Source organism: Poecilia reticulata, chromosome 11 (genome assembly GCF_904066995.2).
Source record: "Poecilia reticulata chromosome 11, P_reticulata-male-v2, whole genome shotgun sequence".
Taxonomy (NCBI): domain Eukaryota; kingdom Metazoa; phylum Chordata; class Actinopteri; order Cyprinodontiformes; family Poeciliidae; genus Poecilia; species Poecilia reticulata.
The window spans coordinates 6,583,235-6,812,957 of record NC_088840.1 but is presented as its reverse complement, the minus strand read 5'-3'; the positions used below and the strand labels follow the sequence as shown (position 1 = coordinate 6,812,957).

Genomic DNA, 229,723 nt, shown 5'->3' with positions numbered 1-229,723 from the left:
ACATGCAGGATGCCGGCCCTCGAGGACCGACTTTGGGCACCCCTGGTTTAGAGCATGCATCCTTTTTTTTCTCGTCAGTTTGAGCTCATGAAGACGTTACTGTGTTCTTCTGGTAAATATAGAACATCTATTAGAAGTCATTCACTGACAGTGCAATAATTATTCTTAGCCAAATTAAACGATAACATTTACCTGTAGCATGACAAGTGTTTACTTGATGCACAAATTGTTGATATTATGATTCTATTAATTTGTTTTCTTGTTTTAGAGTCAAAGAAAAATTTCCACCTTGGAAGACTAAATAATTTAATCATATTTTTTCCTATATATAGGACTCTACCAACAAAACAAAAATGTGGATTATTGCTTGTTTAACAATCCTGGTTATTCGTCTGTGAATCTAATTAATTTGTTCATTATGGACTTTTGTTCAATTAAATGTCTTATGTATACATTGTATATGGTATTTTTATTGTTGATAATGTTGTTTTTATGTCTTATGTCTTTTCTTTCTCCTATAATTGATGGAGATATATAGATGTTATCTATAATGTATAAAGGTGTTGTTTATGTCACCTAATTAGCTCTACATCCTGAAGAAAAATATGGTACTTTAGAAGATAATTTCTTTCACGTTGCCAGTAATGGGGCTGCACAGTGGCGCAGTTGGCAGAGCTGTTGCCTTGCAGCAAGAAGGCTCTGGGTTCAATTCCTGGCCCCAGTCTTTCTGCATGGAGTTTGCATGTTCTCCCTGTGCATGCGTGGGTTTTCTCCGGGTACTCCGGTTTCCTCCCACAGTCTAAAAACATGACTGTCAGGTTAATTGGCCTCTCCAAATTGCCCCTAGGTGTGTGTGTGCATGGTTGTGTGTCCTGTGCGTTTCTGTGTTGCCCTGCGACAGACTGGCGACCCGCCCAGGGTGAACCCGCCCCTCGCCCGGCACGCCAGCTGGAGATAGGCACCAACAACCCCCCCCGACCCCACCGAGGGACAAGGGTGCAAGAAAATGGATGGATGGATGGTTGCCAGTAATGGCGAACTTAATAATAAAGATTTTGTGGTATTCTCTTTTAGTGACATATTTATATTAGTTGTGCTACCACCCCCACGCCACTAGAGACAGTAGAAGCATGCGACTAAGAAGCAGATTTAGAAGTACACGGAAAGCTACTGAATTTGTTAAAAGCTGTGAGCTGCGCTGAAGTAAATAAAAAAGAGAAGTTGAAATACATGCTGAAAGTGAAACTCCTTCCTACAGATGAAGCTATATCACAGATTTCAAAAGAAAATTTAAAAGGGAGACCGCGGATAGCATAGGAAATAGCGCCCTCTTCACTTCCGGAGTGCAATGGTCCCATTTCGGGGACGGACCGTCCCCGCCCCTTTCTGTTTGCTGCAGCGAGGTGTACTTGGAATGATTGGCTATTAATATTCAATCAGTCATTGTTTTTCTGTGTTCTTACAGTTACAACATATGATCAGCCATGTTCTCTGCTTTTTACAGACACACACGCACACACACGCACATATACAGGGGCGGATCTAGAAAAAATATTTATGGGGTGGCAAGAGGGTGGCAGGGACTTTTTCAGGGGGTGGCAGTATATATATATATATATATATACACTGCTAAAAAAAATAAAGGGAACACTTTAACATTTAAGTGAACACTGAAGTGTTCCCTTTACTGTATATATATATATATATATATATATATATATATATATATATATATATATATATATATATTGTTTTTAATAGATAAAAACAATACGAAATATTGTTTTTAACTTGCATTGTTTCAAAATGAGCTTCATGTAGCACCGAGGCTTAAATACAATTTCTTAATGTAGTATAGTTAATTATTTTCACATCTTTCATACTCCTGCTAATTGACATGCATTGTGTCCAGAAAACCATTTTATCCCAATACAGGACAAGGAGAAATCTGTCACAAAAATATAGCGCCATCATTTGTTATTCGATATATCTATTAAATACGACTTAAAATAAAGATTAGAAAACTGATGTTTGATCAATTCTCCATTATATAAATCTATAAACAGTTTAGTTTCTGTTAGTTCTGTCAAGATATAAGAAAGGGCAAATATCTACTTATATTGGTCAATCGTTTTATTGTAAATATGTTGTAGGAGCGGTAGTTTGACAACTGTTATAAATATCACCATGTTTTGAGAACACAGGGGATTAGCTCAGTTTTTGTCGCTTGTTTTATGAATTGCAGCAGCTGCAGTGCGCCACAATAAAGGTAGAATAAAGCTGATAAACAGGTGAAGAACCGAACAGAACAACTTCTGACTGTTCGCAAAGCCAAACATCCAATAAAAGTTCCACCAAGCCTCTACTAAGGCACTGGGGTCATGATTCTTGACACAGGCAAAACAAGGTTCAATGTCCAAACTTATTGATTGTTCTTGGTGATTTATTTTCCTCTTTCACCAAACAATTACAGAGATTAAACTTTCATTTGTTCTCATGCTACCACTCTTAAAAACCATCGGCCCCAAACCCAAATGCCTGCTGGTCCTTCACCAGGCCCCTGCACTTATCTATGTGGACTGACACCCACATTACTTCCTGTCTAAATTTAGAAAATAAATAAGAAAATAATAAAACAAAAAAATAAAATCAATTATCAACCTACAAATAAACTCTGTAAATAATACAAAAAATAAAAATTTAAGAATAAAGTAACAAAATTAAAATGGATAAAGAAAAAATAGCTCCAGCAACTTTTATTCTGCCTTTTCTCGCTGTGTCGCTTTACGCGGACCCGTTGCCATGGCAACCGACAGACAACAGTTCAAAGAGCACATAGAGCAGAGATTACCGATCAGGGGAATCAACACCAAAAAACAAACATTTCCCACACAAAAAAGTAGCAAAAACACTAAAACAGAACATCCAGTCTGTTGCATTATGCTGTCAGGCTTAATGTCTATATTATGATTATTAATAAGTTTTAGCCTGAGCACAGCGGCGGTTGATTAGCTGATTTAAACAGCTGCTCTACTGATGACGTGGTGGGCGGGTTGACCTGTTTTAGCGCTAACGGAACCAAAACACACCGAACTGCGCAGCACATGCTAAGGTTATCAAAGTCAGTAGCAGGCTAATAACAGTTAGGCTAGTATAACTGACCCACTGCTCACTTGTTCAATCTTTTCTTTAAATTAAAACGTTTTCCTCACCTGTTAAATCTGAAGCCCTTATTACCATTATCTATGGTTGAATTAACTACTAAACATTGCATCCGTTGTTCTGATTCTTTGCGTGATTGTAGTATTTTCCTGACCATCGATATTTCTGACTCAATGGACAGCAATGACGCATGTGTGACTTACGATAAATCACATAATGTCCAGACATTATGTGATTTTATATATATATATATATAAGGTGCGTGTGTGAGAACTTGACGGCGCCAAACACTTAAAGTCGCATGTATCTGGGAGCATCCGTGGTTAATATACGCTACATTGGCTTTAAACTGGAACAGAACTGATTCCAATTCATCTAAGAAGAAAATTAAGAATTTTGTTTCTGAAAAACGTGAATAACAACATAGTTCAAAAACGTATTAAATAGCTGCTGCTGATCCAGAACGCTGCTGCTGGTCTTCTCACTAAAACCAGAAAGTTAGACTTTAAAGATTTTACAGCCATCTGTGTGTGTAATTCAGTCTCAGTGTAAATCCAGTCGTCAAAATAATGGCAGCTGTATAAAAAATCCACATCATCTATTTATTTACTCCTTTGAGTTCCCCCAAGGAAATGATACACTGAAGCAAGTGGTTGTGTTGTGACAAAATAATTTTTTAAAAAACAGGTCATGTTTGTTCATTATGTTTAATTTTCAAATAACTGATGACAAAATTAGAATATTTACAAGGGAGAATATGATGCGCTGTACAAAGAAATATACATGCAAAGATAAAAACAAACAAACAAAAAAAAACAATGTGGTTGCAAACATGTAAATAAAAACAAATGCAACAAAAAAAGGGTGGAAAAACTAAAACTGAGGTATCCAGTCCAAGTTTTCTTGTTTTTAACGGCCTGTGCACAATTATATCACATAAATTAAAAAAAAAGCTAACAGAGGGCTCATCCCAACCTCATTATGAATGTTTGTTACTTTCGTTTCCAGAAATGTTCTGGTGAGCATCCAGGGAGATTTTATAGTTTATACGAGAAATTTATGGAAGAAACATTTTGGCAGCAAGAAAGAAGACAATTAAGGAAATAAGACCAGTTAACTCCTAGTTCATTGAGTTAATAAGAGCTAGTTTCTGTCCTCCAGCCTCCTGCCTATTTAAAAAGGATAAGAAAGAGAGACTAAGCTAAGAATGCGTCCCCCCTCGCCACTCGTGTTTTACTCTTGTAAACAATCATTTCAAAAAAGGTCACTGATTACCTAAACATACTCCAATAAAACCTTTTTCTTAAGTACTATAAAGCTAGAGCAACTTTGGTGTACCAAATACTACAGAGGCATACAGTACAAAACGTGTTAAATTAAGTTTTGATCAAACCAAAATCCTAAAAACGAACCACATGATTGTAGGTCGTGACCCCAGCTGGCCTGGCGGTCGGAACAGCCAGTAACACAAACTACCAGCAGCGCCTGCAGTACCAAGTACATCCTTTTCTCTAGATTTATTACAGATACAACAGATGTCTTCATAAATAGTTGCATAAAATGTTAAAGCCGCAACATTGCACATGATAAACAGAACGTACGATGAGTGCATTTACAGAGAAAAAAACAACAAAAAAAGAAAACAAAACAAAAATAAAAAGAAAGATTTCTCCTCCTGGGCTTCCCACATTCACTTGGTTTCCCTGGCGACCCGCAGCCGTCACCGAGGCTCCGATGGCCCCGTGTCCTGAAAGCAGGAGTCCGCCGTGAATGTGAGAGGGAAGAAGGCAGAAGTCTATTTACAAGGTAAGGCTTAAACATGTCGCTATCTGCGCAGTGCAGCTTTTGTTCTGCAGGGGGCGCCGTTCCTTCTGGAGGTTTGGACGGCAGCATGGTCAACATGGCATCTCATGATGATGGTTTAATAAGCAGAACGTCTGAAGTAGCACAGCCAACTTTCAACATTTTATTTTATTTTTATTTTTTTACTTTAAAACAAACAGACGGTACTTTTGTGTGTTTTTCTTAAATATACTGTTTCTATAAGATAGAGCTGCTTCCAAAGTGACATGTATAGCTTTAGTGTAAAAGAATAAACAAAACGTCCGTGCTGGTCCTTGGCGACTTTTTTTTTCCGTCGAGGCTCTTTCAGACAGCTCATCTAAATCAGGTTTGACTCCCATCAAGGAAAATAAGTTACTATATTAATGATTTTATTCGTCCTTTTTTTTTTTTGTTCGTTTAAAACTAGAAAATCTCAGCAAGCAGCAGTAGACGAGGGCATCCGTTCCGTCGGGTTGGTGATGTTTTCTGGGGCTCCGTAGCTCCAGACTGAACTACCAGCGGTACTAAAGGGGACTCTGGGTTGTGAAGGAGGATAAGATCAGCGAGAACTCTGGGAACTATGGGGACGCTTCCTGCTGCGCCCGCGGCGTTCAGATCTGAGACTGAAGGCGGCTCTGGATGAAGCTCCGAACTCCTCCAATGGGTCGTGCGTCCGTCTGGTGCTTCCTCCGGTCTATGAAGGAGATGAGGCGCGCCGTGTCCAGGCAGCCCTCTCCGCGGCCCCGCCCGTCCCCCGGCGGGGCCTGCAGCCACGGCTCCTGGAGACAGAGCCCCGCTGGCGGCCTCCGGCCTGGGTCGGTCCGTAGCAGCAGGCGGACAAAGTCTCTGGCGGCCTGGCTGACGCCATGGAAGTAATCCCTGGGGAAGCTGAAGTCCAGCCTGCAGATGTTGAGGCACGTTTCCTCAGCGCTCTCGTCCAGGAACGGCGAGGCGCCGCTCAGCAGCACGTAGGTCACCACGCCCAGGCTCCACAGGTCGGAGGTCAGCGAGACAGGCTCCCCCAGGACCAGCTCCGGGGAGGCGAACTCGGGGCTGCCCAGCAGAGGGTGGACATAGTGGGCGCTGTTGAGTTGGACCGCGTCTCCGAAGTCGGTGAGTTTGACTACAGGCTGGGCGCTGGCGTTGTGGGCGACCAGCAGGTTCTCAGGCTGGAGCAAGAGAAGAAGAGCACCACATTGTGAACAATAAATTCATTCTTCACAAACTTTATCTGCCAGGGCAAAGGGTGGGAAATTATCGTATCGTTTATCATTTATCGTGATACATTTCCAGAAAAGACTTCCATCTATGATCAAAGAAAGGGTGGAGCTTGATTTGAAAGGAACGGCCTCAGGTCAGGTGTCCATGTATGTTTTGAAAAGTTCAAATCAAGTTTCTGTTTGCAGCATAAGGAAGTGAGGAAACATTCATGAGGGATGGATACGCTAGGCTGTTAAGCAGAGACGCTAAATCTGCTGAGACACTTACTTTTATGTCCAGATGCACTATTCTGCAGTTGTGCAAGTAATGTAAAGCTTCTAAAACACTTCGCAGGTAGGAGGCCACCTTCTCCTCCGTCAGGTTCCCCCAGCTCACTATGTAGTCCAGCAGACGACCCTGATCAGCCCTGAAATCAGAAAAATCCTCAGTAGGTCAAAGAGATTGAATGTTCAATTTCAAATAAAAACTGTTTTTTTCCCCCCTCTGTGTATGTGGCACTCACATCTCCAGGACGATAGCGTAGCTGCTGGAGGTTTCAAACGTGTCCACCAGGCTCACTATGTGTGGGTGCTGCAGCCTCTGGAGCAGGTTGAGCTCCTGAGTCACCTGATCTCTCTTCATCAGCTTCTTGTTGACGTGTTTGACGGCCACCGTCCGTTTGGAGCCCCGGTGATCGCAGCGTTTGATGACAGAGAAGCGCCCCCTGCAGACAGGAAACGCATGCAATTTGATTCAAAAGTCCTCTAAAGCTGTGTTTTTCAAAGAGGGGGCCGCCAGGGGGCGCTGTGGTGCGGCTCGGAAAGATGAGAAAAAAATATGCAAAGATAAAAAAAAATCTAGAGCCGTTTTTTATCCGTTTTGTTTGTTTTTTAAATGAAATATAAGTTAAAATGGCTGAAAGTCATCTTTGCTCCTCAAGCTACAACAGTTAGAAAGACATGGAGAAAAAACATAAAAATTGTGAGAATAAAATAAAATTTGATATCTAATATTGCGAATTAATCACATTTTCTTATAATCAGAAGAGGGGATTGTGATGAAAAACAATTATGTGAAAATCATATCCATCTAAATCACAAGGTCTGAGGCAGCATGTATGCTAAATGGATGTAATAACTATTGAATAGTGAATAGAAGTCACTTGGAAAGTTGATGTTTCTTTACATATTTTGTAGCAAAGCGTTCCTGAACACAGTTTAACGCTCTTTGGGGGAAAGTAGAATGGAAAAGTTTGGGAGTTCTGCTCTAACAGAGTATTTTTTAGGAAAAAGCTAAAACAGATTTGCAGTGAAACACTTTCCTCCTGCTCTGATGGGAACATGGTGCCGGGTCTCTTACCTTCCCAGTTCAGCCACCTCAGTGTACTGAGACTCAAAGTTGTCCTTCCAGCTCACTCTGAGTCCATCAGTGGACACGGCTGAAAACAAAAGACACACACCTGCATCACACACCACAGCCATCACACACCCTGCGGTCGCTGTCGTCCCACTACGCTCTTACCCAACACCCTGAGGCTCGCTGACGATGTCACACTGCCCAGCTCGTTGGTCGCCACGCACGTGTAAACGCCATCGTCCTCTGAGGCGGCACCGATTATCCGGAGTGTAGCTTCACCAGCATCGCTGGAATGAAAAAAATGTATTTTTACAACAACACTTCCAAAGAACCGACTTCCTGAAATCTGAGCTGAGCCTGCAACACGTTCATACGAACTCCACGTTTTCTTAAAACTTACAAACTTTAATGTATTTTGGGATATTTTATGAAGTGGTGAATAATTGGAAAAAATCACAAATGTTTTCTATATTTTTTATTATTTTCCAAATTATGCCGTGCATTTGTTGTTTCCGTACCTGTAGGCGATGCTGAAGTGCCCGTTGTTGGAGAGGTTGCTCTCGTTTGGTCCTCTCCAGGTGACGGTAGCGCGGGGTCGACCGCAAACCTTACACCGTAAGGTGACGCTCTCGCCGTTGTCACATGTCACGTCACTCAGAGGCACCAGGAAGTCTGGGGGGGCTGGTTTAAAAAATAAAAGCTTTAATTAAACCATAGGTTACAGCCACCTGAATCAATTTATTCTAAACTCAAAGTCAATATTTACCATCATAGATGTAGTTGGGATTTAGAAGCTGTGAACACAAAGGGCGGAGTCAGACAAAGAAAGAAAGCGCAACTCCACTCTGATTGCTCAGTGAATCAGGAAGTCACCTTTACAGAAACTTTATTGGCCATTGCATCTCTGGACTTCCTGTAACCGTTTTCCAGCTTGGTCTCCTTCTTCACCTCCTTGTCTTTCTTCTCAGACTTCTTTCGTATTCGCAGAGACGTGTGCCAAGATGAAGACTTCCTGCTGCAATGAGACAAATGTCAAAGGTCAAGAACAAAAAGACCCCATGTCTGTTAGAAACTCATGTACTGAATGGAGGGCTTCCCCCAGTGTATAATAAGCCTGGCGGGCTGCCAGGCTTTACTTGGATAAGCATTGTTTGTTAATTTTTAATAGGATTTTTTAAACACAAGTAACAGTGAGAGCAAAGACGGAATAAGCTAACTGATGCATTGAACTAGGGGTAATATTTATTCTAATTGTTTTTTTGTCTGTTTGCCTTTTTTAACACTATAATTGGTGTTTAAGTATCGTCGGTAATTTCTTCTAACAACATAATTATCTAGTCATATTATAAAATTTTCTGTCAGCATTTTTTTTAAAGGGACGGTATTTTGTTTTTGTGGCGTTTTATAGCACTATCAAGTAATCATGTTATCCTCAGTTGTTTTAACTTCTTGAAATTGGGCCTCTGCTTCTTTAAAAACTCCTGCTCTTTCTGAAACGCCATATTCAGGAAATCATCCCAACATCACTCCTGTATTAACCCTTTCGAAGCGTTTTCACCAGCCTTAAGTGTTTTGCACAGCTGAATGGTTGCCAAGGGAGATTGAAGGCTTTCTCAAACTTGCATGAAAGAATCAAATCAACACTGCAGGTATATTTTGATGAGGTAATAATATTTAAACATGATGTAAAGCTCCAAGAAGTCAAGTTTCCCCTTTAACACAAAAACATGGTGGTGCTGGCGGACTGCCCTGGCGCCCCTGATACTGGGTTCTCTGGAGGAAACCCTACCAAATGCAGTACATCTGGACTCTAAGACACGTTGAACCAATCTCTTACTTGATTGGCCCGTCGGAGGAGTCAGGGATGATGGCGGAGGTGTGTCCCAGCACGAATCCGGGGATCCAGCCCTCGGCGGCGGGGCCCTGCTCCGTAGCTGCCCTGAACACCAGGAACATGTTCTGCTGGTTGCTGGCCAAGATCTGGACCACTTCGCCCTGACTGACGCTGATCTCATCCTCCTTCACAGCCATGTAGTCCTGGGTCACCAACATGGTGGATACGCTACTGCTGCTGCTACTTTCACTCTGTGCAACAGGGAGGAGACAGGGGGTGAGAAATCACAGAGTATTCAATAAAACCAGGTTTTGCACAAGGTTTGTTGTTTTCCTGTGACTACAAAAAGTTGCAGTAAGACGATTTCCTCTGCTGTCGTCTTTGCAGCTCCGGGCAAAGATGAGACAAAAAGCGTTAGGTTGAATGAAAGGATCTGAGTACATTTGTGGAGGAACCACAAACGTCAGAAGTTAGTTGCAGGTAAAGTCAGTGCAGTCACACACCATGAAGACAGCAGCTGGTGAGAGACAGCCAAGAGGAAGGAGGGTTGTTAGTTTGAGCTTTGGTAGAGTTAAAAAAGTCAGGAAACAAAAAACCCGAGTGAAGAGTCTCTCTTAGGAAGAGTGAGGACAAAAGCACCAAGGTTGAAACCTTTGAAGGGAATTTGTCTTGAGAAATGATCTAAAGCTACAGAGCGTGATGCTGAAGAGTGGAGAAGATTGTCAGAGATGCTTAGTGGGGAACAGATTAGTAGTGCTGGCAGCAGCGGGACACACCAGGCTTCTCTCGGCTTCTGTGTTAGTGGAATCAGCCGTGGGCCACAGCTAGAGGTCTTACCCCGTTGCTCTGGGTGGACTGGATGGACTGCTCGCTTGCAGATGAGCATGTGCTCATGCGGTCAGCCTCTTTGCTGTGCGTGGAGTGTCTGTGGGCCTGCACCCCTGGCTGACGGGCCGGGGTCTCTGCCGCCTCTACTGGGAAGGTGAACGAGCCAGGCCTGCTGGCCGGAGAGGCTGGCATAGAGCTCCAAAATCCGGATCCGGTCTTCTGCCCCGGGCTGGGAGGGGGCGGAGGAAGAGCGTCCTTTCCGAAGGCAGGCACGGTTGGAGTTGGGGCAATTGGCGACACGGCTCCGGGCCGTGGTTTGGAGGTTGGCGTGGAGGGCAGAGGCCCCACTGTGGCACGAGGAATAGGGGTTACAGTGTTGGCGGGTGTGAGGGTCTGCGTGTGTATCTGGTCCTCTGCGGTCTGCGAGGGACGCTTGCCCTGCGGACTGCCCCCTGGAGGAGGCGGGGTAGCAGGGACGGGACGAGGGGACAAACCTGGATCACAACCGAGCAAAACTCACACCTCAGTCACAACCTTCAATGTGCTGCGAAAACAAAGCTAGCCGAGCAAGGGGGCCACGTTCCGTACCTAACATCTTGTTGGGGCCCTCCGCGTCGGCCCCGGCGAGGTGACGGAGGGGCTGGGGCAGACGAGAGGGTTGGGGGATCTTGGAAGGCCGCCGGGAGACGCTCTGCGGTCCTGATGGGGCGGAGCTGGGCTGAGAGATCCCGACTCCGGGTGACACGCCACCAACGCCTCCGCCCTGAGCTCCCACGCCGGCCCCGACGTGATTCTTCTGATACTCTATTGGCGAAGTCAGAGCTGTGAGACGGTACAAGAAAGACAGCCATGTACAAAAACAGCTCCGCCACCAAACACCAGGTTCTGTGCATCTGTCTGAAGACTCACCATTGAGGAAATTGCGTTGATTCTCCAATATCTGGCTGATCTGAAGGGTCCAGACCTCACACACCCCGGGATGGGAGGAGTGAAGCACGAAGGACTCCAGCGTCCCGTTGGTTGACCGGGAAGTGAGAATAAACTTACAGGGATCGCCTTCCACGCTCTCCTCCAGACCCAAACAGCTGACCTGGATTACCGACAGGGTCAGGGACTCAACATCCGGGCCCCAACAAATCATTCAGGCAGCTTTGTAGTGTTCTCACCTTGATGCTGTGTTTGTAGAGGAAGCCTGGCAGAGAGAAACCTTTCTTTTTGTCCAGAGGCTCGCTGAAGATAACCAGCTGCTCGAACAGGAACACCCTCCTCTCCTTCATCCTGCCGTGCTGGCCGCCGTCTGGGTCGGACACCATGAACGTGTCCTGCAGCAACAGGCGACCCTGAGCTACAATCTTCCCCTGGAGACGGAGAAACGGGGAAAATGCTTTTAGTAGAAGCATTTCATGAGGCAGAATTCAGTATAAACCAGTTAAGGCACTGTCCCATTGAGCTTTTTCACATTTCGCCAACCTCAAACTTTATTGGAATGTTATGTGATAAATCAACAAAAAGCAGTGAATTAGGGATGCAAGTTATCGATTAATCAATAATTAACTCATAAACGGCCATTTTCTAAACAACCAGGATTGTTAAGAAGGGCTACATTTTTTGGGGGAAAATGCTCAATTAAAAAAAAAAAAATCATAATTAAATTATTAACATAATTTTGTATGAAATACTAACTCAATAAATAGAATATGGAGGTTTTACCACATTATTAACCTCGGGCATATTCATAAAATATAACAATACAGGAACCTCTTAACTTGCTAAAGAGAAAAATAAAATACAATGAATTGTTTCACTTTCCAGTTATTTTATGCCCCCACCATCTTTGTTTCTGTATCAACCGGCAAAACTCAAGATGGCGCCCTCTGCTGGATGGCGGTCAAACTACAACACTGAAAGAAGATCTAAGTCCACACTGTTAGTTAATCGATTGGAACTAATTTTAATCTAATAAACCATTAATCGTCAATTAATCGTAAGTAAAATAATTGTTTGTATCCATATAATGAATAATTGTGAAGAGGAAAGAAAACAATACACGGTTTTTAAGGAATAAATCTAGTGTACATTCACATTCAACCCCCTTTATACAGATTTATTTCTGTGTGCACATATGCTGGAAACCGTTTCCTTTTCCCACTTCTTGCTGGTCTCTCACATAACATTCCAATAAAATATACTGAGGTTTGTGGAAAAAGCCCAAAAGAAACTTGCGGGAACCAATGTTGTATAATTAAATTTTCCCTACATCAAATCCTTGAAGCCGACCAACATTCATCATGTCGTTGCACCTTTTTGGCACAATGCACATGACCTCCACTGCTTTCTGTAAGAGGTGGAAATGAAATTTTTTTTTTTAGAAAAGCAAAGATTGTCTTTTAAATTAAGTGTTCAAGCAGAAGCTTTCAGTCACTTGCCTCTAAATCTGGACACTCCAGTCCAGCCTTTTTAGAGTGTTTGAGGAAATCCTAAATCAGACAAAGCAAATATATTAGGGCAAAAACAAAAAAACATTGGTAATGTTTGACTTTTTACAATCAGAGAAGCCAGAGATGAAGGTGTTTTTTAAGTGAATCTGAGGTTTTGGCGCCCTCTGCTGGGTCAGTAAGGACTAACCTTGAGCAGCAGCTGGTATTTCATGATCCTCTGAACAGGTTTAATGAGCAGGTCTGTGATCTGTAGCCGGTGGCCCAAGCTCTGCTTCAGATCCTTCATTAAATAAAAAAACAAACAAAAAAACCTGAGTTCTCAGCGTCTGAAAGCTGCCAACATCTGATGCCTCTCTAGCTAAACCACCGTTTACCTCAAAGTAGGTGTCGATGTACTCTGACACGATGTGCTCCGACTTGGGCTTGTTCTGACAGTACACCACGTACATATTTAACCTGCGTTCCTGTGGAAACGCCAAGCAGAAGACTTCAGAATCCCACAAACACAAAGTTTAAATCTAGAAAAAAATTTAGAAATGACAAACCTGTTTGAGAAACAGTAGTCCCAGTCTGTCAGGGTCTTCTAAGCATTTCTCTAACTCCCTGAGGAAGAAGCTGAGTGAGAGGGAAAGAGAAACATTTAGTTATTTAGTTGGCAACTGAGCAGAAGGAAATCTGGATTCTAGCGCTTGACATACTCTTTGTGCCAGTCGTAGATTTGATGGATGTTTCCGAACACGATTTTATCCTTCCCCCTCATATCATCAGGAACGCCCTCCTCCTTCATGCTGCTCATGTAGCCCTTATTTATGGAGACAAAAGAAAAAAATATGTATAAGCTTGAATACACGGCATAAAGGAAATCAAAGAAACATAGCGCGCTCACCTCGACTACAAGACCCAGATCCCGGACGTAATCTCGCTCGGTTTCTACCAGCTCCAGCAGAACGTAGCTAAAACAACAACTAGATGATTCAGCTGAAGAGAGAAGCCAGCGTGTGTTTGTGTTAAGACAGCAGCACACTTACTGTCTTTTCTTGACGATGCTGGCCCTGCGTTCATCCATCTCTTCCCCAGGCGAGGAGGAGGACAGGAGGGAGTTATCGGAGGGGTTGAAGGAGGGAGAGCTGCTGTCGCCCTGCTCTACTGACAGAGAGCTGGGTCTGTCCTCCAGAGCCTGCATCCACACGCAACAACGGGGAAACAAAGCAGATACAGGTGGAGTCATTTCAACTGATTATAGTTCTAAAATATACATTTATTTTACAGGATTTTTCAAGTGATGATCACTGATGTTAATCAAGTTCATTTTATAGCAGCTGCTGATAAAGACGTGGAAAAAAACAGGAATGCACAATAAATTGGTACTAACATCGGTATCGGCGGATGTTTTTTAACAAATCATATCGGATAAATAAAACTGATTTGATGTGAACAACCGATATTTATGTCCATCTTGTTGTTTCTGGAGGATGAGTTTGGTCATGTGACAGTGATTGTGATTCAGTAACGGATTTAACTGGAAATAAAGAAGCATGATGGTCATTTTACAATGTCAAAGGTTTAGTGAATATATATAATATTGGTGAATATTGGTTATCAGCCATAATAACAATATCGGTGTTGGATATTGACTGGGAAAATGTTCACATCAGTGCATCTCTGGTGAAAAGACTTGTAATAAATTAGTTTCATTGCGATGACTTAACACTAAAAAGTTGAAAAGTCCAGAAGAAACAGAGAGAAAAAGAGATAGAGAAAGTTAACTAGAAAAAGAGAGAAAAGTATAGAGAGATAGAGAGGACTAGGTATAAATTAGATGTAAGAAACTGTTTATCACTTTTGTTTTATGGAAATTATTGAAGCATCAAAAATAGGACAGGTCATTTTTATTGTAAAAATGTATCCACACTGAATAAGTGAGAGAGGCGTTTAAATGTTCAGTGTGAGATTACTGCTTTTCAGAGATCTGTATGAAGGATGTCAATAAGGACGCTGCGACTAAACTCATGATCACAAAGCTGTTTTTGTGAATGTCGGCACACACACATGAGGTGTGTGTCTGTCTCCTACCATCTTGCTTTTGACCAACTCCTCGATGGCGCTCACCAACTCGGCGGCACTGGGCGTCTCCGAACTGGACGGACGGACGGATAGACGGGAAGACGTCTGAGCAGCCACAGAGAGGGGAGGCAAGCAGAACAGCCGTGAGAAGGTGGCAGCCTGTGTGCTCGGGTTTGTTCAGTAGTTCTTGAGTTTAATTTTAATTCTCAAGTTAGAGAAATCCATTAATGGACAGCAAAGAAAATTCCCTCTCTAGTGGTTAAAGGTCAGCTTTGACTTGACTTGAATGCATATTAGTTATCTTTTGTGAATGTTTTTTTTTTCCAGGTTTAGTAAAAGAAAAATAATTCAGTGATATAATCTGAGGAGGTACCTCTAACTGGTGAAACTCCAGTTTCCTAGGAGTTACATTTAAAGCTAAAGTAAAAAAAGAAAACAAAAAAAAAAAACAATAAAAACAAAGGAAACTTGTGTGAAATTCAGAAAACTATAAATGGAGAGGGGAAAACATGAGGCGGAAGGAAAAAAGAAATGTGGAAGGAGGAAAAAAAAAATCATTCAAGGTTTGATAGAAAGAATGTGGGGGAGAAAAAAAAGTGCAGTCTGAATGCAAAGAGGTTTTCTGTCGTGTTCCTGTTATGGAGGAGAGAATGCCGTCAGCGACGATGGAAGAGGTTTCATGGATGTGTTTGTGCAGATATAGTTCAGGAGACTCTCACCCTTTCTGTGCTGTGCGCCCTTCTGGCCTCGCCAGCATTTAGAGATGCCAATTACTTGCATGGGTAATGAGGTAACGCACATAAGGTAAGAAGAGGGGGAATGAGGACGAGCGGGGAGGGGGAGAGAGGGACGGACGGGAAGCTGTGATTGGTCGGGTGGGATGACAGGAGGTGGGACCAGGAGGGGGGGTTGAATCTTCATTTCAGCGTGGGTTTTACTCAGATTGTTAGAGAGGAGGCTGACGGGGGGGGGGGAGGGGGAAACGTGACCCGCTGTCTTACGCGCCGCTCCTTCCTTCCTAAGCGTCTTCCCTTGCTGCGGCTTCTTAAAGCATGCACAAATACGATGCATTCAAGTGCAAGTCGAGCATGCTCAAGGCATTGTAAAGCTGGCAGAAATAAGGCAGTGCATCCCTCGACTCTGAACTGACCGCTGAAGGGGAAAAATAAAAAAAGCTCCACGCTGCCCCCTCCACTCAGAGCTACCTGTGTCCTCTCTCTCTCTTTCTATTTATTTACAGTTTGTCCTAACCTGCTCACCGTAGAGTTACAGTAAAAAAAAACCCAACAACAAACAAGCGAGGAAATAAAAGAACTAAAGAAATTTAGGAATGTTATGAGTTTGTTAAAATACAAAAGTTAACCAGAGTGCATAAAAAAAAAAAAAAAAAAAGAAGTTAAGAAGCTTAAAGTCATTTCCCCTCAAAAAGAACAGGCTTTAGAAAGGGCATTTTAAAGTGGAAGGAGCGGGAAAAAGCAGGAATTAAAGAATCAGACTGAGGGAGGAGACAGAAGGGGAAGAGCAAGGCTTTCAGATGGAAAGATATGGAAACTGAGACAAAGCAAAGACAGGACATAAATCAAGGTAATGCTACGTCATGGCAAACAGCAAACAATACAACCAGGAAACAAAACAAAAGAGAAACACAAATTAGTGTCAGAAGAGAATCTGCTTTAGTTTTTTGCTGCCTAAAATGTACAACTCTGTTTTTAAAAAAGACAGGGCAGAATAGGAAGAGAAAATGTTCATTATGACTGGAAAGGTTTGATTTATTTGAGTCAGAAAAAAGACGTTTTAAGGGAAATGAGACAAACGAATCAGTGAAAGTTGGACTCATATTAAGTTCTTTTAAAAAAAAAAATTGTTTTAAATAATGGAACAAAAGTACAGAATATTATGGAATTACTTCTTGTGGTTTTCCACAATTTGTCATTTTATAAACCTAAAGTTTAATATTTGCCATTTGGGTTTTATGTGATAGACCAAGACAAAGCAGAACGTGAAAATTTATGCTGATCTGAAAAGATGCAAAACATGACATGAAGAGAAAAACTATCTGGACATCATCCTGAAAACATCCCGACTACAATGACATGATTCTGGCAGCATCATGATGTGGGGGAGCTGATGGAGCTAAAGACCTGAGACTGGAGCAAAATGAAAAATAATAATAATAAACACAGAGATAACATACAGAACTCATTTGGGATTAACTCAGCGTGGCTAAACAGATACGAGACAACTTCTACATTTTATTTGTAAAAATAAAAAAAAACTTTACTGTGATGTCTCTTTCTGTTGGTCTATCGCATGAAAACGCAATAAAATACTTGGTTTATGGTCGTAACATGACCAAAAAAAAAAGATCAAGAAGTGTGAATAGCTTAGAAAGAACTGAGTGTAAAACTTTTAAATATCTGAAATGTAAGACATTTTAAACCATTTTAGGAATCAAATAGTAATGCTCATGCAATCAAAAAAATTAATAAAGATGCAGATTTTTCATATGAAAAATCTGCATCTTTCATACAGTTTTCATATGAAAACTTTTCATATATGAAAACTTTTATCTGAGATAAAAACTAAAAGAAATAATAAAAGTAATTCTTGACATGATCAACATTAGATAAATGTGGAAGTCTGCTTTGGTTTCCCTGAAGCTGTTTGTCACTGATGCTCTGTAAAAACCTCTGATATATTCATAGAACTATTGTAACTTATGTTTACATATCAGAAAACTGCTGCAGGAAACTGGTTGCACTGGATTTTATTTAGAGGCATCAGCTCAATATAAATTCCCCCTTTTGTTTTTCACATTTCTGTTTTTTGTTTTGTTTTCTCCTACTTGTCACTTTTGTGTTGGTCTATCACATGGAATCCCAACAAAACAAAAACATTCAAGTTATTTGTTGCAGTTTTATAGCATTTCATCCTATAAAACTGAGTTTTTCCTTACATGAGACAAGTAAGGCAATTATTTTTATGTTTCATTGCAAATAATACAAAAGATAAAGTCATATTCAACAGCTTTCTGGGATGACAATCTATTTAAATTCAAAATTAAATGATGTTTAGTATCAGAACCGCTGACTGGTCACAGGAAATGAGCAGCTGTGCACATAATGATGCACATATGTGTCACTATTGTTTTACAAAAACCTAAAAATCCCAATCTGACATGAAGCAGGTCATGTCTTAATCAAAGCTTCCTCTCCTGGGTGATTTGGACGAGTCTCCTTGTCCTCACCTTGTCGTCCTGCGAGTCCGACTGCAGCAGGCTGTGCTGCTGGATGGCCATGGGAGGGGGCAGAGGAACTGAGTCGGCCCCCTCCTCTCCCTCCTCCTCTCCGCAGCTCTGCATGCCCGACGAACTGGACTTGGACAGCGTGCCGCTCGACAGGCCCTCGTTACGAACCCTCTGAGACACATGCAAGAACGGCGGCGGTGAGATTCTGTTGACTACTTCTATGGAAATCAAAGCATGTGTGTGTGTGTGTGTTGTGTGTGTCCACCCACCTCCTCCAGAGTTTCATCCTGAGGCGTGGCGGCGCTGTCATCGGAGTCTTTCTGCGAGCCCATGGTTATCTCGCCGCTCTTCCTCACCTCCCGGTTCTTCTTGTGCTTGCTGGCCAGCTTCTTGACGTGGCCATCTGCCTTGCCGCTGCTGAGCCGACGCACCGGGCTGGTTAGCCACTTGCGAAGCGTGTTACCTTGGAAACGTAGCAGTTAGAGCTTCAATGTTAAAACTCCTCTCAGTTTTACCACGACATCAAACAACTTCTGGCAAAACATAAAATACACTCGCTCAACTAAGCCTACCATGATTACAAATGCTCCTGTACGATAAATCGTCCCAGAAGTTATCGCGATATCGATGATATTGTTGCTTTGAGACCATTTTCAAGTAGTATTATGCTAATGGCATAATAATACAAAAAAACAGGTTAGATTCTAATGAAGGTTTAACACTGGAACAGGAAGACATGTTAAATTTCCAAAGATAAATAACAGAAATAACAAAAAAATTAATTATAAAGTCTCTGTACACAAAACTGTTCTTCAAAAAGGGTCTAGTTGAGACCACGGAGCCAGACTGGAGACTTTTATCACAAAGTTTTGGTCAAAAGAGGAAAACAATCTATCATGCAAATGGAAAAGATGCAATTGATTGATTTATTACTTATTGCAACAGACCTACGTACAACATGAGCTATGATCGCCATGACTGCCTACCTGGTCGTTTGGGTCCAGGTGAGCTGTGGGAGCCGATGCCATGGCCAGGCTGCAGCGTGGCTGAAGACCCTGGCATGATGGAGTCATTGCTGCACACCGACAGAGTGTCTGGGAGAGGCAGAGGAGGGGACGTCATAGAAATGCTCTGGTATGCACATTCAAAGTATCGAATTACATTGCAAAAGTACTTTGCTAAAGTAAATTTGTAACATCTTATGAAGTTATCACTTCTGTAATGTGTTTTGACAGGATTTTTTTTTTTTACGAGACTGACGGAGACAAAGTGCTACATGATTGTGGAATGATGTGTTTTTGTCAAAGTCTTTCGTAAACATTTCGTAAAATTGAGAGCGTTTTGTTATTAAGAAGCCCTGAAACAAAACTTTGTAAAATTCAGTTTTAATTCAGCATTCAGTTTCTATGCTCTACAAATCTGGAACCAACTCCCAGGAAACTAAATGTGCTGAAACACAGACTTCCTTGATTTCAAGGTTTAAAACCCATCAACTTAGAGTTACTGGGAGAATTTATGGTCCAGTAAAACTTGTTATTGTGACAGGCCAAGTTAAGAGGGATCTCTAGTGTTAGCTTTTCATCAAATACCTGAGAGTTCCACTTTGGTCCCATCTGACCAGAGAACTTCTTAGACAGGTTTTCCTCTGTCCTCTAGATGAACAAACCTTAAGTAGAACTTGTGGCTGTCTTTGCCACTCTTCAATAAAAGGTTTGTACCTCCACTTCTAAGATGTTTCTAAGGAAAAACTATCAAATTTGCCTTCCTCTTCACAATCATGCACCACGTTTTGGTTTATCACATAAAGATCCAAACAAAAACCACCGAAGTTTGTAGGCTGAATGTGAAAATCTTTGTAGATTGGAACCGCGGCGGTCGGCTTCAAACCTTTGTGGTTAAAGATTCCCTCCATCTCCATGGACGACCTGGAGTGGGCGATGCAGAGCATGGCGCAGGGGACCAGGCCCTCCAGGGCCGGCGAGCGGTCCGTCGTCCTCACCAGGCACCAGTCGGGCTTGTCGTGGCAACGCTCCAGGACCTCGACGGTTTGTCCTCGCCTCAGCGTCAGCTCATTGCTGTTGCTGGCCATGAAGTCATGGATCACCACGGTGAGCTCGCAGCCGCCGGAGAGCTGAGGAAAAGAAGACCCGGTTCAGAGTTCTGATAGGAAGATAAAGGATCAGATTCTGAGTTTTTTTGTTCTGATTTTTAAAAAGTGCAGAGTTGTCACCTTGTCGCTGTCCAGTGTGTTCTGAGAGGTGCGGGACGCCAGAGAGATGGTGTCTGGTTGGCTGCTGCCTTCACCCTGACTGTCCAGATCCTCTAAATCCCTGAATGCAGAACACAAGATGGTTTCATACTGCCAGTAAAGATGTTTCACTCTCTAACTCCCGTGGTGTTTACCTTCGTCCTTTGGGATGCTTGGCGGTGCTGGGTTTGGGTATGTGAATGGGCTCCTTCAGGGCTCCTCTCAGATGAATGGTGCGCTCCTGGATCACCTCCCTGATGTGTTTGATCCAGTCCTGTTTGTTCTCAATGTTCGATGCCTACGAAAGGCCGGGAAAGGGAGATGTTGAACAAGATCTGGTGTGAGATCTCAAAACGAAAAATAAAAACTTTGTTAATGAAATTTCACTCCGTTTCACACAAGTCTGAATGACTTCTCTTTATTTTACTTCTGGTATTTTTCAAATTTACAGGTACAGCTGGGGAAAAATGACATTTCTGAATGTTAAACTTGTGGATTTCATACAGAGTGAAATATTTCAAGCTTTTGTTAAATAAGTTAAATATCAGAAAGCCATGGTGTCACACCATAATCATATAATTAACGGTGCAATATGAATCTTTTTTCTTTTTTACATATTTGTTAAAACTGTCACCATGTCAGGACAGAATAATATGAGACAGATAATCTGTGACAATATCAATCTCCTCCCTGAGCTGCTGCTGTCTGAAGAAATGCACCGCTTGGCTCTGATTGGTCAGAAACAACCAATCAGAGCCAGAAGGAGGGTCATAGCGCTGTCAATCATCTTCATGAATGCACTGCTTAATGTGCTAACGGCAGAGAAAGAAGTTACCATTACAGGAAAACTGTTTGTCAGCCATCATCAGTGGCTACGCTAACTAGCCTTAGCATTCATGACAGGCTCAGATGAAGCTGTATCCTAGCAGAGAGGAAAGGGGGTGAAGGGGTGAGTGATGCCTACATGGACATGATCGACAGCGCTACAATCTGCCTCCTGGGCCTGATTGGTTGTTTCTAGCTCTCACCTGGAGCACTGGGGGGAAGCAGACGAGCTAGATTTTTTCATATTATACTGTCATGACATTTTGATAGTTTCAACAAATATGTGAAAATCTATATATACATATATAAGTTACATAGTGCAGCTTTAACTCAAAACGTCTAAACCTTTTTTATTGATCCTCCATAATGTTCTGAGACGCTGCATTTTGGGTTTTAATGATCTACAAGCCGCAAACAAAAAATGACAAGAAATTAAAGCTTGAAAAATTTCACTGTGTAATGAATCAATCAGAGTTTCACTTTCTGAAATGAGTGACAAAAAATATTATAGAAATAGCCGCACACTTTGATTAGGTTATCAAGAAAGAAAATGAATCAGTATTTTTTTTACATTTGAATAAAAAAGATAAAACTTTAAATTCTTATTTTGGAAAACCATAATTCTTTCCGCCAAGGATTTTTGTGTTAGTATCCAGGACTGGGAAGCCGTTTAAAGATGTACAACACACTCAGCCAAAGCCGTCCTGTAAACAGTGTAAATGAACTAACGTGCAGGAAGCGTGCAGACTTGTGTGAAGCAGATGAGGGCTGTGTTGTGGGATCGTTTGTACTCACCGTTGCTCCATGTTTGGCTCCCTGACTTAGCTTTGAATTTAAAATATAGAATAAAGAATTTCACTGATTTGGCTTAAGAAAATATACGGGACATTTTTTTTTAATGCGCTCACAAACAAAACAAAAAAGAAATGAAGTCACGTGATAGAAATGCAAAACACGGATATAATCTGCCTTTGACAGAGTACTGATGGCCATTTAAATGTGCAGACAGTAATGAGGAGAGTGTGTGTGTGGGGAGACAATTTACAACGCACATACTGCATGGCTACTCGTCAGTGGTTAGCTCAGTAGTGAATGTGTGTAGCAGAGCTGAGTGTGGGGGGTTTCTGGGCTCATGCTGTTCCAGCGGCGGACGCTAACTTTAATCCATCTGTGAGCTCCACAACAAAAACACACAGAAGATGAATGGAGGGGTGTCAAGGGTTGGGGGGTCCGGATGATTAAAAGATAGTTTTTCTGCTTCAAACAGGGAGACGACGTGTTACTTTGATGAAGTGGCATGAGGGACCGTGGGCGTTCATGAGCTGACGGTGTCACCAGCGTTGGTGGAAGCGATTCAGCCCACATAGAGAGTTAGATGTACAAACATCCACAGAAAACACAGCCCGGGGTTTACAGATGTGTTTGTGGGGTTTTTTTTTTTGAACAGATGGAACAAAGCTGAATCTGACCGGAGGACAAAGACGACAGAGAGAAAGAGGGAAGGAAGGAAGGAAGGAAGGAGGACAGAGGAGGGCTCAAAGAAAACTCTGCAGCTTATAAAACGTTACAAGTTTATGATGGAGAATCAGGGACTAAGAAAAAAATAAAACAAAAGTATGAGGAGGAAATCATATTTTCACACATTGAATAAATTCATAATATTACGAAAATAAAGTTTTTGTAAATAACTTCTCTTTGTTATACTCCAAAAATTTGTAGCATTCCAACTTTTTTCTCATTTTATTTTGAAATTATTCTCGTACGACTATTCTCAAAATGCCATAATTTTCTTTTCGTAATATAATGACGTTATGTCATATTATTACGACTTTTTTCATAATATCACAATTTTATTCTCATAATAGTATGACTTTATTCACGTAACATTATGACTATTATTGATATACAACTTATTTAAACTTTACTCCCATAAATTGTATTTGCGTTTTTCTTAGTATCGCCCTAATACTCTGTCATACAAGTCAAAGAAAGGGGAAAAAGAAGAGAGAAGGAAAGCTACACATTTGGGTTAGACCAATACAGATGATTCAAAATCATGATATATGTACAATCTTAGCCTCTCATTTTTCTCAGTGTAGTTTTTTTAACATCTTCCTCTTACAACTGTATTAGCCAACCCTGGAGAACATGTCAGCAGAAGAAAAAGGAGAAACTTTCTCATTCCTTACCTTGAGAACTATTTTGTTGTCAGAAGTCGGGGTACGTCCCACCCATAAGGCAAACTTACACGGATCTCCTTCGACGTGCTCCGTCACACCCAGCTCAGACGTCTGCATGAAGGAAAGGAAAAAAGAACGCACCAAACGTTTCAGATTGTTCCTAATTTACAAAGTTGGAGATGATTTCACCCTTATCCCAAGAGGAGACAAGAAAAAAAAAAGTTTCCTGGGGTAAAAGGTGGTATTTATTATCCCAAATCTGACACCGGATGTGGGTTTTATTACATCCATGTTCTATAAACTTATTGCTAAAGTTAGCTTTGATTTTGCAGAGAGTTAAAGGGATATTCCACTTTAACTAACATTGATCTGAGTCTTTTTAAAGAACTCCCACCATTACTCTTTACAGGAGTTTGTTTGCAGGCAAAAAAAATATTTATCTGTAAGTTTTCAAGTTAGTGGCTCAAAATAAAAAAAAATAAAAACTATATTTTTATATATATAAATCTATATATAATTTATATATATAGATATAGAGTTCTGGAGCCACCCATTCTCAAAAGTCAGAACATTTTGTAAACTCTCCAGCTGGTCCCAGAGGCTAAAGCTAGCAGTTAAGAGATTGAGATCATACAGGGCATGTACACTCTTAAAAAAACATAACTATTTTCTTTACTTAAACAAAGGTGGTACATATCAACCACCTCTACTTCAAGTGTCGTTTTCCCTTTGATTGTAACCACAGAGATGGAGGGAGAAAAGTTTGAAAGCTCTGTGTGGATCCGTCCTGTACTTACAAACAGCTTGCTCTTGTAGATGTATTTGCTCCTGCCGTTGGAATCCTTCACCTCCTTGCTGAACACCAGAGACATCTCGAAGAGGAAGAGGTGGCGCTCTCGGCCCTTACGGATCAAAGTCTTGGGATCCCAGACCTGGAAGGAGTCCTGGAGGATGAGCTCGCCCTGAGACTCGATGTTCTCATCGAATCCTGGAGGAAAAACGGTAAATTTGAACAGAGAGACTTTTTAAAATCTAATCAGCGTTTTGTCAAAAAACTTTTTTTTTTCATACTTCACTTTCATTCTCAACTTTTTATAATCTCATTGAAAGTTTGATGCATTTATTTTTATTTTGTAATAGATTTGCGCTAACTACGGGTTTTCTTGAGGTGGAACTCATTTCTTTGCAAATAGTTAGGACTACAAATCAGATTAAAGCAGAAACATTGTGAGCAGTATGTTTCAAGTCTTGCCAAATATTCCCTATTTTACACGTTAGTTCTGTAATAAGAAATAAACCTTTGACTAATAAATAACTCTCAGCCTTAATCTCAAGTCTTTTTGAGTTTCTTTGGTTACATTCACACAGAAGGTAAATGCAACCCAAAGGATTTTTTTTTGCCAAAATGTGACCAACATCCAACTTTTTTACAGCAGTCTGAACGGCCAAGTTCCAGTTTTCAGACACTTTCATATATGGCACTAAATTAGATTCATATCCAAATGACTTCAAAGTGTCTGAACGGTCATGTCACATTTTATCTGACTTTTACATCATTGATGTGAGAAATGCGTCATAATTCTGCGCCAGAAGAAGACAAACTGGACATAAACAATGGCTGAATAGTTTCATATAGTTATGAAACTTTGAAAGAAGTCCGTGTCATTGAAGCTAATCGCATCACAAGCTCATCACTCTTATCTCTGACTCCCCGTCCACACAGACTTCCACAAAATGCCGTTGCTATTAGTTGTGTTTTCTTTCTATAAGCTTCCTTCACGTTGCTGTGATTTTGTGATAACACTGTCGGCTCCTGTTGCTGAAAATCGATCCATAAACGGCTCCATATATTATTACTTCCATAAACAACAAGCTGCTGTGTCGTGTTTACATTCTTTTACATTTCATTCCAAAAAGTGTGGATAAAATCTTAGGGAAAAAAAGCCTTCTTTTCACTTTCCTTCAGATATAAAATAGTTTAGCTTTAACAAGTTAGATATTATTGGCCAAGTAACAATTAGCAGGTTTGACCACAGCTAGATCCACAGTCCAACCACAGTGTGGCGCTCACCTTCCAGCATGGAAAGATGCATGGCATCGTTTGCCTTCTTGGGAACGTTGAGCATCACCTCCAGGCCGTCTTTAATCTCTCCTTTCCCTTCTTCGCAACATGTCAGGAGCTCCTAAACAGACAAGCGGACAGGAATCAGCAGAAGCACGATGGAGACCCTTGAATGCAGTGGCTGTGAGATGCGGTGAGATGAGCGACCTTCAGCAGAAGCTGATACTTGGTGATTCTCTGCACTGGCTTGATCAGATAGGAGGAGATGGAGTTGGCCAATCGGTGCCGTTGCTGAATTTCCTGTTGCCGGGCAGAAAAAGTTGGGTAAGTTTTGATCGTACATATCCGATAAAACCTTCCCAGTGTCGCCCTCGCTAGTGGTGCAACTCACGTCAAAGTAGTTCCCAGCATGCTCCAATATGAGCTGTGTGGAGTCGGGTTTGTTCTTGCAGTAGTTCACATACATCTGGAACTTGTCGGCCTTAAAGAGCAGAGAAATGTTACAGATGGATGCGGTGTTCTGTTTAGGGTCTGGTGACATGTTGCCAACACCTGATGATACATACCCATGTGACAAAGCAGTGGCCAACATCTTCTGGAAGCTGCTCATACTTCTCCAACTCTTTGAGAAAGATGCTGGAATAATTTAGGAGTGTGAGATGGAAACGTAAAATAAAAGTAAAAAAACTACTTTATTACATGGAAATAACTGCATAAAAATAGTTTAAACAACTGCTAAAAGTGATATGAAAAACTATGTGCATCCTATTATTAAGTAGTAGCAGGAGTCACATATTGCCGAGGAGCAATTTCTGTCCATTGTTCATTACAAAATTCCTTCAGTTCACTGATGTTTGCAGGCGTTTATTTATACTGAGTTTTATTAGGTCACAACCACAGTAATTAAAATTCTGGACTTTAGTTTTTCAGCTCCTCGTTGTAGATTTTCTGAGTGTCTGTGATTATATTGTAGTTCACGTCATATTTCACACTTTAATACCGTTATAAACAAAAATTCATGTCGCACTACGTTCCGTTGGGCACAAATTAAATCCCAGAATAATTATTGCATAACCAGCATGCTTAACATTGTCCAAAAAAGCACACAGCTGTGTATTATAAACAGGAAAAAAAGTTATTACTGAGAAAGGAACAGGTTAATAAAATATCTTTTCTTCTTCCTGCTCCATTTGCACATGTGCATGACGTGTCGTAAGAGAACGAGTTTATGAATAAATAATGAAATTTGTTAATGACCTGATTGACTGATTAAACTAAACAATGCTCAGTGCCTTTAAATGGGCGTGTCTTACTTATGGTGGAATTCGTAGAGGTCCTGCATGTTCCCAAAAATTATGTGCTCCTTGTTGATGATTCCTGGGGGAATCTCCTCCACGCCGCTGGTCATCTCCCACAAGTACGTCTGCATGAAGAGCAGAGAGGAAATGCCACAGTTACTGAATTTTCCAGATGTTTCCACAAGTTTGGTGCGAGTCTCGGAGGTTTTCTTACGTCCATGCATTCCCGCAGGTCTCGCACGTACGTTTTCTCCGTCTGAATCAGCTCGGCCATGATGAACCTAGACACACACACACACGCAAAACACACACACACAAGTTGGCAGCTTGTCATACTGTCCTCATTCAAGCGGTGAATAATCAATAGCTCCTTTTGAGCTTGTCAGCGTCGTCCATTTACTGCAGTGAATAATGAAAGCCTTATGGGGCCATTAAACTCAGTCATAAACCTGCCAGGAGTGACATAAATTATGCTGCTGATTTGTGGCACGAGGCTGAAGTGGCACAGTCCCCCTCAACCCGGAGCAGCAGAGAGAAGTCGAACAGACGGAGAAGGATGTTTAAAGTCCATCATGCCTTCACATTTACATTAAACTCCCTTATTCAGTGTTGACAAGAACAATGACGGATCAGTTTGGAGCTCGTCCTCTGGAAACAGCACCAGGCTTCTCGTTCGCCTAATTCAATTAACTCGGCAGTAAATCTTTGGTTTTCTGAAGGGAAAGTGCTGACTTGCTATCGTTTCCTTATTATGTAAAGTAAACGCAGTCCTGACAGCATTCATGAAGCAGGCTGCTTTAAATCTGCTGACGCTCCGAACGGCGTGGCAAACAGGAAGCGGCTCACGTACTCCTTCCTGCGCGCCGACTTGCGTTTCTCCTCGTTCGGCTCGTGCGCGGCGGCGTCCCTGAGTTTGACCTCTGACCCCGGAGGAGTGGCCGGGATAATGTCCAGCTGAAGGTCCTTGCTCTAGAAAAGAGGGACACTCAAAGATTAGAGGGCGTACTGAGGCATCATGGGAGTGAAGTAGGTTTTAACTGGGGATCGGTGATATGGGGTGATAATAAAATCTGACTTGTTTTCATGCCAGATCAGATTTTGTTTTTTCTTGCATATTTTCTAAATAATTACAAATGAAAAAAATAATTTTGAAAAGTGGCTTTTACTCCCTTCTGTGAGTTTACAACCAAATATTAGGACCAGGCAATGAGAATTTAGTTTAATTATTAGAATATAGTGATAATATTAAAATAATTAAAAAAAAATAGAATTTTACCAGAAGAAAGTTTTAAAATTACAAGAAATTTATTTTAATGAGGATAAAAGAGTTGATAGATAATTTTCTTGTTATTTTTTGATCAAACTAACTTACTTTATTGTCATTGCAGAAAGACACAACATTGAATTTAGCAACAAAATGTCATTGCCTGGCTGCTGGAGCGCACAAAAAATAAATCTGACTTGTAAATCTGACTTTAAATACATCTAGATATTTAAAGTTGTTACTGGGGGAAGAAAGAAAAAATATTAGGACCTTTTTCTCGTATTATTTAGACTGTATTGATGCAATATCATAGCTTTCTCACAGAAAAGGAAAACAAAGAAATGACCCTTATAATTTGTTGTAGAGTTGACCTGAATTGAAAGTTTAAACAAACAGAAGCTGCTAGTCAAACAAGATGGCTGCCCTGGGCGTCGTGACATCATTCTGAACTATGGAAACCCAAGGAGTGAAATGGTGAAAAAACAAATCCAGATTTTGACAAATTAAATCTTCAAACGCCAAAAATCTGACTAATGGCTCAAACAGATTCATCGTCCAGCCCTGATTTTAAGCATCGATCACCCATACCGCCTTGTTGGAGTCTGACGGGATGCCCAGGGCTTTCTCCAGGCTGCTGCGGTACTTGTCCATGCGCAGGGAGAAATCTCTGTAGCGTTTGTCCACGGCCGTCACCCACTTCTTAATCTCCGCCGCGTGGCTGTGGCCTTTCTCGCAGAATCCGTCGGCCAGCTGGATTAGCAGCTTCACGCGCTCCTTGGTTTGCTTTGGAAGGAGAGCAGAGTGAGTTTAATATTCAAATCTGCAGAAGACGACATTAAATCTGTGTTGTTGCGACCTCTGACCCTGGCTGTGATGTGGAAGTCCTCGTGCTCCTTCAGGAGTTCCTGCGTGTGATGGATGCTGGAGCCAGTGGATGTGTGTGTAGACAGGTAAAACTCCCCGGTGTCATGAATCCACTCCAAAGCCTAGACACACACACACATTTGTTTGACACTGTTGCGTGTCAGTGTGTGTCTTCTCCCTCTGAATAAACCACAGCGTTCCCGTCAGGCTTCCATGTTTCTGTCTCTGGATGTGTTTGCTGTACCTGCTTGGCGCTGCGTTCAAACACCACGTACTGCTGACACTGGTCCAGCCGCCGCTTCCTCATGGTCCAGAAATGCAGAACTCTGTTTTCTCGCTGCAGCAGCTCGTTCAGGATGTCTGAACACAAAACAAACAGGAAGGATTTCAGTGGAGACATTTTACTCTGCAACAGCCGAGTGTTAAATCAGAAAGATTTTAGAAGTAGCGTAAATTATTTCACGTTTTATATACGTATCCACATGTGAATAATACGTAAATCAATTGCATTCATTTTTCCAGTTCTTCCACTTACGAACCCTGAGTCTTCATGAATAATTAACTTAACAAATCTCTCTTTGATTGTTTTGCAGCACAACCAGTTTAAAAAATGTAATCTTGCTCATCTATACCAGGTGTCAATTATACATTTTTGTATTAATAATTGAACTGGCTTTCTGTTTAGGCTGACTAAGACATCTTTGTATTCAAGTATACACCAAAATAAATAAATAACTTCTAACGCTGCATCTAAAAAGCCAGCCAATGTGACCTACATATGTCTTTTTCACAACAGTCTGAACAACTAGATGACTATCTTTTCACCCTAAAAAAAAATCTGAATTGTGCTCCTTCTGCTGTTCACTGAGCCGCATCACATCACAATGCCACCACTACTGGCTCCAACTTCGCATCCAAACTGATTTTTCTATAGAAGTCGATGCTCCAGATGAGGCCATCGCTGTTAGTTGTGTTTTCCTTTTATCATCTTCCTTTGTCTTGTTATGATCTTGTGATGATACTGTCAGCTGCCAATGCTGAATAAACTTTAAAATCGTGGTATCCACTATTATTTGTATAAACTGTCCGCTGCTGTGTGACGATGTTCTGAGTCACTGTGGGGATGTAAATCGTTCACACACAAGTCTAAATTCGGTCACAACATTTAATAGTATGAACGACCAGGCAAAAAAAAAAAAATACATGAAACTGGATTTGAGCATCAAAACCTGCTGTGTGAATGCAGCCTCAGCTCCCTTCAGTAAATTATCCATCACTTACTTTTAACCTGTTGTTCCGGCGCCTTGACGTGGCTCAGCATCCCCGGCATGTTGACGCTGTTTCTGTGCATGTACTTCAGGAAGACGTCCGCGTTTCTTCTGGCCAGAGTGCAAGCCTGGCAGAAACGCACAACGTCAGAGCAGAAGTGTGACCAAAGGCTTGATTTGGTTTCATTTTCACAGGACATGTCGTACCTTGAGGAACGCCTCCTTCTGTTCCAGGTGCTTGCTGATCATGGGGGTCACATGGTCCGTCTCACAGTTGGGTCCCAGTTTGTCAGCTCCTCCGCACCAGTCCTCCTCCCTCTTGTACTCCTGCTCCAGGCTCTCCAGCACGCTGCACACCTGAACACAAAGTCAGTCAGAGACACACAGCAGTGCTTTAAATGGACAGAAACAACAGCTGGACTTCATGTTTTAACATCTTATTTATAGTTTTACAGTATTAGTTTTTTTATTTTATAGGATACTGTCTTGTAGGTACAATGCAGGACTACAAAAGTAAAAAAAAATTAGGAAAAAAGAAAGATGAAGAGAAAAACAAGAGAAAGAAATAGAAAGAGACAGAAAGACAGATAAACCAGAAAAGAAAAAGAGGAAGAGACAAAGAGAAAAAAAAGCAAAAAAGAGAATGAAAGAAAGAAAGAACAAAAGAAAGAAAAATACAAGACAGAAAGAAAAACCCAGTCAGGTTATTCATCAATAAAAAAACCCCCCAGAAACTTGATGTTTATTGTCTTTAACCATCAAAGTCATAAAACATTTTTGTGTCAACTTTTCCCCCTGCAGCGTTGTTGATCTTATTTCTCCTACTAACATACATGACAAATCCTGCTTGTCCTATCAAAAAAATAACTAACAATTTCCTCTTAGTAGAAAGACAAATAAAGAAAGAAGTAATAAAGAAAGAAGTGTGACTGGGTCTTCTACCTGTTCAGACGTTTTATAGAAAGCCACGGAGGCGTTGACCAGCTTCAGTCGGTCCTCCATCTTCAGCATGAGCTGCTGCCAGTGGGAAGCCACGTTCTCTGCACAGTCTCTGATCAGGTCCATGTCGTAGTGGTTGGCCTGCAGCAGAGCCTCCGCCTTCTGCTGGACCTGCAGGGCGCTCTGGTGGGTCTTCTGCAGAGGGACAAGACGAAAAGAAGAGGCTTCAGTCAAAGCTGAGCAGAAAACTGGAATAATGGGAAAATCCAGCACGGCTTTACCTCAATGGCGTGCTGGAACTGTTCGTGTTCCCGCTGCAGTTGCTCCGCCTCCTGCAGGGAGCTGGCCGTGATTAGACCGGCGTTAAGCATCGATTCACCGTTTCGGATCCAGCCCAGAACCTGAGGCGGCAAAAACAAAGCTTAAGCCTTCATTTGCATCTCTTTAAAACTCTGCCGGCATGACGCAGCCATGTGTGTGAGTCCGACCTGCTTGACTTCAGCCTGCAGGTGCCTCAGCTGGACGCACTGCTCCAGGTGCCGGCGGTGCTGCTCTGCTGCCAGGTCCAGCTCCCGCTGCTTCTCATGGAGGAACTCCAGCAAGTCCTGAACCCGCGTGGCCATGTCCACATCGCGATCGCACAGTAACTCCACGCCTGCACAGAGACGGGACAATCGCATTACCCTCCAATGGACATGAGAAGACCTGACTACCAGGTCACACTTGTAAAACTTGTAAAAAATGCTTGAAAGTATTTGGCATGTAACACTACTCAGGATAAAAACCTACAATGTACTTAAAACTCTGATCTAAGAAGGTCTGAAGATCAGAGAAGCTTTAAACTTGCTCTTTTTTTACAACAGTTTTGAAAAAATAAAATTGCTTCTGTTTTCAAACCAAGTCTTGCTATACCAAGTGAAAAGTTGTAGAAAATCAAAGAATAAGGAAATTATCTGAATAGAATCAACATGAAAAAAAGTATTTTTCAGAAATTTACATCTGCAAACCTGAAAATGTTCAAAATTACTAATATTCTGTTTATATATTTTCTGTGTTCACTGCATGTTGCATAATGCAGCCTCTCCTTGCGTGCGTTCACACAGCACCTATTAGCATTTAGGTTCACAGGTGAGTTATTATGGTTGGTGAGTGGGAGCCTCTCATCACCAACTCTGAGTGACTCTGACCCAGGACACCTACACAAGAAAACTAATGGAGCCAACACAGAAATCAGCAGCAACACGGAGCTGAACATGAGCTGCAGCCTGATGTGGTGAGCAAACACTCAAACACACAATGTGGGGCAGCAAATAAATGAGAAGGGAAAAAAACAAAAAACAAAAAACTTTACAGACACGTTTCAATGTAATGTGTGCAAAACCCTGTTCCCAGCTCCCTGCTGGAGGGCAAAAACCGATTCACAGAAAATGATGCGCTAAAGAAAAAGGGACGTAGTGCTTAGCTACTAATTGTCAACACAATGACAACCAGATAACAAGGTCCAATGATGTCACATTTCACAGGTCAGGAAAAGTGTTAATTAAAACAAATACAGAGGGAGAGGGAAGAAGATCAGATATGCTAGCTTGACTTTGACAACTTATCATGCAGATGTGCTACAGAATTTGGTTTGTTTCTGTTTAGTTAAAAAAATAAGCTGACTCACATACCAACTCTGGCAGATCATCAGTAGAGCTGATGTTTACATGAGCTAATCAGCCACAGCTGTGTTGAGACGATCACTTATTAAGAATCACAAAATAAATATCAAGCCTGAAGACGTGATACTGTAATGGACTAAATGGTCTGTTTGTTGTGTGGGAAATGTTTGTGGGTTTTTCTTGTTGAATCTTGATGCACTAATGGAGCTGTTGTAAATCAGTTGCCGTGGCAACAGGTCTGTGTAGTGTAGAAAGCGGAAAAAAATAAAAATAGTTTTTCTGCATTATTCTCCCTTTCCTGTGGCGCGCGCAACGTGTCTATAATCTATCAAAGACCTGAGGTTCTTCACAGGTGTGAATGCAGGCGGGAGCTCACCAGACGCCTGAACTTCGTTGACGTACTGCAGCAGCTCCTGCCCCTGGTGGATGACGTCAAACGTCAGGTTGTTCATGGTCAGGGCCTTGTCGGCGTGGTGCTGGAGCCGCTGCTCGGCCAGCGTCAAGTCCTCCGTGTCAAAGTCGCTCTTCTGACCCGTCAGCTCCTCATTCCACGACTCCAAGTCTGAGATGATCTGACGAAGGATTACGAAAGAGTTTTAAGACACTACGAAAGAAGAAATCTTATTTCAATAAGAAATAAGATTGCAATAGCAAGTTTACAACGTTGTTTTTTTAATCTTGAATTAAAAATGTTTACATTTTTGTACAGTTTTAGCTGTCGTTCTTTCACCAAATGGCATTTTTTGTCTGTATGCGCCGATTAATGATTAAATCGCTAAATTAGATGATGACTTTTTCAATAATCGATTAATCACAATTAATCATTTCAGGCAAGCTGATAAGTCTTGGGATTTTAACTGTTAACTCCAAACAGTACAATGCTCCCTTGTGACATCAAAAAATCTATCTCCAACCTTTTAAAAACATATATTATTATTCACAGCACAGTTTCGCAATGCCTCCCTCACATCAATGGCGTCTCTCTCGAAGATGCGCAGCTGGAGGAAGAGATCCAGCTTGATCTTCCTCTCCTGGAAGAGCTCCTCCATCTGAGCCTGGGCCTCGTCCAGCTGCTGGAGGACGCTCTCGATGTGGTTGATGGAGCTGTTGTGGGGCGTCTTGTTGCTGGAGATGGCAGAGTCCCTGGAAGAAAAAACATTCGCAATTAAGCCATAATCTGCAGAGTGCAGCTCTAAGGAGCTATAAAAGATCCTGCAGGGCATCATGCCAGTCAGGGCAAGCTGCTCTGGAAAGTGCTGTGCTGGTATAAAATGCTGCGGCAGTGCTAGCATGGAAAAGAAGCGATAAAAAAAAAAAAAAAAGTCTGAAGCTATCGCTAATTTGCTAATCGGCTGTTTACTTGAAATATAAATCCACAAGTGGCTTCACAAAAAGGCTAATTATGATGAGGTAGTGTTGGTGGAGAACATGTTGTGCACTCCAACAGCTCAGTCCTACACGAAGAAGGTGTGTGAAGCTACAGTTGCCTCTCGGAGAGAGAGAGAGAGAGCGGCGCACAATTAGACACGTTTATAAAAGTGGTCTTATGTAAGAACCCGCTACGGAGCCAAGTCGCCAGGGAAAGGGTGGCGAGCACAAAGAGAAAAGAGGGAGTGAGGAGAGGCACTGGAACATCCTCTGCATAAAAATAAAGCTGGACAGTCACATCCACCTCTCTCACACCGCCTCTCATCATCGCCGCTTGCCGTTTTTGGGCTTAATGTGCTTCATTAACGTCTTCTAGGGAGATTTCTCTTAGCGTATATTTAGCTTTGTTGAGTGTTGACACGTTTATTTCAAATTGTAAATCCAGTCCTGCCTGAATAAGAGCTACAATGAAGACGACAAGCATCAAAGACGACTGTTTGTTGTACTCTGGTTTACTCAGGTAAACAGTGTCTAAACTTTGTAGCCGAGGACAGTTTTGGACTCAGACCTGAACCTTCAGAGACACATAAAGACAGTTATAAAGTTGGGCTTTTATCACCTCAACAGAAGAATATTTCCAAGATTAAAGGACTAATATCTAGATGTAGATGACATAGTGCACTTTGAACTGCCTACTCGCTGAAATTTGCTACACAAATAACTTTGACCTGACTTAGCAAGTTATTAAAACCACATGATATTATTACTGTTGAATATTACATTTATAATATTGCTTACATTTAAACCATGTTTTTCCTCACTTGCCTATTTTTTTTCCATTATCACATTGTTAAAAATGACCTTCAGGGAGCTTCAGTATCTATAAATATGTTATCAAGTGTAGGAAAAATCCAATGAACTAGTTGAACATAAAAACATGCAGAGTAAATTATAACAACCTGCCAGATATTGTGCTAAAGAAGTCCTATGCAACCACAATTTTGCACATTGTGCTATTCTACTAAACATAAATATAGAGCTAGAATCAAAGGGTTTAGCTTAATGCACGTTGAAATGTTTAAATGGCCCAGTCACAGTCTTGACCTACTCAAACTGAGAAGAATCTGTGGTAAGAATTAAAACGTGATGCTTACAGAAGCTCTTCATCTAATGTGACTCAGCTTGAATTATTTCATAAAGAAGAAATGCTAAGTCTCTTAATGTGAAAAGAAGAAATATTAAGTCTCTAGATGTCAAAAGGTGCAAGAAACTTGAAAAGACTTGAAAGTGTGCATGGGGCAAAAAGTGATACTACTTAGTATGGTTTAAGAAGGACTGAATGTAAAAACCGGGTAAATATATTTTTTGTCAAATATTTTGAAAACCAAAAGTCAATAACCAAACTCTGAATAAAAAGCCTTCAATTATGTAGTTGCAATGTGACAAAATGTAAAAAAGGTGTGGGAAATATAAAATAACTGTCCTCTCATCACTTTGACAGTACACTTACGGTTCTCCTTTCCGACTCTACAAGTATAGAAAGAAAGGCATCAAAATGTGTCATAAATAGGTAAACATGAAAGAGAGTCATTACACAGACTTTGCCTCAGAGTACAGGTAGGTAGAGAGAAACTGGGGGGAAAAACATAATGAAAAATCTCAAGTATTTGGACCGCCTGTCTGCACCTGAGCTGCTGGATGAGGTCCTCGCCCTCCTTGATGACGTTGACGGTGACCTGCAGCGTGGTCTGCTGCTGCTGGCCGAAGCGCTTGATCAGATCCTGGACGGCCTCCACGGACTCGGCGTAGACGTCGTCCAGCAGCTCCTTCTGCAGTTCCTCCAGCCACGTCCACAGCTGGAGACGGAGGCAGACGTCAGTCTAGGCAGCAGCTTTTGTCTCATTACAAACGATCCTGTGTTTGGTTTTTAACATCTGTGTAACTGCACAGTAAATTATAGTATTTATGAACGTAAAGCAGGATTATTGATACATAAAACCGACCCTACAGACATACTGTACCTACGCTACAGTATTTATTTATATTTCTCTGACTAATTGGACTGAACATGTAATGTACTCCACGCTTCATTTCAACAGGTAATTTTGTTCCCTCCCTCAGAGAGCTCTCATCTCATCGGTACAAGCACACAACCCACCATCCACTTCAGCGCTGTGTCACCGACCCCTACCCACCTCTTTGACGTGCGTGTGGAAGGCGACAGACATGTCCAGCAAGACTTTGCGCTGCTCCACGCGGCGGACAAAGTCTTGGATCCTGTCTTCAAGCTGGTGGGCGGCCTGGTAGATCTCCTCAGGATCGCACTCTCCCGTCTGGGCCAGCTGCTCGGCCGCCTCCAGGAGCTTATCCGCATTGGTGTAAGTGTTCTACGGAGAGACAGAGACGGAGAGAGGTGGGCTTCAACAAGGGGGCAGCGTGAAGCGAGCGAAACGTCTGTTATGAAAGAGACGGAGGCACCGAGGAGCAAAGTGAAAAACAGGATATGCAGATGATGATGATGATGATGAAGTGAAGAGGAAGAGAGAGAGATGTTGAGACAACAAACAGAAACAGGAGGCAGAGAATCAAGAGGTTAATTTTACAGAAGATTTTTTTATTAAATTCATTGAGATTTTAAATCCAAAGAAAGTAATTAAACTCTTTAGATTTTTGTTTTAATAAAACCAATACCTAGATTAATAACTGAGTTATTTCCTTCAAGTGTTTTGAGGCATTTTAACTGTGAGATGTCATGATATGTAGATTTTTACCTCTAGTTTTAATATGGTTTGCTTTTTTTTTTTTTTTTTTAGACATAAAGCAAATCACAAGTTAAAATATTTCTCAAAGTAATATGGTAGAAAGTTTTTATCAGGTGGTTCAAAAATCTAAACTCTGTCTTAAGGCGTTCAGGTTTAAATTTAAGGTCTTATAGTTAAATGTTGTAAATTTAAAAAATGTTTTTAGAAAAATGTAACATGTTGTGCTTATGTCAGAAAGTTCAATTTAGTTCAGTTCTTAGATTTTGTAGATTTTAGCATCTATGTGAATAACTTTACCAATACAGAGGTCTATTCTGGGAGCATAAAACTGGAGAAATATACTGAAATTACTGAAAAAAACTTTTAGGGTACTGTAATTGTTAATAAACCTTAAAATTTGAGTTCATTAAAGTTATTTATTCACATTACTTGCATTTATTTTCATCTCTCCAGCTGATGTCGGAATTTCTATTTAATTTTATGCCAACCAAATGTAGAAAAACTCACAGAAGCCTGCTTTTGGTTCCATTTTATTTCTAAAATAAAAGCAACATGAACAGTTGTGTAATATTTCTGGCTTGCAGATGTTTAAGGTGAGCAGTTAGTGTTGCAGAGAGTCTCTGTGTTAGTTACAATCCAGACACAGACCTGAGCCACTTCCTCGAAGTCCTCGTGGCGTTTCTGCAGCGCTCGGGCTCGGTGGAGGGACTTTCCCACGCCCGTGTGTTTGCTGAGGAAGGCCTCGCCGTGGTTTTCTATCCAGTCCAAAACCTGGGAGGAAACAAACACACCAGATTCACCCTGGAGCCGGGAGCGACTGAACAAGAGGCGACCACCAGGGGGCGCGCTGTGAAAGCAGAGCTGCAGAGTGTTGGAACTGTTAAGATGCTAAGTTAAGTCGTGTTCTGTGAAAAAAAACAAAAACAAACTCTGAGCCTTGCTCCCGTCCTGCATTCAGTCACGATGTGAATGGAGGAAAACCATCTGCACGGACATATGACCCAGTTCGGTTACCGCAGCAACAGTTACCATGTCAACACACTCGGAAGCAGCCATGGGGTTTGTTTCTTTCTTTTTTTTTTTTTTTTTTTTTTTTTTGTCAGGCAGAAACTGTATTATCATATTTGGACTCTGTGATAAAGGCGTGCTCCCGACTGCAGCTGCAGATTCCAAATTTAAATTCTTCCACTCACTGAATTGCCTTACAATCCTTTTGTGAAATGTATTAAAATAAAAAAAGAGAAGAAGAAGAAGGATGATGATGCTCCGAATGCATCATCCTGCGTGTTTCGGCGCGTTGTACCTGCTGGACGTCCTGCTGAAAGACGCACAGCTGCAGGCGCTGGTGCAGGCGCACTTTGCGGTGCTGCCAGATGTTTTCCAGCTGCCTCTGGTGGTGCAGCACCTCGTGGATGATGTCCAGGACGTGGTGCACGGCCTTGGAGTAGTTGGCCGAAGCCGTTAGCGAATCGGCGCTGCCCGGGGTCAGAGGTCGCTGCAGCTTGTCTAGCAGGGCTTTCCCGTCCTGGCTCACCTGAACAAATGTTCACATATTCTTACTCATAAGGAGAAGACCGCTAAAAATCCACAACCGGAATAAAACCATTTTGATGGACATATTTATTACATATTTTTAGAATTATTTACTTATCTTAAGATTTACTGAATAAAGTAGTTCTGCAAGTAAATACTTCACATGTCAATATCTTTAGGGCATCACTGTGTAAACAGGAAAACAATTCATGTCCCTTTAACTTTTCCCAGATCCACTAAATTAGCTTCATTATTATGATCAACTCTCCCTGATGAGCAAAAGCGTCCCCACAGCATAATGCTGCCAATACTATACTTTGATGTGAGGACGGATGAAGATTTAATCTTTTCTAATTCGTAACTCGTTGACTTCTGAAGACAATTTGTCACACCAGATTTTGCTGAATACAAATTAACATTTTTATTAGTAATTTGCTTTTAGTTATCTACAATTTGGAGGAAAAAAACCACTGGAAAATACATTTTCTGAGCTCTACAATCATAACAAGAGCCACATTGGGCTCAATTGAACATTTTATAAATATTCAATTAGTTTAGTTCAGGTTCTTGTGTTTCATCCTAAAAACAGAATAAAAAAACAAACAAACCTGAAAGAAAAAAGTTCTGGATGTTTGGAATGGAATAATATGTTTATTTATAGGTTTCATTCTCTTCCTAATGGAGAACATTTCCACATGCAACAGCTGTGTTTCTTAAAATCGGTCTCAATTAAAAGTCAAACTCAGTCCCGTACTCACACCCGTCTTTGGTAAACAGGCAGCTATGATGTTTGAAGGTAAACAAATGCTGCGGACCGACATCCATCAACAAATCATTGTGACTTTTCCTGCCTTGCATGAGCCAAGCTCCAACATCAGAGAACGTTTTAAAAAATGAAACCTGGCAGAAATAGCCACCAGCACTTTTTCCAAGCGGGGCGTCACATTTACGTGGAACTAATTAATACCAGAATTTGTTTCCGAGTACGACTGAGGCAAACTTCAAGGGGGATACTATGTAGCATCAGCTGAGTGAACAGTGTGGCTTCAGGCACATTTCTGCAGCACAGTGTTTTACCTCAGAGTAGGCAGCTGTGATGTGCTCATACAGGCCTTGGTGGTGGTGAATTGCGTCTTCCAGGTCCTGCAACTCGGAGGGCAAGTCCACCTCGCCACATGCCTTGCACCACGAGTCCACATTACTCATGTACTGAAGCAAGAACACAAACACACACCGAGTCAGGCTAACAGGAGCTGCACTTTAGGAAGACTGGAAGTACAGAAGACGCAGCTTGTTTCTATTGTTACTAAGTTGAAACACGTACAAGTTTTAAGAGAGTTATTAGTGTAAGGTGGTTTCCTGCATGGACACATTTATATAGGCTGACATCATAGACAGAGGTTTTTAATGAAAGCAAGCTAAAACTGAATACATCTCCACATATGCAGAAGTTGAACTGGCCTGCATCGGATTAAGTTTTCAATAGGTGTGATTTTCTTGTGGATAAAAATAATTCAGAGTCAGAACATTGTAGTATCGGTTTAGCACCAAGACATAAAGATTAAGAGAGCTGTGGTTTGAAAGTGGGACTTAAACGATTAATCGGAATAATCATGATTAATCGATTATTGACATAATCGTCAACTAATTTAGTAGTCGATTAACCGCTAACTGGAGCATACATACTCATAAAAAAAATGTCTCACTCAGAGTAGTAATTAAGACAAAACTGTAGAAAAAAACTCCTCAAGAGCCATAGTTTTTTTCCTGATCAAAATCAAATTTTGTATAAAAGAAAAATTCCTATTAAGCATCTTTTGCGATCAAACTATTAATTGATTAATCCAAGATATAATCAATACATCAGCTTTACACTGATGTCCAGTGTATGACTTTACGCTGTAAAGTGTAAGTCAGTGTAAAGCTGACTTACAGCTTTACACTGGACTCATGTTAAAAGTTTTTATAATTGCTGTAAATGCATCCTGAAATACAAATGATCAAAGGTACAAAAAAGGAATGCAGTTATTGCATTTTAGGCAATAAAATGTTGATTTTCTTATTGAAAAAAACGTCTTTGTTTATTAGCATCTTATGTATTTCTGATATAGTATAAAACAAAGCTTAAGTAGTTAAATGAAAAATCTGCAGAATGTGAATTTTTTAAAATCAAATTAATCGTCAGAATTGATTACTAAAATAATTGTGAGCTGCGTTACCTGCAGTCACTCTAGGATTTTTTTCATGCGTTTTAGAGAAGATTTCACTCCAGGCTGCACCAACTAAGCAGAACAGACGAATAAGCACAGCTATCTTGACTTTATTTTCCTTATTTTTAATAAAAGCTATTAAAAATAAATTTCGCTTTGCAGAATTGGGGGTAAGTAAAGCCGTCTTCTGTTCAAATGCGCCCGTTAAATAAGTAAAAACATCAGCTGGGTGCAACAAAACAGCCCATCAGCGCGAGTTGGATAATGTTACCAAGATGGAAAAATAAATAAGAAATGAAAACATTTGCAACAGCTTACGCATCTAAAATCCTTTTGAAATGAGCATTTCTGAAAGTAGCAGCAGATTTATGAGTGCGAGTTCAGCGGGCAGATGGTTCCTAATGCAGAGCTTTTACAGCACCGGTCAGACCCTGTTTGTCACAGTCTGTAACCGGAGAATAAACAGCATGCTCATTTGCTTCGGTTACATGAACAGATCAATACTGAGGTCGTGTTCTGTGCGCTGAGCGGCAGCCAGTTTGGTTATAGAAAGCGACTGGGAAAAGGGTTTGTTACTGGACGCTTATATTCATTTAATGAAAAAATAAATGAAACTAAAACCAAAATAAATAAATACATACACAATCAGACAAAATCTAAAGCAAGAACAGGTCAGACAGACTCACCTGGTCGCACTTCTTATGGAAGCTGGCTGACATTTCTAGTAGCGTGCTGCGTTCATCGAGTGCTGCGGCGAACGCTTTCCACTCCTGCTCCAGCTGACCTGATATCTGCTTGATCTGCTGGGAGGCGTAGTGACCGGACTCCAGCAGCCGGCTGCCCACCGACACGATGCGATTGATGTTAACGTACACGTTCTGTGGAGAGCGGCGGGAGAGAGGAAAGGCAAAACGTTAAAGAGGAATCTAAAATTAAAGGAAAAACTTTTAGTTGCTGTCAATAGCTGTGTTTCCGTTCACCATGTAATTGTGCAAACTGGAAGAACGAAAATAAATTTGCTTAATGGAATGGAAACGCAAAAATTTTGAAAAAAACAAAACTTGTTTTTTGCTAAAAGGTTTTCGCGCTAGGATGAGGTGGTTTTTCTGTCACATCGAAATTAGTGTATTTTGATCAACAGCTGGCACCCCATGATCAACAACCGGCTGTTACTACTGTCAGAAACCACAAAGATGACAGGAAGTGGCAAAAAGAGGATGATGTGGCATGTTTTTTATTTTATGGCCTAAAAGATAGAGAACCAAACTTCAAAATTTAAATACAATTTACCTCTCCAAAGAAGTACTTAGAAATCGTTTCATTACTGATCATAATAATTGCTCAATTTTTAAATAGGAAACAGGAACAATAGATCTATGAATGCAACAAAAACAAAATATTTTGGAATAACTTAAAAACGGAGATCAAACTGAAAATTACACTTCCTGAATACATTTTTAGAGATGTGATAACAGTATAATTGAAAAACAGTTTTAATTTAAACCAGTTTTGTCTTTGATGTTTTTATTTCTAACTATGTGCTGTCTACAGATTTGCACAATTGTGAATTACCGTGCCCGTTTGTACATGTTTTGGTATGTTTTAAAAAAAAGTTTTTTCTTGTGTGTTTCTTCTACGTTAATGGAATACCAACAGAGTGTTAACACACATTTGTAATGAAAAAGCAGCTACCATGTTGTTTTCTTTGGGAATTTCATTGGAATCTGTTGTTGTAGTGGTGAGGGTTTTTTGTGTGGAAAAAGAAAAATGCACAATAAAAAAGACAAATCTAAAATAAAATGAAAGATTAATCTGAAGAATCTCCTGAATCCTTAGCCGACGGACGATTTCCTCTCTTCAACCGTTTCATAATAGTTATGTAAGGTCGATCGTGAATAGAGAATAGGATTACTTAATACCTAGTTGTGTTGCTGCGATTATGTGAGAAATGTGCAGGCTGCTCTAAACAAACACCCGAACCCAGAACTAGAGGTTGATACTTAGTGCAATAACAATATGATTATGCAGTTGGTAGGGGGGCATGGACTGAAGTCCTAGTGGGCGGAAAAGCATTAGCTCCTGCTGAACATCTGTGTTTCTGTACGTGTGTGTGTGTGTGTGTGTGTGTGTGTGTGTGTGTGTGTGTGTGTGTGTGTGTGTGTGTGTGTGTGTGTGCATGCGTGCATGTGTCTTACCATGCAGTTCATTGCGAAGTGATTGTGCTGGGTTTGCAGCTCCACAGCGTGGGGGTGGTTGTTGCCAATCTCTGTGTAGCCTGCCAGGAACAAACCTTTGTTGTGCATGATCCAGTCAAACATCTGAGGCAGGAAGATGTCAAAACAGACACACACAGAAACAGACACAGGAGGAAAAAAAAACTAAAGTTAACTATCTTCAAGGGAGCATATCCAAGCAGATGGACAGGGTCCTCTCTAGGGCTGGGCAATACGGGTAAAAAGATCAAATCTTTAGATTAAAAAAAAAATTCATATCAGATCCGATTTGAATACATTTCCTTAAACTTTTTTCTAAAACTGAAATTGAAAATGACAGAATAGTATTTTCAAAAAGTGGCTTTTACTTTGGTTATCCCTTCTGGGAGTTGGACGCAACATTAGCGCCAGACTACGAGAATCTTTGTTTATTTACGAGTGCATAGTCATAATGCTAGAAAAAAACGTCTTAAAATTACAAGAAAAAGCTGTTTTAGTGAGAGAAAAAAAGGCTTCAATAAAGTTATGGAGATCTGAGGCGACCACCTCAGTTCATGTGGTTCTTTGTTCAAGATAGACAATCTTTTCTGCTACTGATAATTTAATACTGTCAAAAGATGAAGTGTTTCCTTATATGCAAAACTGATACCATATTTTACAGTTCTCAAAAATTACTACTTTATTTTCCTAACAATATAACTACATTCTGGTAATATTAATTCTGTATTATTGTATTATTTTGACTTTATCATCAAACTAATTTATTCTTGCATTTTTATAACTTTATTCTTGAGTTAATGACTTTATTTTAAAAAGAAAAACAATCATAGCCCGGCGCTTATTTTCGGTAGAGTTGACCTGAAGTCAAAGTCCAAATAAATAGAAATATTTGTGAAAACAACATGATGGCGACTCTGGGCGTGCTGACGTCACTCTGAAACCCAAGGAGTGCATGGGTGAAAAGAAAATCCCAATTACCCAAAAATTAAATAGTCAAAAAAAAAAAAAAAAAAACATCGATTAATGGATAAAATCAATAAAATCGACTTATCGCCCAGAGCCTTACTCCTCAGTAACATCTACAGTTTATTGTAGCAGGAAGTCGGAAAACAAAGCGAGACACACTGCATGCTGGTGAACCCGAGTGAGACTGAGCACGGCGCTGTCAGAATACAGAAATCGAATGCTTTCTATTAGCGGCATCCTCTCGTACTCTCTTGGAAAAAAAACAAAAAAAACTTGTGCCCTATGGTGTCCTAGCAACAAGCTCCTGCTGCTGCAGTGTATCCGATACTGCAGTCCTCCTTGCTGCTGCAGCCTGCTATTTTATTCCAATCACTCAAACATGGAGCTTTGAATTTCTCTCCCCGTCTCTATTTTTTGCCGTAGCTGTCATCGCCGGAGCCGTCTGGGTTGGAGCCAGGAGAGGCGGGTCTTTACCTGTATTAGCCTGCCTTAGCTATTATCTGTCGTAATGCCTCGTAATCGGATGAAGCTGTTCAGTTTTTACCCCCTCCTCCCCTTCACAGAAATGTAAAAACACGGACACAAGTTCGTGCGAGCGCCACAAACGGCATTAATCGATGCCATAATTAAGTTTTAGCTGATTATTGACAGCTGCCTGCCCACACTGATCACCAGCTCTTGTTATAGGTCACTTCTGCACAATCCCGACCTTCTCTGCGTCCTGCTCGAACAGCCGGAGCTGGAAGCACTGATCCAGCTGCAGTTTCCGGACGTGCCAGGCCTGGTGCAAGTGTTGTCGGGTGGAGTGGAGCTTGTCCAGCAGCTGGGTGATGCGCGGGACCAGGCCCTGGGTGTCGGCATTGCAGACGCCGACACTGCCACCGCTGCTGCTACTGCTGCTGCCGCCGGTGCTGCCATTGCGGTTGGAGAAAGCCTCGCTGCTCTGAATCCGCTGAAGCAACCTGGACATGGATTAAATAAAAATAAAAATAGAATTTCTCTTACTTTTTGCTCTTGAAGTATAATTTTGCAATTTATTCAGAAGTAGGTTGCATTTGAATCACACTTAAGGCGCTACGTAAAGTTTAATATTCACATTGCAGACGTAAGCGTCGTGTTGTTAGCTTCATATTTGGAAGCTAAAGGTGATTTACGTCCATTAAGAAATAAATATGTAACAATATGGCAGGAAGTCCGAAGCTTTATGACAGAATGCTGTTGTTAACAGATGGTCAGTGTCTACCACATCACCCAGCAGGTCATAAAGTCATAACAGAGCTGAGCAAAGTGGATAAGCAATATGATATTAGTTACATGAACATCGATGAAAAGAATTTTCACAAGGGACAGGGTGTTTTTTGCTGCTCATCTGCATTTTCTAAATAAAGAACTTTAACAGATTAGCTGAAAGTATTCCTAAAAAAAACAAACATGTTTTTAGCCATAAAGAATTCAGGTGTTTAATACATCATAGTCCAGTAGACTCCCTTTGATTGGGGACCAAAGTTGCAACATTTGTTACATTTTCAGCTGCTGCTGTTGGCTTTCACACTACCAAACAAACCTGTTCACCCCGTCTGAAGTGGGCTGCACCGAGGAAACAACACAAAATCCTCGGAACAAAACACTGAGCGCAACTTCCTTCTTCACAAAATGTAATTAAAATTGGAGTGGTGTCCGATTTTAGCAGGGGAAAGATTTGTCTTCTGTCTTTGGGTATTTGCATTTGTTTTGCTTGTATTTACCCAGAATGCCAGGTGCTACTGTCCACTTCCTGCTTTTGGAGTGGTCTCCGGTTCCATTTGCGTTCACATACGCATTCGAACCGCACTAGAGTTCTCTTCAATCCAACATAGACCTCGTTTTGTGGGCAGACCAAAGTTCAACTATTGGCCTGCATCAGAGTTCGATTATACATTCACACTTCTCTAACGAACCAGACTTTCCAGGCAAACAAACTAAAGTCCAACTAAAAAAGGTTAAGCAGGGCTGATGTAAACGCACCCTTAAAAATACTTGGATGATTTTAGCACATTTCTCATTTTAAACTATGCTTTTTTTTAATCAAAGAACAAACAAGATCATTCTTTTACCAGCCTCTGTCCAAGGATAATTTTATAAAGTATTCTTCACACTCTTTGGACACTCTCAGGAACGCACTGCAACAACAGCATCCTAGTCTTCAAGTTTCTATTTTCAACTTGTGAAATTTCACAGACTGTTTTGCAGATAATTCTTTCAAGTACAGTATTTTAGAAAGGGAAAAAAAACATAAGACAACTCATGGCTCTCATCTAAGAGAGCTCTAGTGTTCAAGTGATTTTCCAAAAGCTGTTGCATGTTAGATTTGTACATTTAGGTTTATGCATTCTGCTTCACATTGATTAAATCTATTTACCTCTGGCCCTCGGTGTCAAGCTCCTCTATTGGAGCTTTTATGATCTTCTTCTTCAGCGCAGCATGCTCCTCTATCATCCGCCTCGCCCCCTCCAGGTCTTGGGGGAAGTCTTTCCTTGACACAGTTTCCTGCATCTCTTCCAGTCGAGTCAACATCTGGGTGGCGTGACCAGAGAACTCCTCGAACGCGACTCGCACCTGGTCAAACCAAACCCAGTTAATTGCCCAAATTCACCATCTGACACAGTTGTGTTCCTTTGGGGTTTTTAGTGTGGTAGTCTGTCTCACCTCTATCCATTCTTCGTGGTTGTAGTCCAGGCTGCCGTCAAAGTCAGCTGTCAGTTGGGAGGGGTCCACAACCTTCGTCAAACCTTCAAGCGACACCATGACCGTCTGGTACAGAGATGAAAGTTGAGGTTAGCCGTTTGATAAGTCAAAACTTGTTTTTAACTCAAATACAACAAATGTATTTTGTTTCCAGGAATGAAAGATTCACATTAATATTAATGGCAGCTTCTTAATCAAGCACAAATCTCTGTTATGCAGTCAAAAAAACCTGAACTCTCTCCGTTATTAAATGAGTTCCTCTGAATGGAACATGTTTCTCAACCTTTAAAAAAAAAAAGCACTAAATTCTCCCAGCAAGGAGACATTAAAGAATTAATTTCAGAGGTACACGTTTCCTTCTTTGGCTTCGTTGCCTCTGTGTTTCTGCTAAGCCACCTCCACACAACACCCCCGCACACATGGCCGGAGAACCATGGAGACCAAGAGATAGCTTGTGGAGGCCAAACAATGCTCAGATGCACTGTTGTCCTCAAGTAAAGAAGCAAAGAAGCTTGAACTGCACAGAAAGAAAACACACCGATGCCACCACATTCACTGCAGGTGGTCAGGTTACCTCATTAACTCACTGGTACAAGGAACACAATGCTAAGCTAGCTGAAAGAAGGCTACTAAAACGTTTTCCTCACTTACAAATAAAGGTAGATGAATTGCTTTGGAAATATTCCCACTTGCTAAAAAAACAACAACAAAGAATAGCAATGGTTTGGAAACTAAAGGAGAACACAGTCTTAATGCAGCTGTAAAAGTACAATTGGCAAAGCAATGAGCGACGTGTCTGGATAGCTAGCATCTGCTAAGATGCTGCTACTGCTGCTGCCACCAGCTCAGCTTTCTGGTTGACTAATAATCATAAAAGTTTACCTGGAAAACACCAAATTTAGTGGAAATGTGTTCTTCATTTTTGCCTTGCATGTATACATCAAAAATAATAACGCATAAATATTAGTAATAATATTAAAACTGTAATAATCAACATGTAGGAATGTTTAAATTATGGGGTGAAACAATTGCAGTTTTCTGGCCGATCGCAGATCTTTAAAAAGTCAATTTCGGTTTTGGTTGATATTTTTAGGTTTGAAAAGTCACTGAGCAAAAGGCAGAGCAAAAGGAAACAGTGGCTGACTTCAGACCTCTGCAGATAAAATTGGTGGAGAAAATCAGTTTCTCATGTAAGTATTGGTTAATTGCTCAAAATTAAGGAAATCGGGGCCAATTTATCAGTGCACACCTAAAATGGTCCTGTTGAACTTGTTTTTATTTTATTTTTTTTACATGAATACTGCAAAAAACCTGTTAATATTTACTTCACGTTACCATGATAGGAAAATCTCACTGTGCCTCATTCCTAATAGAAATGTTTTATTTTTAAGCAAGCAGCTAAATTATTCTTACTGAGTTGACTGAGGTTGTTATGTCAAAATGATGTGCTGCTGGTCTTATTGTTATTTGTTGAATCAATTTAAAATCCCCATTAAGGTGCTAGTAAATAGGTTAGGTCTATTTTACCTACAGTATAATATTTACTGCATTAAAATAAAACTTCTTGCTGCTTAATAAATATGGACATTTTATCAAATTGTTCATATTAAGGGAAAGAAACCAGCAGAAGTAATTATTCCTTTGCGCGTGTAGCAGCATATACAATCAATGATCATGTGGCTTTGACAGTGCAGCCCTGCCGCAGGCTACTCCTCCTTTCAAAATAAATCAATGTAATGTCATCAGACTACATTGAACCTGCTTGCAAATGAGCATGTGAGCGATCGAAGTCGTTTCTACATCGCTCAATTCACTCACAATGCTTTGGTCAAACATTTCCACAAAGAAATGGACAAGAATTCAACAAGAAATCATTGAGCTGTTACCAGTCTACGTTTCACAGCTGTACATTGCAGTAAGCAAGGAGGGGAGATTAACTGGAATGTAAAGTTTTTGCTTAGTAGTACACGATTAAAACTACCAAAGAATTCAAAGAAATCACCTGATTTTCAGACTAGTAACACATTGGCATATTTGGTTTTGTGCTGCCAACGCATACCCAGTCTGAAAAATCGTAGTCGATCCACCTGGTAGTTCTTACAGTGCATTCTTATGCACTGTAAGAACTGTTTTTAGGTCTTCCTAAAAACAGCCCTGTTCAATATGGACGCCGTAAAAAAAAAAATAAATAAATAAAAAAATAAAATAAAAAAAAAAAGTTTGCCAGTTTTTGTAAAGGTGAGGTCTAGGTGAAGTCAATGGAAGCTCAGATATGAAAGATGGTATTTCAAAGAACGTTATATTTTCCAAAAGATTTCTTGGACACATGTATTACAGTTGTCTGGGCTGTGAAAAGTGAGAGAGAGCCAGACTTTCAGCAGAAGCTGCCCTGTATTGTTTTTTGAGCTTACGCTTACTGAACACGCTGGACGTGAACATGTTTGAAAACTTTTGGACATTTTAGGTAAAGGTCTACATGCTTCCAAACAACAATCATTGCAACTTCTGTTTTTTTTTTTTTTGTCATGCTAGTTGTGATTAGCACCCAATATAAAATCTAATAATTTAACTTAATAAGCAATCACAGCAATAAAGCTATAAGAAAATGGTTTCGGTTGTGTTCTTATCTCTTCTCATATTCTTATTCTTAAGGAGAAATCTGAGCAGAGTAAAAAATTTCATCAGTATCCCAAAACCTTTCAGAATCTAAAGTCTGGAAACTGAGCAAGCAAATATTCTCCATCTCATACTACGTCTCTAAACGAGCAGTGAAAATCAGTTTAACACATGACTGACAGCATCACGCATGCTTGTTTGTGTAGTCTGTTGAATATGATGACATTTTTTCCCCTGGCTGATGATGTCTGCATCCAAAGCAGTGAGGAGCCGAAAATAACAAAATGTTCTGACAATGAGCAGCTGAGCACAGGGCAACGGCTACAGTGGATGATACCACAGCTCAGCTGACAGCAAACGGGATTCAGAATGATGAATTCGTAGAGTCACAACACTTCTATCAGCGTAGGACCATGCAGCGTCCTCGTAAATTAATCACACGTACGTTTCTGTCCTGTCTTTTGTTGTCATAAAAAGTCTCTTTAAAGATTTTCCTCTCACCTCAAACTCAAACTTGGAGCTGCCGAAGTTGGTCCTCTGCTTCTGCCAGAAGTTGTCCGGTTTGATGATGAGGGCGACGTGGATGCACGACGGAAACGACTCTTGCAAGATCTTCAGCAGAGGCTTGATGCTGTCCCACTTGGAGCCACGCATATCAACAATGACTGTGAAGCCATGTTTACACACCTCCTCACTGGGAGCGGAGGACAGCGACGGAGGTTAGCCAGAGGAATTAAAGAGTAGTAACGGGGAGGTGGGAGGGGCGGAGAGATTGAAGAGCATAATCCAGAGAGAGCGAGAGGAGACACATGGCGGGCGTGGGAAAGGATGAGAGAGGGAGGATAGAAGGGAGAAAGGCGATGGAATTGGAAAAGAAAAAGGGGGGAAAGACGGTTAAGTACAATTAGAACAAACAGTGAAATGACGCATTTTCTCTACGGTGAGAAGCCTACGCGGCAAATGCACATCCCACACGTCCCGCCCACACGTTATAAAGCACATGAACCTGTGACAAATGAGTCAAAAACGTGCACTTTGAGACATAAACACACATCAGGACATTTGAGCAGCTTCTTTCCCCTGTATCGTTTGCATCTTGGACGCAACTCGGAAATTAAAAACAGCTTCAAATGTCTTAATAAAAAATAAATAAATCCCCAAAGACAAACGGCGAAGTTGAGGGATTTTGAAAACAAATGGTTTAGTTGCAGAGATATTCATCAATCTTTCCCAACGTAATTTACAACAGGACTCCTTTCTGTCGCTAAAACGCGCTTGCAATAATTCAGCACAATTTGCAAAACGCAGGAATGGCATTTCATTGCAAAAAAAATCATTGCATCTTTCCCTCTCTAATCATCATCTTCTGTCAGCGTAGCAGTTTGTCAGACAACAGTTGTGTGCAGAGGCTACCTTTACAAAATTAGAACTATTCAGTCACCTGAGCACGCACGCTATAAATACAGATATTTCTCTATGACTAGATGGAAAAGAGAGCACGCTTACAGGGAAGTACAGAATGTGCAAGAAATATGAAGCAGTAAGATACAGGGCTGACAGCTGGCTGAGCAGTCAGAGCAGGAGGAGAACATGGAAAGGAGGATTAAATTTAAAGGAAAAAGAAGAGTACAGAGGTAAGGATGACTGACGTTTTACCTGGGAGGTGAGGAGCTCCTTGTCCACAGCAACTACTGTTCCCTGCTGCACCGCCTCAGTTACTGCGACACTTTGTTTTGCTTTCACACACACACATACACTCTCTCTCTCTCCCTCGCTTGCACACACTTTCTCACGCATGCGCGCTCCGCCGCTGTCCGTTTTAATTCCTTCTCCGCTTCGCTCCCCTCCCCTGCCCTCCTCTCTCTGGTGATACCGCTTTCCTTCTTGTTGTCATCAGATATCTGGTACGTGTCCCTGCTCTCAGCTCAGGCTTTTCCCGCCACTGTCTCAGCATCCCCGCTTCCATAAAAATGACTTCTGGGAGCGGAGAAGCTGCAGTTATCTAACCGCTCCTGCTTTGCTGCTCACATGTTCATCTCAACCTCGTCACGTGTTTGTCTCTACACCACACGCAACATCCACTTTCTTTGATTGTTTGTATCTTTTAAGTTTATTTTTAACATAAAAAAAGTAAAAAAAATTTAAAAAAAAGTAAGAAAACGGATAGGCAGGTAATGAATATCTAACCTGGGGATGCAGGCGAGGTAGGCGATCAGTCTCCTCAGGTCATCTGCTCGTATTCTGTCGTGGTTACTTCGTGATGGAAATGTTAACACCGGACCACCACGTCGGTCTCTTCCACCTGAGGCAACAGAAACATAAGCACAGGTATTATAACTACACCTGATTTTTCATCTTTTGCCCTTGAAAATAGCAGCTTAATTAAACTTTCATTTGATATTTGTCCTTAAATCAATGTATCAAAAACAATGTAACAGATAAAATCAATATAAATGTGAATTTCGTAATATGATTCTACCAGCCACTAGACCAAGCATTGCTTTTCTGTATTAGTTAAAACTATTTTATAGTGTTTTATTCAAAAGTACTGCTTTACTGTGATGCTATGACAATCTCATACACAATCTCATTGTGTGTGTATTTAATCTAAGGTGAAATAAAAGAAACACAGCAGAGATTAATTAATGTAGTTAATTTACTGGGAATAAGTGGAATTAACTGAAAAATAAATAAAACAGGCTATATAAACTCCCCAGTAAAATCTGTGCCAACCTGTTTACCAACGCTGCAGGCTAAAAGTTCCTGTCAGCTAGCTTGCTAGCTAACACGCTAGCCCAGACAAAAGAAACACAATAAAAAAAATGCTAAGCAAAAAAGTATGGCCTAAAGCAATAACTAATGGAGGGCACTTTAATGTGAAAGAGCAAATGGCAAAAATAACTATTCTAAACAGATACTTGATGTCCTACTGGCTAAACATTGTTAGCAAGCTAATTTCAGAGCTAGTAGCTAGCAAACAGAAACATTTTTAAATGCTAAAATTTACGAACATTAAATATAGTATAACTATACTATATTTGAGTATAGTTAAAAAATGTCAACATGTTTATAATATTTTTAATGACTCGTTAGGACCCACAGTTCTTTCTTACCACAGTTACTTCTTCAAATGTGTCTCTGCTCCAACACACCTGGTTCAGAAGGTATTAATTACCTCGGACACTTGTCAATAATTCCATATAATGCTGTTAATACCCCAACAATTTAAATAAATACTCAAAAAGTAAACTCCGAACTGATTTTCTCGCTGCACTTCCTCCGATATCCAGTTAAAATAACTTTAAAATGTGGGAATAGCATGAAAAGCTTTGAAAACTGAACATATTAAAACCTTGGTATCCCTTCACACCAGAAATAAAGCCCATGCCTATCACAATACCACTGAAAAATCTGCTTTCAAGCTGGTTGCTGACCCAGAGCTAGCTTAGCTCATTATGTTGTCAGTGTGGGAGGAAATGATCTAAAATAATGATGGAATTAGTAACACGACCGAGGTTTTTTGTTGCTTTCCTGATATTGTTACCTTGTTTCAATACGAATGTTTATATACATCACCGAGGACATGCTGTTAGTTCAGCCAACATACTGTCTTAAAGATGTTGAAAATCACAAACTGTGGGCCTTCTCTGATCCAAAACCAAAGAAAAATCAATAGCAAAAATGTGGTTTCCATGGCTGTCTGTACGGATCTCCACTAATGCTGCATAAACATAACCGGATAAAGATTTCTCTTTACCAGCACTGCCTGGTCATCCTTAATACTAACTGTGATCATGTGATACAGATAACATTAAAAATGTATAATAATTTCACAAAGTTGCTTTTCAAAAAAAAAAAAAAGACTCTAAACACATATTGGTGTACAACCTTAGATGCAGTAAAAATGCTAGATGTTAAGTAATGTGTCTTTTTGCAATAGTGAATGTCTGTAAAGCAAAAATACGGCACAAAGAGATGCTGTCAGCAAATTACAAATAAATCAGCAGAAATTAAATCATAAGCCCATTTAAATAAGCCACAATTTGCATTAAAAAACCGTATAAAAAATAAGACAATTTCAGCCTAAGAGTCTTCTGGCCTCAGTCTTTGCCTGCGATTATGATTTTTTTTTTTCCACCGTTTGTCATTGTGTTTTTAGCCTGAAGCTCATCTGGTTGAAATAATAGTTCGCTCCAGATCTTTTGGAGATGAACAGACACTCATGTCGAAACTTGCAAACATGGGCCGACTGCGCTCGGCCCACAAATTGGTCGGTTTGGTCTTGTTGTCTTGCGCCCGTCTGCGCAACCCCAGAAAAAAAATAAATCAATAAATCAAACGCTCATGTAGTTTAATACAAACACAACTGACAGGCAGCATGGGCGATTTAAAAAAGGTGGAGGAGGAGGGAGACTCAGGATAATAAGCTTAGTTCATTTACTCTCCCTCTTCACCATTAGCTTCTCCTCTGCCTCCCTCTCTATCTCTCTCGTCCATTTCAAAGTCAATTACTCCGCGAGCGTCTACCCTGGGATGCGCTGGCCGACGGCAAGTCATCTCCATAGCAACGCTGTTCTGTATCTCCCTCTAGCCACCTCAGTATTATTTCATCTGAGTCATTGTCCTCATCGTTGTGCTTCTACCTGTGACCTTTGCAGCACATGCACGACAGGGACCAAAAGAGGAATCGGCGCGCGCACACACACACGCACGCACCTTCTACACTGGTATGGATGCAATCTGCATGAGTGTTATTCCTTTATACCCAAACATAGGAAGGATAATATTTTCGCGTGCAGTACAAAGAATCCTGCTGGACGTTTTTATTTTGGGGGGACCTGCTGCAAATTTTCTCTGGCACAACTCAAGCTGTCTGTGTGAGTTTTAGGATGTGTGTGTGTATGTGTGTGTTAGACGAAGCCAAGAGAAGACACGGGCAGCTGCAGCTCTTTGTTTTGCAGTCCTGTTGACACTGGTTATACAATGTACGCCAGTCAGTGTGTGTTCTGAGGGTAGTGTGTGTGTGTGTATGCATCAAAGTGTTTGAAGATAGGTCAGGGGCTAAGTGTTTGGGCCTCGGACTTACCCCTCTCCCACCTCCCCTCTCCTGAGTTTTAACAGGCAGAGTGAGCAGCTTATTATGTCCACACTGTGTGTGTGGGTACGTGTGTGTGTGTCTGTGAGAGAGAGAGCTGAAGCACTTAAAGAGACGGACCGTAGAGCATCTACAGCTTAATACCAGCTACCTGTGTGTGATGGGTCTCTGCAGCCTACTTTAAACACACTTTGATATGCCCTGAACAGACAGCTGGGGTTTGGAGATGTGTGTGTGCGTGCGTGCGTGCGTGCGTGCGTGCGTGCGTGCGGGGAGTAAAAAAAAATTGAAAAGAAAATCTTACCGGACAGAAAAGCAACTTTCTCTTTGAGGATGGGGAGCACTTCCATTGCTCTCATCTCCTCATTTCTCCGAAATCCTAAAGAAAAACAGAAGAAAGAAAGAATTAAAAAAAAGCTTAGAGTTGAAGAAGAATTAAAGAAAACATTACTGTTCCTTTTTTTCCTCTCTCCATGAGCCAAACATGTTTTGTTTTTTTTCCCACCCCTTCAGGGCAGATTACTTTGGGACAAAGCAGATGCCGTCTAATTGTAATCTGGAGATCTGCGCTTAAAAACACATGCAGCTGGGTTACGTCACAATTTATTGTCTTTTTCACTTACACACTTGGAAAAGACAAAGCTGAGTGTGAACAGCCGGAGAAACGGCTGCAGTGGGAGAAAGAGAGGCCAGAAACAACAGAAGGAAATAAAGACGGGCCTCCTAGCTCTTTCTGTACTCTAACACTACACAGTCACCAACATAAAACGGCCGAGTTTACATGTACATTTAAAGCTTCAAAATTGACTCTCTCTCTTTTTTCTTTTTTTTTTTTTTTAGCAAAATCAATTAAAAAAAAAACCCTTAAGATATAGTTTGAACAACAGACCATGGCCATTTCTTTGTACTTGTGTAGTTATTTTGCTGTTAAACCTCAATTATGCAATGGAAAACATTGCATAATTGGTTAGCATCTTTAAATCTGCAGACAGCTAACAATAATCAATGAACACATTGTTCTGGTGGTGACATCACATACGGCAAAAGGCAACTAACTAGTCATTTTGTGTTCATTTGTGTTTTTCCAAGTTGTTTTCTTGTATTTTTTTTTCCAGTTAAATTACTCCTTACAAGCTGTTCACCATTATTTGGTTGTGGGACGAAAATTATTTTCGTCCCACATTATTTAGAAAAACTTGGGAACAATAAAACAGGACCAGAATATGGCCTGGAATGGAATTCACAAACCATGTTGAAATCTGCAAAAAGTTTATCTAATTTACCTGCTGCAATATCATGAATTAAAATGCACAAGAAGTAGAAGCTGGAGTTTTTTCTACAGTTTGCATTGTACAATGCACGTTTTGTAGCGCAATCAAGTAACTATGTTACATCAAAAATGACTTGGAAGAAATTTGACTTTGCAATTTAATGCCCTCCGTTTCTTTAAAAACTCCTACTCTTTCTGGAACTCCGCCTGCAGGAAGTCCTTTCATCCTCTATTAACCCTTTAACAGAGAGTTTACCAGCGTTGAGAAGTAGCTCGTGTAATGAGCTCATTTCACCAGGCGTTTTGTAATTGCCGCCGGGTAATCTGAAGGGGCTGAGTGATGACTCTGAGGAGGAGCTTCGTCCTCGAAGGCAGCGCTAGGTCCACCCAGACATTTTACACAGCTGAATGATTGCTATAGGAGATTGATTTCTCAAACATGCATGAAAGAATCTAAGCAACTCTCCAGGCATGTTTTTGATGAGGGACTGACATTGTAACATGATGTAAAAGCTCAAAAAGTAAATTTTACATGATACTTCCCATTTTAAAATCATTTTATGCTGTTGAAATTTTAACATGGAAATGCAGACTTTCTTAACTGTGTTTTTTTTTATTAGCATATTTAAATCCTCAAGCAGCTGACAAAAACACAATAAACATATAACAGTCTCAAGCACCGTATTTGGGCTGATTAATTTTAGTAATTTTTTCTTGGATCCTGTACAGTCTCTGATTCTTTCTGTATTAATATTTTTGCTTTTGTGTAAATTTGCATGCCTCCATTTGCCTTTGCTGCTGATATTTCTATGCTATCTCATTCTATTTCCATTACTATAAATGTCTGGTGAATCATTGAACAACCCAACACTGTCATTGATACCAATAACACAAAACCATTCATGGATTAATTATAATTTACCTTAATGAGCCATTACCACGTTCAACACACAAACTCTAAAATTCTCACCAGTGAGGGAATTTTAAATTAAGTAGTTTTTATCAAAGCAAGCAAACTGTTAATAAAATAAAAACCCTGAATGTAAATGTAATAACCTCAGCTTGGCTTCTCAGACTGCTAATCTTACTCATTTGCTACTGTGTAATGAATCACCCATTAGCAGCTGAACCTTCACTCAGTTCCTTTCTTCCAAACACAGCAGCACTTTCTTGTGAAAATCTCCTGGCACACAAAAGAACTGATATCATTTCCATGCAAAGATATCTGGAGCAAATATGGAAAATAATGGCAAAATATATATATAAATAGTAATAATCTGGCAGGGATACCCAGCACAGCTAACAGTCACCCTATAAATCTCAAACTGGGTGATCTCATGGGCGTTGTGGTGTGAATTGTAATCCTGGGCTTAAGTTGAGGAGATATTCAATAAGTGAAAACCTGCTTAAGTAACTGCTGCACCCAGACACAGCATTCCCTAAAGTGATTATCTCCCATCCGAGCTTCAGCAGACAGGAACACGAATTTTGTCCTTCAGACAGAGCAGACGTCTGGTTAATGTGACTGATGAGCCGGACGGGACGTGTCCGCCCATGTGTCTCTGTGACATTCTGCCTCACCAAGACTCTCTCCTCTTTTGCCTATTCTTAGACATCTGAGTCAAGACCGTCTCTGATGTGTTACTCTCAACATCATCCTTTTTCTGGGACGTTTTGCGACAGTAATCTGCCCAACGTACGCAGAGAGCTGAATCCGTGTCAGTGTTGGTCTTCTATGCTGCTGCCAATAGCAGCTATAAACAGCTGGTCAGTATTTTTTCAATCAAAGGTACTGAAGCACTACATGAGCACCATGATAACACTCTTTTGGTATAACACTCTCTATAAGATCTAGTTATAGATCTTATAGAGAGAAGTAAACTCCATTAACCATTTTCGGGATGACAGAGGTATTCAGATTGCTACTGAGAGAGAGAATGAGAATCTAGGAGACAACAAGAAAGTTTAATGTTGTTCTGTTTGTTTGTTTGTTTGTTTTTTAACTTTCAATCAAATCATGAAGCGTGCTAGATTTGGAAAGTTTGGCAACTTTTTTGTCGCTTAAAAAAGAAAAAAAAGATCTGCATACAGTAGGAATACAGATTTTTTTTTTTTTTAAGTCGTAATGCTAATTAAGCTAACCGCTAATATATATTTAAATTAGGGCTGGAGCATATAGCTGAAAAATGTGTCACAAAAGCATTTCAGAATATATGGATAATAATTGATTAATTTTCTGGAATAATACCAAACTGGTGGCGTGACTTTTCCTGTTTCATCCACAGTTCTCGCTCCACATCGTTGTTTTATTTTTAAGCAGTTATGAGGCACAGCATCCAAGCCTTAAACTGCTGCTGCGCAAGTTACCAAAAAGGTTATTGCTAGGTAACCAAAGAGTGATTGAGTTGGTTAATCCCACCAACCTTGCTTAGCTAGCCGTGAGAGGCTGAGCGGCTAAAGCCTTCTGTCTGCCTACATCCCCCAGAATGCTGTTTGGTTCTGGATCAGAGTTCATTGAAATTATTTAATATTCTATCAGACGTATTATCTATTGATATCGATCACATGACTATCACAATATATGGAGCAGACACTCAAAAAAAGCAGACATTTACTGGAAACAAGACATACTCATTGATTTATTGATTTATTCTCCTTCCCTAATATATATGACATAGGGATGTAACTAACAATTATTTAATAATCTAGATTAACAATCTAAAGATTATTATAACAATTATGCATGTAAAAATTGGCACATTCTACAGATTTTTTATCTAATGCAATATTAGATGTAAATAACCAATTCAATTTTTTTTTTTAAAGAAATACTATGTTATTGCCTGAATGCAATAACATGGTATTTCTTTAGTAAATCTAAACCAGGTGAAGTTAAAGCCACTTGTGGAGTTTTGGCTAAAATCTATTTACAGACAAAGTTGTTTTTATCTTAAATACAAGATGTAGATGTTTTTTGTACAGTTTTGGAATAATTACGACTCTGAGTATATATTTTTTTCCCTGTAAATGTGTTTAATTTTGAGTGTCTACTCTAGTTAACAATTAATATACCACTAAATTAGTTGAGGATTATGTCTACAGTCAATTGATTGCGATTAATTCTTTCAGCCCTAATACAATATATATGTATATATTGAAAGGCACTATACATCACTTTATACCTAATTTTTGTTTGAGGTAATTACATTGAAAGTCTGTAACACTGAATTGAAAAGGAGTTAGTAGTAACTCCAGCTTCTGCTCACAGCAAAGTGTTGTATTTAAAAGAGCATGCTAATAAGACGGTAATCTCTTCTGCCACCTGAGGAAACTGGTGACAATCAGGACTTGTTTCTATCTTTACTCCATTTCACTCCCTCAACTGGTTCCCCGCCTTCTCTCAAGGGAAAACACAACAAATTAGCATGCTTAAGTACATTTCCCTGCGCGCTCGAGTAGAAAGTAGTCTTCAGTGGAAATGAAGACTACTTTCATCTGGCAGCAAATCCCTAGAATCTGAAATTGTGAAAGCTTTCTTTCTTTACCTTCCCATCATTTCATGACATTTGCTACATTTATTTCTGCCGAAAACATGCGGCAGCGCTCAAGCTGTGAGAGGCTGGAGGAGCTTAGCCCCACATGTGAGCGAACAAAGAGATCAGTCTGGATTCTCTCACTATTGAGCCATTTATCATCTGAAGCAACAACGTTTGATCAGGCCCCGCAAACTGCTGTCTGCCTGGCCGGCTGCCACTGAGCAGGAGGAAAATCAAAGGTCAAGGGGGGAAGAAAAAAAAAAGACAAATGTTGACAAGACTACAAGCTGAGGACCACAGTGTTTTTCTCTTAGAGTGAGTGTGTGTGTGTGTGTGTGTGTGTGTGTGTGTGTGTGTGTGTGTGTGTGTGTGTGAGGGCAGCAGACACTGACCGTGCCAACGGTGTGAGCTGGATACTGTGCAGTGAAATTTAACGGTCACTGGGTTAGAATTTGCTCAGCGACACAGAATCTTCTGAAAATACATCCGAAATAAATCCGACAGTTTAATGGAGGCACTAGATGCTTTTCCTAACTCCTGTAAAATCCAGAGTCTTGGGTACGGGTGCACCGATTGCAGCTTTTTGGCCGATCATCACATCTCTTTACAAAACCTGACCTACCAATTTTAATTTTGGCTTACTGCCTTTCTTTTTTGTCTGAAAATTTGCTAAATATTGCGGCAAAGTTGCTAACTTGGACTAACCTTTGTAACCCCGATGCACATGTGCACATATGACCAGTCAAGGGGACAGTGGCTGATTTTCAGACCTTTCCGAAGGTAAATGAGATTGGTGGGCAAGATTTTTTTTCTCACGCCGATAGGTGACCTCCCAAAATTAAGGAAATAATCGTCCATCCGATTCATCGGTGCCCCGTTAGCCTCGGGTGGCGCACATCTGCATGTTGGACTCGATACAGTGCATGCGGTTAAAAAAGGAAAGTTTAGAAACCAAGTCTCATCACTTTTATGCACTCTGCCGTGCACTGGGACAGGAGAAAGTGGCACAGCAGCTAAATATAGAGTAGCCAGGTCACACCCACTCTCTCTTACAAACACACACTTAGCTCATGCAGAGGTACAGGGAGACATTTCTGGATAAATGATGAGCAAACACAACTTAAAAAAAAGAGGGAGAGATGGAAAAAATGGGAGGCTAATGAGACATCTTTGAGTCTTCATAACTAGGTTGACGGAAAATAAGTGTGTGAAACTGAACAGGGAGTGATGGAGGAATGGAATAATGAGCTGGACTGAGAAGGGAAAGCACTAAGACTGTCAAGTATCTTCTGTCTGTTATTTCATCTTCCCCAACTTTTTTTTTCTTCCTCTTTTCACTTTCTCTTCAGAAAGTTTAAACTCCACATCTATCAGGGCTACAATGAAACTAACTTATCTGGCTATCTTCACCTGACAGGAAACGGTACCTGTCAGCGGGATGAGGGCAGAGCCGGTGTGTGCGTACTGCCACCTGTGATTGATTGCCCAACAAGCCATGCTTGATCACTCTTGTGTAAACCTTGGGGAAGAACATCCATAAGTTGCCGTGGATTCAGCTCCTCTGACGGAGAAAGGGTCCGCCGCCGTTTTCAGCTCTTGATCCACCGGATGGCAGACGTGTTAAAGGGACCCACAGCAGGCAGAGCTACGGCAGCAATTAAAGCTAATCCTGGGATTCCTGAGGCGAGATATTCCAGCGCTCCAGACGACCAAAAACCGAGCATTTCTTTGCCGCTTCCCTGCACGTCCCGTCCGCATGGAAATGCTGAAGCAGATGTTTCCACGGCGAGGGACGCCTCACCTCGCGCCAGCCGCAGCATCCAGTGTGCATTTCATGTGGCATAAGGTGAGCCGCTAATCTCTCTGTCTTTTGGAAAGGCGAGTTCCCCGGGGTAATCCTAATTGTGTAGGAGGGGCAGTAATTATAACATGCCTGCACTGCATTTATGAACCCTAGGAAGCTACTTAGCATAGCATGAGACTTGAGGTGGTTGGGAAAAAGTCCTTACAGTGCAGGAGGGACTTGGCTGCAACATGAAAAACACATCACAAGTCTTTCCAGGGAAGCTGGAGTGGACATTTAAACTATCTGTGGTTAAAGCAGCGGTCCATGTTCACTTCAATCTGCAATCTACAGGAAAGCAGACAAAGAAATAAAATCTGGACACCCAGAGTTGGAGATTGTACAAAGGCAAGGGGCAGATTTGGTGTGTAAGCTCCCTAAAAGGGACGATCACAAAGCCAATGAATTATTGCCGAGCAACTCAACTCACTTCAAAGGTTTTGTGAAGAAATAAAAAGCATCAAGTTCTAAAGTTGTTCCAAGCTAATCTCAAGAACACAAACACACGACAGATAGTTGGAAGGGACATTCGGTTAGGACCGAACTACCTGATGTCTATCATTTCAGACAGCAGCCACGCTTTCCTGGTGTGATCATCTTAGCCTCAACAGGATGCATAACACTCAAAGAATCCTCCAAAACTAAGACAACAACTAAAGTCTAAAGGCCTTGATTTCCTTAATTTTGGGAGACTGGCGATCGGCCAATACTTCCATGGGAATCCACCGATCCCATCTACTTTTGTAAAAGTCTGAAAATCAGTCACTCTTTGCCAACTTAGCGACTTTCTCAGGATGTTTAGCAACTTTTCAGACTACAAAATCTGTATTGGCCAAAATCAGAATCAGCCAGTCAGGGTTTTTATAGAACGGTGATCTGGCAGAGATTTTGCAAGCGGTGCACTGCTAGTACGACAATGAAGACAGAAAAAACAAGGTTGTGTGAAAGGAAATTTAGAAAAAAAAATCTTCAAAAAGAACCAAAAGACATCTGGAGCGCTTCACTTTAGATAGAGGAGAGCAGAGTAGAGATTGCTGTTTTATACAAGATGAGATTGCCTATTTTTTATACATATATGATCAAGATTTAAGAGTGCTGAGTTTTTGTAAACTCATTTGTAAATTTATTGCAGGCTACATACAGGTCACCATTTTATTAGCTCCTCTACATCATGCCAAATAAGAACAAATGACTTATATTGTTACGGAAGCTCTTTCTCAATAGAAAACTCCTTAAGGTGTTTATGCAGAAATATTAAATTCACACACATACCTGCTATAAATCTTACTTTTGCTTTTTATGTATTGCATCTAAAGCAGTTGCCATGCATTCATCTGCTTTCCCAGCATAGATTTAGCTAGTTAGATGAACTTTCACTGTGTCCACATGACATAGATCTTTGATGGACAAATGGAAACAATCTTGTAATTCCTTAATTTTTGTCTTTAATTTATAAATTAATAACTAGGCCTGTCGAGATAAACGATAAATCGATTAATCGCACGATAAATTAAACCTATCGACCTCATTCTAATTATCGGCTTTATCGTCTCTTCCTGCCTTTTTTTCTTTCTGTTGATGACACTGAATAAAAAAAGGCTCACCTCCGGTGCTCTCCACTGACCCTCATTTCCTTACTGTAATGTTCAGCGCACATGACACAAGTTGTCGGCCCATTTTCAAAACCTAAGAGACATATTAGCCGACAGAAATCCTAGGTATAATGGTTCGATCGGGTTTGTCGTGCAGTGTGGTGTCCAGCCACCTGGGCACAAAATAATGGCTACAAGTCCAGTTAACTAATTTTAAAATCAGGCATTAATCAATGCTTTACTAGAATCTACCTGTGATGCATGTGGCTAGAGTCAGCGTAAAGTCCTGACTGAATGAACATCATTATAACCTATTTATGTCACGTTAACGAAGAACAGCTGAAAAGTTACCGGGTTTATCAACTGCGGTAGCAATTTGGCTCCAACTCTTATCATTTCTATATTCTTTGCACGAAATGTTGAATAAACACTAATGTTATTTCCACAAATCATCTCTGATGTCCGCTGGACTTCGTGTTGTTCCATTTCAGCTGTTTGGGATTCCCCTCCGTAATTTCCCCTCAGAAAGCGCGGAGGAGAATCCGTGCTTTCTGATTGACTACCTGTCACATTCAGCGTTTAGCTTCCCAGACGGGGAAATCCCCTGATTTAGATCGGAGCAGCCACGACGATCTACCGTAACACACCATACACTGCAGGATTATTGGTTACGAAACCACCAGCGAGAATCTTAGATCGGTCGACGATCTAAGATTTTCGTAAAGGGAAAATAGGGGCAAAAAATTGTGTGGCATGAACTTATTGCATTAGGTAGTGGGTTGTACCCAACTTCTCTATTTAAATCCAGTGATTACTGAAGGGCAATATAGTATACAGACTTCATAATCTGCACTCTTTTGGTTGAATGCAGTGTTTATTTCCACTTTGGCTTTATGTTGTTTAGTTTTTATTCAAGTACATTTTTTGTTAATGGAGACTGAGAATCCATTTTATTTTTGTTTTTGGTTGTTTAGTTTGTTTAGTTTATCAGTTCCAGTGTTATGTGTTCTTTTGAAAATAAAGTGTATCTATCTATGGCAGGAAATAGCATGCAGTATTACTTCATTTCCATTAAATCAGTGTCAGAGGGTCTTGAAACAATATTATCGTTTATCGCAATAATTTTTTAGACAATTAATCGTCCAGCAAAATTTGTTATCGTGACAGGCCTACTAATAACTCTACCAAAGAAACTGCAGCACATTATTTCTTGTATGTTTTTAAAAGCCTCCAAAGGAAGAAGAAAAACTGAATCATTGAAATTCAGAAGCAGACAGAAATAAAAGAACAACAAATACTTTTATTTCTCAGTGTCTCTTGGCTTACCGTAGATTATAGCAGCGTTTACCTTAACGATGGCGAGTATATTTAAAACCTTGGTCCAGCCTTAAATCCACACCAGGAATCTTCTTGAAAAGATTAAAATGAACTGCTACAGCTCTGATTTTCCCCGCAAGACAAAACTAAGCCTGGATCAGTTTTTACCCAAACAACAGAGTCCCAATGCTGGGTGAAGGGACTTGTGCGGAGGGTGTTGAACGCGACTATTGTCGCTAAGGCTGCGCCCGTGAGTCAGAGAGAGGGCAACAGATGAGAGCGAAATGCCAGACATGTCCATCATTCCTCGCAGAAAACGACCCAGAGTCAAGGACTCACCGTTCCGGGCCGCGACCGTCGCCGGGTCGGGTTCCCGTTTCTGTCTCGGAATATGTCAACACTCTGCTCACCTCGGAGACTTCCTCCGAGGGGTCAAGTGGGCATCAACTTGCACATGCGACAACAAAGCACTCAATGTAAACAAGTTTACTACGTGATAGTGACAAATACTTCAGGGTGGCGGCACCGGACGGCGTCCATGTTTAGAAAAGAGGAAGGGGTCGGAGGGGCGATGGGAAACACAACAGCTGCCTGGATGGGGTGGTGGTGCAGTCAGCTGAGGCGGTGAGGAGAAAATATCCCGACAAATGGAAGCTCTCGCTCAATCTTCTCCGTTTGATTAAAGGGTAGTAACACGCAGGCTCAATCTCTTAATGGCTCCGAAGCAGCTGACTGGGTCAATCTGGTCCTGGGCCAGCTGGCGTAACTCGGGAGGAACCAGAACCAAGCGCGCGTGCTTTTATGTGTGCGTGTGTGTAGCTCCAGACTTCCCACGTTCACATCATGCCAGAAATTCCAGGTTGAGGGATGTGTGGGAATAGCAGGGATTTTTCTGAGGTTGAAGGAGGGGATAGGAATAGCGCGTCGACAACACAACCCCTCCGACCCGCTCACGGGTAAAGCCTGGATTAAAAAAAAAAAAAAAAAGATACTGGACAAGATAGATTTTTTTTTCTCTACGAGCCCTGCTGCTTCAACATGGGAAAACATCTGAAAGGAATTAATCTAATTATAACTGTTTAAATTGATTTATGTCATAGTGGAAGGGTTTTACACTTCCCATGATCCAAATTTTTGATTTTCCAAGCCACATGTACGATGGAAGCGCTGGACTATTTTAGCTTCCGCATAAAAATCAGGATTAAGTTGCAAACGGAAACGAGTACAGAAAGAATTTACAAAAAAAAAAAAAACTGATTTGCAGACTGTGCATTCATGCCAGGCCTGCTAACTCCACTTTAATCAAACTCCAGTCCGTTTGTCTAGAAAATCCAGTACGTCTGTGGAGGTATGAACGCGCAATCAAACTCTGGCTAAAAACCTTTGGTCTCGAATCCACGGAAGTGAACTCTGGTACAGTTCCAATGCTTATGTGAATGCCAAGCAGATCGGAGACCGCTCCAAAAGAAGGAAGTGGACTGCAGCGCAGGACTTTCTGCGTAAATACAACCAAAACTAGCGTGAGTCTAACGCTGGCGGGAGAAACATCAACAACAAAAGAGAAATTCTCCAGCTGCTAAAATCTCACGCTACTCCATTTTTGTTTAGAATTTGTGAAGAAGGAAGTAGCACTGTTTTAATTTTATAGGTTGTGGGAATGCTATATGAATCCATGGCATCATTAGCTGCTTCAAATAGAAGATTTTTAATAAATAATCTGATAGACTGTCAGCAAACTGAAACTGGGACATTACAGAGTGCTTCAGTATATGAATGATCCAAAACATATGGCCAATTCAACACACACTAAACCAGCCATCTTTACATGCCCATCCAATAGACTGAACTCTTCTTGTTGCAACAAGAACAAAAAAAGAGCTGAAATAATCCGTCTCTGTATCTAAAATGGCCAATCCTAACAAAACATTTGTTTTGAAAATGCATCCTGCATCAGTATGAGATTTTCTGTTATTGTTGAAAGGATTTTCTCTTTTTTTCCCCCCTTCTTCTTGCAAACAGATTATTTTACTCACTACTCCTCTGAGGCCTTTTTCACAGAATTTCTGCTAAATAAGGTCCTGGAACTGTGAGTACCATGGAGAAATCTTCAGCGAGTCAACTGAATCCAATCTTCTTTTTCACCTGTCAAATAATCACCTTGTTACCGGCCGCATCTCAGCCATGACTGATTCACTCTCCTGCTCCCGTCTTCATGACGTTTTACACCTCCATCTCTCCAAAACTTTTTTTCTTCGCCGCTGACTACTTTACTTTCCGAAAGGCTTTATGGTAGTGTGAACGTTTGCTGTCAAATGTTTATTGCTTTTACGCAATATCTATTTGTTTTTACCTGAATCTGAACTTTTTGGTTGCTTTCAAGACAAAGTTTTCTGCTCAACTCTTGTCGTTTGTGTAACAAATGTTCTTACTGGTCTTTACTAACAAAAATATATATTTTCTGTGTGACTGTAAATGTATGGCGTTGTTTGCGTAGTGACAGTAGGACGTGAATCACAGTACACCCATTTCCAAGAAAACCAGATTCCGATACTACAGAAAAAGAAGTCAATGTAAGCGCAGGTTTCAAATCTGTTGCAGTATAGAATAAATTCCCTAAATTGCATAAATTTTGCACCTCAAAGTAACCACTCGCCACATACCGAATATACAGTTATCCTCTTAATTTGTTAAAAATATAATTTCCATTAGATCATCGCAGTCTGTCACTCACTCACTCTCCTCACCCTGCCTTAGCTATCATTAGTCCACTGTACCTCTGACGGCTCCTGCCCCACTTTTCTGGCCTAATAAAGAGGCTCCGACTGGCCGTGGCACCGGTTGTGCTACTGCGCTCTGCAGAAGCAAGACGAGCTAATCTGATTGGCCAACGGGCTCTCACGCACAGCTGTGCCACAGTAACAATGCGTTCACTGTGGAGTCCAGCTGGCACTGGTTATGCCACTACACACGAGCTAACAAGTGAGTGACCAGTCAACAAGAAGGAACATCTAATTATGACCTGCTGGTTCAGCTAGGCCCGAAACAGACGAGTTCCTGTCAAAAACACTAAAGCACACACGCGGTCGGTAACAAACAAAACGAATACGCACACCTGTCAGGTTTTGGACCAGGTAGGGAAAATGACGACGTCCGGTGCTTCCGTTAGAGCGGGAGGGAGGCGGGGTGTAAGTGAGGGTATACGACAGGAGCACGGCGGGAAAGGGGGGTAAAAACCGGTAGTTTCCCGACCAAAACGGGAGATTCAACAGGTATGCGTATACAATTGCTTTCTATTCTATTTTGACAGATCTATTTAGACGTTACTGTCTCTTTAAATTCTAGAAAGATTTAACAGTTCAGACATAAAACATATTTGTCTTTTATGTTTTGTCTAAATTCCCCCCCAAGAACCAACTTCTGCCCTGGAAGAAATCAGAACTGACGGCAGACCGTTTTCGCTTTCTTTCTGCTCTCTCCGTCTTATCCAGACCTCTAATAGCAGGGTAGTCTAACCGAGGAGAAACAGGCCAGGGTTACCCCAGCGACCCAAACACAGCAGGAGAGCGGGTGGAGTGGGGAGGAGAGGGGACTGTGGAAAAGAGACCGAGCTGAAAGACCGCTTGTTATCGGTGCCAGCAGTTCATTTATCTGGGTCTTTTGCCACCACCTCTGTTTGATGAGCCGTAACGAGACAAAGAACAAGGCTCTGTTTGCATTTCATCGATTAAAGATCCCCAAACACTCTCCCTTTTTTTTTTGTCGTCTCTGGCCTCCCTGGGTGAGGTTCACCTGCAAGATTCCTAAAGAGATTTATTAACGTTCACAGTCAGAGGCCGCTTGCTGGTCCAACCGATGCAAACCTAATTGTTTTCAAGCTGCTGAAAAGCGCCATCTGGAGGCCAAACAGCAAGCCCGCACACACTCAACAGAAGAGCCGATCAATACTTTATTCTTGGCAGGATTAGTTTTTCCTTTTTTAGTCCTTTCTAGTACAAGCTGCAAAACAGCAATGACACCAAAAATCTGTGAAGACCCAGAGGCTCTAACTGCATCACACAAAAGTATTCATACCTCTTATACTTTCCCACATTTATTCACATTACTACTGCAAACTTTACTGTATCCCTTTAGGTTTTTTTCTGTAACCAGTCAACACTAAATGGATTGTAACTGTGAAGAGGAAGAAAAATATACATGCTTTCACAAATAGCAAGCTGAAAAGTGAAAGAAAATGTTATGACTGATATTCTAATTGCAGCATTCTACAAGCATTAGACAAAAACTTATCTTTTTGGCCCCAAAAGTGCCAACTGTGGCAGAAAATGTACACAACACATCACCCTTATAAACCTGGGCAGTGGGCAGTGTTTGGGTCGCTGGGTCCTATCGTTTATCATTTATTGTGAGAAATTTCTTATGATGAGAATTTTTATTCGTCTCGATAAATTTCAATTATTGTAAAAAAAAAACTTACTGAAATATTAATGTTTACTATTTTGTCAACACTTTCTCCATGAGAATATCAGTATTTATCAGTAAACAGTGATGTTTGTGGTTGTAATGTTTCCAATAAATATATAGATGTAAATACTTCAACACAGCACTTTGAAACCCTTAATCATCCTTTTGATTATAAATAACAAGTGCAGATTTCCGACAGATCAAACATCAGATTCAGATTCCTTCATTCGGTCCCTTTTCTTCTGTACGGACTGAGGCTGCCTCTCTGAAGTCCCCGAGGCGTTGGAGTAACCTGCCAACTCATTGTCCTCCTTTGGATCTTGGGTTTGAGATTTTCATCTCTCTCTCTCTCTCTACTCTGTAGGTAGCAACACTAACTATACTCTCAGACCAACGTCAGACATTTTTTTGCTGCTATATTAGCGTCTTCAGAAAACTAGAAAACTTCCTATTTGGGTGAGCAACGGTGTAAAACATCAAGTCAAGTGGTAGATTTCTAAAACCGAAGAAATCTCATCGAAACTAAGGAAGACACACAGGAGTACGCCGAGCTCTGTCGTGACATTAATAACAGCCACCACAAGTGTTGGTGAAAGAATGAAAAGCTTATTGAAAGGCTCACAGAGTTAATAAATGATAACAGAGCAGAAGGCACAGAAGATGGCCACCCATTCGTCTGCCCAAGATCGCTGTGGGAGGGGAGGGAAGAGGCGGAATACCAAGGAGATGTCAGGGATTCGGAGGACAATGACCTGTCACTGTCACAATGCATTATTAATGCTGTTTGCATGAGAGTGTGTGCGACATGTTTTACTTTCACCATCAATAACACACATCTGTCCTCCGTAGACAAGGCAAGGGTGAAACGAAGCAGCAAAACATCATGTCTGTATTCCAGCGTGTGTGTGTGTGTGTGTGTGTGTGTGTGTGTGTGTGTGTGTGTGTGTGTGTGTTTGTTTGTTTGTTACCTGCTATCTGGCTCGACACCTCTCCTTTTGGCTCTTTAGGGAGGGATCCATCTGCAGAGACAAAAATAAAACATTAATAATAGTAATAATAAGAAGAAACAGAACCGATTCGGTTTAAGAGGCTCATGTAATCTTGGCGTCGACAGAGAAAAATATTCAATTAGTGCGTACACAACACACAAATGCAGCTGAAATGTCAGGAAACACGCCACTCAATCGTTTTAGAAGTAAACAATCCACGCGGTAATTGGTCTGGCATTTCAGTCCGCGACAGAAACAAAGAGCCGGCTCACAGGTTAGCATGCAGCTAACACGGCGAAGCTAAGACAATCAAAAAAAGTGTCAGCTGATCAGAAACGTCGTCCTGCTGATACGAACACACACACAGTTTGTTTACCTCCTGACAAATGAGCAATAACAGATTATTAGTGATTGATCTGTCACAGCAGCAGCAACAGCATCTCACAATGAGACATTTTAGAAAAATGTACTTTGAAAGTGAGAATATTTTTAGGGTAGAAAAAGAAAATCGAATGTTAAGTAATTGTGTTGAAAAGAAGAAAAACCCAACTGGTACAATTCTTAATACCTCTGGAATATTTACAGTAGCTGGTGGATTATCTTGGTATTATGTTATAATTTTTAAAATTTTTAGAAACATGTCCCACAGGTGTGTTTGTGTGGGAAAAGAAAAGAACTAGACAAAGAATGAAAGAACAAATGTTCAAAAGAACGAGAAAAAAATGAATGAAAGAGACAATAAAAAGAAAGAACGAACAAACGAGGAAGAACAAATGAACAAACAAAAAAGAATGAATAAATGAACAAGAATGAACAAAAACAAAAGAAATGAACAAGAGAAAAGATGAAAGAACAAACGAGAATGAAAAAAGAAAAAACAAAGAAGAAAGACAGAAAAAGATGCAGGGAGGGTGGGAGGGAGAAAGGAAAAAATGAAGGAAGGAAGGGAAGGAAAGACAAGGAAGGAAGAAACAAAAGACAAGAAAGTTCAAATAGAATGAACAGAAGCAGGAGAGGCACAAGGAAATGAAGATAAAGAAAGAAAGAATCAAACCTAAAAATGGATATAGGTTATAAAAAAAAAAAATTAAAAATTATTGAATTTGTCCCCAATTTTCTGGTGCGTATTAAGTTGTCAGAACTATTTTTGTACTGACAGCTGAAATAAGTCCCATTTATGTTACCTCATCAACCACAGTAAAAATAAAAACAACTAAGAAAGTCATCTTAGTGTACAGCAGCAGCGTTCTGAAAGCCAGCTGGTGAGATAAAGCTTCCTCTCCAGGGTCAGTCTACAGCAGATTACACAAGACTCGTCTCCCCGGCCCCTGCACCTCATGACTGGGGCCGAGCGGATCCTCGGCTCACGACAACAATCGGCTCATTGATGGAGCCTATAGCTCTGGCGAGCGGGCGGCTGCTGCCGGGACTGAGGCGAGGACACAGTCAGCGTCATGTGCTGCCGACATGTAAACAAACTGCATGTTGGCCCCACTGACTCTGTGCCACATGCTCCCTCTGCTCTGACTAAGGTCAACTACTTCCTGTTTGTTCCTACAGAAAATGGGTGGAGATGGAGCTTATCCAGCTACAGCCCCTGGGTTATTGAACAGCTGATATATTGCCTGGATGTTAAAAGTTTGGGTTAGATATAAAGGCGTATTGGCTTTTTTTCAGCGTAGGCCTTCATATTTTACATCATCTTTCTGATTTGTATCAATTTTTGGCTTCGGTTGTTGTTAGGACATTTTACATCACCTGTAAATCATTATTTTTGAATTATCAGCTTCATATCAAAAGCTTTGTTAGTTTAACAACTTTTTTCCCAGTCACAAATAATCTTCTAACTTCAGGAACATCCAAGAGTAGCAGACAAGTGCCAGAGTCTTTCCATCTGTTTTATAGAATCATTTGCCACCAGTGCAGAGCTTGGCCAAAATCGGCGTCACGATTTCTCTTCAAGAATCATAACATATGAAGATTAATTAACATTCAAAACTTTTTTAGCTTAGTGTTCCATCAGGAGCACAGGCAACTTCACGCCTCATCCATGTATGAGAGAAGTTATTGTAAAACAGAATTTTACTACTATTTCTAACATAAAGCCAAATGGATTGCAAAGAGGTCATTTTTTTAGATTAGGAAATAGTGTGGTTATTATTGAAATTATCATTAGCAGTAGTAAAGCAGGATTTTTCATACATTTTACCTCAAGAATGAAGATTCTAATATCTCCAGAAGGAGGCCAACATTTCTAAATCCAAGTCTTGCTTTCTCTCGCTCTCTTGCAGCCTGAATTAGCCACACATTTGACATGTAAATAAAAGTTTATTGCAGCCGCGTGCTCTGTCTGCAGGATTTGTCAATTTGCCTAAAAAGTCCAAAAGACAACAACGCTGCCAAAACTTTTTGCTGCAAACTGCAAACCTAGGGAAAACTGGCACATAACGTAGGAGACTATTCAGGGAAGGTGAAATTTAGTAGAATTTTTGCCTTTGGTGATTCCCAAGCAATGAATATAGAACAGAAACTGGTACAAGAGCGTACTTGATTGCAACAACAACCAATGCCAAAGTGTTGTACAAAAACACACAAAAAAGGCAAGTTGAACTCTAAGAGAAATGCCAAGATCCCAAGGGAATGTTCTCTACGACCGGCTACCTGGGAAAACCTCAAAAGAAATGAAAAGGATAAAGGTGCAGAGAAAGAGAGAGAGACAAAGGGAGGCACGAGACAGACCTGCATACTTCACATATTTGCAATGCCAAAGAAGAGCACTTAAGCCGTTGTGTGAAACCATGTAATGCCAGACTGCATTTAGAGGTTGGCCACAATCTAAACAGTAGGACTTGTCATTGGGCAGGAAGTCAAACATGCATGGACAAAAGGAAAACTATGCATAATGCATGTGTGCTTAAAGAGACTCGTGCTGCCTCAAGTGGAGGCCTTTTCCTCCAGGACGGGGCCCGTTAAGAGAAGATATACGCTCTCGCTCCGCGACAGGCAACACAAGCAACTCTCTGAAACGTCACTCAAGCTGTTTGGATAAAGCTGGAGAGATCTCACAGATGTTCAAACGGCCGTTACGGAGACAAACGCGTCAGGTTCAGTCCTGTAAAACATCCAATCCCCCTCTGCTCTCCCGACAGCAAACCCACCTAGACTTCAGCCCAGATAAACACTGGCCACACTGTGTCCTTAGAGCGAGCTCCTCTTCTATAGACGGCCCGCTCTCGTTCCAAACACACACCGTTTCTGTCTCTGCGCCCGCGTCAACTGGAGACCACCCTTTCTGTGGGCCTCCCACACTTCCCCTTCTCGGCAGGCCCACTCATCGTTTGACTCACGCAGAAATAGGAAAGGACGCCCCCCCTACCCTCCATCTCTCCCTTTCATTTGGAAATACTAATCGTGTGGCTCATGCTGACTGAACTGGAGGTGTGTGGCGCAAAAACAGTGAGTAATCAGCTGTTGTTTTCAAGGACACAGCTGCAGGGGTCAGACAAAAGACACAAATGTCAAGGGGAGGCGTGGATAGTAACATGTTGAGTAAGAGGTCATTCATTCAAGACATTTTATGGTTTGGCAAATCACACTAGTGATACTGTGTTTTCACACATTAATTAATTGGATTAATCGTGATAAATTAATCTGATTAATTCAATTGAAATAATCGTCAACTGATTTAGTAATTGAAAATAAGCAAATTATATGTACATTTTGCATTTAAGGTAAAAATAAAAACATTCGTCTGTAAATATTTTTTACCCAAAAGTCTTCAAGTGGGATGGTTTTAGCTTTACCTAATTCACATTCACTTAAAGGATGCTATGTAATTACATTGTAGGTAATAAAATATATTTCCTTATTTAAAAGAGGAATTGAGTTACTTCTTTATTGAATCCGTTAATGTATTTTAATATAGTACAAAAAAGTGGTGGAAATGAAAAATCTGTAGAATGTCCCAATTTTTTTATACAATTAATCAATTCATTATCAGAATTAATAGAATAATCGATTACTAAAATAACTGTTAGTTGCAGCCCTAATACTATGCATTAAAACTTAATGAAACTTAATCACAATTACATTAAACATTTTTGTTGTGCAAATAAAAAAAATGCATTTAAAATAATTTTAAGGTTGGAGCAACAGAATATTTGTTGATGTGAAATAAATCTTTAGCTCAGTTAATCATTAGTAAATCTTTGTGGACCTTAGCTTGACTGATAAAAAAAAATCTAATTGCTTACAAGTTCCAGATTGTTCCTGTAAATTGAACTGTTCACTTTAGCATTGATTGTAAACAAATCTTAACCCAGAGAATTCACAAATTATCTTTTTTTCTTTTTTTAGCAAAGATTGCCCAATGAGAAGGTCAATTCGTAATTGTGTGACAGATGTGCTTAAAGCCCCTTAATCAGGCTACAGCGTGAACTCTTTTGTACAGAAACTCTCTATTGGCAAACTGTCGATGCAATCAAACTGTGTGCCCTCAAAATGGATCCCAGGAGTGAGACTGCCCCTGTTAGGTGGCCAAGATGAAAAAACTTCAGCTCTGCTGTGAAAATCAGTACCACAGGGTGCCAGCCTGAACCAGGTCCGCCAGGCGACGATCTCAAAGACCGCCTGCCGTTGACAGTTGGATTTTATACAAGCCACTGACCGGATCAGTTTCTATGGCATTCTAGCTCCGTTGCTTGAGGGGGAAAACAGAAAAGATGTGAAAACGGTAGTGAGAATAAGAATGAGGAATTGTGAGTGATAGGGGAGGGCAGCGGTGAGAAGGCACTTTTGAATGCACCAGAGAGACCCAAAGAAAAACGAGTACAATGGTCTTTCAGGACTTGTCCCAGTTTGGTTAAGTCTCTTTATTCTTAAAAATAGCAGCGGAGACCCTTTTGGCAATTTTACCTTTTCCACCAATTCTAATCAATTGAGAGATAACTCTATAGTAACGGTGATGCTATTTATTAAACTGAAACTGTTTACTCAGGCTGGTACTACACTTCCTCTTCTTTGTTTCTACTCGGTTCTAAACAGACTTACTCAACTCACTCTACATGTCTGCATCACTATTCACACTCTTTGGGTTGTTATTTGTGCTTTTCAGAGAGGAATATGCAAAGAAAGAGACTTCTCTGCAAAAATGTGATCCCCCCCATCCCACCACCCGCCCAATAACATACCTCCTGTCTTCTCCCTCTTTTCCATCTTCTCTCCATGTTTCTCTTTACCGCCTGCACCTCTCTTTCCCCTCTCTGGTTCCAGTTTGTTGTAAGGAGACGGCAACGAGGCAGCAAATTTCTCCCCGAGCTCACACCAATTAGCTGTCACGCCGGAGAAATTACAGAACGGGAGCACGGCAGATGAGGGGGGGCGGGTGGAAAGTGGGACAGGAACCTTTTTATAAACACACGAAGAGACAAGAGGTTGGCATGCTGGTGTGTGTGTGTGTGTGTGTGTGTGTGTGTGTGTGTGTGTGTGTGTGTGTGTGTGTGTGTGTGTGTGTGTGTGTGTGTGTGTGCTACACGTTTCTTCAACTGGGGAAAAAAAAAAAGCTTTTTCCAAAGTCTGACCGGCCACCTACCCTTTTAAACAGATTTCCATTTTTCTTTAAAAACTTTCGTTAACGGCTAAAAATATTTATTTTTAGTCTTTCTGCCATAAGCGTTCATCAATAATAAAACAAGCAAGACTGATGCCACTTGGATGTATGCTATAACTTTTTAAGTTGTCTTCAGCAATGTAACATTTAGCACTGTTAGCTTTACTGACTTTAAGCCAGTGGTGTCCAGGTGTATTCCCTTGAAGTTTACCAACATTTCTACACGCCGTATGGTCCATGACAGACAGGAGTCAACTTCTAAAGAAGGGTCAGTTTGTTTCTTTAGCAATTTACCGAAACAAAGACAAAAATTGGATAAGGCACTGGCAAAGAAGCAATATATCCGACGAGCAAAATTAAGCTCTCCGTCGTAGCCGCCTCAATAAACACCTCACATGCCTTTAGAAATTATCATTTGTTTTTTCCAAACACCTCGCTGATAACAATAAATTAAGAGTCTTCGTCCCTTAATTTATGGGACTTTAGTACAGCAGAGTGTTGCTGTCAGCTCAGTTTAGTAGCCTAGCTAACGTTGTGTTAGCTTATCAGAACAATAAGTTAGGTTTTTGAGTTCCCAATCAGCAGAACATATCAAGCTGAAAATTGGCTGACTTATCAGTGCATCCCTTCATGTCAAGCTTTAACTCACCACAAAAGTCACATTTTTTAAATAGACTCGTCAAACTTCAATTTGAAAACTTTTCTGCTTACTTCACCCAACTTCTATTGAAAACACCTTGGTTTGTCACCTGACTGACAGCTCTTGGCGCAGGCGGCATGGTTTATGTGTGTTGCACATAAAACTTAAAACCCTTAAACTCAGTGGCATATACCCTTATGACCTCTAGACTCCTCTGCCCTGTAACCAGGTGACAGAATCTGCATCTTTCAATGTGTCTGTGTGAGCAGTAAAGTGCTCAGTCATGACACAGGTCCTTTAGAAAATCTATTTTAAGAATGAGCCTAAAGAGAAAACATGGGTCACACGCTCACGCACGCACGCACACACACACGCAACACAGACATGGTAGCTGCTGTTACTATGGTGACACTGGTGACAAAAAGTGCCAGATAAATAAAATCCCACATCTACAAGGGATCAAATACATCTTCCCTCGGGATAGCTCTTGTACAACGTATCTTTGGAATAAAACTTTTTACATTAACATTAACGACAGAACAGTTATTTTTTTTATTCTTCTGTTGACTAAATCTAAATATCAATTGTTGCTTTCCTTGTAGGACTGGTTATCTTAGTATTATTATTTTTTAATTACTTACCTTTCTTTCCAGGTCTCTACATTGGTAGACTCCAAACGAAAAAGAGAGTAATCCCGAAGAATAAAGACCAGATTAGATTAGGTCAGTGTGCATAATCCAATGATCTCTCACCTCCAACACGCTCAAAGCCTTTATAGCCGACAACATCACACAAGCCAACCGAGCCGAGGAACCTGTCCTGCTCCCATCCAGCTGCTCTCTGCATGTAATCTGTAGGGTCAGGATCAAGATCACAAACATTTGGACTTTCGAACTGAAAAAGCTTTCTTTAACTCGCTCCTTTACACAAGTCACTCTTTCCGTCCTAGAAAACTTAAAAACCTGTTGAGACACACCTCTCAGCGTGAGAAGTGAACATTGTTCAGTCTTAATCGCAGTCTGGTTCTTTTTGTTCAAGTGGATTCGATTTCAGCGATGCACAGACAAGTTCGAGCTGACATCATACACGCTTTGGGCTAAATACAAAACAGTGCAGATCATCAGTTTACAGAATGGCTTTGCTCTCTTGTGTGTTCAGCCAGGTTTCACGACTCTAGATTGACCTTCTAGGCGTTTCTGGTGTGGATTCAAACTAGAGGCAACAAAACTTGAGATGTTGAGATTTCTAAATGGCTGACTTTAGAGTCCCTGCTTCTAGAGTCCTGTAACTTTATAGTTATGCGGTCTCCCAACCAAATTTTTCCACCCTTTACGATGACATTCACAGTGAAGAGAGACTAAATTGGCTGCTGCTGCTCCCTGTGTTTGTCAAATGGCCTTCTCTGTACTAAGATACACCTCGACAGCTGTCTGTGTAAGGAAGCTTCGTTGAAAGACTATACCTAGTTCATTGTCTGAAAGATAATACAGGTGACTGGGTTAACCAGGGTAGAAAAAAAAGCCAAAATACTCCTGTGAAAGTGAGGAAGCGTAAAAAGCTGTCGACAGAGAGCCGACGGTAGTGGCTTCACACAGCTCATCGTCGTGTGAACCACGTGAAAGTGGAGAAGTCCTCTTTGAAACGCATTGAATCTGCACATAGACATTACAGACACCAAAATTATATCTATATTTCATATAAACTCTATTTGCATTCTACAGTTTATCACTACACAGTTCTCAAATTTATAGAAAAGCATTACCAAACAGGCGTGAAAGCTCATTTGAGCTAAAATTGTCATTGTTAAAGGCTCCAGGGGTTAAATATCCTGTTCTGTAAGCCATTTTCACAGTCGAATGGTGAGGATGTTCAAAAGAATGTGTGGACAATTTGTTGCAGCTTATTTCCACAGATGCTTCTCATACATGCCCTTCACAGCAAGACATTTTCAGCTGGAGACAGAGAAGAGAGCGGAAATCTGGGAAGTTCAGACTACTTAACAATGTAAATGTTTAGAAAGCGTATGCGGTTTATTTAAGCAGTTGTCTTTGACCAGCTACGAAATAAAAGCATAAAAACACTTTTGGATCTAAAGGACGCATGGAGAATAATTCAGTCCTTCAACATAGCTTTTTTTGTTTGCTTCATTTTGCTTCTCCAAAGGTTTAAACAGTAGTTTTTTTTAATCTGGTGTAAGGAGGGCATTATTCTAGTCTGTCGTGGTAAAGCAGAAACTTTGCCTTTAGTTCTTTATTTACTGCACTGGCTACAAGCCACCATTCACCTGCGGCCATCACACACGGATAACAGCCGAAAAGAAAACCAAGATGCCTTGTGAAGGTCTCAGAAAAGTGCTTCCTCTGTTAGGTGACTGGGTTTTGCAATGGAGCAAGGAGACCCATCATGTGGAAAGAGCTAGAAAAACAGCTGAAAGGACTCACTTGAAGCTAACTAGGATTTCTCCTTGACGGGTGCTGGTCATTTCATCGCCGCTTTGCCGTCTTATACCCAAGTTGTACCCAAAGAAGCTTTTTGTCAGGGAACCTTTTGTAATATTCAAACCTACCATGGGGATGTTTCATACCCGTTTTTGCAACCAATGATTTCAAGGTGCAAATGCCATCTGACAATTGTACAATTATTACAAAAACAAAGCATGACACAAAATTTTCCGAAAATGTAAGTTGGAAACATCCGGGTCTCGCATGTTAGAGGACGTCTGGTCTGACAAAGGCACTTCCATACTTCACCCGAAGCCGAACAGTCTTCTTCGGGTCGCATCGTGGTTACGCGACGCCAGCATTTGCACGTACACCCTGCCACTTCTCACAATAATTACCAAAACAGAAAGAAGAAGGCAGGTGGTAGGGGTACAACATGTATTACAAGGGGACAAGATGGTAAAGGGGCAAACTGACCAGTGACCCTCCTGGACATCTGCCCTTCTGAGGTCATCTAGGCACATCCCACTGGGAGCAGCATGTCCTGTCTGGAAGTACATTTCCCTTCCCCTCTAGGAATGAGGTGGAGAGGCGGATGTCTTGGTTTCCTTCTTGGAAATGTTACCTTCGAGCCCCAAATTCACTCTTGCCAACAGGCTACCTCACTAAAAGCCTTTCAGGGAATTGCTGACATATTCACAAATTGTCCCTCTCTCTAATGTGTTTGACATTTTACTATGTGAACAAGAAATCTAAAGCAAATACGCTATTCACACACACCTGACCTCCAGACACCTTTAGTACGTTTCAGGGCTTACATACACATGGGAAAACGAGGGGCATATAATCTATATAAAGTCTACATTGAACACAACATTGCAATCATCTGTATCCTTCCATCCCAAAAAAAGACAGGACAACAGCGCAAATCTGCTTCGCTCCGCATTAGGCTTTAGCCTCTGCTGTGTGACTGACTCGGCAGCTTTGAGCCTGGAGGAAACCTTCCACCGATGGAGCTCAATCAGTCTCCATCTCACCAGATCAATAGCCATTAGCCTCGGAGAGCGTCCGTCTTCTCATCTGTGTTCGCAGACCCCATCCTGGATGAATGGGACCCGTGTCATAAACATGGGCTCCGGATCAGATTTCTGCTTCCTTTTCCTCTTACTTGTCTGTTTCCCCTTGTTTTATTGTACAAACACACAGCATGCTCATTCAGATATTACAGAGCAAGTAAATGAATGGCTTACAATGGTTTAAAGACTGTCAAGTAGAAAAGGGCCAGCGGGAGCTCTTCATGATAATGCATTGAGCAGAAACACTACTAGCACAAATACGAACAATAATTTTAACATTAAGACACTTAAAAACCACACACACACACACACACACTAAAAAGACTAAAAATAAAAACATGTCTGTACTGAAGAGTGGTGGATTTTCTACCGTTAGCTTCCAGTGAAATGCACAGAGGACAGTTGTTTTGGTTTCATTTTGTCTCAGAACAAAGAAACCCGAAACAATGCGACTAAAACAAAGGAGGAGAAAAACATGAAATAGATATTGGTGAAAAATAAATAAAGGGCAAAAAAAAAATTTAACAGGAAACAGGCAAGAAAGTAAAGAAAGCAGACAGTTGAGTAAAGATGGTAAATGATGAAGAACGGGGAGGAAAGATGTGCATGGAGTTTGATGTGGGGGGTGAAGGGGCTCCTGTGGGAAGAACCTCGAACTTTGCAAGTCATGACAAGACTTTTCAAATACATGAAGAGGAAGTTCACAAGCAAAACAGAAAGAGTCTCCCCCTCCCCTTCACTCGTGCTATAAAAAAAAGTAGCATCGGTCTTAGCCACACACTGTCTTCAAAACTGGAATCACTGATCAGAACAAGAAAGTCAATCAGCAACATTAGCTTTAAAGGCTAATCTAATCAGTTTGTTGTCATTTTTATTCCACATCTAGACGGTTTTTCTTTGGAATCGTCAACAGATTAGTGGCAAACATCTGAACGAACTGCAATCAGCTCTGATGCAAAATATAGAACATCGGTTATCTAATTTGGACTGGTTTATTCTAGACCGAATACTTGATATGCACCACTTGATTTGCCAAATTACGAATGTTTTTCATTGATCTGCATTATGAAATTATGTCAGTTTCTGAAGTTCATTTTCATTAAATGTTTCAGAACTCCCAACATTTTCTAGGGATAAGCACATCAACAACATTTGTAGTTCTGCACATTAAATTTTGAGTTTACAAAAATTCACATAAATGTTGTTTTTTTTTCCCTGTTAAATTCAAAACTTCTACCTCTATCTAAGAACATGCAACAAGTTTGGAACATTTTCATACGGTTTTATATTTGCTCACATGTTTCTAGGTCTCAAAGACTACATTACAACAACATGCCGGTCAGGGTTTGTTGTGTCGCAAGATTTCAAATGCACATCACATCAGCAATGATTGACAAAACGCACCAGGAAAAAAGTCTCATCAGCGGCGGTCGCAGATTTGTTCCAGAGACCTCTTTTATTTGCTTCTGCTGCAGCGGTTGCGCCACGGCCATAAACGCATAAAAAGGTTAAATTGGCAACCTCTTAAATTAAAGGTAATAAATGGTCCAAGTGAGATAAGGAGGTGTTTATGGCACTCTGCAGATAGCTTTGTTGTAATTTGAGAAAAGAAAAGTAGAAATCCATATGAAGGATGTGCACTTCACAAAAAAAAAACAAAGTGTGTTTGCAAGAATGTTTCTTGCTTCGCCTTTTAAGCGGAAACCAAAAGATCACCTCAATGCGGATACTGAACTTCCCTCTGCGGCTCGTTATCTCGCTAGACCCAAAACCACAGGAGCCAGAGGGTGGCAAGTCAACGCTCTGCATCCTCCTGCTTATTAACAGCATCTTTTTAAGTATTCTCCAAAATCAGTCATCTCACTGAGGTCCAGTGCGCCACTTTCGCCTTGTGTGTGTGTGTGTGTGTGTGTGTGTGTGTGTTTTGTGCAAAATGTCAGTTATACAGGTATGTCTAAAATAATGAAAAGGTTTCATATTTCTAGCCACTTCTTGCAGAGAGTGAAACTTGTGCTACATCACAAAGAGTGAAATATCAAGCCTAGATTTCTTGTAATTTTGATGATTGTATCACACACACAGTAAAAGCTCGAAACTAATTAGAATATTGTAACGTTAAAAATCGGAAACTCTTTGTGTCCCGGCCTAATTGGCTAATTTACTCAAAACACCTGCAAATGTTTCCTGGTATTTTATTTGCCATTGTAGGTAAAAAAAAAAATTATAATAATAGTATATTACTGCTAAAAAATCTCAGAAATTTTCTAGAAATACAAGGAAATTTCTGACTTTGAAAAGTCTAAAATTTGCTAGAAAAAAATTCAGAAATTTAAAAACCTAAACTTTTTTAAAACCTAAAAAAAACAAAAAAAAAACTTATTCAAAATTCATGCTTAAGTAGGTATATCAACATCTTGAGTCTATCAAAACGTATTCTTTTTTTTAATCTCAATTTCTAATTAAATTTGATGTTTACACTGAAAAAGTACAAGCTGGATTAGATTGTTTGGTTGAGCCGTGACTGTTTCTAATGATGAAAATAGCTGAATTATTACAGGTCAATTAAATGCCATTTTGTCATTTATATTCTTAAACTTTCTTGGCAATATTTACTTGTGTTTTTTTTTCCTTAATTAATTTTGAGTGACAACTTTTTAGCGATTCTAGTGTAAACTGAGGGACATGCCATATATTACCCCAGAATAACAGCTTTAAATTCGCTGTAGCCGTCCTAATTCTTAATCATTAACTACTCTGTACATCTCAAAAAACTGTATTGCCCTGTCAGGTTAATACATTTGTTTTGATATACAGTTCTGACCTAACCCACCTACCTAATGTGTGTTTAAACGCATGGAAGCATCAAAACAAATACCCAGCTCACACATTTTTCCCTATGTTCAGTATGCTGGGTTAAAATAGAACATAACCTTATGTTTAAGTGACCGCTTGAATCTCCACAAGGAGCTCTGGAATTCAGTTTATGAGCCATTGTTGCACTGACTATAGGCCCACATCTGCTTACACCATACAGTCCTCACTCACAAATTAGCCTGCTGAAATAACATGCTAGCATTTTTTTATACAGTCTGTGAAAAGAAGCGTTTAGTATATGAAGGCACTTTATATTACTCGTTTTATTACGGAAATAGACAGTGGCTGGCACTGGGGAGGAAAAAAAAAGGTAACATTTAGCCATGGTAGCTATTTGGGGTGAGGGTGGGGGGCAAGCTAGCTTTGGTTGTTCAGTGCACACCCAGGTTATATGTGCCACGCCATGTATTGTTTACATAGCCTGCGCGGCTGTGCTCCCTGTGACAGCATGGGAAACAGCGCATACCAACGCCAACAGAATACATTATTCTGAACAGACACGCATTATCTATATCCTCGCTTAATCTGCAGAGAAACTGGGAAAACATGAATCAGACTGGTGACTGGTCCACCCACAGTCAAGCTAGCTCAGCTTAAAGGAGCTAGCATCCACTAGCCAGCAGTGAGGATCCACCAAATCTGAGCCAGGAGTCCTTAGCTCCCAGGCTAGCACACAGAGCACAGTGTTCAAACATGTAGATTAAACAACCAGCCCATTATCAAACACTGGGTTCATGCAATAAATATTAAATACTCCATTTGTAGCCGAAAATAAATCATTCTTCTTGTACTATAGGCTGACTCAATGTCTCTGACACATACAGGTCTGGTAGCTAAAGCAGAACATTCCAGTTTTCCTTACAATTTAACTCCAGCTGTTTTTCCATTATTCTAGTTTTACTATGTAACTGCTGGGCTGTATGCGTTTAATAACCATATGAAGATAAGAGCACAGGGTTGAACTTCCAAACACCAGAACCACAGAAACAAGCAAAATCGAGGAGCTGTCCGAAAATGGAACTCGGGAGAGTTAGCAGTCCAGCTAATGCTGAGCTATATTTTGTAGAAGCAAAAATCGATCAGATAGGACATATACACAACAGCATTAGCCTTGGCTATTCACTATGCGTTTCACTTAAGCATATGAGGGGAATTTACAGACTGTTTTCATTATGAGCCACTAAGAAAACCACACAGATGGGAAACAATGTCCATCTAGTAGCTGGACCAAAGGAAGCTTGGTCTCCCACTCCTTACCGGTCTTAAAGAACGCCTCTATGTCGCCGGCGTCCTTCGTGGTTTCCTCCGCTCCTTCCCCGGAGCTCATGGCTGCCTCGACCAGATTCCCCGAGCTCACTACCTCCTAAGTGGAAGATACCTCCAAAAAACGAAAAAAAGATTGAGCACGGTCTCTCCGGTCCTGGAAAAAAAGCGTCATGGAAGCCACACGGATGGCTGCGGGGACTGGTGAGCGTTAGCCGTGCCATCTGCAAACCTCCATCTTGGGGTAACGTAATTGGAAACGATCAGACAGGGGGCACCGGGTTCCTCCTCGCACTGGAGCGGAGGGGAGAGTCTGTGAAGCGGCGGGAGGGGCTGGGTCGCTCGGCTCGGTGAATCTCCGTCAGATTTCGGAAATGAGCAGACGTCGGGTCATCAAGGAACAACAGGAGTGCAACTTAAGAAGCCAAATATTGATCATTATAAGTTATAACAAAAACAATAACGTGACAAAACAGCGCCTCGTATTGCGACAAATTAAAGCATTTAAGTTACTGAATTCACAATTTTACTTTAATTTATTAGCTGTATGTTGTAGTAGCAGAAACATCTTGGGGGTAAACACACAGATAGAAACTGATTGTTTTAACGGAATGCTAAAGGTTTAGTTGGTAATTCTTCAAGAAAGTAAAACTGCAGTAAGGAAAGTCTCCCGGAAACAACAATACCAGAAAAGGTCAGCTGGTTTGGTTAAGATCCTGTCATGTAGGCTTTATTAGGCGAGAGCTGACCGCTTGTGGCTGCTGCCATCTGCTGGATGAATCCGGAATTGATGCATTAGATCTGCTCCAACGTCATGTATGAAATAAAAAACGTGATTGTGTACGTGCAAATACTTCTCGAACTTTTTCAAGTTACAACCACAAACTTCAATCTATTTTATTTGAATTCTATAAAAAAAAAAATAAATAAATAAAAAAACTCAATAAAATACATCAAATTTAAAATGATGCATCATTTGGGAGGTATGGGAGGTAAAGGGTAAATTTTTTTAAAAAGTTGTTGCTGTTTTCTGAATATTGTAGCATACATTTGCATTCAGTCTCCCAAAGCATTATTTTTTAAAAATCTCCTTTTTGCATCTCCTTTTTAGTTATTTCTCTCTGTAATTTGCTCACTTAGAGTGAGACTTTTTTTATCATCATTCTTTGCAAAACAGCCTATGCTCAGTCAGATTCTTGCAACTGACAAATCTGCTACTGATATATACAGAACAAAATAGTCCTGTGTTGAAATACATTCAATTGCTTGTCCACCTGACATGCAGAAACCATGAAATGTTGACGTGTCCATAAAGAGATAACATGCGAGGCTTTGTATTCAGTAGAGGGATGATGGGACGTAATTTTCAAAAACTGACTTTTATTTATTTTTTTGTTCTTTTTTGCCTCATGTTGCTTTTCTATCAATTCCCTTATCTGAGTATCTGTCTAATAATTATAACAATGACACACGGAGTTGAATCAAACATTAAGACATTATTAATATAAAAATGGTTTTAAAATATTCTTTAAATAAACAATAATAAATAAACTACAGCTTCACTCCCTTTTCCCCACATATGCTGTGTTTCCTGTGTTGTCCACCAGGGGGGAGTGTTATACCAATGCTCAACTAGCAACTCCAGGAATGTTTACGCTCGTTTCACTGAAATAAATCCATTGTGCTTCCAAATATATAATAATCAGTCAATCAATCAAATTTTATTTGTATAGCACATTTCAGCAGCAAGGCATTTCAAAGTGCTTTATATAATTAAAATAAAAACAGAAATAAACAGTGAGAAAGTGATTTAAAAAAAAACTACATTATTAAAACGTCGAAAAGAAAGAAAAAGAAATTAAGAACATTAAAGACATAATAATAATAATAATAATAATAATAATAATAATAATAATAATAATAATAATAATAATAATAATAATAGGAACAAGAAAGGTATTAAATTACTTAGTTTTGTACAAAACGGATGAGACGCATTAACACAGACACATCAAAATGGTTGTTGTGGCTTTAACTATATTTGATTGGTACAATTCAAACTAACAGTCCCCATAAATTTCTTGTGTTGTCAAAGCCGGCCCAAGGCATAAGCAATCTAAGGTGCTGCTTTGAGCGGGAGAAGGGCCTGCAGGACAACTGACTTCTTACAGAGAATATATTCTTATTTAACAGTCGTGGTGACAGGGAAGTTGGCCCCCCATGTAACATTTTGTTAAAGGCCATGCTCAGTCTTCAAATTAATCTATGCTTGACAAAACAGTTTTCCTCCATTTCCGTAATGGAGGAAAACTCCATTACGAAATCATGTATCTCTGAGAGTGTGTTTCAGAGATACATGAGGTTGTAGTTGGTGGTGTATGTTGACGTGTTGCAAGTTCAGATCCTGACCTGGGATTTTTTTTTCCACAAAAAGAAGTTAACCTCATTTTCCATTTTGAAATACAGAAAATTAGTCTTTTCTGACATCATCACAGTGAATACGGATGTTTGGTTTCATGCTGTTGTAGGGGCTTGGACAGCACAGTACAGCTGTGTGAAATTTAATTTGTAACAAGAGTGTCGAAACTTCTTGTTCCGTTTTTTTTTTCTTTTTAATGAGCAGTGGAAAATTGCATGGGAAACGCAGTAACAGCAGTGGCTTGTTTTTATTAACTCAGCCCTGCTGAATGGCCGACCCCAAGTCCTCGGATTGTTTTATTCCCACCGCAGCCCCCGTCCCCGATAAATAGCAATATATCCCTCCGAAATGTCAGCAGTAATTACTCCTGCGCTCTGAGACAACCTCTGAAATGAAAGAAAGCTGGTGACGATCATGTGCCCTTATCCCTGCTTTGTCCACACATCCCCCTGACTGTCCTCGCTGCTGGTGGAAAGAACCACTGGCGGTCCAAATCTCCGCTCTCCAGAGCCGCATGTGGTCTGTTTAGTGTGTGTGTGTGTGTATGCGTGTGTGTGTGGCTTTGTGTGTCGCAGTCAGCCACAGCTCTCAGCAGAGTTACGTCCTTGCATTAGCTACCCCCTGCTAACGCTGTCATAATTACAAGGAGGAGGAAGAGAGAAATAGCAGCAGGTGGGATTGGCTCATGGACTCTGGAAGGTGGCCGAGGTCTGATGAATTAAAGCTAATAGGTTAACTGGAATGCTGCTCCAATTAGTTTGTCACAGATGCAATTTATATATGTAATTATTTGACCAGAAAAAACTAAGTTTGCACCCCTTCATATATATAGTAGACGCAGGAGACAGTGGAGACATAATGCTGGGGTTGCTTAGCTTCAGCAGGGACAAAAAAGTTTGTCAGAGATTTTTGGAAAATAGATCTAAAAACAGGGTAATTCTGGAAGAACATTTCAAATCTCAGGACTTGAGGCTGATCCAGCATGGTGACTACCTGAAACACGTCAGCCAGAGCTAAAACGGAGCAGATTGGATCACTGATCATTCATGTATTAGCACAGTTTGGTCATGTTCCAGCAATAAATTGAACAAGGAATCTGTCGCTGTAAATGAAAATGGCTATTAGTGTCTGTCTCAGCTAGAGCTAGTTTGCAAAGAAGACGACTTGGTGTTATTTTAGGAAAATGTGGAGCAGATGTTAGTACTGACTGTTCCCTCCCACGATGGTCCTACATCCAAATACCAGCTTCTCAGGTTGGCATGCTCTCTGTGTTCTCTCCGGGTACTCCGGCATGGCCCAAAAACATGCATGCTTGATTAGCTGGCAACTCCCATGATGGACTGACAGCCTGTCCAGGGTGTGCCCTGTCTCTTGCTCAATGGCCCCTGGTGGTAGGCACCGTCTGCCCTGCAACCCAGCACAGATCAAACGGGTAAAGAAGATGGATGGATGTGTCATACCTTCCATTTCGCAATTTTGCCAGTCTGTCTGACCTTTAGATTCAATTTGTTCAGATTAACTGGTACCGCACCATCTATGTTATACATCGCCAATGGACTGGATGGTTATTTATATAAATATCTAAAAAACAATAATGATAATAATACATATTTTGAATCATTGCCAGGAAACTTTGAAATGTCGTCCATAATTGAGCCACATATGCCATGTCCTTGGGGCATACTGTGTCCAGGCCTTCTAATACTATTTGCTGTCACAGTTACAAAACAAATTAAGTGACAGAGGTCTGAAGGCCCTCCAAGGGACAAATGCCACTGCAGGCGGAGAATAACAGCGGTGAGACAACATGTCGTACTTAGATGTTTAGGAGATTGAGTTAAATTAGACAGAACATCGGTATTTATACTGAGCTCGAATCACATGAAGACATTTGTCCATTTCTTTCCCTCGGTGTTACTAAAACCAATTCATAAAAGGTTACACGGCAGAGTATGGCTCAGAAACTCAAATTTCCGAGTCAAATAGAGAAACTCTGAACGCATCACACCCGACCTCCGCTCGGTATCCTAGCAACCACAAACGCTAGCATTCTCTCGGACAGTGACAGTTCCCTTCTTCGGGTAGGTCGGATCGTTTGTTTTGCTTGTGTGGAAGATGGACGCTTCATCCGAGGATCAAACCAAAAAGGAGGTTAAACCCTCAATCTTAAGTTTAATCTCACCGCAGCGTAAGGAGCCCAAAGAAATGTGTTACTTCAACAGCAAGACAAAGGTAATGCTAATGAAGCTAATGAAGTGGAATTCAACTGATATTGTTACTAAATGTCAGCAACCTGATTCTCGTTATTGTACAAATTACAACGAGTCACTGCGAGAAAGATGTCACGGCGGTCGGACGGGAAGCGTCGAAAGCCAAACGCACAATAAACAAATAGTAAATAGATTAAAATGGACGGCGCGCGCGGGGCGGAGGAAAAGCGCACATACGTCAGTCCGACGTGAGGTTCCGCTCCACCACGCCCTTTGGAATCGCGCGCAGGGTCAAAAGCTCACCACATGGGGTCCACTCGACACCTTTCTACGTGAAATAGAACATTTTATAACTTGTATAAAATGTACTTTGATGCCTCAAGTGTTAGCTTTGTACTCGTCACATTTGAAACTACATTAAATTTTAACCAACTATTCTAATATATTGACTTCTAAAGTTTTCGTAATACCTCTCTAGGTTTTATGGTAGTGTTTCATATTTTGTCTTTTAATTTGGTCTTTTACGATTCCTCATTCCAAAGCCTGCACATTTTCAGGATGCTTTCAGTGATTGCTTATTAATCAATTATTGAATATTACATTATGAATCATTTTTGGCAGAAAACCTCCCTCAAAACCTTATGGATTAATGGATTATAATTTAGGAATTGATGACAGATTGACAAACAAACATAAAATTTTAGCTACAAAGAACCATTCCCTCGAAACTTGGCATATTAACATGCTTGGCATCTAGACGCACTCTCACACTTTGATGTTGAGCAAGCTCTGCACTGGTGGCGACACAATTCTGTAGAGCAGAAGATGGGAAACTGCTCATTCATATGCAGGTCTCTTAGCAATATATTCCGAACACATATTGGCAAAAACCGGAGCTGTAAAGGGCGCAAAACACATTCATGCTGTTGGCATCTTCTCCATTTTCAGCTCACTGAAGTGTCCATGTTTGACCGAATGTACCGCAACATTGAGGAATTCGATACGAAGATGCAATACCACACCCAGAAGCACTCGAGAGAGCGGGGACTGGACATAAACGAGGAGGTAACAGCTACGTATGAGTAACTCTGTCACTTCACCTAGTTTAATTCTTTTATTCTTTTATTGCCTTAACCCCTTAACATGCAGGGGAACGCCCACATGCCGTTTTTCCATTGTATTTTCCAGGGGCGAGGGTTAAGGGTTAAATAGAAAAAAGCCATATTAGTGGCCTGTAAACATGCTGTAAAGTAAAAATCTGATTATAAAAATCTTCTTTCTAGTTCTCCTACATTTAATATGACAGTTACCTACCTTAAATTAATACTTCGTCTAACCACTTTTTGAGTTATTTTCATCTTTTGTTCAGTTTTCTTTGTTTCTGTCAATATTTTTCCATTTTGTCTGAGGAAATGTTTTCCAGATCTGTCACATTGTAACAGATTTAGTTCTGGACTTTGTCTGGGCCACTCTAAAGCTTAAACATTTACGTCATTAAGTTATTCTTTTTTTTTTCTTTTTTTTTTTGGATGCAAGTTTAAACCCTTGCATCCAAACTGGTGGAAAATAAAATCTACTCACCTCCAGCTTTCATGCAGACACCTGAAGGTGTTGGCCAACAACAACAAAATAACAACTAACCATGATACTGCCACCACCTTGTTTCACTGAATATTGCATTCTTGTGGTAGGTTTCTGCGTTGTGTTTGTTTCAAATTTACCTTTTGAAGTTGTTTTCAAACATTCAATTCAGGTTCTTTTAGACCAAAGCATATTTCAGAAGGTTTCAGACCCTGATGTGATCGGCAGCCATGCTCTGTAGTCCAGACATAAACTGAAATTAGGAGATTATTGTGGTGTTGGCAGTTTGATGGTCTGGGACACGTAGGTGGCAACACATCACCAATGATGTCGGCAGCAAAAATAAAAAATAAAAAAAACAAAAAAATTGAGCAGTTTTTTTAACCGATTTTTCCAGACATTGGAAAGAGAAACAGCAAAAACAAAACCTGTAAGTTTTGTTTTGACAGGTTTCCCAGGAGTCTCTGTTCCAGCAAGTTCACTATAACATGAGGTAGTGCAACGCTTCGAGGAAGAGCAATGCACAGAAACCCGAACCGAATCTCAGACTCGGCTGGCACCGGTCGAGCTTGTCAAATGTCAAAGGTCACGAGAGTACAATAAGAAAAAAGATGAACAAATTGTTGTTGAGTCTGGCCAGGGAGGATTCCCAGGAGAGAGCCTCTCTTATCCGAGAGAGTTAATAGTTCCACTTTAATTTGAAAAACTCACACAACCCAAGATGCAACCTTCTAGTAAACAGTACAGCAAAGAATTCTAGAGACAAGTTGTCTGTGTTTTACGTGTGTGAGACCCGAATGGGCAGAAAAGACTCAAATGGACCAACTGATTCCTCCATTCTGCCTTTTATTAAACCTCCTGAAATATGTTGGTGTTGATTTAGTGTTTTTAGTGCCCTGGCACTGACATGCGAGCTTTGTGACATTTGTTTAATGTTTCCTTTCTGAAGCCTTTTCAGTTCCTCGAAGTAATTATTCATGTCAAGGAAAAGTAGCTCACAGTGAGTTTCTGGGTCGCTGAAAGCAGAAAGAGCGCCGAACAAAGCGGAGGCAAACACACACTGCTGAGCTTGTAATTACACCGAGTTGAGTGGTTGGCTGTCAGGGTTGCTGACAGTTCCTGCTGAATTAGGACATTGCTTTTCCAAGGATTACATTTGAATATGAATGTAAAATAAACTATTCTCTTGTGTACTCAGAGACTGGATTATTTCTTGTTGGCCCCATATTTTTTGCTGAAACCCTTTAAACCGAGACGAGGAGCTCATAGAGCCAGGAGTGGGCGCTGTTTCCTATCGAGAATATATAAGTCGTAGTAGAGGTGGGGAGCCACCAAATAAGATCTTTTTTTTTTTTACTCCAATATTGATTTCCTGCCAGCGTGTTCTTCTGGACATTCATTTTAGCAGCAATGTTTTTTCTACAACACTTTCTTTGTCCTTCACACCTCGACATTGCTATTCTTGTAAATACAGTCTGGTTTGTGTGGAAAATGCAAAAAGGAATGTAAAAAAATAAACTACAGAATCTCAAATTGAAAATCTTAGTAGGCGAAGAGAGTGTTTCTCTTACAAACTCCCCCCTTTTTTTTTAGCGTTTATCTTAAGAAGGTATTTCCAAACTGATCTGGTTTACCCTCGTCAGGAAATGACAGTAAAAAGAGCAAGTTGTTTAAACTTACACAGATCTAAAATCGTATCGATAGCCCCTTGGCTCCTGAACGTCTTTTTAATGACTATTAAAAGTTGGTTAATGTTTGTCCTTATCTACTTAGCACCAGTGCTCCCCAGGGATGTGTTCTCGCCCCACTTCTCTTCTCTCTGTACACAAACCACTGCGCCTTGTTTGCAGAACTCCTGAAGTTCGTAGATGACACCACTGTCACTGGTCTGACCCAGGACAACAATAAGTTTGCGTACAGATGGTGTGAAGTCAAAGTTAAATTCCTTGACTGGTCTTTGAAGAAAATATTCTAAGATCCCCTTTCTGTCTGCTACGACCTTGCAAGAGGTTGCGTGAAGACATTTAGCTCAAACTATTTTTAAACATTCAGCTCATATTTGGGATATTTCTGAATCTATCCAGAGACATTTGAAAGCACCACGGCGTGTCCAGTTCTAAGTATCACTTTCTCTGCCCTAACAGGAGAAGTCCAGACCTGTGGCTCTTCTGTCGTCTTCGGAATATGGCCGTCGTTTCAATTCAACCATCAACCGAACAGCGAAGCGGCACCCACGCGTGGCTTTGATCAAATCCGATTTTTACAGGAAAAGCGGGATCATCTGGAGTATGGCAGAAGGATATGGGTCAGTGGTTCCACTCTGAAAGCTCTGTCCCACCCTGACATACAAGGTTCCTTCCATCTTCACATAATAAATGTGTTTTTCACCGGGTTGTTTTTGTGTGATAGGACAGTTTCTACCAGTTTACCTTTTTAGATATATGCTTGACATAGAGTTTCAGATTGAATAGGATTCATAGTCTGCTTCCCCCCAAACCCCCCATCACCTTTTTCAAACACCTGTTTTCTGTTTTATCCTTAACCATCTTCTTTGACTCACCAGGCTCCTTGTTTCCTTTCGTGCACAAACTGTGAACTTACACAACCAGAAACGTCTCTGTACATCAAATAACTTTAGTCTGTTTTTTTTTTATCACTAGTCGGCCTACTGATATTTGTGTTATGGTTGAAATATACCTTTTATTCTCGGTAGTGCGGCGGGAAGCTATTTCGGTGTTGTTTGGTGTTAGAACCGCAGCGTTTGTTAAAGAGGATTAGGAGCTAACACACAAGGTGATATTTTCTGCTTTCAAATAAGAAGGGAAAAAAACCTGGATGAGTAAATGAACAGTGCTGTAACACAGGGTAGTAGTTTGTAACTAAAGCCTTTAGAAATAATTGGTTTCACACCTCAGGGAGCCGTGAAGTAAAATCTGGTCTGTTGCTCCTTGGCACTTTTTCTGTAAGATCATCGTTGTTCTCTCCACGTGGTTTTATGAATATTAATACCAACATACTTAAAATATCTCCTACATTTTCCTTGTTAACATTTTCATGGAGCAGTGAGTTACTTTTTTGAAACAAGAGACAAGGTGAAGTGCTTCTGTAGGTTATTTCTATGCAGTGTTTTATTCAAATGTGTCGTTTCTGATGCAGCGTATAATAAAATATTTAATCATGGCCTTGGATATTATTTTTTTACTTGGATTTTCTTTAAGTGGCAAAAAAAAAAATCCAACTGAATATATGACTCAAAATGCAGCTTCGATCTGGAACGATTCTCTATTTAGTTTGGGCTTACATTTTCTTTTTTTTTTTAAAAAAACAACCTAGATTGTAGCATATATATGGTTTATTGATCCTCCAAATGAAAATATTTGCAGGTTTAGGCACTTAAAACGTATTTTGTTGGATTAAGGAAGTAATGCTAACTTACCTTAACTAGTCGTGAAAGTCTGAAATGATCTTAGCTGACTCTGTTGTGGGGCAAAGAAGAAATTTTCATAAAATGAAGAATGTTATGGACAACCCTGAGTTTCATCTTCATTAGAACAAAACAGTCAGAGGCTTCCTCAGAACTGCTGTGACATGGACTGTTACAGGAGATCCTTTCAGCCCACAGCCATCAGGATCTACAAGAACTCTTAACGTAATAATTTAAATGGTATTGGCGACAGCAACATTTAATTTTCCTTTGAGATTAATAACGTTTGAATTGAATTGAATAAAATTCTTAGCATGGGTCAACAATACAAAAGCACAAAAATAGATGGGCTAAAATACTCTAAAATACTCAAAACACTTTTAGTGTGATTTTGTGTTTTTGTAGTGAACAACCTACACACTGGTCCTAATCAGGGCCGGATTTAGAAGGGTAGGGGTCCCTGGGCAGAGACAGTTTTGTTGCCCTATTCAAGATAAATAAAACAATAAAATGTATACAATATTTGACTATCGTATACATTTATAAAAGTGTAACAATATTGAAACAACAATTCATATTGGCCTATGAATTTTATATAAGGTACAATTCATTAGCCTAATAGCATAATTGCCCAAAACAATAAGACTTGGGCAATTATGCTATTAGGCTGATGAATTTAAAATATGCATTCATTACAAAAAACATTCAACATATTTGGGGCCGCCCAAAAACGTGGAGCCCGGGGCTACTGCCCGTGTCAGTCCTTTCTAATAATTTATATAGATCACCCATAGCAGAGTTTATAGAAATGGAATTAACTAGTTATTTGTTTTGACATTTTGATATCAAAAGTCTGTCCCAACTATTTTTAAGCACATTGCGCATGTTTTCATTGAATGACGGTCCCAACGTGGGTTTTTTAGTTTTTGGAGAATTAAAACGACACGCGCTGAGAATTTATATACAAATGTTTTAATGGATAACAAAAAAAAGATGGCAGTGAACGTTCACACATATGCTGTTGGCATGGCTCCAGCTTTCATTATATAAAAAACAGAAACCTTCCCCCTTGCTTCATGAGTCAGACTCCACCTGTTGGCATGTGGGACACATATGCAGCTATAAAGCTAGAAATACAATCACAGGTTTTATTTATTTATTTTTTTTTGGCAAACTACCCATCAAGCTGGCAATTTGTTGACACCAACAGCCCCTATATGACGAGAATTATTGTAACATCCATTTGGAAACGAAATGAACCAAAAATCAGCTCTCACTGCCAATCAGGCAGGCAGAGAGTTGGAAAAACAAAAACAAACAAACAAAAAGAACAAATGGACTCGACAGGCGGCTCAATTCGCTCAATTATAAGGCCGTGAAGCACTGCGACACCGGCACGGGTAATTAGCTCCACACCACTACTATTTTACAGACAGGTGACTGGGGGTCCTTGAGAGCTGCACTAATTCAGCCACCCTCTCTTTAGTCAGGCACTCCTTTAGGCCGTGAAGAGACTCCTCAGAGTGACGTCCTCGTAACACTGGAGAGGTACAAACCCACTCAGAGTGCAGCGTTGAAGGACCGCGCCGGCCCACCTCGGCCTCCTTGACGGATGCCGGTCCGGTGCGCCGCTGGCTTCTGGTGATGGGTTCTACTTACAGAGCATGACAAATCACTTCTGTGCCGCTATGTGCGATTGTTGTTTCCAGGCGTGTTTGGGCAGCCGAGGCGTGCTCAGGGCATCACGGTCCCCTGCGACAGAGATCGGGTCATCTCTGTGTGGACGAAGTAGGTCTTCAGCTCCCCTTTGCCCTTCACGTTGATGATGCCGCGGCATGAGCACATGTAGCCCAGGTTGGATAAGATACCACTGGTCTCTTCTGTAACCTGAATGTCACAAAAGCCATTTTGTGACATTATTGAGAAACTTACACTTAAAGTTTCAACCAGATATTCATACATGTACGTTTTGTTCTCACTTTATTTATTTAGCAAATAACATTATTTTTATTTACTAAATGTTAAAAATAATGAAAGATTTTTATACGAGCCGAGTGTATGACTTTATTTTTCAAAAGGATGCGGCAGATATTTTTGTTTTTGTAAAGACATGGCCTCAGTCCTGTAGACATGCATCCTTATGAAGTCTTATATTCATGTGATCTGAAATTAAGGCCTTAAAATGTCTTTTTTTAAAAGTAAGTTGGCCTTAAATATCCTAATCTTAGATCTTGAAACTAAAAAAGGCAGAAATCTGAGTTACACTCAGACGTTTTGTAACTCGAGGTTGTTGAGGTATTAGCTATAGCTGCTAACATACCTTTGCGAGCTGGCTAACTTTTTTGTGTCTAAAGTGGGTGAATTTGCTGACACACAGAGAGCAACGAACAATACCGAGAGACAAAAGTGATCGCCACTCAACGCATATGAAACAAGTCTTAAATTTCACTCAAGGTGGCATTAAAAAAGGTCTTAAAAGTACTTTGTGAAACCTGCAGACAGTCTGTGTAGAGCCACCAGTTCTCTCTGAAGCAATGGGTCAAACTTCCAGCTAGCTACTGTCAGAACCTTGCAGGATACTGACAACTTTTTACCCAAGGCCTACGTTTTAAAAGGCAATTCTACCAAATACTAAAGAAATGTATGAACATTTCCGAAACTGAAGAGAGAAAAAAAAATTCTCTAATTATTCTGGCATTTAGAAAATAGTATTCATTTTGTAATCCTGACTGACTTAGATCAGAAAAAACTATGTCTAATTTGCCATCAGTGAGGAAAAACTCTCTCTGATTTCAGCTGTACATTGATGGACATGCATCATACAGACGTCTTACCTGGATTTTACCCAGAACCCCCGTGGTTTCCATCCTGCTGGCCACATTTACACTATTCCCCCAGATGTCATATTGAGGCTTCTGAGCCCCAATGACTCCAGCTATCACCGGCCCATGGTTAATACCTGGCAAAACAGCAGCATAACCAAAAGAGATAGACATTGGGGTAATCTTCACAAATATCCAACAAAACGGATTCTAAATGAAAAAGATGGAAACAAATATGCACAGTTTTAAGGTTGCGGGAGACGATTCATACCTATTCGCAGCTTGAAGTCATTAAAAGAGTGTTTGTTGATGACGTCTAGCTTCCCAACGAGCGCAAAGGCAAACTCCACCATGGTGCCTATGTGCATGTACTGCCTGTCGTGTTCCTGAGAGAAATGCAGAGTGAACGGAAACGTGTGTCAAGGTGAACAGCAACAAAACCTCTGTCTCAATGACAAAAACACGAGGAACTCAAACTTCAGTCACAATCTGCAAATGAGCTCAACAGATTGTCAATATTCAGCTAATGTAGAAAAAACACAATTTTGCAATTGCGGTGTTTCTATTAAATAAGAACTGTGATAACACATGAATAAGTTTGTTCATGTGATAAGCCATTATCGCGACATCATCATCCAACTACTTCCTGTCTTCTTCATGGTTTGTGCCAGTGGAAACATCTGGTTGTTGATCTTGTGACTCATCTGATGCTCAAAAAATGTTTCCACTGCGTGAACCAGCTTATTCCTGTGTGATTTTAATTTTATTTCTTATGTAATGGAAACACCACCAGAGTGGTGAAATTATGTTTTTTTTTCAACATCAGCAGAATACAGACAAAAATCTGCACGCATTTGTAATGGAAACGAAGTCACAGTTATCCAAGTTTACCCTCCATGACGTCTACTCACAAGATCAGTGACCAAAACGGAAACTAGGAGAGTCGTTTCTTTTTGTCAAATCTATAAAATAAACTGTACTTTATAAAAGTGATGGTAAGAATGAGAAATGAAACCATGGGAAATTGCGTCAGAAGCTTTTCTGCCGTTTAATGTGACATTTATCCTATGCAGCTCAACTGAAATGAAAACACATCTGTCTGAAGAGCCTGTCATGTCACTTCCTGTCCCACTTCCTGCTCTTCTTCGTGGTTTATGGCAGTACTCAAACCCGGGTCTCAGCACGTTGGAACCAATCGCTGAATTGACAGTGATTAATTATTGTCTTTGGTTCAATCTGTTTGAAGAGAAGCTGGAAAAGAAGAAAACAGCTGGAACAAGCTGCTAGGATAACTATGCATTACAGGAAGTAGTCTTCCTAAGTTTGGACCTGCCACCTGCTACAGGGAATCTGATGAACCACAAATAGAGATCAGCTGTCCCTGTGAGGTTAGCATGGAATTTGCTCGTTTCAATCATTCAGGTTAAGCCAGAGTTCGCAGAGAGGTCACTAAGGATTTCATGAACCAAATGCATACAGTAAGTCCTCAAGATTAAACGTAACTGCTCTGAAAATGTAACCCCTTAAATACATAAATATAAACCAGTTAACAGTGATTAGAGAAGGTTTCTGTCTCAGTTTCTCTGACCAGATCTTTGTTTTATAAATGCTCAACATGTAAAATGAAGAGACAACTCCTGGCAACATGAAGAAGGTTTAAGAACTTTGACAAAAGGTGAGAAACAAAGTTGTTGAGATGTAATTCAATAACTAGCTTTAAAATAATTTAGAAAATTATTTTAAAGCCATTTCTATGTTTTGGAGCCTCTAGCGAATCAGAGTGCCAGTAGCAGCTTAGCTTATGCACCCGGACAATGACCTGAAGTACACAAGCTACTTTATCTCTAGAAAAAAGCTAAATTAAAGTTTTGGAGTGGCCTAGTCAAAGTTTCAAAAATGGCTTAGGCATAAAATCCAATTGGAATGCTGTGGTATGATCTTACAAATGCTAATCACACTTAAATATCCTCCAGTGTGGCTAATTTACATTTGCCTAAGAACACTGGATCAAAATTAATCCATGGTGATGTCATTTCCTGTTATTACAAAAGCTTGATGGGTTTAGAAAGACAAAGTGCCAGGTGGGTTTTTGATAAAAAAATATTTCCCCCTGAAATGAATAAAAATATTTGAAAACCGTTTTATTTTTGGTTAGATTATCTGTGACTGATTAAAATTAGTTTCACGATTTACTCTATCAGAAAATGTCTTCACGGTCAGAGATCTGGAGAAAATACTACAACCTAGAGTGGGGAAGTTTAACAAAGTCAGGATGTGGTTGACTAGTTAAAGTGCGTACACTTTCATGTAACCGCTGTCTGGTATTTTTTATTATTTTTTATTTTATTTGGGGTTAGTAGTTTAATTGTACAAGAAAAATGTCACATGAAAACTAAAAGGCAAAAATAACTACAAATGTTGATTGAAGAGTCTGGCCCGTTGGACGTTAAGATATATTTAAAGAAAACCTCTTGACTGATGCAGTGTCTGAATAGGAGGCGGGGCTGAGTGGACGCCAAATTAATCCAGATTTTCAACAATCAGGCAGATCTCCTGACACAGTGCTGATGTCTGACCAAGACCCCCGTTTGTTCACATGCATTCAGGTGTGCGGCAATGAATCGCTGATGGACGGGTGATGCTGCTGCAGATTTCATGGAGCGACCCACACGGGGCTTTTAGCTGCGCTTGGAAAGCCGTTGACGCTGCGATGCTTTTCACTGCCCCATTTTTTGTGGCCTCAGGCAGCCGTAGATAATTAGAAGGGAAAGTCCAGGGACTTGTCAAATGTACATACAGAGACTAAAAGATAACCCTCTGTTGACTCCCTGCATGAAGCCGCTGTATTCTCAGCACAGAGCCTCCAAAAGTCTTCATAACCAATCAACTTCTTGGCAGTTTGTCACATTACGACCACAAGCTTTAGTGTTTTCAATTGGGGATGGTTTGTAATAAATCCAGGAGAAAGTAGAGTGTGTCAAGTCTGGCGTGCATTTTGCATTCAGACCAATTTTAGTGCATCATGTTACTGTAAAAGTCTTTAAAGTGTGGATACTAGCATACAAAATTAGCATGCTCAACCCTCAGGTCGTATGTTTTTCATATTTACCATTGGCCACTTGAATTTTTCAAGTTGGGCGTCTTTTTTTTCCTTTCTCTTTTAACCAGTTATTGCCATAAAATGTCCCTCATTTTGGTCGTCCTATTCATACTATTTTAAATGAAAATGTAACAAAATCAGACAGCAAAACTTAAACGGAGGACTTTGCCGTTTGCGGTTCTCACACCGGTCGTCAACTGAGACAAAGATATGTGACATCATCTAAATAGTTAGCATTAGCTTCTGCCAATTTTATTAGGTGGCTAGCGGTTTAGCATTAGCTTAGTTTCCCCATATTTTTCTATATGTAACATCTTAGCAATAACATTCTCTATTTTTTCCATGCGTCTCAAATTGTAGTGTTAGTTGGATCAAATTTTTTAGCAGTGTTAGCAGAGCTACGACTTGTTTACAGAATAAGTGGCTACTGAACACAACTTTCTGTTAAGCCATGCCCACAATGTCAATATCTTCAGCCGATCTTAGTGCAAACATAAGATCCAGATCTTGGCGGCCATTTTGAACCACATGATTTCTATGGTTCAAAATATGTAGGCCATGTTTTGACACCAAACACTGTGATAATCATCTGTGATAAATACGGGCAAATCAAGAGCAAAAATTTATTTTCCTTCACGACTGTGGTGGTCATCTTGAATTTTTTTAGTGGCTGAGAGTTTTTAAATATATATTTTTAAAGCAAGCCGCTGGAAACATGGATGCCAAGTTAGGTCCTTGATGCACACGTGAAGGATTTTGGTCTGTTATCTTCTGCACTATCTGTAGGCTCCTCCCTATGTTGCAATTAAAGCTGCAGGTCTTTTGGTTATGTTTCTTTAAGCTTCGAACATGGAGATTCAAATTTCTGCTGATTGTTGTCAGGAGTCAGACTGAAGTTGAACATCAGTGTTACAAAAGTTATGAAAACCAGCCACTCTTACCTCCCACATAAATCCCAGTAAAATACATAAATGTAGTGGTTTGATTGGGACAGAATGCACTTGTAGCTACAAGCTACTTGTCTTAGGATTTGCTGAGTCTTACTGTTGAGGTGAAAGCTTACTTGTGTGCACTCTGGTCCTGGAGCCACATTGAGCCCAGTTGCAGCCATGTAGGTGCTACCAATGGTCTTTATCTTCTCCACGCCGCTGAACTTGGGCTTAGACAGCAGCTGTGAACGCAGAGGGAAGCCAGCACAAAGCGTGAAATCGGAGCAGCATCCAAACGACCGCCTGGCTTTGTGCTCCTTCCGCTCAGGAGCATCATGACACTTCACCGGAGAAGGTCAGAAATCTTTCTTTTGTCTTTTTCCACACTTTCAGACAGTCAGGATTATTAGTAAGAGAGGAGTTTACCTCATCAAAGTCGGCTATGATCTCGTTGAGAAGTCGGAGGCACTCCAGTCCTTCCTTATTGACATCAGACTCGGTGTAAAACTCTTTGAAGTCCGGGATGGAGGCGAACATCACGCACACTGACTCGTACGACTGATGATAAAGGTCCTGATAAGAAGAAGAAGAAGAGGAAAAAGAAGAAGATGACAGCTGGATGGGCCGTATCGAACAAGCACTCGCACCAGAAAGATGAAGAGAAATGGCCTGTGGTTTCATCGGGCTTCACAAAAAATAAAATAAAAAATAGCATGCCCTAAATGCCTCATGCTGAAAACTGACACTTAGACTTTAAATAAACAAGAAGACGCTTTAATCATCTCTGCAGGGACGCCAGGCCCCCGTGGCAGCCGGAAAATAGGGGCATTCATCTTTAGAAAGTAGGAGGTAAGAACAGAGCAGCTCAGGTGACGCTCAGAGCGAAAGAGGTTTTGTCTTGTGCAACTTCTTTTTTTTTTGGAAATGTTTCAGAGTAGAAAGTAAAGCAAGTTATACTGGGTGAAGATCATGCAAAGTGTAACAGCTAAGAAAAACAACATCAATAACAGCATGCAAATGTAGAGCACTTTATTGGCACCTGTGGTAAATAATGTTTGAAAAAACCTGAGATCAATTCATATATCACAATAAAAAGAGTGAGGAGAACTAACTTGACTACATTTATTCATTGTGGATAAAAACCCCACACTGTTAAATAGTTTTCAGCAAAACCATTATTTTTGCCTGTAGAATTTCCTCTAAATAAACTCGAGTTGCTAACATTTCAACTTTATTTCTTTCATCAGGTTTTCTAGAAACTTCTGTTTTGTCCGCCATCTTGTCTTTCTGTGTTTTTATAAAATGACACGGAGACCTGTGTCTTTCAGCCACTGGCCACAAAGCCGGACCTATTTTCATCTGCCCAGCACACAAAAAGAAACCTCAGAGGCTCACTGCAGAGAGGGGCATCTTGGGGGCCAGCACATCTCCATGACAACCATTACAATAAAAAATGCCAGTAAGTTGTTCGGAAATGCTACCATCACAAATGTAAACATGAGGTAGTTGACTTGACGCTACCATAACCTTAACTGGAACTGTAATCAGATTAGGGTAGGTGTCCCGATCAGTGTGATATCAAAGTTGGACCGATTTCCAGTATCGATATCAGAGCGATTTCTGATATTGACATGCAGACCCACTGGTTCATGATAAATGGCTCAGTTGTTCTCATACCTACTGCTGCTGACTATTGTTCTCTGTTTGATTAAAATTGCTTGATCAAGTCTTTTCTAACATCATACACCACAAAATTAGTCATAAAAGTGTGTATGATTTGTGCTGATATTGTATAATATCGATATTGGCCAATGCTCATATCTGCGATATTAGTATCAGGAGGGAAAAGTTGTATCAGGACACTCGGATACAAAAAAAGGGCGAAAAAGGCTGTTGTTCATAGTATGAACAGCAGAGGGAATAATGTACTGATATGGGTATGTATATAAAATAATTCCTTCTAAGGCTTTGGACACACCTTCACCAGGGGTGCCGTTTACTGGTCAGAGACGGTGGAAACCTGGAGTGACTACTGCACTGCTGTTCAGCTTTTCTTAGAGAATAATCCTCAAATTTTCAATGCACGGTCTCCCTCCCCATGAGAGTCGCTGCCACTGTCGTAACTGGGTCACCGAGGAAGACGAGTGAGGCAGAGCTGAAGCCTGAAGTGAAAGGCGCAGGTACATTACAGCACCTTTTACTTCACTGAGGCACGACTCAGTCAAAATACCCCCAGAATTATTTTATTATGCAGGCAGAGAGATATTGCTTATTTTTTTTTAACTGTACTATTTTTTAAAGCTTTTTTCAAATCAAAAACTGTAAAAGATGGAGCCCATTTTTCATGGATCAAGATCTAGAGCTTTGTGATTGCTACCAGCAAAGAGAGAAAATATGCTGTTTAAAAGTGTCTGCCACTGGTTCATCCCTCGAGTTTTTCATGTTTTAATGATTCACACGTCAGAGTCAAGTAACAAGGAACAAACAAAGAGAAGATTCTCTTAGAAATTGTCAGAAGGGGCTGAAAATATCCTAAAATCATCAAACAAAAAACACTAAAAGAGGTTCAGAAAGTCCAACAGAAATCCAGATCATGGCTACAATAAAGAATTTCAGGTCAGAAATAGCAAAATAGGAAGGAACGATGACTGACCGAAGACTTCTGCATGATAATATCGCACAATGACATCTAAGTCGCAACATTTGCTGATTTGAATCGAAACCTAAAAACATCTTGATATGTTTTTTTCACCTCATTTTTCCAGTTGCGTCCCAGGAAGTGCTCGGCCACGTGCGCCGGTAGGACGTTCTCCAGCAGAACCCGGTTCAGGTTCTCCATGGTTTCTATTTCCTCACACTCCCTCTTGAACTTGTCCCGCCACAGGAAGTCCAGCCGGCAGTAATACTCGTTCTGTTGGAGGAGGACGAAGAGGAGAGGGAAGACTCTCTGTAAGCCTTGACTTAAAGACTTTTAGAAGGATTTTATGATCCTTTAACATAAAATAGAGGAAAATTGTTAAGTAGAAGTAAAATTATACAACGTTTTCAAAACGTTTAACAAATAGAAATCCAGCCAAGTGTTTTGAGGTGTGACACTACCGCTACTGCTGCTCTACAAAATAGCTCAAACCAGATTGGGTAATGTCTGAAAACAACAGTTGAGTTTTGTCACAAATTTTCAGCTACATCTAGGTCTGTACTTTGACTGGGCCATTCTGACACATAAATGCGCTTTGATTTAACCCATTTCACTGCAGCTGTGGTTAAAATGCTCTGCTTTTCTTTCATGATTGTTTTTTATTTAGCTTCGAAAGTCTTTCTGTAAATGCCGTGCTAAATAATGCAACCCCGCAGCATCATACTCCCACCACCAAATTTCACTACTGTCTTTAATTTCCATCAAATAGCAAATTACTTGAATCACTGCAAAAACACAAAATCTTAAAGTATTTTTGGTCTAGTTTTCATTGTAAATATGTAGCTGTACTGGGCCAAAGTTTTTCTGACAGGAATACGTTATTTTTCTGTGTTTTCTTTTCCTTTTCATGTTTCCTTTGTCAGTACAAAATATCTGCTGATATCCACGGTCACTTCATTAAATTAAATCAACATTTACACAACAATACTATCAATGAATAAATATGGCACTGCAAAAACATCCATCCATTTTCTTTCACCCTTGTCCCTCAGTGGGGTCGGGAGCACTGCAATAACAAACAAATAATTCTTACCAAGTACTTTTATTCTAGTTTCTAGTGCAAATATCAAAGTTCACTTGAAATTAAATAGAAATAACTTACAAGTAACTTTTCAGCAAGATATAGGAGCTTGTTTTAAGTCAATAATTTTTTAATATTTTTTAAAAACTAGCAGATTATTTGACTTAAAACAAGGCATTTTTCCCAAGTAATAAGTAAAATAATCTTCCAGTAAAACTGATACTTTTCATTTGTGTTAAGGAAATATTGACTAGCTGAAAAGTTTCTTGTAAGCTAATTTCAAGTGTACTAAGAGATTTGCACTAAAAACTAGACCAAAAATACTTGGTAAGATTTTTTTGTATTATTTTTATTTTTGCAGTGAAACTGATTTGATTGGTCCCTAAAATAAAGGCCTTGTGCAAAACTACCTTCAGCTTATTGCTTCTCAGTGGCAGGCGGCTTAATTTCTTTCCTAATGCGTCGCGACTGCGAGGCGGTCGTATTTGGAATGCTTGGTATTCATGGAAAAAAATTAGAGTGCCAATAACAAGACAGCGAGACAATGCGAGAAGCAGCGCAGCTATTGCTCAAGGAAAAAGCAGACAGAAGCTGCTTTGCATAAAACATAGCTGCTGCTTCCTTTTCTCTTTCTGTGCTTTTTGGTTATTCATGCTTGAGGTAGTTTTGAATACATCTGCATATGTTAGCAGGACTCGTATACGAAGGTCAAGACAACCCGAGGTTGCGTGTTCGCGCCTCCGTTTCCGGAGCGCACCGTCTCTGCATCCGAAGGCTACAAGGTTCTGGTGGGCGGGCTCCTATACCTACTGTCCAGGGAGATGTGGTTGATCAGCAGGCTGGATGATAGATAAATGCACCGAGTTATTTATTTTATTCCTTGACATTAGCATCAGCCCTGGCAAATTCAGAAGATTCCACCACCGAAGGACGGAGGGATCTTCTACGTTTTTGGGGTTTGGGAGTTTCTGAGAAACAGCCTTCTACCTTCTTAGCACAAATTAACAACCGGCATCATTCGGGTTGAGCGTGTAAAAGTAGACGAGGAGAGTCTACCTCGGCGAGTCTGGAAAGTAGGCCAGCTCATTCCAAATGCCGTTTAGAAAGCAGCTAAACGAGGCTGTAAATGAGTTTTGCTCCACTGTGCAATCTGTTCTTGGGGGATGAATCACTGATGCTGTTTTCCTTGTAACCTGATTTCTCCTCCCCTCTGAAGAAAGTTCTGAGAAAAGACCTCATTAGAGCTGATAAGAAATTTGGCGAGGAAAATTTGTTAACGGCCTGCTTGAAGCGTGCAGAATCGTTTTGAGCGCCTCAACCGCTCGGGGCAAAGAGGTCTTCCAATAATAATTTTAGCGTTAGATAATGGAAGAATTTTGTAATTGAAACTGAAAAAAAATGAAGAAGCATTTTAAGAACGGAATCAGCTTCGAACAAGGAGTTTTAAACATCCAAGTCGGGTCAACAAAACCTTTATTTCTCTGCCGAGGGTGACCCAGAATGAGAACAACGCAAGAAGCTGATTGGGCCGACCACACGTCTCTGGGGAGCTCCGGATGTGGGTACAGAAGTCCCAGCACAGAACATCTGCTTTGACATGATAGATGTTACCCCTAAAAAAAGATTCAATTCCCCGCAGAAAATCTGTGTCAGCGGAGTTAGTGTCACATGACGCGATTACGGTGGTGTTGCACCAACACTACAGAAGACAAAACGTATTTTTATACACCGAAAGCTTCTGAACTGCAAAAATATCCTTCTCTGAAGGAGTCAAAGTACCTCCCACCCCCCCACTGACCTCCAGAAGTCTCCATCTCTGCTTAGATGGAGCTGAAGATGATCTTTGAATGCTGAATGACCTAATTACTCAGTTATGACTGCAGCAGTGGCAGAGAAATCAAGTTTTATTATCAGTGATGTCTCCACGGGGGGCGAGCCACTCACCTGCCTGGCTAATACCAGCAGAGTGATGAAGAAGATGAACAGAGACACGGAGCCCATGGTCTTCAGGTCCTTCAGGACGCCCGGTCTGAAAAACATGTTTGAAAACCCTTACAATTATAACGTTCACTTAGAAACAGTGTTTTGGTTTAACTGCAGGTAGTAAAGATGTATAAATTCATATTTTGTAGCAGTAACACAGATGCGGTAATATCACAGATAAAAATGTGTCCATTTGCCAACGGAAAATAACTTTTTCCTCATGGAACATTTTACTATATAGAGGTTGTGCTTGACTTTGTTTTTGTTATCTGTCATTTTGACTGATGGCGCCTGAAATGTTACGCCAATCTACGTTTACCTGCCAGTTTTCAAAAATGATAATAACGAGAAATTCAGTCGCATTTAATTTCCATTCGGTCTAATTAACCGAATGGAAATTAAAAGCAACACGCTGAACAGAGAATCCACAATGTGCTGTTATCCATGAAGCTGATGAATGCCGTGACAAAAACTACCGACTGTGGCCACAATAACTACATAACACACAAAGGATGGAAATGAAACGATTGCATCTAAATTTAGGGTTAGGTTTAGGAACAGACAAGCAGTCGTTAGGATTAGGGAAAATGTCTGGGTTAGGTGTAAATTTTGTTACTAAAATGAATGGCAGGCAATGCAACAAGTCCTAATGTACTTGTGTTTGTAGAAAAAAAAGCAAAACTAACTAATAAATGTTCCTCTTAAACAGCATGATATTTAAATAGTATTTCGTCCGTCTGCAGATATTCGTGACCCTTGAGGATCTCTGCAGTCTTATTTATTTCAGTTTTGCCCTGCTGATGCAATGCATGGATGCATCCATGCTTAACGACGGCAGGTTTTTCCAGCTTTTTTCCATTATTTACGGCTATTATTATTAAGGACAATCTGCCAATCAAGTCCAGTTCTTCTTTAAAGAAATAACTTTCTTGGACATCAGTAGCTAAATAGCATAAGACACCTGTTTACAAGAACTCCTTCAGAGTTTGGTCCGTTCAGAGTCTGATTGCAATCACATCCTAATCAGCCGGTCTGAAAAAACCACCACCATGATTTCATCATTATTATCTCTTTAAACGATCAAAAACCTTCCAGCTGATGCCAAAATGTTGTTTTTAGAGACACAGCAAGCCTTTGTTTCTGGACATATTAACAAAGTAATCCAATATCACACATTTGTCTTGTCTGAAAATATAAAAGTTTCAGTAAATGTAAGACTTGCGATGCTGTTCATCTCATCTTTTGTTTACATTTCAAAACGTCAGCCCATATGTCATTACCTTTCCATTTATAAATTTTTAATGAGCATGAGCCATGAGATTTATCTAACTGTTAAACAGCAGATTATTAATGGTGAATGCAGGGTTGGATTTAGAATTTTAAGGGTCCAGGGCCTACAGCCAGTTTTGGTCCCCTATCAAAAAATAAATAAATTATATATATATATATATATATATATGCTAAAAATAATTTAAAAAACAACATCAGGCAAATTATAATACATTAATAGGTAGGTCTGTACAGTTTCAGGTTTAAAATATCCCATCCCAAAACTCCATGTAAGACGTACAATAATTTCAGAATTTCCAAATATTTTTGTGTTTTATACAATAACAAAATGTAACAATATTGCAAAAAACACTTCATATGGGCCTGTGAGTTTTATATTAAAAGGTACAAAATAAAACATACATTAATTTCAAAAATATTCAAAATTTTTGGGGCCGCCTCAAACTTGGGGCCCTGGGCTACTGCCCGTGTAAGTCCTTTCTAGATAAAACACATTCATAAATCAAACTAACAAATGTAATTATCTAATTAACAGCACAGTATATGAATATTATTCTGAGCAGCCACTTGTAGATTAATAACAGTTTTTTCTGTAGTTTTAAATTGGTGGTCAACACAAATGAGTCCCATTTTAGGCGTATTCTGCGTCCTGAAATAGCCTGTTTTTGTAGAGTAATAACCAGAAAGATGAAGTTCACACTGAGGAATTTAATCAAAAACTTTTTTGAGCTTATTTGTTGACTCGAACAAGCTGACCAGAATAGCTTCCATCTGTAACAGCTGATCCGAGATAATCTTCATGCTTCTAGGAACACTGCAGAGTGTCTGCTTATTTCATCATATCTACCCTTCTAATCAAACGTAGAAGTTTTTTCTCTTTATTTTATGTTTCTATGATCTGAAGAACTGTCTCTAAAATGGGAAAATGTCCTTAAGAGTGACTTAAATCCCTTAAATCTACTTTATTTATGACATTTTTAGCAATAATTTGGTTCTCTTTACATTTTCACCTCCCTCTCTATCAGCCTCTGGTAAACTTGGGTTCTCATCCAGCCTGGTTTATCATGGCTACTGTTATTTTGCATCCTTTTTTATACGTTTTTCTGACTTTATGTAATGTTCTGCTTTAGTGACTCAACATACATGAATCGGGCCTTTATTTCTCAATTTAGATACAGCCCGTTAATAAAAGATGACAGACTATAAATAAAAGAAAAGTAGAAAACCTTCTGTATGTGTGTTTAAGGACGGTGGGTACAAACCTTTCCTCCCCTTTGAATAAATGCACTTAAATTACAGATTGGACCTTTCTAAACATGCTACCATTTATATGAGATGAATTTTCTTAAGCACATTTTACGAAAGTCACCAGTATATATGGAGGATGTTTCACTGACTCACCGGTGCATCTTCATCTAAATGCCAACTAATTCAACGTGATCGAACAGTATTTTTTGTTTGCATTTGTTTGCTCACAAGACACAACTCTGTTATGTTTGCGTGCACAAAAATAGATATTTGAACTGTAAATTCACTGCCGTACCTCAGCTGACTGAACTCTACCCACACACTTTTCTGCTACTTGTTAGAGAAGTAACGCTAACTGAGGATGTTGATAATGTGTCAGGAATCAGGTTTATTAGGCAGCCTTGGTCTATTTCCTTTTCATTTAGCACTTCAAAATGATTCCCCTGTATTTGCCTGTAGAAGAAGAAACTCACTCCTCATGCTAACAAAGCAAGGTGAGAGAGAAACCAAGGTTTTTTTTTTTCTGCCAGCTTCTCTCAGAGCTAGAGAAACTTTCGACAGGTTTTTTTTTGTTTTCTTCTTCTCTCCCCAGCGGTTGTCAGTCAAAGGCAAAAGCTGAATCCTTCTCCATCAACACGAGCGGCATTATCTCTTTCTGCCACTCATCATCCCCTCCTTCCAGCCGTTCCGCTCCACTGACAGCAGAATGGGACGCTGCCAACTCCGCCACCGAGTTGTTTCAGCGGTCCCCTGCTGCAGACTTGCTCATTTTAATAGGCCGGGATTAACCAACGGGGTCGCAAAGGTCAGAGGGAGATGTGGGATGTTAGTCGGATTATACAGATTTAACCAGACTTCCCATCTCTGTAATGTGAAAAGGTAGGAGAACTGGCCGGTACCTGTCCGGCTTGTCCGTGGGGTAGAGGGCTTTGTTGAATCCATCCAGCAGGGAGGCGTGAGTCTGCAGGATGATGATGTTGTAGATCACCACAGCGACCAGCATCACCACCATCTTCAGCTCGTAGTTGATCCTCAGGAAAACCGAGCACGAGACCAGGCCCAGAATGCAGCAGTAGATGAAGTACTGAAGACGTAAAGAACAGCAGAAACCCTCGTCTGAAAGGGGAAACGTTATGTGTTTTCCAGGTCACTGTGTAGCAAATGTTACCTTGAGTTACTAAAAAATGCTATAAATACCAAATATAACTTTAAAGAAATTTTACTTCCAGATTTGACGCCTTGAATTTGGGCATCTGTCTCTTTAAGAAGCTCCTGCTCTTTCTGAAGTCATCACAACATGGCTTCTCTATTAACCCTTTAACAACGTTTTTACCAGAACTGTGCTGACAAGTAGCTCATATAACGAACTCAGCCGATGTGCAGTTCAACCAGGTGTTTGCCAATTGCTGCTGGCTAGTCTGAAGGAGCCGAGTTTTAATTACACAACAAGGCACAAATCTGACAACCAGTCACGCCTACCGGCAGGTAAAACTTGTTTTTGTCCTCCAGGTAGTTGGACCGGCTGCTGTTGGACACATTCACAAAGAGAGCAGCCATCTGGATGTCATCTGCAGCTCCTCCAGGATCCTCCACAAAGAACTGGACAAACAAATCATAGGAAACATGTTGAATTTATTTTAAATCACCTAGCAATGAGTTGAGATATACAGATCTGAGTCGCTTCCGGTAAAAATGAGCAAAACACTAAATTCAAAGAGCTTGTCTGAAGGTTTTTCCATCAAGCTGCTCTCCAGCCTCGTTGAAAAATCATGTGCAATCTGCAGCTATTGTAAAAGTTTGGCACTTTCAGATAAAGAGAATTAACAAGCGATTTACTTTTAATTCTATGGTTTGTGCTGCGTATTTAGCTTGTGTCAGCCAGTCGTTCTCCTAACTGATTATTTTATATTTTTATCAGCCGATTAGCAAGAATTATCACTTGGAGAATAATCCTACTAGACAGGATCAACCCCGACATAATCACAGAAAATCAACTGTAGAGCGGAGCGGCTGAGTCACTGCGGTTATTATTGAGCTCCAGCTGGTCCGAGCGCTACTCATTGTTCTGCTGAACGAGTGCAGAGACTCCATGTCAGTCGCGAGGTCAAGTTCGCCACTTTCTGCAGCCGGGAAGCACCAGAGCGCAGAGGCTGAGCCCCGCCACTCGGCTCGGAGCGCTGATTCACCGCTTCAGCCTATTCAGCCCTGAAACTTTTATCACGCCGTCTCTGTAGAAGCTGTGCGGAGGGTTGAAAACCTGCAATTGTTTTGCCTTCATCCAGCGCCGCTGCCATTGTTCTTGGCTGCATCAGCTTCTCCTGCAGGTGCTCTGGCAGTCACAGTCATAGTTTTTTTTTTTTTTTTTCCTTCTTCTTTTTTGAATTTCTTTGAAAATGCCTGATTGTCACTTGAGAAACAGCCATTTTTATTCCAGAAAAAAGGTTTTGCTGCTGTTCCCTGGAATTATGATTTACACTTGACACTGCCAGCCGAGGCTCCTGGAGCCACGCCCGCCTGGTGGCAGGAAGGAAAAATCTTCCTGCTACTATTAATTTATGAGTGGCATGTTCCTTTCAAAAAGAGAAATTCCTCTTTCTGGAATACTGTTCCTCTACTCATTTTGGTGTCTTAATGAATAATTCAAAACAAAAAAAAACTGATTTGGGTTCAAAAGTTAACATTATATCTAGTTTTACCATTTCATTTTTATTTTTTTACTATTTTATTTTTTTAAGTATTTGTTTTGTTTGTATTTGTATTTGTTTATTTATTGATCAACAAATACAAAAAATTTTTTCAAAAGCGATGCATAGAACTAACATCGGTATTGGTTGATATAGTTTTTTTTAACATATCGGTATTGGCCTGATAAGTAAAATTGGGCCGATATTAACAACAAATATTCATTTCCATCTTGTTGCCGTTAGTTTCTGGAAGGGGAGGAGAAAGTGTTGGTCATGTGGTTTTTGTTTGGTCATGTGACGGTGATAGTGATGCAGCAAAGGATTGTGGGAAGTTTAACCGAAGCAAAGAAGCAGTGAAGTCAGTGGTGTGGTCGTTGAAATGCTAGGAATATGATATACAAGATATACAATATCTGTAAATATTGGTAATCGGTGACGGCAGAAATATTTATATTGGATATTGATATCGGCCCAAATTTTCATATTGGTGCATCGTTAGTTTTGTTGATAAAGGGGAAAAAGAAATCCAAACGAATCTGGTCTTATGGGGAAAAAATTAACTGTCCATTGTATTAAATCATTTTTCAACATTTCTTCAGTAGCTGAGTTCAGTTCAGCTCCAGCAGCCACAATGAAGTCAAATTACCACCAATGGTGTTAAATCAGGAAATATCCTAAACAAGACCTGACTAGTAAAATTTATGTCTGCATGTTAAAAAGTGAAATGTTTAAGTCAATTCAGCATCTGTATCGGATCGGGACCAGCCGATACTAAACCTCAGAGATCATTATCGGTAAAAAAGTAAATCGGTCCGTCCTTAGTGAAAATCCAAATTTTTGAATTGAATTCATCTTGAAACAAAAGGAACAGTTCATATTCATGACTGTATATTCATCAAGACACAAAATGCTGTATGTAAACTTCTGACATTAACGGTAGATTTGAAGAAACGTCGATAAAGTTCCCAACTATTGGACGGCCTCGCTATTAGAACAACGGTGCAAAGGCCAAACGGAGGAGTTCTGCTCCTACTGGGTAGGAATTATGTGATCTGCCTCCAACTCTGCATTAGTTATCCTTTGTGATTATTTTTGCTGATAGCGCTGCAGTACTTGACTTCATAAAACCGAACCCACAGTTTATTGCATTTTTTTGCTGCTATAAATACCACACAGGCCAACACTTTATCTGCAGCTGCTTGCTGATCATGCACACACCCACGAGTCGCAAGAAGACAAACTACATTCGCAACATTTTCTACCCAGCCAGTCTCACCATATTGAACACAGCCATCACCAGTATGAGAGCCGTGGTCGTCATGGTGAGGACCAATCGCAGCCAGGGGTTGTTGGTGACGATGATGCGAGAGGAAGCCGGGAGCCATGGCAGAGAGCAGAAGGACCCCTTCCCTCCCTGCTGTGGATCCAAGGAAACAGCAGGAGTGACTCAAAGATGCAGGGAGAAAAGGAGGGAGCAGTGGACAAACTTCCAGCATATTTGTTTAAAATAATATCAGCAATACACACTTAAAAAAGATTAAGCCTAAAAACTGAAAATGTAAAACACACAGAATGCAATCGATGCATACAAATTAGTTTGCAATCCTGATAAAATGCGAGATATAGGTATAGGAGCTTGTTTTAAGTCAATTATTCCTAAATATTGATGAAAAGGTTGTAGTTAAATTATTTCATTTACAAAAATAAATTTTTCCCAAGTTACAAGTGGAAAAATCTGCAAATGGAACACGTTTTTTGTTGTTGTTGTCAATGTTAAGGAATTATTTATACAAAAAAAGCTTTTGCAACTTGCTGAAAACTTACTTATGAGTTAGTTTTGTCTCATTTCAAGTGTACTAAGATATTTGTACTGCAAACTAGACCAAAAGTTTTTTGATGTTTTGTTTTTGCAGTGTAAAACAGAAGGTTAGGAGGTAAAAAAGGGCATTAATCAAACTGTTAAGCATGGTGGAGGATCTGTGATGCTGTGGGCCCGTTTCACTTCCAAAATCTTGTTGGAAAGTATTGCAACATAAAACTTTTTGAAATAAACATCTGATGAAGTCCAGCATGAAACTAATAACTGATCATAAATAAACTGATTAAAAAAAGAAAAATAAATGTTACCGTATTTTCCGCACTATAAGGCACACCTAAAAACCTTACATTTTCTCAAAAGCTGACAGTGCGCCTTATAATCCAGTGCGCCTTATATATGGACCAATATTCTAACAACTACGGTAAGCAGCCGCCGACTTCATTTTTGCCCATAGAAGAAGAAGCGCGCGGTGCATGCTGGGATAGTTGTCAGAATGCTGGTTTGTAATCTATTAATAAAGTTTGACTGACCCATCTACCTACCGACCGTCTAGAATAGCGGTTCTCAACGTGGGTGGTACCGCCCCCCAGGGGGCGTTCAGAGGACGGCAGGGGGCGCTGGCGGACATTTTTACAAAAGGGGGGCGCTGGGATGCTTTTGGGGGGCGTTTGGTCGAAGGTAAACTTTACACCTTAAATCCACAACAATACCAGTTTAGACTTTGAGGAACTTGGTAAAACTGTATTGTGTAACATTAAATCAAGCTTGGCTGCAGCTGTATCGATGGCAGCTCTTCTTCTATTCAGTGTTTGTAGCTTCATGGCGCAGCTCCGCTCCGCATCAGTTCAGCGTTACACCGGCTGATGACGCTGCTGTGATTCACTTTGTCTGGTATTTATGTAGCTACATATGTTTTGGCAGTTCTGTGATCATGTCAAAGCAGCAATTTATATTAAAAAGTGTTTTATTTCCGTTTGAAAGCTGCCCGCCTCTATGGAAGGACAACAGAAAATCGCTCTTATAAACATGTAATTACTGAAATCACGATACCCTCACTTTGTATCCCTTTGAAAAATGAACCCATTTAAATAAAGAAATCCCTCCATGGGTGATACCACAATAGAGAGGTTCATTTTATAGCGTTAACACGGTGCTGTAAGTGGTCCGACATGAAACGGGGGTAATAAAACAACACAGCACTTTTAAATTTCAATAATCAGAATGCAGAAATTGTTTCCGTTGTTTTAAAAGGTTCTTGTCAGTCTGCCTTTTCCTCATCGATATGTTTCCCGACCGCCCTGTTAGGGATTAAAAAAAAGAAAAAAAAGAAAACGCCGCGCACATTGCGCAAAACTCTGAAACATGACAAGTGGGACGTAAAACGGAGCGACGAACTAGATGTGAATTATGGCATAAAAACAGAGAATCCGACGCTGAACATTGAAAAATCAGCACATGATGTGAAACATAACGATTAGGCGGCGCAGCAGGTGATGAGTGAAGATTACTGATGGTCAATAAACGATAAAATAAATCTAGCAACAGGAAAGAAACTAAAGTGGGCATAGCAATAAACCAAGAGGATAAAACTAATCAAATGAAACTAAATGGAAATGAATGAAGAACAAAATGCAAGAATAAACTAAGAAACTAAAGTAAATACGGAGGAATAAACTGGTATGGCAAGACCTTTCGAGCAATAATTAATACAGAGACTGAATGGCAAGAATAAACAGACACTATTTCCAGATAAAAGGTAAAATAATATTGTTGAAGTGCCATGGGTAGGGGCGCAACTACACATTATTCAGGTGAATGCGAAAACATAAATCGGCGCCCCCCCAAGAAGGAGCGTAAAAACATACGCTCACCTCCCCCAAACCTCCTCCTCCAGACGCCGATACATTTAGGGCAAAACTCGCTACATTTACCCCGTTATGTGCGCGAGGTGAAGGAGCGTAAAACATAATCGGTGCGCCGATTCAAAACATCTACAATAATGATAGTAATATTAATAATAAAATAATTGTCAGTGCAAAGTAACCTACAAATTCTTTGGTGGGGGGCGGTGAGGGACCTGGATTAGGGCTAGGGGGGCGCTGGCCCGAAAAAGGTTGAGAAACACTGGTCTAGAATCAGGTTGTCTGCAGGTCATTTAGCACCACGTTCTCCACAAACGTGCTGTGGGCGAACGGAGAAGCGTTTTCATCGTCCAGCCACGCCCCGGCCCTGTCGCGGAAGGCTCTCCTGGCTGACCGGAGTCGGGACTGTTTTGTTGACATTCCGTTTAGTGCAGCTCCATCTATTAGATGCATAACGTAACTCCAGCCTCTACTGTAGCATTTATTCTATGCGCCTTATAATGCGGTGCGCCTTATATATGAAAAAAGTTTTAAAATAGGCCATTCATTGAAGGTGCGCCTTATAATCCGGTGCACCTTATAGTGCGGAAAATACGGTACATAGAATAAATGCACTCAGCATAATAAAGTTGGATTTTTTCCCCATTTTTTTTCAGTGTCAGTTTATGCTACTGCAATAAAATTACGTAACTTTAGAGAAACAGTGTCTTTAGTCAGAGGCTCCTTCACATTCGCTGTAATACAGACTGCTACAGGAGATCTTACCTGTCATCACCATCTACAATAACGCTGAAGAATTTTAAATCAATATAAGTTAGATTTACTTTCCCTCTGAGATCGATAAAGTATTTTTGAACTGAAATAGTAATTATCTTAAGGTTTTTCGCACATCTTCACTAGGTCTGCCAATAAATGTGTCCCCACTGCAATTACTCAATTCTACCTTATTAAAAAGGTTCAACTTTTTAATTTTCTTATAAAAGTTTGGACTGAGCTCCTTTTCTTCTGAATGTTGTGCTACTTTGAAATCATTTTCCTGACTCCAGAAGTGTGACTGTTACCTATTATTGCTCGCTCTTCAACGCAGCATGTTCACACTGCATGAGCTCTAATGGCTCTCACACTTTTAAATTTGTTTCCTAGTACAGGGACGCTTTTAAACAAGAAAGGAGGAACATTAGCATCAACATTAGGATGTATCCTTTTTTTTTTGTAAGGTCAGATATTATTTTTAATTCCCATGAGACACTAATCCCTTTATCTTTCCATCTTGAAAGCTGTCTCTCCAGCCGTTGACACGGTGCCTTCTCTTAGCAACGGCTCTGCTAATTTGGTCCGAAAGGACGTTTTCCGAGAAAACGCCTTTGATCGCAGCGAGCGCGTAATGAACTCTTCCACAAACGAACAGAGAATGTTCTTTAGCAATAATGTGCCTCGTTAACAGTAATGTCCGTGAAGCCGACCAGTCGTGCAGAGATAAAACATGCGCCCACTGTTTTGAGATGTGCCTCCTCGTTAGCCAATTAGCTGCTCTTTCAGCAGTGACCACGGGGTCTTTCGCTGGGAATACTCAGACTGTTAAATTGATTTACAAACTCATCAAACCTGATCTTTTGTTCCCGCCTTCTGTTTCTAATTAAACAGAATACAGAGTCCGACTCCTGGGTCAGGACAGACCCAAGGTTATTGGTTATCCTCCCAGCAATTAAAACTGACCCACTTACTGGGTGATACTACTCTCCTGGGGACGAAGATGGAAATGGGCTTCTTGAGCGAGGAATCTTTTATTGATCGGCAGTGGAGCCCCAGAGATAGGTAACCGTGTGAGCACGGAAATACCACCATCGCTCTCCTCAAGCTGGACAAGAAGCAGCTGAAGTGAAATAGGGCTTTGATTTCATTAACTACAAAAAAAAAAAAAAAGTTAAATATTCAAATGTGTTTCTGAACTAGTTGCAGTAACTGTTTCAATACGAAAAATTAGGATGGTTTAGAAAATACAACTTATAAAAAAATTGCTTGTAAATATTTCATGGACCCAAGACATTTTATGTTTTATCGCAACAACTTTTTATTTTATTTTCTTAATGGACAGTGAAGGGAGGTAGGTAGCAGATTGTGGGTTTTGGAAAGTGTAATATTTAAGTTAAGATTCTGGAACAAAGCTAAAACCATATAAGAGAGAAAAAAAAGCAATCTAAACTTAGGACAAGAACAGAGAGGGAGATTACTGAGTAGGCCTGTCACGATACATTTTGCTGGACGACTAATTGTCTAAAAAATTATTGCGATAAACAATAATATTGTTTCAAGACCTTTTGACACTGATTTAATGGAATTGACTAATAATACATGCGATTTCCTTATAGATACACCTTATTTTCAAAAGAACACATAACACTGGAACTGATAAACTAAATAAAACAACCAAAAACAAAAATAAAATGGATTCTCAGTCTCCATTAACAAAAAACATACTTGAATAAAAACTAAACAACATAAAGCCAAAGTGGAAATAAACACTGCATTCAACCAAAAGAGTGCAGATTATGAAGTCTGTATACTATATTGCCCTTCAGTAATCACAAGATTTAAATAGAGAAAACGGGCACATCCGACTACCCAACGCAGTAGTTCACACTACACGATTTTTTGCCCCTATTTTCCCCCTTATGACAATCTTAGATCGTTGGCCGATCTAACCGATCATCAGCAGTGTGTGGTGTGTTACGGTAGATAGTCGTGGCAGCTCCGATTTAAATCATTTATGTCAGCTGTTTTCCCAAACAGCTGACACGGCGCAACACGAAGTCCAGCAGACATTGGAGATGATATGTGGTATCATTAATGTTTATTCAACATTTCGTGCAAAGAATATAGAAATGACAAGGGGAGGAGTTGGAGCCAAATTGCTACCTCAGTTGATAAACCCGGTAAGTTTTCAGCTGTTCTTCGTTAACGTGACATAAATAGGTTATAATGATTTTCATTCAGTCAGGACTTTACGCTGACTCTAGCCACATGCATCACCGGTAGATTCTAGTAAAGCATTGATTAATGCCGGATTTTAAAATTTGTTAACTGGACTTGTAGCCATTATTTTGTGCCCATGTGGCTGGACACCACACGGCACGACGAACCCGATCGAACCCGATCGAACCGTTATACCTAGGATTTCTGTCGGTTAATGTGTCTCTCAGGGTTTGAAAATGGACCGACAACTCGTGTAGTGTGCGCTGAACATTAGACTAAGGAAATGAGGAAGGGAGGGTCAGTGGAGAGCACAGGAGCTGAGCCTTTTTTCATTCAGTGTCAATAGAAAGAAAAAAGGCCAGAAGAGACAATAAAGACAATAATTAAAATGAGGTTGATAGGTTTAATTTATCGTCCGATTAATTGATTTATCGTTTATCGCGAAAGGCCTATTATCGAGTGAGGACAAAGACGGGAGACGAGTGCGGAAAAGCTGAATAAATAAAGCTACTCAAAGTACAAAGAAAACTAAAGCAGAATTTTCTTGAATTACACAACACATTATGCATTGCACTTCCAAAACTACAGGGTCACCTCTCTAAATCGTTTTATTACAGTGTTCGAATCACTTTCATGACCAAAGGTGTGTAGAGGGTTACTCTTAGGAGCATTATTATCATGGCACTTAGTGACATTTAGAAAGTTACACTGCTTAACAGTAATAACTTGACTTATTTAGCCCGTCATAAATGCTAAAAAATGGTTAATGTTTCTGCCATATTTTTGCCATTTTATTTAATTATAAATGTCACAGTTTCAAACTACATACTTAATTAGCAAGAAAAAAAAATACAAATATTTTACATTTTTAGCTCCAAACTATATTTAATTTGAAGAAAAATATTTAGCTAACAAGCCAAATAGTTTGAGGCTAATCATTTTGTTCCTAGCTAAAGATTTAGCTTCAAATGTTAGCTTTAAGATAAACATTTAGTTAGCAAGCTATATATTTACGTCAAACTAAATATTTACTGTCCTAACTAAATATTTTGCTTCAAACTTCAACCAAGATATTTAGCTAACAAACTCCATATTTAACTTCAAACTAAATATGTAGCTTGTTACATATTTAGCTAGCTTATTATTTTTGTTTAAAGCAAAATATGTAACTAGGAAGCTAATATTTTGAGGCTAAGTATTTAGCTTGCTAACTAAATATTTAGCTTCACAGTTTAGCTGTAGTCTAAATATTTAGCTAGCAAACTGTAAATTTAGCTTCAAACTGACTAATTAGCATAAATATTTAGCTTCAAAATTACCCTTTAACCTTATTTAGCTAGCAGGCTCCATATTTAGCTTCAAACTAAATATGTTGCTTGTTAACTTAATACTTAGCTTGGAGCTGAATATGTTGCTTGAAACTAAACATTTAGTTTCCTAACTAATGGAGCTAATTCAGAATTAAACAAGTTGTTTTAAACAGATTCTAAACACAAAAAATATCTATAAATTCATGAACTCATAAGAGACAAGTCTGTCAAAATTAAGCTGATGTTCTCCAGTCGTCTTTCCTCGTCTCTCACAGTAGTTTCCTAAAATTGACGCCGCAACTTACAGTGACGGCCAAATAATTCATGAAAGCCAGAGGTTTCATCTCATGATAGTACAAAACTGTAACGTGTCCAGAAGCGACGTTTGACTTAAAGCGTTTGAGCCGACGTGCTCAATGATTTCCACAGTTCCAAAAGACCAGATATGGAGATTGGCAGAGAATGCATGAAATCATTTATTCATGAGACACTGCTCTTCTAGGCTCTCAGTCTCTGAATGAATACAGAGCAGATTTCTTCATATGCCACATCCAGTGGGTGGATTTCTCACACGTTCCGTAAATCTTTAAATGTATTCAGATGGGAGCGATAAAGATATCACGTACGTAAACTAACACTATGCAAATCCATATTTGCAGAATGAGAGGAGAAACCGTAAACATGCAACGCAAACAGCGGCATATGAATTTCTTGTGACTGTCTGCACACTTGTAAAATAATATAATTAACAGAACGGAAGATTAAATGCGTAGAGCTAAATTTAAAATATAGCTTTGAACATGTTACGTAAGAGCAGTTGACTTTTTGTGAAGAGAGTGACATTTGCATTCATCCCCCTCTACTATGACAAACCACTGATTTTAGAAGAAGACACATTGCTACAATAGACTGGTTTAAATCAAAGACCAGTCAAAGTCCAGACCTACATCCAACTTACAGTATGTGGCAAAATTTAAAAAACGTGTTGTGAAAGGTCCCTGAAATCTGGGTGTGGACTGAAACCTGACCCTTCAGAGAAACAAAAAGACAGTAATAAAGTCGGCCTTTTACCACCAGAAGAACATTTTCATGCTTACACTGGCTCCCTGTAGCTCAGAGAACAGACTTTAAAATAGTGCTGTTAGTTTATAAATCATAGCACCACAACACATTAAAGATCTGCTGTTGTTGTATCAACCTTTCAGTCTCCTCTGGTCTTCTGGTTCTGGTCTACATCCCCAAAACCAGAACCAAACATGGAGAAGCAGCTTTCAGCTTCTATGCACCACAAATCTGGAACAAACTTCCAGAAAACTGCAAAGATGCAGAAACACTGAGTTCCTTTAAATCAAGACTAAAAATCCACCTTTTAGAGTTGCCTTTGATTAGAAGCAACTGGAACATTAATATATTGGTTTGATGATTTTTATGAAGGTTTTTGAGAAATGTTTATCGCCGTTTCATAATTAGTTACTGTATAATGTTTTACAGTGAAAAGCACTTTGAACTGCCTTGTCGCTGAAATGTGCAATACAAATAAGCTTGATTGATTAATTGATTGATTAAAATAAATGGGAACATAAAATCCTCGATTATGTTGACATACAATGATGTGTGTGAGTTGTAAAGACTATTTTCCTAGAACATACTACGTTGTGGGGACCAACTGCTTTAAGTGGTGTTGGTGACTTGAGTTTAGGTTATGTTTAGGGTTTAGGATGAGGCATGCCCTGGTAATGGTTACCAGGGTAACGGTCAGCTTTAGGCTATATAAACGAATGGAAGTCGATGAAAAAGTCCTGGTAAAGATAGTGTGTGTGTGTGTGTGGGGTGTGTGTGTGTGTGTGTGCGTGTGTGTGTGTGTGTGTGTGTGCGTGTGTAGTCAGACAAAGACCGAGCAAACCCACCAGAATGTGACCAGCGAAGCAAAGGAGGAGGATCAAAGCCAGCAGCAAGAACGTCAGGCCGAACGAGATCCCCAGCACGGCAGTTCTGCAACACAAACACACTCAGCAGAGCCATCCAGGGCCGTATAACCGTGATGAAGTTTCCACTGCTCTGTGTCAGAGCTGCAATCCATTCACAGTAATGGGACGTAACAGGAGATTTTAGGGCATCTCCGGAAACAAAGCCTTCAATTCGGACATTTGTCTTAAGCGTAAATACCGCTGGGCAGAAAATTAAATACGACTGCCATAAAACAGATGAGGTAACGTCTCGACGTTGCGGAGCAATGTAGCGGCGTGGGGAGAGACAAAAATTTGAAAATCAATGGCCTCTCAGAAGCGGAATTACACCTTTGGCTCAGAGAAGCGGTAAATTAGCATGACCGCGGATTTCTCTCCTCGCCGTGGAAGCGACGCCACGCTTTTGATTCACCTGATCTATAATCACTGGCAGACACGGTGCCCTTTCATCTCCATCGGCTTTTTAAACATTCTGCCTCTTGCTCCCCTGCCTCTTTCATTTCAGCCGGGTCCCCGTTGATGAGACAGCTGGCGTCAAATGGCTTTTGCGCATCAGCGTGCCACCGCAGCTGGAGGCGGCCGACGCTGCCGGCAGAGTGTGCCGTGCGAGTCGAGTGAAAGGGACCAAAGACTTACTTGGGCAAGACGAGGATCTGCACCACGAATATACAGCAGAATATGAGGCAGGCGCAGGTGACGTAGTACTTGAAGGCGGGTAAGGTGGTGGATCTGTACTGTTGAGAGAAGAGAAGTATGAGAAAGATGGTTCTGGGGTAAAGCAGAATGCTCCAAAGAATAATGAAATAATATCACAACCAGAAGGAATAAACAGAGGCTATTTTGTTGGGATTTTATGTACACCAACAGATCAGTCGATACATAAAATCATGTACAAAAGTCACTTAATTAGTAACCAGAGTCCTGCTGGTTGTAACTCAATCTTAGTTTCAATCCAGCTGGTCTGTAAAAATTTTGGAGGCTCTTTACTGTGTTTTCACACTTGATCGTCCGATAGACTCGGTTCGATTTGGGACCAAAATTGCAACATTTATTACATTTTCATCTGCTGCGGTTCGCTGTGTAAAACAACCCAAACCCTTTGAGGAGCCTGTTCACTCCCCTCGCCTGTGGGGGCGCTAAACCAAGGACTGCAGAAGGAAATGATATGAAAACTTCAGAAGAAGAAAAGGTGCAACTTCCTCCTTCCACAGATGTAAACAAAAATTAAGCAGCGTCAGCTTTCAGTGTTTGTGGGTTTTCTCTTACATTATTGGCAAAAGATTATAAGCTACTTCTCCCGTTGGTTTTAGACAACTGTTTGTTTTGGTTGTATTTACCAAAACAAACAGTTTTGGTAAATACTGTTTGTTTTACCAAACAGTATTTTGGTAAAACAAAATACTGTTTGGTAAAACAGTATTTTAAGGGCATCCTTAATTTTGATGAATGCCCTGCGTTATAGCTCATGTCCTGCTTTTCGAGCGGTCCAAATTTCAACCATATATGCTTCCAAACTGCGCCAGAGTTCACTACAACTGAACCAAAACGTAGGTTTTTAAGCGGACTAAAGTTTGATAAAATCAGAGTTTGATTGCACGTTCACACCTCCCCAAATGAACCAGACCTTCCAGGCAAATGAACTAGAGTTTGATTAAAGCGGACTAAACAAGGCTGGTGTGAATAAAACTCTTACAGAACATGGTAGATAGGTTAAGAACTTTAAAACGGTATTATTACAAAACCTATTCAAACCATCCGTGATAATTCTGGAGCAGGTGATAATGCTTCTTTGTGCACTGAGGATGCAGCGATCTTTCATCAAAAGATCTCTCCAGTTCAGCATCAGACTGATGCATGTGGTGGGAAACATCGTCGAGCAGTGATGCTATTTTTAGAAAAAGTCTTAAATCTAACACTTTCACCTATTGACTCAGAAAAAAAGTTTGTTTCCTCCCACTTCACAATTACAGTCTACTTTATGTTAGTCTCACAAATAAAATCCCACAAAATAACATTTCATTTTGTGAATGTAACACAGTAAAGTGTGAAAAAGTTCAAGAGGTTTTAATACTTTAGCAAAGACACAGCGGCCATTTTTTCAAAATGCGTCTAAAATTCAACAAAAGAGAAGCAGACACGACCTGAAATGTTTACCGGAACAACAACAACAACAACTTCAGGATAAAGTTTGCAAGTGGGAAGACAAAGTTGATCAGAGACTCTGACAAGCCTGCAGTGTCTCTGTGACAAACTGTCTGTTTTATTCCACATTATTCCATTGATTTGTTTCCCCGGTGGATGGAGCTGTCTGCGGTTGTGTGTGCTTTCGCCTACCTCCTTCTCCAGCGCTTTGTTGTGAAAGAACAATGAGATCCTCTGGATGTCCTCAGACTTCAGCCACTGTCTGGAAACACAATGGGAGCAGACAGACCACAGGACGACGAGTCATTCTTCCTGATGCCTTATTTACCAGCTGAGATGCTGCAGGTGGTGGGGCTTTCACCTTGATTTGGTCTCAGGAGGAACTAACATAAACGAGTTTGGTAACTTTCCTCAGGAGAGGATAGGTGATAACGGTTGATGTCAAGATGGAAATTGTGGTGTCTTGTGTGATTCCTGCACATAACTACACTGATCAGATGCATTATTCTAAAAGATTTCTAAGAATTTCTCTTTGTGTTGCCTAAAATATCTTCGTACCCATCATGGTTCATCTGGTGTGTTTTTCTGTAGATATTTTATTTTATTTTATTTTTGGATGATGTATCGAAACCTCCCTCCAAACCAGACTGTATACTGCAAAAACACAAAATCTTACCAAGTAATTTCTTCCAGTTTCTAGTGCAAATATCTTAGTTCACTTGAAATAAGATAAAACTAACTTATAAGTAAATATTCAGCAAGATATAGGAGCTTGTTTTAAGTCAACAGTTCCTTAATTTTGATGAAAAAGTACTAAATCCTTTGGCAGATTATTTCACTTATAACATGGGAAAAATGTCTTGTTATAAGTGAAATGATCAGCTAATGGAAGTAGTACTTTCTTATTAAAATCAAGGAATTATTGACTAAAAACAATCTCCTATTTATTGCTGAAAAGTTACTTGTACGTTAGCTTTGTTTTTGTTTTTTTCAACTGAACTAAGACATTAGAACTAGGAACTGGAAAAAATGACTTGGTAAGATTTTGTGTTTTTGCAGTGTGGAGATTCAGAATAAAGCACAAGTGTGTAAAGTAACATCCACTCTCTACCAGCTACACAATCATCACTAAATAGTTAATATTCTCCAGAAAGTTGCATTTGTGTGGTCCAACATGTCTTAAGATGTCTTTTGCTTTTTTTGCTGTTTGCAGATTAATTAGTTTCAGTTTCTGCCTGAACACATTTTGATTGAGAGGAAAACTTTGACTTAATAACATGAAATGTTTTTCTGTTCAGAAAGAGATACTGACTTTCAGCTTCCTTTGCATTTATTTTTATCTGTATTTTTATATCATTTATCTTTGATAAACAGGAGGGTTTCTCAGCAGACATTGAGCTTACTTCTGTGAGTTGATGCCATCGATGGTGCGAATCATTCGCTCGTTGAGTTCTTCCTCAAATCTTTTTCTCTGAGATTTGGATCTTCAGTTAAAGGAAAAGAAGAACATGATTCACAGCAGAAGAAAAAGATAAGAAATGTCAACAAACTTCAGTGTATTTCATGGGGTTTTTATATGATTGACCAGCAATTTTTCAAATTAAAGCCTTTGAAAAACTACTACTTCTATTGGCAGATTCTTTCAATTATAACATGGGAAAAATGTTATAAGTGAAACAATCTGCCAGTGGAATTAGCACTTTTTCATCAATATTAAGTAGAGATGTGCCGATCAGGTTTTTTCCTGCCGATACCGATCACACATGAGGGCCGGTCACCGATACCAATCACCGATACCGATCACATAATTATTATTTTTTTAATCATAAGCACTACCGGTTAGACTATGTAGAAAAAGGAACCATAAATTCACCTTAATTTAGACAACTTAGAAACTTGTTTTTAATAACTTTTTCCAAGAAAAAAACTAAACAGGCATTGTGCAAATTGTACTGCTATCGATAATACTATCTTTAACAGACTGAAAACATATGAAGGCTCTGAAGAGGCTAAATAATGCAAAAAGTCAAAATAAAACTTCTCAACATTGCCCAAGAAATTCAAGTATAAAACGTTACATTCAAAGGCAAATACAGGATCCATTACAATAAACAATCCTGAGTTACTGAATGAAAAATTCCTGATAGCCTGGCGGCTAGCTGATTACTGCTAGTTCTGAGTGGCTGTTTCTGACTGAGCGAAGTAATTATGCAGAGGAGGGAGGAGGCAGAGGAGGTTTATTTTTTATTTTTTTAGAGATTATCTGTCTCATGTTTGGACAGCGAAGGTTTTAATACGTATGTAAAATACATTTTCTTAAGTTAGATGCTGCAGCTTTAAGCAGAGGTTCGGTGTGAGAGTCACTACCAGGTGGAGCAGAAGCGGCGCTCCGTCTGTGAAATATTACTACCTGTAGCGCGTAGCAGCGGTTCAACAGCGAGAGCAGAGCCAGCGTCTTACATCGCAGCTCGAAGACTTAAATTATTTTGCGGGTTATTTGTTTAGCTTTCTGACCGTCATGCTAATCCGGGTGAGTGTTTGTAGCTGTGCTCTGCTTTACCTGCTATCTGATCCTCCATATGTCTTTTTTACTGCAGTGAGCCTCGATGTAGCCAAACTCCGTCAAGTATGGTATTGTTTTTATGCCATATTAGATTCGTAGTGTTGATGCATTTTGACGTGCTTCACCCCACGTGCTTCAATGTTCCGCCGTAACACGCAAACGTCCCCATTCACTCAGTGCGTTATAGTTCAACATCGCTTAGGATTTGTTGCTGTGCGTTTGCGCAGTGTGAAGGAAAGAGGAGACCAGCTGCACGGGCAGGCTGCGAAATGAGATGCAGGTGATCGGTTTGTGTGATTGACAAAAAGAGACCGTGATCGGCGATCACCGATCATACACTTTTTCACGGAAATCGGCCGATTATGATCGATGGCCGATCGATCAGCACACCTCTAATATTAAGTAATTATTGACTTTAAATAAGCTCCTATATTTTGCAGAAAAGTTAACTTGTGAGCCCATTTGTTTTAGTTCAAATGTACTAAGATATATGAACTAGAAACTCGGCCAAAAAATACTTGGTAAGATTTTGAGTTTCTGCAGTTTCTCCACAAAAGCAATCTGCACTATTTGTGTTGATTTAATCGCACTCAGTCACAATGAAAACACATTTAATTTGGTGTTTTGAAAGCGGAAACGCCAAACTGCTGCATGTGCCTTGACCAGGAGTGACAGCAGTCTCACCTTTCTCTTCTTTGGAAGTAGTACTGCCCCATAGGAACGTCCTGGAACATGAAACGCATTCACTGTGAGCGCCGGCCGTCTGTGCGCGGGTGAGGCAGAGAACAAGCAGACACAGGTCACTCACTGTAGTGTTGATCTTGCCGTTGTCCGCCGTCATGCTGTCTCGGTGGTGGAGGTTGGCGAAGGGCTTGGCCGCGCCCCAGGACTCCAGGTAGCGGGTCATCCGGACGGACGCCCTCATCTTCCCCCCGTCCAGAGACGGTCGGGAGCGCACGCCCAGCAGCGGGCTGTGCCTCTCCATCTGAGGACAACATTTTGAAAAAAAGAGGAAACCCAACAGGTGAAAATGCACCGATTCTGCGGGCGTAAAGGCGAGAAGGACAGTGAGCTGGGACGGAGGGAGTTGGGGAAGTTTGACAGCCTTCCACACCTTCCACTCGCCTGTCAGTGTTTTAGAGCCACTTGAAACACTTTTTTTTCAGCGGCGGATGACGCAGCGGCCGGCGTTTATTTTAGCGATGAGTGTTTTTCTGCTAATATAGAGAGCTCCACTCGAGTTGAATCGGCAGAGGATTAAGAGCTGCACCTCGGGCGATGCGTTTTAATCGCTCGCAAACCACACGCGCGCACACACGCACATACACACAAAAGTCTGGCTGAGGCTATTTTCAGCTCTAACGGTGATGTTTAATGACAGTGACAGCAGAGATGACACCTTCTGTGGTACAGGCACCATGTTTGGACTGGGCTCAATGAAAATGTCAGAGAGCACCTGCAGCCTTGTCTTGATACTTATTAGAATATTGAAAAAAAAAAAAAAAGCTCAGCAGACATGTGCAAAAATGTATTAATTACAGTGGCAACATTTTGGTGTAGAAGGAGGAAAAGATAAACGTAAGCCGTGTAAATAAACTGAATGCATCAGATTAAATAGAGGGTGAACAGAGACCGCCTGAAGGAGGCAAAAAGGTTTTCCTGCTCATTATTTAGAGTGAGTGAGGGAAAGAAAAAGAGAGAAAGAAAGTGTGCGTTTTGGCCAATTTACGCTCCGGTTAAAGCTCAATTTTTTTTTTTTTGTCTGTTGCCAAGCCAAACAATCTGAGCACGCTCTGGATGTCAGGAGAATTATTTTTTGTTCAAAAAAGCGATGTTCTCCACGGACGGTTCACAGAAGAGTCAGGTCCTTTAAATATCCCCAATCAAGCCTTAATGTTCTGTTTTGTCAGGAGGAGCTGCACAATGTCACAATCCTCTCATACGCCCGTGGCGGAGAGCGCGCTCGTAAACATAATCCTCTCCGGGCCGAGAGACTGACCAAACACCTGCCAACATTTGATAGCATTTAGTCACTGCTACACTCCATTATTTTTCCACTACTTGACAATGTCGGTGTTTATTAGTGGCGCATCCGGGAGCAGGAGGAAGGGTGGAGATGATTTGTCTGTGGGTTTTTTTTTTCTGGGTTAACCTTGACGAGGGTTTCCAAATGTACAGAGGGAGATTGTTTTTTTTGGCTGTTTTGTCTCGTTATAATTACCCGAAACAGCGCATTGTAAAAAGTTTGCCACATTTTATCACATCACAGCCATTTTATCTGTTTTATTGGGCTTTTATGTGACCTTTTTTTTTTTAATAAAAAAAAAAAAAAAAAAAAAAAGCATTTGCCCCCGAGTGAGAAAATATAACTTGTCTAGAGCGGAAAATGAAGAAGAAGAAGAACAAAGGTTTTTAAATGTACCCAAAAGATGAGTAATTTCAAAAAATAAAAATATTCAACTAAAATGTATTGTTATATTTCTGCTTAGATCTGAGAAGGAGACCAGCTGAATGAGTCCTTCTCATAATTATGAAAAATGAAATCACTTACAAAAATAAAATCCATGGTTTTGGATTGATCCAAAGTATCGATACCAAGTCGGAATCGGATCGATATCAGCTGATCGATACTTTAGTTTCAGATTCAGTCTTGAAAAGTTATTTTATTTTTGGACTGTGGTGGCTCAACTCCACCTCAAAAAAGATTTTGTTTTGATTTGCTCTCAAATTATATATATTTTTTTGTATTTTGGTTGTCCTAGAAGTTATTTCAGATAAACTATAATATTGTTGTTTTGCTACCATTTTCAAAAAATATAATGGAAATGACATAATAAAGCAAGAACACATTATCAAAGATCAATAAACTATAAATTCTAATGAACATTAAACACCGTATCTGGAAGACATTTTAAATATTCAAAATGAATAAATAAAACAACAGAAACAAGACATAAAATCAGTTATCAAGTCTCTGCAAACAAAATTGTCCTAAAAAAACAAAAACAAAAACAAACGGCTAGCTGAAACCAAAGCACCAGACTGAAGACTTTTATCGTCCAGTTTGTGGTAGAGAAAGTACTTCTGATAAAATAATTATTACATAAATAGAAAAGTTTGAGCTCCTTTTAACTTATGATGTGATTAATTGATTTATTGCTTATTGAGACCAGTTCCTTTTGTCAATTTGATAAAAAAAATCTTTCCCAATTGTTTTTTTAAGTGTTTTAGTGAAGTGGGTCAAAGCCACAAGGTTGAAGTTTGCTGAGATAAACCAACAGAAAGTAGTTCAGGAAATGATGAATGTTTTTTTTATTATTAAACTGAAATATATGGGGTTCATCGGGGTTGTGGTGATTTTTGACTTCATGAAGCAAATCCGTATTTTCTGCATTATAAGGCGCATACAATAGATGCTACAGCAGAGGCTGGAGTTACGTTATGCATCCACTAGATGGAGCTGCACGAAAGTGAATGTCAACAAAACAGTCCGACTCCGGTCGACGAGGAGAGCCAACCGCGACTGAGCCGGGGCGTGGCCAGACGGTGGTCAGTCACCCTTCTCCGTTCGCGCACAGCATGTTCATGGAGAACGTGGTGCTAAATGACCTGCAGACGACCCGATTCTATATGGTCGGTAGGTAGATGGGTCAGTCAAACTTTATTAATAGATTACAAACCAGCGTTCTGACAACTATCCCAGCATGCACCGCGCGCTTCTTCTTCTACGGGCAAAAATGAAGTCGGCGGCTGCTTACCGTAGTTGCTAGACCTGTTGTGGCTCAATATTGGTCCATATATAAGGCGCACCGGATTATAAGGTGCACTGTTGGCTTTTGAGGAAATTGAAGGTTTTTAGGTGCACCTTATAGTGCGGAAAATACGGTACTGTTTCCAATTCTGAGACTTTTTTTTTTTTTACATTGGCCCTAATCATCTTTTGCATCTAAATGCAAAAAAACAACAAAAAAACACAGCAGAATAAATCTGCATGGAGGTAGTTAGTTATTTTTGTTCCCTCCACTGCAGATAATTAGACTTCCAGTCATTTATATTAATTGTTACAGGTTGTGACACTGGTAGGTGAGTTTCCATGCGGTGGCATGTCACCTTGGGATTGATGACCAGGTAGGTGACCACGCTGTGTTCCTTCAGGTAGGAATCTCTGCTCTGTCCGTCTCCGGACTCCACCTTGTACGAGCCTTTCAGATGCTCCAGCGTCACCGAGGAGATGTGGACCCGCCTGGAGATGAACGAGCAGACACATAATGAGAGGCGAAGTTCCTGCGTCACCACCCTGTTGACAGCTTTTATAAAAAAAAAGCAGGTTATTTGCTCGCCGGCTTTCGAACCACTCCCGCCTGCAGTTCTCCCTTTTCATCTCTGTTACCTTCGCGCGCACAGTTAGAAGAAGATGGAAATACATTTTGTTTTTACTTTTTCAGCCGATGTGGGTCTTTTTTTTTATTATTATTATTTTTTCTCCCCTCCAAATACCTCTTAGCAGGACACAAACCATTAGCAGCCCGGTGAGACAACACTGCGGTACCAGAGAGCTTATTTTCAGAGAAGCGTATACCGACCCACCGGCCAATTTTCACAAGCTTGTTACAGCGCCAGGCAGGCAGACCTAATGGCGACATAACTAATGCAGAGCTGCTTAGTCAACTGAGGTAGCTATAATTTACTAAAATGCTATAATAGGTGTAATTATAACAGACTTGTCTCATGTTCCAAGTTTCACTGAAAGTGCGTTTGTCCTTTAGGGGCCACCGTAATGGTTGCACAGTAATTACCAACAAACACTGCTGTGAAATTGCTGCTTCAGTTTGAGGAATCTCACCCCGGCACTCCTCCCGCCTCCATGTGATTGGCCAGCGTGACGTCGTGCGACCACACGTCGTACTGCCACTTGCGGAGGCCGATCACGCCGCAGAGGACGTTCCCAGAATGGACGCCGACACGCATGTTGATATCCACCCCGGTGGCGTCGCGGACCTTCCTGTGGACAGGGGGACAGAGGAGAAACAGACCTCTGACCTCTGTTTTCACCGGAGGGTTACATCCAAGGACAGGAGGAGTCATGTGTTCGAATCCCCTTCATGTTGCAACCACAGACTTCAGTGTATTCTTTTTAGAGCTTTAGTGTTGAACGTCTCTCAGGGGTCTGCTCAGTTCGTCTTCTGAGACATCGAAGACAATATGGTCGGCCACCTAAACTGGTAGGATCTAATTAATTAGAGACGCAACCAAGAGGATTATGGAAGTTCTGGAGTAGAGTTTAGATGGAACCTGAAAAATTCAACCTATTGGCACTGTGCCTGAACGTGACCAAACCCAACATTTTATTTTAACAAAGATTTTACTGCTTCCGGTTTTAGACCAATGCTTAAGGTAGGGGTGTAACTTCTCCCATTTTCAGCTTTTGTTTAATGCCTTTCAGCTCCGTCTTGCTGCTTGTTGTAACCGCAGGGTGAGTCAGGTGCAAATCATCTGGGATGTTATTGAAAGGCTACAATCTCAAGTGGAGTAAGCACTGATTGGCTGCTATGGCGTAACAAGAGCGACTCGCTTACAAGGATTCGACCTGCGTCTCGTAAAAACTTCTCAAACCTTTTTCTTGCTGTTCTCCTCTTTTTGAGTCTGGAAAAAAGCCACAGGCTGTTCATCGTAGCTTCCATGTCCTCCATTGTTGCATTGTGTTCTGCTTGTGTCACAAGTTTAGTTTATTTAAAGGGACAGCATGGTAAGAATAAATAAAAGATTCTTTACGCCATAATTAATTTAAGCTACTTTTCAACTGTAGATTGCATCGTGATGCTCTTCAGACTCTGGAAACGCTTTGGTATGACAACCCCACCCACTGAAGTTGATAATCAATTGCAATGGAGGAACCTTTAAACCGTGTAGATTATAGCTGAGTTGGGTCGAACTGTATAGTGGCAAGGGGATTATTAGTTGTGTGCTTAAACATCCAGCAAAAGCTACAATGGAATACAATTCACTTCACAATTATGCACTATTTTGGTCTGACAAATAAAGTCCAGATACATTACAGTGAAGTGTGTGGCTGCAACAAAAAAGTTCAGGGTGTGTGAACGCTTTTGCAAGGCTTTGAAAGTACTTCTGATAAAATAAACAAAAAACAAATCAGAGGCCAAAGTAGACCGCAGTTTGAGTCCACACCAAACAGAAACTGCTTTTTGTCCAGAATCTAATTAAAATCTGTTGGACAATAAAAAAAATTTAAAAAAAGCAACAGTGAAATCCACAAACCGCAATTATGCGAGGCATAATTGCCGACTGTGATTAAAGGTCAGCGCTGGCGAGCCAAAAACACATCTGTCCGTCAAATAATACGTATCTCTATGCATGATAGAGAGACGGAGAGCAAGAAAACAGGAAACAACATAAACCACGATGTGTACTCATCTTCTTGAAGTTTTACTGTTGGTTCAGAGGCTTATCCTGTTGAATTCCCCCTGTGTCTAAACAGAGCTGGAATTTAATCTGGCATTCCTTCTGCTCAATCTGTCTAACAGGCGAGTGTTTGTTTGTTTGTTTGTTTGTGTTTGTGGAGGAGAAGAAGAAGAAGAGTGAGGAGTGGGAGAGGGAAGGGGTGTCGGTGAGGTTAGTGGTGGTGGGGCGGGGGGTGGAATTGGTGTTTTACTTGATGGCCTCACACATATCCAGGCCCATCTTCACGCAGTTCCTGGCGTGGTTTGGCAGCGACTCCGGGAGTCCGGACACGCAGTAGTAGCAGTCGCCCAGGATCTTGATCCGCATGCACTCGTTTTCCTTCAAGAACGAGTCAAACAAACCACACCCGCATTGATGAGATGTCTTTATTAATGGCTAATATTTTATCTTACTCCTCACTTTCACTCGACGCTCGCACTCAAATTCATCAAGCCTAAAAAATCAGTCGCCCACATGCACAACACATTAGCTCTTATTCCACATGTGGGATGAGTATCAGCTCACCGTTGGAGCTTTTATTTGGGTTTTTTTTGTTTTATGTAACTGCAGCTTCAGGAGGAGATAGTAGCTGGACACGAAGCTCAGGAAGCCTGACTCAACTTATAGCTGAGCACCAGGAGACTGGCATTCACTGTGGGCATCCTGCACACACACGCACGCACTCCCCGAGTCCGCTCTCTGGGCTCAAACAGCTTTTGGTCGGAAATAGAAATTGTCGCCTCGGCTGTTTAATAATTAGTCCAGTGCAGTCGGGTAAGCTAATACATTCTGACTGGACCCGGCCGGTCCAGAATCGACTCCCAATCTCGCAATGTGAAAAGCTGCGACCCCTCCCCAGCCTGAAGAGGGTAAAACAGGGATACAGCGATTGAATAATGGGTTAAAAGAAACAAAAATCTCTTGATTAAGCCTGAAACATCCATTATTTTAAAACGGCGATTCGGTGCAGGACTTCGGACCTACAGTCATGGTTCGCTACGTTTTTCATATATTAAAATGAAAAACAATGTTTTTTTCTTATTAGTTTTTTTTTATGTGAACGAAGAAAGTTAAAATAATCCGACAATAATTCAACTTTATCAGCATGTTTTGGAATTACAAAAAGCAGTCGATACAGAACTGACTGGACATCAGCTGTACCTGAACGCACCATGGAAGAACAACTGTTGGGAAAACTCACGCTGCTTTCGAATCTGGTTCAGTGTAACAGGCAGCTGGATTTGGACTTCAGTCTGTTTTTCTCAGTACCAGTGATGTTTACATTCTTCTTGTCATAGTTTGACATGAAAAATTTAGTAATTAAGAGCTACCTAATTTACATTAAAAAGCACTTTCTTTGCTGTAGATGAAAATGAAACTTTAATCTTCCTTAATAGATGTCCCAAAAGTTTTTTTCTTACGTGTATGAATTGTCACACACTTCTAACTCAAGCTCTTAAAACTTCAGTCTGCAATAAAAATCAGTTTTTTCATCAAATCCTTACATTTCAATCCCAGACAAGCACACAGAAAGTCTGATCTTAATATGCTACAATTACCTGAAATATAAATATTTTTAGATGAAATGTGATGTTTAGAATTTGATCACTCATTTGACTGGAAAACAGACATGCAGGTGTGAGATATGAAGTTGTTTTACCTTAGCAATCTGGTCAAATTTGCCAAACAGCTCATTCAGCATGTGAACAAGTTCACCAGGGGAGCAGTCACTGGCCAGCCGAGTGAAGCCCACAATGTCGGCGTAGAGTATGCTGCAGAAAATAGAAACAAACAACACAGAGATGTTATTAAAACGTGTTTTATGTGTTTTAGTTGCTTATTTTCAGAAATGGTCATTATTTGAGTTCACTATTAGAGGATAAAAGACATTAAACCCAAAAAACCAGCATGTTTACACTTATTGGTGAGATTCTCACTAAATTATATCCATCACTCTGCTTTCTAGTAGAATTCTAGATTTCTAGATTTCTAGTAGCGTAACAAAGTAAAATGTTTCTGTTTGCCCCGCAAAATTTAGAAGAAAGAATCTTAGCCATAGGGGATGAGCCAAACCAAAGAAGGAGGGGAACAGATCAGCTAATGCCTCAACATCAACAGACAGCTCTAGCAACTAGGGCTACGGTTGTTTGTGAGCATAAAGTTTTTCTGACAGGAAAATGTCTCGTTTTCCTGTTTGTTTGTTTTTCCTTTTCATGTTTCCTCTGTTAGTATAAAATATCTGCTGATATCCACAGTCACTTCATTAAATCAAATCAACATTTGCACAACATTACGATTCATAAATAAATATTCCACTTGCAAAAACACAAAATCTTACCAAATATTTTTTGGTCTCATTTGTAGCGCAAATATCTTAGCACACTTTAAACAAGACAAAACTAACTTTCAAGTAACTTTTTAGCGAGATATATTAACTTATTTATTAATGATACAAAGAAGTATTTCAGCTATAACAAGACATTTTTCTGCTGGTACTTTTTCCATCAACATTAAGGAATTATTAACTTACAACAAGCTCTGTTGCCTATATTTCGCTGAAAGGTTACTCATTAGTCAGTTTTGTCTTATTTCAATTAAACCAAGATATTTTAATTAGAAACTAGACCAAAGATACTTGGTAAGATGTTGTGCTTCTGCAGTGTGTGCATTACGCTGAGTCTTTAATCGCTATATGTTTGTACTGTATTGTATTGCTATGTGTGGGAATGTTTTATTGGCATCATTTCAGACCATTTTAGGGCAGCTCAGTCATCATCTGTAGCTTAAACCAGACGACACTCCATAAACCCAGCTTGTCGTCAAAAAAAAAAAAAAAAAAAAAGAACTTGAGCAGCATCACAAAAGAAAAAGCATTTTAGGCAGCATAGATCCCAGTAAAGCAACACAGACGTGTGTGCGTGTCCTTGAGTGTCTGTTCCTTGTTCTGAAAAGAAATTGGCCTCCTCTCCCCGCTGGACCATAGGAGAATTTGTTATTAGTGGAGGAATAATAGCGAGATCAACGCGAGGACACTTCGCATTCACCCATAAACCCAGCTGAGGCTGGAGTTGGACAGAAATACAGCCTCTTGAGTGAAGCTCTGGGATGACGTAAAAAAAAAAAGAACAGGTTTTCCGGGGACTGCTGCTCTCATCGTGAGCCAAGATCGGCGGCCTCTGTGCTGTGACGATAAACCTTCGCCGCACAGAGAGGGATGTCATTGAGAGCCGAGGACAAAAGCTCCTTTTCTGTTTTGTAAAGTGACAGAGTAAAACAGGAGAACAGGACGAGTTAAATTTCAGCTGAACTTCACCATGGTAATGAAAAGAAGTGTGGTAAGAACACCAGAGGAGATGACCGGAAAGGAAAAGATAGGAAAATGGAAGGCCAAAAAAAAATTTTTAAGACATAGAAAAAGGCGAGAAATCCAAATTTAATAGCAGGTAGAGAGGAGTCGGACAAAAGGTGGCGAGAAAAGAGTGGTGATGATGATGATGGGTTGGAGGGAGGACAGGAAGGAGCGATCAAGGCCCCCAGATGAGAGCAGAGAATAAGAACCTTTAAAATGTGTGGAGGGAGGAAGCGGGAGCCGTACCTGACGTTGGTGTGCCGCTGAACGTAGAGGTTGTGGAAGTTGTTGGTGCTCTCGGTGCGACCGAAGTTTGGCCCCTGCAACCGTTGGATGATTTCGGCTTTCATCACTCTGGCTATGTGCGCGGGCAGCAAGGACAGCAGTAGACGCTCCTGGACAGGCAGAGACGGGACCAAACCGATCCGGATCACTCTTTTTGAATACGCACCATTATGTCAAAAGCATTAAGCTCTCGCTTCTCTCAAAGAGAAATCCGGTAGATTAAACTGAAATTGAGTGTGGAAAACCAAGAACGAGGCTTTTAAAGGCCAACAATATAACTGAATTTTATGCTGCCAGCTCCCCATTTGACTACAACGCATACAAAAAAAAAACAAATCTGATTTTTACTGAGTTCCAAACAGATCGCATTAGAGTGTCTGAAGAGTTTTCCTACACATGAAAAAATCTCTTACACCAGCAACACAATCAAGAACTTCACATGTAGGCGGATGTTGTGTGAGAGGAGCACATACATTGATAAAGTTGTTTAATGTGTTTTCCAGGTACATAGTGCTACATATATATAGCACTATGTACTAGTGCATGTATATAGCACTATGTACTAGTGCATGTATATAGCACTATGTACTAGTGCATGTATATAGCACTATGTACTAGTGCTATATATATGTAGCAGTAAAATAAATTTCACTTTCAGATTTAATGCCTTGAAATAGGGCATTATCTGTCCCTGTCTCTTTAAACACTCCTGCTCGTTCTACTGAGAAGAAGCTCATATAACGAGTTCTGCTGATGCGCAGATCCACCAGGTGTTTGCTAATTGCTGCTGGCTAGTCTGAAGGAGCTGAAAAGGGGAGGGGTGCTCTGTGAAGAGGTAGCTTGGAAACCGCAGCACCAAGGAGATTAAAATCCTTTAATCTCCATGGTTGCCATGGAGATTAAAGGATTTCTCAAACATTTATGGAATAATCGAAGCAGCACTCCAGGTGTGTTTTTGATGTAGGAATAACATTGTAACATGATGTGAAGCCCAAAAAAGTTGACTTTGACATGATACTGCCCCTTTAAGTGGAAAATTATATGAGGTTTTCATCTGAAACTGTAGTTTTAAAGAACTTTTGTTTAGTGATTATCCATTTCATGCCTGAGTATTTTAAACTTTGAAATTTATAGATAATAAAATGCAGTCTAGAATCATAAAAAAAACTGAACTCATCATCTCATCTCATCATTTTACAGAAAATTACCTTTTGAACTGAACTGTTATGAAATCTTTGTAGCTAGAAATTAAACTAATCAAAGCTGCAGAAACGTTTACAGTTACTGGACATAGTCTGACCTTGTTATTGACATGTTGTAGATTTTTTTCAGAGCCTAAAAAAAATTCACAAATACAAAAACGTTTTTACTTTAAAGGGTCTCCGACAGAAAAGTCAAATGACTGCAATGGTTTTTTTAATGATTTCAGCACAAAAATCCACCACAGAGACTCAGTTGATACATTATTTCTGTTTCTCACTTCAGTTTCTAATTATTTAACCTCCTAAATATAGCTCTGTCATTAATTCTCTCTAATGATGGCTTATTGGAGTTAATTTATCAGGGAGAACTGGAGGCCAACGTCAGAAGAGCAAGGACTGTTTTACCCCACTCTGATTTTTTCATTATCTGCCGGTAATGAGGGTGAAAACCAAGAGAAACATATTTTTTTCCAGTTTAAATATTAATTCTTACTTCAATTAAATGCATCTTGACCCCTGCCTAAGGCGAGGAAAAAAAGCAGGGATGAAGCGACGTGTGTAACTAAGTCAGTCACTGTGGCGGCGAACTAAACGCTCCTTCAGTATTTCTGCTGTCCTGTGATTAACTTTTTATGCCAAAGTCCTCGTCTGCACCCTCGAAATTCAGATTTCAAACAAAACACGCTTTTCTCCAGTCGCTGGCTATTCCAGTTTTTAACTCTCCGCTGCAGGTCTGACCATTTGTTCCTTTCTTTTTTATCTCCATCTCCTCAGAATTTGTAAGGCTGTTTAAAGCCTTGGGTGCGTTTGCTTTGCGTGGAATGAGTCACAGATCAAGTTTTGTGAGGCTTAACAATGAAGCAGAAATGAAATCCAGGAGGCAGAGCCGTATTTCAGTTGCCTCACAGCAGCGCCGTTCTTGGCTCGTGCTCCGATGTGTAGTTTGCGTGCTCTCGTTGCCCGCGTGGGTTTTCTCCAGGTACTCCTTCTTTCCACCCACACTCTGAAAATCTTTACCGCACCAGAAGCATGAATATGCAAACAGGTTGCCAGTGACTCACAGGAGATAAAGTCGTTCTCACACTGATGAACGGATGAATACTTTTCTTAAAGCGCTGCATATTGTCCAACACAGACCTGCTTTAACGTAGGTCCCGCATAATAGTTGTAATAATAAAATAATATTTTATTGATTGATATTTTATTGTATTGATATGACTTGTGAAATCTTTTCAATTCTTATTTCAAGGGTAACACAAAATTAGATCAGCTGAGTCTTCAAATGTTTGGTGTTGGTCAATAACAGTAATGTAGTGTTTCATAATCAAAAACAACACAGTCTTTTATCCCACTGAAAACTTTTTTATCCAATAAGCCTACAGGATAATTTTGAGAGCAATAAATACTAGTCTATAAAATCTAAAGATTTTTAAAATATCTAAATCGACATTAGCTGCTTTTTTTTCCAAGAGCTTCTTACATAAATTTAGGAATAATATTTTCTTTTCTAAATACATACTTAAGTTTTTTCCCCAAACATTTACATTTTTGTCTGAACCACTTTTGAAAAACCTTTACAAATTTCAAAACACATGGCACGAGTAATTACAGAAAGAAAGTTTATAATCTTATAAAGTGAAATGATTTATTCTGTTCTCATTTTTTCTTTTCTGGCAAGTTACAAGTTCTTTGAGTTACCATTGTTTCTATCAGTTCTTTCGATCAGTTCAGTTTTAGAACTTTGATTCACGGCAAATGTTTTCTCAACGCAGCACACAAGACATGTGAAAACAAACCAGCCCAAAGAAAGAAAGCTGAAGTTTAAAGAAATATCAAATTCTGATTTCTTGAAAGAAAATTATTTAGATAATTAGAATCATCTTTGGTGACACAAAACTGAATCCAGCAGTTAGACTTTTGGCGTTGAAATAAGCGCTACAAGTTCCTTATTGTTTTGGTATTTCTAAAAATAACACAATAGTTACTGTATTACTGTGTTATTCAAACTGTATAGTTACTGTATTATTCAAACATGAGAGTATATGAAACACTGTTATAGAAGTTCGTTATTTCAATTCTTCTCCAGACGCATCAGATGGAGGGGTTGTTTCAGCTCAATTTTGGCGTGAGTGTGCGAGCGTGAGAGTTTGTGTGCGTGACCGCGCGCGCACGCTGCTGACCGAGCACCTGCCTGCGCCGCGCGCAAATCGCACACAGTTATGTGACTCACAACTGCGGCTCACAGTGAAAGAGGGTCATTACATTGTTCACACACCACGGGCTCATTTCCTAAAACATAGCAGCGAATTAAGTCTGGAGAGGGGCTCGGTTTGAGGGGACGCGCTAAAAATAGAAAGGCACACCATCCTCTCTTATTTACTTATTCAGCACCGAAGCAGTTTGAACGCGGCGCGCAGCAGGAGGGGGGTATGGTAGCCTGAAGGGCTGTAGTGTTATTAATTGTGTGTTTGACTAATGAACTAATAGGATCCGCAGTCAGCTGCTGAATGAGATTCGGCTCGGTTCATGTGAATGTCATGAACCGGCATTTGCATGTATCTGCGCTAATTTTAACATGCACACACTTCTTCCCACACGCAAACTACTGCAGAGAAACATATGCCAGAAATATGCCAAGGAAAAAAAAGTTAATGATTTGCATCTTAGTGTGAGAGAGAGCCAGCACAAGTATGCTATAATTGTAGGCATGTATTTCATTTGCTGGCAAAATAGAGAACAAAATAGCAGCAAGTAGCTGGCATGTTTAGTTTGATGCTACTAATATGATGCTGTCCTGAATTGAAATAGGAAAATTGCTTATTTTGTCATTAATAAGGGTTAGACAAAAAGAAAAAAAAAGGTCATCATAGTGAACCACCTCTGAGCAGACCATCAATTATTTGTGTAATATTATATGTCACTTCCCTGGTCGGGAAGAATGCCTAATGTCACGACAAAGACGTTAATGTCAAGCAAATGTCACAGCAAAATGCCACTTAAGACATGGCTGACCTACCAACTTCCCTTCTCTGACAAAACTTTGAAGTAACCAGAATGCGATTAAATTTTAATTTGGCTCTTTATAGTGCAGGACAGACTGGAAACAATAAGGCTGGAAAAACCCTGTAGTTATCCGTTTTGGATATGGGGAGGACTGTAGGGTTGTGCTTTGAGCTTTGTGAGTTACTGTGAAAACTATTAGCTGTGAAATCAGATAGTTCTCGACTTACAATTAAACTTACCTAATCTTATTTAGCTAGCCAGCTAACAGCTAGTACACTGTTGCCATCTTGTGTTTGTCTCAGAACTTGGGTGTAGTAACTACAATACAACTAATTGAGCTTTCTAGCTGCATATGATAAAACAAGTGGGCTTTGCCAACTGTTGTGCTAATAACAGGTGATAATTTACCTACAAATGTTTGAGTGCAAACACATGCAAAAAGAATAACATGTGGGGTGTGCTGTGGTGGCGCAGGGGTTAAACACAACCCACATATGGAGGCCTTAGTCCTCAACGTGGCTGTTGTAGGTTCGATTCCCGGTCTTGCTGCATGTCTTCCCCCTTCTCTCATTACCCACTTTCCTGTCAATTGACTATCAAATAAAGGCCACTAGAGCCAAAAAAATCTAAAAAAAAAAAATGTGTTAAAAAAGGAAAAACATGTTCACGATGCTTAGTTATAATTTCCACTGGCTTCATAAGATACAAACTATCAGCTACGGTAAAATAGTTTACACTTAAAATTTTTGTTTTGCATGCTAGGCGGCCATTTTGGGAATGGGACTCTGATCTGAACTCAGAACGATGAGTTCAGGTGTTCCTGTTGCATTTTCACCTGGGAACCTGGAAAATCTGACTTCCACAAATGGAGCTCAGTGTTACACCCACTGTAGTGTTGGTTTTTCTGCTGAATAAAGTCTGTCTTGTCAGTGGCTACTTTCTGACTTACAGTCTCAAATTTAAGCTCAAATTTCACAATGTGTACAGTTCCTGTTATAAGGTGAACATTTTTCAGAGAGGCCGTTAGTAAGTCCATGCTTTTCCACTGCATTAATCCGATAAAACCAAATGAAAAAAAAACAGAAATTAACTCTAGTTCATGTAAAACTATATTTAAGATTTAATAAAAAGCTGAGTTCTGCCATATTTAGTCGCTACAGCAAATAATAAGCATTTGCACCAGTTTTTAAACATTCTTCTACATCAATTCATTCTCTAGAAACTCTAGATTTTGGACTTTGTACCTGTTGATGCTTCTCAAACTCCAGTTTGATGGGAGACTTGATACAGTTGCAGGTGTCCTGATAGGTCTGCCTGAGCGCCAAGTCCATGAGGTGCTTATGATACGCCCCGGCCATGTTTCCACAGGTGAAGATGATCACATTGGCCAGGATCTGCCACACACACACGCCGCATATACATCAACTCAGCAGCCATAAAAGATTGTCCGCACACAATCCACGTCGCGTTTATGTCCGCGTCTGAAATGTTCCCCTGTGTTCTGCCGTCCACTTAGGGTGTATTATTACCTCATAAAAGCAGGAGAGCACACACTTTTGTGTTAGCTCTCTGTCATTATCCAAACCTCAAGCCTTTTAAAAAGAGGATCCGCGGATCAATAGATTATCCTTGTTGCTGTGTCCGAGGGTAATGAACGTTTCTCAGTGTGTTTTATGGCCGATGCAGAGGTTCAGTGTCTACAAGACTGAGAAGAGCCACCGTGATTAGAGTGCTATCAGTGTGTTTACTGTGAGGCTTGACTGCAGAGCGTCTGAGCGTGTGTGAGCGGGTACCAGCTTCAGAGACGCGTGCGCTGCACAATCACATGCACCCTTATGAGTTGCCGTTTTTTTATTCAGGCTGTTATGTTATTGCTCTTGGAGATTACTTTACGTCTGAATTTGCTGCGTCGTGATGGGTCAGCTACTTCATAACATGGACTTTGTCTAAAATACTCTGTGTCATCGTTTCTAGTTATGCAGAGGGTGCGCTCAGCAGCTATGTTTAGAGAAGGTAATGGAGCGGCCGCACAATCATCCAGCTGTTCAAAAGACCCAAATGGCGAGCTCATGACACAGTCACCTCACGTCTGCGGGCGAGGCAGAAAGTTCTTTAAAAAGTCCATTTCCTCCGTACGGTTGGCAAGCGCGCTCGAATGCTCGAGGACGGACGAGTGTCGGTCTCACCTGCCACACCAGAGGTTCCAGTTCTGTAGCGGTGGAGGTCAGGCATGCGCTGAGGGTGACGGTGTGTGAAAGGCAGGTGATACCACTGGCGATGACGGCCCATTTCATGGTGAAGGGCAGCATGGTGTAGACCACAAACACAATGAACAGAAAGAACGACACCTGCAGACGGAAAGTGACAGAAAGTGTAAGAGAACCAGGTAAAAAATGAGGAGTTCTGGTGATTAGGCGGCAACTTTCAGCTGATGCTTTAAATATTTTTATACTCTGAGGTAGGCCCGTCGCAATAAATCAATTAGTCGCATGATGGATTAAAGCGAGCTCAGCAATTTCCATTTGCATGATTTATTGTTTTTCTCTTTTCTTTCTTTGTTTCTAACAAAAACTGGATGACAAAAGTCTTCCATCTGGTGCTTCGGTCTCAACTCATCCCCTTTTCTTGAACAACTTTGTGTACAGAGACGTCACAATTTATTTTACTTTACTTCTGTTGTTCTATTTATTTATTTTGGATATTTAAAATGTCTTCCAGTTCCAGTGTTAAATGTTCATTCAAATTTAAAGTGACATTAATCTTTGACAATGTGTTATTGCATCATCATGCTGTTAAATTACTTGAAATTGGTCTCGAAAACAATATTAACATTTATCACAATAACTTCTGGGACAATTTATCGTCCAGTAAGATCTGATACTTTGACAGGCCTGGTCAGAGGTATATTTCATTACCAATTACATTTCTGTGAGGTAATTAGCTGGACTTCACTGATGTTTCTGTTAAGACGGCAAATGTAACTTTAATGATTGCATGAATTCTCATCAACAAAAGAACTTAAAAAAAAAAAAAGATCATTTTTGACCCTGGAAATAAGATTTAGGTAAATCTGCCTCTTAGGTAAATTAATAATATTTTCATGTAATTGATATGTGATGGAGACCAGGGGTTCCATCCCATGTTGATTATTGATATTATGTTATTTTCAGTTCAAATGTATTTTGTATCAGTTCTTTATTTCAGTTACTTTGACATTTGGTGAACATTCTTTTTGGGTAGGGAGACTGGCCATCTTTCCTGTTCAGAGAATGTGGGGGGGGGGATGTCAGTTTGTTTTGATTTAGATTAGTCAATTTGAGTTAATTGAGTACTTGCCTTTCTGGGTGTGTCTCAGCAAGGTGGAGCAGAGAGGGAGACAAATGCTCCTGGAACATACCAGCTTCCATTAAGAGGGGTAACACTCTGAGGATTTATTTTGTTATTGTTACTTTTTGATTGACCTTAGAATAGTTTAGTTTTTGTATGCATGTCAATATTTGTTGGAGCATTTATTGTTGGTAGGTTTGTGTAAATAGTGTTTGTTTGTCCTTTTTTTGGTGGTCACCCCTTCACCTGGTGTAAGTGGAACTTGCCTCAGGTATAAGTGTAAGCTGCTGTGTTTCACTAAGTGTGGTTGTTGATGAGGATGGTGGTGTAACTTGGAGCTCCGAAATAAAAACACCTCAAAGACATATTGTCGCCTCACTTCCTCCTTACCAAAGCAGAGCCTCCGCCGGTCAAAGTGACATGATACTAAAACCATTCCGGACGTAAAGTGAGTGCTTTAAGTATGCATTTATGTTCTTATTTAGAAGAAAAAATGCAATTCCTGTGTTGTCCTGTTGTGTTGACAGATTTCAAGTACCATCCATCCATCGGTTGTATAAACCCGTTTATCCTTGCAGGGTGGCAGCGGGGGGTTGGTGCCCATCTCCAGCTGTCATTCAGTGCTACACCCTTGACGGGTCGCCAGTCCATCACAGGGCAACACACACACACACATAAACTGCAAGTTGTGGACTGAGAAATTCTAGACTTTCTGCACATTCTTTGAAACGCAGCCTCAGATTAGTGACATATTTTCTCTTTCGGTGGCAGCAAAAAGATGCATTGCTAAAAACCCGTTTTGTTCTCCTGGACCCAGTATCATGTGCCATCTCCTCTTGTGAGCTCCATGTATCACGGCTCCTCTAAAAGACGGGAAAGCGAACTAAAACACAACCAATTCCAAATCTGACTCACAAGACGAAACACCAAAATGGTTTTATGCGCTGATGAAACAGAAGTGACCGCAGATCGATGCTACTGGAGAGGAGGATCACTGCTCTCAACGATCTCCATGTTGTAAAAAAAAAACTTGAAATGTAATTCTTTTCCTTTCCTGGATGTGCTGCAGTTTTCTCCCAGCACTGTTAGAGGAGGGGGAATCATGACTCTAAATGAGAGGGCTGTGCACAAATTGCAAGTGATACTAGTAATTACAACACAAGTCCCATAATGGAGTTTAAAAAACACAAGCACATGAATGCCAGCAAACATTCTGATTATGTATATTGTTCTGATGTTTGTCTAAATACAGAGCACAGCTGTGTGGGCAGAAATCGCTTCCACAGAAATAGATCCAAGACCAAAATGTCAAACCTGATATAACTTAGTTGAGCTGCGTGGGTGGCTTACATAGCTCTTAACACCTAAAATACAAGTTAAAATATGTACAAAAATTGACTAAATTCATCTCATGTTTCTCTTTGTAAATGCAAACGAGATATGATAAGTGTGTCGTTCTTAACGGCACCTCCTTGTTTAACCTCCTGCTCCGTTCACTTCCACCTCAGCCGGCGGTCTGTCCTGCCCTTCCTGTTATGGTGGCGTTTCAGGTCGCAGCTACAGCAGACTCACAAGGTGAACTGTGACCTTCCTGCCGCCCGCTTTAACTTCCTGTCGTTCGGGTCGGCGGCGTGCACACAGGATTCAACTGGAAGTGGCACCTAAAATAAGCCGACAGCCTCTACATCCCAACGCGTCTTACAGGTCACTGCCATTTTAAATTAAAAGAAAGTTCTAGAAACCTGTAGTCGAATGACGCGGCTGTTAGCGCGTAAACACAAGCTATTGACCTCGACGCCGCCCGTACCGAGTTCGATTCCCGGTTCATTTGCTAACTTCCCTTCAGACACTTTCAAATAAAGGCCACTAACGCCGAAAAAAGCAAATTCTTAAAAAAAAAAAAACGAAATGTGTCGTCAACATTTGGGTTTTAGCAATTGTTTGGCTGACCTAGTTCCTTCTAAAAGAAGATCTGAACAGTAAGAACACACACAGAAAGAGAGAGAGAGATGTTTTGTGTGGGCTCAGACCTTCTGTTGCTAGGGGAACCAACTACAGGAAGGATGCTGACATCTCGGCGAATGCTGTGCTTTCAAACTCGTTTGTGTTTTTGAGATAACCTTCAAATCCTAATCCTGGAAAGGCTCCTCTCTTTAAAACTATAACAACCCCGTGATCATCCGGAGTGAGCGACATCCGGTCCGATTGAGCGGTCGCGTGGAATTGAGAGCGGTGGTCCAATTTCAGTTGCATCACCTGCCTCTATCTACCACACACACACTCTCTCACACACACACACACACACACAGGCAGCAAGACACACACTCCATCTCCCCCACACTCCAACCTGAATCCTAATACACCTTCAAACGCGTTGTGATGGGAGCTGCAGACACCATCTCTCTCCTGCTTCCTCCATTACTTTTTTTTCCTTCTCCTCTCCGTCTCTATCTGAGCGCTTCTGTGGGCTCCAGACGAAAGAAGCAAATACACAGATATGTACACCTGAATACCTACATCAAAAAAACAAAAAAAACAAAAAAAAAAGTCTGTCTCCGCTCGCTTTAGACGTTTATGAGGCGTAGCAGATTTTTTATTTTTTTTTAAGAAGTAAACTCTCACTTTTGTTTTCAAGTCCGCACAGGAAAATGTGTTTGTGTCTTGTTGGAGGGTACCAGGTGTGAAAATGTTCTTCAATCTGCCCTCAAAATTATAGCAGGGCCATGATAAACGGCCTATTGCAGACATAGTTGAGCTGTGTATATGGAAGGTAGTTTTTTTATATATATATTTTTGAGTCTGTCCACATTCGGTCAGAGGGGTCAGGACAGACTGGCTGCAGAGACCGGCGGATGTCGTCCGTGCCTTTTCTTTGTGTTCCGCTCTTTTCTCTCCCCCCCGCCTCTCTCTGTTATTAGCTCTGTGTGCTCCATCACACACGCTGTTCTCCAAGTAATCACAATCAATTCAACCCACTGAGAGCGGGATGTATTTCTACTGCGCTCCTTTCACCAGACTTCTGCTCTCCTGCAAGTGTGGCTTTTGCTTTGGTCGGTTTTCCGTTTCCGTTATCTCCCCCGCGCCACTCCGATTGTTCCTTAACGAAAACCTCAAAACAAGTGAAAAAGTAAGTTGAAAAAATGTGACTCCCTGTCAATTTTATTCCATTTGAGAAATTGTGACGAGAACAAAAACAAACTTTTTTAAATTGTTTATTGTACCAATTGGTAGAGATTTACAGATCTGGTTCTTATTATACTTAATGTTAGCTACAGCTAACATGTAGCTTCATGTTAAGCTACATGTTAGCTGTAATAAGTTGTAACTAAGATGTAGCTTCAGATTAAGTTGTGACTAACATGTAGCTTCATGTTAACTTCATAATAAGTTTTAGTTAAAATGTAGCTTCACATTAGCTGTAGCTTCATAATGAGCTGTAGCTAACATGAATTGTATCTTCAAGATGCTTCTGGAGGCAAATATCAAAATAAAAGCACTTCCTGCTTTGTTTTTTCAGGTGTTTAACACACATTCATTCACTTACCACACTGTTCATTTGGCTGAAATTTATACCTTAAATTTCATATTTATTTATTTATTTATTTATTTATTTATTTATTTATTTATATTTGAGAGAAATACTTAAACTTTGAATTAAAAAATTTATTTGCAATTTAAAAACTCTGCAGCTCAGAGAAGAAAACAACTCTATTTAGTGCAATATATGGAGGTGAAGATGACTATATGAAAACATGGATAAACAGGTGTTAGCTTAGTCGTTACAAAGACGCATGTTAGTTAGATTTGTTCAGAAATTAAATTTGAAAAGGTTTAAATATATTTTACGTGTCTTGGAGCATGAATGCCTGTTTACATTTCTGGTCCGAAAACAACAACAAGCAGACTTTAGCAGCTTTTACATGCTAAATTGAATGTTAAATGTTAAGGTTAACACATAATTGTTTCTGAATATTAACAGACCTGAACATTTTCACATGGTAATTTTACGCCTCGGCATGAGCAGCACGTTTGGGTTCCTGACGTACAGTGGAGCGGGGTCAGCGCTGCACTAATGTCACCAATTTAATGAGAAAATCTTGATTTCTGCCATTAGAGACTGGAGATTTGACTTGAACTTGACCCTTAATAACTTGATACTGGATTTAAAAAAAAAAAAACAATCTCTGACTTTACACTGCATTTTTAGTAATTATCTGTTTTGCGATGCTACATATTTTAGCGCTGTAGAAACATTTTTTGATGAATTTTAAGCTTGGAAAATCTCAAAAGAAGCTCTTAATTTTTTTAAATAGACTTGAACAAAAAAAGTAAAATAATATAATAATAAAATAATCAAATGAGTAACTTCACATTGACTTATTTTACTGTTTGAAAGCTCATTTAGGAACGGAAGACTCTTAACACTCTGTCAGAGTTTAGCTGTGAAGCACGGTGGCGGTCGTATCATGGTTTAAATTAAATGGATGAATTCTAATAGAAATATCCTTAAGATTCAAACCAGAATACATTTCTACATTTTTTTTTACTATTATTTATAAGACTGAGAGACATGCAAGCATTTTAGAAAACCCGCCAACATCCTGAAGCTTTTACTGTTCTGTAGAAACAGATATGAGTTAAAAAAAATGTTACCAAGCTGATCACCTGGACAGATAATCTGTTCCTGGAAACATTTAGCTGCTGCATCGGAAGGTCAAAGGGACGCTGACCTGCTTTCACAGATATTCGATTAGTTTGGGGTTTTTTTCAGCCTGTGAATAAATAAAACAGTAGCTTTTGTCTCCCCATCTATATATAGAAATATCAGAGCGGTAGAAAAACTTTCAGGAGTGTATAAATGTGTAAGTAGGAGAGTCATAGGAGCAGAATAGAGTGATTAATAATGCAGAATGATTTTGCTCTCACAGGTGGCTGACAATAAAAATACCTCCATCCGTGGAGAAGGAGCAGAGAGTTGACAAAGTAAAAGTAAAAAAAAAAGAAGTAAAAAAGGAAGGAGTGAGGAAATTTGGGCATGTTGGGAGTGATTTACAAGGAGAAACGGAGGCAGGTGGAGAAGTCTGCGGCTTTGAAAATGGGGTTTGATGAATTGTGGGAGACAGGGCGCCAGATGAGGACAAAATGGGATTCTTGAGAGCCAGGAGAGTAACGGAGTCTGGCAGCGAAAACTAATGTGTCTGTCTGCTGATCTACTCACCTCCAGCTCTCATCAGGCCTCATTAACACACAGAATTAATTCTGCGCCGAGACAAGCACGGCCGCAAACACACACACACGCACGCACACACCTACACACACACACACACAGCCAGCATGAATATGCAACGGCGTGCAGGAAAGTGGGGAATGGATGTGCAAAAGAAAAATTAGACGGATTACACACTAGAGAATTGCTATAGTTGAAAAATGATAATGTACAACAAGTTTATTGACTGTTAGTTTCAAGGATGAATAAATGTCGTAGTCCATAAATTTAGTTCCTCAGGGTTCACTGTTAGGATTGTTCAGTTCTTTGCTGCAGCCAGGTTGAGTTTGACTCCCAGACTGGAGGGATTTGCTAGATTTTCTTTTTTTTTCCTCCATTTTTCTGTCTGACACTTAAAAAACGGCGGATAAAAAGCTCTTAGCAATGAATCACAGTTTGTTTTATACCTGCTAACTTGGGGTGAACCGATAAATAAGCCCCAATTTTCTTGATTTTGGGTGACGGACGCTGCTTAAATGTGAAAACTGAACAATAGTCACAAACTGCTACCAACGTAGCAAGTTTGTCACAATATTTAACAACTTTTAAGTCAAAAATAATAATAATCGGTATCGTCCAAAATTGGAATTGGCCAGGAAAAAGCTCTGTGATCGGCCAGAAAACTGCAACTGGTTCAAACGTATCATTAAGTTTAATTGACCAAGCTATTCAGCTGCATGAAAGTTTAAAGGATCACTGTTTGCTGGGATTTTTTTGGTAACTTCCTTGAATCGCCATTTTGATGTTTGACTATGGCTCTTGACAATTTTTGACTGAGTTCTATAATTTTGTCTTTTTTGTGTGTGTTTTAATGATATAAAACAGTTTGAAATGCCTTGTTGCTGAAATGTGCTAGACAAACTTGATCGATTGATTCAATTTACTTGCTTTTTTTCTAGTCTGCCACAATAATTGTGAAGTAGAATGAAAATCATAACTAGTTTCCAACAATTTTTTAAACAAACAGAAATATAGAACACTGCTCAATTCAGTCGAACTGGACGGCGAGAGCCTGTGGACGTGTGAACGGCAATTTTCAAGTGTGAATTAACTGTCCTCTCAAAACAGAATCTCCCACCTGAGTTGTGAATCTCTGCAGCTCCTCCAGAGGATTGATACTTTTCTTGCCCAACCTGTCGGTTTAAATCTCTTGGTTTTCAGTTGTGCCATGCTTTCATTTTGCTTGTTGTTATTTAGCTTGTTTCTGTCTGTCAGTTATTTCTTATGTAAATGTTTCCATTTGTTTTAGTAGGACCAACCATGTGTTCTGTCCTGTGAAACGCACAGTGAGGTGTTTTGTTTTTGCTTACTTGACTTAGGACGAAGAATGAAGTTTAGCTTTAGTGCAAACTCCTCTGCATTTACACTCCCATTAATTGTGCTAATGTTGATTAATGTGCACTGTCCTAATCAAATAAACTAAATCAAATATGCTGGATTTACTCTATGAAACTTTCAGTGCCTACAATGTTGCTGAATAGCCAAACTCTACATCCAACTTATATTAAACTTTACAGTTGATAAAACTGTACATTTGGTGGAAATAAAGTCCAAATTACTGCCAACAAAATGTTTCAGGTGGACTTTCCCTTCAGCTTATTGATTCATCAGTACAGCTCAAGTTGCCTGATAATGATTATCATCGTCATTAGTGTCATCACTAACACTGGGGCTGTATGAATAAATCGATTCGGCGAAATATATCGATATTTTCCACCCTCGGAAAGTATCGATTTTTCATCCGCGAGTATCGATCCGTTAAACCATAGGGGTCCATAGCCTTATAGCTCTTTTAAACGTCTAGTTTGTTACGGCGTAGCAGCAAGACTCCGCCTCCCTCAGTCTCACTTTCAACTTGAGCTTAAAGTGCACATTATAAACTACACACCAGTTTTTAAATTGTGTTAATAGGCCAAGTATAACGGAGTTATGCTAAAATTAGTAAACCATACTTTTAAAATGTCACAAAACGAAATGAAACATTAGATTCCTGTGTTTTTGTAAATGTAAAATCTTCAATAAATAACGATGGGCTGTATTTTGTTGCTGAGAAATGAAGTAAAGTTGCGCAAGTAACCGTGAAAGAGAGGCGGAACGGAGAAGCGGAACGTAGAAGCGGAAAGGAGTAGCGCCGCGAACGGAGCAGCTGCAAAAGCAGTGAGATTGCGAAATTAATGCAAATTTCGACTGGTAGCATTCGCTGTACTCAGAGATCCAAGCAGGGGAATAGCGGCGCTGCGTAGCTGCAGGGAGTCGATCACTACGGGGTGAGGTGGAGCCAAGCAGCTTACAGCCACGGCTAACTCTGGGAGCCAAGGTAGAAAAGCCTTTTTCCCCATAGTCCAAAAGACTGCATTTGTGGCTTCATTTTTACTCCAAAATGCAGCCACAGTGTCCAAAAGAAAAAACATAAGCGCAATCATTGGCATATTGAGAGTCTACAGAGGCTGATAATCTCCCCACTCTGCTCCTGGATTACCATTTAAACTTAACTTTTGAGTTTTATGTCAAATCCACCTGAATTAAATGACAAACTAATTCTCTCACTGTATCTTTGATTCATTCTGTCCAGCTGCAGACTGTTAGACTGTCCAATCAGATTCAGGTATTGTGTAGTTGGTGCTTTTAATCAGTTTTCAGTTAACTAAAGTCAAGTTTATGGAACACAAAATGTCACTAAAATCACTCTGTCCTTCTAAAATCTTTCAGAAAATCGTAAAAATGCACCGAATCGTAGCAAATCGTATTGCTCAACAAATATTGTGATACATATTGTATCGTGACCAGAATATTGTATATTGTATCGTGAAAATATTGTATCGCTACCCCTAACTAACACCGTGTGTTATCAGACTTTAGAGAATAGAAAACCTGACAGGTGAGACACTTAAGGTCAAGTTAATAACATTTTGCAGTAATAAACTAGAAGTCAAAAGAAATCTCTTTTAAAAAAAACGCAGATATTTTAGCTTGTCAAAGCAGATGTATTATTTCCTCTCTTCTAAAAGAGAGAGAAGGATTCCTTTTCTTTTCAGTCCGGCGAGATAAACGACTCTGCTGACTGCACCGGCTTACAGGGAGAGTTAATGGAGTTGATTTATTGCTAACAACATTTTTCCTCATCAGTGCTTATCCCGCTCCGACGCGTCAACATGTCTGCTGAAGCGAAGGTCAACGACACAGGACACGAACGGAGCGGAGCGGGATGAACTCGGAGGGTGCTGGGGCCTGAGCTCATTTTGAGGAAATCGTAGAGCAAACCTTTGGGGAAATGACTTTTTAACTTATGCAAAAGCGGTTAGTGCACCAAATTCACACTGATAACGAGATTCTGTGGGTCTTTTAGAACCAGAATGTTCTCCTAAATCGAAAGATAGTAAATTCAGAGTGTTTGCTGTCAGTTTCACTGCAACTCAAGGTGAAAGTCAGTAAGAAAAGAAACATATGCAATACGTGAAACACCAGATAGAATGTGGTGTGTTTGAATCCCGCTCCCTTGACCCTGATACCTTTAATAAAATCCAGTCCAACCAAGCGTTGTCAGAGGTCAGCTTATTAGCAAATGAAGTCTGACTGTGTCTAATTAAATCTCAGCGTAATCAGATCCGTTCTGTAAATGCCTCAGAGGTTTGTCAGAAATTAGTAAAGGCAGAGCGTCACGAAGGCCGAGGAGCAGAGCCGGCAGGTCAGGGAGAAAACTGTGGAGAAGTCAAAAGTAGGGTTAGATGTATCGCATCCAATCTCTCGGCCCGACAACTATTAGTCCACAAATCTGGTTTTGACGTCGCAAGAAGAAACTCATTTTTGGAAAAATAAATATATTTTAAGTTCTCCTTGCAGTGTAGACGATACATGAGTGGAAGACGATGCTCTGGTCAAAAGAGACCACAGTGGAGCTCTAAACATGAGTTTCTGCTGTGCGGAGGAAAACTATTGCTGGCTGTGTTTCCAGTAACTGTAGAATTGCTCAAATTTAAATTCAGAAAATAAATTAGGTTAATAGAAACACAGCAAGTGGTTTTTCGGCCATATTGATACAGATGTATTGCGCGAAACTGCGATAGAAACACTTTTTTCACATCGTACGAGTCACGTGATCAACAGCCAGATGTTGCTACTGGTGGAAACAACAAACAAGAGGACGGCAGGAAGTGGTAGAAGGGTGATGGTTTGTTTTTGGTTTTTTCAAACAACGTGCAGCCGGCTCCAGAGAGATTGTGCTTTTTTTTTTGTTTTGACATTAGCAGAATATAGACAGATAATTTGCACACCTTTGTAACAGAAACGCAGGTAGTAACAGCTAACTGAATGTGGTTACAGGTTAATTAAATCATAATGATTTGAATTAAATGTTGAACAAAAACAGTAAACATACTGCTAGATCTGCTAACAAACTTAGTTGGTCTATCAAGTTAAATCTCAATTAAATACATTGCAGTTTATTGCTGTGATGTGGCATAAACCTTTTTTGAAAGACACATAGCGCAGAGGCAGTCCCAAAATTGACTTAAATAGAAACATTTTAAACTAACTGGAACTGAGCTCAGTGCACTGTCTGACAACCAGAATCAATTGGAGTGTTTGTGTGATTGAACTGAAACAACTTCTGGGAAGCGCCTCGAGGCTACGCTTGTTGTGTTTTGGTGCTACACAAATAAACTGCAACTGAGCCAGATCCAGTACCTGGTCCCAGGGACTCAGCCTGCCGCCGGAGAACATGAACAGGTAACCCATGGTGACCAGGCAGGCCCACGTCAGCAGAGAGAAGAGGCGCAGCATCCGCTTGAAGACGGATTCGATGCAGACGAGGATGAAGATGGACAGGAAAAGGAAGAGGGCGGTGGACACAGCGATCAGGAACGTCAGGTGATCCTCTGTGTTCTGGAAAAAGAAATAAAGAAGCAGAAACAAAATGATGACGTCACGCAGGTTTACGTACAGCGCCTCGCACAATTTCCACAGCTCCACCGACATTAAAAAAATAAAATAAAAAGAAATGCTTTGAATTGAATGCTCCTTTCTGCCAAACGGCAAAATGTCTGAAATCGTTCTTTGTGTTTTTCACTGAGAACCTGCCATGCTCGACAGAATAAATGACCACAGAGTCCAAACACAAAGCAGATAAACAGACGGCATCCAGATCGCTAGGCAGACACCGAGAATGTGCTACGGCATCACTTCCACACTCGCACCGTTGGAGTCAGCGTTTAGAGGCTGGCAACACTAACACACACACACAAACACTAACACACACACAGACTTAACACACACATTTGCTCTTCACATTGAACCAGACATCTGTACTCCATGAGCTCAGCATAGCTCGTTTTATCTGTACGGCTCTCTTCTCATCTCACAGCATACAAACAAAAATATCAGCAACAACTGCTTTGCTTTGCTGCTTGTTAACCATGAATTGGAAGTAACACTTAGCTTTTAATTGTGAGAAATTATATTTTGAATTTCTCAGTTTCTCTAAAGAGTCGGAGCTCGGAGTTGGGAATGATGTCACATTGAAAGTTGTAAATTTGACTTATTAGCTGTGCTTCCATCCAACTGTCATGAGAATGTTGAGTGAATTTTTAAAGTGTCAAAAAAATGAAGGAAAGAAAATGCGAATGTTTCCATCTACTGATTTGGAGCGAATCCACCAGGCTACGCAAAACGTAATCTCGTCAGATGTTGACCCTCACTCAGCTGTAATAAACAGGAAGTAGAGGTTGCAAACTAGCATGGAAATACAGAAATCCTTCCCTCTGAACTGGAGGTATGGACTTTGAAATTCTTCAGAGTTTTGTACCTCCACCCACCAGTGGATGGAAGCGCTAGGCAAATATGTTTCCACCTCCCCTTTATGCTAGCGCATTAACTCGTTTTAAGAAAAGCCAAAAACAATGAAAAAAAACCCTCCAAAATGAAGTTGTTGAAGAACTTTCTATTTAACTTTAGGGAATCCCAATCTTGAGGTATGTGGACCTCTGGAGTAAAACTTAATACACCACATGAAAAGGCATTTTTCTGTGTCGTGCCTCTGGTAAGGCACAGACCCACTAGTGACTAGTGGGTGGGAGAGTTCGCTACATCAGAACTTCTTCGGCAAGCGTGTTTCCTCCTCTTCAGCGCACTAACTTTTTCAGAAGATTCAAAAACCACCTCAAGTAAGCGTAAAGTTATTTCGAATTTTACTGTCTCCATCAACCTTTTCTGATGTGATACTTCCAAATACGCATAAAAAAGTGATGATGGAAGTCCTTAACACATGGGACGTGATGTCGCTCATTCATTTCCTATGGAACTTGTGAAACTAGGCAACAGCCGCTTATAAAAGCGGCCGGCAAAATTTGCGATTGTGAAATTTAAAGTTCGTACACGTTGACACGTGACACAAGACTCGAGACAGTTGAAAAATGTCTTGATTTTTGTCGCTGTTGTCACAATCTTGTCCCGACTGATGGGTTTTACACAGAGCGGCGACGACGTTGGTCTGTTGCTATGGTTTCGCTCCCTGTGTGTCCAGCCCATTAGCTTTTGTAAAAACTTGATGGCAGGGAAGTAGTTGGCTTGGGTTTTCAATCTCATCATGTGAAAATCTGTATTTTGTTTTTAATCAGGTTATCATTGTCTGATGCGAAAATGTGTTTGATTTTCTGAAAGACTTTAGTGTGACAAAAACACAGAAACAACACCCATTGTTCTGCCAATGGGTGTTGCCATTTTTTTCACTCAGTTCCAGGCCAAGCCACCATTGGTACTAGAAATCCAATGGTGGCTGCAAAAAGTTTCTAAATAAACCCTCCAGCTGTCTCCTCTAGGATTCGGAAACCACACACTAACTAGCAAAAGGCTAAAAATAAAGTGGACTCTTCCAGGTACCAAAAAAGTTCTCTCCTGGTGTTTTTTTTTTTTAGCCCTCTTTAAAATGTGTAAATTATAGAGCAAATGCAAAAAATAGGAAGGCACAGAGCTTTCACGAGCACATCAGTGGCACTCTCACAGGCTTCATCCTGTGCCCAAACACCCACGGAAACCATTTTAACTTATTCCGAGTCATGATTACGCTGACAGGCCCCGAGCGCTAAAATTAGAAGGCTGCTGTGTGATTACATGTCATTTTAAAGTAAAATGAAAATCAGCTTTGGTATTGAAATGTCTTTGATTTTTTTTTTCTTTTTCTGCCCTTGTCACAATAGACATAACGAGACGTGCTGAACCGCGCCTCTGAATCCGCGTCGACCGATTTTGACTGTTGTCTGTCTTCCAGGGTTTTTTCGAGGATAACGCCAACGGCTCCATTGAGTCAAAATAAGACTTGAAGCGGTTTGCTATCGTAGCAGCGCCGTGCAGAAGACGACAGCATGAGTCACAGTCTGGGAAAGGAATCCCTTGGGGTGTCGCTGCTGACGCCACAGCAGCTTTTACAATGAGGAGACCGGAGCCCAGATTGGATCCTAACAAGAATGTAAGCAACACCAAACACTCCGCAAGTACCCCACAGCCCCCAGAAGAAGATTTCACTCACAAGGACATTCCCTGTCGCAACAAAGCGGATATTCTTCTAAAAAGCACACACGTTCACAGCTGTCCTTAACAAGAGGGAAGTGAAGGATTTGTCACTGGCTTCACTGTTGGGGTGGGGGTTTGGTAGGGGTTAAGCATTTCACTCATTTGTGGAAACAAAAACGAAGCATCTGCACTTTGCATATTTCTGATTGAGCCCCGTCTAATCCGCTTACCCCACCCTCGGCGACAGCGTTTAATGCCGTTTCCCTCGACATGTCTGCCCGCCACATTGTACTGCATTGTAACCCAGAACAATCAATCCCCCCCCCCCTTTTTTTCTCCTTTTAAGCCTGCTTCATCCAGCTACTATTGAGAACGGAAAAGGGAGGACTTTGGGGGGAGGGGGGGGCATAGTGGCAGCACCAAGAGACACAAATTCAGTAGCAACCAGACAAAAATAGACCAAATTATGTCAGAAGTTGAGGGGAAGGAGACAGTTGTCACAGGAGGATGTGATGGAGCCGCAGCAGCTCATGCGTTCTCCTTACTTTCCATGTTGGGTCCCTGTTGAATATTTATTGTGGCTGATGAAGCAGAGCTGGAGGCAGATTTCCTCAATCTGTCTTCCTCTTCAGTTATGGAATTCATCAATAATCAACAAGCTTTCCCCTCAACGTCTCCATTCAAAGTGCGGAGAAGTGTTAATGAATTCTCCCGAAACCGCTCAAAATCTGAAGGAGATCAAGCTGGGAAGACGGTAAAAAATTACATATTTCTGCTTTGTAATGACTCATATTAAATCTCTCTGACAGAGAACCCAGTTTTGTGTGAGGAAAATGTTTTTACGTGCCTGTGAATATTCTGCCGACTGTTTTACTGCCTATGACTGAAACAGGTGTAAACTGAATTTACCTAAATTATTTCTGCTTGCCAATATTTTATTCAAATTCATAAAAGTGTGTTTTCTTAGCGTTACCTTTCCTTAGTGCTTGGTAGAATTTCCATTTAATCTGCTTGTCATGGGGTCAGTCTTTTCTGGTATCTTCTACTGGCTTCTTACAAGAGTTGCAGAAATTTTTCAATGGAATCGAATCAGAATTGTCCGCCCAACTTCTCTCAAACACCTTTTCAGCTTCACTCACAGATTTGTTGTGGGATTCACACCAGGGCTTTGTGATTTCCATTCTGAAGTAACTTTCTTGTCTTCATCCACTTTGTAGCTAATTTCCGGTGTGTTTGGAGTCATTGTCTGTCTTTGCCCAAGCTCTAACTTCTGGTTTATGTCGTGAGATGTTGCGCCAGTTTTCCCACATGATCTTTACTTGTGATGCCATCTTACTTTGACAGATTGTACCAGTTTCCCCAGCAGCAAATCAATCCTACAACTTCCCATTCAGGACAATGTTCTCAGAATTCCATGTTTCTGCTTTTTCCCTCTAAATGTCACAGGTACTTAAGATAAACATAATGATAACATAATCTGATGTTTGAGGTAATGGATTCTTCCCCTCTGGGCCAAAGAATCCTGAAATACAATTATGAATAAAGGTAATTAGAAATTTACTGTACCTTAAAAATAAAAGCATTTGCAGCAGTGACAGACTGGAAGAGTCAGTGTGAGGAAACTAATGGATGGCCATCCATCACTTATTAAGGTGACCCTGCTAAAAACTACAGTTGCTAAGCTACAAGCAGCAGGTCAATCAACCTGGACTGATGGCTGTTTACCTGAGCAGATAGCCTGACTAATTCACCAGCTTATTTGTGTGTCATGCATAAGTTTTAGCAGTAAAAATCAAAATCTTTTTAAGTTTTTTTGTCATAAGTTGGAATTGCTTTTCTTCTTAAAGAAACAGCAACGATGGTGATGATTTTTTCTGAACATTCTTGTGAAAAATCTGTGATATAGCGGTTAATGTGGGTGCTATTTTTTCACTTTTACTTTGCATTACTCGTTTTAAAGACAAAAACCTCAATTTCCATAAACAACACAAAGAGCTTTACCGACTGCAGGTCAGAAATGAACTCTTCATGAAGTTTTAACGTCTCTATGAAAATCCTGAAATGTTTGATTTTTAGAACATGTGACTCTAATCTTCAGTTTATGACAAAAAAAATGTTTAAGTCGACCTTCTTTATGCTGGCAGTTCTTAATTTGTGATTTAAAGTTCAGTTCCAGTGCTAGTAGAATTCATGAATTTGTGCAGAACAGCAGATTTATTTACCGTTTCTATTTATTTGTGTCAGATCCATCAGCACAGAACCAGACTCTCCGGCGCATTCATCAAGCTGTCAATGAGCTGAGACAAAATCCGAGGTTTTCTCTTTACATTAAAATCAACAGACTGTAAAACTGGAAAACAATGCTGCGTATCATTCAAAGATGGCAGAAACTCGTTGTCAACAGAAAGCAGCCGCGCAATCAATCACCCAAGTAAGAGGAACTATTTTAAATTTGCAGAGAACCATTATCAGATGTTGTGTTGACCTCAATTAGTCTGTCAAATTGAGTTTTGAGATGTCATTACGCGAGCATGTTGCCAAAGATCGTGTACCCACAGATTAACACATACACAACAGTTACGTTACACTTCGTGCAATTTCAGAAAAAAAAAAAAAAAAGAAGCAAAATGGGGAACATTCTCCCTGAAGATTGCAGATAAGCTTGTGAAGGAAATGCGAGACTTCCCTTGAGAAACTCACCCAAAGGATACACACACAGATACGCAGATGCACGTCCGCACACACACACGCACACACACACACACACACATACACACACACACACACGCACACACACACACCCCCACACACACACACACCGGCATAATGGGTGGCAGCGCCTATACCTCTTAAAAATACCACAGTCACCCATTCAAGCCCAGATCTGTGGAGAAAGATAAAAGTGCGCTGTAATTTTAGGAGCTTTAGTTCTGCTTTTGGTCGGGTCCCTGCCGGCTCCTTGATAAAGCCAGAAAACTTACAACAACATCCGCCCCTCCTTCATCTGCCCCCACCGACTCCAAATCCACCTATTATTTATTCCTGCCATTCTTCTGCGCCCAGCGGTAAGAAATGCACACGCCTCAGCAAGCAACCAATTCAACACCACTGTTATTCCAGAAGGACAAAAAGTAGTACGATGACGCCAATGGACATTTAACTTATATTTTCTTTAGTGTTAGTCTTTTGAATTTAGGACATTTTAAGTCCTTTATTTAAGATAAATAAATTTAAGGCTTCAAGGGTGTGTGGACACCTTGTAATGACCTTTTGTGGAGCACCTATTGCAACTTCTGTAGAGAAGTCTGTTTGGAAGTGTAGTCAAATCCATGAGTGGTGGGATTCTGATGTGATGCCCTTCAGTGACACAAACTCCTTTCATAATTTTCAGCCATTGTTAATGTCCTGATTTACCACTTTTGACGCATTGTCTCACGTCAGTGACACAAAAGCCATATAAAATGCGATATGACCATTCAGACCGAGACTGAAAACAATCCGATATGTGTCTGATTTAGTTCCGCTTATGGAAGTGGCACAGATCGGATTTTTTGGGGGTAAAAAGATCAGAAATGGGCTGCGGTGAAAAAAGCTGGACATAGGTTGTTTATGGGCAACAACAACAACAAAAAAAGCAGATTTGGGTCGCATTTTCCTGCAGTGTGAGTAGCCTTTTTGATTCAGGTCGCACTGTATAGGAAGCAAAAAATAAGGTCCTGGTAGGTGAAGCAGGCCAGTAAAATGTATCGATTTGCTTTAAGTGACTTTAAAGGGATTAAATATTATGACAGCACAGCCAAGAAGAAGCTATTTACTTTTCTGGAATTAACATAGAAACCACTTCTGGACTATTCTCCAGGTGCTACGCTGACGCCCCGTGATGCACACGTGGAGATGACAGAACAAATCCATGGCGTGTCCTTAAACATCCAGCGGCAAAACAATCAATTTGAGATATCAGCAACCACAGCTCTGAGTGGGCCTTCCTTTGTGAGACCATTTCATAAAACACAAAAGCAGCACTTGAGAAACAATGGCTCATGTTTGCAGTTGAGTGTTTGTCGCCAAACAACACTTTTCACTCGACAAAAGCACCGACGCCCACACAGCTGCGAGCTAAACTCTCCTCCCGCTCTCCAGATCCACTCTGCAAGGCTGTCTTTGCAATCCAAAGTGCTTCAAAGCCACTTATGGCGCCACGCATAGCCATACACAAGGGACACCGCCGCCCCTCCCGAACCCCCACACGATGGGCTCCATCCCGTTCAATCCCCTCGCTAAAAGCAAAACTCTCTGTGCAGTAGTTGATAATGGGAGTCATGTGGCACACAAGATGTTAGATTGTAATGAAACCTGCAGCTTTTCAGCTTTTCACATTTTTTTAAAAAAACAGTATTGTCTATCCTGACGACTCACACTGGTTCAGGTCAATCTGTCCTTTTTGCCATTTGGCGCCTACGCATTGACGTTGCTTTCTCTCCTACATCCACTTCCTAACCGCGAGCAAAAACAATTTCATACATATTCACATTGGAACGCTGCCTTTCTGTTCATTTCTCCTTTGTTCTGGTCCGCTGCAGCTGGTCCGGTTTTTAACCTTCAAAGACTAAAAACACAAACAGGGAGCCACTTCTAAAGTCAAAAGGACAGACTTTGAAATACTTTTGTTAGTTTATGCTTGATTGAAATGCTGCTGACATTAAAGATGTTTTGTCAGTGTATCAACCTTTCAGACCTGTCAAGTTTTCTGGTTCCGGTCTGCTCTGCCTCCCCAGAACCAGAACCAAACATGAAGTAGCAATCGGCTTCTAAGCGAGCGTCCAGAAAACCGCAAAACTGCTGAAACACGGAGTTCCTGTAAATCAAGGCTAAAAACCCATTTGTTTAGTGTTGTCTTTGATATTAAGAACTAGAATACCATTTACTGAAGTTCAATTTTCCAATTTTCCATTGTTTTTCATTATTATTAACCACTTCAATGTTGTGTTTATCTGATGTTTCATGTTTTTATCATGAAAAGCACTTGCCTTGTTGCTGAAACACAGTGCAGATAAACCTGTCTTTTCTTGGTAGTTAATGTGAATATAGTTTAAAAATGACTAAAATCTGACATAATATAATCATTTCTATGTTACTTTCCAGTAATCTTGTTTTAAGCTCTGTTCCCCTTCATTTCGGTTCTGAATTCCTTACATTAAACCAAAGTTAATGTAACATTCCCTGCTGGTAGATGTCATACATTACTGTCGTAAAGCTACATTTTCGTGCTCTAGATTATGAGCAGAAGATAGAAAAATCACTCTAAACCATCAAAGCCAGGAGGAAACATCTTCCTGGAAGGTACGAACTTATCTATGGTAGGTAGAAAAGGTTGCGCATTTCAATGCTTCAAAGTTGCCATGGTTTTTACAAATCTAAAAATAAATTAGTTTTGAATGTAGTGGAAGTAATTTTACAGACACAAACCAGCCAAATGACACTAGAATGAGAGACTATTGTTAATTTTTTTTTTTTTTTTTTGACTCTCGTGCTGCGCTTTGGCCAGGGCAGCAGTTGGTAACCATGGAGACTGGATAAAAACCAGTGGAGAGACATTTCCCACCAGAAGATACTTGAAGATGCTTAAGAGTTGTAATAATAGAGTAATTACTGGAAGCTAGTTCAATCTTTCCTGCTTGTGTTTGTGTGTAAATTAGTGATTCATAAACTTTCTTTAATAATGTAATGTTCTGACTTTTAGAGAACGTGTTGCTAATGAAGCTTCGCATTCTGCTGCCAGATAAGGTAAAGTCAGATTACATAAATATTCACGTTTTACCGAAGCACTCCAGAGTCAAAGGTCACTGAAAACTTCTCTGCAGAAATGAAATAGCAGGAAATAAATCTATCATTGGATTACCAAGTGGAACTTCATGAAAAAGCAACTCGTTTCTCTCCTTTGTAAACCGCAGAATGTGCTCAGGAACGGTAAAATGTTTTTCACAGGAAACAATGAGAAGGAGTATTCAGAAATATTTTCTAGGCTAGAACTAATTCATAATGAGCTAACAGCTCTCCTTTGGTATTTTAGTAATCAGTTAATCTAACGATTATTCTGACGATTTATCGAATGGAAAACAATTTGCACTTTCTGCAGATAATTCATCTAACCGCTAAAGCCTTTTTTTTTTAATACAATATTGGAAATACAAATGAACAAATAATTACATTCCTTTTTAAAGTGATAAAATACACATTTTACTGAATTAAAAGGCAATAAAGGCTATTCTTTAGAGTATCATTTGTAGCAAAGGATGCATCTAAAAAAAACACTTAAAAATATGAAAACCTCTAAATAGCATCAATACAGATTAAGGATAATCTGATGACTATTTTCTGGATTATCTGATTAATAATTAGAGATTTTATACTGAATTTGAACCAGGTGAAGTTAACACTTGATTCTGGGTAGAACAAATTTACAGACGAAGGTTTTCTTTTATATTTTAAATCTAAAATGTATGTAGTTTTTATACAGTTTTGACTTAAAACTGTGCAAAAGTGTGTACACACGCTTTGAGTGTGTTCTTCTATCAGAAAATAGCCTTTTTTTAATCGTTTTCGATAAGTTAGCTGACAATTATTTCAATAATCGCTTCATCACGAATAACCCGATTAATCGTTTCCACCCTAAGTGGGTATAAAATGAACTTTCTGGATGGCCAGCACGTCCTGCAGGCTAAAAGAGTGAGGCGATCTGGACGCTCGCTTTAAAAACCAGTATGTGCCTGGATGAAAGCGCTGAGACATGCAGGCTTTAGAGGAACAAGTGCTTCAAAACAGAGAATTTTCAGCAACATACCGTCAAACCCACAGTCTGTACGCTTTATGGGATGTGATTCTTAAATTCTACTCAAGATGACAAACTGATCCAGATCAGTTTTAACGTTGATATTTTACCAGGCGCGGTCAGATAGCTGGTTTTAAAGTCTACAAAGGAATTAAAAAGTTCCTGTCCTTATTTACAAAAATGGGACATCTGCTTGTTTGGCATAATCCTAATCAATGACGACTGGTTTTGAGTGGAAAATATCAAATAAAAAGATTTGAAACTAAACTCAACTTTAGTTTAGCTTGAGTTAATGTATTAAAATCTAAATAAAAAGGGCAAAATGTGGCAAACTTTACGTATTATCTTAGCAAGATCAGGGATAACTGCTCCTCTTTAAAAGAAAAACTAATAAAACTCAATACTTTTTCTTTTTGCTTGAGTTTTTATTCATAAAAGGTCAGAATAGCGCAACAATGTCACAACAGGAGGAATAAACATGTTTGTTTTTGCCCAATCCGACAGAATGCAGCAGACGAGTAGCTTAGGATTTCTCTCTGAGCGTCGCAAATATAAACAGAACTGAAATGGCAGCACAGATGTTCGTTTCATTTACATGAGAGGTGAGGTTGCTGCTTTTATTAAATCGGGAGTTTCACAAAGCCGAGCAGCGCTGACCTCACAGACTGTGGCAGGAAAAGCTGTAGTTAAAGCCTTCTGGCATTGTTCACCACAGACCCGCAAGACAACGGACGTTCTGCGATTAGCCACGACTTAAATGTTCCCAACGTCAAAATAAGAGGAAAAAGGCGACTTAAAGCTCCCAACGTGTTTTGGGCTCAAAATTATTCATACCTCTGACAGATTTAAAATGTCAAATAATCTGTTTCTTGTGACTGGAAGTCATAGTGATGTTTTGTAATTAGTGGAGAAGAAGTGTTCGATTGCCGTAATACCAAAATAGGCTATTAAGGAGGGCAGGAATGTTTTTTTTCTGCATTTCATTCATGGATAAAAAGTGAACGTTAACATTTTTTCCTCAAAAAGGATTCCCCTTGCACCCAGTGTTATTGTCCTTTGGGAGATACTCGTCAAAAACGAGGATTTTAAATCAAAATCTGCCAGGTATGAACCTAACCGTAAGCAGAGAGAACGGTATGCTGTGATAATCCAGAATTGTTTCTGGAGCTCCTTTATTGTAAAAAATGAAACAATATGAACAAGAACTGGTTCATTTAGAGGGTTTCACTCTATTATTTAGAAACCGTTTAAGCACAAAAGTATTTACTTTTAACATGTATAATTTGAATTTTCACCTCAAGACTTTGCAGTTTAGACTTGCACATTGCATATGTAAACTTTTTTTTTTTTAAACAATACTCAGTCATTGCACTTAAATGTTTAGTTTTTTTAATTAAACATTTACAATCAGAAATCCTTTGTCATTGCGCAGAAAAGCACAATGACATTTTAAAAGTAGCAACACTCCAACGCAGTTCAAATAAATAAATATATAAATATAAATATATCAGGAAAAAAAAAAGAAATAATTGAGATGTTAAAAACCTAAAAAATATTATTTAACCAGATAAAAAATTCATTAAGAACTCTTTCACAAGAGTGACCTGGCCAAGGAGCACAAGTCAAGTTAACAGAAATAACAAACAAAACAGTATTAGAAATATATAAATGCCACTAATTTACTTTGGGAAAGTTGCTTTTGAACATAATTAATGGATCACTGTCTGATATATTCAATGTGCTTTGATGGTTGTGATGATGGTACCTGTTAAAATGTGGTTTCTCAACTGTCGACTGTAAGTTATTTTTCTGACTTTTTATTTCTGTGTTTTTATGACATAAAGTACTTTGAACAGAAATGTTCTATACAAATAAACTTGAGCTTGGAAACATGTTTTTTTTTCCTCTTTCACACAATTTTCTAGTTTCCTTCTTGGCAAAACAAAAGTCATGGTGCAAAATTAATTTTATATGCTTGTTGTTTGGTTGGGGGTTTGGACCAAATATGGGAAGTAAAATAAAGTGCACCACCCAAAATGTAAAAATATCATATTTCACATGCAGGAGGAGTCCTTCTCTTCATTCAGTTTTCCGTGAGGAGAGTGCAGCGGCACGCTGCCTGTGTTGCAGTTATTATCAGGCTTCAACTCCTCCTGACCTCATCGTTCTGGGCTTTTAACTACCACACCTCCAAAGTGCTGCACTTACACTTCTTCACGCCTGCCGCCGCGCACTCACCAATCCTGATGCGAAGAACACGGCCAGCAGCGCCAGGCAGGTTCCCATGACGATCAGCAGCAGGAACACGATGAGCGGATGCTGCTGGCTCATCCTGTAGTACGACTCGTACAGCCAGTCCTGGGGCTTCTCCGCCTCCGGGCACGCCTCGCCCTGGAACCCGGGGCCGCCGCCGTCCCCCAGGCCGTCGGGTCCCTCCGCCCCCTCGCTGGCCCCATCGCTCTTCTCCAGCAGGTAGCGTCCGCGGGTCCACAGAGCCTCCTGCCACATGGGGGGCGCGGGGAACTTGGGACGCTGCTGTTCTCCCTGACAAATGCCACCCCCCCCACCCTCAAAATAGAAAAGCAGCGTCGCGTGGACAGAGGGGGCAGACAAGGGGGCAGGAAGAGGGCGAGGGGAGCTTTCTCCCTTAGGACCTTCTGCCGCCCCCCCGCCCTTCCTCTCCTTCCTAGAAAAAAGTTTCCTCGGCTCCTAATAATCGACGCAGAGCTGAGTTACAAAGAGAGAGAACTTTCTTCTTTCCCCGTGCATCCTCGGTTGCTACTTCTGCTGGAGGTGACAAACTGAGTCAGGACAGTGTGAAAACAGATCTTCCTCCTCCTCCTGTCAGTAAGACAGGGGTTGCTTGGACTCCGAGGGAGGAAGATGAGACTTCGGCTTTCTCCCTCCACCAACCTCCACCTTCTTCCTCCTCCTCCAGCTTCTTGTTTGCTCTTTATGATTGGTCACAGGGTGATGGAGAGCCAGCAGAACCCCCGTCGCCGCTCGCCACTCTGCGCTGCAGCCGCAACGAAGCAGCGAGTTACCGTGCTGAGGTGCAGATGAGGACTGAGAGAGGGAGAGAGTGTGTGTATGTGTGTGTATATCTGGGAGGGAGGATAGAGAGCAGAGAGAGAGAGGCTGTACCAATGTGTTGGAAGAGAGAGAGAAAAAAAGCCCCAGAGAGCGAGAGAGCTATTGGGTAAAAAAGTGTGGAGAGGGAGAGAAAAGTGGAAATGTGAAGATAAAGATGTGTTAGAAAAGCAAATATGTAGAGAGAGGCGAGTGTGTGTGCACATCTACGGGTGTTTGCGCGATCTTGTGCAAAAAGGAAGTGACCCAAGACACCGACAGGAGGGAGGAAAAGTGTGAAGCTGGGAGAAGAGGAGGCAGGGAGGAAGAGGATTGTGTCATCGTGGATGCGTGTGTGTGTGTGCTTGTTTAACTGTCCTATTTAGGACTGTTTGAGGCATATTTACTAACATTGTGAAGACAAAGCCCTGTCCTAATGCCGTCAGGTTTGGAGGTAGGGTGTGAATTAAAGGAGCAGTGTTATTTTTTTTCCAGCCATGTTGCATTATTTTATAGCACGGTTACCTTCAGTTGTTCTAAAATCCTGCATATGTCAAATATGACTTACAAGAAATCTGACTTCCATATTTAATGCCTTAAAATTGAGTCTCTGTCTCTTTAAGAAATCTGTTGTTTTTGAATCTCCTCCTTCAGCAAGTCATCACAACATGGCTCCTCTATTCACCCTTTAACATTTCTACCAGTGTTGCACTGACAAGGAGCTCCTTTAATGAGATCAGTAGATGCGATGTTCCATCAGGTGTTTGCTAATTGCTGCTGGTTAGTCTGAAGGAGCTGAGTGTGGGAGTGGCAGCTCTGTGAGGCGGAAGCTTAAAAACTGCGGCTCCAAGGTGGAGCTAGATCCACCCAGGTGATGGGTGCACAGCTGAATGGCTGCCATTAAAGGATTTCTCAAACATGCATGAAAAAAATCAAAGCATCACTCCAGGTAAGTATTTGATGAGGGAATAACATTTTAACATGATGTATAGTTAATAAAAGTCTATTTCTTTTTTAGGAAAAATGTCTGGTTTAGGTATAAATGCAGTTACTAAAATGAATGGAAGTCAATGCAAAGTCCTAAGATGGATAGAAATACAAACTTATGTGTGCGTATGTGTGTGTGCGTATGTGTGTGCGAGTGCGTGTGTAAAAAGCAAAATGAAATTTAGTGAGAAGACAGCTGTGCTAAACCAAGAAGAGCAGCTGAGAGTGGAGGGAAGGAAATGCCACCCCAGAAGATAGCGACAAGATAAAACAAGAGGTAAAATGAAACATATAACCACACACACATGGAAGCGTGTGTTTGGGGGAAGAGGGATGGGGGGGCAGGAAGAGGAAGAAGAAACAAAGCCAGGAAAGAAGAAACCTCAGGAGACAGACAGAGTGTGGGAGGAAGAGAGATTGTTAGCTTCAAACAGAGAGAGGGGGAGGAGGGGCAAAGGGGGGTAATGAGTGAAAGTTTGAGAATGTGTGGATGCGTGGATGTGTGTGTGTGTGTCTGTTAAAAATAACAGATCTGACGAGTCAAGATGCCGACATTCCTCTCCTTCATCATCAATCGCGCTCTTTTCCCGCCTCCGACGTTGTTAGCGACTCCATCTAGCCGCGCCTCATCTCCTCCCTCCCCCCCCAAAGAAAGTCTACCCCTGTCTGTACGGTGAGAGTCTGCAAAAAACCAGCACACTGCAGGTAATGTTGAACAGAGGATGCATTCAACTGGGAGATATTTTTAGAAACCGTGGGCTTTACGTTTTCAGATAAAAGCTGACTGCGCGTGACCATTATCCCGCGCTAGCTAGCACAGAGGTGAAGCGCGGGATAACAAGCCAGCTGGTGTTAAGGCAACGAGGAAAAACGTCAGGATGGGTTCATGTTTTGGCTTCTGTGACAGAAAGTGAGGAACAAAGGTTACTGAAACCAAACTGACTGTCATGAAATGCACTTAATGTGCTTCAAGCGTGTTTGTGGTTTCCACCGTGGAGTTGAAGTCAGATTAAAAACGAGAACTGAAGCATTTACTTTCTGTTTAATATATTTCTGAAAAGTCGTCGGTAGGAGCCCAATTTACACGTACAGAGAAAGAAGCTGGGATGACAGTAGCATTGACTGCATGAATGAAACATTGTGCAAAATGGCAAAGAAAGCCAAGAAAATGGCCACAAAACCTGTCAGTATTTAGAAAGCAATCCCACTGATCAGTGTCAGTGACATCAGCTGGTTTAGTCCTAATGACCTATAAAGGCTGCAATTTGCTAAAGTATCCTGATCAAACTAATTTGCGTCCTCGAAGCTCTCAGAACAACCCTCCCGTGCGATTCCCTGTCTCAGCTCCCCCAGACTAGCCAGCAGCAATTAGCAAACACTGTGCTTCTGCCGAACTTGTTAGACAAGCTACTTCTCAGCTGGTAAAAATGTTGCTAAAGGGTTAATAGCGGAGGCATGTTGTGATGACTTCCTTAAGGCTGAGATTCAGGAGCAGGAGTTTTTTAAGAGACAGGTCCAATTTCAAGACTTTAAATATCAAAATCAAATTCTTTTAAGTCATATTGGATACATATAGCGTTTTTAAAACAACTGAAGGTAACGTGGTTACTTGATTGTGCTAGAGTGGCACGAAGGTTCTGGGTTTGAATCGTGGGATGGAGGATCTTCCGCCTCACATTCAGTGACTGCTGGAGAGAGACACCAGCGTCCTGTAAGCCATGAAAATCTAATAAGAGGATTTTATACTTCTGTGCACTCGAACATTTTAATAAAATATGACAGTGCTAAAAGTTTAACATGCTTTTCTTGTCACTTCAATGTGAAGGGAGACCTTACTGCTGTCATGAGGAAGAGATGTATTTCTGAAACATGCACATAGCTTGTTGAAATCTGTTGCATTAAAGTGCAAGGCTGTCACAATCTGAACAGGAGTCATGTTACCGTCTACATGTGTGGTGCAAGGCGGCTATTTCCTGGCTGTAAGGACTGTCATTGTGAAATCAAGCAAGTTTCAGGGTGGCTTGTAAGACATCTGGAACATCTCTCATTTTAGTGGGTTTTAAGTAATTAAACCTCTTAGACTATTTCTACTAACCAGAGGCCACTGCTTTGTGTCTTGAATTCACATATTTCCCTCCGTCTTCTGTTTTATTTAATATTATCTGTTATAGGACAATATCAGATTTTGTCCAGCACTGGTTCAGTTATTAGATCCAATATAAAATGCTTAATATATTTTTAACAATTTTCAGCAATGACATTTATCACTTAGTGGGAATTATGATTCTTGTGCCCCGATGACTTGATTATGTCTCGTGGAGCTCTTGATAAGATACTGTTACGACTGGCTCAATGTCATAACAAAAACGGGAGACCATGCAGGAGTTAAAGTGTAGAACAATGAATATTTATTAACAAAAACAACAATGGATTGTGGATATCAGTATCAGTGGTGTAATGCAAATACTTGGATGTGTTGTATGAGTGCATATGGAAGTGTTGAAGTGCCAAAACAAAGACAAATGCGCAAAAAGGAGGGGAGCTGAGGCCTGGCAACAAAACACCACAAGCGTCAAGCGGCAGAGTGGATGCTGAAGGCAACCAGAAGATGGAGACAGCCAGGTTTAAGTACTCTGCGTTCCCAATCAACCTGATCAGCAGCACCTGTAAAGGGGAGGAGAACAAGGACAGACAAAAGCAACACCTGCAGCCCAGCCCTTAAGGCCCAGGGCCATAACAGATACTGAATCAGATTCTTTATGACTTAATTACTGACTGTTTGGGTAATTCATCATCAACCATGTATGATTTCACTCGTTTTCTGGTTTCTCAAACCGAGCCCGCTGTGAGCATGGCAGCACAAATCTGCTTTGGCAGGGACTTTCTGTTTTCCTGTTTTGACAGATTGCACACATGGCCAGTTCAAAACAGGGCGATAATTACCTTCTAATTCTGAAAATGCTGTATGTCGCTTTACCAGTACATGCCGTAAGAAAATGGGCGTCTGAGCGAATGTACAGCGGCGGCGTTGTGTCTTTTTCCTGGAGCACGTCGACTTTGGTTTGGGTTCGACGTTAGCTCAAACGGATCTGAGAGATTAAAGCATGTTGCAGGCATATCCAGGGTTTGTGTGACGAGAGAGAGAAAAAGAAGAGGCTTTTGTAGCGATTTGCAAGCCGACGGGCCAGAGCGGAGTAATCAATCACAGCAGAGAAGCAACAAGGTGAGAAATCCCTAATGAATTGTGATCCAGTTGGAGGGAATAATGATAATGATGACATTGATAATGATGCATGATGTCCTGGGCTGCTTAACACTGACATTTCTCACTCATTCTTAATGGAAACAAAGATTTTAGGTATAAAACTCTGTCATTACTCAAACAGGAGCAAGATTAGAATATTTTTGACTTCTGTTTTTGCTGAAAACTTTAGATCACACAAGCCAACATGAGTAAATACAAAATGAAGTTCCAAGTCCAAATGACCCTAAGCAGAAATGTGAATATTTCCATTCTTCCCTTAGCATTGACAAACCACATTTTAATCATTTCAACAGCAATATCAAGACCAGATTGATGCCAGGACCTGGAGAATCAATAGATCATTGCAACAGAACCTGTCTGACAACATGAAGTATGGTAAAAGACCTCAGAAAAGCAAACATGGAATGGTTTTGCAAATTCTTTTTGACTCCAATAAGCCATAGAGAGAGTCTATTATGCACAAATGGAGAAAACAAAATGCAAAAGTGGGCAACCTTCCCTTTTATGTGATAGCCTAGTCAAAGTCTGGACATAAATTCAACTGAGGTGCTATGGCGGGACTTTAAATGAGTTCAAAACTCTCTGTTGCAGCTGAATTAAAGCAGTAGTGTAAACAAGATGAGTGGAGGACTTGTTTTCCCCCACCAACGAGATAAAAGACTCTCTGTAACTAACCACTAAGTCTTTATGGCAGCCAAAACAAATCATTATAAAACTGCCTTTTCTGTTTACTTGGCTTATTTTTGTCTGGTATTAAAATTTGTTTAATGATCTGAAACATCTAAGTATGAAGGAGAGGAACCATTAAAAAGCTCCGAGGCAGCAAATACATTTTTACAACACAACAGATTGTAATAAATGACAGAGTAAAAATGCTCTTTTCATTTTATTTTATTACTATTATTACTACAAATGTTAAGTACTTTACCAGCTGGGAGAGAATGACACAGGAATAGAAAACTAAACAATGGATTGCACTGAAGTAGAGGAGCATCGATCCGATATTAATATCTGTATCAGTTCTAGATCGGGTATCAGTGATCAGGGCATATCTATTCAGTCTAATTCTATCCATTGCGTTGTGAGTGACGTCATGCTTTATTATTTATTTTACATTATATTTAGGATTCCTAATTGCACTTTATGAACCACTTCAGAGAAGCTTTGCTGTAGTTTGTTTTAGTCAGTTTCTTTATTATTTATTTTACATTGGCAGTTATACTCCCTAATTGCACCGAACAAGAACAAATTAAAGTTGAGTTGTTTTTACATGTTTGACCAAATTTTTAAAAAACTATTGATGTATTTAAATGTGATCTACTGGTTATCAAATAAATTTGTAATTCAGTACATTTATGCCTGTGTTTAAAAAAAGAAACGCTTTGAGTCAATTCAGGCTGATTTTCTGTATCGGATCGGTATCACCTGATACTAAACCTCAGATATCGGTATCGGAAGTGAAAAAAAGCGGATCGGTGCGTCCCTAGTTTGTAGTTATAACACCTTTATTTTTACCGAGACCAGCGCGTCGAGTCAGTCATAATGTTGGAGGTAATACTGACACCGCCAGAGTCGTGACTCTGAAGGTCGTTAGATAAAAAGGAGGTTTAATACAGATACATTACAGATGGACTGATGTGTAGTTCAGACAATCAGAATCAAAAAGAAGATTTCCCCCTTAAAGGTTTTCTATTTGCTTTTGTCAGTTTTTGTCACACACAACTGTTTGAGCTCAAGAACTTCAATACTGGATGAAGACCTAACCTGCAAAACCACAAACTAGCATTATAAGCCTGCAAATGTCATAGTACGCTTAAAATAAGTGAAAACTAACTTGCAAATAACTTTTCAGCAAAAAAATGTTGCAAACATAAAAAGTACAAACAGGCAACTATGAATAAACACATAATGTGCAGGTAGGATGAGGACATACTGTGGGTTAGTTTTCTTTCTGTTGTTGTTTCGGATTATTATGTAGTTCTCAGTGAGAGTGCTAATGAATTAGCTCTGGAAGGACTCCAAGAAAAGAGACCAGGTGTTTGCGCGAGCAGATCATGTCGTCCTTTCATGTGATCTTTTTCCTCTTTCTATCTTTCTCTTTATCTTTCTTTCCATCTTTTTGTTCTAGCCGTGCGCGGTCAGTTAACAGATTGAGTCCGTAGCTCGTTAATAATGTCTTCCCTTTGGACTAATGCAATGTTCTTGGCCAAGATAAACACTTAAAGATTAAAGATTGTCAGAACAGAGAGGCTGCCCAGGAGACAGATGGAGGGGGAGAGAGTGCAGCGCGGAGACGGAGGATCGTTGACAGCACTCCCATGACAACTGACGGCCCCGACTGTCTCAATGGGACGGCGGAGATGTGTTCGACTGTCTGTGACACCCATATGCTGGATCGCCGCGTACAATCTTTTATGGATTATATTCAACAGCAAAATGCCAAATACTACTGTTAAACCTACTATGTCTTTAAATTTTCCACCCGTTTCTCTATTAGCAAGAAATTAGCTGGGAAGAAGGTACAAATCTATCTATATTCATAAATACTCAAGTTTTTCACATAATTTTAAGTGGCTTCAAAATGAAGTAATCTTACTGGGACAGGTTGTTGAGATCTTCTGTGTGGTATCTACAACTTTTCCCAGTAATTGGCTGTCTTTTTTTCCCCCCAGTAAGCTAGTTTCCAACCAAACCCAAAATAGTGCATATTAATTTAAAATGGGGAACCGTACTATCTCATAGCGTGTGTCCCTATTTTAGCCATGAATTTGACTCGTGACCTGTACTCTGAGTGGCAAAAGGAAAACCATTTTTGGACAGAAAGTCACAATAAAGTCCTGTTTGCAGTTTGTGGGACACGGCAAATAGAAGGTGCTCTGGTCAGATTAGAGCGAAATTCAACTTTTTGACAGAGTCTATGAGAAAGCGGGATAAAAATAGAATGAAAAGTTTAGATTATCAATATGAAGTCTAGTTTAAAATTTGCATTCCAACCTAAAAACATGGTGGCTGTGACAGTGTCATGGAGGGCAGACAGGGTGTCTGGTACGATGGGACCGGCCTACTTACTGTCCAAACGTGAATCCAATCAGAACCTATGAAAGACATAAACTGATTCCTCCATCCAATCTGAAAGCTACTAAATTATGTTGCAGAGAAAGAAAAAAACGGAATGAATACATAAGCACACCACACTTTTCAGAGTTTTGCCTATAAAACATTTTTTTAAAACCATGAGTCATTTTCCTATCATGTCGTAATTATGCCTGTTAATCTACCACAATGAACTCTAATAACTTTTCAGAGCAGCTTTTAATCTATGATTAATGCTTTATTTATTTTTTCATACATTATAAAAGATAATCATGAAATACATTATCTTTTTTGGTTTTGGTAATGTATGGAGGGCTAAAAGGAGCAAAATGTAAAAAATACATCATTAAATTGATAATTTATTAAATTCAATTACTACATGTCATTAAAACATTCAAATGTATAATAGACGATACAGAAAATTAATCAAATTTTCTGTATCATTCATCAGCATGAAATTATTCTGTCAAACTCACTCATTAGAATCAAGGGGAGGGGCTATGGACAGGGCTGTGGGCGGGGCTATATCCAGTGCTGGGGGGTGGGGCTAAAACCAACCTGTTGAACTCCAGTAGTTTATCCTCATTCTGCAGGGACAGAGCCTCATTTGTCTTATTATGCTCACATTTCTGTAGTATATTCTATATATTTTTCTGTTTCTCTTTGGGATATAAACTGTAGTTGAAGTAGGGCTGTATAAATAAATCGATTTGGCGATATATAGCGATATTTTTCGCCCTCGGAAAGTATCGATTTTTCATCCGCGAGTATCGATCCGTTAAACCATAGGGGTCCATAGCGTTATAGTTCTTTTTAACTCTAGTTTGTTACGGCGTAGCAGCAAAACTCCGCCTCCCTCAGTCTCACTTTCAACTTGAGCTTAAAGTGCACATTATAAACTACACACCAGTTTTTAAATTGTGTTAATAGGCCAAGTACACCGGAGTTATGCTAAAATTAGTAAACCATATTTTTCTGAATGTCAGAGAAATGTCAAAAGCGCCGCCATTCCCCGGCTTTTCCGATTATGTGAGAGGGAATGAGCTTCCAAACGTACAAAACGAAACGAAACATTAGATTCCTGTGTTTTTGGAAATGTAAAATCTTCAATAAATAACGATGGGCTGTATTTTGTTGCTGAGAAACAAAGTAAAGTTGCGCAAGTAACCGTGAAAGAGAAGCGGAAAGGAGTAGCGGCGCGAACGGAGCAGCTGAAAAAGCAGTGAGATCGCGAAATTAATGCAAATTTCGACTGGTAGCATTCACTTCGTAATTAGTTTTTAGCTTAGCGGTTTCTGTTCTGGATATAAAGGATTACCTGAAGAATGAACATGGGTTGATAACATCCGAAGCGGACGCGCAGCGGCGGCGCTGTGTTTTGAGCAGGAAGACGAAGAGGAAAACAGCCCAGCCGGAATCCGCGGCGCAGTGAGGATTTCCATGGTAACAATGGCTGATCGATCATTCTTATTAGCAACAGACAAAGAGTATCAGAGACTGAGAGAACTATGAGATCCTGGCAGTCTGAGAGGCAGCTACTCAGAGATCCAAGCAGAGGAGTAGCGGCGCTGCGTAGCTGCAGGGAGTCGATCACTTTAGCAGTTAGAAGAAAGCAGCTTACAGCCACGGCTAACTCCGGGAACCAAGGTGGAAAAACCTTTTTCCCCATAGTCCAAAAGACTGCATTTTTACTCCAAAATGCAGCCACAGTGTCCAAAAGAAAAAACATACATGCAATCATTGGCATATTGAGAGTCTACAGAGGCTGATAATCTCCCCACTCTTCTCCTGGATTACCCTTTAAACTTTTGAGGTTTATGTCAAATCCACATGAATTAAATGACAAACTAATTCTCCCACTGCATCTTTGATTCATTTTGTCCAGCTGCAGACTGTTAGACTGTCCAATCAGATTGAGGTATTGTGTAGTTGGTGCTTTTAATCAGTTTTCAGTTAACTAAATTCAAGTCTATGGACACAAAATGTCACTAAAATCACTCTGTCCTTCTAAAATCTTTCAGAAAATCGTAAAAATGCACAGAATCTTATCAAATTGTATATCTCAACAAATATCGTGATACATATCGTATTGTGACCAAAATATCGTATATCATATCGTGAAATTATTGTATCACTACACCCCTAAGTTGAAGTAGAAGTAATTCTGATATAAAACTCAAAGAGTGTGTAAACTGAATTGCCCATCTGTTGCATCAAATTAATTGGATATAAAAAAACAACAAAACTTCAGACCGTAGCAGTCACTTTCAAGCTGCTGCACAGCTACAATACATATTTCATAACCAACCCAATAAAATGACCTCACACGCACAAATAAACAGTGACTTGTTTTTTGTTAATTTTACAATTCAAGATGAGTTTTAAGGTCTTTATGTTATTTTTGTCCTGATTTCAGATTTTTTAACAGCTCACAAACTGGGTGCCGTTAATAATCCTCAAACCGCTAATCCATAAAAATCAGTTACCATGGTTTTAATTAGTTGTTCTGCTTCTGCCGTTTCCTGAACCACAGAGTCTATTTTTGGAGCCAGCATAGGTTCTAATCTCTGCTTCAATAGCCACTTAATTTCATTAAATGTAGGCATTCAGGCATACATTACTGAATCTCTATAAGTATTCGTGTTCATTTTCAGTGCTAACTCATATTGGCATAGTTGAAGTATGTATACATTCCTTGTGATTTTTATTAAATTGGACAGTAGAGCAAAAACTATTATAAAACTGTTAAGCAGGACCTGTAAGCAGTTTCAACACACATTACAATTTCAAAATGTTATAGTTTAAACCCTGATTTTACAGCTCAACAGTATCATGGTCTGGCAGAACATGCGGTTGATGCAGATGTTTCTTCTTTGCATTTTTTCTTTCCTTTCACTTTGATTTAATTGGAAAATCAGGCCTGTGTACACCCAATTTTAGACCAATGACTTTAAGGTTAGTAGCTCTAAAATGTAATGTTTTTTTTATTAATATTATTACCCATTGATTAGTTTATTATCAAAATAGTGGGGGGAAAAAACCTTTAAAAAATTATTTTTGCATTTTAATGACTTGGGTGTTTTTCAGCTGTGTGGAAACAATAGAAAGGTGGAAATTCATTGAACTTTTACCATTTTTTTACAAAAAGCCAAATGTTCATGTATGTAAACCTTTTTTACTTTGCAAAGACCAGAACGTCATGACATGCATGTGTCATGCAGACAAATGTGAATTTATAGAACATTTGTCTGATGTAAAATTATATAGCTTTGCTTCACAGGTATGTTCATAAACAATTAATGAAGACAATTATGATTAACTAATGGGGAATTGTTTCAAACCCAATTAGGAGCTTGATTAAGAAGAATGCAAACATTTACTTTCTATTTATTACCAAAAGCAGTGTAAAAAGCTTTAAGACAACTTTTACTGCTGTACCATAATCTGATAAATTGGTTAACATTAAATTTAGGAATATCTATCTAGTGCTACAAAAAAAATCTGACCTTAAATTGTTTTAGTTTATTGCATATTTTCTTAGATTGGACAGCTACACTAACTTTGAAATAGAAATGACTCTGGAACATCTCTAGAGAAACTTTAATTTGCATAAGAAAGTAAGACAATCAAGTAAAATAGTCTTTGCTAATCACAAACATATGACATATAAACAATGTAAAGTCTGACGTTGAGGCTCCACTGGGCGACCGACGGATGAGAATCCTGCTCTCTGTGTCACTAACCTTCTGATGTGAAAGATCTGGCCTTCTGGAGCGCCAAAGGCCCGAGTATTTACTTAATAAACAGAAGGGAGCGTGAGACAGAGAGGCCGACTGACGGCGGCCATCGCGTGTGGTAATAACCCAGATTCCCTCTGACAAGCTGATAGCTGCTCAACATGAAGTGCGATGCGTTTACAGTCCGCTCGGTGTTGCTCATTCAGTCTCGTGTTAACTGTGAGACTGTCCCGGCGGCTCCGTGGCCCCGGAGAAACAGCGGCAAATACGTGTTTCATTGTCACATCAAGTACGCCTTCTGGTGGCAGCCGAGGCGTTTGGCAAACGTGTGATAAAGTCTTAATCTGTTGCTTTATACATCTGTGTTTACTTTTTCCCAAAGCATCTCTGTTCATTAAAGGGACAGTGTGCATTTTCCAGGCACATACTGCCATTTTATAGCATAACCAAGTAACTATGTTACCTTCAGTTTCCTAAAAAATGCTATAGATATATCAAATATGACTTAAAAGAAATTTGACTTCCTGATTTAAGGCTTTGATATTTGGTATCTGTCTCTTTAAGAAACTCCTGCTCTTTCTGAAACTCCACCTTCAGGAAGTCATCACAACATGGCTCCTCTATTAACCCTTTGACAAAGTTTTACCAGCGTTTCACTGAGAAGCAGCTCAGTTCATGCGCAGTCCCACCAGGTGTTTGCTAATTGCTGCTGGCTAGTCTGAAGGAGCTGAGTGGGGGAGTCGAGGGCTGCACTGTGAGGTGGAAACTTGGAAACTGCAACTCTGAGGAGGAGCTTTGTGTTGAGGGCGTGGCTAGGTCCACCCAGGCATTTTTCCACAGCTGAATGGTTGCTAGAGGAGATTAAAGGCTTTCCCAAACATGCGTGAAAGAATCCAAGCAACACTACAAGGTATGTTTTTGATGAGGGAAGAATATTATGACATTATATAAAGCTTTAAAATGTTGAGTTTTACATGATACTGTCGCTTTAAATTCAGCTCAAAATGTTGACAGTACTTGAAGTTTTCATATTTTTTTCACATTATTACCTCAAAGTTTGGTGTCGTCAACAGGAATTTATAACACAAAGTGTTTAACATTTGTGAAGTTGAAAGGCCTGTTATGCATTTCTGCATTTTTACAAATAAATTTGGGCAAAAGAGGGTATCTGCATTCGTTTTACCCTTTTCTGACAAAAAAATTAGTTCTGGACCAAAATCGGAATCAGCTGGTCAGGCTTTGTAAAAATCGATGACCGTCTGGAAAACTGCAATCAGTGCACACTAAACAAACCCCTTTAAAAAAGCGAAAATATTTGTGGTTGTAACATGAAAAAATAAAGATTTGGAGAAACTGAATACTTTGGCATAATATCGAAACATACAAGATATAAGATTCCTACTCGGTGGCACGAAGTCAGTCTGATCTCATTTGATGTGCTTCGACAGAAAACAGGGGAGATAAATGAAGAGAGCTCCGGCGCCCCGCGGCACATAAACACAACGTACACACACACACACAGCTTGGTTAACGGCGTAGCTGGAAGTGCATCTGGCTGACTGTGCCAAACGAGACGGCCAGAACTGTGAGCCATTTTCATCTCTAGAACTTCACACTCATTCAGTGTGATAAATGTTGCTCTTTAGAGCTCCTTCAGCAGGTCTGCTCAAATAAGGAGAATCATTCATTGCCAACGAAATACACACAAACAAATAAAGCAGAACTAATCGCTGGCATTTAATTTAGACGAGAGATTGAAGGGAAGAAGAAGAAAAAAAGAATAATAAAATCAAATTCTCTGTGTCTGACAGAGAAATACCACACTAACCTTCTACTTGTTGTGAAGCAGTAAAACAATGTTTTTTCAATTAATGTGAGTTTAAGTAGCTATAAATAGAGTAAGCTTTTATATTCCCTCACATTAACGGCAGGTGTGGCTGGGGTGACCACCTGCTACCCAGCGCACACACACACAAACACACGCACGCACACACATCCAGAGCTCAGTGCATTGACAGAATGAGAGCACACTGAGGAAGATCGGCCCTAACGTGCCGATTCTGCGTCAACACCCTCTGACATACAGAAAGCGTCAGGACAGAAGACGAAGAGAGAGGACGGCGGGCGGAGATGCCTTCGTGCATCGTAGGAGACCAGCGCGTCGAGTCAGTCATAATGTTGGAGGTAATACTGACACTGCCAGAGTCGTGACTCTGAAGGTCGTTAGATAAAAAGGAGGTTTAATACAGATACATTACAGATGGACTGATGTGTAGTTCAGACAATCAGAATCAAAAAGAAGATTTCCCCCTTAAAGGTTTTCTATTTGTTTTTGTCAGTTTTTGTCACACACAACTGTTTGAGCTCAAGAACTTCAATACTGGACGAAGACGTAACCTGCAAAACCACAAACTAGCATTATAAGCCTGCAAATGTCATAGTACGCTTAAAATAAGTGAAAACTAACTTGGAAATAACTTTTCAGCAAAATATAGGAGCTGTTTTCATGTCAATACTTCCCTAATATCAATGAAAAACTACTGGCAGAGTATTTTACTTATAACACTTATCATATTTCCCATGCTACAGGATAAATGATCTACAAGTGCAACTGCTATTTTTTCATGTCTTGAAATGGAAAAAGTTTGTGTCCACAAATAAACACCCATTGAACTCAGGACCTTCCTGCATTGCTGTCAACAGCACCACCGTGCAGGAATACTTCAGAACATTCCTGCCAAAAGGAGTCTGAAAATCATATCAGTCCCAAGAGACGCTTGGGGTTGGATGGTAATAATGGAGGCATTTTTCAGCTGTAGGGGTTATTGTTCACAAATGTTAACAAAAGAAATAGATTTTTGAAAAATTGTGATGTTTAAACACACCAATTATTCCTCAACTAGCAAATGAAAGGCTGTGCAGCTCATTAACACAGAGGAGCAACCACACACTGACTAAAGAGCGCATCTTCTTTTGAGGTGAGACTGCACATTCTCTAAAGCCGCGTTTCCATTGACCGTAAAATTGGAATCACGAAAATAAATTTGGTTAATGGAAACACACCGATTTAAAAATAACCTCAAGTTTTCAGATAAAAGGTATTGTGCTAGGATGAGGTGGTTTTTCAAATGAATTTCACAAAACTGTGATGGAAACCCTTTTTTCAGCTCACACAAGTCACATGATCAACAACTGGACGTTACTACTGCCAGAAACGACAAAGAAGACGACAGGAAGTGGTAGGAAGATGAAGGCATGGCAATTTTTAATGACTTATTGCATGAACAAATTTATTCAAGTGTGATTTTAATAGCATTGCTCATTTAATAGAAACACCACACTTGTGAAATTGTGTTTTTTCTATATTAGCGGAAAATTAACAAAGTTTTGCTCAAATTTGTAATGGAAACACCAACGCCAAAAATTCTCTCAAAACACAAAATTGTGCCGTATTTGATGCTTAGTTGTAAATGATAAAATATGCCACCAGGCCATAAAATAATCACAACACAATTTACTGTGGCTTTTAGAACACTGTATTTCGCTGACATACTTGAATTATATTTGTACTTTTCAGCTGCAGAGAAAGGTAAAAGAGGGAATTATGTTCTCTTCTGAGTCTTCAAAAACAAACTCCTCCATCTGTCTGCCTAAAATCCCCCATTTCTTATCAAATCTGTAGCTGTTTAGTTATAAACTAAATTAATCCACTTGCATTTTAGAAAACTTAGAAGTAGCAAAGAAAACCAGTATAGATTCTAAAAGGAGACTCACAATTCAAGTGTCAAATACACCACAATTCTGCATTTTAATTGTGTTTTATCAATCCTAGCCAGTCTGCCAACAGCAAAAGAAGACATACTCTGAGTTTAATTGCTGCCTTGTGCAGGAGATCTGGAAATTTTATTTCCTAAGTCATGACGATCCAGTCTGTGTTAACAGCGTAAAACATCCCATTTTTCATATTTTTTGTCTTCTGTCAACATTTGAATGCCTGATGCGGTGAAGCAAAGAAAGTGGCAGAAGTTGTCAAGATACAGAAAACAACAAGCAGTTCCCAACAGCACACTAAGCAGTGAAACCCCAGCTGTTTCATTGTCATCAAATTGCTCATTAAAAGAATTGTATTCCCAATTTGACTCAATTAAAACTTTTTTTTTTAAAGTAATTGAGCTAAAACTTCCACATGTTCCAACTGACTGTTCTTTTTCACTGCTGAAAGTCTCAGTTCTTTCTGTATCATTTGTTTACAGGCATCCTCCATAAAATGATTCTAAAAACACATCCGCAAAGAACATGGTGACAGAATATTCATATGTTCTTTCACAGAGAACCGTTTTTTATTTTTATTTTCTTTCTTAACGGAAATAAGGGAGCGGCTGACGTGCCGGTTCCTAACATCCGGAGACAAGCTTTTATCATGGCTGCCACTTTAGATATTTCCTGTTCGTTTTTCTCAGTCAGGAAGCTTTTAAAGTGAAGTAGACTATTTCAATTGACCTAATTTATCAGAGCTTCTCTCATGTTTAGGTGAAAGAAAACATTCTGCCTGCCGAGTCTGAAAGAGACGTTTCATGGGCCTCGAAAGCGACTCAAAAATACACATTTTAAAGGAATCTTGCGATTTGGCCTAATTACTCTGGTAACACTTTATTTGAAGGGGGTGAATAAGACTGACATGACACTGTCATAAACATGACATAACACCTGTCATAAACATGAATAAGCCTTCATAATAAGCCATAATTTATGACAACAGTCATAAATTATGGTAAATTTATTTTAATACAAAGTTGACATTATTCAGAATGTCTTTGTTATGACAACTTGACATTAACCGAGAAATCATTACTAATATAAATTTTTTATAAAAGTATTGCTGATTGCACTTTAAAAATTAGGTATCTTTATGTCATTAAAGGTAAAGTTTAAACAGTAATGATAGACTGGTTAAGATTTACTGTTACTGTTAAGATTTGAGTCCAACTGGTTACTCATGCAGACTGAACCAGGCTGCATAGGAAACCTTTTGAGTGGCTACATTTCATTGCTTAGTGGGTTTTAGTTCCTGTAGCAAAAACGCATTCAGTGTCACTTTGTTTCTTTGTCTTCCATCAACTAATGGATAATCAGAATGCATTAAACTCGCAGGCCTGCAGAGAACAATCTCTTAAAACCAAAGATCAGCATGAGGTCAGGAAGAACTGTGACGCCAACATTTACACTCTAGCAAAGTTTCCTCTGTTGCCTTTTTAAACAGTCATCAAAAACATGGAGGTCACCTTTCGATGTATCCTCTGAAGCGCGCATGCATGGAAAATTAGAAAATGAAGTTGCTATTTGAAGACTAAAACATTCCCAGCTTACGAGCGTCTTATGAATACAAAACTGTTGATCAGCCTGGTCAGGATTCCATTTAAACCGCAGAGTAAAACTGACAAAATGCTCAAAATAAACCGAACTGTCATATTTGATAAGATAAAAGTGACCTTAATCTGGTAACTGGGTCTCTCCCCTCACCCAGCAGTGATTAAAGCACACAGAGATGACCTACATAAGCGCCAATCAAGGTGGGGGGGGCTTTAGACAGAAAGAGTGACGGGAAAGGAGACGGCACCCACATCCATTACCACTGTGGGATTCATGAAGCAGTCTATTTCTCAATCAAACATGTAGATTTAAAGCATGTCGTCCTCTCAGCCCCGTCTGCATTGGCAATAAGAGACAGATTTAAGAGCGACGTGACGCACTGCTGCAAAAAAATGTAGGCTGATCAAGCTTCAAATTGCATTGGATTGTTTGTTGTAGAATAATTTTCCAAGATTTGTTAAAATGCTTCTCAAATGTGTTTTATTGTACAAATCTTTGGAGAGGGTTAAGTTAGAAAAAAGTTGTAGCCTCACACATGCTGCATTGATCATATTTTGATTTGCTCTCATATATTTTTTGCATTTTGTTTATTTTGTAAAAAAAATAAATAAATAAAGGGCACAAATAAATTTTTGCTATTCTGTTGTTACGGTTAGTCACATTAATATGTTATAAAAGTATTTTGTAGATGCCTAGAAACTTTGTCCAAGTTTGGAACAAAATAATTCTATGGCTAAAAACACAAAAACACCTAAAAGTTTGATGAAATTAAGCAAAAAGTATAGGCATCAGTATTATATTGCCGATACTGGTCTTGTATTTATTGAATCGGTACAAAAAAATATGTAGTATCGCACAACTGTACAATGCCAGATTACGAATTTTACTTTTTATTAAAAATAATCAGTTTTAGACAACTTTCCCTCCAGAACAACTTATTTTGCAGAAGATAACACTAGCTCTGATCAGTCAGATTGAAGGTCATCAGTTATTTTCAATTAGCTTAAATCTAGCAGAATTTGAAACAGAGAATTTATTTTTTAACCCCAATAAAATATAATTGGAATTGAAGTACTTAAGTCAGTGAGAGGGCAAAAATCTGTAAACCCATGTGTTTCTTTTTTAATAAAACATTATAAATGACAGCTTTAAGTTTAGGAAATGAGACTTGCTCCATACTGGTTTACTTCTGGTGCTCGGGATCTTGATGCTCTCCCCAGGAATGGCCTCCGCCCCCTACTTCCCCACCCTGGTAGCTTTCTCACATTATCTAACCCCACTCATGTGATATTAACTACTGACTAAACTGTCGTTTATGTGTGAGTGTGTGTACTTGCACGGTTAGTTTGCTTTTCTGTCGGACCCCCGCTGGCTGCCGGGATCGAATCCAAAATCGTTAGAAACTCATCAGCATCGCCGCTCAAAATCTGTCCTGCGTTAGATTCGAATCAAGTGTGGAGGCAGCTGATGATTGACCGAAGAAAGGTTTCATTCAGAGCTGGGGTGAAGCCTCAGTTGTTGTGATGAACCCCTGGTGGGAGCATAACCTCACCAGAGCAGCATAAAATGTGTGGCGGGCTAAAGTCTGTTAGCGAAGATGTAAAGATGCTTGAACTTTTCTGCATTTTCATCACATTAGAGCCGTGACCAGAACGATGCGTTCCCTGTTTATCATGATGCTCTTTGATCAGAAAAACCTCTCAGCCACCAACAGGGAGTCTATTTCCTGCTTTGGGTGACTTCTGACTACATTTTATTTAGCCGTTTGTATAAAGGGGGGCTTCTTACACATCTCTGAGACACTTTTCAGATTATTTTTATTTATTTCTGGTTAAAAACCATAATTTCCTTCCACTTCTCAATTATGTACTACTCTGTGTTGGTCACATAAAATCTAAATAAAATACCTGGATGGGCTTCAGAAGATTTTTACATGGGTGGCAAGACCATGCCACTAAAAATTTTAGGGGGGGGGGGGGCAGAGCTAAAATTTTTTTTTAAATGTAAGTAATTTATGTATTTATATGAAACATTATTTCATTTTATAAATGTATTTATTTATTGGGTTTTACTTTTAAGTCTCGATTGAAAAAGATGACAGTATGAGCTGAGCGTGATTTTCTCTCCCTCCACTTACCACTGAAGTTTCTCCATTATGTCTGAAAATATTCACACATCTCCACTGTTTCTCTGCAAATCAAACCCGTTTGAATTTCCAAAGTTCCTCATCCTCGGTATTTAATTGATTTGCCCTCAATTTAACATTGCTTTTACCATCAATAAAGATAATAGTTTTATCTGTCTATGTACATTTCTGTCCTTTTTTAGTCTCTGTAATACATAAGCACATCAGTATAAAAAGGTCTCTATTAAGTTTCAGCCATTGATTGATTACATAACTTTTTTTTCTTAACTGAGGATTGTGGAAATTTTCCACTGCAGTATTTCTCATACTACTAAAGGGGCAGTAATATGTATTTTCCAGGCACATAGTATCATTTTATAGCACAATGTTACCTTCAGTTGTTATAAAAGTGCTGCTAATATTAAATATAATTAAAAACATCACACTCCAAATGTTTCTGATGACAAAATAACACTTTAACATGACATAAAGCTAAAAAAATTTAAAAAAGTCAATTTTACATAATATCCCCTCTCACCAATTTTAAATTATGTTTGTCATTGACAGGACATTGTTCCAGATGGAAAAGTTGACATATTGATAAATTCAAAAAAGATGAGCTTCTTCCTTATTAGATTCAAGTTGACTCTGAGCAAATTTTGATTCCCACCTCCCGCTCTTTTCCCCTCTTAACCTTCTCTCCGTCATTCAGCTAGAGTTTGGCTTTGAACACTAATCCATGCATCTCAGCAGCTCTGTCAGGCAGCTGCTTAACTATTCTGATTCTTCTTTCTGTTTTGACCCTTTTGACCTCCCTCAGCCATTAGCGCTCCCAAGGAAATATTGTGAGGCTTTCTCCTGATTCCTCCCTTCTTTCTATCACAATGAAAATTGAAGGGAGAGAGAGAAAAAAAATGTGCATAAAGTGTCCTGGGCACATGTTTCTGATTCGCCACCTCAGGCAAAGACAGAACAGCTAATCTGGAACAAATCCATCCACTTACAGACAGCTGACGTCCTGTGAAGAGCTCGGTGTGACTGAATGTGAAGCTCGTGGACAAAGTCTGGCACAGTGGGATGGACGCCTCTGTATTTGGTTTCTGGGTTTAAAGCTTGCTGAAAGCTGCAGAGAGTGGAGCAGCCTCCATTTCCAAAGGTTCTCAGCAGTGCATTTCCACCACCTAGTGGACAGTAGAAGAATCACAAGTTACCTGGTGGAGCCTTATCTTTATGGTCAGTGATAACGAATAAAAACCACTGGACATTTAGAAAGACTTAATTTCTGTAACATACAGCAATTAACAGTCTCTCTATCTTGATTTGTGTTATTATTAAAGTTAAATAACTTAATTTTTTTTATTAGGGCAAAGATATATGTTGGACAGCTTTACATTTTCTTCGCCTAGTAAAAACCAGCCCTTGTTCTACGCTTAGCTTCATACAGAGGTGCTGGACTCGACTATTGTGGACTCTGTTGAAGTATTAAATTTCATCGCTAACATTTTCGCATTACACGTCCCATTTGACGTGTAATGCGAAAATTCAACGCTATGAAGCTTACCGGAGACTGCCTGCGCTGTAACAACCATCCTCCATGATGAACAGAGAAGTACCGAGCCGATGAAACAGCGCAGAAAATCGACGTCATCATTTCACGACTTCTTCCGTTCACCAATTTGCCTGGTTGAAATTTTACGGAAGAAAACGGCGCAAATTTAAATTATGAATTATAAACTCGCAGTGTCCGAAATAGGGCGGGCATTTGACATTTATCGTGATAAGGAATTTAACACAATGCGATTTTGATTCATCATTCACACACGATAACATCTAGCTTATGTTTAAAAACTATTAAAACTTGCCGTACTGCATTTAATCATTTACTAATACACTTTTATTGAAAAAACTGTTGATAAGAACGATCAAAATAGTAATTCTGACAATATGGACTTCAAAGCCCCGAGTGGACTCACTGAAACATTCACTCCTGAAAAAAAATTAACATTTGTACTGCCCACCCAGTCTCAACCATTCAGTGCTTCAAACAAACTCAATTTCCCCAGTTCTGCCAAGAGGAGTGGGCCTGAATCCCAGAAAGTTGTTATGGTTACCCTAAACATTTGACCCAAGTACTATGGTACAAAAAAAGTAGCTTTAGTAAACATAATGACCTCAAACAGGAAAAAGTTTAGTTGGATCGAATGTCAAAACAGTAAAGTTTTTTAATAAAGTACTTGCATCAGGACAGTAGTATTGTAAACCCTTTACATACAAAACACAAACAAGAAACTGGCAGTTTTAAAATGTTTATTTAAAAAATAAAATAGAAAAAAATATATTTACATAAAAATGTCAAAAAAAAAAAAAAGAAAAGCTTGGCAATGGTTCCCTCTGGTCACTGATAGACGAGTGTCCAATCGGAGGGTGACATGAACTGACATGTGATGGGCTGCAGGTCACCAGTTTAAAATCCCTCATTGTGTCCCAATGGAGGGATGGGGAATATTACATTGCATCTACATGTGAATCTCAGCGACCCAGTCGACGCTCCGTGCCTCTTCATTCCTGCTCGCCTTTTTTCTTAAAACACCAATCTGAACAAGTGAGGATGATAAGGAAAAATCTGAATAAGACTCGTTAGAACCGTTCTACAGACCACCGGGGGCATGAGGAGGAGGGAAGCGCAAAAGAGCAAGTCTCCTCAGACCGCTGAGATGCACAGAATCTGAATCCATACAGACTTCCAGAGATAACTCACAACTCTAACCCAGCGAAGGCGCCTTCCTTCACCGATTTCATTCCAGGTTCAGAGTGGACGACTAGTCAATCACATCCACTTCATCTCTAGCTATTTTATCTATAGCCAAAAACATCTGAACCACCTTCGATTTCCACCCTGAATGCATGACAAAAAACGCATTATTGTGATTTTTTTTTTTTTCCTTTAAACTTTTGGTTAAATGTAACAAAAATAGGACGCCAGATGCAGTTTTGACCGACAGATTAGAGTTGCTGAGCTTTCTTTGAAACAAGAACATATAAATAAATAGTTTCAACAGTGCTGAAGGAAAAAATCTCAGTAAAAACTCAAGAATTGTTTTTCGGACCACTTTGGCGACCCCTTTTGTTGAAAGTGCCGCCGGCAAGAGAGCAAGCCGCTCTCCGGGCGCACTACCGCAGGCTTTTTTTTTTTTTGTGTAATTTTTTTTTTCTATTTTTTTTTTCTGATTAAAAACCTGCAATGGCAAGTCAAAAATTATCAATTTCTCACACACATTTTTTTTTTTTTTAAACTACGTCACACACTACACCAACCCAAGACTTAGTCGCTGGCATAAACACCACTCTCCCCAGTCCGTATTTATGACATATGTAGAAAACTATAGACTTCAGAACACGTAAGGGCCTTCATTTAAAAGAAAAAAAAAAAGTGGGGGAGGGGGGCGGAGTTCACATGAGTTGGCTCGAGCCTGAGCGTCAGTCTGAAGCGGTGTAGTCATGGGAACGTACAACGGTTGACACGATAATCAAGAGGAATCCTTTTGCATAGTAATAACACCAGTTCTGCTCAGTCTTCCACAGACCTGATTGAGCGTATATGTATATGTGTGTGTGTTCGCAGAAAACAGACACACACTCCGCGTAAACACAAAGAAAGGCATTGCAAACAATTATCGGAAGTACCTGGCAATTAAATATACACCAGATTCCTGAATGGAATCAAAATATAATTCCCTTTCTTAAGAGTTCTTGGTTCAGGAAGAACTAACTCCCATCAGGTCTCATCCTCCCACCTCCTCTTTCTTTTTGTTTTCTCCCCCCATTTGTTCCAAAAAGGAGAAAACCTCATTGCTGTGTGTCTTAATATTGTCGGTCTGCACTGATTTATATCCATTACTGAGACTCTTGATCTTTCAATTCAAGTAAGCTGAGCTGAAGCATTTCCTAATCCCGCCCACCCTCCCTTTATCCCCTGTGTAAAAGATTTAGTGGAAGGAAGATATGCACAATCTTATCACATCGACAAAACTTCCGAGGTTGAAACTCAATGGGAAGTAGGATGAAAAACAGACAATATTGCAATCAAAGCTTTCTTTGACCTCCACATTGATGCCAAATAAAGAAGATCAACACATTTGAAGGAAAAAAAAAAAAAAAAAAAGGAGGAGGGGGCGGGGGCGGGGTTTAAAGTTTAAAGTCAGGTCCATCCCAACTTTGTCAGTACAGAGATGCACGCTCTAAGCCTCCACAGATGTTGCCCGGGGAGACGCTTTGTAAACAAAATTTTACAACTACAAAAATAAAAATATAAAAATGCCTTTACATATACACACACACAATTAAATAACAGCTTTAATTTTGAAAAGAAAAAACATTATTGCACCAAACAAAAAAAACAAAACAAAAAAAAACAAAACAAAAAAACTGCTCAAGTGTGCTGAGAAAAAACATAAGAAAAAAGAAAAAAGTGTAACACCAAACCACAAGCGGCTTTGCCGAAAGGGTTGGAGAGGTAGTGCCGTCACCGCCGGAAACGACAACAAAAAAAAAAAGTGACAACACCGACAGGAACATAATACTGAAACGAAAAAGAAGAGCGGAGGACGATACGGATCTAAAGGGATGCTGCTCCAAGGAAAAAAAGTGAGAACAGCTGGTCTCTGATCCCTCTTTCCGTCCGTCTGTCCCGTTTAGGGGTGTCAAGTTGGGGAGACCAAAAAAAAAAAAAAAAAGAGGGAGAGAAGGTTAAAGGGGAAGAAGCAGTGGTTTCTATCTGCTGAGGCTGACGGGCAGGCTGTCCCTCTTCCTGCGCCGCGTCCACGAGTTGCGGTGATACTGCGCATGTGTGTGTCCGCGGTTAGCCAGGGCGGCTCCATTCACCGGCGGCGGGTTGTGGAAGCCCTTCACGTTGAACTTTGTTCCACTCTGGGGATGAATTAAAGGAAAAACACAGAGGGGGACACAAGGAGTTACCTTAAAAATCACAAAGCTGATAATCAGATTCAGCTTGTGTTTGTGTTCACGAACAAGGAATTTGACTTTCATATCAAGAGCATTGCATGCGCAGCTGTTTTTTAAATACATAAAGAAGGAGGGGAAAAAAGGAAGAAAAAGAAAGGCAGGTTTGCTTAGGAGAGTAACTGACTAAAACTGTACGACAGCCAGCCATGTTTCTGTAGCAGGAACCTAAGTTTGTGTCCAGCATGTGTGGCTTCTGCAGAGATGTAATCTTTGGATTTTGAATTTCATCAACTAAGGAAGCAATCATCAAAATGAACAAAAATAAACACTTTAAATACATCATTAGCTCCGTTTACAATACAAATGTGCGAAAAACTTTGATGGTGTTCCGCTAAAGTAATAAAAATAATAATAATGTTGCAGTTCCGGTGTTTTCCATCAAAATTGTGAGGGGTTTTTTCCCCCTAAAATTGGCATGTTTCTATTAAGCAAATTTATTTTTCTAATTCCAATTTCTACATTTCAATTAGAAACATAATACATTTTTAAAAAAAGTTTTGATACGTTTTTGCGCTAGCTGGATTGAAATTGGTGGGTTTTTTTTTTTTTTGCAAAACAGTAACAAACACTTTTTTTTTTTTTGCCTCATATCAGTTTGTATGCAGCAAAATAAGAATGTAGCTCAGGTTCCGTTTACATTTGTCACCTAAGATTTTTAATAACTTATCTTGTGACCAAGCTTATTCCCTTGTGACTTTAATCCATTTTCTTATCTAATAAAAACACTGCAAATTGTTTTTCAAAATTAGCAGAGTATTGATATAAATGTGCACATTTGTAATGAAAACGCAACTACCTATTACACAAGCAGACTTACATTGCACAGAACATACTAAAAACAACCGAAAGAAATGCAAAACATCGCACCCAAAAAGTTGTCAAAATATACACCTTTTCTTCAAATTAAGGCAAACATGTCAAACCCTTTTTTACATTCATCATAATTAGTTATTTTCTCTTTACTTGCTCAACAACAAATTAAGCATGCGATATTTCAATGAAACAGAGAAAAATAAAATAAAATTTAGTGTTTCAAAAAAAAAAGTTAACCTTATGATTTTCCCTATGGTGCAAAACGTTTGGACACCGCTGGTGTCTAGAACAAGCAAGTAGCATCTAGAAAAAAGAGGGAGCAAAACTTCTGGTCAGAATTGTGTGAGCAGGGCGTAACAGGAATGCATCAGCTCATATTGACTCTGTGCTAACCTTGAACGGGACAGCCAATGGGGGAAATGTGCGAGCAGACCTGCCAAGTAAAGCTCAGCATCTGTTGCAAAGATGGGGGCATGAATTTGCAGAATTGCTCTGCGGTCTTCTTAAGAAGCACAAATCTGGATATTTTATGGGGAAATCATAAGACTCAGACATCCAGCTTTACAGCTGAATATCTCACCTCCAGTGTCAGGTGACACTTTTCAGTGTACTTGCTGCTGAAAAGAAGCAGGTTTGTGTGAACCAAATGTGAGAAAAAGAAACAAAATAAAAAGCAAGAGTGTCTGGAACTTGTAAAAGACGGACGAATAAAGGATGAGTAAAGCGTAAGGATGAGTGAGAGACAAGGTTTCCCTTGATGTAGTGCATGAGAGCGTTTGCAGCATCCGGCGCCTACCTTGTGTGTGTGGCTGGAGTGGGGGCTGAGCGGAGGCTGGGGGCTGGAGGGGGCAGGGGTATGAGCATGGGCTGGGGGGGGCATGTGGTAGAAGGAGGGGAGTCCGGTGTCCATACACACCTGTCTGCCAGGCATGGAGTGCATTGCTAGACCGCTGGGTAGCGAGACGTGAGCCTGGAGAGCAAACAGGACAACACTGGGTTTCTATAGAAAATATATTTAAATAAGCCATTTAAAAAATAATAATAATAATTTTAAAGATTTTTCAGCTTGATTTTTTCCAACCAGTAACAATAGTGTTTTTGAGGTTCAAGTGTGCCATATATAGCTGAAGGAAAGAAGGCTTGCAGCCTACCTGTGAACCCGGAGGAAGCAGCAGATGGCGTCCTCCCATGCCGTGCTTTCCGGTGCCCAGGTGGATGCTTGGCTGCAGGGCAAGGCCGAGCGCCGGGAACGACGCGTACGCCGACAGGGTCGGAGGAGGGAGGGTGTATGGCAACGCTGAGTCAGAGTCCTGGCAAATAAAAAAAAATAAAAAAAAGCTGAGAATAAATCTTTTCCGGAATGTACATTTTCTATTATCGAGTTCGTCTAAAGTTGACTGATCGTTATCAATTGAAAGATAAGAGGCAATTTTCTCAAATACCCTAGTTTTCTCTCCTGTCAAGGAGACCAACCTTGATAGGAGGTTGGTCTCTATAAAGGGCAAAATTTTTCAGAATATGCTGCATTATTTTTTTAAATTACAATTTTCTTACATCATTTTGTTTCTGCTGTATTAAATACCAACTGTATAAACAAAAAATGTGGTTTCCTCACACTATTAAACTTAAACATATTTATAAAATATAACAAAACAGGAACCTCTTAGGTTGCAGAATAGAAAAACAAAAGATGAAAAAAATAAAATGTTTGACCCACTTAATTCCCATGAACAGAAAGAATTTACTCCACATATAGAAACTGATAACTGTATAAAAGTTGGACGCACACAGATTGGTTTTAAATTATATTCTCCCATCTGTGCTGAAAAATATTTTTTGAATATTTTCTGGAAGGAGCTTGTTTGATAATGAACCAGTTTACAGTCGTTGCTCTTGAAGGAAAGGTAAAGCTTCGCTCCATGAAGAGCATTAACCCATGACAGCCCTCAAAAATCAACCTTGCTTATTGGCTTCATGTTTATTTCTTGTTACATTTTTTCTCCGTTACGCTCTCTGCTTTTCTGACATCTTGTCCTCACCTTCAAAGCACAACATTAATTCCTGAATGAGAAGTCGGCACTCGGCTGTATGAAGCACCATTAAGGTGAAACTTGAGGAACTTGTTCGAGTGTTTATATTTCCAAACAGAACCGCATAAAGTTCATTTTGCCTCTCACACCAAACTCTGTTCAGACAGTTTCTTTAATCTGGTCTCAATTCCCCCTTCCTTGGGTTGCCACCTTATCGTGGTGGAGGGGTTTGAGTGTCCCAATGATCCTAGGAGCTATGCTGTCTGGGGCTTTATGCCCCTGGTAGGGTCACCCAAGGCAGACAGGTCCTAGGTGAGGAACCAGACGAAGCGTAGCCTGAAGACCCCTATGATGAATAATAACATTGGACTTGGTTTTCCCTCGACCGGACGCGGGTCACCGGGGCCCCACTCTGGAGCCAGGCCTGGAGGTGGGGCACGATGGCGAGCGCCTGGTGGCCGGGCTTTTACCAACGGAGCTTGGCCAGGCTCAGCCCGAAGAGGAGACGTGGGTCCCCCTTCCAATGGGCTCACCACCTGTCGGAGGGGCCAAAGGGGTCGGGTGCGTTGTGTTAAGGGCGGCAGCCGAGGGAGGGCACCCTAGCGGTCTGATCCTCGGCTGCAGAAGCTGGCTCTTGGGACATGGAACGTCACCTCTCTGGTGGGGAAGGAACCGGAGCTAGTGTGTGAGGCTGAGAGGTTCCGGCTAGAAATAGTCGGCCTCACCTCGACGCATGGTTCTGGTTCTGGACCCAGTGAGGGGCGCAGGGCAGGAGAGGGCATACTTGTTGCCATCTTGGCACCTGTACGTTGGGGTTTACCCCGGTGAACGAGAGGGTAGCCTCCCTCCGCCTACGGGTGGGGGGACGGGTTCTGACTGTTGTTTATGCTTACGGGCCGAACAACAGTTCAGATTACCCACCCTTCTTGGAGTCCTTAGACGGGGTACTGGAGAGTGCCCCTCCTGGGGACTCCCTTGTTCTACTGGGGGACTTCAACGCTCACGTGGGCAATGACAGTGAGACCTGGAGGGGCGTGGTTGGGGGGAACGGCCCCCTCAATCTCTACTCGAGTGGTGGTCTGTTGTTGGACTTCTGTGCTCGTCACGGATTGTCCATCACGAACACCATGTTCAAGCATAAGGGTGTCCATATGTGCACCAGGACACCCTAGGCCGCAGTTCGATCGATTTTGTCAATGTTTCATCTGATCTACGGCCGTATGTCTTGGACACTCGGGTGAAGAGAGGTGCAGAGCTGTCCACTGACCACTACCTGGTGACGAGTTGGCTCCGGTGGTGGGGGAGGAAGCCGGTCAGACCTGGCAGGCCCAAACGTGTAGTGAGGGTCTGCTGGGAACGTCTGGCGGAGTCCCTGTGAGATGGAACTTTAACTCTCATCTCCGGCAGAACTTCGAACACGTTCCGGGGAAGGTTGGGGACATTGAGTCTGAGTGGACCATGTTCCGTGCCTCCATTGCCGAGGCGGCTTATCAGAGCTGCGGCCGCAAGGTTGTTGGTGCCTGTCGCGGCGGAAACCCTCGAACCCGTTGGTGGACGCCTTTGGTGAGGGATGCTGTCAAGCTGAAGAAGGAGTCCCATCAGGCCTTTTTGGCCTGTGGGACTCCAGAAGCAGCTGATGGGTACCGGCGGGCGAAGCGGCATGCGGCTCGGGTGGTTGCTCAGGCAAAAACTTGGGCATGGGAGGAGTTTGGAGAGGCCATGGAGAAAGACTTCCGTACGGCTTCGAGGCGATTCTGGTCCACATCCGGCGTCTCAGGAGGGGGAATCAGTGCAGCACCAACACTGTTTATAGTGGGGATGGTGTGCTGCTGACCTCAAATCGGGACGTTGTGGGCCGGTGGGCAGAATACTTCGAAGACCTCCTCAATCCCTCCAACATGCCTTCTGTTGAGGAAGCTGAGCCTGGGGACTCTGGGTTGGCCTCTCCAATCTCTGGGGACGAGGTCGCCGAGGTGGTCAAAAAGCTCCTCGGTGGCAGGGCCCCGGGGGTGGATGAGATCTGCCCGGAGTTCCTTAAGGCTCTGGATGTTGTAGGGTTGTGTTGGCTCATGCGACTCTGCAATATCGCATGGACATCGGGGGCAGTTCCCCTGGATTGGCAGACTGGGGTGGTGGTCCACTAAGCCTCCCTGGTAAGGTCTATTCAGGGGTCCTGGAGAGGAGGGTCCATCGGATAGTCGAACCTCGGATTCAGGAAGAGCAGTGTGGTTTTCGTCCTGGTCGTGGAACACTGGACCAGCTCTACACCCTCAGCAGGGTCCTGGAGGGTGCATGGGAGTTCGCCCAACCAGTCTACATGTGTTTTGTGGACCTGGAGAAGGTGTTCGACCATATCCCCAGGGGGTCTCTGTGGGGGGTTTTCCGGGAGTATGGGGTACTGGGCCCTTTGATACGCGCTGTCAGGTCCCTGTATGACCAGTGTCAGAGTCTGGTCCGCATTGCCGGCAGTAAGTCGGGCTCGTTTCCAGTGAGAGTTGGACTCCGCCAAGGCTGCCCTTTGTCACCGATTCTGTTCATTACTTTCATGGACAGAATTTCTAGGTGCAGCCGAGGTGTTGAGGGGATCCGTTTTGGTGGCCTTAGGATCGCATCTCTGCTTTTTGCGGATGATGTGGTCCTGTTGGCTTCATCAGATCTGATCTGCAGCTCTCACTGGAGCGGTTCGCGGCCGAGTGTGAAGTGGCCGGGATGAGGCTCAGTGCCTCCAAATCCGAGGCCATGGTCTTGAGCCGGAAAAGGGTAGAGTGCCTTCTCCGGGTCAGGGGGGTCGTCCTGCCTCAAGTGGAGGAGTTTAAGTATCTGGGGATCTTGTTTACGAATGAGGGAAGAAGGGAGCGGTAGATCGACAGGCGGATTGGGGCAGCGTCTGGCGTGAATTGGGCGCTGTACCGGTCCGTCGTGGTGAAGAAAGAGCCGAGTCAAAAAGCGAAGCTCTCGATTTACCGGTCGATCTACGTTCCCACCCTCATCTATGGTCATGAGCTTTGGGTCATGACCAAAAGAACGAAATCACGGATACAAGCGGCCGAAATGGGTTTCCTCTGCAGGGTGGCTGGGCTCTCCCTTAGAGATAGGGTGAGAAGCTCAGTCATCCGGGAGGGACTCAGAGTAGAGCTGCTGCTCTTCCACGTCGAGAGGAGCCAGTTGAGACTCGGGCACCTGGTCTGGATGCCTCTTGGACGCCTCCCTGGTGAGGTGTTCCGGACACGTCCCACCGGGAGGAGGCCTCGGGGAAGACCCAGGACACGCTGGAGGGATTACGTCTCTCGGCTGGCCTGGGAACACCTTGGGGTTACCCCGGAGGAGCTGGAAGAAGTGGCTGGGGAGAGGGAAGTCTGGGCCTCCCTCCTGAAGCTGCTGCCCCCGCGACCCGACCCCGGATAAGCGGCAGAAAATGGATGGATGGATGGATGGACTTAATTCCCTCTGCCATTTTGATTTCTATGTTGCTTTATTTGCTTAAGGATGAACAGGGGTTCCCTCTTCTGGATGGAGGCCATCTACAACACTGACAGACGGTCTAAGAGGACGTTACAAGCTAATCGACTGAAACCAACTAATCAAAAAATCCATTAATCCCTACTGAACTTAATGAGGCTTTGCAGCATTCTTTTTTTTTTTTTTTAAAAGAGCAGAATCATGAAAGGTGTGTCTTACATTGTCGGAGCCAGACAGCGAGGAAACGGATGAGGCCGATGAGTGCTGCTTGGGGCTGGAGATGGACATGGGAGAGTCTGCGCTGTGAGGTGAAGCAGAGTCCCTCTGCTGATCCTCAGGACCTACAATACCAACACCCAGCACACAGGACTCCTGCTCCGAAATGGGCTCCTTGGGAGAAGACGCTACAGGAAAACATAAGCAATGATTCACACAAACAGAAGGAATCTGTGACAACATCTTAAAGATGCTCTCTGGAAGCCCATTGCTACCTCTGTTGTCCGTCTGCGATGAGTCCTTGCCTCCCCACTTCTTAATAATCCACTCCCTGTATTCAATGACTTCTTGGGTTAATCTTATTATCCTCCCCAGCGTGCTGTGGAGTAAGACGGACATTTTGAAATGAGCGTCTCGCTCTGATCCGTGGAAAAACAAACACTTCTCGGCTGAATCCTCACCTCTCGCAGTCTTTATTGGGGTAGGACTTGGCGAGCGGCGTCACGGCGTGACTGAGGACCGTGTAGGCGTAGTCAAACACCTGCTTTACGTGCATGGCGCCATAAGAACCCCTCCCCACGTCGTTACCTACGTGGGAAGAAAACAAAACTGGATGTTGCATTGTTTCATAGTTTTGCTTAAGAGAAATTGGGATATTATTTATTGATGTGCAGTTAGAGTAAAGAAAACATTTGAGCAAGATACGTTTTCCTCTCTGATTTTGTTATCCAAATTTTACTATACAAGGAGTCGGTGATACTATTAATTGTTCAGTTTTCCCCCTTTTCTCTCAAATAGGTTTGCAGTGCACAACATAATTATAAAATCAATCACAGCACTATGTCAGATTTTCTTGATTCTGATCTCATCTACTTCTGCAAAGGTCTGAACATTAGCAGCTGAGAGACTGGGTTTCTGCAGGCTTCACCAACTCCAATTTAAGACTTTAACACCATTATGAATGGAATTTAAGACCTATGCTGCAAAAGAAATGCACAAGCTTCGCCCAGCCAACTTGCGATAAATTTGCACTTACCGGCGAAAAAAAGCTGGCTAGCTAGCAAGGGTATGTTAGCAGAACGCAATTAGCATGTCTGTGTGTGACAAACTTTAGTCTGACAGAAAGTCCAACCAAGACAAAATTTAACATCTGTGATTAAGAAACTTAATCCCAACTCAGCTTTTTAAATGAATTTAAGGCAACTTAAGACCTTAATTTTAGATGCATAAATTTAAGACTTTTTAAGGATGCACGGACAACCTGGAGACGGCTGACTGACAAACCCGCCCACCAGGTCACATCTCCATGTGCGCAGTTTACATTGGTTACTCAACTGTTGCTAATTTAGTGATTTTGTTGCTATACTAGACTTCTCAGAATAAAAAAAAATGTATTTTTTCTTTAAGGTGGGTCTCTGCAGAGCGTATGATTAGAGAAAGCAACACTTCAGACATTTTTTCAGCTTATTTGATTTTGCAGTAAAAAGAAAATTTAAAACCAGAGCAATGCAAAAAAACAAAACACAAAGCAGGTTGGCACGGTGACAAGTTAGAACCCAGAAATATCAATAAATCGAATGTGTTTCCATCAAAACCAGGCTACAGAAATAGTAAAACTCTGTTTTTTTTTTAGCTAAGTAACAGAAAACGGCAAAATGTGTGGCTTGAAGAGTTTGAGTTTGATTGAGTTGCTTACCTGGAAGCAGTGGGTCCTCTATGCAGAGCATGGATGGGGTGTATCCGTTCGTCATGGTCTTCATCACTTCCTCTTTGGTAACGTACGCACCTCCGTTTGAGATGCGGATCCCTGTTTTCAAGTAGTTGAAATGGCGGCCATACAACTCGAAGAACTCGATCAGCAACACGCCCAGGTTCTGGTTGGGGTCTCTGGCGTCGATACGTGGATGGAGCTGAGGCAGAGGCAGAAAATATTTTTATATGTTACTTCTTAACACTTGTACATAAGAACTACTACTAATCATAAAGAGTAGAAACTCCAAAAGAAGATGGGTAAAAAGCGTTTACATAACCGTAAATTTAAGATTTCTTCAGAGGGAAAATAATTTTGAACTTAACATTCACCTATCGATTCTTTTTTTTTTTTTTTAGATCTGGAGACAGAGGATTATGGAAAAAGCTTCAACCAACCATTTTTGTGTTAATTTAGCTATATATTTTCCATCACTTATACATTTAAAGACTCAGTGACCATCCACTTTCCATTTTATGGTTGAGCCTATGAGATCTCCTGGGATTTCCAACAGGAGCGATTTTTTTAAAAATTGGGCCGACACCAATGTCCAATATTAATAGGAGTGCACCGATTGCAGTTTTCTGTCCGATCATGATCTTTAAAGACCCTGACAGATTCTGATTCTGTCACATGACTCAACAGAAACCACGTAACTACTCCTGAAACACAAACAGTGATGAGATGGAAATAATAATCGGTTGTTAATATCAGTCCAGTTTTACATGTTGGACTGAAACCGATATGTAAAGAAAAAAAAAGACTCACTATGGTGATCTCAATATATCATGCGTCCCAAATTTCTAATAAGGTTTCCTTTGGAGAGGAGGAAGGCACAGAGCAACACAGACCGACCACCTGGGACTTAATGACAAACACTGGATTTCATAGACATTAAGGGTCTCTGAAATACTACACTGTGATGGAAAAAAAATATTTTTCTCCCTACATTTTTCAACATACATTACTTTTATGAAATAGGAATTTATTTAAAGGCTTTTAACATAGGGTACCACTAACAGGGGCTGTCCTGAAAGCTTATACAACAGTACCTGTAGGAAACTGATGACCATAAGGATGAGGCTGTAAGAGCTAATGCCCCCAGTGAAGACTTCGTTCAGATCCCTCTGCAGCAGAAACTGCTTCAGCACAAAGATCAAGTAAGGCAGCACAGGATACTTCTGGAAGAGACGACAAAACACAAACAATGAGAAACTTGTCAATTAACTGAGAGGAAGGAAGAACAAGTCAGGAATTTAAAGCACGGAGTCACACTCTGCTGGTACAGGCTAAAAATCACATACTATTAGAACAGAAATAATTAAATTGTTATTTTATTACAGGAGTAGGAAATGTTGCTGTTGTGTTTTAAGTGAGAGGATAAAATATTATGCAGTTCATTTCTACCCGGCAGATTCAAACTAGGAGTGCACTGATAAATCGGCCCCAATATTTTTTATTTTGGAAGTTCTGCAATCAACTTTGTTGATATATGTAGCAGGTTTTGAGACAAAAGAAACAATCAGCATCAGTCAAAATCAGAATCGGCAGGTCAGGCTTTTTAAAGATCAGTAATCAGCCAAAAAACTGTCATCGGTGCACCCTGATTTGAACCAAGGATTCAGGTTTTCCCTACTTTAGCATAAAAGAAAAATGTCAATGAAAGGTGAAATCTTCACATCTATTCCAGTTAGACAAGCTTCACATAGTTAAAATAATTTGAAAATTAAATAACACTACAACTGCATCAATAAGACTTTTCAAGTCCCAACTCCTCAGGTTGTGCCTACAAATTTGAGAACCATTTTAAAATTCAATAAGCCAAAAGATCAAACTTGATTTTTCCCCTAAGATTAGGCATAGATAGCAAACCAGTAGCAAAGGTTTTAAAAGGTTTGTCTTTTCAATACTTTCAATGAGACAAAAAGCTGGAGAGACCAGAGTTGATCCAAAAGTGAAATTTTTTTTGGGGCAAAAAATAACTTAATCTTACCCAGACTTATTTTAGGAAGGCGACAACAGTAAACATTGTTAACTAATATGCATAAATGTAGCCCAATGCAGATAGAGGATTTGTGTAGCATCAGTTTCATGTTAATCAGAAAAGCAACTTTTCCTATTTTTCTTTGGAAAACTACTCATATGAAAGATATAATTAAAGCTTTCTCTAAGGCAGGGGTCCCCAAACTTTTTCCTGTGAGGGCCACATAACTTTTCCCTTCTCTGGTGGGGGTCCGGAGTCAGTTTGTAACAGAAAAAGTGTTACACGTTTATCACCTGCGCTGCCGGAAATTGTTGACCGGGGGGAAATAGGGAGGGGGAGGGGCGCGTTTCTCGATTGATAGGCTCGAGAAACAGATAGGCTTAGGAATGGGCAAAAACCGTTAGTGAAACGGTCACTGGGACTGACTAGTACATATCCCATTGAGGGATAGTAACTTTAACATATGAATTCCTCAGATGTTAACATAAAGGCTTGTTTTGAAGTATAAGCTGCTACTTACAGGCATTGCTTCGAAGAATTCGACCTGGAATGCAGCGTTCATAACAAACACGTGTGTTCATCTGCTCTACACTACCGCTAGCAAACAACCGTTCTGATTAAATAACATAAAAGTCAAGCAGTTCCCTAAAAGTCCAACAGATGGCAGCAAAATACCCACAGTTTACAGGACACACTTCCTGCTAAAGAGCCTCCTGGTGGTTGAAGAAAAATCCACATATAAACCGGAAAATACAATGTATGAAAAAAAAATCTGAATGCTCTCTGGTATTGTTCAGGGGGCCGGACCAAATGTGGAGGCGGGCCGGATCCGGCCCACAGGCCATAGTTTTGGGACCACTGCTCTAAGATATTGAAGCCTACAAGAAGCCCTTGCTCCAGCTTCTATTACACGAATACTTGACATTTAATAACAGCTATTCACAAAAGATGCCTCTGAAACAGATAAGCTGAGGAATGGGAATCACAAGTATGACCCATGATGGGACAAGAGCTCGCTTTGCTTTGTTAGCATGCGGAGACACCTGGTGCTGCACCTCCTTCCCTGAACACCTCGCATGTGAAGATGAGCCATCATCATCACTCGCCGCTCGCCGAGCTTGACGCTGAGTGATGCTGAAGGCCCAGGCCTCTCAGGCTGCGACATGCATTCCCGCACGACGAGAGAGTAAACAAGGTGCGAACCAGCGGCAGGCGAAAGAACGGATCTGACAGCTTGCTGGAACATAAGCTGCAGACATTCCTTTCCCCTCATTAGCCAATAGCTGTGACTGACACGGCTACAGATCCACCTTCAGCAGGAATTCCTTCAGAGCCAAGAGGTAAGAAAACTCCAGGCAGATGAAGAGATTTCGACAACAATCCCAATTAGTGCTTAGTTTTTTTTCTTCTTACGTTTAAACAGAGATGAGATACTAGAGTGAACGACTGACTGCTCAGCGAGTCGAAGAGGGAATTTCCAAAGTTCTACTTAAACGCTAAAGCAAGAACTATAATTACGTGACTTGAGTGGCTTTTTGTGTCTATTTTAATACATCTACATGACCTTTTCCAGCTCTATCCCTCCAGCTGTGTGTATTCTGGGTCGGCCATTGATCTGATTTAGCCGGAGACACTCGCAGTGAACTTGCGTCTCGCGTCTATGTGCGAATCTGAGTCGTCGACAACCTTTAAGTAGTCTTTAATGAAGCTTGCCGCCTTCACCCCGCTTTTCATGTTAAAACTGATGTCCACCTTGACCTCGGTCTCTTGGTCAGTCAGCTTGATGATCGGCACCTGCAAGAGAGATTTAAGAAAAAAATTAATAAATAAAATATACACAAGGTGTTAAACGACATTCTGTGTCCCACTCTGAGGCGCTTCAGAGCGGAGAAAAACTAAACCATGAACTGTTTTACTCTGGCAATTAAAAGGGAAATGCAGCATTCTGGCAGTTTGCCAGGGTTCTGTGCAAATACCACAGGATATTAATATGTGCCCGCTTCCAGAAATGCTGCTATATTGTTACCGTGAGCCCTCCCACCCAAGCTGTTGAACAAATTACGATTAGCCGTGGAAAGATGGCTCTGGCTTTAACACAATGGAGGGAAATAATGGCAGAGGGGAACCGTCTCTGACCTCAGGGTTCCTACGTGTTGGCTGAGTCAAAACTTAGTAACTCTGAAGACCGAAAGAGGTCAGTGCCTTTTTCCTAATCTGTTCCGAGAATTTCCTTAACTTGTTTAGCTAGAATAAGTAGCCGTAGGTAGAATTAGCATAAGACAACGTTGTTTGTTATTATTTCAGTCATGAATTGACAAAGCAGGCTGTTACAGCACACCTGCACTAGTTTGCTAACGCGCTAATTGAGTTTAGCGCGTTAGCTAGCTTTCAAAATGTTTAGCACACCTAGCTTCCCTTAAGTTACTTTTTACAGATAAATTTACTAAATTGTTACTGTTTAGTAAAAGTTTAATAAAGTTTTAGTTATCTTCAAGTCATTAGACTTTTATATTCATGGTCTTATTTTGAAGCAGGTGAAGAATGTTTATGTAGCAGTTCCGTTTCCCCTCCTTACGTTCTCTCCCCTAGGCTTTATTTCAAACGAGAATTAAATATGAACAAAATATAAGCATAAATACCTTATTCAAGACCATTCTAGAATATGCAAATTATGTCAAAATTACAATTGTGCTCTAGGGTTGTAGTCCTAAGCGCAGAAATAATTTGAATTGAAGTTAGCGCTTTAGCATAGCACTAAAATGTCAGCAGAGCGCTATAGGGTTAGTCCAGCTAACGTTTTAGCTAGCAGAGCTAGCTGATTGGTTATTTATTCAATCAGGACAGCTTCTCCCCCCCTAAGAATAGATAGTTACCATAACTAAAACTGATTTTTATTTTTATTCAGTCTATTTTTGTCTGACATTTTAACTTTTTCGTTGATTAGAAATATTGGGGTGACAGAAAAGTACCCCAGAACAAATCTGTGAGGGAGTGAATGGTAAAGTATGTGCAGTAATACAGATTTAACAGTCATTTAGCAGCCTGAGCCAGAAATTGTAGCCGTTAGAGAATATGTGAAGAGTCTTTGACAAGGATCACAGGTTCTGACCCTTGGAAGTCCTGATCCCTATGAGCATTCCCTGGAAATGAGTCCAATTATTGCTCTAGCATCAAAAATGTAGGAAAAAATAGGAACAAGTTCTTCTAAACTGGAAAAAATGGACAACCAATCACAGACAGGGAGAGTCTTAAGTCTCCAATAGTCATTTTTGCTTGTTTAACGACATTCTTTATTGCTATGGCAGCAATTAGATGTTCATGAAGATCTTTAAAAGGAAATGTAATAATGTAAACAAGCTGGAGTAAAACATAAAAGATCTAAGCCACACTTTACTTACTGTAGCCTTGTCCAGCACTTTAATGGAGAAAGGTTCGGCCACATTGTGTTTCCGTAGAGCTTGCTCTAGCTCTTGAAGCGGAGGGCGCTCCCACTTCCCTAACACCACCAGGTCAATGTCGCTGTGGGTTAAAGGAGAAAAAATAAACAACGGCAAGCATTAAATAAAAGCTATACAGCAGGATTTAAAGTGACAGTCTGTCTCTGCAGGACCTTACCTTGTTGGAAGGTAGAGCCCTGTGCTGAAGCTGCCAAATATCTGAACCTGGTGAAAATGAATCAAGAGACGTTACTGAAGTACTGCTGAAGATAACCACATCTTTCTAGGTGACATATTTTTAAGTCATGATGTCAGTTGAATGTTTGCAAACTGCCATCGACAAAGGCATTTCTGGGTTCCACTCAGGAGACGTAAAGCCTTGCCAAGGTGAGTATACAGCAGCCAAATGAAGCACACAAAAGGTTTGGAAACAAAAGGCTGGGGCTTTATGGAGGGGAGTTGAAGTGAAAGCTCTTGAAAGGAAGCAGAATGAAGTTCTTTCCCTTTCCTTCTGTTAAACGCGACAAGGCAGCGGCACGGGGACGGGTCTGAAATAACAGGCTGAGATGTAAAAAAAAAAAAAAAGGAAGCTGGAACAAATGCGGGGACTTGAGTCCATTTATCTAACAATGTGGCTCACAGTGGAAGTGGGAAAGGCTGGCAGCCAATGAATCACCGCCGCTCGTACTTTATGCCGTCAAGTAACGAGCGGGGAAATTACATCAGTCTTCCCGCACTGCGTGACCCCTCTGCTTCTACATATAAGTAATTAGCACTTTAAAGAGGAAATGTTATAAGGTTGTATTATAACAGAGTACCTGCAGGATTCAGCAAGTCAAATATACGACTTTTTAAGACGTTCTCAAACGCCAACCTGAACAAAAATGAATATCAGAGAAGGCTGATTCAATTCCTATGGAACGATGAAGAAATCTTCAGAAAAACGACCAATGATTTTCAGGCATGTGAAATTTTGCCCTCTATACATGCGAGCTTGCGACGAGACAAAAAATGATAAATGTTGAAGACTTTTGCCGTTATTGCCTCCTGTGTGTTGGGTTTCACCCCAAGTGGTGGTGACTTTTGCGCGTCGCTGTCATTCGTCGAGTCATCACCCATGTTAGACGCAAAGAGCTAGCAAGTTGCTAGCTAGCTACCGGTAACTGGCAGGCATATATTAGCTGCATATTACCGGAAGCCTCAAGACGCAATTAAGATGTCTGAGTAGTCTCAAAGCTTTGTCTGACAGAAATGTCCAACGAGAAACAAACAACAAAAAAACTACATAAATGTGAATATGAGATTAAAAAAGTCCTGTCAAAACAAAAGACCTGTGAATAACGTTTTAAAGGCTGACGTGGATTATTTGAATGAATTTAAAACGTTACTTTTGTTGAGATAACTTTTTAAATACATGAATTTAAGATTTTTGTTAAGGACACGCGGACATTCTGAATAAAATGTTCAGATACATATGAACATATTCTGAACGAAGGTTATCAAAATGTAATTTGATTACACAATTATTTTAGGAAATTAGGTTATTTCCTTAAACCATTTAAGAATTTATTTATTAATATAAACGCTTAAATCTGAAGTAAAAGAACAGATTTGTGACAACTGGAGCAAAAACAAATTTGATTCCACGCCGTTGCATTTGAGGCAGATAAGACATGATTTGCTGTGTAATACCACCAGTCACCACAAGGGATTTTTTGCATATTTAAAATAAGTACTGTTTTCTCAGAAAATGACTATGAACAGGAATTATTGAGGCATTTTTAGATGCATCAACTTCATATGACAATTCTGTGGTTATTGAGTTTTAGGTCTACTCAGCTCCAGGTTCTTGTCCAGTTATGGTCATTTTGGTTTATTAAAAACAGACAGAAAGGACTTTACATTCAAACCCTTTGTCGGTAAATTCAAAGCTGACAAAGTGGTTGTTTATTGATATATCGTCGATAATTTGATCTGATCGGTAGCATATGCTGCAGAGACGTACCGAGATCCTGTCTGGTTACCTGTCCAGGTCGTTGGCTGGTTAGAAACTCAAATATCAGATTTTTTTCTGATTAGTGAACGCAGCAAAGCTAAGCATCAACAGGTTCTCTTCAGTGGAAAAGATTTTAGCTCAGTAAAAAGAGTCAAAGTCAGCGCAGATGGTGTGGATCATGCTAGTCAGAAGAATCACACAGATGTAAAAAGCCATTTCAAAGGAAACGGTATTATTTTTAGACATGTTGAGACGGGTCTGTGAGAAAGAAGGACTTCCAGTAGATACCAGGAGGACTGAGCAAACTTTCTCCGTTTGATCTTCCTGAGCTTCCAACCAGCTGGGGAACATGCTGGATTGGAAAATATTGGCAGCTTTCAGGACATTTCAGAGCTAAGGGTAAAGGTCAATGTTCCATAAGGATCACACATTATCATTCTAAGGTTAGTTGACGCCTATTTCAATCGATTAATCAGGATTGATTTGATTAATTGTGCCAGTCCTGCATTCCTTACACAATTCAATTTAAATGCTTCTTTACACAATGTACAATTTCAAAACAATATTTTGTTTACATATTAAAAAAAAAAAAAACAGAACAGAACAGAAAAATAAAAAACGTTTAAAATTGAAAATATATAATTATTTTGAGTTTTTGTTGATGTTTCAAAATTCTAATTTGAAACTTCAAAGTATTAATAAAATGTATCTGTTATCGGCCTTTGAGTTTTATATAAAAAAAAACAATGCAAAAAATGCAATCATAAAAAAAAATTTATTTGGGCCACCCCCTAAACATTGCGGCCCTGGGTTACTGCCCTATAAGCCCTTTTTAAAGTCTGGCCCCTTTCCAAGTGGCTGAAGGAAAATATAGAAACACAACCCTTACAGTTCAATGTTGCAGAAAACGAAGAATTGAGAGAGTTAACGACACTTTTCAAAACGGACCCAACTCGGGACAGAGCCGAGCTTCAGAGGAGGTGCCGGTGAACTCATGGATCTTACATCCGCAGTAGGCCACAGCTCCTTGATGATCATCTCTATTCGCTTCACCACCTCCTTCCTCATAGCTGCCTCTTCAGGTCGCGGGGACATGAAGTTGTAAAAGTCCATCACCTCTTCGTGGAGTCTGAGGAAGAACAAAACCCAGGGTCATCATAGAAGGAATCATAGAAACCATACGCTGCTGGAATCGTTTTCCCTCATACAATAATGTCATAACGTTATAGCACTCAGTGTTGGATTATACCTATAACTAAAAGGGAGTACGTGAAACAGGTCTCTGCATATTTTAGGTCCAAATGTTGCTGCATTACTGTACGTCTCGCTCAAGCTGCTTACAGTTGGGAGCACCGCTCTCTTTAACGACATCCAGCTTTCTGCCGGGCGAGCGTGTCACAGCATACAGGATGAGACTGCAGAAAAGAGCAGCATTTGGTCACGCAGGTTTCTCACGCTGGTATGGCAGCAGGGACAGCAAAAAGAACTCGACAGCTTCCAGGGATAAAACCTCCACCTTGTTTTCTGTCCTCGTACTACCAAACCCTTCTCAGAGCAGCTACTCATTTAAAAAAAACAAAACAGAGATCCTCTATGTCGGAGGCTGTAACTAATATCATATGTAACAAAGTTATCAGTAGTTTTTGTTTAATACCAGCCTCACATGATGCGTTATTTGTAAGGCAATTTTTATTAGCAACTTTTAAACTTTTTAGGAAAATTCATGCGTCAAGATGTGCAGCACCTCCCACTATCAAACCATACGCCTCCAAATCATTTATGTACGACAAACAGAAAGCCAATTTTTCCTCGTTTAAATTATGCATATCTTTTCATTTACACTTGAACGTCATAAAAATAATAAGCAGCAACAGCACATTTCCACAACTGTGTTCAAAATAGATAGAATAAAGTTATCAGTCAGTCTGTCTAAAATATAATATGCAGTCTGCTTTTATTTAGCCTCGGTAGAACAGGTTTAAATCTTTCAAAACAAGGTTTCTTCACCCTAGGAGGAGAAATACAGTTATACATTACCTATATAGTGCACTGCATAGGAAGCAAGCAAACAATTGGAACACTGCCACTGCTTCCTTTTAGCGATATAACGGCAGAAAACAAGCTGATCAGTTCAAAAACTGAGCAGTTTTTGACAGAAAGCCTCTTATATCAAAATACTACTATTACTTCTAATTTGACTGCATCCTTTACTTGCTATACATTTTTATTTGCTATACAGCCCCAATAAAAAGGTATTCCCACTTGCTTGTATCAGTTAAAAATGTCTGGTCATAGTCTGTAGTGAAAACTGAAATATGGCTCCCCCCCCTTCAATTCTAATTTTTTTTTTTTAAACAAAGCTGATAAATGTACATTCCTGATTTAAAAAGTCAGACACCAAAACATTTCACTGTGGTCTTTGAAGGGTGCTATACGTTTCCTTGCTACCTATTGCAAGTAATGGATAGCTCTTTATTTCAACATTTAATTTGAGAAATATTTATTGTTTTGACATAAGGCTTCAAAAACACCTTAAACACGCAATCTTCCAATAATTTTGCAAACTTTACAGGTCGCATGCACTACATAGTGAATTTACTTGGTCCACTGGGTAGGACACAGTAGAACAATTGTAGCTATAAAACAGCAGAGCGCCAGCTAACCTGCCAATATGAAGGAAAAAATTATAATTAAAAAAATACAGTGATGGCTATCTTGTTTTTTTTTTAATTCCTTAAAATAAAATTATAATTATGCACAGACTTTAAAACTTAAATCATCAAATAATATAAGTTATTACTTCTGGCATGTTTGAGAATATTTTCATGTCTTACTGAAGTATCCATAGAGAATCTAAGAATATATATTCATAATTGTAAATTTAAATACAACACTTTCAAACATCCCAGTAAACAAATCAGGACACTTCCGGTTCCTGTCAATGGCTGCGTACCAATTGTTTCCTAGTTCACTCACTCTATGGCGCCTTGCGATAGAGTGGAAATTTGGGACATACTCAGGGCGGCATCTATGATTTATATGCGACAACACAAGTCTTAAAAATGCTTCAATTGACATTTACTGATAATATCACAAACTTTCATGCTCAACTTCAACAGGAATAAATTCTTAAAAAACAACAACAACAAAACTACAAAGTGAGCTACGTAGGACACTACGTAGGGACCAAGTGGACAATTCAACGGCAGTAGACTAGCCAGCCAGAAAAAAATATAAAAAAGAAAGGATTAAACGGACATCTCTAAAAGTACTCCACTGTTTGATTGAGCTGTCATACTTTGAATACAACTATTCACTAAAACCTACGTTAAAAAAAAAAACCCTGATGGCGGACACTTGAAAGCAACGACAGAAAGACAGACGTTACTCTCTATTTTGAATTCTTAAAGCAACTCACCCAAGCACTCCTGAGCTGTATTTCCTCTTCTTCCACGGCGTCCAATTGTTCACATGATTCCCATTAGTGCAGTTCGAAAGCAGGTAATTCATCCCATAGGTACTCGCCTTGTTGTCACTTTTCCTCCGGCCCGGGTGGAGATTGTGTGTGTGATTAACGGGCACGGCAGAGTGGTGGACCTGATGCTGCTTCGCGCAGATCTGCTGCAAATTAAAAGCCGGATGCTCCTCGGGGCTGCGCTGATGTTGCTGATGGTACAGGTTCGCGTTGTTTTCCGCGCCGTCGCTCAAGCCGAGGAGCAGACCGGCGCCGCCGACGTTCTTGTTGTAGTCGCCCCCCACGTTTCCACCCAAAGTCCTCTCGGGAAGCGAGCTGCTGGAAACGGGACTCTCTGTCCCCGACTCCTGCGAGGACGACGAGGAGACGGAGCCCGTCTTCGGGATCGGGATTTTGGCCCCGCTCGGCTCGTTCGCCATCGGGAGGGAGCTTTGTGCGGTCCCGTTGGTCGCCGGTGTCCCTTGCGTGGAGGTGGCCGCGCCGCCGCTGCGTGCGGGGCAGTTCATGATGCTGTGATGGCTGCTGCCGTTACTCAGGCTGCCTGTAACGTTCCCGTTGCTCGGGCTGCAGGCGCTCTTGCACGATGCCGCCGCGGCCGCCACATTATTCAAAGCCATCAAAGCCGCATAACTCACACACCGGCTGTGGTTCCGAGTGTGAGCGGAGAGCGTCCGTACTCCCTGAGAGGTCTCCCAGATTTGCATCCATAAGGCGTTCGCAGGTCCTTTCTGCTCCGGCTGAATCCAAGCTACCCTCGGATCCATTCAACTCCTCTGCCTGGTAAACCCCCCACCCCCCACTCCCCCGACAAGTAACCTGTCGTTAGCGAGCCCGTTTTGAATCTGCGCCGCTGTACCGGTTCCGACGAGACTCGCTGATCTATTCGGTGTCACAGAACGAGGCGGAATAAAAACATGAAGTCAATTTCGGACCATTAATAAACTGGCCCTCGTAGCTGCAAGAATGCCGTGATTCCTACGGGAATTCAATATGGCGTATTCTCTTCAAATCAGGCGCATGCGCTCTGCTCAGTTTTTTTTTCTCTTTTTTTAAATGACTGTGCCCTCATCCACCCACTCCTTCTCTCTTTTTTTTTTCTTTTTACTCTTCGTAGTCGAACGAATGAAGGATATGACAACAGAAACATACGACATTTTATTTGATAAATGTAGGATTTACAGCGAGCGAGCAGTTGATTTTTTTTAAGCAGTTTTCTGGAAGTTCAACGAGTTCGATGAAACCAGGATTTAAATTTTCCGGCTATCACCAGTAGGGGGTGCATGGAAGGGAAACTACAGGGATCCCCCTCTATGCCATAACAGAGTTTAAATCTTTCATCAGGACTGACAAATATTGGCACCCTAACCACAAATTGCTGTCCTAGAACATGTAATCACACGTTTAAGTTGTAGAGATGGAATTCTGATCATACAAATTGCTATTTAGTAGCTGCTAAATTGATATGTGGGATAAAAAAGCCTCCAGGCTGCTACAGGAAAACAGAAGAAAATCTCCCCAGAACGTACCTTCCAAAAGTATTCAGACCTCTTTAAAATATTCAGACTTCCAACCTTTATGTATCTCCTTCTTATTTTATTTGACATTTAAAAATCTGTTTGAATACAAATTTGCATTTTGCTCCTTCCATGTTCATCAACTTTGACCTTCTTTGACCTTCTTCTAACAGCATAATGCCGCCATTACCATGTTTTATTGTGGAGTAAAACATGGTAATGGTGTGTTAAATCAAGGCATGAGAAGTGTGACGCTGGTTCCATTTATCTCGGAAGTTGGAGCTGGGAATGACGTCACACCCGAGTTAACCATCATTCCTGCTAGCATAAAGGGAGAAGTCGGGATTTCAATACAGTAGTCACTGTTTGTGCCACCTCTTGCAAAGATTGTTTTAAGCTGTATTTTCCATAAGCAAACACTTTTAATTTGTTTGGGCTTATTGTTGCCGGAGCTAAGGGTAACATTCATTCTAAATACGCTTGTAGTCTTGTAAAATAAACATGTTTCCAGCACAGCTTACTACTGCTGAACCTGGGATATATTTGATCTCAAAAATGTCGATTGAGATTTCTTTGACTTTTTGAGTGGGAAGTCCGATTTCGGGGGCATTCCAGCTGATTTCCAAGTCCTCACTACAAACAGAACACACTGTTAGCATACTGGGAGGAGTGAGAGTGGTTGATATTCCAATACGGCAACACCCAAGTCACCATTGTTTGTAGCACCTCTTACAAACTTAATCTTAAGACGTACTTCCTCATGCAAACACCAGTTTTAATTGGTTCTTTTACAGTTGTCAGAGCTACAGGTAACATTGATTATAAACGTAGTACAAGTGTGTGTTATAAAATAAACATGTTTCCACCACAGCTTGCTATTGTTGATGCTAGGAGCGGCCATGTTGGATCTCAAAATTGACTCTCTGGCTTTCCGAGTGGGAAGTCCAACTTTGAGGAGCATTCTGGATGATTTCTTTCCAGCTGGAGAGCTGGGATTTGTTGCCTTTGACTACAAATGGAACACCCCATTAACATTCTTTGAGTTGTTGGGATTCCAAAATGGCGACGCCCAAACAGCCATTGTTTGAGGCTACAAATTCTTACAATTTCTACCCGCAATTCTTGAGTTTCGACTACATTTCAAACTTACCAGCTAGTAGTGTGTCACACTTATTAGTATTGAAGTAGCATGTAAGTCAAGTGGTTCAATTTCTAAATGTTTCTTCTTCTTCTTCAAAAAAAAAAAAGTCTAAGCAATTCAAATGTCCTGGCAGGTTTGCTGTTCTTTCATAATCTTTTAATCTAATGAGAGTAAATTGCTTCACCATGAATTCTTTTGTGAGGCACTGCGTGTTTTTGCTGTGTTAGTGTAACAGGAATTTCTCCCTCTCTGTTTATTGTTACATCCGTTTTTTTGTTTTTTTTTTAAAGCAGATGGTGTGGATCATTCTAGGTGCTGCTCTCTCCAAACCTTTAAAGCTCTAAAGTGCCACAGAGTTGCTGGATAAGGCGAAGCAAAACCATTGTGTATGCGTACAAAAAAGGAGTGAGAGAGAGGAGAGGGTCCACTCGCATAATTTCCAGCCTCAGTCTGTGTTACTCATGTGCGGCATGTGACCCCGTCAAGGAAACCTCCCTAAGGGAAGCCATGTGTCAGCTAGGATATAATGTAGCTGTAGCATACTTAGGGATGTACACAGCTCCTCACTCACACTGTAAGCCAGCGGAAATCAAGTCAAAACACAAGCTTCAAAGTGACAGAGTAGCCTGAGAAGGTTATTGCTTTCAAACGACTGCTTTATCTTACACTCATCTTTTATAGAAGGGAGCATAGTAAGAGATCCTTTACAAACATAAAGAGAAGAGATTTTCCAGATGTTTATACATATGAATTCTTTTTATTCTAGACTGCCTTTTATTCATCATAACATGGACAGATTGAAGATAAAAACAAAACAAGACAAAGCTGAGAAATTCAAGTCTGCTCAATAGTGCCCTCTACAGGCACGAATAATTGCTCACGTATTGGTAGCAGAACATTTTGTTCCCTTTTTTTTTACATATGCAAATGCTTACTTCAATCTAGACAGGAGGCATATTTTCCACCAATGTTAATATTAACAGCTATCTGTAGACATAATGAAGACTTTTCATCTTTTTTGTCATAAAAAGAAAGGATTTTGTAATTGACATTAACACTGAGAATATCAATTTTTATCTTTTAAATGCAGGTTTCAAATCAAACTAGATTATTGATTAGTATTTTAATGAAATGCTGCACTGAAAGCTTTATGGAAGTTAAAATCTGCCCCGACTGGACAATTTAATGTCACAAAGTGGAATATAAGACTATCAACTATAGGTCGCTATTATGTTAAAATGAAAAGTCATGACTCAAACAATTAGTCATAAAAATAAAAAACTACATCAGACAGTAGGTACTAAACTTTTTTTACTTTTAGTAATAGGTACTGATGACAGAACCACAGGATTTATTTAAATGATTAAAAAATAAATGTATACAATTATCAAAGGATATTTATTTATTCTGTGTAATCATCTGTGGCACATTTAATTACATTTGCTGTAAATTTGTGGGACATTTGAATCCCAGATGTTCCAGATGTAAAACATAACATAGCACTTTGCAGCTAACTTAGTTGTTTGTGACAAGTTATTAAAAATAAGTTGTAGGAAGTAGCTGTGTTTGTGGTAAATAAATCTAATTCCAGCCTTAAAGGAAAATATTGCTTAGTGAACATAAAGAGTCATCTTTTAAAAAAAAAGATTTTTCTTAGTAACTTAAATAACCAACATCACATTACATCAGTGCTATTTAATTTAAGTATTATCCATCTACTGTAACTGCTTCTTTTCATAATTTTGATACTTTTTTGTAACTTTATGCTTTGCTCCGAGTGAATAATGGTTGAAAAGACGGAGTCTGATTTCTGGACTTAACTGGCCGTAAAAGAAAACTATTTTAGTATGACTAAACAACACAAATCACAGATAAAAGCGGCATAATCACTATTTGATTGATTAATTAGATAGACATCATTTCACTCCAAAATATTTCTGTAGATACGTTTGGAATTAATGTTTTATTTTAGGTCTTGTACATGCAGTTAGTGAAAATTATACAGCCTAAACCTCCCACACTGCTTGAGAAGGCCGAGGAAATCTTCTGAAAGCTTTCATCAAGACACAAAAGAAGAACGAGGAAGATCCCACTTCCATCTGCCCCGAAAATGAATGATGCTAAAATTAAGAGGAAGTCTCATTTAAAACTGTCGAGTGTAATATAGTGATGCAATTACAAGGAGCGTGGCTAAAGAGGATGCATGAAGGAAACGGCCCGGAGAAGAAGCAAGACGCCAAAAGGGATTTGGAAAATGAAAGACGTCAATCTGTGACAGAGCCGCCACAATTCATCACGCTTAGATACAGTAGTTAAGTTTTTATTGATGACGGGTGGAAAAATTACAGCAAAACACATAGGTCTGCAAAAAATGTTGACGGCGACATCTCGGTGTAGCACTAAGCTGAACTGCAGAGCCTTAAAGGGGCAGTGTTATGTAAAATAGACTTTGTAACATTATAATGGTAAATCTAAAACATACTTGGAGTGTTGCTTTGATTCTTTCATGCATGTTTGAAGAATCTTTTAATCTCCCGTGGCAACCATTCAACTGTGAGAACGCCCGGGTGGACCTAGCTCCGCCTTCAAGGATGAAGCTCCTCCTTCTGCAGTTTCCAAGCTTCTGAGCTTCCGCCTCACAGAGCAGACCGGGTCCGGTTTTCCACTGTATTGTCCGGAGGTGAAGGTTAAGTCATGTTTGATATACATACAGCATTTTATAACAACTGACGTTAACATAATTACTTGATTGTGCTATAAAAGGGCACTATGTGCCTGGAAAAGATATCAAAACTTTCACATGACCATAAAAAAATATCAATTTATTGGGATTTTATGTGACAGAACAGCACTAGGTTGTGTAGAATTGTAAAAAGTGAAAGGAAAATGCTTCTTGAACATGTTTGTTTTCGTAAAAAAGAGAATGGCACTTGATGAACATTTCATCTCATTATTATGAATCTATAACAGTTCGCACTCAGAAAAAAAAAAAATCTTTACTCATAGTAACAGTCACCACAAAACAACGCCAGAAGCTACGAGACATTCAAATCAATACTAACGTTTCCACTTGTATATTTTCTCAGTTTCTGTCTTTTTAAGCTCTGCACGTTCTCCATGTGGTGTTGACTTGCCATCCACGTTTATCAGTGAGTTCCTCTTTTTAATTAATAGGTGGAGAATCCCCACAGCGGTGCTCAGGCAGGACTCTCATCTCTTCGTTTCAAGCTTGGGTGAGTTATTGAGAGGAGGCGCGTGATTTCCAAATTGAAGCCGGATAAAAGTATCAGGCTTTGGGAATTCTTAGCAAGAAAGTTATGCATCACAATAAATGATATGATAAATGCTCTTTGGCTGCCTCTCTACTAAGGCAGCTGGAGGTTCAAGGTGCCCCATTTCCCCATTTGAGCACCTGATCCCTAAAACATCTGTGCACGCCACTGGTCTTTATTCAACATCAGCTTCAGATTTCCAGTTTCTGCTTCGTTTTTTGTTGATATGTTTGGATGGAAGGAGGATCCATGTATCTCCCTGTCCATTCCACGGACAGGTGTCGCATAAGGTCTTTTGTGTTGCGAGCGTAACTCGAGTGGCATTTCAGCTGAAGTCGTAGGGGTTTCCTGCTGATTTATGAACGAATTAGCAATGTCCGTCCACATTATTATTTAACTGAATAATAACAGACGTCATTTCCAAGCGAAAGAAAGTAAGGTAACAAACAAAGCTTATGACAGAAATACCTTTCCGAGGCGGCTCTGCAGCTTTCTAGAACACAAAGGGAATCAGTGCCTTCCTGCTTTTGGGATAGTCTTCAAACTTAGCGAGGTACCATCTGCGAGGAGAGACAAGAAAAGATCCTTTCAGGGTAAACGTACGCATGCCCCGCAAGAGCGAGCTCAACTTGGCGTGTGTGTTATTCTTACTTGTGGTGGGCCACAGCCCTGTTGGCGAGGACTACTGTGGTGAAGACGGAGAAGGCTGCACTGTGAGCCGAGTGGCCCGCCAGAGCAAAGCCGGTCCACTCGGTTATCTCTCCCAAGAAGTTGGCTCCGGACACAAACTCAAACATTCCGCCTGATGAAGCAGGAGAGGAGAGGAGAGGAGAGGAGAGGAGAGGAGAGGAGAGGAGAGGAGAGGGGAGGAGAGGAGAGGAGAGGAGAGGAGAGGAGAGGAGAGGAGAGGAGAGGAGAGGAGAGGAGAGGAGAGGAGAGGAGAGGAGAGGAGAGGAGAGGAGAGGAGAGGAGAGGAGAGGAGAGGAGAGGAGAGGAGAGGAGAGGAGAGGAGAGGAGAGGAGAGGAGAGGAGAGGAGAGGAGAGGAGAGGAGAGGAGAGGAGAGGAGAAGACGGAACAAACAAAAAACAACCGCCTTGGAATTAAAAAACAAAAAACAAAAAAACAATATACAACTTTAACCAGGTTGCTGTTCTGGAAGACGGAGCCGGGCTGTTTGCACATTTACAGCGGCTCTCGTGATGTAAGGAGGCCGTTTTCCACCACTAATGTGAAATATGTTTCGTTGTGTAGATCAGTTGGACACCACATTTATTTGAGGATATTTGGAAGTTTTAGTTACATTATTTTAACACTTTTAAAGTCATTTTAATGTCTCCATTTTAGATACATGGATTTAAGACTTTTTAAGGACACCCTGATTAAGCAGCACAGACCAACTGAGCGCGAGCTGAGGAAAAACATTTATACAAGGCAGCAATGATCAGACACGGTGAAGTTAAATACAGTCCCATTTAAAATGATTCAAACTTCTGGATTCTTCAGTGTGTTTTCATAGCCACAAACTTCGGTGATTCTGTTTAGGATTTCACGTGAGCAACGCAAAGAAGTGAGGAAAATGATACAAGGTTTCCCCCAAATACTCACACTTTTCAGATTTTCTTTCCACTTCACAATTATCCACTACTTTGTAATGGTTTGTTGCATAAAATTACAAATAAACCGGATTAAAGTTTATAGTTTAAATGTGACGAAAAGGAAATCAATTAAAGCAAATAGACTCTCCAGGCGCTGTAGGTACCTCCTCTTGCCTTGATAGCTTCCAGTTAAAAGTAGCTTTGAGGAAAGTGCGACTCTAATCAGTCAGCTGTCGCTTTTGTTAATCTGCTATGTTTGTAATCTGCAAATAGAACTGAGCTCTCTCAAGTGAACAAAGTAATAAAGACATGATTTGCTGATCGGCTTTAACACGTCGGAGAGATTTTCACGGCCGTTTTCACAAATAACGCGATGTACCAGCAGCAGCCCTCGTTTCTTAGCAACATTTTGACTATCTCTGGGAAAAAACATGTAATGAGATATTATTCTGTTTTGATTAGATGTAAACAGCATTACGGGACAGAAAATAAAATACACACACACACTTACACAAAACATTTTCCTTATAAAGAAATCTTGTTTGGAGCCATAAATCTTACACGAGCTTTTGAAAAAGAGAAAACTATCATTTCTGAGACATATTCCCCATCGGTCCACAATTTAACTTCTGTTTTCAGGTTTTAAAGTGGAGAAAATCAATACACTTTATTCTACAGGCTCTTTGTTTGCAGAAAATGATAAGAAAAAAACAGTTTTCCACATAACAAAGAATATCTACAAAATAATGTGACTCATAGTTGGAGGCACAACACAGCTAAAACCTGCATTTCTTATTATATACAATAGACAAATGCATTTATTGTGTTTCTTAAAATAATTTTTCATTCACCACAGCAACTACAAATTCCTATTAATATCTGAAAACCTTAAAACTGTCTGAGTATTTATTTATACTATTTTCTATACTGCCTGGCTCTTTACAGCATCAGTAAAATATGAAGATATGACGACTAAATTTGTCTGCAGTGACGTGCCTAAATAATTTTCCAAAAGAAGTTGCTAATACTTAGTTGTCACTTCTATTGGTGTTACTATAAATACTACAAAATGTTGTGAAGACATTTTAGCATCAGGTTTGGTGATTCTTTACCATTTTATCCAAAGGTATTAAGAGCAAACGGTAGAAGACCTGAAGAGCTGCGGTTTCTAGACAGTGTGACGGTAGGAAAACACTTCTGCATGGATCTGCTGAGAGAAAACACTTTACCTCGAGGGATCTTGTAACCCGTCTCGCCGGGTTTCCTCAGGTTCCTCAGGATGTGGTCAGAGTGGATGTTCATCAGCCAGCCGATCAGCCAAAGAGCAGAACCTGGAGACGGACCCAAAGCTCTGTCAGCAGATATTATCAATCGACGATCAACAGTAGGGTCGTACGGTTTCCTTCATTGCTGTTCTCGTGTTATCCTTGACGAAATTTTCCACCGCTTAGGGTTGCCAGGTTGGGCAGAGAACATCCTCGATCTTCAGAGGTCACTGTGACCAGTTTTGTTGATGACGCAAATGTTTTCTAGCCTCCCTTATCCGACCGCTCCCTGAGGGGGACGCGTCTGTGTCTAGATAGTGCAGAAGATTCAGCCTTGGAGAATGTAAATAGTACAGATAGGGAGAATGAGTTAATGATGATGGGATTGCAGGGCACATTTTTACAGAGTCTTATTTTTAAAAACCCATTTACCTTCCACTTGGATAACGGACACTACTTTGTGTTGGTCTATCTGTCACATTAAAACACATTCAAGTTGTAAGGTGACAAAATGTGAAGACATTTGCGAGTCATTTGCATTACAAATGTGCGCAAATCTTTGTATTCTTACTAATGTCAGAAAAAAACACAACTTCACAATTGCGGTGTTTCCATTAAATTAAATTAAAATTAAGTGTGAATAAGCTTTTTTTTATGCTTGGTGCTAGCCCTCACCATCTGTCAGCCATCAGAGGAGAAGTCGGCCTCAGCTACACGGGCAGCCATTTGGGGAAATTGTCATTTTACAGAAGAGCTGTGGATTCAACATGTTCGAATGACACTCAACGTTTTATGAACTTTGGAAAAATGTGAGAGCTTTGGTGGAGCAAGCTGAACATTGTACAAACCCCCCTGCGCCCCCCCAAAAAAAACAGACAAAAAAAACTACTTCCTGTCGTCCTATTCCTGGTTTCCAAGAGTAGTAACATCCGGTTGTTGACCACGTGACTCGGAAAAAAAGTGTTTCCATTGCAGTTCTACAACATACATCTATTTCAATAGGACTGAAAAACCACCTTACCCCAGCGCAACAACTTTTTTTTAAATCAAGTTTGTTCGAAATTGGCCTATTTTATTAATTGATTTTCGTAATTTCAACTCTCCCAATTCTACTGTTATTGGTTACTATGAAAGATTCGCTTATCAGATGGAAAACCCTCACCTGTGATGAAGCGTGGATGTGTAACCCAGTCTGCAGGGTACTCTGCATAGTGACTCAGGTATCGAACCTGCATGTAACCATTGTATATGCAGAAGGCAAAGGCCAGGGCGAATGAGGCGAACGGTGTTGCTTTACCCCCTCGAATTAAAAATGGATAAATAAGGGTTCTGCAAAAAAATAACAAATAATAATAAGGACGTGTTAGATATTTTACAGACTTGCACATTTATATAGCACACAAAGTTCCATACATGTAGGTAATAATATAAGTACAAGGACACAACTAACGTAAAGATTAAGTTTATGTAAAAGTTGTTGGTTACTTACCTTTGAACGTAGTGGCAGAGGAACATAGCAATGAGGAGCTGATTGGGTAATAGAGACGTTTTAGAGGAAGATGTCCAAAACACCAAACACAGAGGCAACAATAAGGAGGGCAGCTCCTGAATGAACCAGGCGAACTTCACATTAACAGGAAACCCATATTTGCTCGAAGCATACCTTCCGTATGGGACGTTTTGGAAAAGCAAACTAACGAATGTGAGGGCTGCCATGAAATACATGAAGTAAGCCATGCAGTCTAAAATATACAGCTCCTGCTCCTCCGAGGAGAACAGCCAGGACAGGAAGACGTCCATAGCAACGGAAAGCTGAACGATACCGGGTCAAAATGTATGATACTGCAGCTCCTGTTTAACTGGCTTACTTGCTGTCACGCAGAAAACGCAATGCCGACTGAGCTCACGAGAGGGACCGCCTCGAACCAATCACATTTCGAACCATAGTTAGATGCTGTTGACCAATCACAAAACTCAGTTTTGCATTGACGTTACTCAACTAGAAAATATGGCCCATATCATGCCATGAATATTCAATAATTATTTATTTAAATGCTGTCTAAGCCTGCCAACTATTTATGTTTCCATTATGAAATTAGCTTAACGTGATTTTATTGTTGCTGTGTACGTTTATAGCACTTTAACACGAAAGTTCTAAGTTATCCGTTGTGGATAAGCATGAATAATTAGCCAATCAGACAAAAGTGTTTCTTAAAAGCCCACCTATCAGAGCCACCTACGAGCCAGAGGCTTAGTTTCACAGGAGAAGCAGTACGTCAACGCGGTCACCATATTGTGAGGGGCAAGCTCGCCTCCAACAATGACAAAATATGTCATACTACTAAATGTGATCACAAAAAGTAAAAAAAAAAAATTATTTAGATCTTCATTTTTTGGTGGAAGGAAAAGCACGAAAATGGAATCTGACTAAAGCTATTATTTACCCCTGAAAAAAAAACAACTCCCGACCCCACTAGGGACAAGGGTGTAAGAAAATGGATGGATGGATAATAATAATACATTTAATTTATTTAGTTGTAGGTATTATTATTATTATTATTATTATTATTATTATTATTATTATTAGTAGTAGTAGTAGTAGTAGTAGTAGTAGTAGTAGTAGTAGTAGTAGTAGTAGTAGTATTAAGCTTTACCTAAAACTCGGGACACACCGGCTTACTTATAAATATAAACACATTTTTTAGGCATATAAACGGCCCCAGTGCCCTGGAGGCGTGTCCTATTACACCTGGCAAATATTATGGCTACCTCGAATGGGTCCTGATTCACGTGCGTCACACAGGCAACACGTTCCATTGGTGATACCCAGCAGAGCAACACATCTCTTCCCAAAGGCTGCTGGTTGAAGATTTGTTTTGCCGAGTTTCAAGCCTCCTTTCCGTGCGCCCTGACTTCCACGTCGTTGCGTAGACTTTTCTCCAGAGTTCACTGCTGGTCCAGCATGGGGAAAAGAAGCCGACAGAGGCAGAAAAACCAGAATGCTAGCAGAGACGACAGAGACAACGCTGTAAGAGAGTCGCACTTCTGCTGTAGCAAATCCCGCTAATGTGTTTGGCTCAGTCAGGAACGATTTAACGGCGTTTAAAGTAAAACTACGCCGCTTCAGTGAACAGTAGAGATGTTTGTGGTTAGCAGGGTTAGCTAAACTTGCTGCAAGGACTGAGCAGCAAAAGTGGAAAGTTTGCTTTATATTTGCTATGTGTGTGGACAGTTTCTCACTCTGCAAACGTGGTTTTCTTCTTTAATTTAAGGCCTACAGTTAAAACTTCTTCTTTTTAATATCTACACGAGACATTGGAGACAATAATTTAGTCTTTAAAGACTTGCCAAGCAGTTTAAAGGTTTAAAGTAGGCTTGAAAGACAAATCTGACACGTCAAACGTCATATATGTCATCAAGTTTAATGCACATTTTTTAAGCAGTTGTATTTAAAAACCCTGCATGGTTTCATGCACTATTCAGAGCTTTTCCCTCAGCTCATAAACGGGCGTCCATATTTTCCAGGGCTGGGGAGCAGGCTATGCGGACATCATCAAGGAGAACAAGCTGTTTGAGGACTACTACAAGGAACAAGGGCTGATCCCAGAGGGAGAGTTTGACCAGTTCATGGAAGCCATGAGGGAGCCGCTGCCCGCAACCATCCGCATCACCGGATACAAGAGGTGAGCAGCATGCAGCTGAGGTCAACTTAAGGTCAACCTCCTGCAAAAGTAACAACAAATAATTATGTTTCTTTTTCCTACCATGTTCAGTCATGCTAAGGAGATCCTCCACTGTCTGAAGGAAAAGTACTTCAAAGATATTCAGGAGCTGGAAATTGACAGCCAGAAGATTGAAGCCCCGCAACCTCTCAGCTGGTAAGTCTTTTAAAAAAAATCCTGTAAAAGCTGTGAATTAGATTTTACAAGTTAAATTTGTATTTATGACAGATTTATTAAGTCTGTAAATCAGATTTTACACATTTAACCCGTAAAAATAGTAATTGGCCTATATTTAAATACAGGTTAGACCTGTGTTTATTGCAGATTTAACCTGTAACAAATACAGGTTAAATCTGAAAAATCTGCATGTTTTTACAGATTTGTTAAATCTGCACATCAGATTTTTACAGATTTAACTTGTAAAATCTGTAATAAACACAGATTTTACAGGTTAAATCTGTATTCATTAATCAATTGATTACAGGTAAAATGTGTATTTACCTGTGAAATCTATATTTATTACAGATTTAACCTTTATTCATTACCTGTATACTCTGTATTTATTACAGATTTGAGAGATTTAACCTATAAAATCTACAGTAAATAAAGATTTTACAGATTTAACCTGTGATAAGCCTAAGCTCTTCTCTCCAGGTATCCCGATGAGCAGGCCTGGCACACCAACATGAGCAGGAAGCTCATTAGGAAGTCTCCCCTGCTGGAGAAGTTTCATCAGTTCCTGATCAGCGAGACTGAATCTGTACGTTTTATTTTTTTCCTTCCCCCTGTTAATTAAAACATTTCATTAAAGTCCGCATCACTTGAACACCCCTCAGAACTTTGGTTAATGTTTCTTTGCAGGGTAACATCAGCAGACAGGAAGCTGTCAGCATGATCCCTCCTCTACTCCTGAAAATTGAATCCCACCACAAGGTAAACAAATATTCATTTCTAATACTGAATAGAGAGAAAAGTTGTTTTTCTCTTGTTTTCATCCATGTTGAAGTTATTCAGCTGTATTTCTAAACGCTTCCCTGTGCAGATCCTGGACATGTGCGCCGCTCCCGGTTCAAAGACGGCTCAGCTGATCGAGATGCTTCACTCCGACATGGACGTGCCGTTTCCAGGTGAATGCAGTTGTTAAAAAAAAAAAGAAGAAAAAATCAGTTCCCACTACATGTTCCAACTAGCATTTAAACCTCCGTCTCGGCCGCTCAGAGGGTTTCGTGATTGCCAACGACGTGGACAACAAACGCTGCTACCTGCTGGTGCACCAGGCCAAGCGCCTCAACAGTCCGTGCATCATGGTGGTGAACCACGACGCCTCCTGCATCCCCATGCTGCAGATCGACTCCGACGGCGGGAAGGACATCTTGTTCTACGACCGAGTCCTGTGCGATGTTCCCTGCAGGTCAGAGGACGCGTCCGGCTGGAGTTTTAGGTGTTTTACGATAAGCTGTAAACTGTGGACAAGAGCGGGGGTTTTGTACAAACACAGGAGACACAACAAGATAAGAAAAGGGGGGAAAAAAGGGTTGCTCACATTCAGCACCCACATTTGCATCAGTGCTTTGTATCCTGACTTTGCTTGAGCGATCTGCCTTAGCGTTGTGTTCAGCTTTGGGTTATTTGTTCTCTTAAAGCCAAGATTTCAGATGTGTTGAATCCAAAAAGTCACCATCTTGGAGAATAATTTGGTCATTCAGTAACAACCTACTTATCCCTTTTCCTGCTAGCTAAAACAGGAAAAGGAATCTGTCTTCCTTTTCCTGGAAAACTCGATTCCCCTTAGAGGATCGTTTTAGCAAGAGTGCTCACTGTTTTATTTTTTTGCATCTGTGTGTTGCCAATGAGCAGCCGCACACATTCATTCCACTTAATCCCACAAGAATGGTCTGTCATAGGTAAAAAATAAAAATTATTAATTGAGCTTCAGTTGACCATATTGGAAAATAGGAAATTACGAAAATAAATTTGCAAATTTTGAAAAATCTCATATTTTACACAAAAAGGTGTTCTTAGTTTTTTTTTTTTTTTTGGCTGTATCGCGATGGAACCACCATTTACGCATCATGTGAGTCACACAATCAGCAGCCAGATATTGCTAGAAGAAGATGGAAAGTGGTATAAGCATCCTGACGCGGGATGTTTTTTAATGACTTCTCACACGAAAAAACTTATTCATGTGTGATTTTTAATTGTGATGAAACGGCACCATCGCAAAATCATATTTTTTCGAATTTCGCTGGAATATCTACAGCGTTCTGCGCATGTTTGTAATGCAAGTGTTTTTTGCTAGGTGTTGAGCTCAGAAAAGTGTTTAAAAATTACTCATTTCTTCCAGAAAACAAAAGAAAGGGAGCATCACAATGAAGTTTACTCTTCAGGAAAAATAAATAGATAATTTTTGTGTTAATGGAGACAAGGCTCATTCTCCATTCAGGTATTTCCAAAGTAATTTTCCTTCTTTTTTTTTAAGATATGTCAGATCCTTTAGCCAAAACCAAACTGCAGTAGTTAGCAGAGCTGTCTGAGTTTGGTCGGCTCCAGAGCGGAGCCAAGAGGGACGCTGCCAAACTCAACAGGGGCAGGAAGGAAACCAGACACGAACTCATCAGTCTGCCGAAACCCGAACTGTCTGGAGGTTTTGGTTGTACAGGTCGATGTGTTGACGGGTTCTGCCCTGTGTTCCGCAGCGGAGATGGAACCATGAGGAAGAACATAGACGTGTGGAAGAAATGGACGACCAGCAACAGCCTGCACCTCCACGGGTGAGTCGGACGTTTTCTCAAGGAAGACAAAGCTGAAGTAGAAGAGGAAAGACCCGTTGGTGTGGTACTGATTTCCAAAGTTGGCACCAGTGCGTTACCTGTGTGTGTGTGTGTGTTTTGTAGGCTGCAGCTGCGCATTGCAGTGCGTGGCATTGAGCAGCTGGCCGTAGGGGGGAGGATGGTGTACTCCACATGTTCTCTCAACCCCATAGAGGACGAAGCCGTCATAGCGGCACTGCTGGAGAAGAGTGAAGGTAACAGACACTTTTCACATGTTTAGAGAAGTTTTTATAGTTTTTATATCCCTAAAAACAAAAAACAACCAAACCTGAAACTTCTCGTCACGGCAGGAGCGCTGGAGCTGGCGGACGCATCCGCCGACCTGCCAGGACTCAAGTGGATGCCCGGGGTTACTTCCTGGAAGGTACTGCGAAGTGTATCTGAATTATCATTATTATTTTTTATTTAAGAATTTAACTTTCAAAGTTAAGAATGAACTATATCTTGTTTTTGTTCTGTAGCTGATGACCAAGGATGGCCAGTGGTTCTCCGATTGGTCTAAGGTTCCAAACAGCCGCCACACTCAGATCCGTCCCACCATGTTTCCACCCAAAGATCCGGAGAAGCTGGCCGGGTTGCATCTGGAGCGATGGTACCAGTTCACACGCTTGCGTACGGTTCACTGGAACCTAGCAAAAACTCGGAGTCTGCTCCGTGTTTTTGCTGCAGCCTGTTGCAAAGCGTTAGCCTTCTGCTACAAGGTGCCGAACGCTTTAAAATGCAACTTCATAAAAAAAAACACTAAAACTTAAGATTCTTTAATTAGATGCCAAGTTTTCTCTGGCTGTAATTGAACAAAGTTATTCCCCCCAAATGTTGCCTTGCCATGTTGAACATGAGGCTTACAAAAGGTGCAAAAAGATTGATTCGACTCTCTATAATAGTGATGGTTTCATAAAAACATGAACAATCATGGTGTGGCAATAGATTAGAGGTGGACAATATGGACTTGGTTTTGTTGTAATGACAATAAACATAAGAACTATTACTGCCTTTTTGGGTAATGGCACACAGCAACTGCTTTTAGTGATATTTTCACATTTATTGATACTCTCACTGAACAAACAGTGGATAAAATTACAAAAACAAAGTCAGGGTGTCTAAGCAAAAAAACAACAACTCCAAAGTGATGTGAACATGTTTTATTCTCAAATATGGAGATGGCCGTATTCTAAAAACCTATAAATAAATAGTGTTACCTCTTGTTTTAGAATATCATAAAATCAATTATATTTCAGATTGGAAAACTTGCCGAACCTTGCTTGTTTTGTTTTTGTTGTATGACTTAAATCCCTTTGAGCAAATGAAAGTAATTGTATTTATTGCTTGAAGATTTATCAGATTTAGACCGTTAGAGGGAGCTGTTGCCTCACATTTTCAAAGCTTCTTTTGTCAGACCGGTTTACGGACGTCGTAGATTTCTGCCAGCAGGTGGCGCTCTAACAGTCACAGTTGAGAGTGATGTTTCTCTGTTTTATTGTCAGCATGAGGATTCTGCCTCATCACCAGAATACCGGAGGCTTCTTTGTGGCCGTGCTGGTGAAGAAAGCCCCCATGCCGTGGAACAAAAGACACCCCAAGGTGCTTCAGACAAACATCCGTTGATCCTAAACAAAACCCCACAAATACACACACACACACGACAACAACTACATAACGCGCCCGCTAACCTCAGCCAGGTTTCCTTTCTGTTCATTTTTATTTTTTCTTGCCTCGCCTGTAGCTGAGGAAGAGCGCTCCGACCCAAACCGGAGGCTCGCTGGCAGCAGACGTCCCCCGTCTTCTCCCCGAAGGCTCAGCGGAGGAGACGGAGGATGTCGGCCCAGGAGGCAGAGGAGACGGGGAGACGCAAACCGCAGGAGCTCCTCTGGCTCAGGAGGCTGCTGGTAAACAAGATGCTGTGTGTGGGTGAGTCCCGTTTAGCCAATAACCAAGAGAGAGATGTCCACTCTGATAAAATGACAAACCCAAATCTAATTGAGTTTTTTTTTTTTTTTATCAGCAATTACTAACTCTATATGTATAATCTTGGTGTCAAAATAAAGCTAAAACCCATGAGGATATGTCAGAAGTGTAAGCATTTTGATTTTTTTTTTTCATTGCCCACATTTATGTTCATCCAGTTTTAAGAAAACAATAAAAAATTGTTAAATTGAAGTGTATTGTTTGGAAATCCAGTATAAAAGGAACAATTGCAAGAAACTAAGGCACAGTTTTCTAAGAAATAAAAGTAAAACCGCCAAAATATATAAATTCTTTTGCTCTACCAGAACTCCCTACCATGTCTTTTTGATGTTTTTGACATTACTAGAACTCCCTATAGTGTCTCTATGATACTTTTTTTGTGGCACTACCAGAGCGCTCTACGATGTATTTTTGATACTTTTTTTGGCTCTACCAGAAGTCCCTACAATGTCTTTTTGATGAAGACTTCTGGTCACTGATGTTTGTCCCGCAGCTTCTCTAGCTATTGGTTGTAGATTGATTAATAAGCTTTATTAATTTTATATCTGAGGAACTATTAGAACAATTGTCTTTGTGTCTCTCAGACCTCCACCATCTAAAAAGCAGAGGCTGTTTGGCTATAAAGAAGACCCGTTTGTGTTCCTGACTGAGGAGGACCCAGTCTTCACCTCCATACAGTGAGCAACTCTTTAGATTCTGGGTAGAAATGGTGTTAGCATGTCGGTAAAACATGCTGAGCCCCCTCTCGTCTTCCTCAGATCGTTCTACAATCTGTCTTCTGACTTCCCCAAGCTCAACGTTCTCACCAGGACTCACGAGGGCAAGAAGAGACACCTGTACATGGTGTCCAAAGAGCTGCGCAACGTTCTGCTCAACAACAGCGAGCGCATGAAGGTGTGTGTTTTCTCTTTCTCTCTCTCTGCTCCCTCCTCCAGGCAGCTGTGTCTTTGTCTTTTTGTTTTTGTCTGTATAAGTTGAGTTATATTATGATGAGGGAGACATTAAAAGCCTGATGCATTAGCGGCTCATTCTAGGAGAAAAAATATATCTGGTATTGATCCGCTCTGTTGTGCACTAAGCTGTTTTATCGCAGCGATGCGTCACTTTGGCCTTTTGCTCAGTGTGTCGCTCCGGGTGTGTGTGAGTGTGTGTCTTTGTGACTAAAGCAGCACAAACAGATGGGACCCTCTTCTGTCCCAAATCCCTCTGGTTCTCTACCCTGTAACACCTGCTCAGGTTGGTGTGTGTGTTTTGCAGATGAATACAGATTCAGAGAGGGAGAAAGAGAGAACTCCTCACTATTCATATTATGACGCGGCTTTTCTTTCCCCTGAACATCCTAAATACTTCTTAGTAGCTCTGAGGTTGGTTTGTATGTAGCAGAAAAACGATAGATTGTTTTTTCAATTGATGTGTGTCTTTGTCTTTCTGCTCAGCTTTCATTTTCTGTCTTTCTTTCTGTTCGTTTTTCAATTGACGTCTTTGCTCATTTTTCCGATCCGTTCATGTCTGTCTTCCTGTTTTCTTGATCCATTGAAATTTACATCTGCATAAATCCTGCTGTTAGTTTGCACGATCAGAGTACGTCCACCATTATCAGTGCTCTCATCACTGCCACAACACACATCCATCTACTTGTGGTTCTGATCTCTTGTAGAACCCAATGTGACCAGTGAAGAGCCTAGAAACTAAAAGAGTCTCATTTGTTGCTGCAGTTGTTCCACCTATCTGTCTTTAAATTGGGAAGTGGATTTTTGAGATGTATCATTTAAGATTGAAGTTCATTACAAAATAAAGATTTTTTTTTGGACTTTTCCCATAGTAGCTTAATGCAATGTAATAAAATGAACAACTTGTCTTATTATGTAATCCGTTTGTGCAACACCTCTGTGGTGGTTTTGTGTCGGCCTCACTCATCTCTGTTTTGCTTTTCTTCTCAGGTCATTAACACCGGGGTGAAGGTGTGGTCTCGCAACAGCGATGGAGAGGAGTTTGGCTGTGCCTTCAGGCTGGCTCAGGAGGTAAACACAGGCACACACACACACGCACACACACAGAGTGCTTTTTATAGAGGCCATTCGTTGGCAAGTTGCAATTACCCTTGTCAAATTTCCACGGTGACCCACCAGTGTTTTCAAAGAACTTTCAACTTTTTCCAGAGTGAAAATGATTCATTGATCTGAGCCTAAATAACCAGCTTTCCAGAAAACTGAACCCACATTCATTTATGTTTTGTCGAAACCCAGTTTACAAGGCTTGTAAGAGTGCTTGAAATGTTGAAAAAGCTTGAACTTCACTGAGGTCTTTTTGAGGTTTGGAAAGTGCTTGGTTTCTTTATCAAGTCCTGGAAACTGTACAGTTTTGTAATAAAGTACAACATATGCTTTGCACTGTGCTTCCCTACCAAGATGAAGCTATGTAAACTATGGATAACGGTAATAACTGATGTCATATAGTAGTGAACAGAAACACGCACCGTCTTAATGACAAAATAAGAACTGCAGTAATTGTTTCAAATAATTAGCTTAAAGTTTTTCCACATTTGAAGCATATAAACCTATTATAGTAGTGTTTTCTATGAATCTCTTATTCTGCATTTTGAGCTAAATTCTCAGACTTCTCTTTTGATTTGGTGTTAAATACTGATTAGGTCATATATTCAGATATTTTATCATTAATTTAGATTTGGAACTTGACCTTGAATGCTGTCTTAGTATCAAACGACTTTACCAAAATATTCAGACCGTCTCATTATCGTTCGTCTTTAGATCCAGTTGAATGAATTTCTTCACAACCTCTCTTATCAGACTGTGTTTTTTTTTATTTTTTTTATTTTAAATGTGTGTGTGTGAGAGACGTTTCAAAACATAACATTTAGTTCCAAGTTTGAAAATGTACCTCAAAAAGTGCTTGAATTTTACCTTGGTGAAAAGTGTCCGAACCCTGATTGACTTCACTATCCACCTTTGACCTTCTCAGGGTATCTACACCCTTCAGCCGTACATTCGCTCCAGGATAATCAGAGTGAGCGTGGAGGACATCAAAGTGCTGCTGACGCAGGAGAATCCCTTCCTCAGCAAGCTGGAGGACGACGCGCACGCTCAGGCCAAGCAAATGGGTACGCTCTGCCAAGTTCACGCCGTACCTACTAGCTGCTTCTAAAATACAACGTGTTCCTCTTCCGTCCTCCTCACAAAAAAAAAAAACCCGCTGACGCGGCATAAGGTCCTCAGGTTCTAATTAAAAGTAGCGAGCCTGGTTAGAACTCCTCATGCAGGTATAGAAATAGACTCTGAAATGATCCTCTATCGCTTTGTAGTCATTAATCATTGTTACGTAACCGTCTTTCTCCGCAGGAATGGGCAGCATAGTGTTGAAGTACATCCCAAACCCAAAGTAAGCCGTCTAAATCTTCGTCTTTACAAAACGTATGTTCAAAGTGAAGTCGTGGTTTGTGGCGCTCATACCCCCTCTAACCCTGTCCTTTTCTGTTCGGCAGCAACCCCTCTGAGCCTCAGTGTCCCATCCAGCTGTGCGGCTGGAGGGGAAAGACGTCCATCCGAGCCTTCGTCCCCCGCAACGAGCGCTTCCACTACCTGCGATTGCTGGGCGTGGAGGTGTTCAGAGACAAGCAGGGCCTGGGGCAGAAGAGCAGGGACGGAGCCAAGGAGGAGGCAGCGGCCACAGCTGCCGCAGCGGCGGCGGAACAAGAGGGAGAGTTGGACAACGGTGATGAAAACGGATCACTGGAACCACAGATCGAGGGTGGGAACAAGGAGAGCAACAACAGCAGCAGCAGCTGAAAGACACGAAGGACGCCGTGACAGACTGATGACTGATTGGAGCTCTACGTGTCCAAAAGAGCGTAACGTGCCTCTGGTCAACCACAAGACCAGCTTCTTCTCAGTTATGAACTCCTTTGGGAGGTTTCATTTCAGCTCCCCTTCAGGAGTTATATTTTTAGTTCAATGATTTGTATTATTATTTTTTGTTCTTTTACTAAACATAATTCGCTGATAAAGTGGCTGTTTTTTTCCCCCCTTATTTTAGATACCCACAAACTAATGTAATCATAAGTTCAAAGTTGATTAAAAATGTTGATATGCTTTTATTTATTTTTCATTTACACAATGAAAACGGGCATTTGCACAATCTCTAATCCTACCAGCCTAATAAAGGTGAATTTCCAACTGTAGGTTTAGTCTCTGGAAGAAACCTACCTATCTAGTAACGTTGCCATTGTCCAAACAACTGGACGCCATGGCTTTCAACCGGAAAAAAATTATGCCGAGACTGACCCTCAACGCAGAGGCATTGACGCATCATGATGTCTGCTCCAGTCTGTTGTGGTAAAGTGCCAAG

At 40.5% G+C, this 229,723-nt stretch overlaps 6 protein-coding genes across 13 annotated transcripts; 2 read left to right on the top strand and 4 right to left on the bottom strand.

Moving 5' to 3' along the window:
* Positions 1-3,850: 3,850 nt before the first annotated feature.
* On the bottom strand, positions 3,851-83,298 carry LOC103472073 (triple functional domain protein). 4 transcript variants are annotated; one of them, XM_081612149.1, is made up of 61 exons: positions 60,283-60,367; positions 54,354-54,428; positions 51,142-51,256; positions 49,456-49,648; positions 46,300-46,404; positions 46,013-46,209; positions 44,324-44,576; positions 42,631-42,753; positions 41,122-41,313; positions 39,303-39,434; positions 37,996-38,226; positions 37,341-37,463; positions 36,126-36,317; positions 35,617-35,786; positions 33,531-33,705; positions 32,939-33,134; positions 31,390-31,556; positions 31,183-31,302; positions 30,905-31,096; positions 30,170-30,319; positions 29,976-30,090; positions 28,939-29,054; positions 28,694-28,816; positions 28,419-28,613; positions 27,417-27,535; positions 26,781-26,847; positions 26,582-26,691; positions 25,835-25,904; positions 25,660-25,749; positions 25,476-25,568; positions 25,278-25,389; positions 24,004-24,194; positions 23,216-23,317; positions 20,357-20,499; positions 20,184-20,283; positions 19,841-20,084; positions 18,940-19,047; positions 18,223-18,416; positions 17,954-18,124; positions 14,716-14,811; positions 13,671-13,819; positions 13,529-13,595; positions 13,341-13,444; positions 13,188-13,257; positions 13,017-13,106; positions 12,830-12,922; positions 12,631-12,681; positions 12,462-12,539; positions 11,371-11,562; positions 11,114-11,294; positions 10,793-11,026; positions 10,214-10,698; positions 9,380-9,627; positions 8,416-8,557; positions 8,309-8,336; positions 8,061-8,223; positions 7,708-7,829; positions 7,546-7,624; positions 6,710-6,910; positions 6,475-6,613; positions 3,851-6,155 (listed from the first exon to the last, which is right to left on the bottom strand). In XM_081612149.1, exons 1-61 carry the CDS (start codon positions 60,350-60,352, stop codon positions 5,598-5,600), a joined length of 9,204 nt encoding a protein of 3,067 aa, XP_081468275.1. In that variant the 5' UTR covers positions 60,353-60,367; the 3' UTR covers positions 3,851-5,597. The 4 variants fall into 4 exon arrangements, with proteins under 4 accessions (XP_081468275.1, XP_081468273.1, XP_008419668.2 ...); XM_081612147.1 differs by lacking the exons at positions 3,851-6,155; positions 6,475-6,613; positions 6,710-6,910; ... (10 more) ...; positions 12,462-12,539; positions 60,283-60,367 and adding exons at positions 69,037-69,087; positions 82,954-83,298 and having other exon boundaries at positions 12,587-12,681; positions 13,529-13,607; XM_008421446.3 differs by lacking the exons at positions 3,851-6,155; positions 6,475-6,613; positions 6,710-6,910; ... (10 more) ...; positions 12,462-12,539; positions 60,283-60,367 and adding exons at positions 69,037-69,087; positions 82,954-83,296 and having other exon boundaries at positions 12,587-12,681.
* Positions 83,299-87,415: 4,117 nt separating this feature from the next.
* On the top strand, positions 87,416-91,562 carry cfap90 (cilia and flagella associated protein 90). The gene is made up of 3 exons (XM_008421440.3): positions 87,416-87,610; positions 88,537-88,653; positions 91,314-91,562. Exons 1-3 carry the CDS (start codon positions 87,494-87,496, stop codon positions 91,491-91,493), a joined length of 414 nt encoding a protein of 137 aa, XP_008419662.1. The 5' UTR covers positions 87,416-87,493; the 3' UTR covers positions 91,494-91,562.
* Positions 91,563-93,543: 1,981 nt separating this feature from the next.
* adcy2b (adenylate cyclase 2b (brain)) lies at positions 93,544-165,262 on the bottom strand. Of its 2 annotated transcripts, none has more exons than XM_008421438.3 (25): positions 164,466-165,262; positions 152,579-152,776; positions 141,489-141,650; positions 140,547-140,696; positions 135,059-135,207; positions 133,124-133,235; positions 131,675-131,802; positions 129,848-130,006; positions 129,115-129,247; positions 125,813-125,989; positions 125,689-125,729; positions 123,845-123,925; positions 122,634-122,703; positions 120,936-121,033; positions 120,240-120,324; positions 111,645-111,782; positions 109,164-109,283; positions 108,584-108,768; positions 105,108-105,192; positions 102,197-102,355; positions 99,871-100,017; positions 99,579-99,686; positions 95,687-95,801; positions 95,428-95,552; positions 93,544-94,480 (listed from the first exon to the last, which is right to left on the bottom strand). In XM_008421438.3, the coding sequence occupies exons 1-25, from the start codon at positions 164,733-164,735 to the stop codon at positions 94,328-94,330; spliced, it is 3,348 nt and encodes a 1,115-aa protein (XP_008419660.1). In that variant the 5' UTR covers positions 164,736-165,262; the 3' UTR covers positions 93,544-94,327. The 2 variants fall into 2 exon arrangements, with proteins under 2 accessions (XP_008419660.1, XP_008419659.1); XM_008421437.3 differs by having other exon boundaries at positions 111,645-111,785; positions 164,466-165,261.
* A 20,901-nt stretch (positions 165,263-186,163) lies between these two features.
* Positions 186,164-209,052, bottom strand: tent4a (terminal nucleotidyltransferase 4A). 2 transcript variants are annotated; one of them, XM_008421435.3, is made up of 13 exons: positions 207,999-209,052; positions 205,586-205,709; positions 202,763-202,809; positions 202,546-202,666; positions 200,834-200,941; positions 198,216-198,344; positions 197,110-197,323; positions 195,875-196,001; positions 195,689-195,792; positions 195,417-195,601; positions 190,860-191,018; positions 190,505-190,678; positions 186,164-188,799 (listed from the first exon to the last, which is right to left on the bottom strand). In XM_008421435.3, the coding sequence occupies exons 1-13, from the start codon at positions 208,817-208,819 to the stop codon at positions 188,644-188,646; spliced, it is 2,469 nt and encodes an 822-aa protein (XP_008419657.1). In that variant the 5' UTR covers positions 208,820-209,052; the 3' UTR covers positions 186,164-188,643. The 2 variants fall into 2 exon arrangements, with proteins under 2 accessions (XP_008419657.1, XP_008419658.1); XM_008421436.3 differs by having other exon boundaries at positions 190,625-190,678.
* Positions 209,053-213,014: 3,962 nt separating this feature from the next.
* srd5a1 (steroid-5-alpha-reductase, alpha polypeptide 1 (3-oxo-5 alpha-steroid delta 4-dehydrogenase alpha 1)) lies at positions 213,015-218,797 on the bottom strand. Of its 3 annotated transcripts, none has more exons than XM_017307573.2 (6): positions 218,333-218,797; positions 218,006-218,172; positions 216,808-216,909; positions 214,634-214,784; positions 214,451-214,542; positions 213,015-213,375 (listed from the first exon to the last, which is right to left on the bottom strand). In XM_017307573.2, the coding sequence occupies exons 1-5, from the start codon at positions 218,641-218,643 to the stop codon at positions 214,476-214,478; spliced, it is 798 nt and encodes a 265-aa protein (XP_017163062.1). In that variant the 5' UTR covers positions 218,644-218,797; the 3' UTR covers positions 213,015-213,375; positions 214,451-214,475. The 3 variants fall into 3 exon arrangements, with proteins under 3 accessions (XP_017163062.1, XP_008419654.1, XP_017163061.1); XM_008421432.3 differs by having other exon boundaries at positions 213,015-214,333; positions 218,333-218,792; XM_017307572.2 differs by having other exon boundaries at positions 213,015-214,330; positions 218,333-218,787.
* An 803-nt stretch (positions 218,798-219,600) lies between these two features.
* nsun2 (NOP2/Sun RNA methyltransferase 2) lies at positions 219,601-229,467 on the top strand. Its single transcript, XM_008421431.3, has 19 exons — positions 219,601-219,871; positions 220,369-220,526; positions 220,617-220,721; positions 221,220-221,325; positions 221,427-221,498; positions 221,608-221,692; positions 221,784-221,976; positions 223,262-223,336; positions 223,460-223,590; positions 223,687-223,760; positions 223,858-223,988; positions 224,881-224,977; positions 225,120-225,304; positions 225,946-226,038; positions 226,120-226,255; positions 227,302-227,382; positions 228,341-228,479; positions 228,718-228,757; positions 228,861-229,467. Exons 1-19 carry the CDS (start codon positions 219,806-219,808, stop codon positions 229,162-229,164), a joined length of 2,271 nt encoding a protein of 756 aa, XP_008419653.1. The 5' UTR covers positions 219,601-219,805; the 3' UTR covers positions 229,165-229,467.
* The last annotated feature ends 256 nt before the right edge of the window (positions 229,468-229,723 follow it).

Excerpts from the sequence above, each read along its gene's own strand:
- adcy2b (XM_008421437.3), bottom strand. The coding sequence starts at position 164,735 with ATGTGGCAGGAGGCTCTGTGGACCCGCGGACGCTACCTGCTGGAGAAG. Across the intron at positions 131,803-133,123 it reads AATTTGACCAGATTGCTAAG|GAAAACGAGTGCATGCGGAT; the intron begins GTAAAACAACTT and ends TCGTTCTTGAAG. Across the intron at positions 105,193-108,583 it reads CCCACGGACAAGCCGGACAG|ACCGGGCGTCCTGAAGGACC; the intron begins GTACCGGCCAGT and ends CATGTTTTTCAG.
- tent4a (XM_008421435.3), bottom strand. The coding sequence starts at position 208,819 with ATGGATCCGAGGGTAGCTTGGATTCAGCCGGAGCAGAAAGGACCTGCG. Across the intron at positions 200,942-202,545 it reads AAGTGCTGGACAAGGCTACA|GTGCCGATCATCAAGCTGAC; the intron begins GTAAGTAAAGTG and ends TCTCTCTTGCAG. Across the intron at positions 191,019-195,416 it reads CGCTGTCTGGCTCCGACAAT|GACTCTGACTCAGCGTTGCC; the intron begins GTAAGACACACC and ends TTTATTTGCCAG.
- srd5a1 (XM_017307573.2), bottom strand. The coding sequence starts at position 218,643 with ATGGACGTCTTCCTGTCCTGGCTGTTCTCCTCGGAGGAGCAGGAGCTG. Across the intron at positions 218,173-218,332 it reads CTCTGCCACTACGTTCAAAG|AACCCTTATTTATCCATTTT; the intron begins GTAAGTAACCAA and ends ATTTTTTTGCAG. Across the intron at positions 214,543-214,633 it reads AGGGCTGTGGCCCACCACAA|ATGGTACCTCGCTAAGTTTG; the intron begins GTAAGAATAACA and ends CTCTCCTCGCAG.
- cfap90 (XM_008421440.3), top strand. The coding sequence starts at position 87,494 with ATGGACGCTTCATCCGAGGATCAAACCAAAAAGGAGGTTAAACCCTCA. Across the intron at positions 87,611-88,536 it reads ACTTCAACAGCAAGACAAAG|CTCACTGAAGTGTCCATGTT; the intron begins GTAATGCTAATG and ends CTCCATTTTCAG. Across the intron at positions 88,654-91,313 it reads GACTGGACATAAACGAGGAG|GAGAAGTCCAGACCTGTGGC; the intron begins GTAACAGCTACG and ends CTGCCCTAACAG.
- LOC103472073 (XM_081612149.1), bottom strand. The coding sequence starts at position 60,352 with ATGGCTTGTTGGGCAATCAATCACAGGTGGCAGTACGCACACACCGGC. Across the intron at positions 35,787-36,125 it reads TCCACACGCACGTCAAAGAG|CTGTGGACGTGGCTGGAGGA; the intron begins GTGGGTAGGGGT and ends CTCCGTCTCCAG. Across the intron at positions 20,085-20,183 it reads ACACACTGGACAGCGACAAG|CTCTCCGGCGGCTGCGAGCT; the intron begins GTGACAACTCTG and ends TCTTTTCCTCAG.
- nsun2 (XM_008421431.3), top strand. The coding sequence starts at position 219,806 with ATGGGGAAAAGAAGCCGACAGAGGCAGAAAAACCAGAATGCTAGCAGA. Across the intron at positions 221,326-221,426 it reads TGATCAGCGAGACTGAATCT|GGTAACATCAGCAGACAGGA; the intron begins GTACGTTTTATT and ends GTTTCTTTGCAG. Across the intron at positions 225,305-225,945 it reads AAACAAGATGCTGTGTGTGG|ACCTCCACCATCTAAAAAGC; the intron begins GTGAGTCCCGTT and ends TGTGTCTCTCAG.